This window comes from Apostichopus japonicus, chromosome 11 (assembly GCF_037975245.1).
Source record: "Apostichopus japonicus isolate 1M-3 chromosome 11, ASM3797524v1, whole genome shotgun sequence".
NCBI classification, from domain to species: Eukaryota; Metazoa; Echinodermata; class Holothuroidea; order Aspidochirotida; family Stichopodidae; genus Apostichopus; species Apostichopus japonicus.
The window spans coordinates 16,404,538-16,649,963 of record NC_092571.1 but is presented as its reverse complement, the minus strand read 5'-3'; the positions used below and the strand labels follow the sequence as shown (position 1 = coordinate 16,649,963).

At 36.9% G+C, this 245,426-nt stretch overlaps 6 protein-coding genes across 11 annotated transcripts in view; 3 read left to right on the top strand and 3 right to left on the bottom strand.

Annotated features, from left to right (window-relative positions):
- The first annotated feature begins 1,418 nt into the window (after positions 1 to 1,418).
- On the top strand, positions 1,419 to 47,353 carry LOC139975635 (N-acetylated-alpha-linked acidic dipeptidase 2-like). Its single transcript, XM_071983705.1, has 18 exons — positions 1,419 to 1,708; positions 14,013 to 14,435; positions 14,933 to 15,082; positions 16,152 to 16,284; positions 17,207 to 17,332; positions 17,798 to 17,972; positions 19,194 to 19,278; positions 19,471 to 19,670; positions 21,377 to 21,496; positions 22,447 to 22,529; positions 25,039 to 25,170; positions 26,076 to 26,158; positions 28,239 to 28,329; positions 29,025 to 29,262; positions 32,179 to 32,263; positions 32,794 to 32,889; positions 34,249 to 45,877; positions 46,176 to 47,353. Exons 2-17 carry the CDS (start codon positions 14,062 to 14,064, stop codon positions 34,442 to 34,444), a joined length of 2,367 nt encoding a protein of 788 aa, XP_071839806.1. The 5' UTR covers positions 1,419 to 1,708; positions 14,013 to 14,061; the 3' UTR covers positions 34,445 to 45,877; positions 46,176 to 47,353.
- Positions 47,354 to 53,615: 6,262 nt separating this feature from the next.
- On the bottom strand, positions 53,616 to 84,847 carry LOC139975613 (receptor-transporting protein 3-like). Its single transcript, XM_071983656.1, has 4 exons — positions 83,924 to 84,847; positions 63,248 to 63,392; positions 61,403 to 61,612; positions 53,616 to 59,476 (listed from the first exon to the last, which is right to left on the bottom strand). Exons 1-4 carry the CDS (start codon positions 84,160 to 84,162, stop codon positions 59,189 to 59,191), a joined length of 882 nt encoding a protein of 293 aa, XP_071839757.1. The 5' UTR covers positions 84,163 to 84,847; the 3' UTR covers positions 53,616 to 59,188.
- Positions 84,848 to 86,561: 1,714 nt separating this feature from the next.
- On the top strand, positions 86,562 to 104,469 carry LOC139975612 (ATPase family AAA domain-containing protein 3-B-like). The gene is made up of 14 exons (XM_071983655.1): positions 86,562 to 87,199; positions 87,929 to 88,005; positions 88,719 to 88,880; positions 89,305 to 89,374; positions 90,265 to 90,430; positions 91,415 to 91,484; positions 92,401 to 92,613; positions 93,229 to 93,354; positions 94,905 to 95,029; positions 95,954 to 96,005; positions 97,373 to 97,443; positions 98,235 to 98,402; positions 99,935 to 100,043; positions 101,546 to 104,469. The coding sequence occupies exons 1-14, from the start codon at positions 86,980 to 86,982 to the stop codon at positions 101,726 to 101,728; spliced, it is 1,812 nt and encodes a 603-aa protein (XP_071839756.1). The 5' UTR covers positions 86,562 to 86,979; the 3' UTR covers positions 101,729 to 104,469.
- Positions 104,470 to 109,514: 5,045 nt separating this feature from the next.
- On the bottom strand, positions 109,515 to 213,108 carry LOC139975927 (histone-lysine N-methyltransferase MECOM-like). Of its 4 annotated transcripts, XM_071984219.1 has the most exons (5): positions 212,814 to 213,108; positions 170,892 to 171,181; positions 117,650 to 117,784; positions 115,990 to 116,104; positions 109,515 to 114,066 (listed from the first exon to the last, which is right to left on the bottom strand). In XM_071984219.1, the coding sequence occupies exons 1-5, from the start codon at positions 212,848 to 212,850 to the stop codon at positions 111,548 to 111,550; spliced, it is 3,096 nt and encodes a 1,031-aa protein (XP_071840320.1). In that variant the 5' UTR covers positions 212,851 to 213,108; the 3' UTR covers positions 109,515 to 111,547. The 4 variants fall into 4 exon arrangements, with proteins under 4 accessions (XP_071840320.1, XP_071840321.1, XP_071840322.1 ...); XM_071984220.1 differs by lacking the exons at positions 170,892 to 171,181; positions 212,814 to 213,108 and adding an exon at positions 145,948 to 146,069; XM_071984221.1 differs by lacking the exons at positions 170,892 to 171,181; positions 212,814 to 213,108 and adding an exon at positions 145,119 to 145,137.
- An 8,023-nt stretch (positions 213,109 to 221,131) lies between these two features.
- Positions 221,132 to 233,458, bottom strand: LOC139975836 (N-acetylneuraminate lyase-like). Of its 3 annotated transcripts, none has more exons than XM_071984059.1 (13): positions 233,155 to 233,458; positions 231,467 to 231,542; positions 230,934 to 230,995; positions 230,334 to 230,404; positions 229,830 to 229,917; positions 228,680 to 228,737; positions 227,425 to 227,500; positions 226,403 to 226,498; positions 225,596 to 225,741; positions 224,699 to 224,745; positions 223,877 to 223,961; positions 223,075 to 223,114; positions 221,132 to 222,617 (listed from the first exon to the last, which is right to left on the bottom strand). In XM_071984059.1, exons 2-13 carry the CDS (start codon positions 231,491 to 231,493, stop codon positions 222,466 to 222,468), a joined length of 948 nt encoding a protein of 315 aa, XP_071840160.1. In that variant the 5' UTR covers positions 231,494 to 231,542; positions 233,155 to 233,458; the 3' UTR covers positions 221,132 to 222,465. The 3 variants fall into 3 exon arrangements, with proteins under 3 accessions (XP_071840160.1, XP_071840159.1, XP_071840161.1); XM_071984058.1 differs by having other exon boundaries at positions 233,177 to 233,453; XM_071984060.1 differs by lacking the exon at positions 233,155 to 233,458 and adding an exon at positions 231,933 to 232,128.
- Positions 233,459 to 234,955: 1,497 nt separating this feature from the next.
- LOC139975835 (lysophospholipid acyltransferase 5-like) overlaps positions 234,956 to 245,426 on the top strand; it is a 13,038-nt gene continuing 2,567 nt past the window's right edge. The window contains exons 1-9 of the mRNA XM_071984057.1: positions 234,956 to 235,166; positions 238,232 to 238,339; positions 239,060 to 239,166; positions 240,023 to 240,154; positions 241,520 to 241,627; positions 242,578 to 242,766; positions 243,449 to 243,535; positions 243,893 to 244,059; positions 244,925 to 245,072. Of these exons, the coding sequence (XP_071840158.1) occupies positions 235,076 to 235,166; positions 238,232 to 238,339; positions 239,060 to 239,166; positions 240,023 to 240,154; positions 241,520 to 241,627; positions 242,578 to 242,766; positions 243,449 to 243,535; positions 243,893 to 244,059; positions 244,925 to 245,072 (1,137 nt within the window). The 5' untranslated portion in view covers positions 234,956 to 235,075. The remainder of the gene's footprint in view (positions 235,167 to 238,231; positions 238,340 to 239,059; positions 239,167 to 240,022; positions 240,155 to 241,519; positions 241,628 to 242,577; positions 242,767 to 243,448; positions 243,536 to 243,892; positions 244,060 to 244,924; positions 245,073 to 245,426) is intronic.

Genomic DNA, 245,426 nt, shown 5'->3' with positions numbered 1-245,426 from the left:
CTGAGCCCCCCCAAGCCCCCCCGGTTCCGCCGCCACTGGTCTGCATAGTTCCAAAGTTAATGCTAAAATGTTTTAAAAAGAAACAAAGAGGGCGTGGAATTTCGATCCTTCTTCAAAGGTGAACTGAAATGGAAACAATAAGGACATTTAAAATAGGTAGATGGACCAGTGGCGTAGGAAGGTATTTTTGAGTGGGGGGGCTGAAGACTGATGGCTGGCCTGGGGGAGGGGTCTAAGGGGAGGGGGTGTCCCCCTACCCTTTGGATTTTTTTGACATTTCCAGGTGGCCTCAGATGCAATTTGGTGCAATATAGCACACTTCAACCCACCCACTCCATTTTGTATATAATTTTGCATTTTTTACCTGGCCTAAGATGCAATTTGGTGCTCCAAATGAGATTTTTTTCCATTTGGAAATGAAAAAGGGGTTTTCTGACTTGCAAAGCGGGGGGGCGGAATGATACTTCCGCCCCTCCATATTTCACTGGGGGGCTGGTGCCCCCCCCAGCCCCCCCGGTTCCTAAGCCCTTGAGATGGACAGACAACTTCATTTGACCATTGCACAACGGATAGAGTAGGCTAAAGTTAGAAAATAAGACTGAGCTGAATGGAAGCAGGAGATAAAAGGGCCCTTCGTCTTTGAAGAGGATCCTGGTCAGATAAAAACAAAACACGTCCTCTAACTGTTTTATGGTTATGCAAACACTGGCTTTTTGTAGTAGATATGAAGTGTGGTAACAGTTTTATAACTTGAAGTACTTCACTGAAAGGTTGGTGATTTAATGGCATTGAAAACTCGCCCCCAAACCGCGTGCCGCCCTGTGAAAAAGTTAACTTTCCGTTGCTTGCAAGTGAAGATTTTTCTGCTGAGATGTCCATCGCTGCTCTTTACATTGTGTTATGGGTATTGACCGTAGCTGTATGTATTGACTGTACACTAGTGTCTAATTACCGACGGTAGCAAGCTGTGTGTGTATTTTCTGGGATCGATGGTGGGGTCTAACACTTCTGTTACACCTCAGTCGAAACTAGGTCAGATTACCGGCATGAGACGTTTCTTTGTGCGTGAGTCTTCACACCCTTTCTTAATAAATCCACCACATGCCATGGGGGAGCCTATGTTGTCTTGGTGTAAACTACTTACGCTTTTGAAGTTAAGAAAGAAATAAAGGCCAATCGGCTTTGAACTCATTCCCTTCCTCCTATAGTCCCTCCTAAAGAATCCATTTCCCTCACCACACTACTTGCCCAACTCTCTTTCACCTCAACCCATCCCGCATAGTACGCTGCGTCAGTTATCGCGATGCACCTTATTATTTTACGTACCTATAAATAATCTATGAGAGCTATTTTGCATAGCGCCATCGTTATACACCTCGCACCGCGGTCGATGAGGTGATATGTTTGACCTCCATGCATGACCATTGCTGAGTCACAATGTTATTATCGAAAGATAGTCTGCTACGTCTGCACGTGTATCTTAACTTTCTACAAATCAACGATAGCAGAAATAAAGCATAAATTCCAGGTGTTTCTTCAAGAAGTGCGTCTTTCTTTTTTTGAAACAAGTCATTGACAGACGCAAAAGACCTTTGCAGTAGCATCCACTGTTGGAAATCCCCGTGAATCGCTGATTCTGAAGTAACAATTGGGCTACATTGGGCGTGTTGTCAAGCGACTCGACTGGTTCCTAAGCCAAAGTACACAGGTACAGTGCTCAGTCAGACTGTTACAAACGTTAGAAAGTCTAGTCTAAGCCTACCTCGTAAGTAGTATGATTACTGATCATGTTAGTGTGAGTCAGCAGGTAACGTCATTATGAATTGAAATAAATACACATTAAAGTCTTCAAGTTTCTGTAAGATCATTAAAGGCCTTAGTCTAACGTAGTACTAGTACTAGTATGTGTTATGCCTACTGTACTAGTACTAGGCTAGTGCTACTAAACTGTTAATGTTATGTTACTTTTTAGTGCTACAGTTAAGCCTACCTTGGCCTACAGTAAACCAGCAGTAAACTAAAGAAGGTACTAGAACTAGTAGAAGGCCTAGGCTAGAAACCTAACTAAGTTACTGAAATGTAAATACTAAATAAGGGGCTATGGTAGGTAACACTTACCTAGTGTGGTACCCAGTGTTTGGGATTTGGGAAAAGTGGTCATTGTTGGTTAAATTGAAAGAGTAATACTGTACATGTCATTAGGTCAATGACAAGAAGAATTTGATGTTGGAATGAATTGTGATTGATTCATAAAATAATGATCCATGTAACCAGCGGTTAGTAGCTTTTACATCCTCTACAAATCTGTCTGGATAGAGCTGCCTTTTGCTTCAAAGTCTTGTGAAGTGGTAGTAGAATTATATTTTGTTTGTTCACATGGACATGAATAAACTATAATGACAATATGAATACTCAATGGCATTGGGAATGGGAACCTTGGTGAATGATCATGAGAATTACTACCTGGTTCATGCCATATTTGGTCAGAGAAATTTGTAAAATTCACTCAGTATACTACTGTACTCCATTTTCATATACATTTGTATTCAAAATATTGAAACAGCATAAAAACATGTGACTCATAATGATGTTGCTTTCTTAATGATGTCCATGTGAACAGTGAAGTTTTGATCAAATTTACATTCGTTTACAATGACATGTGCATTGTGTGCTGTAATCTATGTAACTTTTGTACTTTCCTACCAACACACTTTTGTTGCAACAAACCTTGACCTTAGTATGCTAAGCGCTCTTTCAAAAGTAACAAGTGTGAAAATAGGTCCCCTTAAATTCAATGCTCAAAAAATGGGTACCCTGGGTATCGACTGAGATAGACAGACAGGTTGCTTATAGTACCGTCGAAAGAGTAAACTAACATTTGAGCTGTGTGGGATGCAAATAATCAGTTATCATGTCTTCAGAGGTGAGAAGTCCATTGGTTTTGTCAGTGAAAGCAATAGCTTTATTAATCCAAGTTAATGATGTTCATCTAGTCACAGAAGATATTCTATGGGAGTGAAATGACAAAATTAGGAAGTTCCAAAAGCTGGAACTGGCAATCCTAGGAAAAAACGTAGGGAAAACAAATGTCTTCTGTCTTTATTTATTCAACATCATGCCATTTCATGACAAGATATGGCCTACTATGTTGACTTTTTTCATAACTGTGTGATATGGTAGCAGTAGAATCCAGCATACAGCTAAAGACTAAAAGTAACGCTACCAAGAAAGTTATATGTGCATGACATGTGGAAGGTTCCAGAACTTGTCAGACAGCTTGTATTTTTTTGTCAATGTACACGAGTAGCAAGTCAGATACTGCAATCCTTTGGCATGAAGCTGACTGAGCATTGATTGTCTCTTTTCATTGGTTGAAATATCCAAAACAAGTTCAGTTGAAAAAGTTGCAACATAAGACAATGGGGTTTCCCATTCTGCCCAAGATAGTAGGCCCCCTGAATGAATAAGAAACGAAACTAACTGTGACTCAAAATTACAACAATTATCCTTTATGATCTTCAAAATGAAAGGTGTTGAAGTATCATTAACGTAACAAAGTCTCCTTTTGATGTAGGCTGAACCTACGTGAATTTGTCATTCCTAGTTTCCTTTTTTGCTGTAATGTTTTGTTTTTCACCTAAATTGTAGATTGAAAACATCGAGAGAAAAAAATAGTTTGAGTAAAATAATGTAATTTTCCTGACAAAAAAGACCAGTTTTCATGAGTGCACTTTATTTCTTTCTTTTTTTAGTAACACTTTCTGCAAAGAAATTATTTTGGACAGGACAAAACATAGAACATTGAACATAAATATAGTAGGCTATATGATGGAAATATTCATTTTTTTCTTTTTGCATCTGGTCTTTCTCTTTTCATTTCTATCTAATTTCTACATATTGACCTATGGTTCTGCTTTATCCTAAACAGAACCAACCACTCACACACTTTCTGCTGATCGTAGTCACTTTACATTAAATACCACACTTGGAACTTGCCAGGCGCGTAGCCAAGGGGGGGGGCGAAGGGGGCAGCCGCCCCCCCTTGAGCATGTTTAAAAAAAAAATTTACATGTTTTTATGATATCGCTAGTATTTTCAAAAGGGAAAATGCTTAGTTGCAACTAACAAGGCCTGGGAAGTGCCATTTCCGGCGATCATTTTCAGCTAAATTTTTTTTTGTACGCTTCGCGCTAACCATGGTGGCGCTACGCTTAGATAGTTTGCAATGCCGAATCTACAGTTTCGCCCCTCCCTTGGCAAATTCCTGGCTACGCGCCTGGAACTTGCATTATTTAATTCAGTTCATCGTATGTGTCCTAGGTCTTTGCATGTTAGGAATCAACCGGTGGTTATGATAAACAATGTTTGTTTTGTTATGTATTTATTTATTTACAGTATTTTGTTGTTGTTGTTGTTGTGTCTGTGTGTATGTTTACTATGCACACAGTTGTAATCAATGGACAAGTATACAAAAGTAGCCACGCATGTATAAACAATGTTAGGTATCAATTTGTATGTACTTCTGTTGTGCAGCTTATGAGTGAAGGACTCGCTGATTGTGATCTTTAATATTTCCTGCAGTTAAGCCTCTTAAGTGCGCTGATTGCTTGCCACGCAAGTCTAGACACGGTAGTCTAGACAGGGTTAGTCTATTTTTAGCACACCGATTTTAATCTTGATTTGAAACATTAAAGGATGCCTTAGGCAGAATTTTAGTCTTGATACTTTACACAGGTAGTCCAAGAAACAAACCAAAAGGAAACATTTGATTGCAAATGTATAGGAACATTGTTTCTATATATATCTATTCTAGTTTAATACAGTGCCATACCTTAAAATATGCTTATCTCTGGAAAGCTCCTTGAAGTCTAAACTGAGGATGATGAAGTGCAGGTTGACCTTAATGTTAATGTCAATCTATTGTTTTATAAATTCTAATGTCCTTTTTTAATTTCCTATAAAATCCTTGGATGACATTCCCCCCTATTTTCCTTGACAAATTTTGTAACAAATTATGAAGATGTGCACCATTTTTGGCCATAAAAGTCTTAAGTTTTCCCATTGAACTTTGTTTTGCAGCCAGAGTACTGACCTAATGATCTGTGTATTAGACTGCATAGTTCAGTCACTTTAATTGATGAACCTTAGCTGTTTGAAGGATCATTTCTCAAAAATTAAAAGTGTTATAGAAATACTGTTCCACCTTTGACTGATAGCAGTGTTTTCTAACAGTCTGCAATATATAACATTGTGTGCTTTTATGGAACATGATAATCATCATGTACTTTTATCATCTTGTACTTTTAGATTATCAAGTACTTTTATAAGTATTATCATGTTGTACTTTTAGATTATCATCTGGTACTTTTAGCTTACCATCATGTACTATATTTATCAGGTACTTATACTATATATTATCATCATATACTTTTATATCATCATCTTGTACTTTTATATTATTATCGTGTGTAGATTATCATCAGGTACTTATCATCTTGTACTCATATTACTCATATTATCATATTATCATCTTGTACTTTTAGATCATCATCAAGTACTTTGAGATTATCATCTTGTACTTTTAGATTATCATCTGGTACTCTTATATCATGTTATACTTTTAGATTATCATCTTGTACTTTTAGATTATCATCCATCATGTACTATATATTATCATCATGTACTGTATATTATCATCAAGTACTATATATTATCATCGAGTACTTTTTGATTATCATAATGTACTTTTAGATTATCATCTGTTACTCTTAAAGATTATGTTATACTTTTAGATAATCATCTTGTAAGTTTATATTATCATCTTGTACTTCTACAGTAGTTTATCATTTGGTACTTTTAGCTTATCATCATGTACTATGAATATTATCATCTTGTACTTTTGTATTACCATATTGTACTTTATCATCGTGTACATTAACATTATCATCTTGTAGTGTACTTGTATATTATCAATGTATGCTTTATATTATCATCTTCTAAAGGTTGTCACCATGTACTCTCACATGATTATCAACATTTACTTAAAAGACATTATCATTGTGTAATATTTATACTATTGTCTACTATCTAAATGCCGAAGAGACTTTAAAGGTCTTCAGAAGTCTTTTGCAATATTTACACATACTATTCCACCCAGATAGGCTGGAATATGATATATCACACAGATTCCCTCCTGATTCTAAAAACTGAAATGCATTTAATCATGGTACAGAACTTAGTAAACTTTGGGAGTTTTGTTCGTATAATTTCAAGCTGAGCTGCTCCTTTGTATTCTTTACAGATACGATTTATTTTGTTTGCACACCATTTACAGCAGTTTTCTCGGCTACTTGATTCACTGTTGAATACAGAACACCATACCATACCCTGCACTTTGTAAATGTTGTACTGTAAAGTACTAGTAGTAAATGAACAGACAGGATGTCATCATAAAAAATTCTCGTAATCTTGTAATCTTTACTGGCAACTTTCTTACCAGCAAAAAAATAAAAGCCCATGAGTACAGTAGGGGGTTAAATATTTTTAGGTGAGCAAAACAGTACAAAGCTAATTAGAAAAATGCTGTAATTTTCTGAGCCAACAAACATATATTGACGGCCAAAACAATCCTGTTCACCAGTCCCCCCCCAAGGGCTATGTCTCCTATAAAGGCCATTATACTTACAAACTGCTTTCTAGTATTGTACAGTATGTAAACCTACAGTATGTATACCCACAGTACATACACACTCTTTGAGTATTATGAAAATGTAAGGGCAGTACAGTAGCTGGTTCTGTTACTGAATATACTGTGTAAAACCCTTTTTTAAATTTTTTTTATATTCATATATTTGTTTTATTGCCAATTGTGTACAATGGGAAAGGAAGTCTCATAAAAAAGCCTTAAAAGACTTAACAAGGTAGGAGACTCCCTGGGAGAAAAGAAAAGAAAAGAAAAATGTACAAATATATATAACACAGTATATACGTAAGGATTAAATATACAGTAATCATAATTAGTGTTGCTACGATAATCGTTTTCAATATCGGTATCGGCCGATATTTGCAATATCGGCAGCATATCGGTATCGGTAAAATTTTGCCTAATTGCCGATAACAGCAAACCGATATTGAACTTTTCTTTTTAACAGCAGAGCTACTTCTTTATACTTGCAATGATCTGTTAATCTGCCCAAGACGATCCATTTCTTTAGCGTCAGTTAAACTCAGATTCATTTTCGATTAATATCCATGGAAACCTGACCCACCGTAACCTCTAAAAACATGTCTACGGCGCGCGAATATAACCAATGACCTTCGTGAACCTTGGCCTACACACAGCATTAGTGCAGCATATATACACTGTACTAACCATTCATTTTCTCAAAGGCCTCCGTGAAAACCTTGAACATGATGTTTAACCGCACAGTTCAGCAGTGTTGGAATTAAAACCTTGTTCAATTTCCCGCGAACACAAAATACTGACAACTTTGTTTATTTAAATTGTCACGAAACTGATAAATTTTAAAATGACAAGTTAGAGTACCTACTGTATATAATGTTATAAAATGAAAAAAAAATGATAAAATGCGTACATTTTTACAACTGCAGTGTTTCACCCTATACCCAACTACCACGGTGCATGTGCTGCAAATTTTCCCAGGTACCTTCCCAAACAACTGTGAGCTCATCCCCTGTGTAACACCTGCTTGTTAACATTTTTTGGCACGTTGCCAGGGAACTTTTTAGTTACGTGAGATCCGTAACCGCCGAGGTGGTTAGGCTATTTGCTATACACTTAACTATGGTAGGATATTATTTTTTCCGTATTTTTGGAAATTCTAGAAAATACTTATTTTTCCCCCAGCTTAACAACAGATGTGGTCTTACAGTATATTCGTAAATGGATGCACTAGAGCCTTGTTTACATGACATTAGTTGCATTTAGTACGATATGCCAGTTTTGCGTGAATTTTTCGAAAGTGTTTGGCTCGATCTTTCGTAATATTTGAAAATGTGTACCACCTTACTTTCCGTACACAATTGATCATTTCTCTACTGATTTTCAGTTTTTTTCCTCTATACGGTCAAGTGAATAACTTGTACATTGAGTATAAACTCAATAAATTATAACTTTTACATTGTGATCGACAGTTCGTAACCTAATTAAGATGCAATTTTGCAAGCATACGTTAACACTGTAAGCAACTTGTAAGTCTTTGCGATGTTAAGGCTCACATTTAGTGCGTCCATTTTATTTTGTCTGTTAAAAAATATCGGTATCGTATCGGTATCGGACCGATATTGGGATGATAATATCGGATATCGGCCAAAACCGATATTGGTGATATCGGCGCAACACTAATCATAATATCCTAATGATGCTGAGATGGATACGTGAATAGTATATAAAACTAGTACGAGGTACTAAATTCCTTTTCAAATGTCTGGTGAATAAGGGTTTTGAAAGTTATAGACTTCAACTAACCCTTAACACAGTACTGTGTGTGTATTAAAAAGCAGTTATATGGTTGCTCTTGAAAGTCTTTACTACATTATGCTCTGTAGGTATACAACTTGAACTGCAACATGTACAGTACTATTACTGTCTACTATATTTCAAGAAGTCTATATAAAGAACATCAATCGCCAGCCCATCTTCAGAGATGTCATATTAGATCTAAAGATTGATGGGTTTGGAAAAACCGTAGATTAAAGATACCTTTCCTAGTAGCGTACAGTAGTACTACCAGCTGAATTTTCAATATATTTCATTGAAAAAAAGTAATTGTCATGCGTCTACTGCATTCTAGTGTAATACGATCATAGAAACTGTGTGTAAGCCTGTTAATAATATTACACGACAGGCCTAGAATTTCGCATGTCTTGCAACTTGAAGTTGCCATGACATAAAAAACAAATGCATATTGAACATGAACAGAGTAGTATATCGTTTCAGCAAATAGTTTTGAAAAACATATAAAGTGACCAAACAGGATGTGTTTTAGTTTGTAGTGATCTTCAGACTAAACTTTGTGATTGTGAGCTCTGGATCTGAATCCAACCCTCTCCTCACCCTTCCCTCCTCCCCCACCCCCACAGACCTGAGTTAGAGAGGGGGTCACACTGGGAAGTTGACAGTGAGTAGAGGATCCAATCCAGATCTGATCTTCTGCACATTCTCTGGTGTCCAGGTACACCTTTAATTCTATCTCCTCCACTTGAACTCTATTTACTGGCAGGCTTGGAACACCATCTTCTAATAACTATGGAGCCAGATTTTTATTCTATTTGATAGCTGGAATTTCAAATATTTGGCCAAAAAGTCTGTATCTATAAGTTTCCTAAACTGTATTGGCTGAAAGGTTTCTCCCTTCAGACTGTGACAGTAATTTAATATCAGTTGATGGTTATGGAATTGTTCTCCACAGGGTCATAGTGTTACCCTGTGGGAGCCAGAGGCAAGCTATTTTTTTCTTCAACCACTGCCAACAACACCAGCTGTAGCATTATAGCACTGTACGTTGAGCAAACCAGGAGTTTCCATACTTTAAACAATTGATTTTTCCAAAAATAATTCATTCCTATTTTGGTACTAAAATCAGATAGATAATTTACAGTGCAGTTCATTAGTTTGACTAGTCAAATTTATTTTTCAAACAATTCATGTAGAAATATTAATTTACAATTTGTTGTTGTTGTTGAAGTTTTCCAAATCGTCATTTACATGTGATAGTTGTAGTACTACAGTACTACAGGAAATTGTCTGAACGACAAAATGATGTGGACTAAACTGAATTTATAGGGTACTCATTACTTTTGACCTTCATTTGGTGAAAAAAACAAATCTACTTGAAGAAGGGATTTCTAACAGTGCATCCACACTAGATCCCGAGAAGGGGATGTGATCCTCCACCCGAGATCTAGAACTAACTTAAAATAAAAATAATAATAATAATATTTAATACATTTTTGTAAACTCTGTACTCTGTACTATGGTGATAATACCGTGAGATCTTTACCCTCCATTCAAGAGCTATGTAAAGATCAAAATATTAACTGTGAATTTCCAAGAATGATATATTTAGACATTCTTTGAGAATTCAAAGGTTTGCAAATTTTGGAAGATTGAAACTAAATTCATTCAAAAGAAGTTTTATGATTTTTTTTTAGCAGAAAGCTCATATTCCTTCCTTGTTTACAGAAGCAGTTGTCCCTAACAATGAAAATTCCTTCATCATTGTACCTACCAGCAGTATATCTAAATTTATAAACATCTTTGTTAAAAGTACAATTGGAACTTTAATCTTTTCCATTGGAAGTTTGCCAAGTGAACAGAAAAGGGTTTTTTTTTTCTTCTACCTGGCAATGTTTTATATGAGGTCTGCCCACTTGTGTCTGTGTGCATAACAGCATGGTGGCATCACATCTCCTACAGAATATATCTTTGTATGCGGGCAAATATAAGATTGAAACTTACACAATATGTGCTTTGTCACAGTGACGTCAGCATTAATAAAGTTAAAATGGATCATCATACAAGTTATGTTTTGCTTGTAGTAGTTATAACTATAGAATAACAACAAAAACCAATAATTTAGGTCTACAGTATATATACACAGCATACAGAACTACTGCAGGACTGTATAGTATGTTACTGTAGTATAAATTATCCTTTGCCGATGTGTTGCTCACGGTATTAGCTATCACCTCACTGTGGGTTCTGCAAGTCTCGTTTTTACTTGGACTAACATTACCTGTAAGCAGACATAGATGTTGGGTGGATGGTGGTGGTGGTGGGCCTGGGAGAAGGGCATGGGGGGGTGTTCATCATAAGGAAAACCAATAACTGTGTTAGTTAGACATCCAAATGTGTACACAAAATTGAGAATACACAGTATAAGATGATGAAACAAATAGTAGGCCTAACGTTAACAACCAGTGCCTATGTTTTGGTGATGGGATATGAACATTCATGTTTGAATCCTTATCAACAGAAAATGAGTTTCCACATTGGCAGGCTAAAATTTCGGTCTTTATCACAAGAGCCGGTTTAAAGGCATAGAAGACTCGCCCCAAACCGCGTGCAGCCATCTGAAATAGTTAACTTCCTGTTGCTTGCAAGTGACGTTTTGTTCATGTCACCACAAAATGCAGACAGTACAGTAATGAAACGTGATACCTTGTTATCTTTAGCTGGACCTGAGATGTCCATAGCTGTATTGTTTGTACACTGCTGTGGGTATTGACCGCAGCTGTATGAACTGACTGTACACTAGTGTCTAATTACCGATGGTAGCAAGCTGTGTGTGTGTATTTTCTGGGATCGATGGTGGTGTCTAACACTTCTGTTACACCTCATTTGAAACTAGGTCAGATTACCGGCATCAGACGTTTCTTTTTGTGCGAGTCTTCACAACTTTAAGGGATGCAAACCAACCATCGTCTATTAATAGCTTATATGACAGAGATCTAAGTGCTGAACAACTTCCCGACGTAGCTAAGTAAAAATATTTCCATGTTTAAGAGATAACCAAGATTAAAAGTGATGTCACTTTGTAAATCTGTGATGTCATTGTGCCACTAGGATCTGGAACCATTTTAATTTGTCTTTGTTTTTTTCGTATGATATATTTTCAGGGTAAAATTTTAAGTGTTGTACTAAATTTAGCGCCATCAATTAGATCATGTTAACAGGTTCAACAACAGAAATCAATCATTGTAATAAATCAAGAAAAGAATGACAAAATGAAGCTTGATGATGTCATATTTAGACTTGATCAAGTCTTCTGCCTTGTGTGTTTTGTGTCTGTATAGGAGTATGGAACCTGTGATATCTCTCAAATCTGGAATTTCACATTTTTTTTCTTCAGCTGTTTTTGGGAAGTTGTTCGTGACAGTTTTTATCTCAATCACATAGACCAATGATGATGGTTGGCATTGTGTCTTCTCCTTTAAGTAGGTGATGTCTTTAGTAGCTTCTCTCAGAATTATTCATTTGTTATGATTGAAAGGTATAGCATTACTGATTGCTGCTAAGAAGTGTCCAGTCTGTATTCCATTTGACCCACCCACACTGTGCAGTTGCTCTTTGAACAAGGTCACATTTTAAAGTGAAACGGTATTGGAGACTTAAGTAGGGTCGTAAAAGCATCAACTTTCCTCAAAAGACTTCAGTATTCATGGAAGGTCCGATCAGCGAAAAAGTACTTTGACGTCTTTTGTTGTGATATTTTATTCATCATATTGGTTTTTGCATTTACTTCCCCCAATTACGGTAATATTGCAGCATCTGATGGTATGGTGTCAGTAACCGCCTGCCATCTGTATTGTACGCACAGTACTTTGTTCAAAGGTCAAACATGAAAGATTCAAAAGATGCTCTTTAATGTAAGCGAAACGCCCCCTACAGTGCCTCAGATATTATCGTGGTGAGCCGACTGAGTCCGTCTCTCTGTAACGATTTACAGGTGACCAGCGATCGTTGTTTCTCTCTAGCTTGGAGTCTTCCTGGAATTTTGCAGTACACATTTATGTGCACAGTAATGAGTCCATTAGACTAAGCTACTGTACAGTAACCACTCTTCAGCTTATCATTCATGCTAAATATAGTAAAACCGCTATCATCGTCTACCAACAATCTTGGTCTCCCAAAACAAACCAACAACAACCTGTGTGGTATCAAGTTGCGGTTTATAATTACTGTAGTACCTTTTTTTTTACCTTTTTTTACCTTTACCTTTATCTTTAGGAACACCCCTTTAAAGCCTCCTACTGTATGGCCCTTCAACCTCTGCTGGCACCTGAAAAACTTCTTATCTTATTTTCTGTTATCTTCTTTATTGTGTCAATAACCTTTAAAACTTTTTGATAACTTTTTTTTAAATAACTTTTTTTTGTGTCAATAAATCATCTTTGGGAAGTAATTGTGCCTTTCTTTCTAACTTTTTTCTCCCCTATTTTTTTCTTGTTTATTTTGGTGCATAATTTGGTTTGAAGCCATCATGAAAACATACAGTAAAACAAATGAAACTTTCTGTTATAATTTTTTTTTTAAATACTTATGTAGTTTGTGTTCATGATCATAAGGAAATCTACATGTTATAGCAACAAGAGGAATTCTGGGAAATTTTTGAAGGAAGCAATTGGTAAATCAGCCATTTCCTTTGTGTTCCAACGTAAGAAGTTAAGACATTTTATTTGGCAATTCCAATCTCCTTTGGGACATAATTTTTGAATACATTGGCACAAACTGTTCAACTCGCTATTTGAACAGTTAGTTCAGCTCGCTATTTGACAAGGTGCCCATGTTTACCTGCTGCCAAAAAAACTTTGCCCTTAAGATGGAAAATTTGAAATCATTCTTGTAAATGGGACACAAATGTACATATTTGATTGCCCCCTTGTTTTTGGGGGTTTTTTTTCCATTTTTTTTTTTATAAATTGTTTTTATTTATGATCAGTTTGCATTCCACACATGCCCAAATGTCTGCTTTTCTGTACTCTTTAACCTTTGACGGCATAAATTATATTTAAAATAAATAAAACAAACAAAGCAAACTCCTTATCCATTAAAGAGCCTGTGTAAGAGAATGGGTGAAAGTAAGAGGGCCTGACGTTAAAATAAATATAATATATATTAATAAATAAATACCAAATATTAAAGTGCTGTTATCATGAAATAAAACATGCTCAAGAGCACTACAAAAGAACCAATACCTGGAATATAAAATTATCAAACTTAAGAAAACCTAAAAGTAATAACAACAGCAATAAAAATTAAAAAATGATATAAGACAGAGGCTGCTGAAGGAGATCCTACTAGGATCAAAACGTCAGGCCCTCTTACTTAATTATTTAATTATTAATTAAACTTATAATATTGTGGTTATTATCATGTATGAATGTATAACACGGTAGTTTACAAGTGACATCACTTTGTCAGTCTTAGTGGTGCTAGCATGCATGTTGCAACATTAAACAAAATGTTTCCATCTCCATCTATCAAACAGACAGCAAATTTTTAAACAGATACCTGTCAGTCAAGAGGGTCAGAGAAATATGGCGATCGACGGCACCCGTAGTACCGCGGCCTATTCACGGTTTGCCGAGGAGATGGACATCGACTCGGATGCGGTGGAGGTTAACACGAGAGGCGGCCCCGAGGAGAGCGGGAAGCTCGGGTTCATCAAAGTCTGTCTCTTAGCCAGATGGAAGCTTTGGGGTGTCATGGTGCTCTGCCTGCTGTCTTTCCTCTTTGGGTTTTTGTTGACCCATGTTATGGTCACATCCTGCGTCAAGGAACCAGGAACCAATCCACCTACCCCCCAGATGAGTAGTAACGGGAGCACAGAAGACCACCAAGGAGAAGGAAGAAAGTTCTCAGAGGTCTTGGCTTCCCACATTAATGTGCACCATTTCAAGTATTTTCTCCAGTAAGTAGGGAATGTTCTGTAATTTGCTAGCCCTGGGGAGAGGGGGGGCGGTGTTTCTCTTCTGGGTTACAATTCTTGTCTGATGAAATATACAGTACTTTACTGTATATAATTATCTCTGTTTTAGGACACTCTTCTATTGAAACATCTCAGATCAGGTTGAGGATCGCAGTCTCCTCGTCCCTCGGACAAACCGGGTCTTACGTTTCGGTCGTCCGAAAAAATCAAATTTGAAGGCCGGTGAAGAATGTAGCAAAATAACAAAGAACGACCAAAATATGAATCCTGCAGGAGAGATGGTGTTGGTTTGGCCTACCACTATTTTTGTTTCTTTTTATTATCTCCAAAGTGATGGAGAGTGATTTCAATTGATTATTTTACCTATTTGGGGTTTAGTAGGGGGCGGGGGGGTGGTTGGCTAATAACATGCATATTATTAACACCATGAGTCGGTGTACGAAATGGTTAATTAATCTCTGACTTTTTCTTTATTCCAGGCAATTTACCATGCACAATAACACCATGAGTCATGAAAGTGGTTCAGATGGCAGCAATTACGATGCAAGGGACATCGAGAAAACTTGGAAGGCTCAAGGATTTGATGTCACCAGCAAGATCTACAAAGTACAGCTCACAAGACCAAACATGTAAAGATATATATGTTTTACATGCTTTGACACATTTCTGTACTTTTATGTAGCTTGAAACTTCAATTTAGAATTTTAATCACCCTGCCTCTCTCTCAATCCACCTGTTTCACCCCCAGTCCCTATCTCCACTCCTTACCCCTCTCTTCCTCCCCTCACTAGCTCCATCTGTCCTTCACCCTCTATTCTCCTTCCCTTCCCCTCTCTCCCTTCTCTTCCTTATCTCCCTTTCTCTCCTTTCTTTTGCCCTTCTCACCTCCCCTCTCTTTTTGTCTCCCACGCCTTTCTCACTTCCGCTCCCTTTCTCTCCTCCTCTCCCTTTCTCCCCTCCCATTCCTTTCTCCCCTCCCATCCATTCCTTTCCTAAGCAGTTGATTAATAAAGATATATGAGAGAAAAGTGACTAGATGTCATATTTTAGATTTACTCAAAGTCGACTGACTTGTCAAATTGTCATTAATTATCATACAAATTTAGTTATCAAGTTAGGTCATTGTTAACTTGTCACACCCACACACCCAGAGTGTGCACAATTTTGACAGGCGGTCTTGGTGCACTAGTGCACCACATCAACGTGTCCCCTGGGGGACTTCCCCCTGGGAGCATCTCTTTTACATAGGCCAGGTATTATGGTTGAGTTCTGTTTCTCCTTTAAAAGCAGTGCTTTGCATTTTGTTTCAAACTTCCTCGTCAAAGTTGAATCAATGTTGCAGCCAAAAGAAAAACAGCAAACTGTGTAAACTATAGCTAGTCTTCCTAATTGTATATACTGTAGGCATAACTGAACTTGTTACCATATATAACGGTGCATGTGTTTGTTATGTATTCTGTTGCCTAGCAGCAGTAGACTGAATAAAATACACCCAGATATATTGTTACTGTCATGTTTTGTATAGTAATGTGATTTACTGCAAGAAGAATGAGTTGTCAGAAACGGTCACATGACACATCATTGACCAATCGTGATTAAGCAGAATCATGACATCCAAAAAAACGAATGGATAGACAAGAGGGTTCGGTTATAATAGTTTGACAACAGTTCTTCACCAAATTTTCTCTCTTTTAACAGAACCGAAAGAAGTTCTTTGGTGATAACAGGTGGTGCACAACCTGAGTTCAATATAACCCCTGACAACCAGGAGAAAGAAAGTTTGGTGTTGCCACCGTTCACTGTGAATAGTCCTTCGGGTGATATAGATCCGGTGAGTACCCACGCTCTGCAGGGGAGTACCCTAGCTCTGCAGAGGAGTCTGTTCTAATTAGCACTAATTGCTACGATAATTATCAACTCATCGGCAAGTATTAAATTGAAGGTATTGTCTTATTTTGCCACACTTTTAACCATGTTTCTACTTGATTGTAGATGGTACCACTCCCAACAATTCAATAGAGATATCTCTAAGTTTACAATAATATATTAAGTCAATCTATGGATTTTTTTAACCTTTTGAACCAGATTTTTTTGGGTCGACCCGAATTCCAACCGAACGTTTTATCTGAGTGGAAGTGGTGCTATTAGTTATATGCTAATTTAAAGAGAAAAAAGGCCCATCATAATCCAAAGTTGCAAAGGTTTCTGTGGGTTGTCAGATACCACAGAAGTTACCATAGAAACCCCCATTGAAGATGTATATATTAGTTGCAACAACAATTGCATGTTTTTTTCCCCGAGACATTAAATTCATAACAGCATGAAAATTATATCAGAGATATCTTAAAATACTTTTCTTAATAGTTTGAAGAAAGGAGGCACAAGTATGAATGTCATTTTAATGGGTTTAAGCAATTTTTTGGGGCAAGGATGGGGTCAGATTTAAATTCTCCAAGAGGGATTGGATTGATGGTGTAGCCATGACTTGTTTATATTCTGTACAATCAGGTGTGTCCACTACCATTTTGGCTCCCTCACGTCATTGCCCACTCAAACGTTCTTTTACACTCCAATTTACTTGTTCACATTTCATTGGCTGTTGTTGGCCTAATGACTAACAATTTTGGTTTCACTTTACGAGTTTTCAGTCACCGATGACATCTTTAGGAATTTCGCACAGAGTGCCGTAGACATTGCACACTAACCGTTGTCTTGACGAACCTTTCCGCAAAAACCGTCTCTTCTCTCCCCAGGCTGCACCAATTTTCATCGACTATGGTATGGCGAAAGATTTTGAATACTTGAAGAAAGAGGGGGATTTGTCGGTGGAAGGGAGGGTCTGCGTCTTCAAACTCGGTATGGTTCAGACGCCCATATTGGTGAGTATTGCAGACAACACGTGCATGCATGTATTAGTTTATACAGTTTCATCTGTGCCATAAATTGGAGGAGGATCTCAGAATAACTAAAAGTACTTAATGGGAAAACCTTTATAATGAATGCTTTTAGTTAGCGCCTGTCTCCTCACCACAACTGCACCCTTGTTCTAACGTGTCTAGAATTCTCAAGTACAGTTCTAGTGAATACGGTGAAGTTTTTAATCCTTTTGCCGAAGGCAAGAAAGGATTATTCCATGTGATGGTGGTGGCGTATGTGTTTGTGTGGTTGTGTACAATGTCATGGCTTGTTAACAGGATAGCTCATAGAGTGCTCTGTGGTTTGAACTCTGTTCTGTTCATTAAGAGCCACCTTAGAGGTGATTTATTCAACTTCATTGCTGTTTACTATTTGAAGCACCCAATTGACACCTAATTTCTTTTATACCCTGTTTTCCTTTCTGTCAGGTGCAAAGATGTGCAGAGCATGGAGGTGTGGGTGTCATCGCTTTTCCCGATCCAGCGGACTACGCCAACGGCCAGGGTTATCCGAACGGCAATAGCCTCCCGTCCAACGCTTTCATCCGAGACAACGCTTCTCCTCTCTTTGGAGATCCTCGGACTCCGTCTCTTCCTTCTTCTGGTAATTTTATGCGTGAAGGCAGAAGAAAAATTCTAGTCAACTAAGAACATTTTCTTGGCATGCTCTTTCAATCATGAACAATGACATCGTTGGTGTAACAAAAATTATGGAAACTGCAGGTTTTTCTGGGGAGAAGGGGGGGGGTGGGGGCACTGAATTGTTTTTTCTACCATTGAGGCCATTGGGGGCAAATAAAAATTGAATGAATTCTGATATAACCGTAGGAGATCTTCTGATCCCACATATTATTATCTCTAAGAATCTCAACTTGTCCGGACAGCTCGGTCAAAGTAATGTCATGTCTTCTTGTCTAAAGTTTGAATTTTAACTTGTTGGAAGAACTTCTGATTTTTCTAGCCTACAGAATACGTTCTTGTCGTCATGTCAGTCAATGATTTTAGTTACTCCTGAGCCCTCATTCTCGTTGAAAGATGATTTAAATAATATCTCAAAAAATGAAATATATCCGTTGATTGAAATCATTTACTTTCCCCCATCAGTCCTTCATTCATGAAATTGAGAAGTTCTACTCATCATCAGCCTTGCTTCAAATACATACATACATATTAGACACTTATATAGCGCTGCTACATCAAGATCATAGCACTTTGAGAACTTAGCCTTGGTCATTGGTAACTTGTCACACCTACACACCAAAGTGTGCACAATTCAAACAATCTCTCCTGGGGCACCACAGTGCACCACAGCCACGTGTCCCCTGGGGGACTTCCCATAGGGTGCAGCCACAAACCAGGGCACGCAACTATATTTACAAGTCACCTCGCAAGTCCCCATTTATTATACACCTGGGTGAAGGGAGGCAATGGAGATAAAGTGCCTTGCCCAAGGATACAACGCAATGATCTGGCCAGGGCTCAAACCTGTAATCCTTAGATCATAAGTCCACTGCCTTAACCACTTGACCACAACGCCCTTCAAATGCAATTATATCCACGTAACATATTTATGCAGGTAATAAGTTAGTGTTTTCATATATGAAATGTTGTGTCCCAAAAAGATAAAAAGAAAACTAACAATTCTATAATGAAATAGGAAAAATAATTGCTATATATCTTCAAATCACTTTAACAGTGCTTTGGGTATTTTACACAACAGCTTGCTATCTGACACATTTAAGATAAAAACCTAACCTGTTTCATGTTGTTGTATTTATTTATTTATATTTTTATTACTATTATAATATTTTTAATTTTTTTGCAGGTGGTGTTGTCGATGATACAAACTACAACATTACTCTTCTACCTACCATGATAATCAGTGCAGACGATGCTGCTCGGTTGCTCTCGTAAGTTGTCAGATTAAACCTCTATCACCCTTTTTCTTCTTCTCTTTGCCCGCCTCCTCCCTCCTCCTCCCCACACCCATCTCCTCATTAGAGTAAACAGTCAGTCCAGGGAGTTAAGAATTGATTTCAAGCTGACTAGTCACCGACCAGGTACAGTCCAATTAAAAATTTCCTGTTTATTCACTTCATTAGAGTTATGAGCTTTCCTGTGGCACCTCTTGAATGGATCGGAGGTCTGTCATTGGACGGGGAGGATGCCATTTACAATGTCGGCAGTAGCCAGTCTGGTTTCCAGGACAACGGACAGAGAATGAAGATGTCGGTGCGCAATGAGCAGGTCTTGAAAGATATCACCAACGTATTTGGAACAATAAGAGGATCGACGGAACCAGGTAAGAAAGAGTCGTTATCTGAGATTCCTCTCGGGGAATTTTCTAAACACTTTGTTGAAGGTGGAGTTGATTGCCTGTCAATGCTCCTCCATTGCTTTTCCTGGGTCCTTCTGCCTAGTCTATGTGTATATATGTGTATATAGTATGTATGTATGTATGTATAAAGTATGTATGTATAGTATGTATGTATAGTATGTATGTATAGTATGTATGTATCGTGTAGTATGTATGTATGGTATGTATGTATAGTATGTATTGTATAGTGTGTATAGTATGTATGTATGTATAGTATGTATTGTATAGTATGTATGTATGTACAGTATGTATTGTATAGTATGTATAGTATGTATGTATAGTATGTATTGTATAGTATGTATTGTATAGTATGTATTGTATAGTATGTATGTATGTATAGTATGTATTGTATAATATAGTATGTATTGTATAGTATGTATTGTATAGTATGTATTGTATAGCATAGTATGTATTGTATAGTATAGTATGTATGTATGTATGTATGTATGTATGTATGTATGTATGTATAGTATGTATTGTATAGTATGTATTGTATAGTATAGTATGTATTGTATAGTATAGTATGTATTGTATAGTATAGTATGTATAGTATGTATGTATGTATGTATGTATAGTATGTATTGTATACTATGTATGTATGCATAGTATGTATGTATAGTATATTATGTATGTATAGTATGTATTGTATAGTATAGTATGTTATAGTATAGTATAGTATGTACATATAGTATGTGTATACAGTAGACTTGTAGTGGGTCTATATCAGTGTTTTGTATGCTAGCATTGTCTGTACACACCATGATTTGTGGTCTTCCTAATTGTACTCAGTTAGAGGATTGTACTTTCTGCTGGTACTCAACACCAAAGGGAAGTGAGTGTACTGGTATGGTATCCATGTCTGAGTGACAATACGCTGAATACTACAGCATGTATACAGAGATCAGGTCCCAATCACAGTAGCTACAGGTTTAAATCAATACAGTGGTGTATCTTGCTATTATTATCCTCACAAAATGAATACATAAAAATAGAAAATCTCTCAATCCATGTAAGACTCCCTGCAAATTCTTAAACAGCTAAATGTGGTACATTCCTTCCCAAATTGCTTTCCATTGTCTATGGATTTACTGTTTTGGAATCTGTTTTTGACATGTATAGCTATTCAAGGAATAAAAGCAAAGATGGGCAGACATATTTCTTATACAGGGCTTTGGATTATTAATTTTTTTTTGGGGGGGGGCATTTTTTATTTGTTATGCAAACCCCCCTCTCATCCTCCCCCTCCTCCCCCAAAAAAAAGAATTAATGAAAAAGATCTACTTGTTTTGTTTTTAATTTGGAAGGTTTCGTTCTATTCTTTTTTTTTCTAAAGGCTGTAGGATACAACATGAATTTATGGTTTATGAAAATATGTCCTCAAAATTGGATAGGATCTTAGGACTCTTATACCACAAGAGTTAATCAGGCTAATCCTTTGTACATGTTTGCTAATCTCTTTGAAACCCTTTATTCATGGTACAATCTTAACTTTCTACTCTCCCTTTAAATTTCTACTCAACATATTAAAAGCCATTTAAAATCAGACAAGACTCCTCAGGGCAAGAACATCTTACGTAATGTTTAGAATTTTTTTATTTAAAAAAAAAAATCTTCTTTCATCTCTTTGGTAGATCGCTATATCATTTTCGGATGTCACAGGGATTCCCTGACACCAGGCGCAGTTGAACCAGGCACAGGGATGGCAGTTTTCATGGAACTCACCCGATTAGTGAAGCAGTTGCAACTTAAGGGTACGATAAATACAAAAATTGTTGTATTTATTGAACGTATTATCACACCATGAGTATTTATAAAACAAAGATTGTCACAGAATTATGATTACCATGGAAATAGATTATTCAAAATTTGAAATCGTGGATAATGGTGTGTTGAGTCTTTGAAAGACAAAAGCCCAACCCAATCATCATCAACAATCATCATTGTTCTAAAGTCCCTGGTATTCAAATTATGTTTTTTGTTTTTGTTTTTTGTTGTTGCTTGGTGACCCCATTTTCACTTTCATCACCTAAGCGACCCTCCTTCAGTGGCAGATGTTGTGACCCGGGGAAGCGGTCCACAGAGAGGAGGCCTTTTCTCCCGGCATCCCCTCTGAGAAATATTTGTATCATTAAGGGTGCTTCGCTGCAAAATGTGTTGTATTTTTGTCAAGTTTTGAAGTGATTTATTATGGTTCAGAATTTTCTACTTCAACAAATATCATCATTTTTTTTTTTGGCCACCCTCCAAAATATTTTGGCTACTCCAAGCAGGATCTCTGATCCCTAGTTTGGATAACATTATTGAGTAGACATGCTAAGGTTGAAGAACTCCACCTTGTTAAGTCTTTTTAAGACTTTATAGGAGACTTCCTTTCCCATTGTACACAATTGGCGATACAGATAAATAAAAATGAAATAACAGCTAGGATTTTTTTTTCTTTTTTTTTTTAGATATCTCAGTTTCCCCTTCTTGTCACACCATTGCCTAATTGATTGACAAAATGGCCGACAGGCTGCCTATTACCTCTGAATCACAAAATCTCCTATGCACTGAAGCAAGAGTCTGCTTTAATGTTTCAGGCTGATCTTCATTGCAAAGTTTTTTGAGATAATTTTAGAGTTTTGTTTCTCCTTTAAAGCATTGTATACTTTTTTTATACTTTTGTAATGTGTTTATTTATTATTTCATCTATTCTGTTCAGGTTGGTTTCCAAGAAGAACTATTATCTTTGCCAGCTGGGATGGCGGTGATGACGGTCACATCGGGTCCACCGAATGGGTGGAGGTGAATACTAGTAATCTAGCAGGATAGATAGAGTAGGATAAATAGAGTAAGATAGAGTAGGATAGAGTCACTTCAGGTCCACCGAATGGGTGGAGGTGAATACTAGTAGTCTAGCAGGATAGACAGAGTAGGATATATAGAGTAAGATAGAGTAGTATAGAGTCACATGAAATGTCATGGGAAATTTGGCTTCCTCAACCCCAACCTCTCTCTAACCCTACACCTCTCAATCCATACCCCTTCCAACAAAAAACAAAATCAAATTACATTGAGCTATGTTTCAAACTTCCCTTTAGCCAACTAACAGCCTCTGATTCACAAACATCACGTTACATTCTTGTGAATTTTGGTGCGGGCAAAAAAAGAAAGAAAAAAATTTCATTGTAATCCTGAACCCACCAATTCTTCTGAAGGGTACTCAAGGGACAAAAGTGGCCCTCCGATCTCAGTCCTTAAAGCATACTAAGGGTACCCATGATGTATTTCAAAGGGTACCTGGTTTATGTGTCATTCTGAGTATATTTCATGTGACTGGATGATGAGACTTCGTTCTTGGATGTGGAAATATGCTGCCATTGTGATTGACTTTAACTAGAATCTTCCACGACGACAGATTGATATGAATATTCAACAGGGTCACACTCTGTCACTGGTTTATGTGTCATTCTGAGTATATTTCATGTGACTGGATGATGAGACTTCTTTCTTTGGTATGGTCATCTGCTGCCATCGTGATTAACTTTAACTAGAATCTTCCATGACGACAGATTGATATGAATATTCAACAGGGTCACACTCTGTCACTGGTTTATGTGTCATTCTGAGTAATATTTCATTGTGACTTGATGATTAGACTTCATTCTTTGGTGTGGTCATCTGCTGCCATTGTGATTGACTTTAACTAGAATCTTCCATGAGGACAGATTGATATGAATATTCAACAGGGTCACACTCTGTCACTATTAGGAAGTATTCACCTCAATTGAAACATGTCACCACATAAATTACAAATTAGATCCCGGTCAGTTTTGTCGTCGTCCTTTCACAGAGTGGAACCAGTTGGCTGTGTTTATTAAGGTTGATTACGGGGTTGGTTAGGTTTTCTTTTGTCTTTCCAGTATAAATGGTATGGTAAGAACAGATATTTATGAAATAGGATAATTACAAGATGAAACAATTGAACTGACCGAAGAGAGACCAAAATGAATGAAATGTGTTTTCTCTGATCCCCTTGCCATGGATATGTTGCTAATTCCTGTCATTCAACTCACAATATATTTGTCATACATAAATCTTGTCTGCGATGTTGTCTTCTCCAACACTTAACTGCAATGTGGTCTTCTCCAACACCTAAGCAAAGCATCACTACAAAGGCTTCTATTTCATGGTTCCCACCCAGTCTGGAAAACGGGGGAAAAGTTGTGAAAAAGTTCGGGGAAACGTAACACCTCTTATGTTAGGTCTTGAAAGCTTAGTCTGCAGAAGTGATGCAAAATTTCTCTTTTGAAGACTTGTACCTATGGATGTATTTTCACAGCTTCTTTTAGCAACAACAACCAAAAAAATGTTCTCATGTGATTTGACAATTTCAGTCCTAACCTTCATGCAATTTAGCAAAATTCATCTGGTTCTGGCCTAAGTTAAAGATCATATGTTGTACATTACAACTACTAGTGATAAGCATGCAAGGTGTTTAAAAATGTGTGAAATAAACTTTTTAAAGCCATTATCAACCTGCGCTACAAAATTATGTCTATGGCTTGCCATGTTTGTGTTTCACGCCTCTTTGAACATCACCCCCCAATCCCCCCCACCCCCCGCCATCACTATCAAACTAAATAAAAGGGTGTGAACATGAAATTATGCAAGAGTTACAATCGTCAGGCTCACCATGTAGTCTATAGGGTAGCCTAACATTAGGTCCTCATTTGTGTAGGCTTCATAACAGATGGCAAAAATATGTGTCGTCTTGGAACAGGTCTTGACAAAGTCAGAAATTTCATTTGTTTACTAAAGTGTGGGAACCTTGCTTTTCTTCTTGGTCATGCAAATCATCTCTAATGATCTTAAGTATTACTACGATCCAAGTGGCAACTAAAAGCTGCATGACTTTCATAACTTTTTTTTCATGCTGATTCTTTTGACTGTTGAAAAATGAATTTAATTTTAAAGTAAATAATAATAATGGGTAGTTGAAAGAATTGCATTTGTTGAAATTGTTTTCTCCCATGTCACAGAAAGAAAAGCAAAGATTCTAAAACAGTAAAATTTTGATAGAATTATGCAGCTCTTAAAAGGAGTTGGTTTTTAGCCAAAAAACGAAATTATGGGGTGACCTATGAAAAGAAACCGTCTTGTTTTGCAACTGTCTGTTTGTTTATTTCTTTCTTTATTAATTTAGTTATTCATTCATCTTTTTATTTATTTTATTGTTTATTTATTATTATTTTATTATGTATTTATTATTATTTTGTTATGTATTTATTTTATTTTTTGTCTTTTTTTAAAGGAAAATAAAGAGATTCTTAATCAGAGAGCAGTGGTATACATTAACTTGGACGAAGCGGTTTCTGGCCAGAACAGCTTTGCAGCTGAAGGCAGTGCAATCTTTGCTAAAAGCATTCTTCAAGCAATCTCAGAGGTAAGTCTCATGTAATGATTTCAAAATATTATATAATTTTTCCATTTTATTATTATTTTGGATGTTTTTTTCTTTCCTTATGTTTTTTCTAAAAAAAAATGCTTTTATCAAACCCAGGCCATTTTTTTCCCAGTATATTTTAGTATACATTCTTTCATAATTTTGAAACTGTCTGTGGAGCTTCTGAACTAATATAGAAGATGAGTTATAATATTCCTCTGGTCCATCTGCACCCAACTTACCAAACAAGGACTATCCAACCCCCCCCCCCTGCACCCCTTGTAACCCATCTAGTGGTCCCAATCTAGTATCCAAATCGCTTCCTGCTTTAATTCAGGGCACGCCCAAATTGTTCTTTCTTTCCGTGCGACTTTTAGCAGCTTGCAAGGCGTGATGATGTTTCCCATTTGCTAGTAAGTTCGTTAACCAATTTGCACATCAACGAGAGTGGAAAAAGACCTGTAAAACCTGTAAAAGAAGGAACGTGGGATAAGTGAAGCTGTTATGAACAGGGTTTCCACGGGTGGGATGTTAACGATGGCAAGAGTAACCTCCCAAAATTTCATTATTCATACATAAAATAATTATAAATTTTACCTGCAGGTGGCAAGGATTTGCTGACAAAAGAATAACCATCACAGCATTTTTTTTTTATAACTAATACTTATTTCTTCAGTTGACAAGAGACCCACCCCATCCCCTCCCCCCACCCCATACAAAAATCATCAGATGTAGTTGTAGTACACCATGCTTGTATATAACAACTTGCAGACTTTTATATTGTAACGATCGTTAGAATTGATTTGATATCGACAGATCAGCAGTCTGCTTTTGGTGCGTATGTGTGTGTAAGTTCTAACATTCTAAAATTGACATACATTATGATTCTTCTTCTTCTTTCACAGGTCAATTCCCCAGATCCAGACATGGAAGGACAAACAGTTCTTGATAATTGGAAGATCAAAAACCCAGGGACGAATGAATACCAGTAAGTGAATCTGGATCGTTTTCTAGTTTTAAAGCAGCCTCTCTGTGCTCGATATTCACCTGGTCAGCCTTTCACTGACTAGTCATTTATGATTCTTTGGATTCAAAGAATTTCTTTCACCAGGCACCTCCCTTGTCCCATAATTTTTATCGTGAACGAAAATGCAAATCCTACTTTTTGCCATTTTCGCCCCCTTTTTTTTTTTTTTAAATGATAGATTTTTTCTTTGTCAACTAGACTAATCAAGGTAGTTAATAACTCCATTATTTTAGGATTTAAGCATCATTTCAGTAGGATCAAAAAATTTACCAGAATTGCCTTGGAAGGCCACTTTAATGCCTCGTTAAATTTTCACCAGCTGGGAGGATGACAATTTGTTTCTTTTGTTATTTAAACATGAACAGAGTACAGATTATACATGTGGATTTAATTTGTGATGCTGCTGTTCCATTTATTGGCTTTCAGAAAATAGGAAAATATTTGTCAGTTGGTATTTATCTCAAACGTTGCAGTGATGAATATTTGCAGGCACTCTGATGAATTTTTTCTGTAAAGACCACTCTTTTTTTTCCACCTTTCCCCCTTTCCCCCCTTTTTTTGGGGGGGGTCAAAGTTTCTGAATAATTTGGGACATATGGATGTGGTGCACTGTTTGAATTGTGCACACTTGGGTGTGTGGGTATGACAAGTAACGAATGGCCACAGGTTAACTGTTGTAAAGTCCTGTGAGAAGTCCTCACCTTGAATACAAGCAGGGCTCAAAATAACAATTGAAACGGGCACCTAAAAGTTTTAAAATTTGTGTTACAGGTATGGGAATATTTCAAAGGGACATCACAGCAAATTTTTTAATATTTTGAGGGCATTATGGCAAATAGGAAGGGCACCAAGGCAAAAAGCTGTGGGTGCCGTGGGTTATTTCAAGCACACTTCAAGACTGTGTGATCCTTCAACTTTCAGCTGTTTTTGTGATTCTAATATGGTTTACTTTAAAAGGACATCTTCCTCACTATTTGGGGAGCCTTATCCTTCTCGATGGTTGGTGTCTTACATAGAGGGATATGAGAACCAGAATCAGTTATAAAGATGGTCCAGCATTACAAGTATCACAAACATGGTTCCCACAGGGTCTTTAAAATGGGAAAAAGGAGGAAAAAATTGTTATCTAGGCCTTGAAAGTCATGATTTGTTTTTTTGAAGGAAAGTTGAGGAAAAATCCTCAATTTTAACACGTATATCATATCACTTACATGCGCAAGGTTTTGTGTGAGATAAAATTTACGATATAAATCAAGCTGGTAAAAAGTTGTGGCTACAGCATGTCATGTTTGCAGTTAATGGTTCTTTGAATGTCCCCCCTCACCACAAATTGACGAAATTGGTCAACATACATTTCACAAGGGTAAAACTGACTAAAGGATAGCCTGACGTTAGGTCCTCAGAAGTGTGTAGGCTTTGACATAAACCGCAAGTCGTGTTTTGGTCTTGAAAAAAAAGCTGGAACTTCATTTATTGAAAATGTGGGTTCCATGCACAAAGCCGTGATACATACAGCAGCAGCAGATTTACTTTAGCATAGCCTCATTGTATATGAAATTCTGGTCAGTCGATTGTAATGATAGATCAATTGATTGTGATGTCCACAATTTTCTGCAAGTAAAAATGAATCATCCAAAAATCTGTTTGGGGGAATTCTGTTAGGTATTATAATTTGGTTGCAAAATGTAAATTATCTCTTCCATTTCATTTCATTTGTTTATTCAGCCAATGTATAAAAATATGACACATCAAAAATCATAACATTCCTCCTGCCCCATAATAGATATGAGTAAGGAATTTATAAAAAATATGTAGATATGCAAAAAATTGTAAGAAATCTAAAAGGGAAAAAAATATTAAAATAAATATATGATAAAAATATTTAGGAAAAAGGCTGAAAAGTGTCAAAAATGTGCAAAACTATAAATAAGAACAATAAAAAATTATAAAGAAAAAAAAGATCTCCATTATGCCGAATTAAGTACCTTCATTCTGATGATGTGGCAAGGAATCAGCAAGCCTTTCTTGTTTTACTATCCAGATTGAGACCATTGGGTGTAAACAGCGATGCCACACCGTTCCTCCACATTGCCGGGGTTCCATCGGTCGACCTAAAGTACACTTACAGCAAGGTCAGTCTATAACGACTTCATTTCCTATGTTCTTCTTCTGTATAGTTAAGTATTCATCACATGACAGAAAATTAAGCATCAACATTTCACCGAGAGAATGGGAAATTCTTCACTGTTTATTCTTAACAAACATTCAAAGGCATTTGATATGTTTTGCTCATTAATTTTTGGGATTTCTTTTTTTTTTTTTGAGGGTGGGGGAAGGTGGTGAGGGCATGGGATGGGAGAGAATGAGGGTATGTTTTATAGACTCTCACTTCAATGTAACGATGCAACTGTCATAACTACCAATAAATAACCCAGCAAGATATCCAGTAGGGGTGGGGGGTTGGGCGGTGGGGGAATTCCAGAATGGTCAGAATGTAAGGTTCCTCTCTGAGGAAGTGTGTAAGTGAGGAAAGAAAATGTACGAAGTAAAACAACGTCTGCCAATCATTATTGTAAAGTCTATAAGGAGTAGATGGGTTATAGTATGATCATTCTATAGGCTAGTGAAACAGATGCTTAAAAAATGATGTATTTGTTTAATAATTATCTCAAGTTACATTGTTATTCTTTAGAATGTGGTCTGGATTCCACATCACCAACATACATGTGAGACCGTTTTAAGAATTCAAATCTCTGTCAATATTTTAACCAAATTAAATGGACCCGTCAGACAAGCTCACCGATTGATCGCCCCTCTCTCTCACCAGAACGGGAAACACATACCTCGATACCCCCTGTGGCACACCAGCCTGGACACGGTGCATTACGTGGAAACGTTCATAGACACAGACTGGCAGAAGCACAGAGCCATGACGGAGATTGCGGGTCGTCTGCTGCTGATGTACGCCGACGACATCGTCCTTCCCGTAGACGTCAACGACTACGCCACCGTTATAGAATCGTATTATCTCAAACTCCAGGAAACTTACCCCGACTTCAATTTGGGTATGTAATTTACGATACGATGGCAGATAGTTGTTGTCATATAATTAAATTTTTTGATGTGTAGGAGACCTAAAATATGTAGTCTTACATATTTGCAGTTTAAATAGATTAAAAACAAATAAATTAGTGATGATGATGATGAATAGCTCCCTCTGTCAGCATTATTTGGTTTTAATTTGAAGCCAATAGAATTGTTAACAAATCCTCATATCGTGTCAAAATATAAAATACAATCATTCTGAAATTTTTGTTTTATTTACTGTGCTGCAAAAAAAAAAGTCTTTATCCAAACAGAAGCACTTGAAAATTTGTTATAGACTATCGACTTTGATTTGATATTTGGTTCCTTGCTTTAGCAAAAGGAACCTATGCAGTCAGGTTGGCGTGTGTGTGTGTGCGTGTGTGTGTGTGTATGTGTGTGTGTGCGTCTGTGACACTTGCTTGGGTACGCTCTATCTCAATAAGGGAATGCTGGATTGAGGCCAAACTTGGACTATAGATCCGCCATATGGAGGTGTGCCCTATTGTTTTTAGTGCCCACAAAGGTCACCAAAGGTCAGTTATGGTCCAAAAACCGAAAATATTAAAACTGCAATAACTCCCATTGCCAATGTGCGACAAGGTTGCTATTTTGGGACAAGTTGTGAACTGGTTAGGGGAACATCTTCAAACTTAACGGTCATGTGATCCGAGGTCACCAAAGGTCAATTAATGATAAAAAACTAGTATTATTGCAATAACTTGAGAACGAAATGTCCGTTAGGGTTGGGAGTTGCTTCAATGTTATCCAATTGTCGACCCGCATCTGGGTGACCCTTGACCTCAATTTGACCTCTGGTGACCTTTACGTGTTTTGGGGGATTTTTACAGTTTTGATGCTATTTTCAGATGTCAAAGGTACCTTCTGATCATAAATGTCAATAGGTTGACCCGGTGTGACCTTTATGTGCGAAGTTATATGGGGTCAAAGTTTTTCGGTCGGAGTTAGGATAGTTGTACAGACTTATCGTTTTGTTTTTGGAATCAGGAGATTAAACTACATCTGAGACCAAGGTCAAAGGTCACATTAGAAAAAATGTGCTTATTTTGGGAGGAAACGAGCAAAAAAGAAAATGTTTGGTTTTGATGCTAGATTTGGATATCAAAGGTACCTTCCGATCAAAAATGTCAATGGGTTGACACCCGTGTGACCTTCGTGTGCGAAGTTATACAAGGTCAAAGTTAATTTTCAGACATTTAATGCAATAACTCCCAGATCCAAGATGTGACATGGTTGATATTTTTGGACAAGTTGCAAATGGTATAGGGGAATATTTTCAAACTTAACGGTCATGTGATTCGAGGTCACCAAAGGTCAATTAATGGTTAAAAAACTAGTATTTTGGGGGGAGAAAATGGGCAAAGAAAAAAATGTTTGAAATTGTATAGTTTGATGCTCTATTTAGGTCTCATTGATCAAAAATGTCAATAAGTTGACCCAAGGTGACCTTTGTATGTTAAGTTATTTGAGGTCAAAGTTAATTTTCAGACATTTAGTGTAATAACTTCCAGTGCCCATGTGTTACACGGTTGATAATTTGGGAGTAGTTGCAAATGGTATAGGGAAATAGTTTCAAACTTAACGGTCATGTGATACAAGGTCACCAAAGGTCAATTAATGATAAAAAACTAGTATTTTTGCAATAACTTGAGAACAAATTGTCCGTTCGGGTTGGGAGTTGCTTCAATGTAATCCAATTGTCGACCCGCGTCTGGGTGACCCTTGACCTCAATTTGACCACTGGTGACCTTTTCATGTTTTGTGGAGTTTTACAGTTTCGATGCTATTTTCAGATGTTAAAGGTACCTTCTGATCATAAATGTCAATAGGTTGACCCCCGGATGAGCTTTGTGTGTGAAGTTATAGGAGGTAAAAGTTAATTTTCAGACATTTAATGCAATAACTCCCAGTGCCAAGGTGTGACAAGGTTGTTTTTTTTGGACAAGTTGCGAATGGTATAGGGGAATATTTTCAAACTTAGCGGTCATGTGATCCAAGTTCACCAAAAGTCAGCTAATGTTAAAAAACTAGTATTTTGAGGGGAGAAAATGGGCAAAAAAAAAATGTTTGAATTTGTACAGTTTTAATGCTCTATTTAGGTCTCACTGATCAAAAATGTCAATTGGTTGACCTCCGAGTGACCTTGTGTGTGTGAAGTTATGATACAAGTTCAAAGTTAATTTTCAGACATTTAATGCAATTAAATCCCAATGCCAAGGTGTGACATGGTTGATATTTTGGGACAAGTTGTGAATGGGATGGTGGAACATTTTCAAACTTAAAGGTCATGTCATCTGAGGTCACCAATGTTATCATATCTGTTGACCCGCTTGTAGGTGACCTTATATTTCTTACATTTTCGAAGCCATATTTAGATCTCAAAAGTGCCTTTTGATCAAAAATCCGATCACATTTTGTGATCACAAAGGTGTTGGCTATAGTGTTGGTTACTTTATGGGAACATGTAGGACCACAATTACTTGGACTATTTGAGCCCAATCTTGCTTGATAATATTATGTGTATTGTCATATACCCCAAGCAAGGAACCACAGTGCCCTTGGGCTCTTGTTATTAATGTAAATTTGGATTATACTGGAATAAATAAATGAAATGGCTACAATTTGTAAATCACCAGGGTCTTTATTTGTAGTTCAACAGGTCTCTTAAATCAGGTTTGCAGTCAATTAGATCAGATAATTAAGGCCAGTCTAAAATTACCATCTTATCAGATAATTAAAACTTATCAATCTAGTTTACATTTCCTAGTTAAACAGGACTGCATTTAGCAGTTCCACAGATAAGCACATTTTACAATTGTCAGATAATTCTTTGTAACACTCTCTATTATTTAAGTATGTTTTTTCTTTTCTTACAGATCAATTGGAAAGAGCCGTTAATAAGTTTAAGGATGCCGCAAGTAAATTCCACTCTTCATTTATACAGCAAATAGATGTGAAAAAGTGAGTAACCATTCTCTGATACTTTATTATGAAGTAGCATGCCAGGTCTCACCAACAATGAGCTTGTGTTTCCCTGCTGTGAGGTGCATGCAGCATAGACATATCGATACAGAACGTATAAAGTCTAGGGTGGCGATGAAATGTTGAGATCTTGTCACAGAACATAGAAATGTAATCATATCGAAAGTATTTCATATTGAAATTGGCACATCATTGCAAATAATGAGGCCTTGGGCTGGAATTGAGAAGAAGGCAGCAGGTTTTTTCTTTAGAAAAAAAAGGTGACATTATAACAGAAAGTATTCCTTCTAATTTAAATGGTTTTGACAGTGGTTCCCTTACCCTGCACAATTCTTAGCATATTTCATTTTCAATCATAAATCATCTTCTTTGGGGGGGGGGGATGGGGGGGAGGGGACAGTCGTTGTTTGCTACTTTCAACTTTCTTCTTATTACAGTTGTGTTAAAAATAATGTTCTAAACAAAATGAATGCCTTAATAAGCCTGTGTCATTTTGATTTTTTTTCCAGTGATTTACAAGTACGAGAAGCCAACGATAGGTTAGTAGCCGTCGAGAGGGCTTTCCTAAGTTCAGATGAGAAGGGCCATATGTATCCACAGTTACGGTGAGTTGACTTTGATGTCCACCTCAGCGTACTTTCTGGTGTCTCATTGAGGTGGATTAAGTCGCAATTGTATTTTGTGTTTTTGTTTTCTTGGTGGTTTTCTTGTGTTTTTTGTTTTTTACTAATGACGATCACTTGACGCAAATTGATGGAATATAAGATATTAATTTCACTCGGAGAAATACAATGGGACTCTCAAGCCAAGACTAACATTAATAGAGGGCGCTGTCATATCAGTCCTATCCAGTTCCTCGAAACTGGGCAAGTTGAAGTCTCTGACTGCCTATGTTAAAGTGCACTTGAACACTACACTATACAATACTGTTTGTAATTATGGAAGAAGAGGTCTTTTTCGATTATTTTCAAATCACACTAATGAGCACTAATAGGTTAAATTTACTGTAATCAGAGGTGTTATTAATAACATCAGTTGCAGCAGAGGGCTGGTGAGGTGTTTGGGTGCCGTTTGCATAGGAGAAAAAAGTCCTCAGTGTCATGTGCAAAGTTCACCTGGAATTAAAATGCTCGAATACTTGAACAGCACCAAAATGTGTCTACAAGGTACGGAAACATTACGGTGAATATGTCTGAACTCCCTTTAATTTTATTGACAATTTTTAGCAAAATGATCCGATCCGTACATTTATTAAGTCATAAATAAATCCATCATTCCGTTGAAAAATGACTACTCATCAAATTGTTGACCAACAATTTTAGAATTTTGCAGCAAAAAGGATGAGTTGCTCATTCAACATAAGAGTGATCATTTTAGCAATTTTCGGAAAGAAAAAGTCTGAAATGTACTAATACTATATGAATCTTATTTATTTCAACATTTTGTTCACCAAAATGTTAAAAATAGTTGCTTATGATGTTGTGTAATTCATTATTTTGCAGCAAAATGTCAAAGTGTATATAAAATTGCTTACTTCTAAGTGAACATACATTTTGCAGAAAATTGTTGAACTGCAACGTATGTGAGAAATCTGACACTTAATGTGCAAAATGTTAAAATATCATATCGACAATTTACTCCCATTCATTTAAGCAATTCAACATTTGGCAGAAATTGGCTCATTAAATAAAAAGGACCATGGTAAACATTTCGATGGCACCCTTCACCTTTCCATAGCAACACACGTGGTAAAATTAAGTCACAAAATGCTGAAGCATTGATTGTTATCTTCTCACATCCTTCGAAACGTACGACCGCACAAGACTGGTTTCCTCTCGTTCTGAGAGATCTCCCAGGGTTTCAATCAATCGATCGTTTTCTAATCACCGCATTAATTAACCGTTAAATAAACATTAATAAAAGGTGACATTTTTCTTTCGTTACTAAAACCCTTCCTCATTCAGGCATATGATTTACGGACCTAGTTCCATAGGCGCTTACGAAGCAGAAGGACTCTCCCCACTGAGCTATGCTCTCCATCTCGCCAACTCCACGACCTACGAGATCCACGAACAGAGGTTACAGGTGGTGCTGTCTTCCACGAGTGTTGCGGTAGAGAAAGCTGCGAACGCCTTACTGGTGGATGGCCTCTTCACATGAATCCAGGATTATAAAGAGACACGGAGAGAAGATATCGTTGCTCAGGCTGTCATCTAGTAGTGTGATATTTATTTGTAAGAGGATTGAAGGAAGCCCTTTCACACGTAGACGTTGGCAGCTGGTCTCACTAAGAAAACGGCCACCCCGAAGTTGTTTATTCGTAAATAGGTTGAAAAGATTTTGTTAGGATATGCTGTGACCAGGTCTCTTTTGCCTTCGAATAAATGATTGATCGATCATTTGTTTGATTGATTAGGTAGGTGAAGGTTTTAAAGGGTCCATTTTGAATACAACCGGCAAGACAGAATTCGTTTCAGTTTAAAAGTCTGCTGAAATGAACCTCAACGGAATTAGGGTCTTTCGGTTTTGATAATGGTTGTCATGGCAATGATGTCAGAGAGGACATTTCCAAATGTGTTATTCTAGGATATAATTTATTCAGTAGATAAATAGAAAATGTTGCTTTATTTACTGCCAGAATGTGAATCGACAACACTCCAATAGGAAATCATTTAAGCACAGGTAAAACCCTTTTCCTCTGCAATGGATTACAATCTGGTTCCGAAGAGAAATATATGGCCATCAGGTGGGACTGCAGATGTACTGGAACTTAAATTCAGTTCTGTCAAGTCCTATTAGCCTCGATTATGTCGTTAGCTACAATTGACAACGAGAACTGAAAATATCTCACAAAAAGCGATAAAAAAATGAAAAATGAAACTCTGGGAGAGTTAAGGTGAGCCCCATTTTTTTGTGAGGGAGGGGAGTGGGGTGGGAGGACTATGTATGGTCAAAAACTGAATGTTATGTGCAACTAGATACAAGCCAGTGTACAATTGGATACGTTAAAGTCCAATTTCTTTCTGAGTATTGACTACAGACCTGTGAGAAAAGTGCACTCACTAATTCTTGCAGTGACCAAATGTAGATGATATCTTATGTCTAGAGATGCCTATGAGGGGAGGGTGTGGTTATAATTGGGATGGTACTATTAAACAAAGGGAAGGAATTGAAATAACCGATTTACCTTTACTGAATTCCACATAGCTCATTGTAAGCGCGCTGATCTCTGTACAGTAATGCTGCATAATTGCAGTGTAGTGATTGTTGTATAGAAGTGTTACACAGAACTGCTGTACAGTGTTACTGTACAGAATTGTTGTACAGTGTTACTCTACTGATTTGTTGTACAGTGTTACTGTACTGAATTGTTGTACAGTGTTACTGTACAGAGTTGTTGTACAGTGTTACTATACAGAATTGTTGTACAGTGTAACTGTACAGAATTGTTGTACAGTGTTATTGTTCTGAATTGTTGTACAGTGTTACTGTACTGCATTGTTGTACAGTGTTACTGTACTGCATTGTTGTACATTGTTACTGTACAGAGTTACTGTACTGAATTGTACAGAGTTACTGTACTGCATTGTTGTACAGTGTAACTGTACTTCATTGTTGTACAGTGTTACTGTACAGAGTTACTGTACTGAATTGTACAGTAACACTGTACTGAATTGTTGTACAGTGTTACTGTACAGAGTTGTTGTACAGAATAGTTGTACTGTGTTGCTCTACATTATTATATTGCAAAGTAGCCTAGTTCTACTATTTAAGATCCGTCTTTGTTTTTAATTGGGAATTATATTGATTTTTAATGCATCCATCCCTGAAGCAACCATGGTTATGCTTTCAAGTTGTGCATTTGTTTATGGCTCTGTGAAGTCTACAAAACTCTGAGAATGATTTGTAAAATAGTATTCCAATTTTTAACCAAAACTTTATGTTAAATATTGCTTAATTTATATTCTCAGTTATTGGACATGTTTCTGTAGATACAAATTATTAACCCGCTTCAGGTCAAATTTTCATCTATTGCAGGCAATGTACTTGGTCTGGTCTTGAACAAGAACATGACATAATTATTCGCACAGAATTCATGCAGATTGTGGCATACAGTGATACCACTCACTACATGGAAGTGTGCTCATTGTGTTTTTCATGTGTGTTATGTAACTAGTTAACACTAGTTAAAATTTTTAACATAATTTGAAAATGAATTGCATTTTCAGTCATATTTGTTTTGTTATTTCCATATTCTATGACTTTCTTTTCCTACCAAGGTTTTCCACCCCCTCCCCCTTTTTTTTTTAAAACCAATTACTTGTTATCCTAATCACTTGATTGACGAAGGCCCCGTGTCAAAAGGACAAGCTGAATCGGCTGCAAGATCCCATGCACCATGGCGGTTGCGATATACCAAACAATCCAGATATTGTGTGAAGCACAGCCTGGCTGCATGAAGCTGCAGCCCACTCGGCAACCTGCCCATTGACACAGTGCCTTACATGGCCGATTTAAAAGCGCCTCAATTTTGTCTACGTTAATCCTTACCCATGTATATTTGAAGGGCTGGCTGTTGTAAAACATTATAACAACTAGTGATAAGATTTTTTTTTTTTTTTCAAAGCACAATGGAGCTACATTCATCATCTAGTCTCCAGCAATTATTTTGAAGCAGGGTAGGAGAAAAGTGCATAAAGAGGTCTTTTAATTTGGAAGGAAAAAGTGCAATGTTTGATCCCACCCTAATTGTTTACCATGGCTGCATTTTTTTTTTTTTGGTAATAATTAAACTATTCTGTTTTGATCACTCCAGGAGAGGAGAGCATTTTCTCTGCAAAGAAGCACAGTGACAATGATTATATATTTGAAGATAAATACTGTTTGGTATGTCAGCAACTTAAATGTCAATCTAGCCTAACACATAAAGCTATATAGTAAATTGCGTGCCTAAGCTTAACATCATAGAAATTGTTCCTCTGTTTGACTTGAGAGGTTGATAAACCATCAGAAAGGCTAGCAAAACCTGTCAAGAAACACTTTAAAAAAAATAGCAAAACTTGTATTAATGATAGGAACCATCTGTAGAAAGGCTTGAAAAAATTGTACCTGCTAGATAGATGAATCTATGTATGGCAACACCAAGCACAACTTGACTTGTAATAGTTTTGCCACTTGTCAAGCTATTTTCACCTTCGTTATTACCCACAAAATTATATCATTATATCATTTACTTTCCTTGACGGAAGAATTTTAACATACAAGTAACGTAGTCAATCGTCAGGGCAAACTTTTGTCAGGCAGGAAACTGGACTCTAGCTAATAGTTGAAACGAGAAACCATTGTAATGAACAATGTTTTGAAATGTTGTGATTAATTTTTAATATCTCAGGGATCGTACCAAATCTGAATTGAAATAGGTATTAGGAACTGGCTGTGAAATGTTTTATCATGGAGACCAATATGTGGGGGCAAAACAATTGTAGGCTTAGCTGAAAGAAATCAAATTTATCGATGGTTTAATGAAGTGGATGGTCTTGAATTATCTCGGTTGGGGTTTGTGTTTGTACACACCCAGCATTGGTGAAAAAGAATGTACAATGTTTGACCGTCAAAATGATGTTTGGGCTCGTATGTTATTCAATGATCTTTGTTATTACGATGTTATTGTGGTATAAAATTATATTACTATATTTCCATTATAATATGGTATAATAATAATATTATATATATATATCAACAAAATCTTGATAAGTTGGGGGGCCTTCATTCAAGGCTGTGTTTTTGGAAACAACTGGCTAGCAGCTACTAAGCTAATTGTTCTAGAACAAAACCTGCCATCATTTTTGTTTCCAACTGGCCACAACAATACTTCATCCTTAGACTTAGGAGTACCGAAACCACTTCAAAACTGGTTGCCATGGTAATCTTCATTAATTATGAATTAGTATGACTCAGGGAGTATCTTATTACATGGAATAGGAAAAACAGGATTTGAAAGCACATCTTACCAGCAAGACTCTTCACAGCACTTGTCTAATTTTTTTATTTTTTTTGTTTTGGAAAAATGGTTTTGAAACATGGAAATTCTCTGGGAAAGAAGGTTTAAAATATTAAATCATCTCAGGGGATTTTGAAATAACTGTGTGAAATTGAAAATGTGAAAGTGATCGCTTGACTTTACAACAACAAATAATAGTAATTAGTGACTTCAAAATAAGTATAAATGGATGGGTGTGATTGAATGAGCTAGCACTTTTATCAGTCAGTTAATTTATTCATTTTCTGTAATAGAAGTCACAGATGACCATTGCCAGCAGGCTATTGGCATCTACTATTTGACAAGGTCCTTGAAGCTTGCGAGAAAGCGCGTGGAAATAACTATATCCAATTAAAGAAAGTGATGCTTATTCAAATGTGTATGAATTTAGATGAATCGGTGCTACCGGCCAGTAGGGACAAATTTTCTTATGCTTTAGTACAAAGGCTATGCCTCTACTACCTTATCAATCTTTGGAACAATCCTGCAGATAGTATGAACAGTTCTTATCATTCAATATCAAACAGAAACAGGGATATTAAAACTGCTCACACTCGCATTACAAGCTCTTTGAAGTGGGACAAGAAAGATCATGATTTAAAAAAATGAAATTGTCCAAAACTGGGGCAGATTGCTAAGGTCATAGTTACTTGGATCAGTAAAGACACAGGAATGATCAGTTTATGTCTGTCACAGAGCCTAACGAGCGACGGTAATTATACACCGTAGTTTAGTTTTCTCATTTCAAAAAGATTTAGATTGAGGCCTTGGTAAAGTTCTAGTTATTAGAAAACTCTCTATTCAATACCGAGTCAAAGTTGTGAAGGCCACTCGAGGACAAGCAAGGGAAGTTAAGGAAAGAAATCTTGTAAGAATAAAGACCACACAAAATATGTAATTATACACCATGGTTTAGTTTTCTCATTTCAAAAGATTTAGATGGAGGCCTTGGTAAAGTTCTTGTTAATTAGAATACTCCCTATTTAATACCGAGTCAAAGTTGTGAAGGCCGCTAGAGGACGAGCAACGGAAGTATTAAGGGAAAGTTATCTCGTAAGAATAAGACCACACAAGATATATAAATGTAAACACCAGACAATGCAGTTGATTTTAATTTGCCACCATCACATATGAAACCTCGTCTCACCTTCTCGAATGAAATTTATTGGGAAGAATGAGAGAAAAACCTTGATCCATACTCTCTCAAGTATGTCTCCATTCTGTTTGTGCAATTGTTCAAGTTTTCGATTCTGTTTTTTATGATATTCAAAGGAGTGAAATTTTTACCTATTGTATAACAAATTATGTATAAATTATTCTGATTTTTTTTTCCTTCTCTTTATCGTTTCTTCTTATTTGATTGCATGTATTTAGTGTCAATGTTTTGTTAGTTGTTTACTATTTTAACATATATCCTTTAACACGTCAAGTATATATGTTGTATTCACCGTATAATCTTTTCTCATTTTTAAGTACGAACATTTTTTGATACGTTCAACAGTTTTCATGATCTGACACTAGGTCTCGTTTTGTAAGAGGTCGGCTTAAGGTGACCTTTGACTCTTGGCGTAATTTGCTGTCAAAGTAATAGTTTCCAACAGAGACAGGTTTGTTCTCCAGAAGATCGTCAATATTCCTCTAACATCTGTTTTGATAGAGGGGGGGGGACCCTTTTCCACCCCATCCATACAAATTTGGCCACAACCAAAGGGACAGACTTGTAAGTTCAAGACTAATAACAGTGTCTTTGTGAACATTTTCCTTTAAGGTTTGATATGGGTGCCTTTACAAAGATAAATGTTTAATCGATGAAACACCACTGAAAGGAGGCTAGAATGTTTGTAGAAGCAATGAAGGAAAAGGAAGGGAGGTATCTAAAGTTGCGTGTATTTTTTGGGTATTTAAAAACAAGGGAGATGGGTAGGGGGTAGTGTTTTGGAAAATATTATGATTACTTGATTGCTGGTGGTATGGAACCGCCATATTGTTCCTCTTTCCATTTAACACATGTTTTCATTGGTGTGTGCCAGATTGGAAATAAACATATAGTCCTTTGTCAGTGACCTTGGGGGGGGGGGAGAGGGGTGGCTGCTAGTTCTAAAGGTAGTTTGTGATATGTTCATTTATGTGCAGTCATGGGTGTAACGAAACTGCACATGTTTGAAAGAAGTGGGTTTCATGCATCGCTGAATCGATATCCTTTGATCCAGCGACCAGTCACCCTATGGGCAGCAGCACAGTGGGCGTTGTCCATAATGTATGCATATATGTACATATTGTCCATAATGTATGCATATACTCCACAGTTCAGCATCATAACTACCACGTTGTTATCTGATTGTGTGTTATAGATGTATATACGTTGACTGTACAGTTCTAATGTTCCAATGATTAATACACATCCACGGCGTATTGAATATTTAATTCGTTAGCAAGTTCGGAAACTTTGTAACGTGAAGTTTTAATAGGTATCTTGCACGGTATTAGTGCATGCTTAATATAAATGATGATAAATCAAACTGGCGAGTTAAAAAATCTAACAACATGAAGCGTTTCAACACGTTAATACATATTTCATAGCGTTGAATATTGAAATAGCAAGTTTAGAATATAAAAACCATAACAGTGTGCATGAGACATTTAACACAGTATGAATACTTCTTCATAGCATTGATGATATTAACCAGCAAGTTGAGGGTTATATTGTAACATGAAGTGCTTTTAATAGACATATGGCATGTAAGTGTTTAAGAAATTTTGTAATATCTTGGTGTAAATATTGCTGGTAAGAACCAATGTACGCTGACAGCCTATTATAATTTATGAAATACTAATCGTGATCTTGTCACGTACAAGCAGGCATCGTTTAAAATATGCAGTACAAAATATGGTTTTATGGACTGTTCAAAGGTTTCAACTGGTACAATTTAAATAAGTTAAGAGTTTAGCATTAAAGTGTGGGTTTGTCTGAATCTGGACTTGCCTTGTCTTACTGACAACGATGACCTCTTAGCGAGGTCATCTGTACATGCATATTCATAGGCATGCCTCCTAAGGTTTGTTATGTATCTGGACGGTATTACAGTAATGATCAGAAGTGTAATATTTAGTTAACTAGTCAGTTTAATAATGTTATCCCTAATTCCTCTATTCTCTGTTCTACCTCCATCAAAGTCACCACCAACTCCTCAAATTCCAATCGTCATTTAAGTCTTAAAATGTTTTTTTTTTATGGCATCCTGATTGGCTAGACTGACCTGTTGGGCTTTTTGTTCTGTCTACATACACACTGAAATTTACATATTTTACTCAGGCTGGATTTAATAGTTAGTGTCTATCGTTACGCTGTGTTTTTTTTTCTTACGCTGTGTTTATTATCAGTCGTGAGGTTCCTTTCTTAATTTTAACTTTTGGCCCTTTTAGGCAAAATATCTAAAAGAAATTTTCCTCCCACCCTACAGAGGCTAACCATAACTGAAAAAAAGTAGATTTAGACTAACAGAAAGGTATCTAGTGGCTATGTTAACAAATGAAAGCTCAATCTACCTTATAGACCCCTCCCACACCACCACCCCTTCCACTACCCCCCCCCTCACTTCTCCCTCCCCTGTGTGAAGATGGTTCTCATTCTTAAGATCTATTGACTACACATTCATTTCCAGGGTTGCTCTATTACTCCAGACTAGAGTCCATTTTCTGAATCATGAACGGAGGATGTCATGTGACGTCTCAATTCTCATTATATAAAACCATTTTTCTTCCTTTTAGCATAAATTTGACTGATTTACACTTTGTGTTGTCACTTTTTATGAACCTTATCATATGTCACAAGTAGAAAATTCCTTTTACGGTACGGAAAAAAAGACGAAACACCTTTTTTACAAACAAAGAGAGGCTATGATCGTTCTGAAATTTCTCCCCCTTCTTCCTTTCTCTCTTGTTTTCTCCCTTTTTTCCTTTCTTTTCTTCTTTTTGAAACATACACCAGGAGAAGACAATGTGTTTACTGGAATAATTTGGTTTAACTATGGAAAAAAACAATGAGGTCCTCATTTTATTTAACATTTGTTTTTAAAATGCTTTCAAAGTTTACATCCATCGCATTTTTTTAAATTTTTGTTTTTCTGCTTTTCATCCATTTCCTCAAAGGCTGCTTTACTCTTGTGCAAATTCATTTCTTCTACTTCTGTTCTGTTTAACTTTTTTTTTCTTCTTTTTTTTGGTGTGTTGTTTACAAGTCGGCATATTTGATCAATTAGCCATTATGACGTTGAAATACAGCCACCCCTCCCCCCCCTCCCGCTCCTCTGGCCTGGTTACATGCCTGCCTCAGGCTAAACTGTTTGCACCTAAATGTATAGTAGTCTTTTAGTTTGTAAGAGGTATATATAGTTGCTGGGAGATCTTCAACTAATGTAGCCTAACATGTTAAGAAACGTGCACAAAAATTCTCCTAAGGTTTAATAATATTGAGAGGTAGAAATTTTAAATGTCGGCAGTATTGGCCATAAGTTTTTAGCATGCGAAGAGTTGTTAAACTGTGGTAGGAATCTCTTGTGGAGGCTTCCGATTCTCCGAATTAATACGAGATATTGAGGCTTGTTCACTTAGAAAAGTAAAATTTGTGAACTTTATGAGGGTTAATGCCTTAGACAGTGAAATGCACAAGTGACCATAATTGTTTGTTCTAGCATATTTTGGTGGCCAATACTGATGTCCTTTGACCTCTTCACTTCTTGTGTTCTTGTTGGTTAAAGTGAACATGAGAGTCTGATTGAACTTGAGAAGTGTAAAACCTTCATTGCACAATCATTTGCTACTAATACACCATTTGAAAAGTGAAGACTTCTTCTTCATTACATCATCATGACATCATAGCAATAAAAGTTTTCAAGATATTAATAAAGAGAGCGTAAAACTTGTAACTACTACTACTGTTAATTTAAATGAATATTTTGCCTTTGCTCCTTATTGAGGCTAAAAAATGCACAGAACATTTTGTACATGATTTGTATTTGATGTTGCTTCAATCGTACCTTCTTTTTGGGTGCCTTGTTCCATTTTATATGGGTTTTTTTTTCTTTTCTCTTTTTTATACTTTTATACCTATTAAAAGTTTGTTCGTAAGTTAGCCATATCCTCGTGTTCGTCTTAAAATTCTCTAAAAGTGTTTAAACATCATAAACTGTTATTTTCAGTGTTATTCTGTTATGTAAAAAAAACAAGTACATTTAGAAATTGAATGCACAATTATTCTGGTGTTATCTTGTACAGAAAATGTAAGTTTCCCATACATGTATCCCATTCTGTATGTGTGGTACAGATTTGCATAGAAGGATATGTGTGACATATCCCATTCTGTATGTGTTGTAAAGATTTGCATAGAAGCATTTGTGTGACATATCCCATTCTGCATGCGCTGTACAGATTTGCATAGAAGCATCTGTGTGACATATCCCATTCTGCATGCGCTGTACAGATTTGCATAGAAGGATATGTGTGACATATCCCATTCTGTATGTGTTGTAAAGATTTGCATAGAAGGATATGTGTGTAATATCCCTTTCTTTATATGTTGTACAAATCTGCATGGTTTGTATAGTCAACTCTTTTTCTTTAAATACATTGTATTGGTGACATATGCATGGTCGTCCAGATAGGAAATATGGATGTTTTCAAAGTAAAGGAAACGATCGACTTGCTCGTAATATTTGTCGAATGCTGTGGATTTTTTGTAATTTAATATTCTGTCTGGGATATGAATATCATGAAGAATAGTTTGAATAGATTTTTGTGGTTCTATTTTAAAGTATTAACATCCCAAATCACGCTGTATTTCCTTAAGACCCCTTTTTAGTGTCCAAGCAGGTTTCACCTGCACCGTCATTGGCTTTCATCATGTGAAGTCATGTGACATCGCATGTACGTTATATATATGCATTGAACGTTACTGCTGTATTCAGCAAGTACAAGCATAGTCAATTTAAGCCTACCGTACAAACGGACAGCGAGTCCGAAGGTATTTCATTTCGTCTGTAAACAGAGGTTAATTGGTGTATCATACTTAAGAAATGTGGACATTTGTGTCCCTTTTACAGCAAATGACAATATATTTCACATTTTACTCTCTTTAGCCAGAAGGGGTGAATAATCCACACACAACATATAGTTTACCGTTCAAACTTGGTAGTCTTCACTGGCAATTTAATGCAGTTGAAACTTGTGCTGTATTCCAGTAACAGGAATCTTCGCATCTTATTTGTATATCTCCCTCTCTCCCATGATGAGAAAGTATTCATGCATGACTCTCAATTCAATCCACTGTATTCATGTGCAGTAGTAGTAGTCCTTGGCTTTTAAAGTGATTTCAGTGATGTCGTAGTTTATAGAAGTTAGCCTAAACACTATTATTAATAATATAACAGTAGCAGTGTTACAGTAGTTCCATCTTATCCTCATCATATTGATCTGTTCAGTAGTGTCCTGGTTGACCCCAAACACTATTTATATAACAGTAGTGTTACAGCCTGTTGATATTATCCTCATCTTATTGATCTGTTAGGTAATAACTTCAGTAGTGTCCTGGTTGGCCCCAAACACTATTTATGTAACAGTAGTGTTACTGCCTGTTGATATTATCCTCATCTTATTGATCTTTTAGGTAATAACTTCAGTAGTGTGCTGGTTGGCCCCAAACACTATTTATATAACAGTAGTGTTACATCCTGTTGATATTATCCTCATCTTATTGATCTTTTAGGTAATAACTTCAGTAGTGTGCTGGTTGGCCCCAAACACTATTTATATAACAGTAGTGTTGCAGCCTGTTGATATTATCCTCATCTTTTTGATCTGTTAGGTAATAACTTCAGTAGTGTGCTGGTTGGCCCCAAACACTATTTATATAACAGTAGTGTTACAGCCTGTTGATATTATCCTCATCTTATTGATCTGTTAGGTAATCACTTCAGTAGTGTGCTGGTTGGCCCCAAACACTATTTATATAACAGTAGTGTTACAGCCTGTTGATATTATCCTCATATTATTGATCTGTTAGGTAATAACTTCAGTAGTGTGCTGGTTGACCCCAAACACTATTTATGTAACAGTAGTGTTACAGCCTGTTGATATTATCCTCATCTTATTGATCTTTTAGGTAATAACTTCAGTAGTGTGCTGGTTGGCCCCAAACACTATTTATATAACAGTAGTGTTACAGCCTGTTGATATTATCCTCATCTTATTGATCTTTTAGGTAATAACTTCAGTAGTGTGCTGGTTGGCCCCAAACACTATTTATATAACAGTAGTGTTACATCCTGTTGATATTATCCTCATCTTACTGATCTGTTAGGTAATAACTTCAGTAGTGTGATGGTAGACTCCCAAACACTATTTATATAACAGTAGTGTTACAGCCTGTTGATATTATCCTCATCTTTTTGATCTGTTAGGTAATAACTTCAGTAGTGTGCTGGTTGGCCCCAAACACTATTTATATAACAGTAGTGTTACAGCCTGTTGATATTATCCTCATCTTATTGATCTGTTAGGTAATAACTTCAGTAGTGTGATGGTAGACTCCCAAACACTATTTATATAACAGCAGTGTTACAGCCTGTTGATATTATCCTCATCTTTTTGATCTGTTAGGTAATAACTTCAGTAGTGTGCTGGTTGGCCCCAAACACTATTTATGTAACAGTAGTGTTGCAGCCTGTTGATATTATCCTCATCTTTTTGATCTGTTAGGTAATAACTTCAGTAGTGTGCTGGTTGGCCCCAAACACTATTTATGTAACAGTAGTGTTGCAGCCTGTTGATATTATCCTCATCTTTTTGATCTTTTAGGTAATAACTTCAGTAGTGTGCTGGTTGACCCCAAACACTATTTATATAACAGTAGTGTTACAGCCTGTTGATATTATCCTCATCTTTTTGATCTGTTAGGTAATAACTTCAGTAGTGTGCTGGTTGGCCCCAAACACTATTTATATAACAGTAGTGTTACAGCCTGTTGATATTATCTTCATTATATTGATCTGTAATGCAGTAACTTCAATAATGGTCTCAAACAGTATTAACATACAGTATATAGTCTATGTAAATAATATTGTACACCATCACATCCTATACAGATCTGACTTTGATAAGTATTGTTCTCATGTGTTATTGTAGTCCAACACCACTCCTTGAAGAAAGGAAACAAAAGTATTTCAGTATATTATTCTCATGTTTTACAACGTGGAGTATAGTAATCTGTGTTTGTGTAGCTTTGGAAAATTTTAGCAGTATTTTGTTTGGTACAAACCAGCAAAGCATTCACAATCGATTTTTCAGCTTGTAAAAAAAATAATAATAATAACAAAAAGAATGTTTCAAAAGTGTTTCAGATATTAACTTTTTTTGTCAGAATGTTTTTTTGATGTATTTCATACTTTTTTTCATATAAAGTTGATTTATGTTACTATTTCAATAATAATAGATTTTTTGTGTGTACAAGATAACTGTGTAATGAAAGGGAATATATATGAACTTGGCTACTCTTTCCTCCCCTTTTTCTAAGTATTTTAAGAAATCCTGCTAGATTTAGCTCAATTTTTTTTTCTAAGTGAATTGGTTTTGATTATTTTATTTATCCTTTTACGTTTTTATTTTAGTTCTTTTCATATTCGGATATTGTAATTATCAATGCATTTTACATGAATTATATTCATTTCATAGTTTCTTGTTGTCAAACAGTTGGGACAATTTTTTTTTTTTCATCTTTCTATTATGCTATAGTATCACTCTGTGCGGTACTGTCGTATCACGCTTCGAAGCACTTGTACTGCTATTAGGAACAGTTCTTATACTTTATTATGATAGAAACCACGGGTTTTTTTTTGATACTGTAAACTCCAGTGCATGTACTTTTGAATTGGTTGCGTGAACGGATACCGTTTATGAAAAAGAACAAAAAATTGTCCCGAGCTGTGCCGTTATTTCGGAACAGTTGATAAAGAAAGATTGAATGTCTAACACGCGAACTTTGGAATTCCTTTTGTTTTCTCTTCGATTCAAGAGTTTTTCAAATCTTTTATAAATATTCATTATAATTATATAGGCTTCCGTTTTGTGATCCGAAAACGGTTGTGAGTTAGTCTCTATACTTGTGCAACGATGTTTCTAAATTGTTCCTATAGAGGAACTGGTGAAGTAGGTCATATTTGTTTTCGTGGTCGGAAGAGTAAACAAGGCACGACCGTTCGTTTAAATTAACATCCTATCTATGTCTTTGAATTCGCTCTTGATGACGTAACGAGTAGCAAAGTGATCTTCGTCATATCAGCCCGGTAATCTACTAAGTGTCGTTTTACGGGTTTCTGAAACCTAGCACAGTAACGGAAAACTCGCTACATTTACCCGAGGTGTTCTAGGGTAGGGGTGAGGGCAGGGACGTCGCTAGAGGGGGGGGTGTGGGGGGTGTCTCACCCCCCCCCCCAATCTTGGTAAAAATGACTATAGTTGGAAAATTTGAGTGCGACAGTCGGAATTTCCGACTGTCGGAATTTCCGACTGTCGCCAGCTTCAATTCGGAATTCCGACTGTCGCGCTCTAATTTTTCTGACTGTCGCACTCTTATTTTCATATGTTCTTGTAATTTGTGAGTGACATAAAATTTTCGATCAAAATTGACCTTTAATCAGTCATATTTACTACGTTTTCCTCGTCACATTGAGAAATTGTATCTCGCGATCCTTATACTCCACCATACAAAACTTCGTATGATTTTGAATACTCTAAAAAAAATACAACGTTCGCCATGCAGCTTCAATTCGGAAAATTTATGTATTAATTTTGCTATTGGGTGGGTCGACCCTGTTCGCCAGCTTAAAGTAAGTTCAGGATATACCAGGGACGTAGCCAGGCGGAGCAGGGGAGCGACTGCTCCCCCCTTTGAGTGTCGAAAAAAAAGGTTTAAAAACTGTTGTTTTATAGCATGGTATTTTGTAAGTGCTCTTTTGATCTTGAATACTCGTCAGCTCCGTTAACTCGATTATAATCGTAATAACATGCAGGCCTACTGATTCAACTACTTACTTAGTTTGGCAGATGCAATTAGATAAATTTAGCCTATAGCCTATTTCAAACCTACAGTTGGCCACTGCGTAATAAAATACATATTGCCTACCTAACCTCACTCGATGGAATGTCACGAACCGTATGCACAACGACGACGACAAGTTCGTTCTCATCCGTTCTATGATTCGTCCTAAGTTGTTGCACGAACAGCATGTTATGAAGCTAAGCTAGCAATCGTACGTGATACGCACTTCCTATAAATAATTATTACACTGTTAATACACGGAGATAACGATATTTTTTTAGGCCACTGCAAATCTGGCTGTCTTACAAAATATGACAGTTTATATTGTCCATCAATTAAGTTCGTCAAATGTATTTAAGTCCAGACATTGGACCAAGGGCGGCGGAACCGGGGGGGCACAGGGGGCACGTGCCCCCCCCCCACTTTTCCTCAGGTTAAAAATGTGCCCTTTTTCTACATAAAAATTTCTAAATAAAAAAAAGAGTTTACAAAGCGAAACCCACGTCGAATGAAATATATTTCGGGAAGTTTAAAATGTTTACTACCACAGGCGTAGGAGCTCAAATTGATTTGGGGGAGCTGTAACGACTTGCCCGAAAAATATTACCAAAATTTTTCGCGCGCTACGCGCGCGTTCAACACGTTTGTGTGCATATCATTATAGGCATGTCTTGGTTATTACATCGCATGCCAATAACATACAATCTTTTGCCATGTTATAACCCTTCCAAATAGGTTATTATTATTGGCAAAGTCATAATAATAATGATCATAATAATATCAGTTTAACCATTGAAAAACACATAAAAAATTATTTTTCTTTCAGTCTTTTTAACATATTTCATTTGCTTTCATGCATGTATCGATCGCGTGTGCAGGGACTTGGACTCTATAATGATTTCACCTCATTTGGTCTTTTTCCTTGTTTCCCAATTTGCACATTAGATATTGCAGTGCTAGTATGCATTGTTTCCTTGAGGGGGGGGGGGGTGGCGTTGATGGGGTGAAGTGTATACGCAAATAAGATAATACAATAAGAGCTATAAAGGGTACTAAATATCAATCAAATTTCTGCAAAGTGCCCTTCGACGTTGGTGCCCCCCCCCCCAGATTAAAAGTGCTTCCGCCGCCCTTGCATTGGACAATAAACAAGAATCATCCTTCTGGAAAAATTGTAAAAGAGCACTATGTTTGTCTTTCTGATATATTATGTAAAAGAACATGTAAAAGAATTCAAACAGGAAACAAAATCTGCTGATAATATGATATCATATGATAATGATGAAACTGGCAACAAATTGCACCAGATCGCATCTAAGGACCTTCAATTGTTCAAAAAAATCTCAAAGGGGAGGGGGACATGCCCTCCCCCATATCAATCGCAAAATGCTTCCCCTTTCAAATTCCTGGCTACGACGTTGGGATATATATACATTGTCTCTATGGTATACAATTAAAACACTCAATACTAATCTACGGGAGTTTAAAAGTGCCATCAACATAAGCAAAAACTTTGCCCCATAAGGTACAAATGTATTGAAAAAAGTTCGGAACAAAAGTGCAGTCGCGAAAGATGGGGTGTCTGACTGACACTGACCGTATCGTTGACGATGAGTGCGGGGGGGGGGGGGGGTACAAGGCAGCAGTCGGAATTTTCTGACTCCAAAACCCATCCAGTTGGAATTTCAGCCACTACACCCCCCCCCCCAATCATCAGGCCTTAGCTACGTCCCTGGGTGAGGGAAGGGTAGGGGTGATGGAAGGGCAGGGGTGAGGACGTTCTTTCTTGGTAACCTTATTGAGATGGAAATGCTTGAATTAACAAGGATGTAAACATTGTAAATAAAACAATATCGTACCATCGGAAAGGCAATGCAATGAAACTTCAACCGGCAGTTGATTGTTTCAGACTCCTCCCATTCTTAGTCACGTAACTAAGTTTGCCGTTTCGATTGGTTAATTATCGAGGGGATAATTCCTGCCGCTATAACTTTGGATCATGATGCAGTATCTGAGGTTTAGTTCTTTTCGAAATAGCATAGACATCTTCTGTGGATGTTAAAATACTGCCTTTAATCCCCTCCTTCTCTCTCTCCCCGGTCATGAAAAGAACCTGAAGGTTATTAAACGACCTCCGTAAGTCCTCGTACGACTGTTTTGTGATAATACACTCTACATACCAAACATGTGACTCACAATAGGCCAGTTCCTCTTTGCACTAACCATCCATTGATCTTTACACTTCGAAGCTATAGTTTTGCAATCATAATACTTGAAGCGGTGTTTTCCCCTTTTTGTGTGTGTTCACTTTTACAAAAGCGTCTGTTCTCGAGGCAATCAATTAGATTATTGTCTATCTGATAATCAATCATAAAAAACATGACAGTATTGATAAGTGCGCATGCGCAGGAGATCTTTCTCATAGTGAATAAACGGTCGCTTTCTGATTTCGAATATGGGTGTGGCCTAATTACCTCAACTATTCACGTGACACATTATTTGCGATTCCGCTTTCCGCTGCGTTGTAATTACTGGGAGTTCTAGAACGACAACATTTTCAAGCTCATATCAAAGTATCAAAATATTCTTGCAAAATATTCAGTGCAAAGTGCTTTGAATCATGACAATTTGTTTTGAATGTATCCCCATTTGGAGCTCCTTAATGCATTACGTACTTAAACAATATACTTATCCACAATTCCCCCCCCCCCCCCCCACCCCACCTCTCCTTTTTTTTCTTTACTATTTCAGATTATTTTAAAGGTCATCAGTACGTGACGGTCCAAATTTAACGGGCTGAGAGAGAAACAAATACTTAGAACAGTGACGTATGTTATCCAAATATGGTGTTCAGTTATTATTAATTTGCACTGCCGGGCTTTTGACCTGCAGCACAATGGTTAATTAACCCATCATCATAAAAAGGGGGCGCAAGCTATTTCCCCCAAAAAGGGACAAAATTTCGGGGTCTATTTATCACCGAAGCCTTAAGCTATAAATAACAGTTTCCACGAAATAGTGATCGGGTGGAGGCTATTGTATTATACTTAACGAGAGTTTCAAAGCGTAAAAGTTTAACGGGCGATTAATAAATTACCTTTATTCTATTCTCAACGGTGTTTTTCAGGCCTGTCATAAGGCCATGGCAAAACGAGGCATTGCCTCGTGCAGACTATCGTGCGCCCCCCCCCCCCCACCCACCTCCATCTAAACTATATGCCACCGGCATGTATACAAACATTCACAAGTCACAGCACACAGGTATTGTGCCCTTCCAAAACCACTGCCCCTCTAAGTTTGTACCCCTCCCCCATTCCCAGTAAACTCTTTCTCGGCTGTCCCTGGTAATGCAGTATCTATATTATGCCGTTTCCCTTTGTTACTCCTGCGCCTTCTGAACAAGTACAAATCTCATCCGGGTGAAAAAAGTGTGAGAGTGTGATTTGTAGATTGTTGTACTTAAGAAGTACATGATTGGTAACACTTTCCAGCAATCGCCCAATACCTCTTAACAAGTTTTTCACCCCACACATGAACACTAACATCTTTTTTCTTATTTTTTTTTTTTTCCTTTTTTAAGTTTGGTAAGTAATTTTAAAAAGGAAATACTTACATAAAAGCCGAAGCAAACGAATTCTTGAACCTTTTGTTAACATTTTACGCATATTTGAATTATTATTGAGGAACGCCCTACCTTACTTCCTGTTTTACTGTATTTTGGACAATACTGATACTAGAGTAAAGGCCGAGTTTTGTTAGGTTTATATCACGAACTCTATGAAAGGTTTTCATTGCATTTTTGCATTCATGCATGTAGATATAGGACCAACAGTGTATCAACCGTGCATGGGAATAGTGTACTGGCTGCGTTGGTTACATTGGGTTTCACACTGATGATAAATTGTGACTCAGTTATAGAATTAAGCAGCTCCTTGTAACATTTTTTGAGATAGACTATCCATATTTCACTTAAAAAAAGTTAAAATGATAGTCCAGAGGAAACTTTACATTCCACAGACTGATGAAGAAGGAACATATTCCAAGCATTTTGCTGGAATTGTAGGCCGCGTACGGGTGGCATACTCCTACCAGGGAGTTGTTATACTCCTACTAGAGTCTATATCAATCCGGTCGGATGTTCCCCTTCAGGTAAAAAGCCAAAATGCAGTAGAAAAACTTTTTTTTTTTTGATACGTTATCAATCAGGATCTGGTTTCTGGCTTGCATGTTAAAGAGCATGAATGGAAGTACATGTGTTGCAAAAATTGGGTCAACTGAGGCAAGTTTAGACCCCTTTAACTGCCAGGAGCAGCGTACGAAAATTGTTGACTACTGAGTGAAAAGGTTTGTTTACAAGTGACGAAAACTTCAGGCTCGGATAGCAAAAAGAATTCATGTTATGATACGCATCCCCGCATCCCTACATGAAAGTCAGCTTCAGTATCCCCAGGGTCACAACTCCTCCTTTGTAAACTCCTGGATCCCGCACTGGCACCCCCTGGATGTGAATACTTAGTTGAACTATTGGCAAGAGTTCGATACTGGGGTGGGGTGGGGCCTGGTTGGCTAGGGGTCGGTGAGTAGGTGGGGAGTAGGTAAGTGTGAGGGAAAGGGACGAAGTCAATCGTTGTGTTACGCTCAAGCAGCTCGTCGAAACAGGGAGCTGGTGTTATTTCAATAGCACCTCCATGGTGACACCACACCACCATGACACCATCCTTCCCATCTTTCCAATCATCGAGTTTTATCCTGATACAGGGTTTCGATAATACTGCAAACTATACCCTCTATACACGACACAAAGTTTATTCGGACTAGCCAAAATAGAAGATTCCACTTTCTCTGTAGAGATTTCAGAGTGAATTCGTTGTTGTTGATATATGTGGGAGGGGCGGGGGGGGGGGCGTGCTGATAAAACAGAAAATTATGCTAATGAGGAGGGGGAAAGAAGGGGTTCGATATAAGATGTTATCAGGATGTGGTTTTCAACTTAAGATGTAAGAAAAACTTCCAGCAGTTTTGTTAGGCGATCAATTTCAGCCACAGGACTTTCTCTTTATATGTGTTTTCTCTCTTCCTGTCTATACTGTTTGGTGATTATCCTATTGTTGTAAGTAAAGTTGACATTGGTTTGTAGATATGGCAGGCGAAATGAATGCTGGGAAACAGACGAAAGAAGATAATATTCTGCACACATGTGGTAGAAATTGAAGGAATTTTATTATAAAGAAAGAAGGCACTAAAACGCACAAGTGAATACAACACCTTAAATAAAAAGATGGAAACACATAGGAAAAGAACACTGCTAAATGCACCGATTAGAAAGGTAATGGAATTTCAGAGGCGTAGGATGGTTCATTTTGATTGGGCGTACGTACCCCTTCCTTGACTAGGAGTGAAGGGGGGTTTTAATTGAGGAGGGAGGGGAGGTATGGGTACCCAGCGGGCAACTCCTTGGAAGCGTCAACATTTTAAAGGTATTTTTTGTTCTCTCGTAGTTACTGTCAAGCACAAAATACATTTCTGAAATATTATTCAGAGAATATTCTGAAGTTTCTCGCTTTGTGGCATATGTGTGCTCTTACGCTCCTCATTCTATTCATGTACACATGTACACACATATGTTGGCCTTATTATTGATAGTCAATTTTTTAATAAAGTTACAGAAATATGCTGTAAAGAATAAAGCCGATTAAGAAGAAAAAATAGAAAGAAAAGAAAAATTGAATCGAATTGAATTGAAAGAAAGTCGGTATTATTCGCTAATCATTGCTTTTTTAGGACGTAAGAGTATTGATATACCTTTGCGCATGCGCCAAGACTGTTTGTCTATGGTAGCTAAACTAACGTTGTTGAAATTTCTTTAATTAAAAACAATGGAATGTTTATGTGCTTCAATATCTAACGCTTTTGTTCTGTACTTATCATCAGCGTTAAGAATGACATGGTAATTAATTTGAGATGTTCAACAATTATAAAGTAAATACTTCATTACAACTGAAAGAAATATGAAAGAAAGAAATTGAAAAATGAGTAAGAAATTTCATCGAGTAGTAGAAAAATGTACAAAATTTACAATTATGCTAACATTACTTTAACTTTCTCTTCTAACTCCTCCCAAACCCCCCGCCCCTCCCCCGCTCCTCCGCCCCTCGATACCTTCGTAAGGAAATTCGGGTTAAATTTATTGATATCAACATCCGAATCACCTACAATAAGTACACCTCCCTTGGTTAGTGATTTTGTTACAATTTCACTATAAAAACTCACTTTTGATATTTGTTCATGCCAAATATTCTAATTGCGGAAGCGATTACGTAAGTAGAATCTTACAATTAGGTTATGATAGACTGTTGGACGATTTCAATTTAATATGAGAATTTAAATTAAAAGATTTGTCGCAATAGATAGTTCAGATCGACATATGTAAAATGAATAAATAAATATGATCATAATTATTCCCCTGAACTAGCTGCACCTGATTCGAAAATAAGATCACTAAAAATACCGAGATGGAAAGACATATTGTTTTGAAAGTATAATGAACCATAATGTCGTACAATGACGTGCATGACATTAACATTTATTAATAATGCATTGCCTGCTCAAGTTTTTTTTTTACAAACTATTGGTAATCAAAAGGAGCAATGCGTAAAGGAAGGAGGTATATAGGAAAAGCCAATCCTAATCAACAAGAAAGACGTGATATTGTAAGAGGCAGATCTTGACTATTCAAAATGAAAAGGGGGGGGTGGCCCTGGGGTTCAAGTTGAAAGCCAACCTTCTGGCGGTTAGAATAAAACAAACATTAAAACATGAAATGGTGCGTTAATACGCATCTTTAGGTTACACATTTTAGGTCTACATACAAGGTTATGCAAATAACTACTTTTTGAAGGGTGTTGGAGGGGGGGGGGTACGCTCCACGCACCTTCCTCCCCTAAATCCGCGCCTGTTTGAATGTAAAATATAAATTCATTTCGGCACAGATGGGTATTGTAAAGTTGAAATGTTTTTTAAACAAATATTTACATGACATTTATACTTAAGAGAAATTACATAATTAGATTATGTTTTCAGTACTCGCGGAAGTATCTTGTAAAAGACCATTTGCAAAATATCATCCAATAGGGAAATAGTTACAAAAATAGATTGTTTTTGTTTTTGTTAAAATTCAATTGGATAATTCAGTATAGCAAAAGATTAATGTTATACGTCACGGAATTGATATTAACTTCAGATAACAGATAGTTTCATGAAACTATGCGTGTTTTTTTACATTTTACATTTTTGTCGCATTTTAAAGGTTTTCATGTTTTGCTTTTTCGCCGTATACTACATTTACGAATGAAGGTTTGCGACTAACGGTGCGCAAAGTGATAAGTACAACGGTTACAACTATTTACAAACTTTAAAAACAATTTCCACAGATTGTAAACAAACACGTAAACAAGTAAACAAAACATTATACCCCTGTTGTTTATCCCTTAATGTATACCAGATCAGCAATTAAATCTATGCCTCATTAATCCTGGCAACTGCTATAATCGAGTCGATACCGCAAACATGTCATTCTTTTATATGCTGCTATACATATTGTTTGCTAAATTCATTTGATTTTACAATGGCATCATCAGATTTCAAACGAAGCTTGCTTGCTAATAGTTGCACACAGGACAGGAACGTTTACAATAGTAATGCTAGTCTAGTGTAAATGTCCTATAGGATTTACCGACGTCATTCAGAACAGGTAGGCCTAGGCTATGTTATGTTTGGGGGAATATCCCAGCCCCGGTTTATATAGACTCTATACTGCCGATAATAATAATACCAACAAAACAAAAACGCCATGTGAACACTTCACGTCTCCTTGTTGTATCCCTATTAGTTTATACATTATTTTGACCTTAAATACAAAGTATTGAGGCGACGGCGTCCATTTAACGTTAGTTATGTATAAACGTATATATAAGCTTATGTTATCACCATAAACTTACGACTTTAACTTTGCGAACGGCAAGGAAACCAAAAAGACACAAAAAGATGGTGTAATCGCGCCATGCATCGTTTTCAAGTGAGATCGTAGCTAAAACCAAGGTTCGCAGTCTCAGTCGCGATGACATCTACATTACCGTTATATGCAAATTTCGAGCATATCATTGTTTTGTGCGCTTTTCAAAATTGGAAGTTTTCAACACTTGAAGATAAACAATAGATAACAGAGCTTTTATGAAGTCATTAATAGGTAGAGAGTATTTGCGAATTGAAATTGTCATAGCTAGCCTAGCTGTAAAGTAGAGACAAATATCGCGTGATAGGATATTTCAAGATAAGACACCGACAATGCTTACGGCATCATTAACCTGTAAGAAAATTGTTTTAGCTTTCTTGTTTCCAAGCATATAGTTATTTCGGATAGTACATCTGAATTTAATATAGGCCTACCAATAGCGGATTGCCGGGTATTATCATACTGTGTCAACAATATCCACCAAATTAGCAAAAACACAGTCTGGTTACTAGCGTATAGCCAGCTATCGTATAAAACGCGTTTGAAATAATATCATTGTGAAACGGGTCAAATAATATCCTATTGTCTTCTAAGTCCAGTTAACTGGATGTTAATACACTTATTGATGATCACTATATTATTATGATTATGATTATAATACCAATTAATCTGTTTATTTTTTACACATAAGTGTTCCTGAAATAATTCCGGGTAGCTTTGATGATAAGCTTGAAAGAAAGAGCTAGGGCGAAAAGTTAGACTTACATAATTTATGTTATCAATACAAAATTGAAATGATTTCAGTGCAGGTTGCATTATGATATCTTGTTTTTGGATTTCAAATATGTAGATCGATAAAAGTGAATTATGATCTTTAAGATAAAACTGACAATATTATCAGCATCTCAGTCTATGAAAGATTGCTAAATTTAAGCCACAGTTGAGAAATTAATAAAACATAATAGACGGATCTTAAGATTATTATTTTGTTAGCTTCCCTTTTAAGAACACAAAAGGAAAGATATGGATGTCATAACTACAACGTTTCCCCCTAAAATCATTGCAATGAACTTCAACCAAGGGCGCAACCACTAGTTTTCCACTAGGGGTGGGCAAGATGCTGTCGTCCAGGGGTACAGAGGAGGGATGTAAGGGGAGGGGCGACACTGCCCTTCGATGAGAAATTCGGGTACATTAGAGTTTGCTTATAGATGCAAAAGTATGCTGTATTTTAAACTTTTGTTAGATATTTATAAAGTGTACACTACCAGGATTTGTTTGTTTGTAATATTCCGTCTGCCAGTTGGGGGAGGGGGAACCGAGCCTACCCTAATTTTATTCTTGGGAGCGCATACCCCCCCCCCCCTCAGTAGTATACGTGTTACGCCCCTGACTCGATCCAATGAGAAATGTTTACTAATTTTCACTGAACTTTAAAGAGACTAAAATACTGTTTCGATGTCTTTGCTAAACTTGTTTTTTCCAAATTACTTTGATAAATTTATCCCGTCTGAAATCGAAGAGTTTTTCATTTATCCCAACGGCAAAAGAAAACCCCCAAATAGTATCATTGATTTTCAACCTGCATTTCAAGTTTAATTTCACGTGTCTTCTTGTTATCCGAACTATGTAGAATGTTTATAAAAAACTAAAAGATTCTTTATCTTAACCAAATGATTAATAATCCAGTTTACTCTATACTTTTAACCTATGGATACGGATACTACAATCTGTGAGCTAAACATGATATTGCAAAACTGATATCCTACATAGTAATCTCCCCCGCACCCCCCCCCCCCCCCACTTGTGTCTAGGTACATCTGTATAAATCGAGTTTACTTAACAGTTAACTATTATGAAATCCTCAACTTCGGTCAAACTTATCCAGAAGATATTTTCAAAAAATGACGTAAAGAAGTATACAGTGCTATCTAAGTTAAAGACAAAATGTCTTTAATATAACATTTATTTAAGGGAAAAAAGAACAGATCTGTTTAGCTTCCACACAATAAAGGTTATTTTTATTATTTTATTTTTCTTTTATATTTATTATTGCTTGCCGATTTTGCCTGTCACTCATTTTTGATTCTGATATTATAACACTCTGGGTTAAAAAAAAAAATTCTCTTCTAAAGTGTATGTTGATACCAAAGTTTTCATGTGCTATAAAATTTAAAAAAAAACGCAACAATAAAGGATTAAAATAAGTTTACCTCAATGTCAAGAATATTTGGGTGTAACGATCCCTCCCACAAAATTGTGATATCCTTCCTTGCTAATATTATATTTAATGTCTCGTGTAGACACAATGTAAGTAAGAAAATTAATCATTCATGTAGTTTCAATTTCTGCTATCTTCCACATTCCATTCCCCGCCCCACCCCGCCTTGCAGAATATCCCTCAATACGCTCCTAAGTTGGCCCTCGGACCTTCGAACAACTTTGGAAAGGGGTTTAAATATGGCCAAGAAAAATCAAAAATATTAATCGAGGTTTATAACCCAGGGAAAAGGGCTACCGGTACCTCTATACTATTGCATCTTTTTTAAAGGGCAGACCTCACTAAAACATGAACAAAGAAAGACGCACGTAGATCAGTAGTCATTTTGTTAGTATACCACAACCCCCCCCCCCCCCACCCCCCGATCCTGTATTGGATCAGGAAGCCGCTCCCTGATTGGTCGAAGGAAACTCACAGCATGACGTTATGGATCACTTTAAAGTTTGATCATGGAATGTGAAAATCATTTGTTTTTTTGGCTTTTAATACGAGGACAATGGACGCATTGTTGTACTTTTAAGGTTAACTATTGGTTGAGGTACAGGAAGCAGGATCCTTTGTTGTACGGGACGAGCAGTTACTGTCGACGTACTAGTACTAACTGTTGTTACAGTCGGTCGCTTCTGGGCGCCGGCAACTTCCTCGATCTTCGGGGCTCGAAAGCATTCACCGTCCATGCAGGCCTGACAGAGGGCGCTGTTGTGTTGAGTACGTGGCTTGCCAGCTCGTCTCTCTTGACGTAGTGGTGAGGCCATGAAACCGTAGTAAACCTAATCACGATTGAATAAGAAAAGAAAAGGTAAAAGGGTTGATATAATATGAGAACATTTTCTTTTTATGATACTGGTGAATGATTAATGTGCAGTCTTTGGTATTTCTTCAAAGTTTGTAAATTTAAGAGCACATCTCATATAAATCGCAAAACTGGAGGCACCGGTCGAGCCATACAATTCAGTGACGTCACTGGCAGTATATGATATACTTTATGGTGGAAGCTAATACTTTACTTTGTGTTAGAAAGCTGCAATTGTTTTGTAAACTACAGTGGCAGTTTACTCAATCGGAAAGCTAAGTTACTCTGGATGGGATTTAACGTTCGGCCAAATGGACCCCGGTTCAGTACCCCTGTTCTAGGATTCCCTAAACTTAGAACCCACCCACCCACCCCCTCCACCAACAGGAACTCATCTATTACATCTGAATATCTCTAAATATTAGTTGTTTCTTTTCTTATGTCTCGAGTCATATCAACTTTTACCTTATTCCTTATACGACTTAATGCTACTCAAACGAAAAGCCATATTTGATTTCCTCACCGCCAGTTGGGGGCCAAAAATTTCTGTCTGACCTACCCCCACCCCCCCCCCTTCTCCCCCATTTCGGTTGTTACAGTCTATAGGTACCTATAGTAAGTTTGTTACGTTCACTAAAATGTCAACAAGAAACGCAGAAAGGCTCGATAGATATAAAGCAAAGCAACACTAAATCTTCATATTCATTATTATTGTTATTATAATTATTATGATTATTAGTAAGATTATTAAACGGTTAGTATAGGGCTTGGTAACGAGGAGTAGCCACATAATTAAAAACACGCAGATCTCGTAATAAATATCTAGGTGCATCTAATTATATTATGAATATTACATAACTTAGTCAGAACACCGGTACATAACCGATAACAGATAAGACATGTAATATATAATTTACATTAAGAGCATGGACTGGTAAAATCTTTAAAAGCTAAATGTATATAGTTGAAATTATCTGTTCCCTCTAAAATCTTTTCCAGTCAACCAGTCAGCCTGTGAAAGGTCAAAATCTATATACATTCTACTATGGCATACTTCATATGCTTACTCAAATCTTGTACTATAATTTGTGGAAACGCCAACATTTTTCCATCCCCATGAAGTTGCCAAAAAACGGCACTGGAAAACTTATAGACAATGCGCATGCTTGGACAAGCTGCAGCTATAATTGTGTGACGTACATCGTGGAAGTTGTAGCCTGGTATCGATTGTTACCGTCACACATCACAGATCAATACAATCAGAAATACATCCGTTCAAACGTTCACACTATCTGGTTAAACACAATTCATAAATTTATTTCATTCAATTTTCTTGACTTGCTTTTCTTCCCTCGATAGTCTGTTTTGGGTTTTATTTCTTGGTTTTTTTCCCCTTTTTCAAATACACTATACCTCTTGTCAATCAGACTAAGGTTAATAATCTTGTTTAACAATAATATACTGTTCTTGTCCAACGAACCAAATCAACTCATCAAGTTTGCTAAAATTAACTAATTCAATATACGTATGGCACCACTTATATCAGCATGATGCTATATATATATATATATATATATATATATATATATATATATATATATATATATATATATATATATATAATATATATATATATATATATATATATATATATATATATATGGCATCATGCTGATACATGTGGTGCCATACGTATATTGTATATATATATATATATATACATATATATATACATATATATATACATATACATATATACACATATATATATACATATATATACATATATATATACATATATATATATATATATATATATATATATCCTGCCTGCGTGATGTCCTGTGCATGATATTTTCCATTGCAAAAAGATCATCCCGGAAGCTGCTCAGTTTTTACTCACTTGGCCGATTTTGTTGTAAACATTGCACAATACTTTGTTGACTTCCTCTGGATACCACATCGCATCTTCAAAGCGGCCATTTTGGCATTGGTTACACTGTTGCCCGTATAGCTTGTATTGAAGGAAACCTTCAGGATAAGGCTGCTCCTGAGACAAATGAAACCAGAACATAACTCGACCTTTCATTGAAGTCCATGCGTGACCGCATCCCTGTAAAACAAAAGAAGAAGTAGTAATTAAATTAAGAATATATAGCCTATCCCACCGGGCTCCCTTTTTATACTTTTTATACTTTCTCCTATATTAACTATATTATGGAAATGAGAATACACTATTGTTTTAATCCCTTATTTTCTCGCTTTCCCCCTTCCCCTCCCCATTGACCCTACCGGAGCCGTGGCGTTGACCCCGAACCCATCTGACCTGATAGTTTTCAAAACAAAATTGAGCGTGAGCTTATACCCCCCCCCCCCCCATATTAACCACAATACATCTGTTCTATCCCTTTGAAAAGTTTAATTTCATGAATATTATAAGCAACCAATCATAAGTTCAACCTGGGAATATTAAGAAACATTTGGAAAGGCAGTCTAGTTGGTGAAAGACAGGTTTCTTTTCTTTTTTTCCCTGTCTCTATGAGATCAGGCGACGATGGTTTGAAATCATCCATGTATTGTTAGGAAACACAGAAGCAAATACCTTCCCATTTCCAAATATTTTATTTTATAAAGCGTAATTGTTCCGCCGGTAATTGGCAACTTCCAAGAAAGTCGTCTCTTTGATCCCCTTTTTGGCTTTTTCCATCGTCAATATATATTTTCTTTATTTGCCTTTGGAGGTTTTACTGCTCAGTTTCGTAAAGTATTTTAATTTACTAACAGATAACGACACCACTATGCCACACAGATACCTCATGACCAGATATTCCTATTTCGTCCTATTATGTCATTGCTATGCTAGTGTCGAACAATGAGTTCTATTATTACACTCCGTTCTGGTCTATGATTTCTATTATATACACTAGTCGAACAGGTACGTGCAAAGCGATAATTATAAAGTTAAAAAGCAGTCAAAATGACTCCTATTGCGTATGAACTGCGCAAACAAAGTGAGGTAATCCTCTCCGCAACTCCCCTCCCCCAACCTTCCATTCCTTATTTCACCGTCGCACAGTTCACCCAAACGGCTGAATGACAAAAAAAGAAATCATTCCTGAGGCTTGAATGCAGGCCTATACCGGCGAAGCATTCCTAGCAACTGACTCGGGTTGTCTTAATATAACGCATAATAAAGCAAATAGCTTATGATCACTCCACGGAGCCGTTTGGCTAACAGTGTTGAAGTACAATGTGAAATTAAGTGTCTACTATAGTGATAAGAATCCAGACTGGATTTTTCAAGAATGACAAAGCAGAATAGAGGAATCCGCAAACAATGCATACCATATTCGCATATATATATGACCTCGACCATATCACAGACTTTGGTTACAACCAACAACAAAAAACACGACCCTTTGCAGATCATTTTTAGATGAAATAGTAGAAGGAAATTCATATGATAGAGATAAGCTACGACTTTTTATAAAACTGCAGAGAGACTTTTCGATTCGCTTATCTCATTATAGATGGACTTGCGTTACAAATGGAGTTCGTCTGCTATTATAGGATCTCAAGCTGTTTACGCACCGTATGATGCTGACGTCACTCTTAGTAACAAGCAATCGACAAGGTACATCCTCTGCGCATGTGTAGATAAATGCGCACACGCACACATCGCAAAAACAAATTAAATTAAAAAAAAGGAGAAGAAAAGTCATTTATATATTTTAAGAAAATTCAATACCTGACAACAAAATCGAACTTTGGCACTGTCTTTGAATCGTCGCCATCTTGGACTGGGAGATTGGAAAGTTTTCAGAAGATACCAGCAATGAGGCAGGAATGACGCAAAGATGATACGAAACTCTCTTTCCCATATCTCTGTCATTCTGTGGACAGAAAAATTAAAGCACACTCAAAGTATGAAAATGGAAATATGAAATCCAATGTAAGGTTAAATGGGGGTATAGTGGTGTGGATCGAGCGCTGTATAGAAGGTGCTGGGAGGGGTGATATTAGGTGATAGATTTACATAGGCATTCGGTTGGTGGGAGGGGGCAACGTTGTCAAAAACTTTGGCTTGCAGATTTGTGCGCATATATGAATGTCACAATTCGCTATAGCGCCATCGTATCGACACCATCATTGCTTAATTTTTGCATAACATTTTCACTTTCTTAGATCACTTAATGTACTAAACAGCAACTCAAAGAAAATTTACTATTGAGGTCGCGTCCAATACTCAGGCAGTGCTACTATGATGTGCACCTGCATTGTTATCTCATAATATCTGTCAGTGCATATATATATATATATATATATATATATATATATATATATATATATATATATATATATATATATATATATATATATATATATATATATATATATATATATATATATATATAAGTGAACCTTTAGCCTGAGTTAATACACTCATTTCCTATCATTTTAGGAACTTGATTTATCATAGAAAGTTGGCCTATATACCATGACAGAAAATAAAGAAATATAACTTTATGTAAGAGTCACGTCGCCCAAACTGTCAAAAAAAAAAACCCAAAACAACAACAACAACAACACGCGTATAAGTTTTAATGTATATTAAGGTGATCAATTGGAAACATTTCTTCTGATTCGATCCACACTGCACATGCAGCACAGCATAACGCATAAATAAGGAGAAATAATATAGACATGCATTCCACATTTTTGGGAAAATAATCCCTCGATTCCACGCCCCCACCCCAACACCCCCCCCCTCCTCCAGCCAGGTAGGTAACGGCCTTACCCACTGCCATGCAAAGATGGATGGGTACAATCAGAATAAAGCATGGCATATTATCTGGTATAATGGTACCACGTCGTAAGACTTACTTGCCACCTATCATGTTACCTTCTATATCGGTGGTACAGTGGACGGGACGTTACAACCATGATTCTTTAAAGGTGACAAAGTTCAAATTGTCAGACATTTTACAAACATATAAGATGTATTACGGTATGCAAATTTCATTTGGTATATGTGTGGCAGTAGTATATATACACTTTATTTAATGATGTAATATAAAGCCTCAGGTGGTTCTCATTCAACACTCAATATCCCAGCTCTAAATACCAACATAATAAAGTTGAGGTGTTGAGTAGCATTGTTGTGTTTATTGGCTTCTCAATAAGTTTTATTCGGTTATTTTTATATTTGTATTTTTCTGTTCTTCAATATACTACATTATAGTCATGGTTGACAGCTATTCTTCGGCGTAAACGTGCATGTACCATTGACTGTTGTCATGTTATCCATGTACAACGTCAGCAAGTTGAACGTTCGCAGGGGTGGATCCAGAATATTATTAAAGAGGGTGTGTGACAACTCTCAGGTAAGGGGGGGGGGCGGGGCATCCTCATCAGAACAACAAGAACAGGAGTAGAGCATTGAGATTCTATCATTCCAACTCCCTGCATGTCGTGCAAGCATGGAAGGAAAGGGTCAACCTTACTTAACATATATAAACATCTGAACTCTAACTGTCATCAAGAAATGACACATACAGTGTACATAAATCACACAGTTCTAAGTTTCCTGGTCCAAAGCTCAAATGAAATAAACACACACACACACATACATACATACTATAGTAGTATACGGATAGGCCCTAAACGTTACATTGTTCTTGTTGCATGTGATCAGTACAACTATGTATGACTATATATCGTATGACTGTCATACCAAACATAATCGATTAACCTAATATTGCGTTACCTCGGCGAGGCTGCTTAGTCCACCTCCTCCTGTCCACCTTCCATCAATCAGCCCTCCCATCCATCAAACTCGGTAATTTGTATTGTGTTTTTCTTCACTTCTTTTTCATCCGGGAATTCGATATCATAATTCCCTCCCCCATACCCCTCTCCATTTTCCCTCAGGCTCCCCATATAATTTCAGAGTAAATTGATAGTTATGTCAGCTGCTACAGGTAAATATATATGAGTGCACAATATGTAAGTATATATATATATATATATATATATATATATAAATATGTGTATATATATATATTTATATATATATATTTTTATATATATATATATAAATATGTGTATATATATATATAAATATGTGTATATATATATATATATATATATATATATATATATATATATATATATATATATATATATATATTATATATATATATATATATATATATATATATATATATATATATATATATATTTATATATATATATATATATATATATATATATATAGCAACATAACATATGAAGTCTTTTACTATGCTATAAAATATACACCTCGTGAGCAACAAATACAGCAGAGATATAGCCATTATATACTTATAGGAGAACAATGTGAGCTCGTGGACTGAATCGTGGCTCAAATTGTGAATCATGACTAATTGAAAAGTACAACACGCGGCCCAACGGAAAACTTAATGCGATCCACAATATCCATTTTTCTTTCATTTTTTGTTGTTGTAATCTGGCATATAATCAGTTAATCTAACAGTAACAGCGCAATCTGTAAGTCATTATTCCATGTTATTTACAAAGCCTGAACTGTATACAAAGTCATAATCTGTCTTACACGGTTTGCTTCTAACATAATGCTCCTGTCTGCTATTCTCCTATATGCGTGTCAAATCTATTCCTGGAAGTAAACGGTTGCCATGACTACCATTTTGTTTAAAGACAACTGAATTTAATTATGGCAGAACATTGTCTACCTTATCGTCCACTCGGTTGGCAAACATCAAGTAGTAATCTTTACCATAATTCGTAAATGTAAAGTCAAATTTGCCATCATTGTTCGACTTTTCTTCGTTTGATGATCTTTCAGATCATAAATATCACAATGTGATAGAGCAAGGATTACCAATCAGGTACGGCAAACACGTGACTAAATGTATTGGTCGATACTGACACGTCCTTTAGAGAAGACTATATTCCTGTTGCGGTGAATGAGTTCAATATCGTAACGGAAAACAAAACTATTTTTCCCGCTGAATTGCCGTGATGACGTCATTCACTCTGCTGTCGTCTGATGCATGCATTCACAAAATACGACCAACTTCTAAAAATTCGTATCTTCGCCATACAAAATGCTATGAGGCTCGTGGTTTTAACGATGTAATAAAAATTCAGCATTTGTATCAACGGAATATCTCTTTAATTAGGCTGCATTTAGGCTTATCAAGTTCGAGCTGGCCGAAACATTCTTTTTCCTAAAATTACCCAGCAAGTCGATTCCAAACATGCCTGCAACTCATCACTGTTAAGTATGTGTATCGTTAAAAGAATGAAAAATATAAAATAGCAAACCATTAGATCAGTAATGGGAAAGGGATCGCTTATTTTACTGATTAAACGATTGTTTATAGTTTTATTTTCTCTCCATCTTTCACCTTTCTTCTTCTTTTTTTTTGGAGGGGGTAAGGGAGGGGGCTTAAACTTGGTTTCACCAAACCTCTTGCAACATTCTTAAAATGTCTTTATGTTCGTTTCACATTTAAACTGTACAACTAACACATACCAAATGAAGTGAATATTTATTAACCTTTGTTACATCTTATAACATTTCCGTGTTCATTTGGCTTACGTTATAGTTTTATATATGCGAACCTCTTATTGCAAGCGGATTTCCTTACGTAAATAAACTGTTTGGGTATACGACCATCGATCCTCCTTCAAGTAATAAATATTGTAAATGTAAGATCTCTTTTGTGATATATAACTAGTATATATTTAAAGTAAAGAAAGGATCTAGATTGACCTGTTTATTTACGATAAACCCAAATACGGTCTGACGATAGGCCTATATGACAGAACCCTCATATACCGTATCAACTAACTGTGTTAGGCTAAGTCGGTTAACCAAAACGACTTAAGGAGGAAATTATATACTTGCTATCGAAATTCGAGCTTTGCCACAATTTATACATAATCTAAAGACACTCATAGATCAAGATTAACACGAAAATAACAGTAAACAGAAATGTGGGATTCGTGTAGCATTACTAACTATGACGATAATATTGTATAGTATATATATGGTATAATATAGTATAGTATATATATAATATAACATATATAGTAATATAGTAATATCAATAAGAAGCGGCAAAGTGATGTACACACGACTTCATATGTGTTCCGGTGAGGGGAAATGGAGGAGGGGAAAATTCTAACTTCCCCCGACAGATTTAGGTATAGGGGCAGGAAACTTCACGGAAGGGCCGGAGGCGAATTAATGATTTTATAAAGGAGTGTGTGTGTGATGGTTCTGGTGTCGCTGTAACCGACTCCTATCTTACGCACGCCACTGGGGCGGATGCATACGCAACGAGTGGTAGTTAAAATATTAGAGCACATGCTTCGTTCTATTTCAATGATAGAATTTATGCACAAACAATGAGTAACAGGCGAGGCGATACTATACTTGTAAATTTTAGAGCCGCCAAAACAATTTCAAACTTGATTATATTTCATACTTTCTTGTCGCAAGCAAAAAGAGGGGGGGGGGGGGGACGTCTGCATGTATAGTAAATTAAATGACGCTGTTTATTACTTTCATTGAACTATCTGAATGACGCATAGAAACGTCGATGTTATTGAAAATTAGGTAGCCGAGCGCAATCATGCGTTCTGTCACATCTGACTGGTTTGTTTAAGAAACATTAATGTGTTTACACTACTAGTTAAACAACGAACATAAAATTAGTTAGGTGTGGACTTCGGTACATGTATAACGACCTGTATTTAGGTAAATAAAATCGAGTAGATAACGTATAGGCACGATATGAACGAAACGTGTCAGTATAAGAAGGCAAAGACAATCATACCCACAGGTAACGTGAAAACCCTATTCTCCAGTGCCGGCGTTACCTGTAATGGTTGAGAAGGAGGAAGGGGGACAGGGGGTGGAGAGATTGATGGATACTCCAGGGATATACATGTAGTTTGCGAATTCCCAGCCCCCCCCCCCCTACCATCACAACCATTGTAGTAGCTTGTACACGTGGTATACTATATTCGGGAACTTCATCATTGTGGACTTTAGCCAAAGAGAAAACTCTTTTCCTGGGGGTGGAGGAGGTGTGATTTAGTGAGGGGTGGGTATGGGTGAAGGGCTAATGGACGACTATGATGGGGGGGGGGGAGGGGCTGTGAAAATGCTAGAAATTCATTTGAATTCAACATGCTGCACTAAAATAACGTTGTAATTTGTAACTGACGCATGGGTGAATAGTTAGAGTCGGTTGTGGCCAGATGCCTTAGTGAAGTTTAATACAAAGTTCCAAACAATCGTCAAGGAGACAAGTTCCTTTTCATGAAACAGGTCAGTATACTCAGTATACTACTGAAAGGAAGAATTAAATGCATACATGGTCATTCTAAGAAATGAGATACCTAACGATGTGACCTCGACTGTATACACTAACAATTTATGATAGTTCTCTGTCATTAACACACTTCCTGAGAAGTCCAACGTTCGTTTACTTTGTGGGTGTTTCATTTTGTCAACTTATCTATCGCTGTAAACTCTCGGAGGTGGGAATTTCCCTATCGGCTTTCCATTTAGGCTAATGTTTAAACCTGCAAACAGCGCTTAAACAAAGGAAACCAAATGCTCGAATGCAACGAAATGTGTGATGAAGGGAAGAAACCAAGCCACATCTATTGTTTCATTTCTCAATAGGTCTATGGTCTTTTGTATATGTAGTGGTTGCACGATGTTAATTATCCAAATTTGTGTGACGTCAGTTATACAATCAAGGAATAGTACAGCTAGATAGGAATTCGACTTCAGGATTACAAGTTCTCTCTAACGAACAGACTGAGCTAGCCAAACTCTATGTAAGGATTTGACAACTCCTCAGTATATAATTACCGTACAGTGGCGTATATGCAAGGAGCAATATACAGAGGGCCTCAGAGCAGTAACAGAAGGCGGGCCACGACAAAAAGTCACAAATTTGTTCACCCGAGCACCGGCATGGTTACGTATAGCTGGAATAGTAACTATTTGCAATTGGCTCTGAAAGTATATATCTCCGACGGAACAGAAGAGTCACTTTTAATGTATAGTATACCCATTATCTTGAGAGAAATGTGCGCTTTCCGGTCTTTGGCGATATAGGATCATGTGTAGAGTCTATGCCCTTTCGACTGAATCCACTGAAGACCTAACCCCTCCCCCGTACCCTACGCACCCCCCCCCATTATGACGGTCAGTCTCAGGGTGGGTACTGGTTGATAGTGGGTCAAGGTGTTTGAGTTTCGTGACAATGCTCTCTACCTTGGATGACTTTTGTTTTAGAAAAGAAGACTACTCATTAATATCTTTCAGTTGTTTATTTGATTCGTACAAATGCAGATATGGTGGGGGTTTTCATTTTGTTCAGTTCAGCTTGCTAACAATGGCAACGTGTTCAGTGGGTGGGGAGGTGGGAGGGAGTAAGTATAAGAAGAGATTAAGCCGCTGCAGATGCGGTCGCCTTTTAATACCTAAATGTATCAGTTATGGAAAATTTCTTGATGCTAATACCACTCCATATACTGTCCTCCTCTACCATGCTTGAAAACACTCCTACTGACAGTATGAACAGTACCTATCTGACAGAAATCCCAAGTTGTTATACTGCTCACTTTGAAGCGGGACATGCATTATCAAAAAGTTAAAAAAAGAACATTGCCCCCAACTGGGTGTGTAATAATATTTTGTGTTAATTTGTGGCAAATCTTTTTCGTCAAGTTCAACAACAAAAGATAAATAAATTATCAAGTATAACGGGGACTTTTTCGTTATTGTGACAATTCTGCCCGAATTAACTGTATAGCATATAGGCCTGTAAATCAAGCAACGCAAAATCAAAGAATGAGGTACTGACAGAATGTTCTAAATATATAAAAGAGACGGGGATTGGATGGGGACAGCACTCTGGTTCCTTTTGAATCAAGGCTTTTATCTTCGCCTTTGTGGCCGTTAAAGCAGCATTTTGCGTTTGGTCGCCGTTTTCTATTTTTTTGACATGTCCATCGAGTTTTTTTACATATATCAATCACAAAACAGCAAACTAAGATATCAGCCAAGTTTTTCCCTGCCAACATCGTTAATTTGCGAGTAATTAAGGATATTTGCAGAGAATGAGAAAAGTATCCACGACAAAATTCCACATTTAAAATTAATCGCATACAGTACCCCAAACCCACTAGTTTGAATTCAACCGATCAGAGATGCAGGTTTAGTTATGAGCCGTTGCTAAAAATAGATTCAAGACTTTGCGTTGGCACAACCAGGGAGTTGTTATGGAACTCCCTGGTACAAATGCCATATAGGCTGTACACAAGTCAAGCTTGGTGTTGGATTACGTATTGGTCAATGACGTTCGTAGTGTTTAAATATTCATATTATGGGAGAGGTTAATTGGGATCCCAACGGAAAATATCTTGGAGAAAAACAAAGTTGAAAGTTGCAAATTTTTTCGACTTTTATGCCACCATTTGAAGTAAGATTTAAATAGATAAGCTAGTTATGTATGTCGTTATGGCATAGTGGAGTCAGTGAGGTTGAGAAATATCATAGTAAAGGACGCAAAATGCTGCTTTAAGTTTAGTCATTGTTATACAACATAGTTGCATCGAAAGGAGAATTAGCAAATTGCATGCCGGAGCTGAGAGGGAATTGGTTGAACCATGCATGGAGCTATTTCGGTAATAGCTCCGTGGTTGAAACTAAAATTTCTGGAAGTGGGGAGTGTTGCTTTGTCTGGCCGTTTGAATTTTGTCAGTTTCTAAGTAAGAAAAACGACTGAGTTAAGTCTCAGTTGTTACAAAGGGAATACGTAATTTAAGGAGCATCGTATGATCGGGACTCGTTTTCCATGTTATGCACAACTTTTGATCTTACTCAGTAATCTGCAGCTTTTGAGCTATTAACAGTGGGAAACAAAAGCTTGCCTCTTATGTTGACATAGTTACACTTAAGCGCCAACAAGCAGTTCTTTATCACATCCGGGTTCTTTGCACAGATCACGCACAAAATGATATCCGGATACAGACATGCATGACTAGTGTGCGGGTCCTTACAATTTGGCTAGCAAACGCCCATGTGGCCACGTGTGTACGGATTCTTAGACAAAGGAATAGCGTTGACTGCGTTATCCCATGTTACGAAACTAATCTAAGCTTCGATACGTAAAAGTCAGTTTGATTTGTCACTTTTTATTGGTCATTATTATGAGTTAAAACGTTAATCATTTGCGAAATAGATCAATTTAGGTATAAAAAATAGGTAACCGTGGTTGCCGTGGTGAATCCACTTGAATTCTACGACTGTTTAATTGCCCTGTCTAAAGTTTGTGTACTAAAATAATAAAGTAAAAATAGAAATACAGTAAACATGGAGAAAAAAAAAGAAATTGTACGAATATTCTAATCCTGCTCAAATCTGGTGAGGAACAGCAAGATTACCCACGTGTAAAATATGGAATGTATATATGCCAATTGTTTGGAACAATAGAAGACTTTGGAGTGAGAAATACAAGACAACTTTCCATAACCGTATAAATACTGAGCCACGCATCTTGTACATATACACACAGCCGGCTGATATCGCAAACTGACGAATTGTCGCAATATGAGGAAACAGACTATTGTGTATAGGTGTTTGCAGCGTAATTTCTCATGTTTCCTTATCAAATATACTCACTCTTGCCAAAAAATGGAAATTGCTACTTATGTGGGGGGGGAGTGGGTGGGTTGGGGGGTGGGGATAAATCATTGTTACAACATTTATAGTATAACTCCGATAGAGCTTGTTAAATCGTCAACATTCAGATGCCCTGTACTATAGAACGATCACAAACAACTTTGGAAGTGCAAGACGCACCTGTATAAAGTGCACATCAAGGGAACATTTAGGGGAACACGTACTACCGACGCCCCCACCCCTCCCCCACCCCTAACTCCCCATCCAACGTATCATCGGTAAAACCAAATTTAAATTTATGAATTTTCAATTTTTACATTAAATTCAAAATTGTGAAAAAGTGATAATGATGACAACTGTACACTGTTATTGCATGGTAGTGCATGAGGATCCCTGGAAACTGCAGCGCTTTCAGATAATTCTTGTTCGCCATTCTATCGATAATGGAGAGCCATGATTCATGTCAGACAGAGAAATTATACTCATATTTCTCTGGATGTATCTCAGGGCCCTAGTGAGGGTCCAGAGAGCAAAGCCCCGGAAGCTGGAAAGCGTATTAAGTTCTTCCTTGTTCTCTCGTAGCGAGATTAAAAGCTCAAAATACATGTGGGTGTGAGAGGGAAATTCCATTTCTTTGGAATTTATTTCAAAGTCCTGGGGGATGAGGGCAGGCGGGGAAGGCCCAGGAAGTTGTTGGATTTTGAGATATTTCTTGTTCTCTTGGAGTGACTTTATAAAAGCACGAAAGTTCATGTCAGAAAGGGAAATTTAATTTCTGAGGGAGGAGGCCCTTTTCAAGCCCAGAAGTTGCAGTGCTTTCAGACAATTTTTTTTTTATAAAACATAAGCCCAGAAATACATTCTATAGATTCCAAATTAATTGGAATGTATTTCAAAGTCCCTGTGGGTCCAGGATAGGGGGTGGAAGCCCCGGTAGGTGCAGCATTTTGTTAGCCTAATATTACCCAAATAAAGCATCTGTATCCACATATTTTAAAATGACATCCTCGAAGAATTTCTGTAATTTTTGGCCACTTTTATGAAAATTGTGAATCACCCGGCAACAACAGATTGAATGATGCAATCTTGGCAATTTTTATAAAAAAGCTCTTTGTTTTTCTTTGCAATGATGTCATCATCAGTTTATTTGATTTTTTGTTTGTTTTGTATATCTCTATAAAATTTAAATTATCTTTATCCACAGAGGAAAATCATATTCCTGCCACTTCCCCCCCCCCCCCAAAAATGATGCAATTGGACAATAATCTAAGTGCGTGGAACATGGTCAGCTATATTAAATCAAAGTTAGCAAACGTTTCAAATGTATCATATTGTGTTTGTAACAGACGAAACTGAGGGAGACATTAAAAACACACTGCCATATACAGAAGTAAGTATAGAGTATTGAGAAATAAGTTCATTCCTCTCTGACTGAAACACCTCTGTTTATGTATGTAGTATTTGGGTACTCATGGGTTTATCAGCAGACTTACGAGTTAAAGAGTTAACAGTAATGGTTACACTAGAAATAATGACTGAATACACTTCTCACAATACACAACAATACACAACAAATCAATACACAACAAATCACATCTCAAGGATATATTGTCAACATCATCAAATCGAGGTAATTTTTTTTTTTTTTGAGAAAATGTGTCATGAACACAAAGACCATGAAAATACTGGAATTTGTGGTAAAATATGCACAGCGGATCCATTTTGTCGGAAAGATTTGAGGTAACTGTGTTCTTAACCCCCCACCTCAAAGCCAGATGTTCCACTTCCCCTCAAAGAACGTCCCCCCCCCCTCCACCCCCCCCCCCACACGCCGAACCTGTATATATCTTTTCTTGAAATATTGATTATGATACCACAAGATTGTTACCGATTGTATATCCAAATTTTGCGCAAGGGGCAAAGACTTCTAATGCATATGCATATCTTCTTCACTAGCACCACATATAATAGGCCTACCATACAAAAGAAGATAACTTTGGCAACGCAAACTCAACGAGAATGACAAGGAAATGAATATAGAATTTACGGAACAGGTTTTCCTTGATTTAATCTAACGGGACTGTTTTACACATTATTTACAAAACCTCAAATGACAAAGGATTTTTGTGCCATTTGACGTATGCTATCATGTTTCTCTCAACAGCAGGATGTACGAGGTACCAAAATAGTGTTAACAGACAGACAGTCGCTCCTTATTTTTTTGTCTGATTCCTTTTCCTTTTTTGTCTCGATTTCAGAGATGGAAATTGAATATGAGAAAAATAAATTTCCGGGTTCTTTGTTAGATGACAGACTTCCTTTGGCAGATCAACATCTTTTACTTGTTACTATAACAACGGCGCCCCTTTGTTTGAAAAAAATATGATTTTGATGTTATTTCTGAATATTTTCTTTGTTTCTCAATTTTTTTTTTTGGGTAAACGTACAAGATAACTCTCCTACGTAATTTGAATCAATATTCGATTAACGTAATCGTACTCGATTAATCGATAGTATAAACGCGCTTTCGTTACCCTGGAACGCGCGAGCTGTCTGAGTCGATTTTGGGGTATTTTGGGTTATTTTAGTTATTTTATGTAGTCCCTTGAATGCGTATAAAGGCTACATCAATATTTTGCATGTACAGTAGATAAGGTGAAGATTAAGACCCCCATCCCCCTCTCCTCCTCACCAACCCTTCCCCTCTCCTCCTCCCCACAACACCATCCAATGTGGCTTCCACGTAAATATATGAATCCGCCTTGTCTATTGGTTTGAACAGTTCGTTAACGAATAATGACGTCATTGCATGAAACTTAATCGTGAGAGAAAATGGGGAAAGTTACGAAATCTGGGTCACTGGTGGGATTAGACCCACTGGGTACTCACTTATAGACGGTGGGTAAACGTGGGAGGATGCTTTACAACATTGTCATTGCACTCCCACGGTTCTAGATTAAGATGTTACTCCCCACCACCTCCCACCAACTCACACCACCTCACACCACCGCCTCCCTTTCCTATACAAGAAACGTTTATTTGTCTATCTTGCCGTGTGTCCAAGTGCGAGAATTCATTATCCCTGATCGGATGCATTGTTATTTATTATTTACACGACCTTTGCCTCGACGGAGAAAAATCTTTACAAAGTCATTCAAGTATATACGTGGGGTCACAGTTGGGATTTTCCAAAATGTTATTATTGTATGCATTACGTCCGTATTTGTCGGTTGTATAAAGTATTGGTTAAGCTATATATATATATATATTTTTGTATTACTTTATCTTGTCATATCAAGTATACAGACCAAGGTCTTTTATATAGCCTTTTGAAATGCGTTACCATATATAATCTACATTAATACAATAGAACAGCTAACACTTTACACCACACGTTTTTCAACATATTCCGAACAATATAGGTTATATATATTTGGTAAGGGATAAACGTCGGTGTTGGGTAATCAGGCCTGACTAGAGGGGTCTTGGAACAATAATGGGCAACAGGGCCCGGGTATTTAGGGCGCCCCGGGAAAACAATGACTAAGAAATACCGTATTCTCATTTTCATAATATATAACTACGGAAAAATGGAGGCTTCAAAAACAATAAAGTCAGGCCGGGGCACAATGTTTGAAGGGGCGTGCCCCTTCGTGCAGACTACTGCATATAACCTGCCATCTTTTCCAACATTCAGTGTGCAAACGCTGTACAAGGCAAGGGACACAGGTTAAGTTGTGCCCCTTAATAAATTAAAGTTGGTGCCCGTCCAACTCACAATTCCTGGCGCCTGATGAATATTATTGTCCACGCAGCCACTCCTGCCTGCGTGGATCTCGACGCCGCATTGCGCAATCTTCGAAACGTTGGACAGCATGGAGATGATAATATATACAAAACATCGAGACCGAGACCGGAGGGGTAGAGGACGGGTTACGTAGTGGTGAAGAACAGGGGAAATGGGTTTGAAAAACAAAATTGTCATTTTGAAAATGAAGACGCTATATTTCTTAGCTTATGCCGCGTTCTGCCATTTTTTGGAATGGAAACAAATATTGATCTAGTTAGATGTTACAGCGTAACGTTTCGTATTTTTGCATGTCATATGCCGGGTTGGGAAGGGAGGGGCGGGGCGGGGAAGCTAATACCTGGACAGGCCGTTGGTTCTAGAAGTGATATAGCCGTCAGGTTGTTCATCTGGCCTGGTGATTTACTTTCCTCGCGAGCTTCGATTTCACATCATAGAGAGCAAGCACGTAAACTTTAGCATTAATCCCCCTCTCAGGAAGAAATTCAAGGGATTCAACCCCTCCACCTTCCCGGCAGACACAAAAAATCAAAACACACAAAAAAAAAGTAGGCCTATGTGTTGTGGCACAAGTTAAACATTTTGAAACTAATTCTACAGCATTGTTTCAACAGTTGCAAAAAAATGTTCCAGTTTCCATCTATATATAGGCACCCTCCTATATATACATAGGTTAATGTAGTTCGTAGAAATAGAAAGTTGATAAGCAACAATAATGACAGTACCTTCTGTCAGAGCAAAAACACACAATATGTACATCGAAGACCATCGAACATTAACAGTCAAGTTTCGGTCATGAATGTATAGGTTTGCTTGAAACAGATGGAATAGCTATTCTCTATTCCGGAATTTGTTAATTACAGTGCTTTGTTCTCGATTAGTTGACATATAAAGTAAAGCAGGATATCATAGTTTTTATTCTTCTATTATACATAAATGGATAATATCGTTAAACCATCTCGTCGATATTATTTTATGTCAATACATCGTTACCGGTTTAGACTGCAGTCAGAGTATCGGATATAGGCTGGCTGTAGAAATGAATATTCATATATGCAAGGATGATGTCATTTCCTGCTGCATGTCTCAGTTCCTTTGTTTCTGCTCAGTGTCGTTTCCTCGTTGTGTGTTTTGTGTGTGTTTTGTGTTGTGTGTGTATTTGTTTTGTACTTTAAAGGGGCAGAGGCAGCAACCGGATTTCATGCAACTAGAGAAAATAATGTAAAGAAGCACACGCAGCACTGATATTATCAAACTAGGCAATCATGGCCTATTAAAAGGGTACAGGAACGTCACACAAGATAGAACCTGGGCAAGAATTAGAGCACGATCGCGTTAAACAAACGATTTGATATACACGCCTCAAACCTGGCAACCCCGGTTCCCTCTCATTGAGAGACTATGACGTAAACAATGTCATTTATTAAGTCTAAATGTATTGTTGTGCTAAGTAATACTTTTGAATTTTGAAGGGGGAAAAATCACCCGTCTGAAACGTTTCCCCCCCCCCCCTCCCACCCCCGAATGACGATGGATGAAGGTGGGAAGAATTCATGCACTCAGTTGGGACAACCTTTAGCCCCCCTTTACTGTATTTCATGTCCCACTTCAAAGCACTCGTAGAGTCGTACTGGCAGTATGAACATTAAGAATATCAAGGAGGGCTTAGAAACTGTGGTTTGTTCTGTCAGTACGAGTGCTTGGGAAGAATGCTATAGTAGAACAGTATATAATGGTAATTGCATTAGGATATTGACCCAAGTTGAGGTTTACCTTCGTGAATGTCAGTTACATCAGCCTAGTTGACAGTGTAAATTGTGTTGTTGATTTTTCTTCACCTCGATGTCTATAATTATATTCATCATACAAAAATTAAGAACAGTCACCAATACGACAGTTACCATAGAAACAGGGGTGTAGTTGATTTTGTGTTTCGCTTTCGCTTTTCTTTACCTTGAAAGTATTCGTTCATTTGGCCGAAAGACAAAGACTTTAGCAGCATTACTCTGTAAATAAGGAACGCTAGTTCAAATCAGTCGCATAATAGATCACTATATTCTGAACAAGTCAAGGCGGGGGGGGGGGGGGGGTGAGGAGGAACATGTTTTTAACGAAACTGAAAAAATATGAATAAACCAACAAAGTGAAATTGAAATAAATACAAAAATTAGCACGAAAGTGAAACCCATGAAGCGATTACACGTATAAGGTCTTTAAGTGGTATTTGATATTTATCTTCGCCATTATTATTATTTTTTTTTGGGGGGGGGGGAGGGGGCTGCAAAGTCAACACTGTGTAGGCTATATATTTCCTCTTCGCTGATATAACCATTCTCGGAAGATGAAACTTATTGATTATTGTAAAGCAAATATATTTCTGTGCTTCTTTGTTCATCAACAAGTATGAGTTCTTAATTTCATTTGGCCTACTAGTAAGTCAGTCTAAACGATGGACACAAAGCTCAACGACCATAAAAGAGTGGAATAGAGTTTCCGACAAAAAGCTTGTACAACGTGTTATAATGGCATCGTCACGAAGGCCCATACATATGTAATCTATACGTGACTATCTCATTATACAAACGCTCTTTTGGATAAATTGCATATATATATATATATATATATATATATATATATATATATATATATATATATATATATATATATATATATATATATATATATCTATATATATATCTATATATATATATATATATAGGCAATGTTCTGCGTAGCACTGAGAATTCTAGTAGAAAAATAGTAAAGTTTGCTAGTGCTAATGATAAAGAAAAGAAACACGACGTTTCGGGTGTAAACCCTTTAACAAAGTGAGCAAAAAGACTACTAAAACTGTAAACAGCGAACGAAGAAAGATAAAATGGTCCAATGCACACACATGAAAGAAGCGAAAATATATATATATATATATATATATGTATATATAATTTACTATATATGTATATGTATATATATATATATATATATATATGTATACTGTATTGCCGAGTTTTAATCGCTAAATAATATATGAGCACACACCAAATTTCTTGGAAAGTAAGCCCAATTATATTATTTGACATTTAGCAGTAGCAATGGTTAATACGTTTTAGTAATAATTTACTACATAACATACAGTATCGTGTATTACCGCATACGAACTTGTCTTCAGGGCGAAATTTTGTCGAAAACAGCATAAAGCAACACGACATAACATATAAATATATATATATATTATTATTATAATAATAGTAAAAATGAAAGTATTAGTAGTAGTAGTAATAGTAGTAATAACAATAATAAAAAATAATAATAAATAACAACAACAAAATATAATAATCATATAGATGTACTGAATAATAAAAAAATGTTAAGCCTTCTATTAGAGCAGCACACTGAATTTATCTTTATTACGATATTAATTTGATCAAGAAGGCTTTTGTTTTTCGTCTCTGGTTAATGTATTTTACTTAATGAGTTGGCAATAGTAAGTCTGTCAGTAAAAATAACACATAGTAGCTCTTGATATTCTTATGTGTTTAACTATTTTTTCATGCAACTTATTTCAAGTGCGAATCGACCACGTGCATAGGGGAATGCGTCGAGAGCTAGGTCGGGCCCCCGGGGAAAATTAAATTCTTTTTATGTTCTTTACTTTCCGTTAAGTATATTATGAAAATTAGTTTACAGTATCTATTCTGAATCCCATATTTTCCTGGAACCCCTCCCCCACCCCACCCCACCCCACCCCTATTGACCAGGACCCCGGGCTGTAGCCAATAACTCCCATGTATCTGTTCTCAGGTATGTTTACACGCTTGACATATACTACGCCTTAATAGAACGAAATGGTTGGCGAATAGTAAATATAAAATTTACATTACAGACTCTCACGAGTCGTTTTAATTAGATTGTAAATTTTATTCGAAATGATAGCATTTCAATTAGAATTGGTCAACTAGATTAGAAGATTGACAATTCCCCCTTCAATTTGCCCTTCTAATTAATTGAATGCGGGATTCCAACTGAAATCATAGTTGATTACGTTATGAGTATAAAATTTATTAAAATTTGATAACAAATTTTTAGTTAATTAATATCGGAAAATTTTTTGTTCGATATTGCAATATTCAGGCGGTATATATAGATGTTGTGTAACTTTTAACAAACAATACATACAACAAAACGTATGATGTCGATGTCTTTAAAGTTATGTCACATGCCAGTCAAATTCTAGGTAATTGATGGGAAGCTCATCACTGCACAGTGTAAAGATAACTTGCTTGCTCGTTTCTGTGAGGGTATATATGTGCTTATGTCCATGGGAAACTCACGGTTCGGCTTATAGATGGGACAACGTGTTGAAACTATTAAACTAACTCGGAAGTACCTTGTTTGTTTTTTGTTTTTGTTGATTGTTCCTGTTTGTTTTTTCTTCCCGTAATTCACGTGGGCTTAGGATTTTTTTTCTTTCCGTAACTGACCATGTGGGCTTAGGCAATCCATAACCTAAACATGCACACAACGTGCAATACGTCAAGGATATTCACAAAGGGGAAATCATAGGTATAAGTTGCAAAGTAGCTCTACCACAAACGCGATATCAGGAAATGAAACAATGTATAGCGAACTTCTGTTCAAATAAATATCAATTTAACTCATGGAGGGTTAATCTTGTCCTGCTGCATTTTGGGAGCATTTTGTAGTCTGTAAGCTTTTGAGATTATTGACCTGCAAATAGCATTCTCATCAATTTCAGCATAGGCTGTCCCATGCACTCCCCCACCCCTCCCCGACACCCCAGCCTTTTCTCCTCCATATAGATTATTAACTCAATCTCAGTTCACAGATATTAGAACCATCGTGATCGACAAAGGAACTTGTACGGTAAAGTATATATGAAAACATATTTCAGAAGTAGTAAACCTCTTTAACATTCTTCTACATTAACTGTAGTGAGAAGGTGTACTCTTTGGATTCCAAACCAGGATTGAGAATTTATTCGAATATGAATCCTTTTTATATCATTGTCATAAAATTTGGTGAAAATTAGGCGGAAATACCATACTATGTATATAGATCATATTAAACGTCACGTGTTCTAGATACCTGTATTTGAGTATCAAATGTCTGATGTATGGTTTTACACCATACAAAGCACATATACCATATTATGTCTAACTATTTATATATATACATCTACCGATGGTCGTGTTATGGTGGTGACCATTACAAGGGAAAAAGTGAAACTTTGTGCAAATGAAATGGTTGGATCACTTTCCTATGTGATTTTTACCCATTAACCAACCGTAACTTAAGTTCATCAACATACTTGTAGGCCTATATACACTCAAAAAAAAGTTTGGCAAATGTTTTACCCTAGTATATATATGGGTTCAAAATGTATCAAATCTGGGTAGGATTTTGCCCCCAAAACAAAAGTAGACTTAAAGGTAGTCAGTATAGGCTCCAAACTATAGCACGCTATAATTGCTAGAAGTTTGCAGAAAGTACTTTTCCTGGAGGTCTTTACTCTCGAAATTGTTCTCAGACATTTTTTAAGGAACACACAAGATGCCTGATTGTCACCAGTGAGGAAAAGTTTATCGAAGGTTGTAATAAAGACAGTTAAAGAATTTTGACCAAAGGTGACTGTATTTGAATATCTAGCATATTCGGGGCCAATACAGCAGTGGCATCCAATTTATCGGGGCCAATACAGCAGTGGCATCCAATTTAAAGACCAAACATTTCGGCAGTTTATACGTATTTGGGGCAAAACTTTAACCTGCAACTTTGGTTGGATACATTTGAACGCAGTGATGGGTAAAGTTGGAAACTCCTGAAAAGGGGAAAATCTTCTAGCCTCCATCGAATCCGAACCCGGGCCTCCCGTTTTATATGCGGACATATATTGTATGTATAAGATGCAATACAAAATTACTAATGTCGAAACTGACCACGTGTTGCCATGTAGACATCCTTTTAGCACGCAAACAATACCTAATGTATTGCAACAACAATAGGTAACCAAGAGTTGCGCGTGCTTTTTGAAGAATCATATATGTTGCATAAACGCCAGTTTCTTCGAAATAATAAAGTAATTATGCATATGATATACATTAATATAAACAGGATGAAATTTCACTTGTTCAGTGATGATGTCGTCATGCGTGGGGTGGGGGGAGGGGATGTCAGGGTATAATTATCCTTGTATTGCCTAGGCTATAAATCTCAATTTGCTACACAAATTGAAAGATGCAGATACTACAATTTTTGCACATAGGAAAAAATGTTTTTCGGTATTTTCTATTTTGATAAACAAAATTCATGAACATGAAAATTACTATTTGGAAAAAATCAACCATTCGATAAATTATTCCCATTTGAACCACCGGGCTACTAAGCCATATTAGTAGGTGGAAGGTAACCTACTGTTGTCACTTATTCCATTGTGGAATGCTTAATAGTATGTATAACAAGTAGAATATGAAAATCAAATATGTTTGTATCTCATTGCAGCAAATTACCACTGAAAGTGAAAATTTGCAAGTTATAGATTCCATTATAATGTAACTCGGTAGACTTAATTTGATAAAATACACTTTTGTTTAGTAATACTATCTCATTATTATTACTTTTATTTGGGAATGAAAAGTTGAACACTTTTACGCGTCGTATCAATAGCATATATATCTCACGAGATTTCGGTGCCAAATGTTGCGTTTGTTATATTCTGTGGACATTTCTTGGTTATTTGCAAGATGAATCTTTTTTTGCTAATGAATAAGGTTTACGTCGTGGAACAGATGACAATTTATACACAAAATTAAGCAAATGGTAGAAATTGATCAACGAATTCAAAATTTTCATATACGGCTACAATATCATAAGGGATGAATAACAAAAGAAAAACTCTTAGAACTGTGAATTCGCTGTCCGACGTCAATATTAGTATGCATTTATACAACCAAAAAAAAATGCGTTAATTATCGATTTTTGCCATTGTTTTGATTTTTGGAGCGAATGAAAAAAATAATGGTCTTTTTACTACTAAATATTGGGGAAGATAAATTGTGAAAATATACCTCTGTAGTTTCAGGCCTTTCTCGTGCATTTCACAAATAACATGATTTACGTAACATGGAGTCCGCATGAGTAGTTTATACGTAAGTTTATACGTAAGTTACGGTACGTCGGAGGTAAGCCTATGCTTATATAGGTGTACATGGGTGGTGGACTTTACGGCGACGGGGAGGTGGGGGAGGGGTGTTTGGGAGCGGGGTCTTCAACCCAGCATCCTTGAAAGTATACTGAGCTCAAATCCATACTGGGAGGGCGAGTACAGGAGCAGCTATGCTGGAATAATATTCAAATATAGGCTACAATCGGGCACATAGACACATATAATTTAATTAAGGGTGCTATAAACAGCAGTATAGACGCGTCTGGGATGAATATTCATATATAGACTAAGGTATAAGGAGGAGCAACACGGGAATCATGTGATACACTATACTGAACATCTAATAACATTCTAAATCCTACCCCCCCCCACCCCTACACTCGGGCCCCCACTCACCGCTCCTGCGGGCTGTAACTCAATTTAGCATGTTGTTCTCAGAACGATTCATTTAGTTGAAATTCGGTTGAAAGACGCAAATGACTTTGACCTTGCTCTGTTCTCTTTTTGTTGTGGAAATCTTTTAGACTTATATATAAGCAACACGTAACTTGATATTTCATAATATATAGCATAGCATAGAATGTCACAATATGTATGTTAGCTTAGAGAGCCTATACGCAGATATATATTAACAACAAGCTTTGTACTTAGCTGACTTTAACAGTGAAAAAAAAATTAACAGATGTTTTCTACGTACGATATAAGGTCCGGTGCCGCGAGAGCATCTACCGCTGGAGACGGCGTCTTGCTGTAGATTTTCCCGACGTCGAGTACATGTTTGATAGGTGGTGGCTGCTGTGCTGGGTATGTCTTACCATCGAATGTCACGTAAAATTGAACATTCTCAGGTGCCGTATTTGTGTCAATAACATGATTTGGGTAACTTACCGGGGTAGCAGGTTGGATTGGATACAAGGCAATATGTGGCAGAGACATTGCTTTGTTTGTAAAGTTAGCTAACGTTGGTAGAAGGACTAAAATTCTTCCAGGGATGTAAAACGTTTCTTCACGTGGGGAGGTCTATATCACACCTGGTCGGTCAGTGGCCGTTTGCAGATTGCATATGCCCAGTTCAAAATTCTTGCTTCAACATTGGAATAATATATTCAGAATTTTGTTTCTTGTTGTTGTTGTTGAAGAAGAAGAACTAAGGTTCAAAACTACGAAATTTCACTCGCGAAATTTGAAATCGGCAAAGGTAAGGCCTCACCCTGTCATGTGCAACAATAATAACAGTCAAAAAGACAGCTCGGACCTTATAGTGTCAGGGAGATTGATAGCAGACGATAAAAATATATATTTGATAAACAGCGAGAATATGTGATTGCACAAGAAGACTTCCGAAACGAAGATTAACCAACCAGTCTATGTTAATTAAACACCAAGCACTCCACTTCATTCGTAAATCGACTTTTTAACCTCAAGTAGTAGTGACCCTGCATCGGTGTATACTGCCGTTCAGCTGCAAGGTTATTTTAAGGCCGAGCTTCAAACGTTGTAATATGCACTGCTGTAGCGTTGATATATAAATATAGAAACTACAATACATTCCAGGGTTCCATTCAAGATCTTCCCGAGCGCAACAAAGGAACGATAACACGTGTTATTCAAATGTAATCGTTCCATACCTACATATATATAAGCGTCATGTAAATAGTGTCATTTCCTAAAATGCTATCACCGGGAAAATATCGGGGATTTCCATGACGTTGTTAAAGAGGGCGCTCTTCTAGACATTTAATTGCGACGCTTACAAAAGGACACTTGTTCATATATGCTAGTGTGTGTTGTATCCGTGAAGAGTACCGTAAAGATACTACTACAATTCCCAACAAAAGGGAAAAAGGAAAGAGAAACAGTTAATATGTTAAGAAACCGTAGAAATTTGGTGATAAATTCCCTAGTCTTTATTACGCGATGGTGATTGATCGTTTACGTAGCTTCAACATAAAATTAAATTAAAACTACACCATACGTTATATTGCAGCACCCGTGATGGATTTATTACTTTATTGATGGTAAAGATTTTAGTATGTCCTTTTATGTATGGTTGATATATATATACTATTATAACGCTGTCATTAAATTAATAACTTTATTTGAAACTTCTTTACATCTATGTCCTAAATAAAATAAATGATATGTTATATACAACCGACGTTCATAAATGGCATATTGTCATATAAGCTGCTTAGCCTATCCCCGTGACTGCGTAACTTTTCTGTGTAGGCACACTTATGATGATCAAAAGAGTGTTTCATCAAGTCGTTATAATTCAGTGTTGCCATATGCCTCAGTGAAATACTTCCTTTACATTTTTCTTTTTTAAATATGAAGACCGTTTATTTTGAATGGGAGTCCTTGCAATATCCATTATGTAAAACACGGACCAGTGCTTATTCCCAAAAGCCATTTCCGCTGGGAATATTCCATAACTTGTTAGTGTATGTATGCAGCTTAAATGTGTATTATGCGGTTTCACGAATAATCAAACCAAAGAATTATCTACAAAACAAGGAAAATACAGTTATACTTCTGTGTTGCGACAATTACAAAGGCTATACCACGGAAAAAATATATTATAGACCATTTTTTGTCAAGCCTGTGGGAGATGAACGCTTGCATGTGTTTTCTTGCCTTTGTATATTTGTTGAAGATTTGCTGTTGTACTTCCCATCTAGGCCTATATACGGTTCGCTTCAATGAATATTGCGTAAGAAACTGTTATCCAATTGATAGTAGAAAACGTACTGTGTGTGCCAGTATTTTATACCATTTAGTACGAATACCTACGTTTAACCACGGTTAGCCTGCCAGTGGTTTATCTATAATCTTGTCAAAATGGATAATTGTATGGGGAAAAAGTTTCTACGAAAAAGAACTAATCTCATGACCCAACGTTACATCAAGAAGTTTGAACTCTCTGCTACAATCGGGCAAATCATTTCAATCGGCATTTTAGCCTATAACCCTCCGACGTGCAGAACACCAATTCTCCCAAGCAATTTAGTTTAGTTTAGTAGAAAAAAGGATCAGGAGGGACACTCCTTTTGTCATTTGACCTACTACGAGTTTTCTGTAGACTAAGATCACATCCTGTAGCATTCATAAAGACGAGTTAATTATAATACCTGCAACATATAGAAAACAAATGAGCCCACTCCATCCTCTCCCTTATCCACCGAACCTAGCCGTCTAACTCCATGGGGTGGGGGGGGGGGGGTCGACTTATTGGGAAGGTTCACGGTTTCAAACTACACCGGCCATCCGAGTATGACTTACGATAAACGGCTGAAAGGAGTAGCCTAGTATCTCTTTGGATTACCTAAGATTGCACGTGTGTTACAAGTACCCATCTACCATGCTACATTGTGTGATAAATTTGATAACAAGTTTGTTCGTGTAATACGTACATGTACTAAAGAGTACGTGTGAAGTCCAATTCTGGCTTGATCAAGTGAGCCCTGCCAAGTATTGCAAGGCCTTGAGAACACCGACATCTGGTCCATGCACAAGAAATCTATTAAACTTCATTATAAGGGAAATTGTTTAAACATTTCATTGAATCCAGTAAACCAATGAGATCAAATATTTAGCTTGCTCTTTCATGTATCGTACCGTTACCCGGTGTGCAACTTAGGCTTCTTATACCATAGTGTTATATACTACTAGTACAGTAGCCTGTTATCCTGGACACAAGACTACAGAGAGAGCCTCTAACTATCAAACATCAGAAAGTAAGACCGAGTGACAATGTCGTGGATATTTGGTTTGAACAAGGATCAGGAAGTCCCGCAGCCCCAGTCCTTTGAACAGGCAGTTGGAGCTGCTGGTGGTGGTGGGTCAGATGGAGGCAAAGATGATGGCGGAGACAAGAAGGATAAATCCAGTGGTAGCTACAGTAATTGGTCTAATTTTGATCCAACTGGACTGGAACGTGCAGCGAAAGCTGCAAAGGATTTAGACAAATCAAGTGAGGTTTGCTTTTAATTGGCAGATTCAAATGTGTGTACTCAGTTTCAGATTAAGAATGTTTTGTCAGTTCAGCTTGCCCTGTTAAGTACTGGGCAGGGCTCTTTCTTACACTTAGTTACATTAAATGCCAAAAGACTCTAGCCTACCGACCAATAGGCCTATTACTCAGTTTCTCTTCAAATCTCTCAAGTCAGAACTTGGAAGTTGTATTAATTTCAGGACAATCACTAGTCTCAGTGTGTTTCCTAATGTGTCACGTAACTATATGACAATCATGTCGAAAACACTCAGTATTGTGCACTGTACGCTATTTATATGTGTAGCCGATAAAAACTGTTCCCAATTACATGAACAATCAAGTTGGTTTATAAGATGTTTGTGATTAACATATAAGTTTGCTGAGGAGGCAAGTCAGCTAGACCTATAAAGATAGTGAAAAATAACCTTGACTATGTCCTGTTGTAGAGACAACTCGAGAAAAAACACAGCTGGATAATCTGCATAGGGCCTTGGCAACGGCTTTCTCATCTACCCAATATGCATACAGTACTTAATAATATGACTACATTCATGTATCCTACACTTTCTTGACAGAATGGTCATGAATTACATGTACTTTCATTGTAATGAATGTGTAGGGTTGGCTCGTCTATTTATGCCACTCAGCATTAGTACTTGCAATGTTGATACTTTTTTATTTTACACAAATTTTACTCAATTTCTTTAGCAAATGCCAAAGGAGCTCTGGAACTGGCTAAGATGCAAGAGCAAAATAAACAGTTAGAAAAACAAGCCAAAATCAAGGTAATTGTAGTTTCTTCTTTATTTTTATGACTTTTCTTTCTCGAAACCAGGGTTACAATTTCTCATTAACTGTTTAGCGTTTGCTTGAAGTGATATTTAATCAAAAAGAGATATATATAGAGAGAAAAAACATGATGAAATTTCAATGGAAATGAGAGCCATGTTTGCCTTTTTAGGCTGAGGTGATGTGTTGAGATCCAGTAAGAACCAATGGAGAACTTTTTTGTGCTTTCAAGGTCTGTTTATGATTTCTATGTCAGATTTTATGTTTCCTCTTTTTGTAACTTATTTCTTTTAATTTATGTCATCAAAAGAAGGATGTGGCTTTGTTTAACATTAGTAGTTCCAGTCTGCCTATCATGCACAGATTCAGTGTACCTTTGAGGGAGCTTAATATTCCAAAATTATCGGACAGACTTAACCACTCATCACAAGGAAGATAAAAACTCCCTCGTACATTCAGTCAAAATCATACGACAAGACTAACGTTAGTCTTCACAAATTTTGTAACAGACTCGATGTTTTCTGAATTGTGTGCTAACGAAATACTGAATGCAATATCCTTTGGTGTACCAAAGGTTTTATCGATCTTTGCTCATTGTTCATATTAAACTTTTTTCTATTAATTTTGTCGAGTTAGGTTGCATGTAGGCTACCGCTCCCTACAGAAAATAGTCGAAACTAAAATCTTTACCGATTGTTTCCGCTTCCAGGAATATGAAGGCGCTCTCGAGCAAATGAAGTTGGATCAGTCCCGTGTACAACAGGAGGAGAGACGCAAGACTCTAAGCCATGAAACCCAAGAGCATCAAAAGAGGGCGCAATACCAGGATCAGCTGGCCAGGAGACGCTACGATGATCAGTTGTCACAGCAGGTACTGTACTGTGTATTCTACATACGTCGGCGATCTGCATTTTGTAGGCGACGTAAATGTACATGAAATACAGATGCTGCAAATGATATAACCGGTCTGGAACCTGAAACATGATTCTCTCCTGTTTAAGCAATGTACTGCTGAATATGGACACTACTATGCATAAATCTTGTCAGTTTTTAACTGTTATAGAAATAACATTTTTTAGCTTTCAGCGTAATAAAAATGTTCCGGAGGGTTTTGCATATTAATGATAGTCTCGATATATGAAACGAAAAAAAAAAAAACAACACTTCACCAAATCATTTTTTATTTTCTTTATATATTTTGTAAGATGCATGGTAACATAGTTAAAAGTCTGCTATGTAAGAAAAAAAGGAACAGAACAGTTTAAGTCTAAATTTTTTGCTTTGCCTTCTCACAGAAAAGGGTGAACGAGGAGAACTTATTGAAGCAAGAAGACTCGGTTAAGAAGCAGGAATCCATGAGAAGATGTAAGTAGTAAACAAAGTTGTAACAACTAATAAAAGAGACCAGAATGACTTTGTCTGTTCTCGTTCTGCGATATTATTGTACACCTTTCCATGAAAGTTTCATTTTGACTTGAGAGGATGTACAGTAGTCGACAATGTTCATAGAAAATTATCTAATGGTCCCAAAAGGTTCTTTTGAGAATTGTGAAAAATTGAAATCTTGTTATGTCGTGAATGTTAAACGATACGCTATTCCCAAACAAGCTGTGGCATGTCATATTCCTTGGCACTGTTATTGGTCTGTTGGTCCTTCCTAAGACTGAGGATTTAAACAATTTGTTTTAAGCATGACAGATCAGATCCACTTGAGCCTAAATTTTAGTTTTTTTTTCTCACTTTTTGTTTGTTTGTTTTTTTTATTTGATGTTTTCTTGAATGGGACCTAATACAGGCAATTGCTTTCTTTCCCTCATGGAAAATCTTCATGTTCCCCTCCCTACCTCCTCCTCCTCCTCCTCCTCCTCCTCCTCCTCCTCCTCCTCCTCCTCCTCCTCCTCCTCCTCCTCCTCCTCCTCCTCCTCCTCCTCCTCCTCCTCCTCCTCCTCCTCCTCCTCCTCCTCCTCCTCCTCCTCCTCCTCCTCCTCCTCCTCCTCTCCCCCTCCCCCTCCCCCTCCCCCTCCCCCTCCCAGGTGATCCTCATCCTTACCCATGGACATGTAAATGTAGCATTTGGGTCACATCAAAAATCGTAGAATCAAGATGTATGTGAGAAAATAGTTTGTAATGAACTAATGGTGTGCCACTTCCCACCCCACACACCGAAGGTGATACTAATTTCCCCGATCTACCCCAGAGCAAAACCTTTCTTAATTCATTACTGATTCCCACCGATTTGATTTCTTCGCCCTTAGCAACCATAGAATACGAAGCGGAGCTGAAACACAAGAACGATATGAAGAGATTGGAGGCGGAGCTATCAGGGAAAGCCCAAATTGAACGAGAAAACAAAGATATACGTAACGAACAGATCCGGATCCAAGCTAGGGAACACCGAGACACCGTCCTGCAATCCATTCAGTGAGTGTAGAAAGAAATAGGGTCAAGTTACTATAAACAAAGGATCTCATTGTGGTAGTTACCTCCCCTACATCCACAGTCCTATCTTCAGTTTGTCACCAAAGGGTCATTCTTGACTCTCTAGCACATCTGTCAGCTTTTAACCTACGAAAAGTCAAACTAGTTAAAAAATACATTTCATAAAGTTGAAATTTTTTTGATTTATGATATTTATTCTAAACAAACACTGTTGAGTTATGCTAGATGAGAGTATATCAAGATGTTACCAAAAAAATATGAAATCGTAAAGAAAAATATCTCTTGCCATGTATTATATTCCAGTATGAAATTGTACTGCAACTTTGTGGAATTAAAAATGTCCCTAGGAAATGTACAGACCTTGAGAAAGTTGGTTACTTTCCAGATCATAAACCAACATTTTACAGTGGGCCTTCAAGAATGTGATAACAGCTGTGAATTTTGCCAAGCCTATACCTAAGCGTATCAAAAATTCGGGTGGAGTTGTTGTCGGCTTTAAATTTAATCTGTTGGACGTATTTCATTGGAATTACGTTTATTTGTTTTCCCACAACAATTGATTAAGTTAAGATGAACAGCATGCAAAGTTGTGAAAAGAAAGTGTTCTAAGAAGTGACTTAAATAAATTAGAACACTTCCAAGCAAGAAAGGCATGGGGAAAAATATATATATGAGAAAGCAAGAAAAAGTACAGAAACTAACTATTTGACTAGGAAAAACCCGCATCTCGTAACCATTCTGCAGAACCATTCTGGTGGTAGGAACCTGGTGATATCTTGATAATAGTTTTTATGTAGTTTTAGATATTAACAGCATGCCAGTTGCTTTAGGAATATACCCCTCCCCCCCCCCACTCCCAACAAATACCATCAGAAAGGTTGAAAACATCCAATACACTTCTTACATTTCGTGATAGTAGCCAAACACGAGCTCTAAAACTGGCATAATTTTTGTTTTATTTTTCAGAACTGCCGGTAGCATCATAGGGGATGGTTTAAGAGCATTCATCTCTGACTGGGATAAAGTCACTGCTTCAGTAAGTTGAAGATTGGGAGAGAGAAGGTGTCAGATGTGTGGGGATGGAGCAGGCGGGGGGGGGGGGGTCAGGTGGAAAGGGGAGATAAGTTGGGAGTGGAAAAGGTTAGGCTGTGCCATACACTTTGTTGTTTACTGTGTCTGGATTCCTACTCAAGTTTAAGTCAAGCTGTAGGGCTTCCAAGTACACAAATTGTTCTCTGTTGTAATAATCTTTCATCAAACGTGAAAAGCAACGGCATGTGTAGGGATGGGTGCACTGTTAACGGGTGACATGAGATGATTTTAGAACACACTAGTTGTCCTTGGTATCAACAAGATGTTTTGTCAGTCCTCTTCTCTCTAAGGAAATTGAGATGCTTTTAGCGTATCCAGCAGGGATCGAAAGGTGAAAATCACAACTGAAATCTTTCCAGCAGCCAAAACATTTGCTATGTTTACCTGGTCAGTGATTTGATTATGGCTTGTGACAATTTATGCATAACTTTTATGTGCCAAAGCACAGAGACCAACTTCTCAACACAAAAGTGAAGAAAAGTACCTACTGCCAGCCAATCACAAGTACTAGATTTGGTCACATGATAAAACAGACCAATCAGTCTGCAGCAACATTACTCTTCTTGAAAATCCAAAAATGCAAAGTTAAAATGGCCAATCTGCATAATGCATAATCATAAGGTGGAAGGGCAATCATACAGTAGGAAATGACATATCGCAAGGTAAAAATTTACATATTGCTTCAAAATAACTTTAGTTACATAAACTTGCATCAGGTGTAATTGATACAACATCCAAGCGATTGATTTTAGATTACTAACAGATATATCAGGCCCAAAAGTTGCCTTCCTCATGTCAAATTGAGTCCTTCCTTTAATGCTTTCTTGCTCTTGTAAAGTGTTTCCATCTTTGTCGGACAGGTTGCGGGACTAACCCTTCTAGCAGTGGGAGTCTACTCAGCCAAGCAGGGAACGTCCGTCTTGGGGAGATACGCCGAAGCCCGTCTAGGAAAGCCTTCCTTGGTCCGGGACACTTCTAGGTTCACTCCAGTAGAGGTGCTAAAACATCCGATTAAATTTTGCAAGAAGTGGTTCACTCGTCCAGCCAGTGCCCTGCAGGGTGTCATCCTCAAGGTAGGGAGAGTCTGTAAAAGATTTGCTGAAGTCGTCAAAGTTGGCTTGTTATTTATTGATAATTCAAAGGAATAAAAATTGGACTATAACTTGTTTAAATTAAACACCCTTGTTGTATTTGTTGTCTAAGGTGAAGGCATGAATACCTTGGTGTGAACTGAATATTTCAAGGTGGCTACATCTAACAGATCTTGCATCAATAGACCAGTTTGGTGCATGTGGTTACGTACACCTCTACCGGCAGCAACATGATAGTGACATTTAGGACTGTCCATTAATTAATCATTAATGATGTCACAGTTATGGAATGTCTGACATTCAAACCTAGAAGTAGCAGTAAATGGAGCAAATGTTATTTTATTGTGATTTTGTTAGATGCTAACTGGTATCCTGCAAGGAAAGGAAAATTTTCTCATAAATTAGATGTCATATTAAATGAGTAGTTATTAACTGTAAAAATAGTCTAAAAGTTTGACAGCTTTTCCACCCATTTCTTATTACTTGACAGTTCAAAGTCATAATTTCTGTGAATGGTGTTCTTATCCTTGTCTATGCGAATAACTGCATTTCCTTTCCTCACATTTAGTTCTTTCTAATATTTGGTTCACATTTTAGCCCACCTTGGAGGAGAGAATTCGTGAAATTGCCGTAACAACCAGAAACACCAAATCAAACAGAGGCCTGTACAGGAATATACTCATGCACGGACCACCAGGCACAGGAAAAACTTTGTTTGCTAAGGTAAGGTAGATGTCATAACCCTTTCGATCTTTCTGGTATGATTTGAAAGTTTATAATTTGTTCATATTTGTGTCAAACCCTCAGTTTGTGACGTTTTCTATTTTTTTGTGAAAAGCAAGCTGGCTTACAGCTTTTTATTTCTCCTACATACCAAGAAGAGCCAAATGTGATGTGCTTTGCACATCTAACTTGAAGGGATATTAATAGCCAACATGATTATTGAATATTAATTAAATATTTATTAATAGTTATAAATAATTATACATAATTATAAACAATTATATAATTAAATATAGAGCAATTGTTTACGTTTAAAAGATCCAACCATCAATGTGCATATCAGGTATATGCCTGCAAATGTGAAACCACTTGAATTTTTTTATATTTGCATTCCTTGAATGAATTCAGTTTGAATTTTACTATTCGAGGAAGTCGCTTGCGTTATATCACTAATGTTACCAAAACCGAGTGGTGCTCAAATGAAGGTTAAAGAGCCAGTAATGAATGATTTCATTCCGATCTTGGCGGCATGTCGAAACCCAAACATCTTTTCTCGTGTTTAGTATCAATCGCTAGTCAACAGCCTAACTGAAAAATGCAAATTATTTCCAACTTACCTTTGGATTAGCCAATTAAAAGTTATTGAACTTTATGGAACCTTTCATGGAAAAGTATCAAGACATCTATCAACTTCAATTCAATAATTCTACTTTTTTGAAGTCTACAGTCTAATAACATCACTGAGGCTAGGTTTGATAGGTTGTCACTTAACCAGAGCATTGTGGAAGTTTGATCTGTTGTAAATAATCATATTTTAAAGTCTCAGTATGTGTTTGCAAAATTGAAACTTCAACCTTTCCAGCTTACTGCACTAAAAGCTCAGTGAAAATGACACCGTTTTATGCAATTTCCATGTCAATAATTATTACTTTCATTGAGTTATCTGTCGTTAAACATTTTGTGTTGAATAAAAATCAACTTCAATCAAAATTTGTAAGCCCTGCCCAACAGATCATACGCCAATCAATTCTGACTTTCACTTTTGTGGCTTTCCTGTGTTAGGTCCTTTCTCTTGAATAGTATCTTTCTTTCGGTCTTTCCGATGTAGCTTGCAAAATTGTGTCATTTCCTTCCTTTGCAATGAATCAACAGGTGTTTTTAGACGTTTCCTCCGTGGAATTGGTTAAAAAAAGTGGACGATACGAGTATGTATTATAGGTTACATTTGTGTAATGAACATGCTGATATGGGCGGTCGCAGTGATTTTGGTAAATTGTTCGCGCCATAAGGGCAACAGAAAATAAATTTCTTTCTTTCGATTGTGACAGCTTTTCTCCATTAAAACCCATCTGGTCAGAGTGCATTTAGAACAAGAAACATTGAATCTGCTTCGGACGTTTGTTTTCCTGAAATTCATCAACAAACACACGTATTGAGACTTTAAAGGGAAAAATGAGAAATGTGATGCTTAAATGACAACCCGAAAAATGTTTGCTTAGATCTAATCGTATGACACTTTTTTTCTTTTCTAATTCTTACTTGTCCTTCAGAAACTTGCCATGCATTCAGGTATGGATTACGCCATCATGACAGGGGGAGATGTCGCCCCCATGGGGCGGGAGGGGGTCAGCGCTATGCACAAGCTGTTTGACTGGGCTTCCACTAGTAGAAGGGGGTAAGTTTTCTTTGAATCGGTATCTGTTGATTCTTCATTCGTTGCTGTAGTTGTTGGTGACAAATGATAGATGCATTTTTCACGTATTCTTACCATATCATCGATCTCTTTACAAAAAACAGGTTTGCACGAAATTGATCTTGCTGGCTACAGTTGAAATATTGTACCCAATCTGTGGGTCACAACACAACAAGGTGTACCTTCTCCTGTGAAATATCTATGAAAATATTACATAATTTGGGGAAATCAAAGGTTAGAATGTATCTATGAGTCCATTGTCTAGCAGGAGTGTGTTGAAATAACCTATCACAATAACACCCTTTCATTTTAAAAAAGCCTCCAGTTTTGTAAACTTATTTTGGATTGTGAACGCACAAATACACAGTTTTGTGAACACACAGAGTTCAATGTAATTTCATTGTTTCAGTCGATTTACGCTTGGATTTATAAAAAAACAACACTGATACAGTATTTCAACATTTCACAGCCCATGTTAATAAGGTTCTGAAAACTTCATGGGTTGCAGAAAAATTTGCCAGCTTGCCGTAAGCGACCAGGTGAGGGGGGGGGGTAGGAGGGGGCAAGCACTTCACCCACCTGTGCCTTGAAAGACATTAAACACACAACCTCCTGCTTTTGAGTACGAAACAAGACGGATCTAACGAGAAGAAGTGTAGTTTTCTGAAGGTTGATAAAGATGTGAAGCAGTATCTGCTTTGGAAGACAGGTGTCTCCCAAAGGTGATGGGCAGAATTTCATGAAGTTAGTTGAAACAGCATAATTGGTTCAAGTTTAAAGATTCCCTGAATCGAATTGATTGCTAACAGCCGAATTGATCACTAACAGCCTGTGATAAGTTGCCTCATTGAAGGCACCCTCTTTTTACTGAGATCCGACCCACCATCTCCATCTCATTTCTTTCAGGGTTTTGCTGTTTGTCGACGAGGCCGACGCATTCCTCAGACGGAGAAGTTCGGTGAGTCATTCATTTTTATACCCTGTTGTTGTCGCACGATTTTGAGTCTCATCGCAAGTGAGTGTGACAGTCAGGGGGTAGGAAGCTTCCAAAAAGTGGGGGGGGGGCACAACATCATTCCACAACCATCACTCATTAGGCTAAAAATTGATACACAATGGTCTGAAATATATATGATGTGTTAGTATGCTATTATGGTGCGCTGGTCAATACTATTATGGTGCGCTGCAACATTGATTGTTTATTGTTAACAGTGCTACAAAAAGATATGGGATGCCATTTTAAAAATAGCATGTACAGACTAAAAATAAAAAAATTAAAATAAAATATTAAAATTAACAAAGGCTTAAAATATCCGAAAGACAGTTCTTCATCAAAGGGGCACATTTTATTTGCCAGTAGGGCACATTTGCTATTTTGAAAAAAAGTGGGGGGGCACGTGCCACCAGTACTCCCCCGGCTCCTACCCCCTGGTGACAGTCACTGTTATTGTATAAAGACTAGAGTTGTATAATGTCTTGTGGATCAAGGGTGGTAACATGCTTAAAGGGTCACTTGGAGATCCCTTCTTGATGTCGAGGGACCAAGCCATATGGTGGGGCACCGGGTAGAAGGTGTCCACAAAGGGATGTGTGTGAGAGACAGAAGAAAGATTGATTTACATTACTACTACTGCTGCTGCCAGAGTGAATTGATAGCGTAGTTAGGTACATTTGAAAAGCGTAGGTGATGAGACGATCTTCCTTCACACATCTACTGCGGCGACCCTCCCTTCAGTTGGAAAGACCGCCCTAGGCTTCAGGTAGACCCCTACAGAGTTTAAATGGCCATCTCAAACACACACATACATACACACCCCTGCTTGGTTATGGTGACACCAGCCAAAGATATTTGCATGAGTTTGCTACCATAATAGTTAAAAATAATCCTTCAACGATACAGAAAGATGCAAGAAAGGCAAAGGTTATACCTCGATATGATGATCTTATGCAATAGAGTGAATTAAAATACTGTGAAGAAATGGTTACAAAAAGACATTTTTAATTAATTTTTTTTGTTGTGAAATTAGTATGAATCGTTGATTTTGATGGCAAAAAGTTCCCTCATAGATGCAAAAAAGATGCCCCGGATGCGGGACGGCAAAGGGTCATCTCTGTACGATCATATTTTGCAATAAAATGAATTAAAATGATACGACAGATTGGTTTTATAGAAAAGAAATTTTTAAAAGTTACCTTCCTTTCTTTATGAGTCATTGACGTGATGATGGCAGGAAGATTTTTAATCGACACTTTTCAATTAAATATATTTTTCTATTTATTGAACATTTCTCCTTTACTTTCTCTTTCGTTCTCTCGCCTAAACAGGAAGTAATCAGTGAAGATTTGAGGAGCACGCTCAATGCCTTCCTTTATCGTACAGGGGAACAATCCAACAAGTGAGTCATCTCTTTGTGTCTGTGTGTTTGTCTTTCTGTTTCTGAGTCTGTCTGGTTCGTCTCTCGTCTCCCACACGTAAATTATACATGTTTAAATAAACAAATCTTGTGACAATAATGAAACAACAATGACCTTGGTGTACAAATTCTGTTATTCTAACTCGATATATTTCGCATCACGATCATATAATAATTTTCCCTCAAAAAAATTAAAAGTGGCTTGAATCGAGGGTCAAGCTGAAACTAGTGGTTGGACTCCACACACTCACTTGATAGGAGAAATTGTTGAAAGAACTGTAGGAGATTAGGAAAAATTCATCAAGCAAGCATCCAGTACAAGGTGGGGAGGATGGATGGGGTGTGACTTAAGAGGTGGCAATGAGGGGTTGAGAGACATTTTTTTATTAAAGGGGCACAAACAAAAGTTGAGCTCATGCAATCATACCTTAGGCCATCTTTACTTAACTTGAAATATTCCTTTTAACTGTGAGCTTGTGTTAGTTCCGAATTCTGTCCAAATTTTTTTCTTAAAGTTCAGTCGAAGACTAGCGTAAGAAAGTGAAGGTAGCTTTGTTTAGAGGTTACTTATTTTAAAGTATGTGTAAATTCATATAACGTTGCAAAGTTAAGGTAATTTTGTAATAACATGCCAAGTATTTTTAACATTGCAAAAATTTGCTGGGTTAGTAAAATTCTTTGTAAATCTGTTTTTCAAGTAAAGCTATAAAAAACTTTGCTCTGTAGAAAACTCCACATGTTTGTGACCAATCTCTCGCTTAACTTTCTGTTAGATTCATGTTAGTCCTCGCCAGCAACCAGCCGGAACAGTTCGATTGGGCAATCAACGACAGGTTAGACGAGATGGTGGAGTTTGGTCTCCCAGGGTTGGATGAGAGGGAGAGGATGGTGCGGTTTTATTTCGATCAATACGTCATCAAACCAGCTACGGAAGGAAAGAAGTGAGTTTTTCGGATCCCAGGTCGAGTGAAATGTCATTACGACATTCAAGCAGGCATGAGCTTTTTCCGCGAATTCGCAGAATATCCGTGATTTTCTTTTCTACCTCGGGGACAAAAACTATTTTCCTAACACACTTTAGCATATGCAAACTAGAGCCTATACCGCAATTTTTGCAAAAGTTCTGTGATTTTTTTTTCACCCAGGCTCTTCCCTGTTCAAGGATGATCTCGGGGATAATTTTTGTGTCAGAACAGACAAGGGATTTTTTTTTTAATTTATCAACCGAGTGCATATCTATACGTCCAAGGTCACATATCACCGCTTCCTGTTGATTTTAATACTATTTTGCTTCACGAATAAAACACTAATTGATGACAGGAAAACGGTATAAATCAGGACTAATCTATTTACCTGGGGGTCAAATTAGGGTCAGATTCAGTGTTGAGCTATCATTATTACTAACAAAGGTTAGGGGCTGTAGGCATTATAAATCATTTGAAATACCACTGTTAATATTGGAACGGAGGTTGGGGTGGATTGAGTTGGGAAGGGGGGTGGGGAGAATATTCTACTCATGTGTTATTCACGCCACGAGAAAGACGTTGGTTTCACGGTATTTCTCATTTCGTGAAAATATTTTCGTTTACAAACCGATTTTGTCTTCCCGAAGGCGCTATCGATGTTTGAAATAATTGTGCCGATGTTTACAATAAAAAGAGGCTGGGCATATTCCTCAAATGCATAATTTGCATTTTTTTCAGAAGCTGGATGAAATTGAAATATTTTAATTCATCAGAAACATCCCTGAAAATTATTTAAAAAAGTAAAACTGAAATTTTGGTAACTTTGATTTTGGAATGGTTGTTCATCTTTCTTTCTTTCCTTCCTCATGAATTAATTAAGGCTAATTCAGTGCAAATCCTCCCCCCAAAAAATTGAATTTTACGAGATTAGTCATTTTTGTGATTGAATATTCCTATTGATCCCAATGGAACTTTCATATCAAACAGAAATCTCAAGTGGAGTAGGGTATTTATATATTTTTTTTTAAATCTATAAAATTCATCAAAGGATTTTGTTCATGAATATGCAAAAGTTTGAGGATGTTTCAGCCGTAGCAGGATCCTCTCGAGAGGTAGACTGTAAGAGGATAACATGTGAAACAGACAAATGAAAAGTTTGTTTGATATTACCAAAAAAATATATCGCGGCATTATCTTTCCAAGAGACGAACCGGTAAATACAGCCGATGCAAAATCCACGGGGCCTCTACTTTTGCTAAAGAATAAATCCAAACAGATTTCAGTGATTGTAATGAAAGTTTGATTTGCTGGCCAATTTTCTGTCTGCATATTAATACACGCAAGTTCTAACTCTGCGCAAGGTTTTTTACCGTAACAGCCGTAATTACTGTCGGTTAATTAATAATAATTGTAAAGTATTTTTGCTTTCGAATCTCTGGATATTTTATTTTGGCAGGAAAAATGTTGTCGTCGTCAATATTTCTCTCTCTATATCTCTCTCTGTGTAGAACATTGAAAGTCGGCAAGTTTGATTTCAACGCAAAGTGTTCCAGTATAGCTGAGATGACGGAAGGGCTTTCGGGACGAGAAATCGCCAAACTCGGGGTGGCCTGGCAGGTAGGTGCTAGCGATAAATGTAGAGTCTGTAGAGCGATAAATGTAGAGCCATAAATGTAGTCCTTCACGAGGAGACAATTTTTTGTCGAGGAAGAGAACACTGGCATCGCTTCTGAGCAAGCGAAAGTGTAGTAACGAGTCATTGTTTTTCAGATTTAATTAAATGCGATCCCACACGTCCCCCCGAAAAAGGTGTAAATTGTATGATAACAGGCTGTCAACAAGCAGAGTGGATGGATGTTATGGGCAGATCTTTGCTAGACATCTTCATAGTTAAATTTGTTTGCGGAAGCATTACCAGTATTTTAGAACAAGTATAAAAATGTCATAAGTAGCGAGACTATTGTGACAACCACCAGGTTGATTTATTTCCAAAAAATTAATGAAATGTGAATTTGGCTCATGTTAGATAAGAATCCTTATGTAGTACATCTCTTTGCCCCTAAAAGATTTTTGATTTTATTGATTTTTAATTTGTTTAACGAATGACCGGCTGCCAACGTACAAAGTGCTTTGATATTATCGACAAATCTTAACCAGAGAATAATCTATCTGGCAATGCATTGCATAATGCTTTGCCGGTTGCTACGCAAGCGCGAAGATGTATAATAGTTTTTACACACAGAAACCATTGTATTTTGTGAGAGACAAAACTCAGTCTTAATAACTGCTACACTATATCTGAACAGTTAATTATTCCCCGTAAGCTAGACATTTTCTTCATAGTTAATAATGTTGTAAATGGATTGTCGGTTAGATTACATATCTGCTTTTAATATTTATATGATTTTGTTTCAGTCAATGACAGTGGTAAATAAAAATATATATATATATATATATATATATATATATATATATATATTTTTAACATTCATTGATTTAATGAAATTGAACCTTTTTGGAAATTCCTGGAATCAGGGTTCAGAATTGCATGGAAATGTTAAATTTTGCTTATAAAAGGCACTATGTTCTCTCAAGGTATGTAGCTGAATAAAAAAGCCAGGATGCTAATGAAGTATATGTTCTGTTTAACACAATTTATGGCTCAGTTATTTGACACAAGTAGGATAGTCAGACTAGCTAGTATTTCTTTATGTTTTTATTTTTATTCCTTTGAAAAGTTTGCATCTATAACAAAGAGTTCAAGCAAAACTAATGAAAGCATTCAAAATAATTAATTGATTTGATAATTTTTTTATTTGTAATACATTGTAACCCCGAGGTCGCCAGTTCGAATCTTGTTCCCGAAAGCCAAATATTTCTTTTGCTCTTTCCCATTCACGGAAGAAGTTTTACGAGATAGAAATATGTAAAGAAGGCTGTTATCCATTGTTTTACATGAAAGTTATGAATTTATGTAGATATTAAAATGACTAAAAACAATATTTGGTATTATAAAACAACATCAAGTTGGCAAGACATTTCAAATTTTTTCTCTCAACTAGAAGAAGTTTTGAAGTAGACGCAAGTGACATTTTCGATGATAATCTTAATTTTTTCAGGCCGCTGCATTTGCCTCTGACGACGGGGTGTTAACCAGCGAGATGGTGGATGCGAGGGTCATGGACGCGGTGAAGCAACACCAACAGAAGATAGACTGGCAAAAGAGCGAAGAATCTAGATTGGGGAAGTTAGAAAAGCTGCACGATAGGAAAATATCGGAACCGACCACCAAACAGAAGTGAGATGACCGGGGGGAAAGATAGAGGAAGATAGAGAGAGCAAGATGGGGAGATTGGGAGGAGAGAGAGAGCGACAGAGGGGGATGGTACGAGACAGCAAGGTACAAAAGGTGGTGACCAACTCCTGTTAGCAAGTGGTCTGAAATTTCTATACAAGATGACAAATTGAACCGTTATCTAAAAAATTTTAAGAGTTTCGATGCGAGTGGAGGAGGATATATTGTGAGAAAAATCAGAATTTCATTTAATAAGTCAGATTTATGGATATTAATCAAAAGAAGTGTGTGTATTATTCATTACTCAGATCATCCACAACACACTTGCTTCGTAATCCAGGGGCCATGACACTGGGCAGGGAGGCGAGGGGGGCGACATGGCCCACCCCCAACTAGTATTCACAGCAGTGATCTTTATGTGGGCATTGTGCCTCAACAGGTGGCAATTATGTACCACATTGAGTACAAGAACCCTAATGTTGTGGGCGTAGGTCAATGGAGTTAACCAGGGGTCAAATTATGAAAACCATGGTTATTTTTTCAAAATATTTCAGCAAGGACAGATGTCATATTTAGTATGTTGATGTATCTATCACATTTAGTACCAGAATCCTGCTGTTGAGGTCAATTTTCATTTCAGGACAGCTAACGCTATATATATAGTGCCTTACCAAATTGGGGATTAAGATCTAATTTCTCAGATTTTGTCAGATGTTATTGATCCTGCTTTTTGGCTTCGATTATAATCGTAACCTTTGCAGTCAATGACTAGTCATACAGGCGGATGAGTATGTGTGTATGACGCATTGCTTGGGAAAGGAAGGGAAAATTGGACCAATTTTATATTTGGTGTGTAGGAATACCATATTCAGTAAGAGAACCGTATTGTTTTCTGGGAGGTCAAACGTCATGTGGGGTCACCAGAGGCCAAATTGTGAAAACATGTAAACAGGATATCTCATGAAGGAAAGCTTGGACTAATTTGATATTTAGTATGCAGTTGTGACACGTTGAGTTCAAGACCCTTATTATTTTTGGTGGAGATCAAAGGTCATTTGGCATTACCAGGGGTCGAATTGTGGAAATCTTTTATACTTGACATGTGCATGAATCATATTGAGAAGAAGTTAATGGTTTAATGTGGAGGTTAAAGGTCATCTGAGGTCACCAGGTGTCAAACACTGAAAACCTTGTAAACACTATATCTCAAGTTAGGAAGCATGGAGATTTAACTTGAGATATTGTGTTTACAAGTGGCATGTGGATGCGTTATATTGAATAGAAAAACTCAATTGCTTTGGTAGAGGTCAAAGGTCATCTGGGTCACCAGCAGTCAAACTCAGGAAACCATTTACACATGATAGTGTATCTCATGGTAGATATCAGGACATTTATATTATAAAAGCTGTTCTGGTGAATAAGCAGAATTCTATTGCAAATGAAGTAATCGAAACTTCAGTGCAGTTTTGCATTCTGGTTGAAGTATCCATATATACCTCATGTATTGGGAGAGATGGCTGTGACTTGAAATTATAAATATGTCGTGAAAGTCTTTCTTTGTCTCACCTACACTTTCACTTTTTTGTTCATCAGAAGATGTGAAATGATGGCCACAAGCTGCTGTTAAAAAGAAAGTCAAAACATCATTCCTTTCAATTTCACACGTTTTATAAAGGGAAAGTGGATAGGAAGATGCAACTCTTATTAAATTCCTCGCAATTGTTTTCAACGGTTGGTTTCACATGTACCGTGTTTCTCTATCAAATTACCAGCCTGGGAGAACGATCACTGGGGAATCAAACATTATTGTAGCTCTCTCTTGAATTATTTCAAGCGTGGGATTTCTGCTCTTTTCCATTGTCTCAGAGACATGTCATGATGAGTTAATTAATCATGATGAGTTAATTTGTATTAATTGAGGAGGAATGTCAGACTTTAAGAACCAGGCATGAAAACCAAGTTCCTTTTCCTCAGCAAAAAGCTATAATAATCAAGGGTAAAGTCTTGTTGTAGGAAAGTGGGGGAGGGGGCAAGGGGTGTGGTAGGGAGAATGATTTCATACCAGGTTCAGATCCTAATAATTTTTTGAGAGCTTGTGTCCAGCACTTCGTTGCAAACTTGTCCCAAAACTCCTTAAATTGTTCTAAACTTTGCGAATGATGACTGATAGCCAGGAGGAAAATTGCCTTAAGAAATAATTAATTCTAGGGTCCTTTAAGTTGGATGTGCAACAGGTACCTCTAGAATCATTCATAAAAATGAATCTGTATTGCTGTAACATCATTTGTGTTGTTAAATTTTAGGTGCAATGGTGAGTAAATATTTCTTACAAGTAAATCCTTAAAGTCAGTTGCACCAAAAAAGCTCCCATTTGTTTCAAAATGTTCAAAAGTGTGCAGTTAACTGTATTAATACTGTTGCTAAGAAGTTATTATGCTGTCGTTTCCTTAAAAAGGTCAATGGTAGTTCACTGTCTGTTCTTTACTTGGTTGTCTACTTTTAGCATATATTGATTGGGACAACTTGATTTCGGACAGGTAGTTCAATGATGTTAACTAGGGTGAAGAAAAAAACCCTCCCATGAACCGATTTGGCATGGAAAAGATTAACCTATGTTAAATTATCCATTTACCAGTAAAACATATTTGAAGCGAATGTTATTCTTCTCTAGCAACATTTTTGAAGAAATAGTGTAAGAGTATTAAATGAATTTGTCTGGTTGGTCTAAATAGATGCAATATGAGTGGATGCAAATTTTTAATGCAATTTTTCAAATGTTTTGTGTGTGTGTGTGCTTTTACTTGTTTGTAAAAGACGAGCAGAAGTTGGGATTGAACTGGGGATCTTAGGTTGCCAAAAATTTCTGTACCACTAGACCATGAGGTGGGACACTGAAATTGGAAGCTTTTCAAATACTTAAAGATCCAGTTGTTTGGACTTAGGTTTTTTTTTAAAACTTTCTCTTCACTGAACCTTGTCAGGAAGAAGGGAGACCTCTCCGCTGAACCTTGTCAGGGAGAGGGGGTAGTGGCCAACTCGCTTGGGAACCTTGTCAGGGAGAGGGGTAGTGGCCATCTCACTTTGGCCGCTTGGAACCTTGTCAGGGGGAGGGGGCCACGCAACTCGCATAGGCCACTTCGGATTGCCAGCGAACTCCTTTTACAGAATCCACTAACCCACCCAGGGATTGAACCGTGCTGATCAGTAGCATCACAGACAGAACTACCCATTACACCATTTTGGTTCCCAAGAAAATAAACTTTGTTTCTTACCTTTATACTTCCGCTTGTCCCAAAGAACAGAAAATTAAAAGGCTCTGCTGGTGGGGGCTTGAACTCATGACAGTGTGTTTGTCCAAATCTCTCAGTCCAGAGCACTAACCACTGCACCACAGTAGCTGTTAAGAAATAATGCTCGTTTCTAATATATCAACCTCAGAATGGAAGGAGGAAAAGAGCAGAAAATTAAAAGGCATGTCTCTGGCATGGGCTCGAACTCATGACAAAGTGTTTGCCCAACTCTCTCAGTCCAGAGCACTAACCACTGCGCCACAGTAGCTGATAAGAAATAATGCTCGTTTCTAATATATCAACCTCAGAATGGAAGGAGGAAAAGAGCAGAAAATTAAAATGCATGTCTCTGGCATGGGCTTGAACTCATGACAAAGTGTTTGCCCAACTCTCTCAGTCCAGAGCACTAACCACTGCGCCACAGTAACTGATAAGAAATAATGCTCGTTTCTAATATTTCAACCTCAGAATGGAAGGAGGAAAAGAGCAGAAAATTAAAAGGCATGTCTCTGGCATGGGCTTGAACTCATGACAATGTGTTTGCCCAACTCTCTCAGTCCAGAGCACTAACCACTGCGCCACAGTAACTGTAACGAAATACTGCTCGTTTCTAATATATCAACCTCAGAATGGAAGGAGGAAAAGAGCAGAAAATTAAAATGCATGTCTCTGGCATGGGCTTGAACTCATGACAATGTGTTTGCCCAACTCTCTCAGTCCAGAGCACTAACCACTGTGCCACAGTAACTGTTAAGAAATAATGCTCGTTTCTAATATATCAACCTCAGAATGGAAGGAGGAAAAGAGCAGAAAATTAAAATACATGTCTCTGGCATGGGCTTGAACTCATGACAAAGTGTTTGCCCAACTCTCTCAGTCCAGAGCACTAACCACTGCGCCACAGTAGCTGTTAAGAAATAATGCTCGTTTCTAATATATCAACCTCAGAATGGAAGGAGGAAAAGAGCAGAAAATTAAAAGGCATGTCTCTGGCATGGGCTTGAACTCATGACAATGTGTTTGCCCAACTCTCTCAGTCCAGAGCACTAACCACTGCGCCACAGTAACTGATAAGAAATAATGCTCGTTTCTAATATTTCAACCTCAGAATGGAAGGAGGAAAAGAGCAGAAAATTAAAAGGCATGTCTCTGGCATGGGCTTGAACTCATGACAATGTGTTTGCCCAACTCTCTCAGTCCAGAGCACTAACCACTGCGCCACAGTAACTGATAAGAAATAATGCTCGTTTCTAATATTTCAACCTCAGAATGGAAGGAGGAAAAGAGCAGAAAATTAAAATACATGTCTCTGGCATGGGCTTGAACTCATGACAATGTGTTTGCCCAACTCTCTCAGTCCAGAGCACTAACCACTGCGCCACAGTAACTGATAAGAAATAATGCTCGTTTCTAATATTTCAACCTCAGAATGGAAGGAGGAAAAGAGCAGAAAATTAAAAGGCATGTCTCTGGCATGGGCTTGAACTCATGACAAAGTGTTTGCCCAACTCTCTCAGTCCAGAGCACTAACCACTGTGCCACAGTAACTGATAAGAAATAATGCTCGTTTCTAATATTTCAACCTCAGAATGGAAGGAGGAAAAGAGCAGAAAATTAAAAGGCATGTCTCTGGCATGGGCTTGAACTCATGACAATGTGTTTGCCCAACTCTCTCAGTCCAGAGCACTAACCACTGTGCCACAGTAACTGTTAAGAAATAATGCTCGTTTCTAATATTTCAACCTCAGAATGGAAGGAGGAAAAAAGCAGAAAATTAAAATGCATGTCTCTGGCATGGGCTTGAACTCATGACAAAGTGTTTGCCCAACTCTCTCAGTCCAGAGCACTAACCACTGCGCCACAGTAACTGATAAGAAATAATGCTCGTTTCTAATACATCAACCTCAGAATTATAGGGACACAAAAGATTTGAAAACCTTTGTTCGTCGTAAAAGTTTTTCGGGTTTCTATTGATCCTCGAAAGTTGAAAATTGAGCGAAAAAGAGAGCAATAGAGGGCGCTCGACGCATCTGGCCAGTGATACGTGATTTCAAAGCAGTCAAATCAAACCTTTGTTATTCATAAATGTTTTCCGGTTTTGTGTTGTTCCTCGGAAGTTGCATGCTAAGCGATAGTGTTCAAAGCTTTAATCGTAAGTTTTTCTTCAAAAATGGAACGGAGGGTGATGTTCAAGGAGTGAATGGAAGGCGGAAAAGAGCAGAAAAATCAAAATTATATCTTTGGTGGAGATTGGAAGCAGGAAAGGCAGAATATTAAGATTTCACCTTCTGGGGTTTGAACCTTAGACAAGGTGTTTACTATTACAGTTAAACAGCACTTAAAGGGTGTGAAGACTCGCGCAAAAAGAAACGTCTAATGCCGGTAATCTGACCTAGTTCGAATGAGATGAAACAGAAGTGTTACACACCACCATCGATCCCAGAAAATGCACACACAGCTTGCTTCCGTAGGTAATTAGACACTGTTGTACCTCAATACAAACAGCTGCGGTCAATACCCACAGCACAGTGTACTAACGATACAGCGATGGACATCGCAGGTCCAGCTAAAGATACTGTCTGCATTTTGTAGCGACAGGAGAAAAACTTCACTTGCAAGCAACGGAACGTTAACTTTTTCAGTGCGTGGCACGCGGTTTGGGGCGAATTTTCAATGCCTTTAAGTGTTTTGGTATTCTGACTGGTATTCTTCACGTTGTTGTGTTAACGAACCCTATTCCTGCCTAAAATTGCTCGCATGCCTAGCTAGGTTTGTTTAAAGTTGTCCCATAATCATAAACGTGACGAAAGTCGAACGTTACTTTTAAGGCCTAGCTATGCTGAAACTAGTGGAAGAGACTACTCAAATTGAGATCAACAGCCGATCCAGACAACAGCTCGTGAACTCACTGCCAAACTAAGACCGTTTTACACAATTATTTCGCACTGGTCATAGTAAAATATCTAACTAGACGAACTGTTAAGTTTCACAAACGCTGCCTGGTCACATCGAAACTACATCCAACAAGAAATAAATACGACGGAAAACGTCCAATAGAACCGCTGTACTACAAAGAGTACGTACACTTTTTGCACGCAATGTAAGCCTTCGAGCGGCACGTTGAATAAATGCAATTTTTTTCGAATTTTAAGTTTTAGATTCTACGGATGCCCATAAGCTAATTTCCAATTGCCAATAGACTCCTATTTGTATGAGGCGTAACGCACATGTTATCTGATAGGCTGGTCGGTGGGAGATACGGTAGCTTATAAAAGAAAGTTTCCACAATTTGGCGTCTAGTTACCCCAAATGGACTTGGACCTCCACCAAAAACAATAGAGATCTTGAACTCAATGTGGTACCCCTTTAAACGAAATACGAGATTGATCCAAGCTGTCCTTCTTGTGATATCATGTTTACAAAGTCTACACAATTTGACCCCTGGTGACCCCAAATGACCTTTGACCTCTACAAAAAAACTATGCTTTTGCTCCTAAATGTGGTCTATCTACTCACGAAATATGAGATTGATCCAAGCCACTTCCTTGAGATATCGTGTTTACAAGGTTATCACTATTTGGCCCCTGGTGGCTCTAAATGACCTCTGACCTCCCCACAAAACAATAGGTTTGTTCTACTCAATGTGGTACTCATATACACCAAATATTAGGTTGGTCCAAGCTTCCCTTCTTGAGATATCGTGTTTACAAGCGCGGCGTCACACACACACGCATACAGAACACTCTCCGCCTGCATGAATGCATAGGTTACAATTATCATCGAAACCAAAAATGAAAAACAATTTTTTTTTTCTTCTTAATTTATTTCAGACTCCCCTAAAAAGACAGCATTTCTACAAATGTGAATTATTTCTATCAATATCTACAATAACTATTATTATTATTTTTTTGGTACTTTTTTTTTCCATTAAATTTTTACAAAAACAGTGAGAAAGATCGGCACTATCCTCCCAGTCAGGCACTACTTTGGTAAATAACTGATTATTAAAAAACATCAGAAAGTGTTATAACATTATTTTAAAAACCATTCTGGTTTCTATAAAACGATACAAAGTTTACATGTTTTCTTGGAGAAGGTTGTACAAAAAAGGAAAAAATTTGGCCAATTGTTACCTGATGTTGCAAATGATACCTAAATTTCAGCATCACTATAAAACCCATCAAATAAAATAAATGAGTTGCTGATAGACCATTTCATTTTCTCCATGTTTTAATAGCTTAGGCTAGTTTTACTAACATGTACAAAAAGTAGCTTAGGCTAGTATTACTAACATGTACAATAAGTTTGGAGGAATGATTACATACTCTTGCACAAATTATTTCAGGTTGAAAGCCAATTACAAGAAAAGGTATATTAAAAAAACAAATTCACATCGGAAGGAAATTTCCATTGGAAGACAGAAGACTTACAATTTTTTATTAAAAAGTAGTGTAAGCATGCAAAGGTTTTTGTTTTTGTTTTTTGGGCTTTTGCTTTCCTTAGTTTTACTGTTGTGATGTTTACTATTTTCCAAGATATTATTTTTCTACAATCTTAAAAAGTATCTTTTGGCAAACTTGGATTATTCCCAGAGAGGAACCACTTTAGACAGGAAGTGGTCTCTCTAGTTGCTCTGGACTAGTTCAGCGGTTTTTGGTGATAAAATAAAATTATAAAGAAAATTGTTGCGTTATCTGCAAATCCTTTATGAGACAATTTTTTAAGAAAGAGGACATAACGTTGCTGACCATTCTTCATTAAAATTCTCAATTACATGAAGTTTTTTTTTCAAATTTTATAAAAATAAATTCTCTGTGGAACAGGAACCGATACAGAATGACTTATTAGTTATTACAATAAAAATATTAATGGAGCACATGTTTGATTTTCTGTTTGAAAATCCCTTCCTTAGCTATTCTAACTCAAATGTCTGATCTTTGCAGAGGGAAAAAAAGAGCCCACCAAAATCATTGAACCAAAACCCTTAAAAGAAAATAAATATGGAAGTTGCGAAATTCACTAAAAAGGTTAAAAAAAACATATTAAAAATAAAATTTGCACGCAGCTATAACATACAAAGTCAAACTTAATTGAACTGTCAGTACGACTTAGCGTTTTTATCGGTGGGTTTCTCGCAGGTGGTTCGATGCGAGGACAAGCCAAAACTCGACCTCAGTCAAAGGCACATGAATTTATCATCATAATAATAATTAAAAAGAAAAAAAAGAAAAAATAGTAAGAGAAATAAATATACTGTACAGCAGGGAAAAAAGAGACAAAAAAGAAGCAAAAAAATGTCAGAATTTTTTTCTTTCGAAAAAAAAAACACTTTTTAAGGATTTGTCTTTCCCGAATTATTTTTGTTGGTCCAAGTATTAAATGAACCGAAATTAATTGTGGAAGAAAGAAAAAAATCAAGAAAAGAAATACATTTACAATATGTGCACATTCCCTTTTGTGGTTGATGTATTGCCATAGTTTGTCAGAGGTACTTTCTACCGATTCAACGGGTTGAGTTAATGGCTCTATGTAATAGAGGGCAGCAAACTTGAACTTTGTTATCTACTCGTTTAGAACATTTCTGTTTTTGTTAAACTCTTACTGAGAGACATATTGTTGTCTGATAAGGCAAGTAATAGGTATGATTGTTTTGGTCTTCGGTACTCACAGACAAAAGCGTTTTATAATTATTCTACACTTTTGATGGGGGGGGGGTAGGTGGGTAGATGGGGGTGATGGGGAGGGTTATACTGTGTGATGCTACACTGGATGTAGTGGGCTTTTAATTCCTAATCTTTCAAACTGGTCTGATGCACCATAATGGAATGGTTGGAACATAAATGGAACATAGCCTAGCTCTACAAGGAAGGGCTTATATACCGCAAACCCCTTAACCACCTCCCTTCCTCTTCTCGTACACAACAAAAACTTGTGTAAGCCAAAATATTTTCTTATCCAGAAAATAATATCTTCCCCAGTCCTTGGTGCTTGTCACTGAAAAAGTAGTTTTCCAACTATAAAATAATATCCAATTTTCTTGCAAAAAAACTGTGATTTTTAAATTGATCACTCTTATGACATGTCTCTGACTACTATCCAAGTTTTAAGGGATGACATGAATTATTATTATTATCTGGGGGCAGGGGAAGGGAGGAAGGAGGGGGGGTCCGAACAGTTTTCTGGAATATCCGAGAACAATTCAAATTATAATCAGGAAATGTCAGAGTTATTCCAAAGAGTTACTTTCCTCTTTTATGTTTATGTTGACTGACATTTCTGTGACCTATTTTTGGCAATCTGTAGCATCTTTTCTGTTTTACAATGACTTCTATTTAAATTTCCAGCTACAAGATGAATAAGTTTTAAATGTGACTTTCAGCCACAAATTGTAGACAGTGGTTTGATCACATATGAACAGCTGGAGGCTAAGTCCTATTAAAATTTGTGTCGTTGTCAAATGGAAGCTACGGACTACAGTTATCCTTTTTACGATGAGTACCACCAATTACAGAATCAGGCATTTATACATTTAAAGGCTACGTTAATATTGCTTTGGCCTTGTGAATGTTCTCCATGCTTCTATGATTCTTATGCAAGCCAGCAGGATCCCATCTGGTCTGTCCTTCTGTCATGACCATGTAAGAGTAAGCTTGCAACTTTGCTCTCCTCTCCATCAGGTCTCTCTCGCCGTCGTCGTCGCTGTCATCGAGGGCTTCGTCTTTACTCTCTCTGGTCGCCACTCCTGAACCCTCTTTCTCCTCTGGTTGGGATGTCTCCTTTCTGGTAACCTCTTCTCCCGCCGGGGGACTACTACAGATGCTGTGCGAACCTAGCGGTGATCTTCCTCTTGCAATTTTCAGCTTTATTTTGAGAGGTTGGGCTGGCTCTGGTGATCTTACCGGGCTCATCTTCACGTTGGTCTCCTCTTTGAAGTGTCTCTTTACATCCTTCTCTTCCTCTTCGGTGTGGTCTGTGTCCCCGTCAGGGATGCCGTCTTTCTGCTCGACTTTCTTGACACTGGTCGTCGTGACTTCCCCGTTCTGTTCGTTGTCGTGTTTCTTCAGGTGGCGGTCCAGGTTGGTCTGCTGCCCGAAGCAACGATCGCAGAGCGGGCACTTGAAGGGTTTCTCCTTGTTGTGAATGTTACGGACGTGGCGTTGGAGATTGGAGGATATACTGAAAGAACGATCGCAATATTTGCACGAGTACGGCTGCTCCCCGGTGTGCGTTCTGAGATGCCGAGTCAAGTTTGCCGATCTGGGAAAGAGCTTGCCACAGAATTTGCAGGTGTAACGATCCTTGCCTCCTCTGATCATCATATCCTTACTGGAGGTAGGGTATATGACGCTCCCAGTGAAGGGAAGCTGGTGGCGCCCTTGGATGTTGTACTTGAGGAATGCCGCTTGCGAGGAACTGAGTAAATTCGGTGGAGGGAATGGCGTCATTCCTGGAAGACAGTTTGTTAACGCCGAACGAGAATAGTGCTCGGCCAGTTGTTGCTGCTGCTGTTCTAACCTGACCTTGTACATTGGGTCAAAGGTCGATGGAAGCTGTGGCGGATACGGAAACTTCAACAGTCTGTTGGTCCTATTCTCTGCCAGGTCTGACAGATGCAGGAAGTGGTCTTTGGTGTACCCAGCTGTGAGAGGTGACATGGGTGAGAGCAACCCAAGTGGTGGCGATGTCCTTTGCATGGTGAGGTCCAGTGGTTGTTCCTCTGGTTTCCTCCCGGGGGATTTACTATCCCTGCTTTTGATGGAAGCTGTAGGCGATGGCTGCAGAGGTGAGAAGGCTGATGGGCCTCTGTCTTGGCTTAAAGAGGTACGGGGAGAACCGATGGGGTTAGAATCTGACCCGACGGGTGATGGTGCACCATTCTGGAAGAAGCGAGGGAAAGACCCTGAAAGACGTTCTTTGACAGGTGTGTCATCACTCCTATGAGGACTTGATCCAGCCTCCTCTCTGTCTGACGTGGAGGTGGGACTTAATGCCTCCATCCTCTTTCTTTTGACCTCTGGTTCATATTCATCCTCCTGGACACCTCCCTCAGTTGTCTCCTCTTTGGAATCTTCGCCACCCTCGTCTCGCTCCTTCACTGGACGGGAAGAGTCTTTCTCTGCATCTGAACTAGGTAGTTCCTTCATCCAATCTGGTGGAGAAAATGACCTTATCAACTTTTCATGCCCTTCTCCAAGAGTTGAGATGGATCCACCACCAGCATTGAGAGATTGGTAGAGCGGTGCGTGGGTGGTGGACAACGGTGGATATCCTATCAGATAAGGATTTGGTAGAATGGTCTTACCGAACGACTGAGCTAAAAGTGCCTGTTGGATGTTAGCACTCCACATCTGAGCTATACTGGCCTGATACAAGGCAGACGGTGGGAGACCGATCAACGATGGGCTGTACGGTAAGATGTTCGGTGGGTGGATCGGTTGAGGCATTGTGGGAGACGAGGGTGACAGATGCTTGTTGACTAAATGACCTGCACTGTGGCAGAACCTCCTGTGTTTGTTCAGCGAAGTCACCGTGGTGAACAGCTGGCCGCAGGTCGAGCATTTCAACTGAGTCCTGCAGTCTGCGTGCATCCGCTTGTGGCGACAGAGGTTGGAGAACTGGGTGTACGACTTGAGACAGACTTCGCAGATGAAGGGCTTGATGCTGCTGTGGATGTGCGTGTGCTGCTTGAGCCCGCTGGCCGTGGCGAAGGTCTTGTTACACTCCGGGCAGGTATGAGAACGGGCTCCCGCGTGCTGGGTGCGCAGGTGCCGTTGCAAGTTGCTGGGATCGGTAAAAGTCTTGTCGCAGTTATCGCAGAGAAACAGCTCGTTGTCCCTGAGGTGGGTATCCTGGTGTTTCATGAGTTCAGATTTCCAAGTGAAGGTCGAGGGACAACACGGACATTGGAACGGCTCTCTGTCTTCGTACTCGTCGCCCCTGTCATCGCCAGCAGCTCTCGAGGGATCCTTCTCGTCCCTCCCCTCCGAGTTATCCTTCCCGTCTCTCCCCTCTGAGTTATAGTCAGCCTCACGATGTCGCTCTGTTGTTGTTTCTTCTGCAAAGGAGTAAAAGGAAAGAAGAAACCTTTAATTCATCATCATATTATTAGAAGGATTGGTCAGAACCTACACAAACGTTCAACATTTTTGTCATTTGCAAAATGGTCATCGGTTAAAATGGCTTCACATTTTAGCTCGCCGAAAGTCGCTACCGAGCAGTATAGTTGGAGGAATACGTTCCGGGGGTTCTTACGTACACTCCAAGCTTTTCGCAAACATTTGAGGCGTGATCGATTATAGCCAATGAAATGTCTCAGCGAGGGAATCAAAAATGCAATTTGAGGATGACAGTTCATGGATGAGTGGCCATTGGTTCGTTTAGCGAAAGAAACCTCGATAGACCTAGTATCAAACTGGCCGGTTCCGTATTGAAGTGGCCAAAATGTTGAATTTTGGCTTTGTAAAGAACACAGACTTTATGTAAGGCTAAATTGACTGCGCTTCAAGTACTCTTAGGAGATATTAACACAGGGGGGGGGGGAGGGGAACATGTTACTACACAATCCCTGAAATCTCCCACACCAAAAAAACTAAATTTGCTTTATTTTATCTTGTGATATGGGTTTACTGAATATTTTTATAACCTTCCACATTGTTACATATTGACAAACTGTCTCCACCAAGTTTTGCAGTATGAGTCCTATCTGCGTCTGTTATTTTGATGATACCTACGCAAATATCTCAGATCGTCTGGAGGCTATCACCCAGGTAGAGCGGAGAGAGAAACAGATGGCCAATTGGCAAACAAAGAATTCGCACTTAGAACCACTTCAAATTGAGGCTATTGTCTATTGTAACCACCAAAAAACAATATAAGTTTAACAACCCTCTACATGATACTACTGGTATATTATATCAAGGTACAGTATAGACCTATTCATTGATTAATTACACCTGAGATGATTTCTTTCTGCAGCTGGCTGTATGATAATCTCCTTTCTTTTTCTATATCTCTCTTTCTTTCTCTCTTTGAAGTGGAAAGTATATTCTTAACTTTCATTTTTCTTTTTTGACAAATTGAGATCTTAAAAAGCCAGACCTACTCGGTCATTAAAATATTATTTGATTGAATCATGAATATGAAATTTTGTAAACTATATTGCCCTTAAAAGAACAAGAAAAAACCCATTTCGCATCATTTTTGTTCTTCTTTAAATAACAAATGAAATGTGAGCCATGCGTTATTCCCACAATCAATCTTTAATGCACAAAGAAGGTTGGGCAAGGTCATATATATATATTTTTATATCGGAACATCGGAAGTAGACAAAAAGAGTTAAATAAATCAAAACGTAACATTTCCTGATGGGCCTGGTATTGTTCATGTTCTTTGAAATAACTACTGCGGAGAAATTGACATCTTTCAGTTTGCTACGTTCTGATCAAACAGTTATTTAAAGTAAAGATGTACTACACGAAATGCGATTTCATAGTTCAAGAGATCTTCATTTGAAAAATTTGTGTGTCTACAAATGTGCATAAAATGAGGTCAAACAATACTTGATGGAAATTATACTATACAAACCCATCCCCCTTCCCCACCACCACCAGCCCCTCCCAACACTTTCGTGATTACTAATAATCGCACAATTTGTAAACAAAGAAAATGCTGAAAATTTGTGCAGACTACTGTTTAGAAGCACTTGGAAATAATAAATAATAATAACGACTTTAAATGTCTGATATATAAATTAAGTCTAAACCAAACCTAGAGTCTGCTGTGCAAGGTTGCAGCAGTCTTATAAAAATCGGCCAAAAATTTACATTTTGGTATAAATTTAAAAAAAAACTTTCAATAATGGGGGGGTGGGGGCGGTTGGGGTTAAGTATATATTTGGAATTTGATTTCCCTGTAAGTCAAAATTTTTAAGAAGGAAAAATATTTGAAATTGTAAAAGACTTGAGAAACAACAACCTACCATCTCTTTCATCGTCAAACATCTTCCTCTCCGATGAGCGTCTCTCTTCGTGTTCGTCTCTCTTGATGTAAATCTCTTCGCCGGCCATGATCTGTTTGTCCGTTTTATAAAACATCTGTTGATGATGAAAACAATAAAAAGGAAGAAATAGTAAGCGGTGAAGATTAATGATAACAACAGAATAAAGACAGAGAGAAAAATTAAATTTAGTGCAAAACAAACAAGCATGCGGAAAAAAAAGGGTAAAAGAAGAAGAGGTTTGAGGAAACGATAACTGTAAAAGAACAATAATTCCAAAAGAAGAAAATGATGGGGTGGATGCACAGCATTTCTTTTTTTCTCGTCAACTGGCTCTCAATTTGACCAAAACTACCCAATTTTTATTCAAAACAGGATTACAACTAATGGAGAACAGTTACATAACTAGATTCTGTTTTTTTTTTCTACAAAAAAATGAATGTTGAGGTATTCTTCTACAATTTTGTTACCTGGACGTTTTATTCCTATTAGTATAATATTACATTTTTTGAAAACAACTCAAACCTCAAAATTTCTATTTTTTCTTTATACCTTTACCTGCTCATTATTCAAAATGAAAATTGACTAGCCCAAAGCTTCATGAACTAAATAGTTTATGTGATTTTTAGTAATAAATTTAGTCAAAATTGTTTTGTAAACTTGATCTAAATCACCTAAATGATAAAAAGGGGAATGTTGTTAACAAGCAAGAACAAAGCAGAAGGAAATTTAACAATATCAGCTCAGAGATGAAAATAAAAAAGAAACAAATAAATAGCGGCTAGAAAACATGGTTTTAATAAAAATGAAATCAACTGACCACAAAAATTATCGTCGAAATATAAAAGGAAGACAAACAATTTAACATTTAAAATAGAGAAAGAAATACCCCTCCCCCAACCCCCAAAAAAGGAATCAAAAGTTACGTATGCAGCAACCTACTTTCAACAAACAATTTTTGGCTGTAGTCTCTGTTTCTAACTTCCTCGGGCGGTTTTCTCTAGACCTTGACCAAAAAAACGACTGTAACAAACTGAACGATTCCAAGTTTCTCGATGAAAGAAACAAGGACCGCAGACAGATACAAAGGCTAGGACAAAAGCAACATCCCATCTGCCCCTCCAGGGAAATTGGACTTTGAATCTATTAAAGAATTAGCCCTTCAAATTGATATATGTACATATGTATGTATAAGACTCCATCAACAGGGTCTCTATCAAGGAGTTAAGAAGAGTATAGAACGTTTTTAAAGTATACTCTTCAATTAGGAATTACATACTAACACTGTGGGATCATAAACAAACAAACGTTTATTTTTAATTTATTGTGGTTTTTTTTGGGGGGGGGGGAGCTATTTTTTCTTGTCATGTAGAACATCATATATATCATGTAATGTTTGATTTAGTTCTTGAGTTAGATCTGTGTGTATATTCAGTTTAATAACAAAAAATTATCTTTCACAGTATCGAAGATGTTCACATTTCAGCCACATGTAGCTACCGATTTACAAAAGAGGGTTAAAATTTTAAAGGGATACATTTAGTCCAAATTTGAAGGCCACAGAATCCTAAACTTTCATAAAGTGTAATGTAATACCTCATAGTCTTACATCATTCTTTTAATTTCCCTGTTAATTACGTACCTGATCACCACTACGAACAACCACCATATTCCATGTATCAGTCGTATCCGCTTCTTGGACTAACTGCGTCCAGGATTTAGTTTGATCTCGGTTCGAAACCACCCAGGCTGTGACTTTCTGCTTGAAATCCAGTGTCTATATGAAAGAAAATAAGAAGCACCGTTTATAAGTTACGATAATCTGTAAGAAGAAAATTGAAACCGTGGTTTGCAAGTCGTCCTTTAATGAACAAGAAGTTTGAAAAGTGCATGTATTTTTTTAATTGTACATGATTAAGTTTGCACCTGCTATCTCCAACATTTATATCTTAAACACATAAAAAAAAAAAATTTACCTGAAAAGACAAATATCAACTGAAGAATTTTTAACACCATGCTACCCATAAATCACTCAAATATTCTTTTTTTAATGCTTTAGAACAACCAAAATCCAAATACTTTACGGTAAATGATTTATGACCAAAAATGAAGCGTCCCATATCTTCTTATCAATATCTATTAATTTATTCCCAGTAAAACCAAACAAGGTTGGGGGGGGGGGTTGGGAATAATGCGGATAATATGACATCTTATCATAATAAATGATTATTTCTGGTTTCCTTTCCTTTTTCTTCAAATTTTTCCTTTTTTTTTTTCCTTCTCTTTTCTTAAGAATAGTCCTGCCATTTGTTTAAATGCTATTGTTTACACTCCTCCCAAGGCTATTTTCCCCTTCATTTTTTATTTTTTTATTCCTTGTCTTACAACTTTTCCTTGGTTGCCGATTAAACAGGGAAAAAGTATAGGATTTTAGGTTCTCATTTTGTTTGATCACTGGAATTTGGGATTTCCCTTTTTACCATCGCAAGAAAAACATCTGCTGTCTTTTTCAGTTCCAATGTAAACAGATAGAGATGAGCTCAGTATAGAAGTTTTAACAAATTACCGGACAAACTTGCAAGCGGTGATATATTATATTCTCTCCTCTTTTATTTCTCTCTTTCTTTTTTTGTTTTTACTTCAAGATATAGGAGGCCAATCATCATCATCATTATTTAAACCCTGCTCTGGAATTGACACAATGCAGGCAGCTGCGCAAAAGCGTTTTTTTTATTTGACTTTGAAGCTGAGGAGCAAACAAGGTTTTTTTTTTTTCAAGGCCCATTAAGAAGTGTCAATAGTGCAGCAGTACGGATGGTTACATTACTTGGAGTGTGTCATTAGCTACAGCTGGGTACGTATTCTTGAACAAACGTTCTCTAGAACGGACCCCACGAAGAAGAAGAAGACAAATTGCTTCGTCGTCATTCTTTTTAGGGTGGGATCATCTTTCCAAAAAAGGAGGTGACAAAAAAAAACAAAAAAAAATTAGAGAGAGAAGATGCCGTAAAGGAGTTTGATTAACGAAGCGCGTATGTAATACCTATTAATATCCTATTAGGTCGATATCAAAGAAAGAGTCATGAGCACTTTTTATAGTTTGCATCGCTATTCGCGGTGACTACTGACTCTATAGACAGATAATAAATAAAAGAAAGAAAAAAAGGCCATCAATTAATTGTGAATTTCTAAAGGCAAAACACAGTTTAGAAACTGTCCCATGTAAATGAACTGTAAATTATCAAAAGAAATCTTTTCTGTGTACCTTGAATTTTTTTTTTTACGATAGGCTGAGGTACCATAAAAAGAGAGAAGGAAAAAAAAAAGAATTGAATGGTTGGCTTAAAGCTACATGGGCACTCTCACCTGCAGCAGGTTGGAACAGAATTCAATCAATAAGCGGATTCTTACTTTCATTTATGGGACAGTATCACATGAACTTATGCCATGCCAATGTGAAAGCTTGTTTCATGTCTAAAATCGTATCTTTAGAAATATTTTTTCTTCAAAGTATCATGCATTTGGTTTCTGTCGCCTTCCCCACATTTGAAAGCGCACGGGGGGGGGGGGAGGTGGGTTTAGGAGCTTGTTTTCACCTCAAGGAGGTAATAGAGGTGATCCCAGGGCTCGTCTGAGAACGGTACGTGGATCGACGATCCACATCGAACAAAAGAGTATAGTATGGGAGTCTGTGACAAGGAAAGATAACAGGGATCTCCTGTGGCGTGATCCCCGAGCGTTCACATTACAATATTGAGGGATCTATTTAAGAGCCTAGCCGACAAGGGAGTTCACAATTGTGAGGTCTGAACCTGAGATCCCCCTTGCTGTCTCAGGTGTGAACGAGGTTTAAGATGCTAGACATCAAAAACTTGTTGTTATATGCTTAATGGGATATTAAAGGATGCAACAATGAACAATATTCATGAAGATTTGTGACATCATTGCTTCAGACTCAACTGTCCTCTTGTTAAATATGAATTTAGAGTGAAAAACATCTGGGAAAGTGAGATATTCATGGTTTCATGGTTTATGTCTGAAATATTGATCCAAGAAGGAATTCTCACATTTCAACAAGGTCCCAAGAGAAACATTGGATGGATCATAGGCTAAGAGGTAACCAAAATATCACTATTATACCTCGAATGACCACCCCTATGGCTTTTTTTTTTTTTTTGTCGGCCAGATTGAAATTTTTCTCAGCTATGTTTTTTCATTAGGATTAAGAGATTCCTGTACATCTTTGTGGTTGGTAAATATTGCTGGTTTCTAAAACCGACAGAACGAAAATAGCAAACCTGATTTTCAAATTATCTACTTTAATTATGTCCCAGAAATTAAGCTTTCATGGAAATCATCACCTTCTCAAACCTAGGTTTTTAAGTCAATAATTGACCTAAGAGTTGATATGTTAAATCATTCAGGGAAATTTATAACTACTTTTTTTTTATCAATTATTAGACTGACCCAAAATTAATTTTCAAATCAAAGTATAAAATCATGCATGCGAATTTGTTGAAAACATGAAGAAGAAAAAATTTAAAAAAATTTCCATTGCTAAAATATTTAATTCTCATACTATAAAGGTCAACATTAAATTCAAATTTCTGTGTTTAATTTTCTATTAGTTCTATGTCTTATATTTGAATGATCAAATACTGATATAACATAAAAAATAAACTTAGAGGAAAATACATTATTTAATTAAGAGCCAACATACTGTGTGAAATCATACAAAAATGAAAATAATTCTTATCTTTGTAATCACAGCATTAATTCTGTATCCAAATAATTTTAGAAGTCAACAATGTCTTATTGGACACAGAATCTGTTTCTAGACAACTCCAATTTGAACATCACAAATCATAATTATAAAGCCTGCCACCTATCTGTGCAAATACTGCCCAAAGTATATATATATATATGTACATATATCTCTAAATACTTCTATTAGCAAAACTTTAATATCCAGGGTAGCATATTATCTGTGGTGGATATCCCCCGTGTAGCAATAGATTTCTGAAGCATTGTTTACTCTGCTTATTGTCTCTATTGTTCTGCTTAACTCGAAAATACTTTTGTCATCTTTCTCATCTCTTCTGTTTTTTTTTGGAAATAGTCAATATGTAAATGTTAGACTGGCAAACATTCCCCCCCTATTATTTTTCCCATTTTAATTCAATTCCTAGTGCATAATAAATGAACAAAAGAAGAAGGAATTCTTTTGTTTCCAGATAAATATTTGACAAGTTACCATGGTGACATGCATTCTTTCAAAAGATTGTTTACAACTAATTTGGAAGGGATTTACATTTCTTAGCATAACCCAGTTAGGCGGTTAACTTTTCCATTGAATAATTGAAATATTTTGCGAGCCTTAGAAAATCCATACAGTTGAATCAGAAGAAAAGGTATTTACAATTACAGTTATTCTTGCAAAGTTATCGTACCTATTGGGCAGTGAGGGTTGGGTGGGGTGGTGGGGGGGGGGAGGAGAAAGAGCAACTACAATACATATTGCTTTATTTGTGGAACTTTTGTCTGCCTTCTTTTTTTTCCCTTTAATAATCTCTGCAGGATCTTATAATTTAGTTTTTTTTAACCTCACAAGACATACACTCATCTTTTTGTCTGTCTTTCTTTTTAAAATCAAAGTTGATCACGACCAGAATTAGTTTTAAACCTTCCTCCTCATTGTATGATGCTGTTTATTATGCTTAATATTTATACTAATTATGCCCAGTTGAAAACCTGCCCTCCCCCTTTTGGCAAAATAAAACAGGAAACAATGTGGACATGATTGATTTTTCAATATATTGATTCTCCAATTTTTTTACAATCATTCTGTCTTTGAAGTCTTCTCTAAGCCTGAAAACATTCAAAGAACGAAAATATGTCAAAAACATAACTTAAATTGTATGACTGATATGATGATTTGTGGACACTTGATGGAAAACAATCATTTGATCATTCTGCACTGAATTGTAGTCAATAGTCCCAAAGCAATCATAACCCAATTGCTTTTAGTTTCGCCACACACATACATATCCTCTCCACTCATCAGAAATACTACTTGACAAATTGGTTATGTAATAATGATGGAAAATTTTGTTGTAAAAATAACTTTCCTATCAAATTGTAAATATTAACCTAATGACCTAATTGTCCTTGAATCCTAAATGAATTGTTTTTTCTTTTTTCTTTTTGTATGACTTGTAGTACAATATTGTCTGTTGCATGTCTTACTATATACCAAAAAAAACATTGACTAAAAACAGAGACATGTGACAGTTTCTTCAATTTGGATTTTGCCAGTCAAATTCATGATGATTTAGCAGGGATTTAAAGAGAATTAAGAAAATATTGTTGACTAGTAAAACTGGTAGTTTGATGATAAAAGACTAATAAGGAAAAAATGATTTAGGATAATTCAAACGTACTTTGCATCAAAATTTTTCTAGTTGAAAGAGATGAAAATTACAGGATTGGAATAGTTAAGAACAGTTTAGAGTTGTAGGTTTGTCTTGGTGTAGGAGTACATATAACACCATGCATAATATATATAAATATATATATATATATATTTATATATATATATATATATAGATGTATAGATATATAGATATGTATATATCTATAGATATATTTATTAATATATACATATTCACTTGTATTATATAATATTTATGTATACCTATATATATTATATATTCTACCGTACTTAATTAGGATAATTTTCAAAACACTACATCTGCAACAAATGAGGATTGTTGTTGAAAATATACACATTGTCTTGTTTGAAATCATTTACAGTTTGTTTTTGTTGTTGTTGAAAGTTTTCCTTTTTCAAAGTTTTATTAATACTTTATGGTACACCCAACACTGCAGTACACTTATTCATAAAACCTGCTATGATTAATAAACCTCAAATAGAAACGATTTTAGATCCTTTACTGGTTAATCGACGGCAACTAACTTTACATTCCTTTAAAAAGGTTTTGAATCGTGAGAAACTATCTGTCCTCCTCTTCTTTTTATGAATGGGTCTTTCAATTAGTTTCAAGAAGATCTGATCATATTAATCAAAAATAGCTTCTCCCTTACAAATGGGTGGAAATTAATATGTCAATCTTTTTTAGCGATCGTAAAAGTAAAATGGAAACGATCCGGTTGTTACTTTGTTCTAATTTATTTATGACCGTCACGTCTATCATATATGTCTTCTGCTTTAGTTTGAATGGAAACGGACGAAACTCGATCCATAATTATGTATCATCATTATCTAATTCAAAGTTGAAACTTTTATTTCTTCCAAATTAACATGTGAATAACAAATTTGCAAATAATTAATCAATAATAATAATGAATAATTGAGCTATAAGTTGCTCTTTAATCCGTTGCAGAACAATTTACCGAATGTCACATATATTATATATATATTATATATGCATATATTATACATATATTGTATATTATATATATAATATAAGAGACATTTTCAAAGTCTAGAAGGAGCCCAAGGAGTGACATTAGTCTACACAAAACTGTCTGCACTGGTTATCATCAGCAAAATATCATCATGTGTCATATTTTGCCACCAAAAAATCGCCAAAATAACCATTCTGAACACACAGAAACTCTTTGTGCACGTTGAGCAACTTGTTAATTGCCCACACTTTTCTCATATTAAATATTGAAATTACATGCATGAAATAAATTGCATATTTTTCAACAACAACAACAACAAAAATTCTATTATATGCCACAAAAACCTAAAAGGATTAAAAAAGTCCATAAACTGCAAACATTTTAAGAGAATTCTGGGTTTTGAATAAAATCATCAATATATTTAAAATCAACAATGGGTGTTAGTTATTTGATTTAGCGCTTGTTACATAGCAAGACCGCATGAATTAGCAGCATGATGCGCTACAGTGCAGCGGATTCTTTTATCTAATTCCAACAAACGGACAAACAGACAAACAGACCGTCTAGCCGCTGCGACTACTGCATTCATACAGCATTTAGTTCATAACAATTTGTAGCTGGAAGTTTGTTTTTAACTACTAAGAACTGTTAAGCCTACCCTTTTGGTAACTTTTCTTTTGAAAAGCTTTTCGGAATTCAGTTAACCTGTTGCGAACGGAAAAGGTGTCAAAAGGAACAAAGGATCGACCGGTGGGGAAAGAGATCAATCAAACTGAATGCTTCGAGGAACAATTGTAAAGATGTAAACAAGCTAAAATACTAAAATAACAAAAATAATGCTGTAAACAATATGGAAAATTCAGCAATTTTGTTTTGATTTTTGCTTTCTCCTTTTTTTCTCTCTGGAACCAGATTTTACATTTTTGTCATGAGAAGATAAGTTTTTTACATCAGTTTCATGAAATAGGTATAACAAGTTTTACTTTTTTATAATTGTGATGATGATGATGATTGATGCGCTACAGAGTTTATTTTCACTTGACAAAATGTCTAGCTTTAAGGTGGTCAACAAGTAACTGACTTATTTCACTAAGTTCAGGGGAAAATGAATTAACTACTTAAAACTCCCCACCCACCCCCTCTAACTTACCTTTTTTTTTTGTAAAATGTGTAAAATAAATATTCTGTTTAAGTATTCATTGTTTCTGCTAGACATTGTTGTTTCATTTGTTACAATAAAACAACACCCTGATTGTTTTTTTCTCCTTCTCATGTCCTCATTTTTGCTTTGTTTAATCAATATTAGCAATTACATGTCGATTAAGTCAACATCATCAAACACATTCCTAACCAATGAAACATTTCAATTTTTTTTTTTAGTAAATTAGCAACTTTATCAGATTAATGGGAAACCATTTTTTCTTTCCATAAAGACGTGTGTGCAATCATCCTCTTGAGCATTTTCATTATTTCTTCTGAAATTATTCTCATTTCAAAAGATGGTGAATTTTAGTTTCAGTATCTTGTGACGGTTTCACTCTTCCTTTTGGAAAACTAGTACAAAATTGATCTGTGACATTTTTAAGAGGCAACTGTTTTATTTTCTCAGAAAAAATTGAAAGGTTCATTCCAGACAGTTATAAAGATATCACATAAACGCTAAATAATAATATAGAATATGGTGGGACCTTGTAAAAATTCAAGGTATCATTGATGTGACAAACTATGCCAGCCGGTCATCAATTTACTAACCTTTTTCCGCGGACGAAGTGACAAAATGCGAAAAAGACAACCTTTGGATCGTTTCACCCAAAGAGAGTTTTAATTGAGCTAATTATTAATCATTACCACGACAACGACGCTGAAAATGATTTGCGGCTGAAATAGTTGTGTTATTAGTTGTCATATTTTACTGTATGATAGATCTCTCCTTAATGTAATATTAAATGAATTAACTTTTGGACGGTATACTTTCGAGAGAGTTTTGACAAAAGATAGTTCGTGTTTGAATGTAACATTTTTGAAACTTTCTATTTGAATACAAATTATAAAATATCGATGCTTTGATGTACAAAGGCCGGCCACACGGTGTATTGGATTCCAAGGATCTTAAATGCTACAAAGCAAACGTTTTTGTGCCTAATGCATTCGTCATCAAGGGTGTAAACTTTTCAAACAATCGACAGAATTTTTCTTATCTTTGTTAGTTAATTTCTCACTTGCCTTTAATATAAAAATTAACATTAAAACCAACAATACTGCAACCGGCCTCTTGGCCTTGGAGTTTTATGTTTGATAATCCATTTGATATTTTTTTCCAACATTGCATTGAAATATAGAATACAGTATGTTCGTGTTTCATGTGTTCACTGTTGCAAAAGCCTCTAATATGCTGGATTCTTAAACCTGGATAAATAGCCCGTATTCGGTATGGATTTGGTTGCTAGGCAATGCATTTATCTTTTTTTGACATTTGTAGTATGCTAGGAGTAAAACATCACTGTTGTGTTTTAAAAGCATAACTTTCAAAGTAGTTTAGGAATATTTCTTTTCGTAGTAAAATTTTCAGCCATTTCGAAGTATCTTTTACTTTTCATTTCCTATAATAATGGGACAACTTTTCGAAAATAAGATCCCATTCCTCAACATCGGAGTCCCAGTTTCTTTTTTCACGACGCAAGGTTTTTCAAAAGGACTTTCCGGTTTAACTTTGGAGATTGGTGAAGCTGAATTTGAAGCTTTCAATTTTCTTTTATTTAAATAAAAGACAGACTACAAAACTGTTTTCAATTAATAAATCGAGAATTCATCTCTCTACTTACGATGACCGAAAAATACCACGTATGAAATCCTGCTTGTGAGTATCGACTATTTCTTGTCGAGTGACAGATAAATTACAGACAGATGATTTTGTTTAACTGCGACGCTTATGTAAACAGTAAGTGGAGAGTGCCTAATACACTCTCTTAACTGCAGAGTTTTGTTTTCAGTCTTAACCCTTATCTGCCATTGGAAATTAACTCCCCCATTTTGTTAGTTTTATCTTAAATTATGATAAAACGGTTAAATGATTAAAACTGAAGTCCAGACTCACAAGTTTACTCAGAATATATCAATCAATTTATCCCAACATCCGACTTTGCAACAAATTTATTCTACGAATCCCGATAAAATTGTGGATTTCTTTAATCAAGTTGGACTACGTATCCCCCATTCATAAAATGTATCACAAGCATGATGATAATTATTCATATTATAATATATTGCAGCCATAATGATACTTGTGCCAAAAGCAATAAACTAATCCATTAACACCACCCCCCCCCTTCCCTTCCCCAACATTTACAAATTTGTATTCCAATTAACACGGTACTATTAACAAACACATAATTAAATCTGGGTCATTATCACAAAACAAATATTTAATATCATTGTCATCCAAAGAACAAAAATACATTCAGTCAGTCTTATTGATTATAAGTACTCTTTACATCATTGTCAGATGAAGCTCCAAAGCCCAAGCCCAGTTCCAAGAAGTTTTTAACAGAGAGAAATGTTCTTATATTAAGTGGGTATGATATTGATGCAAATTTGTATCAAAACTAATCCATTTATTTTAAGGGTTTCTGTAAAGCCCTGTTGTGATCCAGATATGGCAACAATTTTGCAAATGATGAGGTATTGTACACATCAAATTTTCTGCTTAAATTCTGAATCAACTTTTTTAATTAAATTGATGATTGATAAGTTTGCAAGGAAGTCTTAAAATCTATTTCCCAAAAGTTATATTTATATGCTTGATCTTGTGGCAACTACTTGTGTTCATCTTTATTACTTATGTGTACAATCAAAAAAATAATAATAATCTGTGATATTAATTTGAAAGATCTTACAATTTGTGAAAGGCAAAATCAAAACCATAAATTAATAAATAAATTAATCAATATTTATAAATAATAAAAACTAAATTATGCCAATGTAAATACAAAATAGAGAGGTAGACAGACCCTAAGATAAATATATTAGTTGACATTTAACACAACAAGAAAACTAAATCATTCAATGTTAACCAAACAATGATAAAAATTATTTAATCTATACATCCAAATCAAAAGTAAACAAACAAAATAAACAAACAAACATAAATATCTATTGCAAAAAAGGAAACTTTTACTTTTGTAAGTAACATTAATAATAAAAAAATAAAAAATAAAAAAAGTCAAAATCTGAAAAATGATTTACTCACAAAGTTAGTCTCCACTTTTCCACCTTGTCAATTCACCACCAACAGTAACAAAATAAAATTGACTGATAATAATTCCCAAAATTGTGACATTATAGGCTCAGTGGCACTGTTCAAAGAATAACCAGCCTACTACTACCTTCACCGAGTGGATCACGATCGCAACTGAGCTCGACGACTCTTGTCAAGATCAACATCTAATGCTCGACAACACACACTCCACCTCGGACAGTTTGTGTAGCTTTGACCTTGTGTGTGAGCTGACAGTCGGAGTTTTACACACACATGCACACACCACACTCAGTCCTTCAGATTGTGGTTAGTACAATCATCCAGTCACCACATACAAACACACTCACACCAGCAAGCAAGGAAGGAAGCTTTCTTTAACTCATTGATTCTGTCTTTAATTGTCACAAAAAAAGAAAGAAAGAGAGAAGAAAAAAAAAAAAAATCCAAAAAAAAAATTTCACTCCAGTGGTGGTGACTTATACCTGGCAGGCACAGCCAAGAGGGAGACGAGGGTAAGAAAGAAAGGAAACTAAAGAGAGAAAAAGAAATAAAGGGGGAAAAAAAATATATTGAGCTTTAATTCTACATTTCTCCTTTCAATCGGGGAGGACAGACGGACCACGGACGGACGGACGGGGGAGAAGAATCCTTCAGCCAGATTTTCGAGGTTACAGTTAAAACAAGACGAGAATCCTTAAGAAAACTCTTTTAAGAAGATAACGGGGGTCTATTGATATCCTGTTTATTCACAGAATGAAATAAGAAGGGATTTGAAATTGATTTGTTATCATGTATTTGACTAATTAGCTGTGAAAAGGGTTCCATTGTCCAAAAGAAACTTTTGAACAATATACCTGCCACTTTTGTTGACCGCCCTCTCCTCTATATACCTCCTTCAAAGAACAAGGGGTGGAAAAATAGAAAAGGAGAGAAAAAGAAGAAAGAAAAAAAAAAATGGAAAAAAGGTAAGAGGGTAAAAAGAAAGAAAGCAGGATCTTGACACACAAGGTGGAGGAGGGGATGGCAAGGTTATTCTTTGACAATTAATTGACAAAATTTGGTAAAGAGATCTACAAAGTAAAAAAGGTTCTAAGAAACTATATAATCTCCACAATACAAGGGAGTTCTTTTTAAACTGCATGGAGTTAACAAGGGGTGGGACATAGCCAATTAAAGAAAGATACCTGGCAACAATGCCGGCCTGGGTCCGACATAAAGGACTAGGCTGTGGTCTCTGTCCTTGTGAGGGGATTTGAAGGTGGTAAGTTTACATCTAATGGATTTAGAGATTCAATGAAAGGTTATTGATGCTAAATGACCTCAGACAGGACATGACTCTTGCTTACTACTGCTCTATTGATCAGCTGTTTACTTTAAGCAGTATATAGTACTGTCTTGAAGGGGCTTGAGGGCAGGCTTTTCAGGAGTCATCTAGCTCTTGGTCAAATTTAAAAAAAAAATTTTTTTAAATGATATCTGACACTATGATCACTCATGATTATGTATTTCATTTCTACATGACTTGTAAAGCTTCATGTCAAAGAATGAATTTTTTTTTTTTTAAATGTCAAACTTTTATAATTTCATGCGATGAATACCAACTTAAATTAAGACAAAAAATGTGTCAGGGCAAAGAAATATTGAGAAATGCAAGGAATTCACAGTTATTTGCTCAATTATCTTTCCTTTTAGTGACCTCCCTCCCCCCCCCCCTCACAAAAAAAAAACTTGAGGTTGTTTTAAATATTCTAATAAATTCTAATATAACTTGGAGAAATAATTGGTACAAGTTTGTTAAAAGTAAAGACCAAAATGTCATCAGCTAATTTAAATACTAGTATGTTTAGCAATGTTCAACACATGTGGCTGGGGTTTGTCCAATGAGTAGGTAAAACACAAAATGAATAGAAAACTTCAGTGAATATGCTTTATAATGCTAAACATTAGATTAAAGAAATAAAGTTGGTAATTAGTCCTAATTAGGTAACACTTTCCTAAAATATTACGTGCATCGTTGGAATAACGAAAAAATATCGCAAAAGCATTATTTTATATCACTAAATTCCACAACATGCTGCTTAAATAAATTAAAGTTAAGATTCTTGCCGCAGGAGAAAATGTTATGACCTTTTCCAGGAAGCCAACCCTTCTCAGATCTGTTACATATAATTGTAGTATTTTTACGATAAGAGGGTATACATTTACTATAGCTAGCTTCGTTATACACTGCTTTAAAATAGTACATCATTGAATTCTCATTGACTATAACAGTTACTTTTATGCACGTATGTTGCTTAAACTGCACATGAATGTATACACACACACACTCTCAATGACACACTACTTGAAAAGATTGTAGCCTAGCCTCTTGCATTGTTTATCTCTCATTCTCTCATATACCCCCCCCCTTTCATATCTGCACAGGCTCTTATCCTCCCTCCCCTCCCACCCCCCCTTCTTCTAATGTTGATGCAGGGAATTAACACAATAGGGGAAGAAAGCCCTCTATTGATAGCGTCAGTGAAGACTTCGAGTGTGTATCTCTTTTCTTTACAAAGATAAGAATAACCAGTTTGTGACCTTGCCTACTTAGACCTCACTCCAAAAAAAAAAGATAAAGGAACAAGAAAGACAAAAAAAAAATAAGTCAGACGAAATAACAAGAAACAGTTGGAACAAGGGAAGGAGGGTTGCATTGTTAGGAAAGAAAAAAGCTTGGATGGAAAAAGGTGTCAAAACTTGTAAAAGGAATCTTTGGTTGTTGGTAAAGACAAAAGTGGGAAAAAAAGGTAAAATTGTACCCTCTAAATACAGGTGAGAGGAGGATACTGCCCTGACAGGATTAAGGGGAATGAAAGGGGGTGTAAAAGTTGGATCCGGGTCATATAAGGTGCAAGTGATTTCGAAAAGAACAATGAACTTTCTTCTTTTTTTATTCGTCTGTCGATGACGGTCAATAAAACTGTAGAAAGACAGATTAATTACCATTGTTAAGTGAATCCAATGAAGTTTTGAAAAATTAAAATCTTTTCTAAGACAGAAAGGAAAGATTGATGAGGTGTTTGGTTTAGATTAAGCAGATTAATCTAAGGGGGTTATACCTTTTCTTGCGACTTGTTTTTCGAGTGTTTATTTCTGTTGGCATTAATGAAAATCTCTGAATTGAATTAAATTTGACCAGGTACTTGACTTTGTAAGTGCTTAGTATTAAATGTCATCAACTTAAGGCAATACTTTAAGTCTGAAGGGTCAACGTTAAAGGTCAATAAACTCCCGGAGATTGTTACAGTTTTTTGGTTATGAGCTAATTAACAGAAGCTGAAATTGGCAAGTAGTTGTCACCAGCATTATATTCTGATTGGGATTGGGATGTGCTAAGATGAAGTGAGAAAGTACTGGGGCATTATAGCCACAGGGGGATGAGAGTCTGGAAGGCCTATGCATCCCCCTAAATAAGTCTCCTACCCCCCCCACCCCATAAAAAATCTCCCCATAAAATTTTTTAGAAAATGGTCAGAGAAAGCTTCTTTTAAAAAAAAAAAAAAAAAAAGTTCTGCCAGTCCACCATGGCCGGTAAGCTTTGGGTCTCCTAAATAAAACTAGCGATACCCCTAGGAGTCTGATAATGATTTAGTCTGAAGGGTCAATGTTACAGTCAACAAACGCTCTGAAATTGCTTAAAACATTGTTTGGTCATAAGCTAATTAACAGAATCTGAAATTGGCAATCGCGAAGTGGGGGATGGGGGTTAAGAGGAGGCATAGCCAAAGGTGGATGGCGGTTTGGAAAGACCCAGGCCTAGGAGTTACTCACTCAGTAATACAATTCATTCGATGAAATACAACATTTGAAAGGATATCCCAGTTTGGTTAATTGCAATCTGAAAAAAAAATTCCCAACCAAACTCAAAAAGCTGCTTTAACTATGTACATCTCTTATTTATATATTAAGATATTGTGGGGGTGGGCGGGGGGGGGGGGTAAAAGTGGGTATAAAGAGAGGGATAAGTGGCAGGGGCACATAGATGATTTGAAAATGTCACATGACTGTGACAGAGATCCGCAAACTTCAAAAGCCAACAGCTGACTACACCAATAATCCTCCTTGGTGATAATCTCTCTTTGATTTAGAATGATCTTGTGATTGATCTACTATTCACAAACACATCCTATTAATTGGGTGAAAAATTTCAGCAATTTGTAGACAATCTCTCCTTCATTGGTGTTAAACAAACCTTTGACACGAATAGAAGAAAAGTCTTTTATGAAGAGTTTTCTTCCACATCAACAAAGAAAAAACAAGAGAAATAAAAAAAAAAATTGATATCATCCGAAATCTAGCAAGCTGACAATTTAACTAATCTTTGAGCTATCTCTCAATTTACTTCATATCCGGTCCCGGGCAGCCAATCTTGCTGCGACGGTCTCTGGTTTTTAATATCGGTTTAATTGCCTACCTTTTGCCTTTATCCATTTTTTCCAAAAATCCACTTTTGCTGTTCAAACTTTGTGAAATTTTTAAAGACAACAGAGTTGGGTCACGTTTCCCAACTATCCGCAGAAAAAAAAAAAAAAAAAAACCCGAAATTACTCAAAATGAAAAAAAGAGACTTGCATGCTTGCCAGCGAAAGAAAGAAAAGACAAGGGAAGAAAAGTGCATTCGTATCTAAAGGTAAACGGCGAAGTATCAAATGGTACGTAATAATTGGGTCATAAGTAACGAGGAGATTGCCCGAGGCATTCACCGCCTCTCAATCTCATTGTGATCTTCATTTGCCATCATCTTCATCCTTACTTCCCAACAAACATCCCTCTCTTTTCATATCCTTTCTTTTTCCTTTTTTTGTCTCCTTCTCTCTCTCTGTGTTTTTTTGGTCGTTGCAAAAAGAAATCCCGAAGTATCGATGAAACCAAAATATCAAAGAAGAAGAAGAAGAAGAAAAGTTGTCGAGAGAACGGATGGAAAGTATTTAAACCGAGGAAAAAGTCGGGTGAACTTTTTAAGCAAACACTGCTATTGAATTTTTCCCCTTAATTCTGATTCAGTGGTTTGGTGTCCTTCGAACAAGACGGTATGTTGTGTGCAGTGTGTTTTACATCTGTTTGTTCATCACTATTAGTATTAGCCGTCGAACAAGTCAATTTCTTCATTCTAGGCGTGGATAGGAATCAGGTTAAGGGGACAGTCACATTATGTCTTTGAATGAAACACACACGTCAAAAGTGGATGGGTAAAAATATAAAAAAAAATGTTTTTTAATGTACCTATAATTGAAGGTTAAAAATCATGAGTGTAAAACTAGACATTTCACCGTTTAAATTTATCTTTTCATTATGAGAAGAATATTGAACAATGGCTCATAGAAGCACAAGAATTATTTAGTCATAGGATAGAGGATTGGGGGGGGTGAGGAGAGGGGGGGCATGGGAGGATGTCCATTTCACCAAGCTCTATTTATTAATTTCTCTCCAGGTTTTGAATCAAACCTTCTATAGGCAATTGAGTGTGATATGACAAAACGATGCCAAGTTTGGGGAATAAAAGTCGGAAAACCACAAACTATACAATAAATACCAGACTGAGACCAAACTCTGAAATTGTGGATGATCGAGACAGACCAATAATACTTGGAGGGTTTGATAAAAGAAGAAAAGATTTAACAATTTGTTGAATGAATAAGTGGAGAGATTTCTGTGTTTATTGGCTTCCCTTTGTGGTCAGACTTATTTTCAACCAATCAGTTAGATCTCAAGGTTGTATTGACATACCAGCAGTTTTCCAGCTCCATTTGTAATAGCTGAGTTTTTTTTTTTTTTTTTTTTTTTTGATATGGAAATGAAATCTGTTTGTGCCTCAGCTGCTGGATTTAGAATATTGGCAAAGTCAAAAACTGGTTGAAGAAGGGAGTTGTTTTTGAAGTTCCATGGTAAAGTGTAAAAGATAAAAGTAGGGGTGGGTTGTACAGTCTTATATAAACTGTAAACGATCAGTTTTCGAGAGTATTATGATCCGTTGGACTCGATGACTGTTCGCATGGGTGGAAAAACGAGAGGAACGAAAGTAAGAAAAACCGAAGAGGCTCAAACTTTAAGTAAGAATTATTATTGTGAGCTGGACAATTATTATATTTGGGAAAGGGTCGAGTTTGGGCAGAAGTCTACATAGACACGAGGAGAGGAGAATGAAAAAAATAGGACTGGTTGTTGTGTTTACATAGCAAGTAAATTCTTATATTATTACTATTATTATTATCTACGACAATGCAAAATTATCACATTTTACATCTAAACATTAGAGTCACCACCTGGAGAAGTGAGAGGGGGGATTGGATGTAGAAGGAGGTAAAGAGGTACTAAGAAAACCCACGGGACATCTTGGATTTTGTTATACATCGACTTAAGAGAGATAAAAGGACAGGTTTCCCCTCATTCAGATTCGAAAGTTTAAGAAGTTGTTTTTGTCCATGGATACTTATTAACCAAAGTACCTCTCTTCAGCCCTCAGGACTTTTAATGCCCTCCCAACCTCTCTCCCCCCCCCCCCCCCCCCGGAAAATGGAAAATGTAAGTAACATAAACAACATCCAAAACTCTTTAATGTGTGAATTGGAGACAATTCCCTTATTGTCAAAGAGAAAAAAATCCTCTGGGCCAAAGGAACATTTTTGGCAGTGTCCACTTCAAAAGATGTGAAACTGTATAGTGGGGAAATATCACCAGCTGAAAAGCTAAGCATTTTAACAATACACGTTTGAAGCTAAGATCTTTTTTCGAGTGTCAATGGCATCTTTATAAGAGGATTAGCGGCTTTTCCAACGAACAATAAGGGGTCATCATGAAAAATTAATCGCTCGGGGGCAAGTGACATTTGGGGGGCGGTATTCGGTTACAAACGCGGTGATAAAACATAGTTGCATCTTCCGGTTAAAAACAGCTATTAGAAAGAAAAAATTCGGTTTCTCATCCTGTTTCCATTGACAAGAAGAACGAGAAGAAAAATATGGAGAATCGTGACAAACAAGTAAGCAGAGGATCATGTTTGTGCTCGATATTGCTTCTTTTTTTCTATTTTTTTTTTGTGTCGTCGTCGAATTCTGCTTTTTCTTTGTCGTTGGAGGGGATATTTTTACCCACAAATTGAAGAAAGATTTGGCGTAATTACTTCGGGGTCAGAAGACTTTTACCAGAAGGATTACAGTGAGGGATGTTATTGGATAGATGACGATTTGAAACGAACAGGAATAACCGTAGGCGATTTATGAAGTTTCTCATTCTATGCTGGTAGCATTTGACTTTTATATATCCCTCATCCAAGGAAGCTATCCCACCCCCCCCCCCCATAACCCCCTTTGTAAAGTAAACTTGATATCTTTGTTTGTGACAAAGATTCCAGATTAACCGATAGAAAGTTGCAAAGTTTCTACGACAAAATATCTCTTAACGTGGTTCTAATCCCATTTTGAACTGAGACTAATGCAACCGGTGTTAACCGTGTGCACGTTTGTTTGGCAAGAAAGAAAAGTAAGAGACTGTTTTTTCTGTTTTTGTTTTTTCTGTATCCAAACCATGTTAATGATATCAAATGTACTTTGTGGAAGTGTAAGTGAAGGGGTGGGAAAGGACATAGAAGTAATCATGCATGTCAAAGCAATATTTCAATTCATAAACAATTCCAGTGATTAGACAGTCTTTATAATTTACTGCATCCTCTTCCATCTCTCCTTCCCCTCCTCATCCTTTCCCATCCCTTTCCTTCTCCCCACCCCTCCCCTTTCCCTGTAAACACTGGGGTAAACAAAACAGTTGGACTGTGTTAGCATCAGAAGCTCAGCTACAATTAAAAATGTTCTTCCTTTATTTCAGTTCTGATCTCCGTTTCTGGTTTACAGTATATCTGGTATTTTTAACTTTTTGTTAAACTTCACCAAATTTGATGTCTAGCTCTGTTAACTAGCGTTTTTTTCAAACTGTCTGTTTGGTCAGGGATAGTGCTCATTCATTGTTCTCCGATCCCCCCCTCCGGCCCCCTCCCATTCCCCTCCCAGCCCCCTACCATTCCCCTGGTCCCATTCAACCCCCCCCCCAATGCTTTAAACTCTTCTCCCAACCAACAACTACTACCCATATTATTCCATAGAGTCCTTTGTAGGATGTCCTAGCATGCTACAATTAGAAGCCAACACAGTTGCTGTTATAACCCCCACTGTTTTGACATTCTGTGATTCTTGAGAGGATCATCATCATCGTCAAAGGATGAAAGAAGACACAATTTATTCTTTGGTCTCAGTCTATGGAGCTCCTCGTGATTGGGCATCCGGTGTTTGTCATTTCCAGAGGGGCTGTCAATAGTTTGGATTCCTCCAGTGTTTGATGAAGAGATGTTCCCCCTAGTAAGTGGTGTCTAAACCCAGGATGGATTTCATCATCGCCGAACCTATGCAGGACTTGATTATAAACACATAATCTTGAAGCTATTGATATGATATCGTCGACCGATCCCTTGAAACAATTGATTGTAAGCTCATTTAATTCATCAATTTTTTGTGTCAACAGAAATAAACTTGATTTTTTTTTTCCACGTTAATGAAGTATTCAATGTTTCCTCTAACGGTCGCCAAAGCATCAGAGAGCAACGATTATTCTCTCTTCAGCTCCGCCCACCATGAGCCACTGACAGATGCTATGGTTTCTACACGTAGCTAACCCCTCCTCTAACCCTAACCCTCCTCTAACCCTTCCCCCAGACCCCTCTGCAACCTAAAAGCAACATATGAGATTTCACCGTTCTATTCAAGATCTAAAAACACTCTGGTACAAATGCATGGGTAAACCTGGGAGTAGGTATATCTGAAGTAGGTGGATAGACTCAACGCAGCCGTTTAGTTAATCTACCGCAACTTTGGACAAGGACTATACTTTAGCAATTACAGATCATTTTTGTGCTTTGATCAAAAATATGGCATTGTGAATACTCTCAGTTTTGAATAGGAAATAGCCATCGTTCCAAATTATGGGACACTGACTAAAACAACAAAGGAAGAAGGAGAAGAAGTGAGGACTTGCACTCCCCAAGTGTGTTTGGGTCATAATTTTTCATTCGGTTTGGAACCCATGAGAAGTTTCTCCGGAAACTTTCAACAATCAAAAAAGAGTCTGCTGGAAGTTAGATTGGTTCGAAAGCATGAGAGTGGTTCAGTTTGATTTGATCTCTTCAAAGGACACAGTGTCAACTTCACACCTCTCTCATGTATAACAAATTCATCATTTTGGTTTATAAGTGCTATTACCGGAACATTCATTAACTTGACTAAACAATGGCAAAATTTGATACAGCAATCATCCCAGATTGCTTCTTAGAGAGATAATATGACTGTCCGTGCTGAGTGCCCTACTAAAACAAAGGGAAAGTCGCCAAAGCCAATTAACCACGTATTAATTGATAACAAGGGCATTTTTGATGCTTTGTGGAAACAAACACTTGTTGGGAACTTATTAACTCCTTTTGTTCTCATATCTTTTTGACTTCGAGGGAAAAGTACTTTCACAGTGAATGAAATCAAGTTACATATGAAAAGAAAAGAAAAAAAATAATGAATACGAAAAGATAAAAAAACAGGATTTGCTGGGGACTGATTTGAATATGTATGGAAAAATCTGGTGAATTTTTTTTTTTTATACCAAAAAAAAGAAAAAAAGTTGTGAACGGATATGTCCTTTGCTTTCTTTTCTAATGTGTGTCGGCTAACTTCTGATAAAGATTTTTCAAATATTTCATAAAGAAGAAAGAAAAAGAAATGTACAGTTATAAAAAAAAGGGGCAGGGGTGAGGTAAGGGGGGAGGGGGATGAATGAACTAGAATTGCAAAAAACGAGAATAAAAAAAAGTTAAAATCTGAGGATGAGGTTCATCAAATCTTGTGGTGGTATAGTTTCCTGGTGATGTTTGTCAATGCATTGGTAATAACAAGTGTCACTTATGAGTTTCTTCTGTTGATACTGATGGATTGGATTCTCATAGTGTGACACTCTATACTACATACTGACAGATAACTACCAAAAAAAAAAAAACGGCAACATTCTCCCAGAGGGGACTAGAGTTACATCCTCCTGTAGCTTCCTTCCATCAAAATACTTATCAATCTACCATGTGATCTTGACCTTTGACCTAGGCAAACTTGGGGGGAGAGTGCTGTCCATGCGACCTTGTGGGTATGATGACAGTAATTGGTGTCCCCATAGAAGATGCGACCCGACAAAAAGAAACTACTGTTTAAGTTTGCTCCTCGACTAAAAAAAAATTCATCTCTAGCTAACTACTTGTCAGGCTTGGGGGAGGACATCATCTCGATAATCGGAGATGGGACGGTAACGGATACGTAATAACACCGAGTGACATGTCATGTAATAAATAGGATTACGTCACAACCGCCATGTCACGTGACAGTGGAGAGAGCATGTGATACTCGGTTATTTGACCAAACAAAATGCCAATTTTTTTCTTTACCCTGGGCCTATATCAATCATATGAAAGATGTCGCTACGTACGGTTTTAACCAACGATCTGTATCTATTGGCTGAGATATTAAATGACTCAATACTAGTTGACACGATACTAATTTCAGAGTTGAGTTGATGTAAACCATCATCTATATGATAATATGCAACCTACGATGTAGTAAATAGATTACAGAGCCTGCATGAATGTCTGGTTGAGTAGAGGATAGGGGGCAATATCATGAACATTTGTAATATAGAGAACTCCAGGAGGGTTACAGCCGTACAGCCGATCGACTTTGATCTGTTCACGATTGCTGTATGGGTTTCATAATCTGCAGTCTCTGCCTTGATTCAACAACGGTCATCACCGTAAATTGGGAACGATTATGTTTGTATCAATGTTGGAGCCAGGGGCAGGATTTGATGTCTGAGAGTGGGTGGGGGTGGGGGGACAAACCTGGGGAGGGGTCTAAGGGGGAGGGGTGCATTTTATTAAGTCCCTAGATGTTATATGGTGAAATAATTATAGGTTATTTCCCAGTACAGTTGTATATTTTGAAAACGTAATTATGCTATCTGCATAAAAGTGTCGCCGGATTCATTAATGGGACATAAAAAGTAGAAAATGTGCAATCTTTTACTGTTAAGGAAAGGGCTGGAATGCACCCACCCATCAACGCTCTCATTTGTGGCAATGCAAGATTTGGGAAAAAGTTGGGGGAGGGGGAAGGAAGTGCTCCCCCTTGCTCCCGGGACTTGCTTCCCCCTTTAATCCCACCACTGGTTGGAGCTATATATTTAGTATGTTGCACAGCAACAACAATTCTTCACAGTATATAAGTATGAAGCTCAATGAAGGCCCAGTGTCTGCATAAAGCTCAACACAAATTTACAGAAAGAAAGGTCACATTGCAATTTGAAAGTTTAATATACCAATAAGGAAGAAGATTAAATTTGTTCAGTTTTTCCATTGAATATTAGCCCAAACATTGCTGGTACTGGGGTAGTCATTTTGGTTTACAAATATATTATATATATTTAGACAAATGACAGATAGAGGAGTAGGCGGGTAAACTGATGATTATAAAAAAAAGACCCCTTTTGAAAGTAGCCAGGTCCTGAATGGCAGTCCCTGTGTACAGCCAATTAAACTGCTAGTTCCTGAAGGTATCAACATTGAAAGATGTCAACCAGATATCCCAAGTGGCCTGTTAAAACCAATCCAATCAAGTTAATCAGTGAAGGAAGTTATTCTACACTATAATATCATTTTCTTGTACATTCTTCCTGTTAGAATACAAAGATGAGTGGGGGGGGGGAGGGTTGGGAGCTTGCCTGATTTGTATTCCCCAGGGTCAAAGGTCATAGGAACTGACACTTCTGTGGTGTCATCAAACCAGTTAACCAAAATAATTGTCATTCCATCAGCTGATAATCAGATAAAGAAGCTTTGCCTGTCAAACCTGCTGAATTGAACCTCTCACTTGTGATGGAAAAAAATTTTCGAGGAAAATAAACAGATCTCGACAAGATATGAAATTCAAAGGAATCTCTTCTATTCTCCCGAATTTAAGAATATTTGATTACATCGCATCTGCATCAGAGATTTGCTATGACCCACTCCCCTCCCCCTCTCTCCCCTCCCCCTCTCTCTCCTTCCCCACCTATCTCTCCCCAGGGGTATCCCTTCGTAAAAACATAAAAAGCTAGCAGCAGTCAGCCCTAATCTATCGGAGGAGACCATACTCTGTCCATCTATTCTCTGCATATTAAACTCAACTAGTCGCTGGCTGGATCCTCATTCAAGAACCACTGTTGTAAAGTATTTAGAGAGCTTTTTAACAGACTCATATAGGCATCATATACAGGCATCATATAGGCACATGTCCCCCCTCCCCCCTCCCCAAAGCCCTCCACCAAAATGTTTGGTGCCTTCCCACAATTAAAGCAGAAAGATATAAAAATCTTTGATTTGAACTGGCTTTAAGTTACGTCACATCTATACCTTCAAAATTCCGCTGATTTGAAGCTAATGTTAGTTCGGGAAAGGATGGAAACCACAAAGTAGCAAAGAGTTTCTCCTGATCCCCTCTATCCTCTATATTGTGTGCCCCTCCCCCCCCCACACGAACTTGGCTCGCCTTCTTTACCTCTGGTGCCAGCTTGCATTATTCCCCCCCCCTCCTCTCACTCCCAAATGACCACCCCAAAATGCCCCTCTTCATTCTGCTATGCCACTAAATGTCCTATGGTGACTGTGGTTGGACCCTAACCAAACAGACTTCTAATTTTGTAGTTGAACTTCAAACAGAACTCACTATTTTAAGAATGATACAATTAAAAAAAATGTATAGAATCTGAGATCACAACAAGTTACCTCCCTCCAAGCTGCAACTCTCTTAAGGAGAATCCAATTGAGGGAACCTATATTAGGGAGCATTAAAGAGATGGTGGTGGAATATTGAGTGTACCACCACAGCTCGCCCCAGGAGACCCCCCTTGATGCTATCTTACACCCATCAAGATGCCATCCTAGAAATGATGTTTAAAACCACCAATCCCTTCTTGTCTGTCTTTGTTTCTACTAGTTTGATGTGACACTGGATTATCATCGCTATGCGTAGGACAGCCAGCCAGTTTCAGTCCAAACAGTCATAGTTACCATTTGCTTCAACAGGGAGACTCCCCACGGACCTTTTGAAAAGTTCATTTCCTTTATGACAAGATTACATAGTTTACCTGTCATATATCCGAAAAGTAATTTCATACTTTTAGCATATTAAAAAAAAAAAAAAAAAAAAAAAAAACCCTAGGTGATAGCCATTTAGCTAGCCTATTTAAGTCATGCAAAATTGGCCAGGGCTATGTATTGGTCTTTTCGCCCAGCATACCCCGCATACATTCTTTGTGTGCACAAAGGCAGAATTTTTATTTTTTTTTATTTTCCAGAAATAAGGCGAGATAAAATGGCCACAGTGAAAGGTAAACTAGAAAATTCTATCATTATAGCTTATAACTTATAAAAAAAAAAAAAAAATCATGTTTACATCACATTATAAAGCAACCATTTTTAGTTTTGAGGAGACATGACAAACTGAAAACAGTCCAAACTTTGAAGGGTGCATGTAAAATTTACAAGATTGGCTCCTTCAATCAGCTCAGTTTGGTTCAGTAATAGTCGGTCCCTGGTTTTATCATACTTAAGAACCATGTGACAAAACAACAAAACTGGGACATTGTCAGCTTTGGGATGGGTTCTTGTAACTAGTGCTTCTAGGTTATCTCTCAGGGAATATAGCTCTCGACAAGCCCTCAAGGGTCTTAGTTTTACTCCCTCCACACACCATGTTTGTATATGCATTCATTTTATATTATACATATATATATATATATATACGTTACAGGTACATATATATATGTTACAGGTGTTATGGAAAACCAACAAACGAAATACAGCTTAACACACTGACCCAATCATGAAAGCCGGATATATCGTTTCTCCCCCACCCCCCCTCCTCCCTGACCCCCGCCCTCCGAACTCTTCATCTCAAAAATGAAAGTTGAAATATAGAAGGGTACTTACATTTTGAGGATATTTAGGCTTAAGAGTTTGATGACAATTGAGGCCTAAAGAGCCTCTCATTTTTGAGGTAAATAACTCCCTCACAAAAGACATCTTACAAAGGGTGAAATGTGTTTATGACCCTTTCGATACGAGTGGCAAGTCAATATAAAATCCAGACCATCAATGGAGCTAAAACTAATCTTGATACTAAAGTCGATGAGGATCACAAACATCACCAGATATTCTTTGAACCTGAATGCGCAAAACGAATAGTGAAACCGACGTACAAAGGACGGGGAACATAAAACGAATCGGTTGCTTCCTTGAACTTGCCAAAGACACTCTTCTGAAATTGCCCCTCGTGGTGGATTCCTTTCTATTCTTCGAGTAGCATAGAAATAAATCCTTTCAAACCGAGTGGCTAAGGAGCATAGATACATCTGACGGAGAAGTTAGAACCCTTAACTTACTTCACGATCTTAAACTAACAACAAAGCCATAAAATGTTGGAGTACTTTGGGAGGAGGGCCATAAAATCATCTCCTTTCGTTTATCTTGGCAGAAAACCTCTTCAGAGATTTCTTTTAAGAGGGGGTGGAGGGAAAGAGTGGTTTTTTCATTTTCACTTTCAAAATATGATTCTTGCTTGTAAGAAATCGCTACCGTCGACAGTCTACTAAAGCAATTACGGTAGGTTAATAGATTTAAACAAAACCAGAAAAAACAAATGAAAATTTTTACGCTGGAATATTTAAAGCTGCGTATTAATACCGCTTTCTAAAACGGGCCAAGACTTTGTCACCAGGGAATAAAAGTGTGAATTTTTTCGAGAAAACTTGAAAATGCTAATTGTGATGTTTCCTTGCACAATCCTTATTTTGAACCTGTTGTATGTCATACTGAACAATCACTTGAGTTTTGTTTAAAAAAAACATATTCCAAATTACTCCTTATTTTAAATAATGCAAAGATCCCTTCTACCTTTTACTGTACGAAATATCAGTTACATAACTGAGAGAGAAAAGGGGGGAGGGGGTGAGAGGGGGATGGAATTATGATATACTTCATCCTGTTTAATCCTGTTTAAAGCCTAATCAAGATGAGCTCAAATCTACAACTACTTGTTAGTGTCGGTAACACAGACTTCCAGAGAGCTTAAGGTAATTCTGTCCAGTTTCTGGCGTGAATGATTTATTCGGTATGAGAAATACCTTGCAAGGAAAATCAGATATCACCCATAAAGTCTGTTCTATATAGGCCTTAAAGGTCAATGTTTTAACCACCATCGTTCTCGATCATAATGCATACAAATCTCATTCATGAATATTCAATATACAGCTTTAAATAAATTATAATTGCTTTATGATTTTGTCGATAATAGTAATCCATAATTAGAAGTCTTAAATATGTAACATTTATGTTTTCAAATAAGGTTATATAGAATGCCTGATTAATTAGCTACGATAACAATTTAAAAAAGAGTAATTAGTGGATGGATTTTCAATTTAGTAACTATAAACTTGATACTGAAACTGAGCTTGAGATCTTACGAGCTCGATCAATTTATATACATTTCAAACTGGTCTCTGTACATCAAGAGATGTATAGCCACACAACTTATGACTTCTTAGTGGAAAGAAAGAGGAGAGGGGGAGAGGGGAGGGAGGGGGAGAGCGGAGGGGATAGGACAGGTTGTACCTGGCCATGGGGAGGAGGAGATGAACAATGATGTTGAATGTTTTATTGTAAAGGACCTTTGTAGTGATATCCACATTGTAAGCTATAGCTATTGTTAAAGCTGAATGGAAGCATTTGATAAATAAATTGATAAATTCACCTTTGATTTCATGACAAAACAAAAACAAAGACACAAACATGGGTGTCACAGTGGGATGAATCGTAATCCTACTTCAAGCATGATCCCTTGATTAATGATTGGACTGGAAGCTGCCATGTTGGCTAAAGGATAAAAGTCTGCTTAATTATGCATGCGGAATGACATATCAGCTATGAGGTCATGATGAGATCACACTTAAAGTTGAATTCCTGACTTAATACATAAATAAATAAAGAAACATAAAAAAAATTACAAAGTGGAAGAAATTATTGGTTTGGTGATCAAATAAATTATATACTATGTTCTTTAATGACCTCACCCCCCCCCCCCCCTCCCTCATACTATGGCTTGAACTAAATAAATGTTAATATGCTATCTATATTTAAAAGTACATACGCTACTTGATGAACAGAGGACAATAAACATAAATGCAATTGCAACAATTTGCAGTTAAGTGTACTTGGCCCTCCATAAAAAAGTACACTCAATCATTATTAAAGTGTCCTGGAAAATATGATACTTATAATAACAATGACTCTACTTAATTGTTCGAGACAATGAAACTTACAATAAGAATATGCAGTTGTGACAGTGTCCAATTGAAAACCACCTATTGCTAAGTTATGCGATGTCACGGTTATATGAAACCGAGATGATTTCATCGTTGTACAAGGGGCATCATAATTGGGATGATGTTATGCAAATTAATTTGAATCGTATTCAAAATTAATTTGATTCTTAAAAGGTACAGTTAGACCTAGTATATATTCCTATAAATCATAATTTGCAGAGTTATGTACATTTTATTACAGAACTAAACAATTATGAAAACATTTGGTGCTGGTATGTGTATTTTATATATGTTTATGAACTGCACTGCACTGCAACAGTATAAATGGTACAGGTCACTAAACATGAGTCAATGCTATATCGTTGCACTACAGACATAGCTCTCCTCTCATTAACCTAATTTATGTACAAATATCCCAAACATCAAGTTGTTATATATCAGAGAAAAACTGCTATTAATCACTTGTCGATTAGAGGGCAGGAACCACTTCTCTCACTCCCTTCCCACCCTGCTCCTCCCGACCCCCCCCCCTCCCACAACTGTAACTCCCTCCTTCTAAAATCACTTTCTCATCCCCAATAAAGGTATACTAAATAAGACACTCGTGTGTCCCACATTTGTAGGAGGTGCAAGGTAGATTTTGTAAATTCCGAGCAAAATTCTCGTCTCTTGTCCATCTTGCGAAAAATACAATACCTTACTGGACGAAGAGAGTAATCCAACATGTAAAATTACATACCATTGAGCTGGCACGGTAGACACGTGCATGATCACGGTACTGCTAATTTGCAAAATTAACTAATTAGTTATTCGTACAATTAAAGTATGACATATAAAGCAAAATAAATTGGTAAAGTTAAGAACCTTAATTGGAACTGTTTATACAAATTGTTTTGAATATTAATTAATATAATTTTTAAACAAAAGAGAAAAGAAAATTGAAAATGTATCGGCTTACCATTGGGCATGCAGGAGCATCCTTCTTTTCACCTGATCGGCGTATTTAAAATAAAGTTAAATTATCACTTTTTGTTTTTATGAAAATGCTTGGTACCTGTGTTTCCATGTATTAATGACATAAAAAGAACAAAACTTGTCAAACTTATATCGTTTCAGTCCCGTCCAATATGAATTAAAAAAAGGAGGAATTGACTCCTTCACAAAGTGTTCAGTCCTACTTCAGTCAATTGAACTCTCCACCAAACAAAGAAGGTGAAAACTGTTTTTATTCACAAGATCTGTCAAAATTATACATTGGACAAAACTTTGACTCCACTTTAAGTTTTCTTGTGAAAAGTTTCGACCACTCCTCTTTCTCTCTCACTCCTCTTTTTAATTTTAATTTCTTTTTTTCCTTCTGTTTTTTTCTTCACTCGATCAAGTGCCCGACGACGTATCAAATTGATAATAGCGATAGTAAGTTTCAACACTTTGATAACAAATCAAATTGTGAGAATTCTCGGTGGCAAGTGCTCGTGGACCAATCAGAAAGCCGCAGGGATGCGGAGGGATTAATTTACCCCATGGTGGGAAGAGGGAGAGTTAACCATCTCTGTAATCCTCCAAACACCACCTTTAGACCTTGAATCCTATTTACAACATCTAGTGCCTCTAATTGTCCCTGCTGCTCATAACATTAGGCCTGATTAGGCAGTAAATATTGCACAAGTAAGCCATGTGTAAAAATATAACATTAGGCTATAGGGAACAGTATATATATATATGTATATATGTATAAATGTAAGTAAATGGAAGACCACAATGTAGGAGTTCAATTAATAACTCACCAGGAGGGATATCAGAGAGTGACGGGACAGAGGGTTGGAAGGACTCGATGTTGCCAGATCTGACGGAGGGAGGGTGTAAGAGCACATATGGGGTTCACATGCTCTTTGTTTCTTCTTGACATCTGATTGGACGATACAATATGATTGGCAGGACTTGACAAGCAGACAAAAGGGAAGATGACTATATATATATATATACCTATATCTGATCATTGATCTAGCCTTGAAAGTTCAAATCATAAAAAAATAAGACCCTCAAAATAACTCTGTTGCTTGTGTGTGTGTGTTTAAGACATGTAGTATTTAAATCGCATCAAATCTGAAATGGAAGTAAATTTTAGTATCATTACATATCCAAAAAAAAGGACTCGTACAGAAAATATTGCTGTAAATTCACTCAAGCTTTTAAGCTAACTAGATATGTCTCATCATGATCCTTGAGGTCATAAAAATATCCCCTCCTATACATATCTTTAGTTATCATTTAGTTTATAGCAAAATAAAAGGTTGTCCAGTTATTCCCCAAAATTTAATAGAATTGTTTAAAGGTATGCTGTATCGGCCCCAAATATGCTAGATATTCAAATATGGTCACCTTTGGTCAAAGATCTTAGACTGTTTTTTATTACAACTTTCGAGGAAATTTTCCTCACTGGGACATTCAGTCATCTTGTGTGCTCCTTAAAAATGTCTGAGAACAATTTGAAGAGTAAAGACCTCCAGGAAAGTACTTTTTGAAACTTCTAGTAATTATTAGCATGCTATAACTTGGGGCCTATATACTGACTACCTTTAAAGTTTCCCAAAGTTTATCTGTCCTACAAGTAACATCTTACCTATTTTCATACTTCGTACTTCACAATATAAGGAGGGGTCAAATGTACAGTGAGACGTATTTCGTCACAAAGTGCATCAACCGAGTGCAAGTGTGCATGCAGTGAAAGAAAACCTGCAACTGTGAAGTATGGCAGTGTGGCCATTTTTCTTTTTTCCCCTTTTTTCTTTTTTAAACATGTAGCATACTCGACAGCAATGTAGTGTTTCAACTTAACTTTTTGTTGACTTGATTCCCATTTCTATCTACTGATGGTTGCTATGGCAACCAAAGTTTCAGCCAGTATTAGAATGCTATTAAACCTTTGTGCAACATTGTGCCGTTCAACCATAGACATGTGATCTATCTTTCTCTCCTTGTTCTGTCACATTGTGTGTTATGTTAATACTAGATGCCTGCTGGGTTCAATCCCAACAATGAGATTATATCAGATAGATACTTTAGATAAGATATTTAACCTCTGGAAAATATTGATCAAGTTTAAATGAAATTTTGTGATATACATGAAAATTGCTACACTGAGTAATACTACTTTGGGTTAAAAGAATTGTCTGGTGGAAGATTTTGATTACATTGTCCTCATAGTTCAAATTTTTGTCTTTCTAACTATGTGAAAATTGTCCCCATTCGAGGTCAGTTTTCTTCTTCTAGAAATCTGGTTTTCAAAATTCAACAGTTTCTCACCAAAAGCACCGTTTGTTCGAACGCATCAATTTGGTGAATGATGTCATGCAGGCAAATAGGCAACACGGGCGACTTGAAGTTAGCACTCCAATTACTGCAACAAATCCACTCTCCCACATACATGCACAGGTGATTGTCTATGATATTTTACGTACAAATAGAGAAGGTACATATCCAGCCTACCAAGCCCAGTGTGGTACGTACATAGCTTTGCACATAATACACTCTCACACTCAAACCACAGTTCATAAACCATTTTTCGAAATCGCTGAAATTAAATTCACAGATCAACTTTACAGGAAAAGGAAGCTTCTTTAAATTTTACTTGCAAAGTATTTGGAACATCGAAAGATGAAACATGTCGGAGCAGAATGTAGTACCGAGAAGCTTAGGCTTCTTACAACTGTCCGATTGTAAATTTTACAGTAGCCTACATGCGAACATTCTTTGCATTGGAGCTGGACAACGCAATGTAAACAACGACGTGTCTGTTGGTCAAACTTATCTTACACAAAGATACCACGAAATCACGGATGCACTACATTATATGACAGCTTAACGATTTTTATTAAACATATCTAATTAGAAGAAATTTCACCGAAAATTAAGGAAGAAATTAATTTGGGGAAGTTAATTCGTCGCCCAGACATCTATCACTAAAAACATAAACTAAACGACGACAGTCTGGTTTGGAACTGCTGAAGACTTTTAACTTTTCCCGACTGATCCAAACTTAATATTCCCCTTTGAAAGGGTGTATTCACGAACCCATACATGCTTGCCCCCTTTTTTATTTTTTTAAGCAAACAACTTCAAAAACTAAAGCAGCCAACTTGAATGGCAAATTTGCCATAATTAAACAACAAAATGATGACTTTAACAAATTCAGTTGAAAGGATGACTTCCAGTTGTGAGCTTTGAGGAATGCGACACAAACAACCCCGAGAAATCTTCCATTCCATTGTCTTTCGGATCGGTTCAGCTCGTGGCAATAAAATTCTATTATCGTTCAATATGACACTGTCATGGCAACAGATAAATATACACATCCCATGATAAAAGGCCGCTGTCTCGCTTGAGCGATAACGTTGTTACCCACCCTTAAACGAGTCAATTCCGCAGAAAACACTTATTAAGAAAAAAAAACCACAAAACAAATTGTTGGGGATTTGTAAAGGATGGGCGGGTAATTTCCTCTTTTTTGATTCCATGTATTCTTGTCTGTCAATGAGACACAATAGTCCAAGCAAACAAGATAATGGTCGGTATAAGGTTAGGGTCGCGATTGCACTCCCAGGCACCAAAAAAACAAATTTTCGAACAGTCAAATAAATTTGTGCTAAGCATATCTGCTACAAGAAAAACGCAAACATATAGTCGCTAATGTTGAAGGGAAAAAAATGGAAAAGAGATTGTTATGTGAAAATTATACATATTTGAATTTTCATGACCTAATTTAAGCATCGTGAAAAGCAATCATCTACACCTTCCTTTTACGAAAGATCCAAAGGAAACTTTCTTGCTTGTGAAGGATATATATGAAAAAGGAAATGGACATACCTTTTACATGGGTCATGGACATGTGCTTTGCATCGGATATATCTTTAAATTTACGTCTTACTATAGTCATAACTGATGGCACATTACCCGCATGTACAAATAAAACAAGGACCATATGAGTAATAGTTCAAGATACTCTATATTAGAAATATTACAAAGTGGCTGATTTTTCTACCCTAGTCTATACAGCACGAACCATTCATATTAAAGGAAGCTCCTCGCAATAAAGCAAACACAAAAGTCAGACAGAATCACCGTTTTATGGTGTGAAAATAACACCGTCTTTACAATGCATTTCAAATTTGTCACGGACAAACAGTGTCGGGGGTCTAATTCGTTAGGGACATTGATGTTGTTTGTTACCTCGAAGTTGAAGGAACATGTATGAGGGAAGCACAAGGTGGTATAATATTTCAACCAATTATAAATATAATATTAGTAAGGTGGCAAAAAGGTAAGGAGGGAGGGTTGGGAAGGGGGGGGTCGAAGAGGATATTGAGAGCATAGGCAGTGCAGAAAGGCATATTCCTAGCATGTAGACAATCTCTCCCCTCATCCTTCTCACAGTCACTTCCACCCGTAACCTACCTCCCTCCTACTCACCTCCCCCCTCCCCCTCTCTCCAACCACCTCCCCTCACCAAATTGCAAGCCCATAGAAAACACCTGTACCAATCTACACCTCCTATAACAAAACCGTTCACTTTCTCTGCCCCTATGTTGCCATTTCTCTCCAATTTTTGTTTTGTTTGTCATATTTTTAACCTAATTTAATCATTGAATATCTTTAAACTATGATGCAAAGATCTCTCCGCTGAGATGATTGACAGCGAGCCATTCTCATCCGAGAAAAGTTCTCACATTCTTACGATCGGGGAACGAGCCAGCGTTCGTATGTAACCTTCTTGGTTTTCAACCCCCCTGTGAAGTTGTTTTCAGTTTAATGTCCCATTCTTTACAATATGTTACCTCATTGAACCTAACCTTCACCTCGGGGGTACCCCTGCTACTAGCCAATAATGAGCCCTACGGCAGGTAAACACCTTTTAATTATTTAAAACAAAGGATCCCCAATTTAAAATGCTATATTAAATTTTGATTCAGTGATAAGGAGCACCTCAGCTTCCTTTGTCATAGTCCCTTCTAATTGACAGACTTGTCTCGGAAGAAGTTTCAAACTCAATTTATCCTGTAACTTGTTATACCACAGCAATTTTATTATTTTGATTCGATTCGATTTGATTTTCCTTTATTGGCCTATATTAAATGGAATGTACTTGAGAGTAGGCTACCTCCGAAAGCTACAAACAACAGAGATGTGGCCCTTAGGTGAGGACACGGCTGGAAGTATCGGCCGCTTAAGACAAAAGGTAGCCAACACAGGTGGTGTGACCAGAATCTATAAAAACAACAAGGGGAAGATCGTTAAAGGGGGAAAGAAAAAAAAGAACGAGGTCCATAAGATAGCTATGGGGCTGGGAACACCTTGAAGTAGTGGAGAGGAACCATTGGCCCCCCACAGGGGCACAGTCAGGTACGCCCAAAGAATTGCCCAGATATCTTCGAGATCCTGTAATTGGGATACCCCTGTCTGAGAACGAAATTGGTTCTGAATAGGTCACAAGATGGGCTTGGATAACTCACAGTAAAATTTAATTACTTTTAATGAAGACGTGGTACTTACACCTCTGGGGGGGCCTATAAGGTTTGTTGGTAAGTGTCTATGAAACAAAGTGGTAACACTTTCCTCCGGCGGCCGCAAGGTTTCATCACGAAGTCAATTGGACTTTTGTTTTTGTTTTGAGGGCTTTTGGTAATTTTTTTTTTTTTCCTTTCTTCATCACATTCCATCAGAAGAAAAATCCTCTTTTAATTTGTGAGATATAAAAAAAATAGGCAGATATCGATGATGACAACATGTTAGTTGCTCGATATAAGAAAACTCTCTCTCTCTCATCTCCTTCTGTGACTAAGTGTATGAACAGGAGTCACAACATGTCAGCATGTCTCCAGAAATCTGTCCTCTTTCTGTTATCTTAGCGTCCGATTTAACTGAGCACAAAACAGCCCTTCGACCATCTCTTATCTTTCAAGGCACATGCATACTGCTTTATTTTTCAAATTCAAATCTGGTAACATTTTACAATTTAGGTACCATTCAAACCCTTTTTTGCTCCCACAAAAGGAGAGGGAAAATTACCCCCCCCCCTCAACTTGAAAACCCCCTTCCCCAGGCCATGACAACTTTTTCTTACTTTTCTCCGCAAACAAAATATGGAGTCAAATTATGTCCCTCATAGTTTACTATATAGAATAATTTAACAGAATCGGTATAATTAATTTAACAGTTACCTTACAAACTGTTAACTAAAGATACTTGAACAGAATATCAAAAGGAAAAAAACCTTTAAGTACTGTATTTACTCATAACACCAGCTCTTCAAAATCCTGACGAAAAGGTGGTTCATTGTGCCCCCCATACCCCCCCCCACATAAAAAAAATACATACAAATCATAACCATTAGCCAACATACTTTCATATTCGACTTACCTAGCCTAAAATTGCATCTTGGGCTGAAGTTGCTATAATTATTAATTCACTCTTAAGAATAACTTGCAACTCATTTCACTGATTTTTTGAAGTGGGCAATATCTTTAATGGGTTCATGTTCAACGATCTAAAAATAAAGCTGAAGGGGTTTATAGGCCTGCCAAATCTCCTGGTCTCTGAGGCAATCTCATGATTTTATGAGATAATAATTTTGATTGATATTTTATTTTTTTAAATATTTTTAGCTGGATTCTGATCACTACTGGGCTGCAGGAATGCTTTTACCTGCATTAAGAAATTACTCGAAATGAAATCCACTTTGTTTTGGGGGAAATAAGTGTAAAAAAAAAGCGATTGCATTTGTGTTCTACAGTGCTAAATGATAATAAAATGTACGTTTGCCTTACTGGGCCTATATTATTGCAGACGTGATTTGTAAAACTCATACATTTGACTTGTTATAAGTTACTTATCATTATTGTTATCTTCTTTAATTATATTTGGCCCAACCTCTCTCAATTTTCTCCTCCTCACATCTCCCTATTTTTTGTGTGAAAGTAAACTTGGCAGATATCTGAGGTTACTGCTTTCTCCAGAGTGTCTTGAAATAAATTACAAAGCAATTATTTGTAACTACTTTGAAAGTTCTGTTTGGTTTTCACTTCACATTCCGACACATCTGTTTGTGTTAAAAACCCTAACACTGACGGACAAGACAACAGAAGAAGAGGGCTTGTGTGTGTTCTGAATTAGCAGACTGTACTCATAAAACCAGAATCCTCTGTGCATAATCACCAGCAACTAATTGGCAGCCAACCCTTGGCTAGCTTTAATATCTGGCACCCAAACAAGCCTATTGACCTTAGAGTAGGGGGAGGACGGCCAAGACGACCCGTCCCTGCGGGACCATAAAAGCCGCTACCAAGAAGAAACAATTAGCCCTTGGGGAGCCCTTATTTGCCCCAGATAGGAAGTGGGGTCTGAAACCGAAAACAAAACGGGACTCATCTTTGTATGTCATTCAGCAAATTAAGACTAAAATCCGCTTCTTTCTAACAGATTTCCTCTGGGCTGTTTTTCTCTCCAAATGTCAACTTATTGTTCTCGATTTTTCAGGCAATTTTTTTCTTTTATCTTTTATTATCTTGTAATCCTGGGGAGGGTCTGGATGATATCTAGAATATCATTACAAATATTAATTTTTCTTCTTCTTCTTCGGCTTCATCTTTTTAAATGATTCTGCCCAGCTCTCTTAGGAAGATTTATTGATGGGATCTTTTACAGCTATTAATTTGTTTGCCTGGCTAAATCAATCAGGTTTTAAACAGTTGCACCCCAAGGAAAGGAGGGTTTTAGAGAGGGTCAAAGTAATAAGCCTAGTCATTGCTGAAACAGTTATGACTTTTTCACTATTATTACGTCCACCAGGGCAGTTCTGGATGTCCACCAGGGCAGTTCTGGATGTCCATGTGTAGGAAAACGCCAGTGAGAATAATTTTTTACGAGAGGAAAGTTAAAACTTTATGGATATTCAACCCAAATGTAGCATATCTAATCACTGGAACTTGTATTATATTAAAGGCAGCAATAGGTACATGTTGGGGGGGGGGGGGGGATTGGGTACCTATATATATAGCAACAGTTAATATCTACTAGGTTTGAATAGGAAAATTGGAGGGTCGGTAGTAATGTGTGTAAAGAGGGAGAAGTGAGAGAAAAATGGGACCAAAATTAAGTTTGACTGGTTTGGCAATATCCCTTGGAGGATGTAACTAAAATCCATGACCATGGTTTGGGTTATAATCATGCCAAAACCCATGACGTTACGAACAATCCATGATGTTACAACCGATCCATGACAGAAGGCAATGTGTAATCATATCGAGAATATATCCAACTAAACTTGAAGTTGATTTGTTCTTCGAAAGTGCACCATGGATAGCATATTTGTTAAATGCCAGAGGTGCAGCATGGGTACAGATGAGGAGGAAGGGGTACAGTGAGGGAGGGAGGGACATGTGCAGAGTGTGGATAAATAATTTGTGGATAAATAATAGGCAGCTTATAAAGTGAGGGATTCATTACAGCTTGTACTGGTATTTTCGACACTATACCTTTAAGTTCCACCAACGTCCGTTCCCCTTCTCCAACAAAACTTATATTGCTGGATGGGGAAAAAATAAAAAATATCTATTATGCTCTTTCTTTCTATCTATCTTTCTCTCTCCCTCCCTCCACCTCTTACGTAAGATGTAGCTTATTGGTAAAAAAAATAAAAAAAGTTCTTAAATTATGTGTTACCCTACAAAGTGGTCGGTCATGGTTTGTTGGAAATATTGTAAAATTAATACGCCACACTTTAAAGTTCATAAAATGCTTGTTTGTTTGTTTACCTATTTGTCTGATATTGTTTTGGCCTCCCCTTTTTTTTTCTGATCCTGTAAACGTGACTCAGTCAATTAGTTTGAGAACAAAGCAGGAATCTCTCATCTTGAATTAAAAAAAAATAATATATATATCGATACTCAGTGGGTTTGTATCCTTCTAAAGAAATTTGTCCTCATAATTTCCTTTCATTAGGGAAAACAAAGATCTAGTGTCATATCAATTTGCAAGTGTCAAAGTCACTTTTTAATTCATAACCCTGACTGGCTTCCTCTTCTTAAAACCTCTCCGATCATAACTCTATCAACTTCCCACAATAAGGTACCTTCATCTTTCAACAGTTGGTTCTTCCCCCAAAAATCATATCCTCTCTCTTGGGGAGGGATGAAAACTTTGTAAACAAATCTCTGTTTCCCTGTTGCAATATTATCGGTATCCAGTCTTGTGAAATACAAATTTGTCGGAACAAAAATCTTCTTCAATTACCAAAAGTGACAAGAGACAGAGAGAGTGAGAGAAGTAGAAGATGAAGAAGGAGAAGATGAAGAAGGAGCAAAAAAAGTAGAAGATGGAAAGAAGAAAATTTTGAAAATTATTAGATCAGGATACAACTTGAGGAGAAACAAAACTGAGATATAATTGCTGGTTTCAATTCCTTCAAGTTTCCTGATGGTAACATTTTTTGCTTTTTTTCCCTTCTTCTTTTTGTGTAACTTGATATATTTTTGAGGAGAAGAGGAGGGAAGGAGGGGAATGAAGTGGGGTTGGGAAAGTTGGTAGTGGAAAGGAAGGAAGGTTAGTTGTTTTCAAATTTTGTTCACCATAACAGGATGAGAAAAAAAAAACAAAGAGATCAAAAAAAAAAACGGGATGTAACAATGGGAACAGAAAGTTACAAGAATTTAGTTGAAAAGGAATAAAGAGGTGCAATTTCAATACTTAATAGGCTAATGGTTTTTGTGGTTATAGTCTACAGTAAGTTTAGCAAATATATAGTTTACTAGTATTGTTTTACAAAAATTATATGAATGCATCTGGCAAGAACAGAGTTAGTGAAGTCATCATTTCAATTAACAAAACTCTGTTTTCAAATGTATACAAATCAGTGGTTTCATTTGGGAGATATCACAGAGTTTAATGTTTCTTCACACGAAAGGCCAAGACTTGATCAAGTCTAAGTATGACATCATCGAGCCACACTTGCTTCATTTTTAATTTTTTTATGTGTTTCTTTGAATATTAAAATGTTTATTTTTCTGCAATGGTGATGAGTTTTGCAAAGGTTTGAAATCTAAAATATTGAACCACTTAAAATGACCTAATGAAAAAAAAAATAATAATAAAAAAATTAAAAAATTAAATAAAATAAACTAAAAATTAAAAAATTAAAATAAATAGATAAATAAATGACGTAATGATGACATTGGTTTCAGTGTCAACACTGTTAACATTCTACCTTGAAACTATGAAAAGTGAAAAACAAAGAGATAGTGAAAAGGTTCCTTAGTGAGCACCATGACATCACAATGGATTTACACAAAGACCCCCCACCCCCCTTTCCCTCCCACAGACACGACTTTTAAACTATGATATCTTCAAAAATATAATATAACAAGACTTGTCTTGACTGTCTTGGGGGTAAAGTTCTTTATCATAACGATTTCTGTCACATAATCTTAAGAATGACGGCTGTGGTGTCCCCTTTTGATGAAAGAAACATTCATCCGTTTTTTCTTTTACATTCAAACAAGCATATCTAGAGTAAGGGATAATATATTGAGATGGGATATTGAAATAAAAGTACAGATATTGTTCCCTTCCTTCCTTCCATATATAAGTGTTTAACATTGACTGGTACCGGAATTATATCCCTTTTTAAGAAGCTTACCGAGGATGAACAACACACAGTCCATTCATATTATTATTTTTTTTGGTTAAAACGGCTTAAAACATCCAAGATTCTTTACTCAGTCCTACCAGGGAATTATGGTCTACGGTCGGATACAGCTCAGCAAATATTGAATTTCTGTCTGTCCTGTTGACTTGCGTTTATTATCCGAGAGCCTGGGGCCATGATTCCCAAACCCTTTTGGATCCCAAATAATGTTCTCGTATGTTCACTATATTTGTTTATTTTTTATTATTATTATCATGATTTTTTTTTTCCAATTTTTAAATCCTTTTGCCGTTCGTGATCATAACAACCTTATAATTATAGGCGATGTGCACCTTTGAATATAATCGAGGAAGTTATTGCAACTGATAATTTTTGAAAGTCGTAGGAGTTTTGATAGATAGTGACAGAAAAACCAGAGTGAAATTATGACCTGTTAGTATCAAACTGAAGAGTAGTAACAGAACAGAAAATAATCATTAAAAAAATTGCAAATATGAAGTGGTACACTTTCTAATGATGTTGTATTTCCTGTTATATCACAAATCAAAAGAGTGAGGTTTAAAAATATAAGAATAGGTATATATATATAAATATATATATATATATATTCCCCTTAAAGACTCTCTGTTAAGTGTTTTCATGACATCTATTCAACTAAGAACAATAGAAACTGCTTAATTATGAAGAAATGTCCATCGCAACATATCGAGTTTGTCTCTATAAACACGTACTAAAAAGATGACTGCTTTCTTTTCCAGTTTGAGGTATACGACCAGATACTCGCCTCTGAGATTGAAAGATGAGATCATTCTACTTTTAGAGTTGGCACATCTGGGATTGGAGCCATCAAAAGGAAAAAAAAGAGGATGGTAATGAAACGTTACCCTTCCAAGTGGAGTCATTCCCCTCCTTCTTGTATCTCCTTACACCCACTCGGATTTATCTGTTTCTTTTCTGCCACGAGATCACAGGATGTCCCGCTGTGTTATCATTCACGGGACCCATCCCAGCAGCCCTAACATATGTTCATGTCTTTTAATAGCAAACAAATGACACCGAAGTACCATATTCACTTCTATTTGTTCTATCAAAATTTACGACAGGAGAAACAAAACAAAGAATAGGTCATTAACCGACAGTTAAGTCTCCCCAGACTGTTACAAAAAAAAAAAAAAGAGAAAAAAAAAATTGCAAGGGAAAAAAAAAAAAACGACAAAAATAAGAAAATGTGAAAGTTTTTGAAAAAAAGACCACCTACCAATACTGAAATCATCTCAAGCAGTAGAGAGAAATAGTTAAAAAAAAAGAATGAAAGAGAGAAAAGAAAAGAAACGAGGGGGATAAAACAACACAAGTCTCATTGATGTCTTTTGTTCCTCTGATAAAAGAAAAGAGAAAGAGGTTCTAACCTGTAATTATGGTCCTCCTCCCCTCAAAGCCCATATGGGATGATCTTTTGATTTCCGATTCATCATACTTTGTGACCCTTTTCTCAGCCACTTAAATTCCAAAGAGTTTTGCTTGTTTTTGCAGAGGTCATAAAAGTGTTAAATCTTATCCACTTCTCTTCTCTCCCCTATATTTTCTTACCTTAAGGTTAATGCTTTCTGTAATAGGCTTAGCTTTGATATATGATAGGCAGTCGAAACATATGTTTTGGTCTATCAATTGGCAAATGGGTCTAGGTTGAAGAAAAACGATATTTTGCGGAGAGGGGATCACCTTAATGATTGTTGAACTATTCAACATGCCTTCTCATCCTGCTCCCGAGATCTCTCGATGATCATCGATCGGATCGGGTCGTCGTCGTTCGACGAGGACGAGGAGAGACTCTCTTTGATATGAACAATGTTATGAAGACACAAGGGTGTTGATGTTATTAAAGTACCCATCCTTTGGGGAACCAGAGTTAGAAATAATTTGGGCTTACCACCTGTTGTATGCTTCACATGTTTCTCCCACCCACACTTAGTGATGTGACCAAGGGAAACTGGCAGAGATATTTCTAACCAATTTCGGGGGTTAAAGAAATTAAATGGTGTTATTTCCAAATTGGAAGTCATCACCAGCAAAACCCGGGGCCTGAGTGCATTGCACAAGAGGGCACTGATCGTATTCATGTTGTTCCTCCCCCCCCAGTTCCATGACAGCTGATGGCTCGGGTGTAATTAGGTCTGGTATTGAAGTGATTATACCGATCTGGGAAAGAGTGATTTACTCTCAGAAAAAAAGTCTTTAACCCGGCCATGAAGAAACAAAAAACCAGGCTATGATACTATACCCACCCATGTCAGGCCTTTTTTCTTTTTTGCCTTTTTTGTTGATATATGTTGTTTATACTCCACGGAGTAATTAAAGACTGTTAGGTGGTTTTTCAAAGAAAAACTTTGAAAAAATTAGAGACAAAGAGAGATTTGGATTCCATAACGAAGGAGGAAAAAGAGAGCGCAGGCTATAATTCTTCTGACTGGACTGCAAGGTATCGTAATAATGAAAATCAAACTTTTTTTCCGAAGTTGTTCTCCTCCTCTATCTCCCACCCCTCCTTCCCCCTCCCCCTCCCCCCACTCATCCTCCTCTCCCCTCTTCAATGAGAACTAAGCTATCCACTAATTTACAGAAACCTTCCCCCATCTATTTCCCCTTTTCAATCCACTCCAAAATTCCTTCACTTATTAATAGGCTCCTTTCATTTACAAATTTCATGCACTTCTGTTTCGAACAATTAAATGCAATTTTTGTATCCACATAAAGATGTATTGTGCCTCCCCCCCTCACCTTTACCTCACCCTCACCCTCCTCCATACAACCTACATATCCCACAAACGATTCTACTCTAGCTCTTTACACTCCTTTAAAAGATGACTCAGATTAGCTGGATTTATTAATTATACAATGGATTAACATTAATATTGAGGCAAGAGTCATTTAGCCTTTAAAGGAGCATACCAGAGATTTAATATATATAGTTTTTTCTATACCAAAATGTTTCTTGTTTTCTTCCTTTGTTTGGGACTATGACATATAAAGACTTAAATTCTGCTCAAAGACATCTTTAACATTTTTCAAACTCCACTTAAGGGCGGCAGTTGAGATTTATTTATTCTTGGTAGAAGAGACACAATCTCCAAATTGTTTCCTCAGTAGCCGTCGTTAATTAATATTCGTTAAAGTATCATTTAACGAAACTCGCGACAAATTCGCTAAAATTATTTCGCACATTAATGTACCATGAAATGATACCATGCCATTCGTACAGGCTTAGTTGAGCTGTATAAATAAATAAACTTGTCAAAAAGAAACAAAATATTTGTAGTTTAAACAATCTGTAAAAAATAAACCATCCTGGTTCTTTTGACTAAAACATACTTGAGAGAACCACTTGAACATCCTTCATACGTCTGCATACCATACCAAGATTTTCTTTTGTGATTAATTAAGTATGCATCATTAGCCATCATTAATTAATAATTAGTGATGAATTAAGTATGCATCTATACCATATTATTTCCTGGTTAAGATTTCTTGTTGTTTCTTGCGAACAGTATGCTCGGCTAAATTGTATCGAATATTGACTGCGACCGTCTTCGAAACAGTAATAAATCTCAGTTTTCGAGGTCTGGGTCGGATTAATAATGAAACGGAAAATTCAAATTAACCCATTAACTCCATACTCTTGTTAAATTGTGTTTCTTTCAACGACGAAAAAAAAAAAAGGAAAAAAAAAAAGGTGTCATTTGCAAAGTAAATTTCTTGATAATCGTTGAAGTTATTTACTCATTTGTCTGACATTTTACACCTTTGTATAGTTTCCCATTATAACCTCCGAAATTAACTTTCCCATTCAGACGTGATGACGGCCATTCTCTGAAAGAGCTAACTGTCTTTTGTCCTTAAATTGGGGTGATTAAGTGGAAAACCATGACGTTCTGTACATCAGGCCTTGCCACTTAAATCTTGCACAACATTAATCTCAGCCATGTCAAGATACTGAATAAAGAGTTTAAATGAAAAAGAAAAAAAAAACATATTTACCCATTTGACACTGACCAAGGTCTATACACACCCATAATAGCCTCTTAGAGAATATTAATCTCTACCACAGAATTAGACAAACCTTTTTTCCTCCCCCCCCCTTTTTTTTTCCTTTCCAAACAACCCACTAAAGTCCTTTCTCTATTGAAAACTTCCCAATACTTACTTTATCAAGTAAACCAAAGCATTTTCAAGAAAATCTATAAAATTCAATTTACAACCATTGATTTCCCTTTCGGCATCCCATAGAAATCCCTAACAGGATGTGTGAATTCATTATCTTTTTCACGTGTGATGGACCCTATTATCTTCTTTTCAATGCCTATCGCTTCGGCTTGTCCTCAGTTAAGGTCGTACCTGGCCTAAGCTCCCCATTGTCCCTGGAGCAGTGTACACAGTAGCCTGAGGGCATTGGCCTACCACACAAAGGCTTTTGACCAAATCTTCCTGATCGGTTCACAAAGAAAGACCCTCTTCTCACCCCTCAATGGCATATTTTGCAGTACATTAAACAAGGTAAAATAACCATCTTTTCTTTTTTTCTCCCCCATCTTTGTCTTTCTTCCCTGGCTGCTCTGGTGCTCAACCCCGCAAGCAGGTGATGATGACGATGATGCATATAGAGGTACTATATAGCGGGATAAACAGAAGAGCCAGGACTACTATTAAAGAAAACACCCTCAGCCAAGATATCAAAGGAGCTTTAAAATGTTTTCCTTTTTGCCCTCTTTTGTAAAGGAGAGAGCTCAAGTAGCGGGGTATCCTTGACAATCTGACAATGTAAGCGTTTTTTTTTTTCTTGCCTTTTTTCTTCTTTCAGATTCAAGTGCACACGCCCCAGATAGGACCGAAACTGTCATCGACATAAATATAGTTAAGCAGATTACCATTGTTGTGCGTGTGATGTACATACGGACAGAATTGTGTATATATGGTGTTGTGATTTTGGAGTATATTTTTTATATGTGTCTTTTCTTTGCATTATTGAGTTGTCTTAATACTTATGAATTATACCCAAGTCGCAGCAGGTCGAATGAGAAAAATTAGGAAAGCGGTTCAAAGAGTTGACGATGAAATATAATTGTCTGCACATTAAATTTGTGGGACACCAAAATTTTCTGTATTGATACTAGAGGGTTAGTAGTAACAAATTTAGGCACAGCAGAGTGGCAGTATATAACCATATGAATCTCTTAGTTAGAGTGATCTCGAAGGGAAAACTATCCAATTATGTGTGTAGAGTAGTACATGGCTGGGTCACATATATGGCAAAGCAACACCAAAATGCAACAGTAACCATATTTATTATCATTTATATATGTATTTCTTAAATACGTTTCCACATCCTTTCAAAATAGTTGCAACAAATCTTCCTCCTCTCGACCCACTCACTGGGCAGGGGATCAGCAAAAGGAGAATTTTTTTTTGGGGGGGGAGGGGGTAAGTAGGCTTAGATGCAAAAGAGCTTTAACATTTATCAAAGAGTGTTATCAAAGAGTGTTATCAAAGAGTAAAAAGTCAGTCGCATCCTTTAAGAAGTGGTTATGTAAGGAAATAATAGCTAGTTACTGACTTCTACCAAATTATATCTGTATGTAATTACTACATATGTAATGAACATTTAATTTGTATTTATATTTCTATGTATATGTGTATATATATTTTTTCTTTTCTTCCACACTCTTAAGCTTTTCAGCTTTATGGAAGACTTCCCTCCACTTTGTACTTTTGTGGGAAAACAAATAAATAAAATAAAATATCCATCATTTTAACTACATCTGTGTAGTGAAAGTTCCATTGTTGCCGGTATGCAAGGTGTGTATGACATAAGCCAAAACTCATGCACCGTCACCATGGAGCATGTGACCTATAATCCCCAAGCACCCTTCGCCCACCACCCACCCTTTGACTGGCTACGGCCCTTCCATTCACCACTAGACTTCATACTTCTCTCCACACCATAGCATGGTTAATCTCTTGCTAGATAAATGACTTCAAAAGTATCAATATAACCTATTCCTATTCCCCTGCCCCCCAAATATGGACTTAATTTTTTTACTTCAGTATAAGTATTCCAATCGATATACAACAACCCCCTCCCTACACAACAAGTTCACAATCACAATATGTCTCCCATACTTAACCGAGTAATCACTGTTAAAAAAATAGCAGAAGAAAGGTTGAAAGACTGCAAACGGGTGGTAAAAAAAGACCATCCCTTCTTTTGTAATCTCTGATACCACAAAGTGGTGTTTGCTACCGATCAGCTGCTGGACAAAAGAACCCTGTCAGTTCTTAAATGCATTCCTCAGAATAACAAAATTGTTTTATGAGAGATCACGTTCAAAAGAGGATAGGATTCAACAATACCTCGATCAAAGGCAGGAATTTGTTGACGAATTGGGTGCACTTCCTTTCCACCATTGTTAGACTCTTTTCATATTCAGGATCGTTCTATTCAAAATTGTCTCGCAAATAGATTTTTCTTTTTCTGTTCTGTTTCGTTGGGAACCGCAAAGAAGGTGATATTCAGTTAGAATTATTGAGAGAGATAAGGGGGGGGGGGTGAAGGTGGGGTAAGTGGATGACACTTCAGAAACTTAGATTGTCAATTTACACAGAAAACAGGGACTTGTTCCATTGCATGTGATGCTCGGTGATATTGGCAATATTTCGTCTCTTCCATTAGATTTCTGAAAGGGATGGGAACAAGGGCCCCTATGTCATCTGTTTGTCTAGATCTGTGCAACCAATTTGATCAGTCAGTCCGTTTGTCCCAAGGCCTGTCAGTCAATCAGTTGACCTATTTGGGTCCATAGAATTGATCTGACAGGTGTCAAAGATTTTATTTCCATTTTTTTTTCTGTGTGTCTCTTTTATCTTCCCTTATGTTTTTCCATTCTTCTTTTTTTTTGAGAAATGAATACAGATTCATGTTTAATTTTTTTGGGGCAAAATCAAATTTACAGAGGCCCATAATTTCCAAGCAAACCCATCTTTGATTGCTTTAAGATCACTCATCGAGTGATTTTTTTTTTTTTTTCTTCAAAAACTTTTTACAAAAACTACGAAAGAGCACGGACTTCTTAGTCCATGATAAAATGTACTATGGCCTACTAAGCAACTGGTTGGATCTGTGACATACTGCGCCCCCCCCACCCCTGACACCCCATCCTTTTCAACAATTCACCAAGGTGTTTATATACTGCTACATAGGATTTATCATTACTATTAGTTTTATCGTTCTTTCGTCTTTAAGATTAGGTATAAATAATATTTTCCACACTTTATTTTGAATGCTTGGGTGCTGTTTAAATTTTAAGAGTTTGTGTTAAAACAAATTTCAAAAGGTAACACAAAATGTATCAAAGTGACCACAGTATGATTGTAGGGAATACTGCTTCTACACACTCCTATTAATATTTTTTTTGGTTCCTTTGGGTCTGACAAATTTGTTCTCATACATAATAAACTTAATTATAATACAATTGTAGTTCAGTTAAGAAACTTAAGACAAACAACTTGTGCCTTGGTTTATAAAGTTAGCACTTTTCCCTCTCTGAAACTCCTCCACCCCCCTCCCCGCCCCCTTCCTCCCTGACAACTTGTAGCCATACACTCTCCCCGTCTACCATATGTCCATCATATCCATACAGTGCCATTTCAAGTACCATGTGTTTAAAACTAACAGGATAAATGTTACTTATCTTATACCATAGGGACATCTCACTTCTAACCCAGGGTCAAAAGACTGCCAAGATCGATTTTTGTTTTTGTCCCATTTTAACATGTTTATACGAAACATACCTACAAGAATCAACATAAATTTGTCAGAAAATTCTGTAACTTTTTATGGAGGATATGTTTTTTCTATATATTAATATATAAATTGTAAAAACCTTGCATGTCAAAAATCGATATATAATTCCCCCCCCCCCCTTCTTTCCCTTCGTTTACCTCATTCAATGTAAAGTAACGACATTTCTTAATTTTCTGAATAAAAAAAGTGAAAGAATATTTTAAGTATAAAGCTCGCCTAATGATTATATGGCCTATTAAAGCCAAAGAATTGTCCTAGTAATTAAGCCAGTTTATTACAATTATACAGTTTTATATCCCGCTTTGAAATTTTTGACCTTGATCAACCAGAGAAGAATCTCCCTCAAAATCCATTCCTTATATTTCATACTTTCATTAAAGTTCTGCTGTAATAGACTCCAACTATAGCACGCTATCATTGAAAAGTTTCTTGAGATTTCGTAACTGACCTGCCTTGGTCGTAAAATGACCTCTTTTTACCAATTAGTCTGCAACGCCTGCCACATATTTCTTCTTGTATGAGGGTCTTTGTGTGAACGCTGTTTGATTAACTACACTGTAGACATGAACATATTTCCACACAGTGTTTACACAAAGAGCCTAATAGTGTTAAGAAGCTATGCAGGCTAAATTGTAGAGCCTGCAGGTCGATTGACCACCGTGGCAGGTCTATTACGTAATCACAAAACTTTCCTAGCTAAAGCGTGCTATAATTGGAGCCAATAGCAGATCATTAAGACATACAGATTTTTGTCTTTTGCATACACACAAGCTTTATGTATACAGATCTAATGTCTTCTGTTTCCTTGCCTGTTATTTTTATTTTGTTTGGCTTTCTTCTACATCTTCCCTGCCTGTGCTTCGATCAACTTAAAGCATATTAAACAAGTTTTCATGATGTAGGGGGTCTTTGATAGGGTTAAACTTATTCATTGACCCTCTTAAACAGATTTCAAACCAAATAGAATCTGACATGGAAGCATCCTCCTATTAAAGAATCCTATTCCCTTATGACCACTGTTATTCCTTCACCTGTGGCCTTACTCAATAATAACCCTATTTTTTGGTAATATTATTTAGGTCTGGCCATATTTATCCATTGCCCTCCTTTTCTGGATAAAGTATTTAGGTCTTAATATATAAAATACAAATAAAAAAATAAATAAAAAAATGATAAAAAAAACTAGTTTTATAACCTTAGCTTAAAGTTATACAGGTATGTTGTATTCCAACTTTGCATCACAATGGCCAAACCATGTATTAATATTCACATATGCAAATGAGAAATGTTAATTCGTTACAAAATGGTTAGCCAGTATTAATTAGCGAGTTTTTTATGAACCGTTTAGTCCAAGACGAGGACAGAAGCCTTTTTTTGCATGAGTGCTATAAATTTCATGAAATATTTGTACACTTTTTTTTTTGTTAAATGAAAACAAGTTTGAAAATTTTGCCTTATTTCATGGAATCTTTGGTGCTAATTTGGTGGATTCAAATGAGTAGGGATTATGTTTAGTAGTCCTTTTTTTTATCTTTAAAAAATATTTTAAAACCACTTCCATTAATATCATGATATTAATTTCTCAGTGGACCAAATTTAAATCTTAACCTTAACAGATCTTATGTGATGTAAGTATGAAAGCATGGCTGGAAGAAAGGAAGAGGGGGGGGGGGTAGATCGAGGGATACTAATCTCCGAAACGGACTGAAATTTCTTGTCAAATTTGCGTCTCTCTTCTTTGACGTCACAATTGATTCTCGGCAGTTTGATTTACTTGTCGTAATTATTTCAACGGAACAAACCTGGAGATAGAGAGGCCCTTATTCTGTTCCAATACACACATTGGGATCACACCCAAGCTTTGCTTAGCAATTAAAGCAAACTTTACTTATTTTAGCAACGATTCCGCTCTATTTACTTGAGTCAAGGTCATGGATACAAACATTACTTCAACTCCTGTCAAAGTGCTTGATTAGAGATTCCTTCCTTTCAAGATTGCCAGGACAAAAAAAGAATAGGAGGGAAAGATCTATTTTCGTATTAGTTGGGAAAGGAGGGATGGCATGAGGGGAGAGGAGAGGAGGGGTGGAGAAGCACTGGGAGAGAGGGTTGACCCTGGAAAATGAAAATAATACCCTTTATAATCAAGTCCACTTATTTCCATTTTCTATGCTTTCAAGTCTTTTTTCTTTTCCTCTCCATTTGTTATTCCTTGGGTTTTTTTTTTACTATTCTTCATAATTAAAAAATAAAGAAAATACTGACAAGCTTTATGTACATGGAAAATTTCAAGAACGTAGTGCAGGGAATGTGGGGGGGGGGGGGGACGGGATTGGGAAGTGGTGTAAGGATGAGATATTTGGGAAGTGGAACTGTGGAACACAGCAGTGATACCTTCGATAAGCTGAAGAATACTATTATGCATTTTTGGCAAATTACATTCAGATCTGCAAACTTTTTTTCAAAACAAATTGTTTCCAATGCTTTAATCTCCCCCCACCCCCTCATCCCCTGCCATCTCTCACTCATCCTAACTACCTCTCATCTACCCCTCCCCTTCCCTTACCTTCCACCATATCCAACATTGAGAATTAATGTACAACATCAATTCAGCACTACACATTGGTACACTAAAGGCTAACAGCAATTACTTAATATCTCACTATAGTTTGAGAGAAAATTCTAATTTCGACTACACTCTCCATATTTTGTTTTAAACTCCAGAAAATAGATTTGTGTTAAAAGTAAACACAATTATATAATAGTGAACCCAAGCGTTTACCATTGTGGCAATGGACAATGGCAGAGTAACACTTAATCTGTCAAGGAAAATTTTGTCTTCTAGAAAGTCAGTTTCAAATCTAAAATATCAAATGATAGCATGATACCCATCTCATATCTTTTATCAATCGAAAATTACAATAAATTTTCCAATTTACTGACACCTGACCCCCCCCCCCCCCCCCCCCCGTATGTCAATTTAACTTTCCCAAACATCCAGCTCCAAAATTGACAATTCATGAAGCTTCCTATATATAAGGAAATTCTTTGTTACCCAAAATGTAGAAAAATGTTTGATACTTAACATTGATGGGGAGGGTGGATTATTTCCATATGGCTGACATTTTTTCTTACTTTACTTTAATATGAATCATGACCTTTGACATAACAGTTTCACAGTATCATTATCCCACTTACATTATCTTATCATGCACACAGCCACTTTTGCTATGAAAGTGAAAAAGGTTAATACTTAAAAAAAAAAATATTTCCTCTGGTAAAAAATCAAAAGAGATAAAACTCAGAAGTACCCTAATTTATCTCACTTTCCCTGTAAACCAAACTTTTGAAGTTTTGATCAGTTACAAGAAACATTCTTGGAGAATTAATCATCGCCATGGCATCCTCCAGACAAACCATCTTGTCAACTATCTGTGAAGAGATGTTCTTCCATGTAACTATTTTTAGAAAATTCACCCAAGATTGGAAGAAGAGCCTGGGCTAGAAAACCAACCAACTTGATCCACTCTTGATCCACCCAAGTCCTCTTAATTTACATCGAGACTGAAACCGTATGATCATGATGATGTAACATCAAGTGAGGTATCAGGAGTCCCTCGGGAAGGGAGTGGAAACTACACATGATCAGGTCAAAGGTTGATGAGCGATTGCGATGTGTACCATTAACCAGGCGCGTAGCAAGGGGGGGCGAAGGGGGCAGCTGCCCCCCCTTGAGCATATTTAAAAAAAATTGTTTTAATATTTTTATGATATCGCTAGTAAAGAGGGGAAAAAAAAAAGAGAAAATGCTAAGATGCAACTTACAAGGCCTGGGAAGTGCCATTTCCAGCGATCTGGGAGGCATTTGGCCAAAACTTTCTTGGATGCTTCGCGCCAACCCATGATGGCGCTACGCTTTGGTAGTTTGCAATGTCGAATCTATGGCTCTGATCACTAGCCTACAGGTTCGCCATCCCTTGTCAAATTCCTCGCTACGCGCCTGTCGTGATGGTGTACCATTATCAAAAAGATTAACTTTTGCACATTTATCAGCAGATAATTTGATCTAAAAGCTGGTCAAACAGACTGTCTAAATGGTTTATAATGTACAAAAAGTTTAACATACAGTACTGATATTAAAAAAATAAAATAAATAAAAATAGTTAACCTCATTTTAGTGCTTGAAAGTAATCTGACAACTTAGTTCTAGTATTTAGAAGTTTTGAGGTTTAAAAATTGTAAGCACTATTAATTCAGTCTTTAAAGATTGGAGAGGGTTGGCTCTTTGCCTGAATTTGGTTGACCGTTTGAACCAAAATAATTAGAATTTTACAAAAGAAATAAAATCACAATTGATCCAAATATAACACCTTGCTATACATGAACAGAATTTTAAAGGGGGGTGAAGGGGAAGGGGAAGGGGGGAGCCTAATTCAAATTTCTCCTGAATGACTTAGGTACCAGGATTCCTGGAAATACACAGTAAAAGTTTCAAAGGTTTGCTAACCTAAAGATAAAGCATCACATAAAATGGGGTCTTTGTTAGCTTACCCGGTTAATAACTTCATTGATTAACCGCTCTGCCAGATAGTTGTTAACTACAAAAGCACTCTTGGTTATACAGCGGTATCCGGTTATCAGTGAATTCATATCACATGGTTTGATTAGAATGACACAGAATAACATGTCCAACACAGAGTAAAACAGCTTTAAACAGCACGATTTGTCTGTACCCTAATTCTAACCCCCCCCCACCCACTGCCACACCCCTTCACTCCCTCCACAAAGCTCCCTCTTCCTTATACCAATGAGAAGAAAAACTTTAAATTTGTTCCTTATGTGTTACAGCGCTGTAACACATAAGGAACAAATTTTATTTCTATGCTTTATGTTTTCTTCATCTTTGTTTTGTTTCTTTTGTTTCTTTGAATTCTTATCGTTTTTGTGTTTTGTGTATCTCGCTTGGAAGCAGTCACGTTCAGTCGATGCGTGGAGTAGGGCCTTGTCTGTAAACATGGCAAGGGCTAATTTGGGGTGAAGATTCTTTGATTATTTTATCACATTCAAATGACACTAGTATCAGTCATCCAGTATCCAAACCTGCCTCTCCTTTTGGCATCAGCAAACGAGATGGGCTGAAGTAGCTGACATCTTGGTTAAAGTTTATCAGGACGTCTTTAGTGCATGTCAGCCTCAAGGAGAGGTATCTCAATGGATGAAGATATTGCAGTACCATCTATACAATTTTTTTTTTATTACCTTTTATTTATCAAATCGCTCCCCAAAAAATGTGAAAAAAAATTGATATATCAGAATTTGAAAAACTGGTGTTGATGGGTTGAAGGAAAGGTTAGATGATATTACAGAGTCTAGACTTGGGAATATTTCATCCTAATTTTATAAGAAAATTCAGAGATTTGTCCAAATTAAAGTTATGAAAAATATGGGATATATATATGTGCACGCACCATTGACTATGTGTCGCAAAAACAATTTTTGAAAAGATCCTTTAAAGGACCTTTCAGGGTTTAATTCAGCTACAAAGAATTGTACTAAGAAGGCTTACATAACATTGGCCGTATTATGCACAAGAACATACTGTACACTCCTTTAAAGCAACATGTAGGGTTTCATAAGTTTACTAAGCATCATACTAAGAGGTATACACACCATTGACAGCATCAAACAAAAATATATGCTACACTCCTTTAAAGTAATATGTAGGGTTTTATTCAGCTTAATAAGCAACACACTACGAGGTATGCACACCATTGACAGTATCAAAGAAGACTTTATGCTACACTCCTTTAAAGTAACATGTTGGGTTTCATTAAGCTTAGTATTAAGCAACACACTAACATGTATACACACCATTGATAGTATCAAAGAACACTATATGCTACACTCCTTTAAAGTGACATGTTGGGTTTCATTACGTTTAAGCATTACACTAAGAAACGCACACAACATGGACAGTATATGAAAAGAAAACTATATTCTAAACACCTTTAAAGCAGCATTCTGGGATTCAAGTTTAAAGAATCACACTAATAACAAAAACAAGAAATATTCCCTTCTCCCACTTCTTTTATAGTAACATTTTGGTTTTAAACAGTTCCAAGTATCACACAAACACTAACACCCCCCCCCCCCCTCATTGACAGTATCAAATAAGATTATGTGCTATACTCTTTAAAGCAGTATGCAGGCTTTAATTTAGTTTCAAGAATAATGATAAGAGACATCACTGCGAATGTCTAGATGCTATTTAGCATATTATTATATAAAGCTCCTTTCGATCAGTTTCAGCCTTCCATAAGAAGGTCTTGACTGACAGTCAGAGATATACAACAAAGACATTCATCAAGTAAAACCTTACAGTAAGCTCCTTGAAAAGAGACATTCAAAGTGTCCCTTTAAACTTCAAGCAAAAGTCTAAGAGGCATACACATTTGTTACAAAGTCTCTTAGGAAATATTCTATGACTTTAGAATTGTTGTAAAGAGAAGTAAAGAACGAAAAAATCACAATCCACATGAGAAGGGACTTCTTTTTTTTAAATTTCATGTGACCATTTAAGTACCCAAAACATTTGCCAGAATGCTCTGTTAATTCATGAAAAACTTATTTTTTATAGCACTATCTTTCACAGTAAAGTTTAAAGCAAAGTTTAAAAACTATTTCCTCATATTATTGTGTAGTAATTGTTCAAATATGCACACATTACAGTGTACTATCACAAGGCCCAACGATGGTATATCCACCCAATTTCATTTTTGTACTTAATTTTAGTTAATTTTTCAATAACAGATAACAGAGGATAAAAGGTAACTTCTATCTGCCTATGTGAAATGCATGGTCACAGCAAATATTACTGCTAATGTAAGTAGCCTCAATACAAACAGCGCCCTCTAATATTAAAGTAAACAAGAGTGATATTCAGGCCGTACAAGTATTCCAACATTCTTCGCATATTTTTTTTTGTTTATTGATAAGACTTTGACTATTCTTCCCATATTTCTATTTAATATGAATTTTGACATCAATTGCTCAGAGAGCTGAAGAAGCAACCTGGTTTATTCATTCAATTCTGTAATCTTATTTTCCAAAAATCTCTGTGTTAGTTACAAGTACGGAAATTAAAAAAAAAAGAAAAAAAAATGAGCTGTTTTACTCACGCTAAAGTGATCCGATATCTGGCTGTATTGGTAACGGTTCAAATCCTCCACGGCGGGTGACGTCCCTCTCGTCGTGAACGCGGTCCCCTCTGGTATGTTCACCAGAGAAAAGACTCCGAGATGACCTTGATGTCTCTGGCTCTCCCTGAGCTCAAACTCTGGGGGTAAGTCTATGTCCTCCGGTGGGGCAAGAGGGCCAAGTCCTCCTGAATACCGGGTGGTCTCTTGCTTATCCTCGTCTATCTCCCCATTGGAGACAATGTTTTCTTCGTTCGCGGAATCTTCGTCACCTAAAAACAATAGGGATAAAAGTTTTAAAAAATCAATTAAAAAAGCAATGAAGAAACATGAAACAATAGAGAAGGAAACAATGAATAAAATAAAAAAGAAACCAATAAAGAAGGAAAGCAGAACAAAAATTTCATTGAAGAGCATTTGGAACATTTTTTTGAAGAAAAAAACAACTTCTGTTTTTAATGTTAGTCTTGATCCTTTAATTGATATTACTATTTATTTTACTTCTTCTTCTTTTTTATGATCCAAATTCCTGATCTCCGGGAATTGCATCCCACATCTTAAAGAATGGCCTCTGACACCCCCTTTCTGCACCCCCCCCCTTCCCTTCCCACTATTCTATGAATCTGGGCATTCACCCCTTCAGCATAATGATTAATATCATTTTGTAGCTGGCTGGAAAACTTTAAAAAAGGACATTTTTTTATTCTCAGGTATTTTCCCTTTAACCTTGGGGCTCCCTCCTCAAAAATAACTTCCACGGACTAAAAATATTGTTGCCAAATTTGTAGCAATTGACAAAAGCAATTTCCCAATTTTAAGGTCCCATCCTGGGCTAAGGGGTCGGTTGTTCACCTACATCACAACGTGATACCTAGGAGAGGTCATAGGTCGCCCCTCTGCATGTACATCAGCTCATGAATACACTCACACGGTGGGTGCGCTCACGTCTTCAGACCCTCGGGACAACCATAAAATTATGCTTAGTTACTCCCATTGTCATGTTCAACATGAACATCATGGTGACGTTTGCAGGGTATACATGGTGAGAGGTCAAGTTTAAAATCGGGCAGCTCACATCTGGCCCGCTGTAACCGTGCCAACAACCGAGACACCATACAGGTGTCACTTCGGCAATCAACTTGAATTTATGGAATAGTCTCTTGTTTGTTCTCAGAGGGACGATTTTAATTAATGGAAAATCAAATCGAGTTCTTCCTCCCATTCATCTTTCCTTGTTTTCTTATCTTTTTCAAGCAAAATTTCACATTTTATCCACTTTCCGTATGTGTGTGGGGGGTATAAGGGGGGAAGGGGTGGGTGGTTGTGTGGAGAGTTGATTTTAATCAGCAAAAAGTTTATTTATGCTGTCATCTTAAAGTAGGATATTGAATGGTAATCCCTCCTTTGACTTTCACTTTTTTATGGGGTGGTGGGAGGGTGGGGGCGGGGAGTTGAGGGGATCATCAATGTCTTTGTTAATTTAAAAAAAATTTTTTTGGCAAGAACCATATTCTGATATTAAAATGGCATTTCATTCTTAATTTTAACAAGACTGAACTTAGCGTTTGTTTATCGCTTAATTGTTATTTATTATTTTATTTGGTCTGTCACTACCTACTTAAATATAAAAATATATTCAAATTTATAACAGTGGGTGATTCATTCATAATGTAAAAGTAATTCATTGTTTGTTTAGTTAAAAAATTTATTTTTATATTTTTTTCTTTTTTTGGTCACTAGCATTTTTACTAAAAACTTTGAAATACCTTTTTGTGTTTATTGCTAACTGAAAAAAAATTGTTCATTTCAAATTTATTAATAAGCAATATGGCATATGACATCTTTTTGCTTTAGAAATTCTTTCCTGGTTATGGATATGGCATGACAAGAAATGAGTAAAACAGCAGTTGTAAGATGTTTTTTTGGTCCAAAAATAGTCATTCACTATTCACTTATTAAAGTCTGCTTACAAAAAGAAAGGAAAGATAAAAATAAAAACAGGAAGATATCCAAAAGCAGCGGAAAAATTGAAATCATAAAAGTACTCGCAAGAATAATAATAGTTGCGGTAAAACCGAACCAAAATATCAACAAAACCCATGAAAGCAAATTGTATTTAAAGGGAGTTAGTATGACATTATCAGCATCAATAATTGATTTTGAAAATACACTGACAGACAGATGGACAGTCATACAGTCAGACACATAGACAGACAGATAGATAGATAGATAAATAAAAATCAAAGATGAAGGATTTCACAGGCTCCCAGATACAGAATAATATTCCATCGAAAAGAAATTTTTGTCTGCCATCCCGACTTATTGTCAGCTCATGTAGTGTTAAGTCAGAAACTGACAGAATTGCTCTAAAGTTATGAGAATTGAGATATCCAGTCATTATAATTTTGATATTTTTTAACATAATTTGTTAACATTTTCTTATTGAGATAAGAAATGCCAGAGATGGCAAGAAAGGAAAAGGGTAATGAAAGTTGGGAAGGTAAATGGGTGGGGGGAGGGATGGAGAAGGTGATGAAAAGGTACTGGAATATTCTCCACCTGACATCCCCCTCCCCCCCTCCTTCCGATGATACCCCTCTGTAGAGATATTGGTTATACCAACGAGCCTGCTATTGTCTAGTTTTAGTCAACCATCCTAAATATTCAGTAATTAAATGACAACGTTCTTTATTATATCTGTGTGTGAATTGAGGAGGTGGAAAGGGAAGGGGGTGGTGGGTGTGGGGGCAGTTAGGAAGAGGTGGGGAGGGGCAAAAGTTGGAGAGATACAAGATTCATGGTCAAGTTAACCACTTAAAGCTGGCTGTGTTGCAACTGCCACCATCTGATAGAATCATATCTCTAACCCAACCATTAATGGAAATATGAAGGAACTCATGCCCAGGAAGTTAGTTAAAGTTAAGGAATAAACTTTAATACAGGTTTGCCAAATGACAAATATGACATATCGCAATAAATTTCTGGGACACAAAGTTTCCAGTGTAGTGCTATAGAAAGGTTGCATAAATACTCATCATAGAGCAGCCAGATAGTTTTATCCATTAGTAGTTACATCTCTTGCCTGGAGTGAGAGATTGTCAAAACTATGTACCAATACCACCAATAATCTTTAGAATAAGCAAAAAGTTTCTGCCTAATTCAAACAGAAGAAAACAAATAAATAAAACAGCTTTAAAGCCGAGCCCTCCCAAAGTTCCCCATAGCTTACTTAAGCTCAAAACTTTTTTTTATTTAACTGTTACGGTAATATATTTCAAGATCATTTCACAATCCCCAAATCTTACTTTTTTTCCCCCCTTCTTTCCTCTCTCAACCAACCCCATCCCCTCCCCCTCCCCCTCCTCCTTTTATTTTCCTTTCTTTAATTCAAGGCATATTGATGACTTTCCAATAGCTCCATTTAATATTACAATTTAAATATTTATACTTTAATTCATATTTGGGTCTAATATTTCTTGAGGGAAAGACAATATTTTGTCCAATTGTTGTCATGGTTATTTCTACATTTTTTCTTCAAATTGGAACATTTAATAATAATACCAGTTCATGAATTTACACCTCGGCATGAACAGGCACGACTTCAAAAATTAAGTTGTCAACTCCTGAGAAGAAGGAAAAAATATTTTTTCCAAAATATTTCCTGATCAAAAAAGGACCTTGACTCAGGCTAAATTCTTATTTATTCTTTACATTTTTGTGGGGGGGGGGGAGATATTAATAATACCGATAAATGTATCTAAATTTATCAACCTACTTTGCTATTTTTATTATATATACTGCAAGGCTTTTGTCATGTTAATTATAAACTATAGACAACTAAACTCCGTCAGGAATTTTCTTTCTTAATAAATTGGAAACAACGTTTTTCTTTTTGTATTCCTTTGTCTCGGTAATTGTTATTTAGAGCTTTGACTCTTTTATTAGCCCGGAGAACTGACCGCCTACTCCGTGATGATGCCGAGAGGTTGACGGGGAGAGGGGGAGAAAAAGGGAGAGGAAGAAGAAAAAAACTCCAAACAAGTTGTTTCCTTTACAAATTGACCACAATTGCCGCTGACACAGCGGAGACCTCCTCCGTGCCAGGACGGTAAGACTAACAGAAAACAAATAGTGACCTTAGGGGAACCTAAGAGGGTCAAACACCAACATTTACACAGGTGTCATTCTCAGGCTAGGGAACCAAATTTTTAAATCTTGAAGTATCTATTCCTTTTCACTTTTTTCTTTCATTTTTTTATTACTTTTCGTAATATTTATAGAAGAAATTTGTTTTTTTGCTCAATCTAGACATGATATAACTGTTGATTCTTTTTTCTGCCTCCACCTCTTTCTTACTTTCTCTTTTTTCTCCTTCTCTTTGATCTTGGTAAATTTTGTTTTAACCAATCAGGATATGTTCCATGGTTTGAAAGAAAACAGGAAAATTGCAAGAAAGAGGGAACACCGTGATAAGTGAAATGTCTCTTAAATGGAAGGTTGGTCTACATAAAGTGATAGGGAGAGAGGAAGGAGAGGGGTGGGAGAGGGGTGGGAGAGGGGAGGGAGAGGGGAGGGAGAGGAGAGGAGAGAGAGAGGAGAAGGGTATGAAAGAAGGAAATTGATGACAACCATCATCCACAGATCTTTCTGTCATTTCATCTCAGCTGGTGTCGATAAAAATACATTTTTTAAGACACTGGGCAATGCAAGGAAATGTTTATTGAAGAAAAGACATAGCAAGAAATTATATTTACTTCTGGTCACTATGTAACATCACACCACACCACACAGTTTTAAAGGTTCCTTAATATCCTACCCTCTTCATTCTCATAGTTACGAAAAAAAGAAGAAAAAAAAGCATTTGGAAGATTTTAACAGATTAGAAGCACCCTAAAACACTTTGCATATTTTTAGCACTTTTCACACAGTTTTATTTACAGTTTTAAAGGGAGTGTCACTGTTAATTCACCGTTCTGAAGTTTATATTCTTTTTTTCCTTTTATTTGAGGAAAAAGATAAATAACATGATGCATCTAGGACTTCTGGGGGCCAGGAGATAAATATCGGCAGATACCCTAATTACTAACGAATTAGAGAACATTTGTAAAATGAAACGAATGCTGCTGTGTAATTCATTGTTTTGGCCAAAAGTTATGTTTGCAGCTCAATTTTAGTGCTAAAACTAATTTTTAGGAGAGAACACCTGGGCCCATTGGACCCACCACCAATGTAAACCAAATATGGTCTGAAGCTTTTATATCAAGGATTCAACCCTTCAACTATGTACAAAATTTGACTCACATTCTAATATTTAAACAATTCCACTGTAAAAATTCATTATTTTCATTTATTATATATATATATACATATATATATATAAATGAAATCGTAATGTGTTGGAAAATCAAGAACAGTGAAAAAATTTCCAGCCTCCACCGGGATTCGAACCCGGGCCTTCCGCTCTGTATGCGGACACCCTAACCACTAGGCTATGGACGCAGATTGTATGTCCAGAGGTTCGAAACCGGTGAGGAAGGTCGTAATTCCACTGTAGGCGTTTGTCACCTGTATCGAACAATACTAGTTCTGTTTTTGGTGACATATTTTGCCTTACTCTAGAGATCAAACATGATGCTAACCAACTCGAAATCATTTGTGGTTCCTAAAGCCGGATCTCGAAAGAGATACTTTGAACAGACTTTATGTTATTATATATATATATATATATACACAACCCTTTTTGCTACATGAGGGTCAAAGAATCAGTTTATAAGGTTAGACAAACCAATCAAATTCAGCACAATTAAGTGACTTAAAGCATTAAGAAATGGTTTGATCCAAATACCAACAAAGCTACAAGAAAGGCGAACGATTGATTTAACCCAATTATGGATTACTTCTTTGTTTTCATCTTTATTATTATTGTTACCTATCTTCACAATAGACTCTTCCTAACAAAAGAAAAAGAGGGTAAAATGTGGAAATGATAATTAATTTTGATACTTTTAAAGAGCCACTTCAAATAATTGGGTCAGATTTATTGTTAGGTTGCAATCATCTAGGCTAATAACAATACCCATGGCCTTCAAACTATTTGACAAAATTTTTCTGTTCTTTTTCTTGTTTTGTCAGAATGGAAGGGGGGGGGGGGAATTGTTTATTAAGCAGAATAAAAAGGGGTAACTGTTTCCAACCTACTTGTATCCAAAAATTACCAGTTTTGCCGACTGTTAGCTAACGACATTTTCGATTACTCAATCGGTCGGTGGGGGGTGCCAGAAAACTGGTCTAGTTTTCAAGAAGAAAAACAGAAAAAAAAAGTAGAAAAAAAATTTCATGGACGTGTGACATCGTTAGGATCTATCACCCCAGAAGAATAATGTTATTTTAAAAAAAGAGTTGGGTCAGTGTCAAAGAGAAAAGGCCTTAACTCAGTTGATGGAAGCGATCTCAGGTAATTAGCCTCTCTTTAAGTGGTCACGTAAACAAACATGCACTCAACATGCTTATGTTCAAGGTCCAGAGGCTTCCTGTGATATCTGGCTAATGATCCCGCTCACCCTGAAGTTACACACCTTCCAGAAGACGGACGGACGGAGGAGGGACGACAGGAGCTGTCCACCGTGACACTTCTAATTTTCTTTCCGTTTTTTCCAGGTTTTACATATATTTTTTTCTTAACCGTTTTACATATATTTTTTTCTTAACCGTTTTGCTCCTCCTCCTACGTAAAACTGAGCCGACCAATCCAAGAGGGAAAGTGACAGGTGTCCTTGTTGAGGGACGATTATAAAGTCGCCGAAGGATGCAAATTATGGTATAATCGTTTGTGCCCTGTTTTTTTGATGGTGGTTGTATCGCTCTCGAGCGAGACCATCTGATTGCGGATGACAACTGCCCTTGCGTAAATTAACGGGGCTTGCACTTAATCGGCCGGATCGACGGAAGACCTCGTAATTGGAGCAAAGGGCCGTGGGGGCTTGGACCTGCGGCGGCCATGGGTATTAACCGTTTTCCGATTATAACAACAGAAAGGGCGACCCGAAGTTCTGAGATTTGTGTGTAAATGGCCTGGTGAGAGGTCGACTCGCCCGCCAAGTATCAAAATTCTTTGTGCCCGAACAATGTAAGGTCTTAGTGATTAGAAATGAGTTTGATGTTAATCACTTTGAGATCATCAAATAATTCCATCTGTTAAAGCAGAGGGGGAATTTTTAGCGGAATATTACTACAAAATTTGGTATGACATAAAGTATGTATATATAGATATATATACATATATATGAGGGGTACCCTGTGCATTGAAGCCAGCAAAGCTGAATAGGGTATGAATCTCAAGGGATGTTACTGTTAACATTTAAGGGAGTACTTTAACCTAGGCACCCACAGTGAGGTCATTGGGGGATACGGTTTTGATATGTAACTTAGAAAGTGTAACATGGAAATAATATTTAGCGGCTATGTAAACAGAACATAGCATGCTCCACTCACAACTATCATAACATAGTGTTTTATAGGTTTCATTAAGATATGTGACCAAGATATGTTCGACATACCGCTGGTGGGAGAAACACATTCGACTGCTCGAAAAAACAATGAGGCCAAGAGTTACCAGGGGGGTTTCACAAAAAAACGGCGTTGTTTTTATGATATTAATGTTAAACAACGAAACAAGGCCCTAAGCCAATGGGCCCCAGATAAACTTGTAGTTTATATACCGGTTTAAACAAAAGCCATTATTCTTCACCCCTTGTTTTTTTCTCTTTGGGAAGTTTTTTTCTCACATTTCAACAGTAATAGAATAAAATCTACTGAGTATGGGGGCAGCAGACAGTGAAAGAACAAAATTTTGTGATTTCATACGGTCATAAAGATAGAACTTGGAGTGAATGAGTGACTCGACCATGTGAACATACATGATCATCGGAACTCAGTTTAAAGACTCTGTTTTAGTTGAGAAGTACTCTGGTAGTGCCACATCCTCCCCCCACCCCCCCCCTTCTCCATCCCAACTACATTTTCATAACCTACATGATAATTATGAAATTATCAATATCAATATTTTATAGTTACTAATATAATATTGCTGGCTAAAATGCAAAATATTTCTGAGGAAGTCAAATGGGTAAAAGGACACAAACGGCTACAGTGTGAACTAATTATAGGTCAAAAGTCCCAGAGAGGTCGGTCATTTTTTTATGACGATCGCAGAATTAGTGAGGATAATCTCTTTTCTGATCATGAAAGTACATGAAGTACTCTTTATCTACTTTCTCTAATCTGAAGTAATATTTCAAATAAAAAGGAATTATCCCTAAACATCACACAGACTTGACTTATTTTTAAATTCATAAATGCTTTCCCAATTTTTTTTTTCCTTTTTCTTTTTCGTGTATGTGTGTTACTCACCATCGGCTGCTCCAGAAATTGAAACGACCCCCAAGGCCAGCATTTCGAGAAGGGAATAAAATATATATATATATATAGATATATCTACATCAAGATTAAGCCATCATCTTGGATGGCAGACAACGGTTTTTATAATTAGTCTTTGTTACGGATCTGTTTCGGATGAGTTAACAAGATAATGACCTGATAAAATTCCTTTTTGTCTTGTTTAGAAACTCATCCTTTGTGAGTTTTGAAGCTTGAGAGACAGACAACCAGGACTTGGGCTCTTCTGAGAACCGTACTCCTGTGAGAATCTCTCCCCTGCGTCGATTCAGATTACCGAACAATGACTGACAGTCAGTCAGCGAGAGGAGAGAGATAGGCGGATGGTTTTGCAGGGTTCAAGAGATAGGATCTGTTCCTCCGTCAAGCTGTCCCGCATCTTCTTTCATGTGGGTAAACCGATTTTTATCCGTCTGATCGTATAACTGTGACTTTGGTGAAGTCTCACTCCTGGGTAACCCCATATCTTTCATGTATTAACAGTACAGTTCTTCTTCAAATAATAGTAACACATCCATTCTTTTCTTTTTTTTTCTGTTTCTTTTTCTGTTTTCTTCACCCTCTCTTTTCCAGATGAAAACAAAAAAATCACCAGTCCATAAATACTGCAATTATTTAACCATTTGCATATATGGACTATACAAGACTTTTTATGTGTGACTTTCTTTCAAACTCGTTGCAAGACTTTTCATCTGCTAAGAGGGCCGTCAAAAGCCAGGTGGGGGCCCTGGGGACAACTATGTCACCGGGCCACCTTTTGGTACTCTTTCATTTACCCAGGTCCCTCTATATTATCACGGATCCCTCACTGACTTCCGCTGTATCCCCTACCTTCCCCCCCCCCCCTTCCTCCAAATCAGGCTTGCATCTGTTTATTCCCTGTAGCAGTTAATTTATCTCTCATTTACATCTATCAATTTTTAATTCATTACAATGAAAATCAAAGTAAACAATTGAGGGAAAAAGAACAGATGGGGGTTGGGAGGGGGATGGGGGAAAGGAAATGAATTGGCAAGATGAAGTACATACCTAGACTAGTTGTTATAACCACAGATAAGATTAGAGAACTGCTTTGGGTGGAGTGGGTAGGGTTGGGTTGGGTTGGGGTACAAATATATTAAAGCAGTTTTTTTTTCACATTTGTTTGCCATTTCCATGTCAATGCTACCAAACCAAACATTGTATAACTCATAGCAGGAAGGCAATCCATCAATTAAAGACTCTTAAAAATCTTTTAACTTTTTAAATTTTTTGTCATCATAATGTAAGTCATCAATGTCAAAAAAATCTAAAATGTTTTCATAAATGCCATTTTTGAGTATAAAGTATAATTTCCCAAAACTTAACAACAACAACAACAAATATATATAGTTCTTCAAACAGTTTGTTATGTTCCTTCATTATTAGTTTTGCTCGAGAAAATTTACCTAATTAATAGAAATATGAGAACAGGTTTTTTTTTTTCCCCTTCATACTATTTATTGGTACTTTTTATTTTCATCGCCAGCTGTTAGCCTTACTTGTTAAACATTCGAAACTATATCCGCGCTGAACCAAATTTTTTCTTTTTTGAGGATTTTTTTTTGTGGTTTTTATGCCTGTTTTATTGGCTAATTTTAGTCTTTTCTGGCTGTTGCTATGTTGTAGACAGATTATAATTGAGACACCTTTAGGGTATTTTGTCCTAACATCTTCTCCAACCACGATCTCCCCGATTCTCCGATCTCTCTGCTGGTTGAACAGTTCTGCAAACAAACATTGCCCTGCCAACATCTTCCAAGGCTTTTATAATTAATGCCGAGATATTGACCCATCGTGACCCGGCATTTCACAAGTAACATGGCTTTCGATATTTTGTTCCAAAAAGTTTAAAGCAGCTCAAAGTAATTTTCAAAGAAAGCGAAAATAAGGGGGGGGGGGGGGAAGGCAAGGATTTGCAGTAGAATGAAAAATTAGTAAAAGATTAATAATTCCTCCTTATTAATAATATACATATGAAAAAAGGGTGTTTTGTGTGGTGGTGTAAAGGGGGGGGAGGGGAAAGGGTCAGGGACGGAGCAAATATAAATCTGATTTGGAAATAATAGGGGAAAAGGAAAATACATACTGTTGCTTTATCGAACAAAATTAATCACAATCGCACAAGAAAATTACATGAAATTTTAATAAAAAAACAGTCTATTCATAAAAAATATAAAAATCCTCCTAATTATGAGTGTAGGTCCCGATGTCGTCACATTCTCACTTTTAATCCACCACCACTTTCTACATTACGTCCAACACTGCCGCTTTAATGTAGAACCCTGGCCGGTTTCATGCCTGCCTCCGAGCAAGGTTACAAAAATTTTCACATGACATGAGAACTTAAGTCTTTGAGGCAAGAAAAAGACGGAGAAAAAAAAATAGAGAGGGTTGCAGGGTTAAAGGGGGCAATAAAAAAAAAGGAGAAAAAGAGATTTGATCCCATTAGGTGCTAATTATTAGGTTTAACATATATGAGATCTTTATCACTTCATCACCTCCAGTTATCATTCCGGAGTATTACAACTCGGTTTGCTACATTATAGTCTCATCCGTCGGGATCTGCGAAAACCGTTCTGGAAATCGGCCAGCAACTGGATTTATCATAAACACTTTTTTTTTTACTTTTACACCCTCGTCTAGCCCAAATACGTCGTACACTGGAGGGGGGTCACTTACCGGGTAGGACTTTCACTCCCGACAAATTGGGCGAGTTTTAATTTGACAAAATTTAGAACACACTTTTTTTTTCTTTATTCGCAAACGTGGTGTGTGGTTTTCTTGGGGTGGGAAACAATTTTTGTCATAAAAAAAAAAAACTTGTCTGGTTTATTTGTTCTTACGAGAAATTAAAATTAATTGTGAGTTACTTCAGGGTGAAAAAGATTTCAAGTTTGTAAATTCAAACTTTGATGTCTTCATGCAGTTCTTCTGCATGATTTCAGTTCTAGTAACAGAGAACTATAAAATTCTCTTCATAGATTTTTAAATATGAGAAACTTTCTAGTTCAGAATTTCAATTGAAAATGTCTTCAAAATAAATATTATGAACTACTAAATGAATCAATGAAGGGTGTAAACAATGAGGCACCGAAAGTTTCCTGAAAATGTCATTTTCATTAGTTTTACCCATTTTTTTCTATCTTTCTATAATTCTTGCCAAATTGATCTGTTTATATATTTTCTTCATCTGTCAAACCCTACTACATATCTCTTTTCAAATGAGTTTAGTCTCAACATAGAATGCGTAAAAATTGACATTTTTACGTGATATCATTATTATTTAATATTATATGATGATATTATTTGCCACAATAATGTCGATGGAAGGCAACCCGTCCCCGACCATCCAACACCCCTTTTCCAATCTCCCCTTATTTTCTGCACACTAAATGTACTTTGTGGGTGGAATTTAAGGAAGTATTGCTGTTTATGTTTGTAAATTAAATCATGGATAAAAGTATATGGCTCGATAAAATAAGGCAATAAATTACTGCTCAAAAAGTCTTTGCCAATCCCTTAGAGCAAGAAGAACAACCCATCTACCCCCCTCCTGCCTCTTCCCCTTACCCCACGCCCCCACCCCACCGTCACCATCTTCCACCCCATCGATTTCCTTCCTGGTTTACAATTCTACTTGAATCCAAGGACGTAGGACATTGTACTCTGACATGTAACATTAGTTGAAGTTACACTGTTTTATCCAGTCTAATGTAAACAAGTTCACAAAATATTTCAATTAGTTTTCTAACCCTCCAATATAGTACATCCATGTCAAATTTAATACCATCAACAACAAAAAACGCAAAAGGCCTGCGTTAAGAAAAATAAATGAACATTATCCTATTTTAATAAATAAACTGAAAACATATATATATATATATTTCTGACGGTCGACATTCTGTCAGTCAGAGAGAGGATGGCTACCCCCACCCACGCCGACGATACACGCCAAAGTCAATACTCGACATAAATTTGTCTCAGTTACATCACCAAAAAAATATGGAAGGGCAAAAAACATGACAGAAAACCTGATTAGGATTGCACTTGCCTCATTTAAAACCTATTTTTTTTTAGAAACACACGTGGAGAGGAGGTTAATATACAGAAAGATAAAACCTCGTCAGAATGTGTCCACCTGGGAGATGCAACTTACAAAAAAAATCCTCTTTCCTCTGTTGTTGTTGTTTCATTTGATTCTTGACATCGACGAGTTAACATACCGTAATTTCCACCACGGTTAAAACAAGAATGAGATTCCTAAAATGGTTGGATAGTACTACTATACCTACCTCCCCGGAGATGCGGTGATCGCAAACTCGACATAGAATTTTTTTTTTTGACATCTCCAGGGGAAGGTACTACAGAAGACAACCTTTTTAATTGTTACACATCAAGTCCTTTTTGTCCCACGTAGGGGAGAGAAACCTGCTGTGTAGATGGTGGGTTGGAAAAGTCTGGCCAGGGGTGAGGAAACCCACACAGTGACAGATGATTTAGCCGTGGGGAGACACAATCAAGCAACCTGTTGACCACAGGTGCACGGCGGGGTGCAAATCACTGCTCTATTTGGACAAATTTTTTTTATATATTTTTTTTTATCTCTTCCAAAATACCATCCGATCGCCCTGATGCGTTCATCTTTTGTCAGGTATGACTTGATTAGGTAAGTTGGCAGACGGAATCAGATTTGTACCAATCCCCAGAGCTTGTCCCCGTCGAAAAGTTTCTTTTAAAGGACGTGTGCTTTCATTGGGGAAGTATTGTACTGTCTGTATATCAATGTGTCAGTATGTCAGTCAGTCTGTCTGTCTGTCTGTCTATCTATTTGTTTATCTCTTATTTGTCAATTTGTCAATGCACACCTTATTAAAATATTATGGAAAAAAACAAAAACAATATATTTCCTTGCAGCCTGTAAAAACATTACAACCAGTTCACTATAAAACTTACATTGAAAATACAGCGTATTTTTAATACACAGAGGATTCTTCCTTGTTTTTTTTTTATATTTAAATTTGAAAAAACATAAAATATTTTGAGGGATTACACTTTTAGCCAAGAAATGGCGATATTAAGGGCTGCTGCAAATGACATGTTGAGTTCATTTTTGAATTCCATTGAGAGCAGATCATACAAACACAGGCCTTGCAAAAACCGTTGTGAAAACAGATCTAAGAACAGGTTGTTAAAAAATTTATCTCATAATATCCTGCTATGAAAATGAAACATTTAATGAACTTGACATATACAGATAATAACAAAAATGCAAGAATATCCAACAAATAATGTAGGAAAACCAAAAAAAAGGTTTGTTTTTTTTATATAGTAATATGTTTTTTATATAAATCACAGATGGAGATGCAAAAGGATACATAAATGTGATGTAATTCTTCCCCTATTTAATGGGTCATGTGATGTACCCCATATGAGTCGGTGAGTTTGTTCAGGCTGAAACCGAAGGATTTCGTTATCTACGTGGTGGGGCTTGTCAAATTTGATGCCTAATCTAGATCCATGTGTCTCTAAATCTAAGATATCCATGGATCAATTTGACCGGTCTGTGAGGGCAAATGTGGACCATACTTAAAGTGGGGAATGTATCTGTCATTAAATTTTACTAACTAAATCTCTAAAAAAGAAAACTGTTATTTTGCTGACCTTAACGCCACTATGGTTACATTGGTGGTATTTCTTACTGTATTTGGGGGAAGGGAGGGGGAAGGGAGGGGGAAGGGAGGGGGAAGGGGGAGGGGAGAGTCAGGGGATCCTGTGAATGAACAAAGGTTGATAAAGCTAGGGTCCAGATGATGGTGGTATTATACAGCAGTTCCTGACCTTCAATCCCTCAAAATTCCTACCTACATGACACTCTATAGAGTAAAATTACAAAATTTAGCAAAGAAAACATACAAAGTTCTTCCTTGATATGACTTATTTTTGTGAAAAAGTAAAAAAAAAAAATCAAATATTCCTTCCAACACTGATAGCGAAGCGCTGCAAAAATCATTCATTGAATTTTCATGTACAGCCGATGATCTATATGAACCGAGTATTTCATGTACAATTTTATGTAAAAATGTAGATTTGCTGCCCCAAATATCAGTGGGAGATTATTATTACTCATCCTGGTCAATCCTAGTAGTCACAACTATAATGAACAAGAATTTTTTTTTTTCCTGAATCAAAATAGAAAACCAAGATAAATAAAAATTAAAGTCAGTTTTCCAAACAGAAGAATTATCAGTTTCACAATTAAATTATTGGGATGTGCTTGTGGCTTTTCAAAAATCATTATTAAAGGCTTCTTCTTCTCTCTCTCTAATTTTTTTTACCTTTCGATTCTTTTCTTCTTTTGGTCGAAATCTCTCGAAAATCCGTTTCTATTTCAAGGACTGACCAGGCCCCCCTGTCCGTGAGCTCAGCTGGGGGTATGTACTATTATTGTGAGTGTACACTGGTTCTTTTTTTTTTTCATTCCTTGGGGTTTGAAGAGAGGGAGCATTTGATGTGGTTTAGGAAGAGGCTTCCACCCAGACCAGTAACAGGATGTTTGTATTCGTCTTGGGGGTTGAGAGAAGAAGTTTGACAGTTGTGGGAAGAAGCTGTTAATAACCTCTGAATCATAAATTACACCAGGTGTAAAATTGTCACTAGGAGTGAAACCAGGGTGTTGAAACATCAGGTTGCAAGAAGAAGAAAAAAACAAAATAATCATAATCATAATAATAATAAAATAAAAACCTCAAGGGGGTCATTGTGATGCAACTCACTTTAGTCTCATCATTTTTGAAAGTCAATTGAGAGCAAAGTTCTACTACATTGAGGTTAAGTATAAACTTCACTGTAGGTAATACATGTACACAGCATATGTACTAGATTCTACAGATTAGGGCCCATGGTTTTCTATTGAATGTACATAACAATATGAAGATGTACAGTAATGGTTTTTTTTTTTTCCTTTTCTTTCATGGGAAGGAATAAAGAGTGTAATATTAATAGAAAATTCAAAATGCCAAAAAAAACATTTCAACCTATTTTGACCTCTTCCCCCTCCTCCCCCTTCTCCCCTCCTCTTCTTCTCCACTTCTCCCTCTTCTCCACCCTTCCCCCACCTCCGGGAGTGATATAAGGGAGGTTGTTATTTTTTATGCAAGTTATTAAGTTTGTATGAAGGGTGCATAAACATATTATCCAACTCTATGCAAAGTTTATTCAATAAACCTCACAATGTGGGACTTTTTTCATTAAAACGTTTACAGATAATTTTTTCCCAATTGATCTATACAAAAAAGGGGAAAATCTACAAGTCTGAATCATAATAGTCACTTTTTGTTGTCTCTTGCTATTTCTCGAACAAAGAACTAAACTTCACAGAAAGGTCAATGAGAGGTAAATAATTCTTCTGAAAAAAAATTATGAATTGCTTTCACTTGAAGTTCATTATATCAGAAATCTTGGCTTATTGCCTTCGTCTTTGTTTGACGCGTACCCCCACAATAGCGACTTATTCTCCTCGGATACAATGCAGAAACTGGTCTTTGCTGGCAAATTATCGAGAAGTCATGCAGCATCTTCGACTTACAATTACGGGACAATAATATATGTATGTATATGTATAAATACATATATTTATCCGTACCCATATATTTTCACAAGCATGATAAAATATCTATCTATGGATAGAAGAAGGGGGGGAAAAAATAATAATAATAAGCTCCTCAAAGATTTTGACTTTACACCTTCATAGCTAATCCTCTTCCAGCGCTATCCAATATGCCACTATATCGAGTGTGTCACCCAGTAGGGGGCCCTCTAGGGGGTCAATTCCCTGCCCATCTAATGAAAACACGCCTTGTTCTATGAGCTCACCCATTTTACTTTTAAATGAATATATACCCACTCCAGTTCTCAGGCAGAAAAAAGAAAATCAAAAAAGAGTCATGAAAAAAAAAAGTGCAGAGAGGTGTTTTCAATTTTCCCAATTTGTCAAAAAGAAAAAAAAAAGAAAAAAAATTGTCTGCTTGTAATTTTACAAAATTTTGAGGAGGACGGACTCCGATGGCTGGAAACAGATGGTCTGGTCAGGGTAGGGTAGGGCTATGTGTCCTTCAACCACGTGTTAAAAAGATAGCATAAATTTTTTCCTTTTTTTTTTTTCCTTTTATTTTCACACTATGCATGCAGTAGCAGATCAGCTTTGGAGTTCTGTTTTTTTATACCTTTTTTTTTCCTTAAACAAAATTGTAAGATGTGTCAGGTATTTGACAATATTAATTTGAATTGATCTTCGGGAGTAATGATGCCGCCTTTCAACGCATATTAAGGCGATGAATACCTGTGAAAACTATGTACATAACCTAAAAATTCTATCTGCAAACACAGGCAAAGTTAAAGTAATCATCGCACGAGGTGTCGTGAACAAACATCGTCTATCCTTTACGTGCGCTTTTCCGTTCTTCGATGACGTGAAAACTCGACAGACAATTCTTCTCTTCATTTTCTTTCTCGGTTTTTGCGTTCGTACACTTTTGACAAATGTGTCGATCGGAACTGAAATGACTTCGAGCCATCGGGATGTGACATTCCAGTGCCGATTTGGAAATTCTTTGCCAAAAGAAATTTTGACTCAAAACCTTTTTCATTTAATCTTCAGACAAACAAGTACCATACCCCCTAATACTAGTGACTTTTATGAAGCGCTTAATATCAGGTGAGAAATTTTCTATAATTAGTGAACTTTTGGCAGAAATTAAAAGCAGCAGGATGTGTTTGCGATATGACACCACCTCACGAGCACACGAGATTGAAATGAGTATTTTGCTGAATTAGGGTTAAAACGAACGTTAAGAAAATCAAAGAGCCAAAGAAAGTAGTAATAAACCAACAGTTAGTACATAAACCCTTTCATTTAGGTCTTCTTAGAAATTCAAACAGCTAAGAATCGGGATAGGAAGATTGTAATGATATTTACAGCATTCACTTAATATTAAACGGTTTATAAGTTGAAGGGTTTTCAATGTCCAATTACATGAAGTATTAAAGTATTTAATCCTCTTGTACCTTTACATCAGTTAAAACCCCCTGGTCACTTATATGCCATCCCCTCCCACCTGCACACACACACACCAAAGTTTGCAGAATCCAAACAGTCAATGCCTGGGTACTATATAGTGCATATTAAAGTGACTTTTACCTGTAGCTTTGGAAGAATTTGGCTGTCCTGCAGGATCCCCATCTATTAGATAGGCTCCCGCTCAGGTGAAGAAGAGACAGTTTGTATTATGTGCCTTGTCCAAAGACATGTGATGATCTGGTCAAGTTTCAAACCTACGATCCTTTGATCCCAAAGTCCGCTGCCTAATTAACCGCTTAATTTCATAGAAACCACAATCTGCTCTCATTTTTCAAGTTTTAAAATATAAACAAAATTAATTTCAAAATAAATTAACAGCTAATTGCGCCTATGTGAACAACACGTTAACAGTCCATCATACCGTCAATTATTGTTTTATATAATTCGTACCACTTTGCAAAACTGTTACCTTTATAGCTGAATCACATAATATACCTGAATTATGGCCTTAAAAATTAATATTAATCTCATAGCCAGCCGAAATGGGGACTGCTAAATGTTGCCCAAGTTCTAAGAATCCATGGCATCATAAATGGTTCCCAGCCCCTCCCCAAGTCCTAAGAACCCATTGCATCATTGGTTCTTCCATCCCTCAAAGTCCTAAGAATCCAAAGCATCATAAATGGTTCCCCCCCCCCCAAGTCCTAAGAATCCATGGCATCATAATTGGTTCCACCCCCACCCCACCCCCAAAGCCCTAAGAATCCAAAGCATCATAAATGGTTTCTCCCCCCCCCCCAAGTCCTAAGAATTCATGGCATCATAATTGGTTCCACCCCCACCCCACCCCCAAAGCCCTAAGAATCCAAAGCATCATAAATGGTTTCTCCCCCCCCAAGTCCTAAGAATCCATGGCATCATAATTGGTTCCACCCCCACCCCACCCCCAAAGCCCTAAGAATCCAAAGCATCATAAATGGTTTCTCCCCCCCCCAAGTCCTAAGAATTCATGGCATCATAATTGGTTCCACCCCCACCCCACCCCCAAAGCCCTAAGAATCCAAAGCATCATAAATGGTTTCTCCCCCCCCAAGTCCTAAGAATTCATGGCATCATAATTGGTTCCACCCCCACCCCACCCCCAAAGCCCTAAGAATCCAAAGCATCATAAATGGTTTCTCCCCCCCCCAAGTCCTAAGAATTCATGGCATCATAATTGGTTCCACCCCCACCCCACCCCAAAGCCCTAAGAATCCAAAGCATCATAAATGGTTTCTCCCCCCCCCAAGTCCTAAGAATTCATGGCATCATAATTGGTTCCACCCCCACCCCACCCCCAAAGCCCTAAGAATCCAAAGCATCATAAATGGTTTCTCCCCCCCCCCCAAGTCCTAAGAATTCATGGCATCATAATTGGTTCCACCCCCACCCCACCCCCAAAGCCCTAAGAATCCAAAGCATCATAAATGGTTCCCGCCCCCAAGTCCTAAGAATTCATGGCATCATAAATGGTTCCACCCCCACCCCACCCCCAAAGCCCTAAGAATCCAAAGCATCATAAATGGTTTCTCCCCCCCCCCCCCAAGTCCTAAGAATTCATGGCATCATAAATGGTTCCACCCCCACCCCACCCCCAAAGCCCTAAGAATCCAAAGCATCATAAATGGTTTCTCCCCCCCCCCAAGTCCTAAGAATTCATGGCATCATAATTGGTTCCACCCCCACCCCACCCCCAAAGCCCTAAGAATCCAAAGCATCATAAATGGTTCCCCCCCCCCAAGTCCTAAGAATTCATGGCATCATAAATGGTTCCACCCCCACCCCACCCCCAAAGCCCTAAGAATCCAAAGCATCATAAATGGTTTCTCCCCCCCCCCAAGTCCTAAGAATTCATGGCATCATAAATGGTTCCACCCAACTTCTAAGAATCCATGACATCATGTCTCTCCTGGATAACATTGTATCCCGAGCTGCCCAGCCCAGCAGCTACATGTCAGCCAAACTCACTATATATAACCATGAGATTGTAGCAGTATATTTGATTATATTGATGCCTGGATCATCTCAAGTGCGTGGCTGTCTACATGTGGGTTAGACTAATCTTCATCCCCATCTGCCTCTTCCCTTCCTCCTCTGACCACAACCTTAGCCTCCCTGCAGAGGAGGTTGCAGACAGAGCTTCATTTGTTTTGGCTCTACAGGTGAAGAAGGGATTGCCAAAACAGCCAACACATGTGGGATGCACCTTGATCTTAAAGGGACACACGTTACAAATATATCCGCTAATATCTATTAGAACTGGGAGATGCAGCCAGCGCTGAGTGCACATGCAAATAATAATTATAATAATAATAATATAATAATAATAATAATCGCTTGCAAATTCATGTTTGATAGTTTTGCCTCATGTTTAAATATATTTTGTTTTGTTTTTCTGTTCATTTTTGGAAATATGAAACTTTGGAGAGGAAATTCCTACCAAACTTCTATGTAGGATTGCAACAGTCTGCCCTCTTTTATGTTGACAGTTGGTAAAAAACAGATCAATGTGGGGGAGAGGGAGGGAGTGGGGACAAAAACATCAAGGGGCAACTAGTGAGACATTGGAAATTCTGACAGAAACGATTATCTGTAAATTCTGCTCCACAAATCCCAGTATTTGATTGTATTTTCAACAAAAAATGGGAAAGGCCACTCATCACTTCCAAAAAAATAATTTCTATCATCAATTAGAAGGAGTGGAGGAGGGGATGGGGGGGGGGGGAGGAGCACTTAAGTCCTTTATAAAGAGGGGCACATATGAGATTAATTTCACTAAACTAGAGCATATTCTCAGTGTTGCCCCATTCCTTCCCCCTTACTGTATGCCCCTGGATTTGTTAATAGTCCAGCACGTTAGACACATTTACAGATCATACTGCATGGCTTTAAGTCACCCTTGGTTTGGGACAGCCTCCAAGGATGAAGTATAACCTCATGAGGTCATCTGTCACTCAGTTGCAATAAAATTAAAATGTTACAAATTTCTGGATTTCAAAGAAAGTTCCAAAAAAAGAAGAAGAAGAAAAAGCAAATAATTGTTGGTCAGCTGTATAAATTTTGGTGTTGGTAGAGAGGCTAGTAACACGCAGGTTAAATTAATTAGTCTGTGGGAAATCCAAGTTGACTTTTTTCTCATCAGTTCAACATCTTTGCTGTTTAGCCCTAAAGGAAGGTAGGTCATGGTTAGCTTGTAAGGTAAATGTAAGGGATCAAAGTGATCATTAATGGATGGTACTCATGAGAGAGGTGAAATCTTATTGAATGACCGACATTAGTGCAAGGTCAATTACATTACTAAAGTACAACTGTTGCTATAATGACTGACACAGAACAGGGATGATTCCTACTGTTAGATGTTGGATACTGGAAGTATGGATACAAAATAACTTGAGCAAGTAAAACTAAAACTATATTTATATATATATATATATATATCTATATATATATATATATATATATATATATATATATCTATATATATATATATATATATATATATATATATGTATATATATATATATAAATATAAATATCTATATATGTATCTATATATATATATATATAAAGATATGTATATATATATAGATATGTATAGAAATATATCAAATTACCAACCATGTTATTCTACACATTATACTTACAATATCCAAACCAAACTATTTTGTGGGTGATACTATTCCAACAATCATAAAAACACAAAGAACAAAACAAAACCAACAGAAAAAGAGAAGAAAACAGACCAAAGAGAAAAACATTCTTCAGATGAAACAAGAAATAAAGTCAAAGAAATATATAACTTTCTCCCTTTTTGTTGGTTTGATGTTCTTTGTGAGGACTTAAACAAAGATTAAATTTATCCTGACATACCTGTAAATTATCTGGATTTTGGACACCACGGAAACCAACTGGGAGAAATTACCAGAACTATAATGTCATCGAGTTTGGAGGCCAGGGGAAAGCTTATATTGAAAGACATTCTTTGTAAAGAAGCCATGGATGTGATGCAGGGAAGGGTGCCAATTAGAGTCGTCCCGCAAGATCATTATCTTGTTACTCGATTCTCTCTCTTACAAAGAAGTTTTCTTTACCTCGGTGTTCTCTCCGTCGACATCCCGACTAATTCTTGACATTTGCGTCAAAAATTAAAACATCGGGAATCGGAGGAAAACTATTTTAATAAACCGTTCCTCATTATTAGGGAACCCTCCGTCATCAGCTTCGGATTCCAAATTAAATCATTTTTGTCCCCAAATTCGCGTAATTATCTCACCGGGCGGAAAGATGATAGAATCGAGCATGTCATGGAAGAAAAATCAAAAGGGAACCTTGTTTTTAAAAAAATGGTAGATGTTTTTTTTTTTCGGTCTTAAAGGAATTTTGATGAAAAGTTTATTCTCTCTTCGCGAAAACCACCGCCGCGAAGTTACGATACCACTGGGTGATGGCTGATGGCTCTAACGAGCATCGGAATTTACGGTAATTAAGCCAAACGCCAGACTCTCTGTCATTTTCCAGCTTAAGACCGGTCTCTGTTAATTGGGCAGAATTGGCGATGACCTTTCCAGGACGACAAAGTATGTATTTAGTTTAAATATCAAGAAATAAAAAGAAAAAAACTAACAAGGAAGGTAAAAGTTACTATGTGCAACAACCTACTTTGGAAAAAAAACAAGATAAAGTTGGTTAATTTATTGTACAAGTAAGGAGAATCAGAGGTACGTTATGTAGCAGAGATGTTGTTTCACATGTGCACTTTGAAGCTGTACCTTACAAGTACAAACGCTTAAAGCCACGAATAGCTGAGGTCAGGGGGAGGGGGGGTGAGGTGAAGAGGGATAATGTGGGAGAATCAATGTTTATGGCTATCTACAATGACAACTATAGCTGTCCAGTTGTTCAAATGTGTTTGTATTATATTCCTTTCCAATTTCCTCAATTTCATTAGAAGACAATCATAAAAATTATTTTCATAAACCTTGTTTGATATATCTCACTCATAAGCGCTTGTGCAATATGTATCATATTTGCTTTAAGGTGTCAAAACTAGGTTCCTGTGGGAATGCATTCATCAAATCACTTTAAAGCTATTCTTTTTTTTTCTTACATTTGATATAAAAGTTTGCATATCAAGTCAGTTATAAAGCTACTGATTTCTTTTCTTTACTAGCAGTGTGCAGAACATTCTGCATAATGCATGTCAAATTAATTTATTTAATTAATTTAAAATAAAAATTAATTTAAAAACTGTTCAATATTTGTACATATAATCTCATCCTCCAGTCATATAAACAGTGAAATGTGTGCACAATTGATCTAACTTCTACCTGTAACGAATTCATTTCAAGTGTAACATCCATATGTACATACGCATGCACGCGTACACGCATATACACATATATATACACATACATGCATACACACATACACATGCACATACACGAATACATACATCAATGTACGCATACAAACATAACATTACATCCACAAGCATAAGAAATAAACTCTCAGAATATTTCAAGTTTTACCTGATTTTAGTTCATCTTTATCTCATTTTTTTTTTTATCAAACAAAAATGGTAAATACAGATACAAAAGAATAAATAGATGAAAGAACAACAAACTCTCTTGATCTCTTTCCTTGCTTGGTGCTCATTGAAGTCCATCAGTTCTTTCACATTTGCTTCCTACATGCATGCATGCCCTAGATGTGATGAGAGACTTCTATTTTAGAAGGGCGCCCTCTAAAATGACATTTACATTGAAGAGGGACAATTGAGATAAATTCTGACCAATTTAAAGTTCATAGTTAGAGAATAAAATAATGACATGAAGTTGCACTGCATGTGTTAGAGACTGCAGGTACCACAACCATATGACAAATATAATATTCAGGCCCTCAAAGAATATTCAGTCTTTCTCTTTTAATTGTTGTCAAGTGTATAATTGTAATAAACTTAAACAAAAGTCATCGAGGAAATTTTGAAATAAATTTAAATAATGATTTTCTTAATGCTTTGTAGAAAATGCTAAGTAGTACTATAAATTACAAAATCATAATTACACTCACACTAAGTTTTGTCAACTTCCCCCCCCCCTCCCTTCCCCCTAACACACATTCACCTCACAACTTTTTCCTGGTTTTCCCTTTATAAAAAATGAAAAATGGTCAATTAATTAAACATTTAAAAAATACCACAGATAAGTTGAACTCTTTAAAAGTACACGATCTGAACAATTTTTTTTTCAATTTTTCCTCAACCCATTCCCCTTCTCCTTCCCCTTGAACTCACACCTGCATTCTCATTCCCCCCCCCCCTCCCCCTTTTCTTCTTCTCATCTTAATTCTTTTGCACTAACTATATACTGACAGCTGGGGTTTAAAAGAGAAAGAAAGATAAGTGCTACAAAGTGAAGAGTGTTGATGGTAAACAAAAACCTAAACAAGTTCAAAATCAGAAAAACTTCAATCACTTGGCCGATTTGCAAGAATTATCCAAACGCTTGAATCATCACATTTTTTTTTTTTTCGTTTGCTGTTTTGTTATTCTTTTGAGATGAAAAATAGAATCTGGACACAAAAAAAAAAAAAATGGGGGGTAATAAGAGTTTTTGGAAGATAGCCTGCCCTAGTTGAATTTCAATTAGGTGGTCGAGGGGGGGAAACGATGACAAACAACACCTCTATCAATCGGCGAAAAATAGGTTAATCTTATTCATCGAGATCGACGGACCTGTCAAAAGGGTGCCCTCAATCTATTGTCCGAGCGGTGATCTTCAGACAAAAGAGACACCAAAGGTAGGCTCTTATGACGGCCGACTCGGAATCGTAACAAACAAGAAAGAGAGAGAGGAATAAGAAGAATTTAAAAAAAAAAAAAGTGGGACGTTTTCTTTCAAGGGGGAAGTTTACCGCGATTAGAAAAATTGTACCGATTGAAGAAAAAGAAAAGAAAAAAAAGCTGGAATTAGGTCAAGAATGTGTTGGCTTACCCCGTTTCTTCATTAAAAAATAAGCCGCCGTTAAACTGGCAAAAATTTATTTTGGTAGATGACATAGGGACCCCTAAGGAAGACGAACTCAAAGAAAAACTGTTTTTGGAAGTGAGGTAAGCTTCTTAGCGGCGCGATAGGTGCAATCGCGGGGTTCTGGTTGCCAAAAGAAAAAATTTGAAATGGTGTGAATGGCTGGTTCTAATGTTTGATGAGAAGAAAAAAAAGGAAAAAAATGGAATAATAAGCATGTATATCACGGGGGAGACAAAGCAAACGTTATCACCAGCTGAATTGGAAATGTGGGGCACAGGAGACGGGCTTGGGTAAACGACAGAGATTCAGTCAATACGTAGATAAGAAGCCTTAGCTCGTATGTCGTGTTTGATTTGTAAATTGGGTGACACTGAGAAGAATTCCTCTCTTTCTTTTTTCTCGTTCTTCTTCTGTCCTCATTCAAGACGGGTTATTAAAGCAAAGCTGAGATGACTCATAAATGTGCCATTGTACTTAGCTTAATTATTAATAATTTTGAATGTTTTATTAATAATACAAATATGAACTACAAACTTGTGAAAGCCACCTGTTTGTAATGTTGAGTGGTTATGGGCAGTTATCTGACAGAGTCACATTTGGGGGGGGGGGGGGGGGGGGTGGGGTGGGGTTGGTAATTTACATGTCAAGTCACAACCTAAACATTCAAGTTTTAAAGCGCTTTTAAAAATGTGAGAAAGTTATCAATGTTATATATGAGTTTCAAGTTAAGAAATACCAAATTAAGGCTGAAGGAATTTAATTTAAAGCTATCACAGTTACAGAACTATTACAGGGAGTGAAGACTCGCGCATGTCTCATGCCGGTAATCTGACCTAGTTTCAAAGGTGTAACAGAAGTGTTAGACACCACCATCGATCCCAGACCATAGGTAATTAGACACTAGTGTACAGTCAATACATGCAGCTACGGTCAATACCCACAACACAGTGTACATAGCAGCGATGGACATCTCAGGTCCAGATAAAAGATAACAAGGTATCACATTTCATCACTGTCTGCATTTTGTAGCGACAAGAAAAAAACTTCACTTGCTAGCAACGGAAAGTTAACTTTTTCAGAGAGCGGCACACGGTTTGGGGCGAGTCTTCAATGTCTTTAAAGTGAGAGGCCATCAATATTATATATGTGAGCCATCAAAAGACCAAAATATTAAATAGTCACAGATGCTATCAAGGAAAACTATTAAAGTTAAAGCCATCAATGTTAAATATGTTATAAACTGTCAAATTGAAGATTAACCAAAGGCTAAAGGCAATCAAGTAATAGCTATGACAGTATCGCAAATTATAAGAAGGGCAAAGCTATCACTATTAAAGTAAAAAATAAAACAAATATCAAAATTTAAGCCTATCAGAGTTAAGGCCATATTATCATATTTAAAGCTACTAAAGGTGTGAGAAGAGCTACTAATATTAATAAAAATGACTTATCAAGTTAACGAGACCAAGATACTGTCGGTGTTAATTAAAGCTATCAACAAAGAGAGATATAGGCTATCAAAGTTACAGTTTTCAAGATGAAGCTTGATGTATTCAAATTGGTTCTTTTTAATGTAAAGCTGGTTAGTTACATCAAAGCAATCAAACCTATTTGCTGGATTGCAGTTTAAAAAGCTATCCAAAGCATTTGAAACAACAAATTTGCAGAATAGAAAGGAATCGTTATTGTTAGACATGCAGATGATCAATGCTGTAATCTTTGAGTGAAGATGGGAGAATCACAATTACCCTTGATAAACTTGTATCAAATGGGACGAATACTCCTCGATCAGGGAGCTGCTACTCTAATGCAGCTCCCTGCCTCGATACAGTGGCTTTGATATTAAATGGCTGCAAACTACGACCAGTAGACAAAGTGTAGCGAGTACATACTGGTACTCTTATTCTAATACTAGTACTCGTATTCTAATGCTAGTACTCGTATTCTAATGCTAGTACTCGTATTCTAATGCTAGTACTCGTATTCTAATGCTAGTACTCGTATTCTAATGCTAGTACTCGTATTCTAATGCTAGTACTCGTATTCTAATGCTAGTACTCGTATTCTAATGCTAGTACTCGTATTCTAATGCTAGTACTCGTATTCTAATGCTAGTACTCGTATTCTAATGCTAGTACTCGTATTCTAATGCTAGTACTCGTATTCTAGCATGGTTACCTGTACTCGAACTCAACCTTGTGGAATTTGCACCAGTTTGGTACTCTGGGTCATTTTGGAGGATGTAATAATATAGATCCTTGTGCAAAACTGATTTAGTACTCAATTCAGACTAAGACGCATCCCTTGTAGTCTTTGGTACTCATAATACGAGGAAATTTAACTTTGTTCGCTGGTGCTCCTGATTATTGTACTCGTTCTGCAACTCTGCAGGCCACCAGTCGGTAAGATGCTGCATTAGAGAGGCAGGATTTGAGGCGAGGAGGAGGAGTACGAACCAAATACAAAGTAAACAAATCTTATAATGTAGGGAAGTACCCTATAAACAGGTCTTCATCTGAGTTTGAATATTGTTTCAGAAAGAGATAGAGATGGATAAAACAATGAAGGGAGGGCTTCCTTCATATCGATCTGTTTAAATTGATGCTAAACATAATAAACCTGTTGGCCTTCTTCTGTTCAGCCTTTACAACCTCAAATGATGAATTCGATCCTATAGAATCAACACTTTTTTTTTCTTTTTTTTTTGGCCTCAGCATTCTCTTCCGTTTCCACCAACGAAACACTTCCCTGTAAAGTATGCAAATCCCTCTTAACTTCTCCAAATAGAGGCATTTCCAAAACCCAACAAACAAAACAGGGAACCAAAGGGCAAACAGTCGCATCATCGGTAAATCGACGGCGACCCTACCACGTTGAGATTCTTCTTAAATGGTCAAAGCAAACACGGAGGGAGATCTTCCAGAGTCTCTCAGCCAACATAACTTCTCCAGTTTATGGAGCAGGATGGTGAAGATGAGAGCACCGTGCAAACGGACTCTATTGTTCTCTCTCAAAACAATAGCTGCTTAAGGGGTACGTGGTCAGGAACCAACAAGTGCCCTACAAACCCTGATGGGGGTTTGAAGAAAAGATCAAATCCACTTAACAGATTGCTAAACAAAACAGTCCATTTAAGATGACAAGCAGGAGTTAACATTTACCACAATTACATTGGTCACTAAGGAACAGTTCCTGTACAAAAGCCTGTTACTCAAGCTATTCAGTTCTGACTAGAATTTCACTGTATAATAAAATCTGTAGAATTAAGGGGGAGGAGGAATGGGAAGGTGGGAGGGGGAGGAAGGGGAAGGTGGGAGGGGAGGGGCAAAAGGAGGGTGGAGGGTTGGCATGGATGATGGGTATTGAAAAACTTACGATATATATGATTCTTTAAAGAAAGTTTTTTCTTTTTATTTCAATTCCATAGAATATATGTTAAGGATCAGGGAATAGTTTAGTGTTCATATTTTGTATAGGAGATTTGAGTTGAATTTTAAATAGAAATTGGTTGGGAAAGATTTGGGAGAAAATCGTCAAATTTAAAATTTTCTTCCAAAAATTAAGGAGCTAAAATTTTGAACGTCCCACCAGAAATGAGGTGCACAATTCAAGTTGCACGCCGTATGGCTTTTAATACCCAACATGTATCAGTGGTTGCCTATAATGTTCCCCTTTGGCCCCACATTATCATTATACTTAATGATAACATACCGTTATCACAATTTTCATGAAAAGATAGTTTTTCATACGTTCAGTAATGAATTGAATGTAAAATGAAAACTTCATAACTTTAATTTTTTTAATAATTTTTATATAAAAATTGGACTTAATTGTGTTAATTGAATAAATTGTTATGGGATGTTTGGCATCAAATATCATCAAAATAGTTTCTTCAAATGAAAAAAAAATGATAAATAAAACTACGCTAACTTCTTATATTCCATAAGTATTAGGTCATGATTTGATAATAACTTTCCATACGAAATATTTCTTCAACAAATGGATAAACAGCATTAGAAATGGGAGTGGCAAGGTGCCTACATATATAGGAAGCAAAACACACACAAATCCCTATCACCATCCTCCCAATTTTCACAGATCTTTCTACCCAACCTATTTATTCTGGCTCCTTGCAGATGGGATTGTCTCATCCTTAAATTGTTGACATGCTATCCAGGACAAGCAATCAGTTCATCATTTTCGTCGTCACCTGCCAATTTTGATTCTTTTATCATTTTCATAGCCAAACCCAAAACTTGCCATTCACATGTTTATGCGCATTTGTTTAAGATTCCTAAAAATTCATTTCTTAAGATATAAAAGATCCCTACAGGCAGATCCTTCATATATTTATCTATATATACCCTCCAGGAGGGAGCACCTGTCCTACTCCACACATATATATATACCTATACATACACCCCTCTCACACATCTTAGCACCCACTTATCAGGCCCACTAAGCCATCGGTGAACAACTCCTTCTAGCCCTCTCCGTTGTTTGTTCAAAGACAATGTGAGAAGGAAGGTACCGCTAATCTGCTTCTTTATTGACAGAAAAAACATCAAGAGTCAGTCATAGTCAGACAAAGGGAATCTATCTGTCTCTTTTCTCCACCTGCTCATCTTAGAATTATAGACACCCACAATTTTTTTACTACTTTAAAAACTTCCCCTTTCGTTTTTTCTCTTTTCTATTTTTTTTTTTTTATCTTTTCTTCTATCAGGGTTTCATCTCATCATCTTCTCAATTTTTTTTTTTCATTTTTGCTTTTAGAGAACTTTGGCACAAAAAAAAGAAGATTTTTTTCTTCCATTTCCCCCCCCCCCCCTTTTTTTGGAGCTCACACCATTGTTGACTCACCGTTGTTGAAACATATTGTAAATGACAGTCTTCCATGATAAGACTGGAATGAGTCCTTGCAAAAAGTGTTTATTTTACAACTCTACTTGAAGATGGAGTACAAAAAAACCATGATGGATTTGATTCGAAGTGACTAGATTATCTTTTCGCAAAGTTTGGCCTTGTCAAAGACTTGTAACTCTTGAATTCCTACATGGATCTCCACCTCTTTGCACTAAGAAACTTTTTGAACTTCTCTCTTCGGAATTCCTTCTCTTCCCAACCCAGACTAACTATCCACACATATATTGCAAACTCACTCACCAGAAGAAGAAAGTCCAAGAAACATAAGAGATCAAATATTCTATACACATCTAGACAGGGAGAGACACGTCTGCAAAAGGGGGAAGTGGTAACATGGGTTAAAGCCCTTGAGGGCCAGTTACAGGGCCCTGGAAAATATGGGATAAAGAACGTTTTCTCCTCACTTTTCATAAGGGAATATCAAAGCTTGGGTCAGGGGATATAATTTCCCCCAAGCTTGACCTGGTCTCGACACCCCCTCATGGGAAGGGAGGGGAGGGGGATGGAGGCCTCAGGGAGGTGACAGTGTTTACTTGCTTAAGGCATTTTCTCCTGTAAAATGCTAAATATTCGGGTATCAATAACTATCGGCAATCTGACGCTCAGACCTACTGTAGCTGTGCATTGCAAATGCATCGATCGGTTCGTGTATGAATATGGTAAATCGTTCCGTTCGAATAAAAATAACCAAACAACCCTCTCTTACTAATGGGTCAAACGTGTGTGAGACAATTAAGTCAGCACTTCGTCGCGGTTAAAATAATTATTTTCTGATATTCCAGATTAATTAACGTTTTGGAATCTGATCTTCCTGAAATCTGTTATATTTAGTATCACATGGTCTTAATACGCAGCACCAGAGAAATCGAGATCGACACGAACTGTTTAACGAGGCTTCCTGGTATGCTAATATTCAGGATGTTATACCGGTGCATCGTAATATGCCAGCTGACCTTTCACCTGAGACTTACAGGTATTCACAGGATGTGTTTACAAGGTCATTAACATCACATTGTCACTTTCTGCTAAGCTAATTAACGACCCGTATGGGACATCTCACGCAAGGTGAGTTAATTGGGAAGTAATGATCAAAGAGTATGATATTCTAGATGGTATTAAAAAGAGAAAATTGCTCAACGTGATTTTTCTCAAGAAAACGAACACAAACAACAAATGAAGGTCATAGTTGAAATCATTTTCTGTTGATGGTCTGCTACTTAGATAATAGTGTCATGAATTAAGGGATGATTAATATCTCACGGAAATTTACCAACGAAGACTAAATTTTTTATTTTCTTCAACACAAATTATAGGTTATAAAACACTTTTGCATACTTTTGCAGACCAATTTTTCACTTGTTCTTTTGTAAATTAATTGCTTTCTTTGTAAAGTGCCTTGGGCAGTTACTTTTGTCTACTGATTTGACGCTATATAAGTCTCATTTAGTATTAGTATTATTATTATTATCTATATGACTGACTGTGCAGATACACCTATGTCTGGCCAAAGCTCGAATAAAAATCCGGGCAATATTTAATTATCAAATTGTCAGCAAGTTACTAGAAATTGAAGGACATCAATCAGTACTGGCCCAGAATTTTATGTTTAATATAGCAAGATCTATATTTTAGAAAGTATTCTCCTATAGGTGTCGATCCTCCGTATTATTTCCAGCCATTTAGGCTTGTTCAAAATAGACAATTTATTATCTCTGTGTAGGTAACTGACTTTTAAAACGGCAATAACATGTTTATTGAAATGCGGAACACAGATGGCCATTTTTGACTTTCTAGCATATTTTAGAGCAATACTGATGACCTTAACGATACCCCAACATTTTTGTCGTCTTTTGTTCTTCCGTAGGGGGGGGGGAAAATGGGGGATGAGGGAAGGGGCAGAAGGATCTTCCTGACAATCAAACAAATTAACTGATCATTCTAATCACTTAAAATGCAAATAAACTAAAACTGTTAGCAAACTGCTTATCCACTAAAAAGCCTGTGTACTAAGAGAATGTGTAAAAGTAAGTGGGCCTGACGTTTCGATCCTAGCAGGATCTTCTTTTGAGGCTAAAGAAGATCCCACTTAAAATGCAGTGAAAAGGATGTTTCTTACATGAAGAAACTTTACTGAAAAAGACACGAACCCTATCATTTACCACTGTCCTTTTTCTGTGATAGAGATGTGTGATAGAGATGTACACCCGAGGGATGATCAACAACTGACCATACGTTCAGCATTATAAGAAGATTAAAAATTCTCATTTTGGGGCAATATCACACAGTTCTGCTGTAACTTCAACACTGTCACAAGTTACGTTTTTCTCATCTCCTTGATAGATATCGACAGATATTGTGATTGTCCACTATCAGAGATGTTGTAATACATGTCAAACGGGCATATCATATTCACCACTAGTTTACATGTTGTATGCACATACTGTGCACTGCATCTACTGAATGTGCATTGCAGATATCAAAGATACTGTTAACCAAACTGTCATACTGTCCAGCATATACACATAGATGTCTGTTTCTTACAGTGTAGTAGTGTTCAACATGTGTCACTGTGTCCATCGAACATGTCATAATAAATATATCATACTGTTTATCATAATGTTGCATTTAAGGTATTACCATGGTAAACTAAGATATATCACATTGTTCGTTAGAAATTAATCTGTTCATCAGAAATGTTGCTATGTTCTATATCTATTTTGGTTTTAAAATAAAATAAAACTGTTAGCAAACTGCTTATCCACTAGAGAGCCTGTGTAATAGAATGTATAAAAGTAAGTTGGCCTGACGTTTGATTTTTTAGCCTCTGAAGAAGATCCTGCTAGGATCGAAACGTCAGGCCAACTTACTTTTACACATATTTTGGTTTTACTTAATACCACGGGAAACTAAGTTCTCATATGTACTTATGTTCACCATGTGTCATTCTATCAATCATTAAGCTGTGTTATATATCCATTATCTATATATCTCTTTCAGATTACATTGGGTACATCAAATATGTTGCTTTCACATTAAGTTCTCATTTGTATCTATGACATGTTATTCCATCATAGTTCATAGATGTTCCTTTCAAATACTTTTTAGATCAATTAAGTCTATCCTAGTTATTTGCACATTCACAGGCTACAGTAACTGTGTCCACCACACTTGACTCTATCCATCCGACATTTCGTAATGTACATCAAATATGTTGCTTGCACGTTAAGTTCTCGCATTTATGTATGTATGTATGTATGTGTTTTAGATCCTCCTGCAAGCAGGAACTCATGAAGAAGCCTCATTGGTTTATTAAAGCCGCAAGCTGACCGAAGTCAGTCTCTTAGATTCATATTTAATGTCAATAATTATGAATCGTCAATTGTCAAAAACTCTGTAACTGGACGACATACATTAATCTTGGAGTAACTCGAACTAGGGACCTTATCATTGAAAGGCACTGGCGTTAACCACTGAGCTAACACTCCTAGCATTTAGCTAGATGACACGTCATTCCATCCACCATCCCATGATGCAGGCCGTTAAAACGTCCATCAAACAATCGTTTCACCTCGAGCCAGGAAGTGTCGTCCACTCCAGGAGTGATCAGCTGACAAGTATCTATCTCTCATCTTTTCTCTTTGTACCTTAGATCACTACCGGACGATGAATTATGTCCTCTTAATTATTATCTAATGCCAGGAAATCAACGACCCAAGGGGGCAAATATAAACTTCAGCTGGTGGGAATTTAACAAAACGTCAAGTTTTCACTTCGCTGAGAACCGAACGATACCTGTGTTGGATCCGTTGCTATTCGGAATAGCGATTCCCTGCATGATTGTGAGGGGTATCACAATATATGATAATTTGTTACTCCGTGGACAGCACACAAACTCATTGTCTATGAATATAAACAATTAATTAAATTTGGATACAGGGGTGCGATGAGGTTCCAGGTTGGTTCACTGATGAAACTGCTGTTTTTAATAGGAACTGGATATGAGTAGATAATTGTTTGTATTTTAAATAGCTTTATCTGGTTCATACAGCAAACTGGGAAATGGCCTAAATAGAGTTTTCTCTTGTCACTTCTGCGTCATAATTTCATAACATATCACAAGCTGCGCTGCAGCGCCGTTTAACAAAGGTATAGGCCTACAATCTCCTTGTTTTATAGTACTTGAATATGCTTGAAAGTACTTGAAAATGCTCAGCTTATGGTAAAGCATAGGAAAGAACAAAATGCTACATGTCCCTATGATTATCATCTAAACACTCAAAAGAAAACAAGAAGAATGAAGGTGGCTTTGAACCACGGAGTGATCATCTTTCTATGCCTTCAATTTTGCTAAAAACATTAAATTGTGTGGCCATCCAAGGCTACTGTAGGTGTTTACAAACTAGCATAATGTATGCATGCATACAAACCATTTAATTGCAACTGAGTCTTAGCTTTTGAATATTCATATAAGTTGTGTCGTAGTCACTTTTCAATGTTTTATATCCCCTTCCCCAACCTACCCAACTTACCTAGGAGATAGGTGAGAACATTGACAAAAGAAAAAAAGATTTCTCGATATATTTTGACTCATAAAAGATGTGCTTGATAAAGAAGGAAACGAATCTCTAGAATTTGTTTTCACAGTTTCATCAGCTTTCTCAATGATGAATTATAATAATAATAATTAAAAGACAGGGTTTAGGCTCATCTTGAAAGGAAAATAGCATTATTTTACAAATTTTTCATTTATAGAATACAGGTCACTCAGACAACTCGAATCAACTTGGATGCATTCCCAAATTGGTCTTCATACACAAGGTCAAACACCCTTGTTTTCTATTTACCAATAACAACGAATGTATAGATCATCTTCAACTTCAATTATCCATTGATGAGCTTGTTAAGATAAAGTGGAGGATATTCATTGAGTTTTTCCTCTTGAATGTTGGAGCTGTCACGCAATAAGAACAGGGATCAATCATCCCAACGTCCTGTGCAAATTATCAAATTAATGACATAAGTGATGGTTGCTTACTGCAATTAATATTAAACACGATATCATCAACTGGGTATATTAATAAGAGTGGGGGGGGGTGTTCATCGCCAGGACAACACATTGTGATGCGCATGACTGTTATAAAGCCTAATGAATGTGGGAGGGAAGAGGGGGGAAGGGTGCAAGGGGGCCAAGGGGGAAAGGGGGAGGGGAGAAGGAGTTGTATCACAGGCTAACGGCTATAGTAAATGTCAGTGAATATCGGCGTTTTGCAAAATGGACAGAAGAGCCTAAGAGACACTTTGGTTCCTTACTCAGTGGAAAATGAGAGTGTTGTATGTCATTACCCAGTAGCATAGTTGATAAACTGAATGCATAGTATCAACTTCACACAAATGGGCAGGTACTAAGGCTGTCACTCCATTAAAACTAAAAAAGCCTACATGTACCAGCTATTAACCATCAACTGTATTCCAAGTTTGGATACAATCCGATTTAAGATTGTGGAGTTTGGTCCCTCCCTAAGAAATTGGGCCTTATAAAATTTTGTGCCTCAATGGTCCCAAAAATATTTTGCCCAAACAAACTGGCTCACAAAATATAGATGCCCACCAAAAAGTTGTTGACAATTGACAATTCATAATCATGAGCGTTAAATATGAATCTAAGAGACTGACATCGGTCAGCTTGCGGCTTTGATAAGCCAATGAGGCTTCGATCTTCACGAGTTCCTGCTTGCAGGAGGATCTAAAATACATACATAATACATACAGGGCCACACCCCTCCTTTTTTTAAAAATCCTGGAACTGCCTCTGAAAAGCTACTTTCCATGAAGGGAAGCAATGAGTGAGGCCAGTAGACTTGGAGAACTCAACATTAGGTCAGAGGTCACGGTGAAGACACAACGCACCTTGGAAAACTTGCAGTGCCTTGCAGACCAGCGTTTGTAAGGCACGCGACTCTGCTTCACGTCGCAGATGTAGGATGTGACCGATATAGCAGCAGACTACGTCAGGTGAGGTAACTTTCGGTCAGACGCTTAATCCCCTATTAACAGAGAAGTTAATCACGGTTTGACTTGACAAGACCGCAAGCTTCCATGCTCCCTCTTCTAAACTATGACGATCACCATCTTCCTAAAATTACAACTTCTGTCATGCCACTAATCCCTCACCAACTGTTTGTAATTGACCCATAACATTGGGACACCGCAAATCCGTTTGTTAACCAACAGTCGGTCAAACACCCCCGACCTGTGTGATTTCCAGTCCATTAACCGTACGCAGACCCCGCGTCACCGCATCGCTCCCATGGGCCCATCTTTTCCCCTCCACGGTTGATCCTTTTTTTCCGGCTCGAAATTGAAAGTCGTTCACACCTGGAGCTATCTCTGTACTCTCTGGTTTCCGGCGGTTTTCCCGAGGGGGAGGCACAAATGCCTACCAAAGACGTGACTTAGCAGTTTGCTGTTACAAGCTCGGCCCGAAACAAGTCAATAAGGAAGTACGCTAATGAACAGCCATTGTGAAATGACAGGAGATTGCAAATTAAGTATCCTCATTCAAATTTTATTGTTTGTGCGAAGGAATTCAGCGAAGTGTAACAACAAACTCATCAAATACACTGATGAAGGTGCCAACTTTAATCAAAATATGAAAAAATTCAGTCATTTTGTTGGAAACAAAAAGTCATTTAACTTAATTTTTCAATTCAAAGCATGAGACATCAATTTTTTTTTTTATATATACTATAAAGTGAAAAAGCGTCTGGGCGACAGAATATTTCAAGGAGACTTCTTTAAAAACAATAAATACCTAACTTTTTTTGAAAAACTTTTGTTTTCCATAAAATGGGCAATTTTTATGTGTGGAGGTCAGGGCGCCCATGTTGGATCAAACGAAACCAACATTAGTGTGTGTCACAGCAATGGAGATCCTTAGCCTTTCAACCGAGGGCACTGTCATATCAGTCCCTAACAGAGCGGTAGATACAGCACAGGGTCCAAATGCACGTGATCTATGCTGTTGACAGATCTCCAAAGACTCTGTAAAGCACTGTAATATATTTCAATCTATGTGCAAGTTATGTTTCAAAAGATCTGAAAGAAAGAATCGCAGGTATTATTCCTGTATATTCCATTTCTGGAGACTTTGATACAATTTTCACCGACAACGCTCAAAGCTTAACATCAGTTTAGCGGACGTGATTGAAGATACCTCAAAGCCCCTTTCTGATTGGTCGATGACCAGAAATGTGTTGCTAAAATGTGCTAGCTATGCACTGGTGAAAAAGAAACCTATGTGTGAATAACGGAATGTGCAGGTAGTTTGCCCAGAAAAAAGTGTCTGTAAAAACATCCTTCAAGGGAATCCTCAGTGATTCCAGGTACTGAAGCTTGTCAAAGAGAAAAAATGGTCTTTTAATTTGCTAATTCTCATGAAAAGTCATCACTGGCTTCAAAATGCAGCTACAAATTTCCTATCAAGGAAATAAGAGATTTTGAAATGATTTACTTCTTATGTGATAAATTAAGAGACACTCCTTCAATCTCTGACAATAATTTTCTCATAATGAAATCAATTTGGTTCTCTGTTTTGTATCCAGTTAAATCGGTAGAAAGGTGACCTGGGGAGGCACTGTATTTTAAAGGCCCTAAGAAGCCACATATGCAAATGGGAGATGCTATATGCCTAATGCTATACTTACACTTTACATGGGATGACTATCCAAATTATTGTTTTAACTCATTTTTTTTTGGTTGACAATTTGGGAGACCATATCAGATGGGAAAATCATGGATATTCCAGATGAAGACTCCAGCCCCACAACCTCCCGGATGCTAGGTATCATCTCTTGAAATGCCACAGCCGTATGTTACACAGAACGCTGATTTTTTATCATAACTCTCACACACGAAGATGACAAAGAGACAATGGACTGTTCCATTAAACTGGAGGGAAACAAACTGACAAAGTGGTAGTTTGTGTGTTGTATAAAGTCAAAGCCGATTGAACAACTATGAGGAACATTTCTGGGTAGATCTAAATCAGCCACTTATCAATTTCTTTTTCCTATATTATTAATTCTGTAAAATTTTAGTTCTACCAATTCTTTCTTCCAGTTATGCTCAGAAAAATCTGAATCTATTTGGGAGTTATCACAGATTTCACATATCAATGATATCACAAATCAATGTTCCTTCACACACTATGCTGAAGACTTGATCAAGTCTAAATATGACATCATTGTGCTTCATTTTTTTCTTCTTTTGTTTGTTTAGATTTTTCTTTTTTATTCACAATGTTTATTTTCTTCTCTCTGTTTTTTGTACATTTTCCCTTTTTTTTTTATTTACAATGTTTATTTGTCTGTAATGGATATGGGTTTTACAAATGCTGAATGTAAAAATATTGAAGCCCTTAACAATTGACCCAACGATGAAAAATCTGAATCTATTTGGGAGATATCACAGATTTTCACATATCAATGATATCACAAATCAACGTTCCTAAACACACTAGGCTGAAGACTTGATCAAGTATTTAAATATGACATCATGGTGCTTCATTTTTTTCTTCTTTTGTTTGTTTAGATTTTTCTTTTTTATTCACAATGTTTATTTTCTTCTCTCTGTTTTTTGTACATTTTCCCTTTTTTTTTATTTACAATGTTTATTTCTCTGTAATGGATATGGGTTTTACAAATGCTGAATGTAAAATATTGAAGCCCTTAACAATTGACCTAATGAACATTGAAAAAAAAAAAGGGAAAAAAAAGATAGTAACAGGTCTCAGATCCTAGTGGCACTATGACATCACAGATTATCAAAAAGACATCACAGATTTTACAAAAATCTCACAGATATGACTTTAAACTAGGTTATCCACCTCCCAAACTTGGAACGAGATTTTTCTAAGCTGTTTGGTGGAGCTGGTCTGCTCAAAGATCTCTGTCAGATAAAGCTAAAGAGGTTTGTTGGGTTTGAAGAGAGGTTTCCACCTGCCATAAGAAAATCATTATTGAACAATAAACCCCAAACCTTATGATATATAATTATATAATTTTTAGTTAATTGAATAGAAATAACAATATTCAGCCCAGTGTGGGATATGTCAAGGTCATAATATAATTACATAAAGAATGAATTCTGAACTTTTAGTTTGTATCACAATGAATAAACATGAGGTTGACTGTAAAATTACAGCAGAATTGGAAGGGATAGCCTGTTTTCTTCATTTCCTAGTAGAAAGGACAGGACAGGGGCTACTAATGGGGAAAGAAAAAACAACAAATTTAAAGTTTCACACTTAATTAACGATATTATATGAAGTCAAGTACAGTCTTAATCAAATTAAAACTTAAAAACCAAACATTTATATTTCTTCTTGCAAAGAATAAAAAATCCATCAAATTAAACACTGTGTCAAATCCCACTTCTGCCACCAGTGTACTATTTATTTCACAAGTTAAGAACAATTCATTCCCAATATGCTACAAATGTCTGAACGAACCACTCTCTAAGATCACCCAGTGGTCTTACACAACTAACATTTTGTGTCAGACAACCAATATGCTATCCTTGGGGTTGTATGCCAAGGGACAACCAGTCTATGTACAGTAAAGCACTTTGTCATACTGTCCCTTTCATTTGTCCAATCAACTTTACTTTTGAAGCAATTTCAATAAATTAGAAATAGTTGCTGCCACCAACTTTGCATGGATTTTTACTATTTATTACCACGATACAACGTATACAGAACTACTATCCAGTATTATCACCAAGTGGTGTGAGAAATTAACTAAATTTTGTGTCAGACAATCAAAAGTTAGTCTTCAGGTTGTCCATGAAGGGACAACAAATTTGAGTAAAGTGAAACCACTCAGTAATGCTTTCCGCTCCCAAACTTCCATCTTTATCTTATTTTCCAACCAACTATTTATGCAAAATGTAAAAAAATATCAAGAAATGTCCAACTTGTCTGAAGTACATCTATCCTCTCTTAAAAAATTAGGGCCTGGCAAAGATTCGGTAGCCGTTCCAACATTTTAGTGATATTTCTTGATCTGAAGGACAAAATATCCTCTTCATAAAGAAACGGGTTGTTTTAGTATTGCAGACTTATGTATGACAACAAGCATGTCCAAATTTCGCATTCCAGTACCAGTGGAGTTATGTTCGGGCCTACACGCTAGATCGAGCAGAAAAATATTGTCAGAGGGTGTCCGTCTGGCTGCTACGAAGTTAGCCTGGTATCAGCCAGTTTTCAAGTGTCTATAAATATATAGCGACGACGAATATATCAGGGCATTCCTTTCTAACTGATCGGTTTTGGAGATGAAACAAACTCTCGAACCAAAAAGTCAAAACAAAGCTAAAAAGTAACTGGTTGCATTTGTCAATGTGAGGTCTCTACCAGTAGAAATATTACCATTTGCCAGTGCAAAGTACACTGTTCAAGAGTTTGCATTAGTACCGCAGAGAGTTAAAAACATTTAGTCTGTTGAATTCAAACAAAATTAACACTAAGAGACTGAACTTGCAGCACTATCGTGGCGGTACAAGTTCTTCGAGTGACCTAGCTTAATTTGCATATAAGTATTGGAACAGAGGTGTTACTTGTTTATATAATTGCTTTTAAAAGGTCAATTGCCAGCTTTTGTCAATTTACATATATCTTAATAAGAATGAATGAATGTTTTTTAAATGTGATTTATAAAGGAAGCTTCTTTAGGGGGGAGGGTGGGGGGGAGGAGGATACACACATACAGACACATATATATATATATATATATATATATATATGTGCATATATATATATGTGCATATATATATATGTGCATATATATATATGTATATATATTTTTTGGGGGGGGGGGGGAGGATGCAGGGAATAATTTATTGTTCAAATTTTACATACTACTTTGAAGGCTCTTTACTTTTTCCTCTCATTAAATACTACAGTTCCTATGTAGCAAACTGCTACACATCCTTACACTTGTCTAGCAACATGGATAATATTGTATAGCATTTTGCAATGCGATACTGGGTAAACTAATTCCCTGGCATGTAAGGTCCAAAGGCCCAAATAGGAACGTTAGTTAAAAGTGTTCAGCAGCAAAGGTTTTGAAGCTTTGTTGCCATTTATCTAGCACTTTTAAGCTGGGGACCGGCCATAGGACCCCTGTTGGTGGTCCCTTGTTAAATTCCTGCCGTAAATTTTACAGTTTTCATAGTTCCCAGAAGTTATATCTGCTTCAAATCAGCACAGTTTTGGCGATGGAGAAAGTAAATAGTCAGCAGATAATCCAAAGGATTCATGACCCATGCCCCCTCCCCCACCCCCCCCCCCCACCCCCGATGTGAGTCTGAAAATGCACAAATCTTGTTGATTGCTACAAGTAGGAGTTGCTCCTTCAAGCTCTTTGGGAAAGGGAAGTTCCCCTTTGATCCAAGCATAACAGTTGCTGGCCATTGAGATCCAACCAATCCTGCTCTTCAGCTAAGAAGTCTTGGACCATGTTTATAACATTGGGTCTGTCTAATAACAATGATCTTATTTGGACATGCCTTGATCACTTTGTTAAAACTGCAAGTCTCTGGTTCCACATGAATTCAGTTTATAACAACTGGCAATTCCATAGATCTGGAAAAAATCATCATGGTGGTGTCAATCTGCATGCATTGGTATGGCCCTCAGCACTGTGGGCCTACCTGATGGCAATGTTCTATCTAAACATGCAATGTAAACATGTACTTTAAACCTTTATTAGGATTAAGTAGAACCTCTGTAGGCCTATGTGTCCATCAATTGGTTTGTATTGTTCAAAGGCCCTTGACTGGCTACTAAAAAAATCATTCATTATAAAATTATTAGAAGATAAATATTAAGATGTTAGGCTTGTTAACATTGCTCTTATTATTGTTTAAGTATGAATTATGGGCATATAGACTGCCTAGATGTTAGTTAGAGCTTCAACAAAACTATTTAGTATGCCTTGGTCTAGCCAAAGCCCAGATTTCTTTCCTCTGCAAACCCAATTAGCCTAGGCCTAACTACATCAATTTTTCAGACTAGCCTTCTGTAGCTATATGCATTTATCCAAGGTCCTAAAAGAGCTAGAGGCCTAGGCCTGTGTATAGGCTTACCTGGGCCGAGGTGCACTATTTGCATGAAAATGCTACCTGGTTCTAAATTAGGCTTAATGTTAGGATAAAGTCAGGTAAAATGTAGCATAGCCTTTTACATCTAGGCCTAGCCTATGTTAACATAACATTAGGCCTAAATTAGCCTAGCCTTAACTTAGGCCTGTTTGGGTCAAACAGTATTAATAATATCGAGTTCAGACATATTTGCCTACTCACCTGATGCTAATCTTCTTGCCTTTCCTTTTGATCGCATTTCTTTACCTTTATGCTGAGAGTTACCTGTAAACCCGGCGCTGTCCACTGATTCGATTTCCGTTATATGGGGTCCTTTAGTGTTGCATGGCTCACGTCCGGTTAAAACTCAGGTTGCAGCGAGTCCTCAGTTAACTTTCACTTGGGAACACCGTACGGACAATTCGTTAGGGTACCGTAACTAAAACAAATTACTGAATTTCACTTTGCTTAACTTAGCCGATTTCTTCAACACGTAACCTACTTGTTTGCCCTTGTCAAGCTTATCATAAGTATCTACATGAATCCTTAACATTAGGGTTTTTTTCTTTTTGCATTCAGTTTTTTTATCATGGGAGATAAACAATTGTTTACAGTTTAGTACTCGGCGTAAATTCGTAGATTGTTTTGACATTCCAGTTTTACGTTGATTTTTCCCAATACTACAATCACACAGTAATTTATATTTGGACAATCGCTTGCACTGGTTATGTTACGCATTACCGCAAGTGTGTGAACTACTTAACAACGCAATTATTATTTACCTACGGTAAAGATGGACGAAACTCAGGTCATATTAAAATGACGTTACAGTCATTCCATTTCATTGGATGGAAAGTTTTGAACAATTCGGGGGCGGTCTTTCGGAAATAAGAAAAAACAGACAACCCTAGAAATATGCAAAATGATTGACACGTGGCGATAATTTGTCTGTGCACACCTGTGATGATTAGTAAAGACCTTGTTAATTCATTTACTGTTTAACGTTATATCAGTCATGTGTAGTTAATATCCGTTCATATCATTTAACTGTCTGTAGTGGGAGGTGTATAGCAAAAAAGGGAAACTGTTAGATGCTGTTGTAGTATAAACTTGCCAGGAAGAAGTTTCCTTTGTTGGAAGTCAGTACATGTAATTGAAGGAAGCATTGTCGCATTGATGATTGTTTTAAGGTAATGAGTCTATAGCATAACGTTTTGGGAAGGTTGAAAGAAAAGTTGCTCCACTTTAAAGACATATTGGTATCATACACTGGTAATAAAGGAGCGGGAATTTGTAGTGCCTGATTTGTACACTGATTTATATTGTGGTTGGTCATTACAAAAGTAGGCAAGATACCGATTTATAACTGTTAGCGACGACATCGGTTTTGTTTTCGTTTGAGAGGGGTGGAAGGCTGGACTAGGGGTGGGGGTAGAAACTTAATGGAATTCTTTTGTCAACATGGAAGTATTACCATCGCATTTTCCTATACGAAAATGGTGTATGTATAATAGGGCAGGGGCGCAGGGATTCGTCTCCCAATCCACTTCACTCAACCCCCATGAGTGCATTATACAATCATGCCAAAGCTAACAGACACCTAATTAAGTTACATTTCCAACCTCCTTGGGGTAGCTTTACACCATACGAGAGACGATGGTAGTGAATTTCGCCGCCAAGGGCGGCGGAAGCACTTTTAATCTGGGGGGACGGGGGGGGGGGGCACCGACATCAATGGGCACTTTGCAGAAATTCGATTGGACTGATGCAGCCTTATATTTAGTACCCTTTATAACTCTTATTGCATTATCATATTTGCGTATACACATCACTCCATCAACCCCCCCCCCCCCTCAAGGAAAATATGCATACTAGCACTGTAATATCCAATGTGCAAATTGGGAAACAAGGAACAAGTTTTCTTTTGAGACAAAATGAGGTGAAATCATGCTAGTTGCTAATGTAGTAATCTTCCGAAATAGAGTTTATTTCTTGTTACTATCTTAACAAATTTTCCATTCGAAATAGCTTTGAGTTTGACCCACAAAAATTCATTGAAAGTCAGGGGCGTAACCAGGATTTGCAAAGTTGTATGCACGACCATCTGAGTGGAGCGCCACCATCGGTTGGCGCTGAGCGTACAAGAAAATTTTGGGTTTTACAAACCCCCCAGATGGCCGGAAACGGCCCTTCCCGAGTGTTCATTCTGGTTCCCTGGCCTCTTGCTAACTTGAGACACCTCAATTTGTATGCAGAAAAAGGGCACATTTTTAACCTGAGGAAAAGTGGGGGGGGGGGGGCACGTGCCCCCTGTGCCCCCGGTTCCGCCGCCCTTGTTCGCCGCTACCGATATATTGTTTCAGTGAGTCATTCTTCTGCTGTTTTGACGATTGAAAAATGTGGTTTCATCATAAATTCAATTTTTGCAGAATTCCGCCGACCCAGATCAAAAGGAAACAATGTGGTATTCATGCGACCCCTCCATAAACACGGATACATAACTTAAGTTATTTAGAACAAACTAAACTACAGAGGGAAAGAGATCATAATCGGAATCTCGAAAGGGGTCTTCAGTCTTATGAAGGGGTCTTGCAGAGTCATGCTTAAAGAAAAAGAGACTTTAATCAGTAATCGATTATGGCATTTAAAACCAAAGTTACAAAGTATTTTTTTCTGTTCATTTGTCTCCCTTTTCATGTAGGTCACGGTTGCTGGAAACCAGATCTCAGTTTAGCAAATTAGCGTAACGAAGAAGAACTTAGTAGAGGAACTCGAATAAGACAGCCTAAAGAAAAATGTGTTGAAAATATGTGGCCATTAAAATTCCATTCTTTTGATTTTTAAGAAAAAGTTGACGCTGAAGATGCATCTTCATCGAAAGGATGATTTTCTATTCTGACATTGAACCGATTCGGTTCTCTCTGCTTCTTGATTCGAAATCGAAAAAAACAACAACATGTCAGCAGTAGTCCGTGCGATCTCACCTTCGAATTGACTTCTACTTATATGTGAAAAGGGTAAACGATAGGCCGTTAGGTCAGGAAGTATCACATCTAGCTGTCTGTAACAGCGTTCATCGCGAATCTGACATGAAACTCAAAAACGTCTGCGTTCGTTTAAGTCGTGCATATTTTGAATGTGAAAAGTTGGATATTTAAAGCAAATGGAATGTTATTGTACATTTTGCTTTCATAAAATACATGTTGTGACGCTATCAAGCTAACTTAGAGACCAGACGCGGATCCAGGGGTACAGCACCCCTCCCCCCCCCCGCCCCTATTCAACCCATACAGAAAGCTAAACGTAGTTACAACACAACTTGAACTTTGTGTGGAATTATTTATACTGTACCTAATTTAAAGCCGAAATGTGCCTCAGAATGAATCATTTCACACCTACCATTGGTTTTTTTCCTTCCCCAGACCCCCCCCCCCCCCATAAATTGGAATACATGAGACTCTTACGACCTCAAATGACATGTTTACGATGTAGTATTATTTTATAAAACAATGCATTAACAGTAACATTTAATCATGCACTGAGGAAGTGACGTCATCGTCAAGTTAACCTTATAAAGGAGCATTGCAGAGATTTAACATATTTTAAAGGTGAATACCTTGAAAAAAACCTATAGAAACATAACTGGCACTCAATATTTCTCCTTCTTGGAATAAAATACTGCCTAAAGTCATTCTTTAATATGAACTAGCATCGAGTGATCAGAACATAGAAAAATTAACCAGGATAATAGTTCCATGATCAGAGACAACTGCAAAATCTTTTTGTTCATCAACTTTTTTCGTCGCTAATATAATAGAACAACTCATATAATCCATTTTCTATCGAATAACACTCTTTATTTTTACATCATGTTGCTTGTCACCAGTCCCAGATCGGTATCCAGTATTTCCTTTCGCCTAAAATAGTGCCGTCTGTTTGGAATTATAGCGTCTAAGCAATCGATGACAATAACAACTTCCGCCCAGAGGTTTATATTCAAATAAGGCTACGTCTAAGTAGGTCTTACTCTGAATTGATACGTTTATTAACAGATCCAATGTTAATATTTACTTTGAACAGTATAAAACGGAAATTATTGTTTATATTCAGACCTGGAGAGAGTGAGAGGGTAATGGGGAGGTGGAGGGGAGGGGTCAGAGAGGCTTAACCTCCTGGGTCCCGGGGTCAATTAGGGGAACTGGTTCGATTGATGGGCCCGGGGAAATTTGGAATAATTAATTTACCACTGGGGCAGAAATCCCTGGACCAGGGCCCGACCCAGCAGGTGTCCAACATTAGAAGAAATCAAAATGGAAGGAAGAAAGGGAAATGGAAGAAAGCGACCAGAATAGTTTCCACGGAATTTTCTAATTTTTGGATTTTGTACCGTTTGATTACATTATCTTCCTCGTTACATGGTAAGGCAGGACGTATTCATTAACAGCAAACTGAATAGGAGATATTTAGAGTTGTACCACGCGTTGTTTATTTTGTCATCACTGGCAAATTTTGGCAATGGATGAGAGTTGTATCTGTATGAGCAAGAAGAAACAAGAGAGGCAGTGGGACAGGTCAATTTGATTTGACAAAAAAAAAGATCCTCCGTTCAATCCGTGATACAAGTTCCTTTGGCGCAAATTCTTGATTTGGACGCGGGCTAATCTCAACAAGAGAGCAAATTTTAGTTCCGTTTTTCTGTTTTGCAACTACAGGACACCCTTGTCATTATAATTTAAAAAAAGACGCTTTGTTATTAACTAAAGGGTATACATTTTGCTAACGAAAATGAAAATGTAACATTTTTCATTCCAAGAGAGGCATGTGCTATCTATGCAATGTCGGGGCACTTGTTACCTTTTATTCTCAAATTGCCAAGAAACGTGTCCCGTATATCCCTGGCTCCGCTGTTAATGTTGTCCACACTAATATTAACTGCGCACCTAGAATAAATTGTAAATGAAACAAATGACATGGTTGCCAGATTAGGGCCCCAAAATTGATATCTGGCCCAGGGGCATGGAAACGATAAATCCGCACCTAAACACAGTGTATCTCGTAATAAGGCGGATTTGTATCCCATTTATGTCATGTGAAACAGTTATCAATAATATTGCCTTAAAAAATGACCATGCATAGAATAAACCAAAAGGGATATGAAAAGACGTACCCGGAGTGTACTCAGAAGTTAGAGTAGGCCTACTCGTATATGTACTCAAATATTGGAACTCATATTCGGGACCTTGAGTTAAATGAAAGCACATTGACAAGGATTTCGGATACCATTTTCTCAAGTTAAACACTGAAAAAGATTAGTGTCTTGCGCAAAGTTGACAGAGCATATTAAAATCCTGCATTAAACTTAATAAATGGTGTTACCATACAGTGAATCAATGTTAGGCTACAGCTTAGGCTATCATAGAGAGAGGAACTTGAAAAGGATACAACCAGCATATTTCTCTACTAAAATCTCCCGGTTTTGCGCTTTATATTCCGCTGTACCACGTTCTGTTCAAATATATATCCTCTAGTTATATTTGCTAGTATCTTCTTTTATTGAGAAGAATTCAGTGTGTTGCGTATTATAAACAACAGTGTCTAGTTTTAGAGGTAAGCAACTTTAGCGGGTAGGCTTATTTTGTAGAACGACTCAGTTGAACTAATCCAACTTTGCCGTTCGAAGAACCCGAAGAAAATCGTTAATTCTTACTTGATCTCTCTCTCTAGTGTTTCACGGATGGTTTATCCCAACTCTTCTGTGGTAAATCCATAAATATTGCAGGCTATGATGACCTCCATGCGTGGTCTTGTTGGCGCCAATATATGGTTGGGCAGTCTTAATGAAGATACCCTCAAAAGACATGTATCTTTTTATATTGAAATGAATTGACTACTCCGAGAAATACATCCATAAATAGAGAAGTACTATTTATATTTACTGAAAAAGATGTCACAAAGGTATCATTCTAAATCTGTTCCTTACCGCGCAGGTGAAGTATAGCCTATATAACCTACCTAACACCGGTGCGATATATGCAGCTAAACGATTACCGTGTACAGACACGGTAATCGTTACGTTCGTATCGTTTCAAATAATTGTTTCCTGCCACAAGCTCTTGCATTAAATCATTAATTTGTTGCATTATAATGCCATAATGGAAACTATGCTAAAGTTAAATTGCTTTCTGCGTCTGGCTTGTATATAAACATAGATTATTGGCAACTATTAATAGCATATCATTGGTTGATACTATAGTAACAGATCATTGGTTGATACTATAGTAACAGGTCATTGGTTGATTCTATAGGTAAAGATCATTGGTCGATACTATAGTAACAAATCATTGGTTGATACTAAAGTAACAAATCATTGGTTGATACTAAAGTAACCAATCATTGGTCGATACTAAAGTAATCATTGGTTGATACTATAGTAACAGATCATTGATCGATACTAGTAACAGATCCTTGGTTGATACTAGTAACAGAACAGTAGTCGATACTAGTGACATATCATTTGTTATAGAAAAACGACCTGTTTTGTGTAACAGATCATTAATTAATACATATCATTGGGTGATACTAGTAATAAACCATTTGTGGCTACGATTAACATGTTATTTGTCGATACTAGTAACAGATCATCTGTCGAACATCTTTGGTGGATATTTGTTACACAACTTATGTTATAAACTATTCCACAGCCATGTACGGGTGAGAGCCAACATTCATCAAACGCTGCGATATGTGATACTGTACAGACTTGACTTTAGTATGAAATGCCAGGGAGTTACTAAGGTTGTCGACCAAGTATATCACTTCTAAGTATTCTTTACAATCTTCTCATTGGCTGAGAATTTGCTAGATTGTTCATTCATCTTACACCTCCTCCCCTTGATCTGACACTAAATGATCAGTGTTGAAATCATCCAATTCTGGGTACGTGGTTTTGATAAAAGTGCATGTCCAAATTAGATGGCGCTAGTCATGAAAAGTTATTACCATTAAGTACCGACAAGAAGATATGCTGCTGGTCCTGTAACAACAATACAAACCCACACTATTGTACTTCAATAGTCTACATAAGACTGGTCTGAGGACACACAGATCGTTTTGATTAAGTGCGTGTTGCCATGTTAAACAGGTCCTTCGCTTAGGGCATGGTATACCATACCCAGAATGGAACCTGCGTTAATGTTCACTTGGCATGTATGTAAATGGTTATTCCCAACAAAGCTTTGAAAAATACAATGGAAAAACCTTCTCAAGTTAATTTGGCCATCTAACTTTTAAAATATGATAGAGAAAGGGAAATTGTCAAAAGTAACAGGCTTTCAGCCATTGATTCTAATTTACATTGAGAATGAAACTTCCAACTAATTCTAAGAAATTTCCCCCTACAATGGGAATGCCTTTTCCCAGTTTGCAACTTCTTCTTTCCTCAGAATAACATATGACAGGGTTGTCCAACCTTTTGCAGAGGAGGGCCACATGGAATGATTATGATGAAGGAGGGGGCCGCATGAACCCTACGCTCGATTTTTCGATATTTTGGCCCGAAGCCCAAGGCAACAAAATGTGAGCACTGCGCACGGAGCGCACTGATTTATTTTCCTTCCTGATAAAACAGATGAATAAAGTTCAGCCGCCCCCTCCCCCTCCTCCGCTGAGAGAGTGTCACACAAACTGACCTGTATGCAGTTTTTTGGACCCAGAAGGTTCGAATGATTGATTATATAGCTTCAAATTGTTATCAATAAATCTGCTCACTAAAATTTCGCACCATAGAGCATCTCTGGCGGGCCGGACACAACCCTGCGGCGGGCCGGACTGTGGCCCGCGGGCCGTAGGTTGGACAACCCTGACATATGATAACCCAAATGCAATAACAACACATCATTTAATATTTTCATCCATGCTCAGGGTTGCAAGTTTTGCTGTGATGAAATCACCCAAATAAGCAGTCAAATGCAGTGAACCCCTGCCCCCCCACCCCCTCTACCAAATAGCATTTCCTGTTAACTTATGACAGTTGACCCTGAGTATAGGGTAGGAACTGTGTGTGTTTTCAATTCTTTGCAACTTGATTCTCTAAGGGAGTGAAACATGGTAACAAAATGTTTTTACCTACGCTTAGGCCTTGAGTTTGACTGAACAATGTGACATGGTTGAAATCAATATTCTTAGGCAGAATTTAGCAATTTTCAACTACAATTTCTTGTAGATTGGTAGACCATCCAAAAAAGATGCCAATCTACTGTTTGGCCATTGAGAATTGAAACCAAAGTTGGCATTTTTGGCATTTAAAACACAACATTGGCAATGCTGTCTCTATGCTATGACTAGTTTCCAACATGTTGGTGGTGCTGCCCTCCAGTACTTCCAATATGATGGTGGTGCTGCCCTCTAGACACCCATTTGTCAGGGACAATGTGTTCCGTTTGGAATGAATATCAAAGCTAATTAATCATGCAAGCTTGACACTAACTACAATATTTATGAGAAAACAGAGAAAAGTCATAAAACACACAACTACCAATCCATAATATGTATATAATATATTTCAGCTGTTAATGAGCATATGCTAGATTACATCTGAATATTCATCTTTGGTTATAATACTTCTCATATCATCTAACTTAATATAGAACTTCTTTTCTTTTCTTTCTCCTATTATGAACTCTCTCTCCCCCTCCCCCCTTCTACATCCCCTATTTTTAACCCTTCATTGAAACTTCATCTATAGTTTCAACTTTCAGCCGAATCTTCTGATTAAACATCTCATCAACTACACCCCGGCAATTAATCAGAAAGTTTTTTTGGCAGTGTGTTTCTGATGTCATTCCAATTCTGGCAACTAACATGCTACATTTAAAAAAAAAATTCTTGGAAGAAAAAAGAACCTTTTTGCAGTTTTTGTACTATGTGAGATTATTTCTTCATTTCAGTTTATATCAAATGTCTACATATTTGAGACATTCAAGGAAATATAAGAATCATTCTTGTTTTTTTAAACTTTTTACTGGTACTATAAAATGAAACGCTACAATAAAAATATCATAAACTCTCGCCCGTCTGGGCTTGTGTAAGATTTCTAATATTCTATCTGTGGAATGTGAAAAAAACCTTTTTCTGTTGAGCTGGAATTTATATTTATGCCTTGTGAAAGCTGTGTACCCTGTGTGAAAGACAGTATCAACTATTAGCTAGATTGGAAATGAGTAACAACAAAATATGCAGCAAATGCCACAAGCAAAAAATTAAAAACATAAAAAATAATAATCATAATACAAAATGAAAAAATCCTTATTTTCCAGATAATGCCTTACATCAGTATTCTCTCTGAGGAATTGCGATGAAATAATTCTTCTGTCCCCCCTCCTTCTCCCCTTGTTCCCCCCCCCCATCACTCCTCTTCTCATAGCTCTCTTCCACCCTTTTTTCTCCACACCTTTCTGTCTTTGTCCTTCTCCAGTTTATTCCCTACCCCCTTCCCTTAATTCCTCTATATCCCTCCACTGTTTATCTCATACCTCTCCTCTTCCCCTGTTGGTTTCTTTCTTTCTTTCTTCTCTCCATCCCTAGTCTACCAATCCCCTTACATCTATCTCTTTGTGTTCACCATGCTCATAAACCTGTCTGTATTCTGTGCGTGTTTTTGTCCCTTCTGTTACTGTTGCTTGTCATTTAGCCTTTGAAGAAGATCCTGCTAGGATCGAAACGTCAGGCCAACTTACTTTTACACATTCTCCTACACAGGCTCTCTAGTGGATAAGCAGTTTGCTAACAGTTTTATTTAATTTTTTATTTTGAAATAATCTGTGAGATGAATAAAATGAGAACCTTACATCTGTTAACATTACGTGAACCGCCAAAGCTATTTAACGCTATCCAAAAACCCAGACTGCTGCAGATCAACCATCAGTGCTTCTTCCTCCTCGGGTGACAGTTTGATCAGAGGGGATCGACAAGGGCCCAAGTCCATGTGACTCAGCTTCATGATAGCTTTACAAATGGGTACCCCGTCACCTATAGATATAAAGAGCAGAATTTTACAGACGTGGTGTTTTTTGTCCATTGTAGTAGTTAGGAGAATGGCAAGATATATATATATATATATATATATATATATATATATTTATAATACAGGTAGAGGGACATATATTCATACATATTACTAGTATAGTAAGAGAATATATCCAAAAACTGCAAATAGAGGGTCAGATAGAGTAATGGGATATATATATATATCTATATAGTGTAGGAAGAGTGAGGAAACATATTCAGATATCTTATAATAGAGGGAAAGCATATTCCTATATGTTACAGCCTACAGCCGGTCAGAAGGCATATATCCCCACACCCATTCTCTATACAAAGGGCCCGTTGCCTTGTAATTTTACACTTGGAATACCTGGAGATATATACCCAAATTTTCCTTTTACGTTATCTTAATTTACAGTGTACATCGCACACAATTACGTACCATGTTTCTTCAGGATGCTGCAATTGATGACAAACTGATCCTGTGTACATAGAGAGAATAACAATCAAGCACATCTGACATAAATATACTTCTTGAAATAACAATTTCTGGCTGAAATTACCCAAAAAATAAATTACGACCCTGTTTGTACATGTCAGGCATGAAAAATCCGAGGCCACCCAAATATTAAATAGCTTAATTTGGCAAAAATTTTCTTATTGAGATGTTGAGTTTATCAGGCATTTCTCTTTACTTGTTCGCATTGGCTAATGAGAGATCCAACAGGGTTAGAGATTCCTTGCCATGTTACATATGAGAACATTTCATATTTAAAACTTGAACACAAGATTATTGTGCTCAATAAGTTGGACTCACATACCGACTTGCAAATTAGTTCAAGCTTTTCTTTTGGAGTTATCAGACTTTGACCTCATCTGACTTTTAAAAGACCTTTGACCTCCAAAATAAAAAACACCATGCTTTTAGTACTCAGTGAGGAGAATCCACATACCAAGTATACAGCTCATTCAACCTTTGGGTTTTCAGAATTTGACCTCTGTTGGGCGCAAATGACCTCTGACGATTTTAAGCAGTATACAAATTACTATAAAACCTTTAGGAGTATATGATCAATTTCTGTGGGTGTTGTTATGTGCAACAAACAAGATTTCAAAGATAAAGTCCTAATGTGAATTCAGAGAAAAGTTTTTTCTTGCTCTTAAAACTGACAAATGACTGAAAGGTGGCCGATACCTCAATCACTCGTAACTTCTCTCTCTTCAGCCTAGTTAAAAGTACTTACGTAATGCTTTTCAGCAGCTTCAAGGTCCTTTCTCTTATAAGCTTCCATTACTTTCGTAAACAGCTTTGCCTGAAAGTTGACGGTTCTGTATGGATTAATTCAATATAGACAGATTAAAGCATTTTGTTTTAAAAGAATTGTTGTATTTTATTTAATCCGAAGAAGAATATTAATCTCAATGAAAATCTTTTGCAATTGTTTTCTCTATCGATATTTAATATATAAAGGAACAACATGGGGGATTTAAGGTAGAATTGAAATCAATCTTCAGTTATTCACAACGCTAGGTTTAAACCTTTCTGTTCCAGATTAATAGAAGTATAAATTTGTATTTATATATTGGGGACAAAAGCAAGAAATTTTTCAGGGCCGGGCCTGAAATGCTGAACCTAAAATATAGGACCTCACTCCGTCAAGAACATAACTATCAGACAGTCTCGTGTAAAAGAACCTCTGCTCAGCGGTTTCCAAATTTTATCATTTTCTCTTAAAACTTTGATTACCTTCATTTTAGATTTGTTTGATTAGCTTCATTTTAGATTTGTCTGATTTATTCCATCAACCTGCCATTTATTACAATTATCAAAATTGAAATTTATTCCAAAAAATGTTACAGTTAAGTCATTGGTCCGACCCTTGTCTTCTGGCTGGTTCTGTTGTGAAGTTGTGAACATTGGACCCTTGCCTTCCCTTTGACGATTTTAACCATTACATATGTTCCTTCCCTAGTCAGATAAAAGAACTTACAAAACTTACAACGATTATCCCATATCATTTTCAACCAACTGGTTCAACTTTTAGTCTTAGTTACATTCTACTTACCCACCAATGAATGAGTAATTGCCGATAGCCACCACCGCTAGCAGATGCTGAAAATTGGCAATGAAACATGAAAATATTTATTTGTACTCTCGTGTCCTAGTACTCTAGCATATTTGTTTGTACTCTTGTGCACTCATATCCTAGCTATTTGTTTGTCCTAGTATTCTAGCATATTTGTTTGTACTCTTGTGTCCTACTATTCTAGCATATTTGTTTGTACTCTTGTGTACTCATATTCTAGCATATTTGTTTTTACTCTCATGTACTCGTATTCTAGCAAAATTGGTTGTCCTAGTATTCTAGCATATTTGTTTGTACTCTTGTGTCCTACTATTCTAGCATATTTGTTTGTACTCTTGTGTACTCATATTCTAGCATATTTGTTTGTACTCTCATGTACTCGTATTCTAGCAAAATTGGTTCTCCTAGTATTCTAGCATATTTGTTTGTATTCTTGTGTCCTATTATTCTAGCATATTTGTTTGTACTCTTGTGTCCTACTATTCTAGCTTATTTTGTTTATACTCTTGTGCACTCATATTCTAGCATATATTTGTTTGCACTCTGGTGTACTGGTATTATAGCATATTTGCTTGTACTCGTGCACACGCCCTCTCACAGATTTAATTTCACCATCGTGGTCTTTTCTCTCATCAAAAGACATTTAACTCAAGACAAGCACTTTCTTAATTCAAGAAATATAAAAGCAATGCAGTTATGACAAGATAATTGAAAATTATGTTTTTAAAGAAAAAAATATTCAAACTTTGTGTTGAAAAGTAAGATTCTTTGTGGAGCAGATGAGCCAATGCTGTGTGTTTGGTAGGGAAGGTTAATATATTGCAACACAATGAAGACTGCATTGATAAAAAGGACAAAAAAAGAACATGTTTTTACCTCATCATGTCCTGAACATATCTGGTATCCCTCTGGTCTCTGAAGGCATCTCTTCAACTCGTAGAGGCGGCAGGACGAGAACTTCATCCCACAGAAAGTAGGAATAGGGTTCCTCTGCAGAGCGTCCAAGAATACTTCCATTGAACCTTGAAAGAGGGACATTTTTTTTCAGGATTCAGATAATGCTATAAATATGTTGCTTAAGAGACATATAAACTATATAAAAAAATTCCAGTATATACATGAAATATTACTACTATTATTATTATGGTAAAATCTAGGAAAAAGGAGTGGGAGAGTTCAAGTACAATACAGTTGAGACTCAAAGGAATAATAAACAATTATTAACATCAACTATTTTACCAGAGGGTATGTAAAACACAAAATAAAATAAAAATTGGAAAAGAGAAAAGTCACAGAGAATCCCTGCCAGATTTTGTTTTTTGATTATAACTGGCAGTTATGGGCATTTAACCGCACCGTAAACCTCTAGAATTTCAAAGAGGATTTGAAATGAATCTGAATCTTTGAGACAAAAATTGCCCGTTTTTTTGTTAATGACATGATCAACATTTGATATGAGAATGAAAATTTAGGGGAAAAAAAGGGAAGTATATGATTGTAAAAAGTTTGCCTTTCCTGAGTTTCGACAGATGCTTTAAGAGGCTAGCATAGGCCGGTCCATGTTCGTGATAGAACACACAAGCAGCCCTTTCCTGCTGTATGTACTTCACATTAATGGAGATCCATTGTTGCAGAATACTGATTAAAACAGAATGAATTCTGACTCCAGTGACAGACACTCACCGATCTCGGGGACATTGGTCACTGACAGATGATAAAAATAAAAAGGAGTTTCTGGAGCTTTCTGGGCTATTTCCTTCAAAGCACAAACCAAAATGTCTGTATAAAGAAAAAGAAAGAAGTAGTGGATCAAAGTGGGGTTGGTTGGGGTTTTTTTTGGGGGGAGAGGGGGTTGTCCTGACTGTCATTGGGGGGATGAGTAGCACATGTGTCAGGGTGATGGGTGAGGGGGAGAGGGGGGGTTAAAATGGAGTCAAAATAAGAGGGAGAGTAAAGAAATGACAGAGAGGAATATCCTATACCCTCATTGTCATTATCTTCATAATTTGTTATAGTTACCGTGGGAACAGATTAAGGTGAGTCAGCCAGCGATGTCAGACATTTTACATAGATTTAGATAGATTTATGAAATCCATTTCTGTTGTTACTTACACTAAAGTATCTAGCATTAACTTTACATAGACTAAATATAAGCCAAAGAATGCAAAAAAACAAACAAAACACATCACAATATTTGGAGGGCAATCTTGCATTGTACCAAGAATGCTTTCAAAAGAGGGATTATTTCAAATTCAGTTTGCTGAATGAAAGCAATAAATATATATATATTTTTTCTTGAAATTCTATCAAGATTGAATCTCTATGCATTTCTAATTTTACATGTTCTCTCTTTTTCTTTAAAAATGCAACTTGTCTGTCAAATTTGATGGGTTTTTTTTCCAGAGCCTGAAAGCAACTGGTCTGGGATAGAAACCTGAGATATTCTAGTCAAAACTACTGTCCTAATTTTTTGACCCGATCTGACTGGGAACAGCAAGTGCGATGATCTTACAAGTCTCTATGTAAAGGAAACCATGATTTCCAGACCATTGAATAAAATTTGGCACAATGGGTTAAAAAAAATTCACACAGCTGATGTTGTTTATGATTCCAACACCCAGCCCTGCCCCATCCCCTCTCCTCTTCCTCCCCAAACACCGACCTGACCACACATCGTTAGGAACGCTCGAGGATGATTTACTCACCAAAGTTCTTTGCTTTGTAGCCAGTCGGTGGAGTGCAAGATATAGCATCTATTCCTATGCTTTGAGCATGTGCTGCCTGTACAGAAAAAGGGTGAATTGTAAAAATTCAAGTTACCATGGCAACACTGCATGCGATGTGACTTAAATATATAAGCAGGTAAAAAATGTCTCAAAACTTTTCAAATAATCCAGAGAGTGTAAATGAGCACACAAAATAACTGTGTGTAATGTTAAAACACCAATCATTAATCGTCACAAACAGGACATCCACATTTTCCCCCATGTGTATTCTTGTGACAAAAAAATCATTCCACTTCTCTGAACACCACCTTGAGGATGTTTTGAGTAAATTGAATGTTTTCAAGATACAAGAAAAATATCATTTCTCCCATGAAACTGGTGAAGCTCTACTTTTGGAAGGTTTCGATTTTTAGTGCAATAGAATATCATACTGAGCAGCAACACAGACAAGCTGATAGGGAAGGCCAAATCAAGTCCTCCTGCCCCCCCCCTACCCCACCTCAATACCCTTCCATGAGAAGCAAAACTAAAATGGATGAAGTGGTTATTAAATTAGAACATTAAGATGATTTGAAAGAAAATATTAAGCAAAAATATTTTAATCAGTGAGGAGGATGCAAAGTAAGTAAGTCACTTTAAAAGAGTTTAATGTTAAGGGAAGGTAAGGAGAAGGGTGATGGTATAAACAGGATCAGAACCACAAGTTAAGTATTTATATTTAGGGTTAAGATTACATGAAAATACAAAACTACACATTTTGTTTTGGGCAATACTCTGATAGAAGTTGTTGATCATTAAGCCAATGACAAGCTTTATAGTTTAAAGACATGGTATGTAAGTGGCTCTTCTGTGTCATTGTCCAACGCGAAAATGTCGGAAATTAATAAATGTCTGAAAAATCACAATATATGTATGCATCTTGATATTTATGGGAAGCATCAACACTTTATAATTGTAGTTCAATGGAGAGCTGGAGAGTTAAAACTTCAAGCGCCCTCTAAAGTTGCGATATCCCTCTTCTTTGCTCGAGAGGCAAAACAGCCCTACCACTCCTTACTCCACCCCACCAGGTGTAAGTGGTCCTGTCCCAAGGGAAAGTGGCAGAAGTTCAATACCAGAAGCACAGAAGTGCAGAAAGCACCACTGTGGTGAACAATTTATATTATATGTTGTATATTTGAAAACCCACGACTGTGTATTCTATAGACTAGATGTAAAATGAATGCAAGCATACCAATTCTTGGGATTCTCTCACAGCACTGGCACCAACATTAATGACCAATGCACTTAGTCTGTAAATAAAAGATATCACAAACATCAAGTCAATAAATCTAGATGCATGACCTATTTCAATGGAAAGTCTAAAGTCGTTACTTCCAAATCTAAGTCAGTTTTGTGCTAAGATAAATGGAAACCTTGCCATAGTTAATCTCTGTCCCAATTGCCAGCTCTTACTGTAGTGCTGCTGCCACAATGTCAGTACTGCTCGATCTTTGTAACCTTGTATTATTTTCTGCAGTCCTGTTTTGTCATGTATCTCTCTTGTGACTGCCATCTGTATAAACCTTTATTGTATTATCTCTTGTTTGTTGTTTTGTTGAATTTGTCTCTTATAAAGAGATAACTTGAAAAGGAAATTTGTGTAATGAAGCTTATAAGAAGGTGCACTGACTGTGAAAATTAACCCCCAAAACTGGAAAATTGACCTTCAGATATGGCAACAAGATACAAGATATGGCAACCAAAGGATGCTATACCAACAGATTTGCACAGTTTGGGAGAGAACTTTTATTATTATACTACATAGTCCAACAAAATGAAAAAAATGGACAAAGAATCCATAAAATGTGTAAAACTTGACATACATTACTTTTGATAAATGAACTGAATTAATTTCCTCAGAATTCTTAATAATTTGTAACACATCAAGTAAGTTTAGGGGAAAGAACAAAGAAATGGGACATTGTGTTTAATCGTCTCAGTTTAAATTCCATTTTTTTCGTTAAAGGCATTGAAGACTCGTGCACAAAAAAACGTCTCATGCCGGTAATCTGGCCTAGTTTCGAATGAGGTGTAACAAAATGTTTGACACCACCATCGATCCCAGAAAATACACACACAGCTTGCTACCGTTGGTAATTAGACACTAGTGCACAGTCAATACATGCAGCTATGGTCAATACCAATAATGCAGTGTACATAGCAGTGATGGACATCTCAGGTCTAGATAAAAGATAACAAGGTATCACGTTTCATTACTGTCTGCATTTTGTAGCGACACGAAAAAACTTCACTTGCAAGCAACGGAAAGTTAAGTTTTTCAGATGGCTGCACGCGGTTTGGGGCGAGTCTTCAATGCCTTTAAGCCGTAAATTGCTTCCTACCTGCCATTGTTCACCTTCTTCCAATGTTCAGCGACCTGCTTCCTTTCAGCCATCGTCAGTGACCAGCCTTCGCCGTTAGTTCCATTAACTGTTCAAGTACACAGAATGGGTTTGAAAGTGATTAAAAACTTTTAATATTTGAGAAGGGGAAAAAAATGAAATGCAACACTCTTACCCAAGCAATGGTAAAAATACCTGTTAATAGTTTGTTGAGTTTATTCATCAAAAGCTCACATTTAATGGCCCATCTTCAATGTTCTGTTTACTTCCTTATTAATGAAATTAAACAACTCATCTAGGAACATACTGTAATACTTTCACAGCACATCTGTTTAGCCTTACCACACCTAGTTGAATGTGAGAATCATGAAACCAGCTGTTAATATAATTCCTGTCATTCCGATTAACTACTACTGTTATGGAACACTTTTGACACTTTTTGAAGGTGAGAAGGACAAAAACGCAAAATAAATTACTTAAAATTATGCGAAAGTTTGTACTTACTGAAGGCGTTCTTAACACCATCCTTCACCAGGCAGTCAATGTAAGCACTTATTGGATCAAGATTTAGGTCACTGAAAAAGAAAGACAATATTTATTTTGCTATCAAAATGAATTTATTTCATGTAGAAATAGTTGAGGAGGGAGGGGGTAAAGTGGGGGTAAAGGAGTACTAAATTCCATCCTCTACAAGGAGCACAAACTGGTTTGTTGCAACGTTTATACATCTTGCATGTCAGCATAATAAGATAAGATGACACTTGTTTTCTAACTATTAGTGATGTCATTGACTTGGTGCTTGGCTGATAAAAGATTAAAGCATTCTCGGAACCTTCCTTTAGAAATTGTTCAATTTATACCTCATCAGGACAAATACTTGGTGGGGGTTTAAAATGCTGCAGTGACATGCCACGGTTTTCAAAATACAATTAAAATTTATGAAGCATATTAAAATTTTAAGTCTATCAACCTAAGGAATAAACAACAAGTTTCAAAACTTTGTTTCATCTTTGGGAGAATCTTGAACTAGAATGTTTGTATAGACTGTGTGCAGCATTTTGGACATGAAGACTCCATATACTTTTCTACACCGGTTTGACTCACCCATTTTGATGAAAGGGAGTGAATACAGCTGCAGTTAATCCCTCTAAACGAAAACTGGCTGCCTGCATCATAAAGAAAAGTATGTTGCTATGAGATTTTCATGATGAGTGAGAGAACTATGACAGGGTGTTTCATGATTACATTAATGGAAATAGCAAGAATAAGTCTAGTCCAGGTCGCCATTTCTCAATGTCCAGGGTAATTTTACTCATAAAGTAGAAACGTCTAGAATTCTCTGCCCGCTGATTCGGTTGTGGCGATTACTGAATGCTGGATGGAAAGATATCAATTTCTGATTGGCACCAGCTGGTAAACCTAAGTGTTGGTTGAACCCTGACAGAGAGCCACCCACCAGTGAAGTTTACATCACTTGTTATTTTATTTATCCTCATGCTACCATCTCTTTAAATGGCCATTATAAGGATCCCATTTTCAAGCTTTCTTTGGGAACTTCTGGAAAAGTCTGGAGAGTGGAAATGTTGTGCTTTTACTTTGACTTCGAACAATCTTGATCATGGAAACATTGTTTTTACCTTTGTCTTTGTCTCTTGAGCGGCCATTTGGGAAAAAACTGCTTGTTTGGTCTAAATATGGCAGAGGATGGACTCTCTGTTGAAATGGAATGTGAAAGAAATGTTTCTGTTAAAACTAAGCTGGTGTCTCCCACAAAGAAACAATGTTGGGTGACATAAGACTGATTGTTCACATCAGGATCCCTCAATCAAGAACTGATTGACTGGTCAGCTCTTATTCTGGATGTTTTCCCCTGTGCCAAAATTTAGCCAGACTCCAAAGAAATTAGCCCCATTGCTGCCGGTTGGCTCACACTGCAGGACCTGACGAAATCATGTCCTGATGCGTTATTGGTGTGAGGCTCAAAATGCTTCAACAATAATAGATACCTTGGAAGTTGGAGAATGATGCCTAGATTCCTTCAGATAAAATTAAAGAGGCATGGGTCATATATAATTTTAGGCTTAATTATCAATACGGACGAACCTTTATAACAGCTCAAACAACTTTACACAACTTTTCACTGGATGCCAATAGTCGACGTACGTGTCAATAGACCCGGGTATCTTTATAGATAAACGATCTAGGCCTAGATTAGGCCTACTTTGTGTCAATGCTTTCTAGTCACTTCGCCCAACAACCATTTCGCCCAACTGCCATTTCGCCCAACCAGCCTGGTCATTTCGCCCAACCAGCCTGGTCATTTCGCCCAACCAACGGTCATTTCGCCCAACCATCATAGTCATTTCGCCCAACCGTATTGGTCATTTCGCCCAACCTTATTTTTACTAATATTCAGTCAGAATATTATTACTTTTTCTATTCACTGGTTCAATTTGATTTTTTTTTTGCGTTAGGTTACTTCGTAATAGGTAAATAAAAAAGTGCGGTCTGCTCGATATCGATCGAAGTCTGAACAGTACGTTATTTCGGGTATAATGGGAGGATTACACTACTTTAGGCGTTTACGCATACAATGGGAGTTATATTATTATACAAACACAGGGGAATCGGTCTTCATAAAAACCTATCAAACCTGACCCCTAAAACACTGATCCATCATACTGACTAAAAATTCCCGAACGTTTCCTTATTAAATTGAAGAAAAAAGTATAAAACCCGTCCGTAATATTGAAGTACTATATTTAATCAATTTAACCACTTTATCAATGTAACCACATATGAATTAACATTTGTAATCAATTTAACCACGACTTTAAGTTTCCTTAATACTCGGTTCGAATCCCATAACGTTAACAATTCCCGAACGTTTACTATCAAACCTAACCCCTAAAACACTGATCCATCCTAAAGATTCCTTAATATTCGATTCGTATCCTGTAACGTTAAAAATTCCCGAACGTTTCCTTTTGAAGTATCATATTTAATCAAGGTTGGGCGAAATGACCAGGCTGGTTGGGCGAAATGACCAGGCTGGTTGGGCGAAATGACCAGGCTGGTTGGGCGAAATGACCAGGCTAGTTGGGCGAAATGGTAAGGTTGGGCGAAATGGCAGTTGGGCGAAATGGTTGTTGGGCGAAGTGTCCTGCTTCCGTGTCAGTAGCCACAACGTAAGTGTTAAGTTAAGGTAGCCTAAACCTACGCTATTTATGAATATCCAAATGAGGCTTAAGAATTTATGGCATTCATAAAAACGAAACGCCACCGGTCGCTTTGTACAAATATGAAAAACATTCAAAACAAGGACCTCAAAGAAAACGAAAGCGTACCTTATTATCTTGCTTCGTAGAATTTGAACAATGTGCCAATTGTTTACACGGGCAACGAAGGTGAGTCTACCTCATACTAAAGGTTTCCTTGAGTGAAATAGCATACGTCATTTTTTTTCTTCATACGTCAAGACAACTGATCTGTACAGATCAGTTGGTCAAGATGGGCCGTGATCACTGATTATATTGACCTTGTTCAGTACGACGTATTACTTGAATTTATTCCCCAAACGGTCACCTATAATTCACCCATAATTGGGAAAGCTTAGGCTATCCACTGAAGCATGAACCGAGAGCGTCCATCCTTTGGGTCGTATTTTATATATTATGTGTTCTCCAGTACGCAACTTGATAGTAGCATCAAGTAAAGGGCCCTCAAGCGATAAATCCGACTTTGTTGCCAAGATTATATAACGGGCGCTCCAGGGTCATTTTTCTCAATAGTCAAAACAAGACGGCGGTTTTTTCTGTACCTTTCGCTAAATAGTCGGATCAGCCGCGAAGACCGTACACTGTACATCACAAAATTACTCCCCAACCATCCAAAGCAAACTCATAGCAACTTTAAATGTTCACTTGCTATTGACTCAACTTACATACGGTACAAACTTTGTTCAATTCACCGTAACAAACTGTTTTACATGCAAAATGTCTGTCTGTCTCTGTCAATGAGTTCTTAGTGTTCATTTTAGTATTTTCTCTCTTTGACTTAATGCAACCTGATAACATTTTCCAGAAAAAAAAAGTTATAGTGAACGACAGAAGTCGAAACCTGAATTTGTATGTTATGTAACCTGGTAGTTCGCATGAGCAGTGGCTGAGCGTCATTACAGTCAGGGAGGCCCAGGATGCCCCCCCCCCCTGCCGGACTCAAATGGACTGCTGGTGCCCTTTTCAGCTTTTTACCACTTTTTACTTATTCGCGATTATTGAATTTTTTATTGCGCTCTCATCTACCTATTGACATTTTTCACATTTTGTTGGTGTAATTTTCTGACAAAATGGCGATGACACCTATTTATTCTTCGTTTATCTGCAAATTAGCAAGGCCCGGAAATGGTAATTTCCGGCGATCTAGGAAGTATCTTTACCCAAAAAATTTCTGTACGCTCCGCGCCAACCTGTGGTGGCGCTCCGCTTAGATAGTGTTGAAAGCGCCCCTACAGACCATTCTTGCCCCCCTGACCAATACCCCTAGCTCCGCAACTGTGTATGAGTATCTCTATATATCTGTGTGAACGCAACACAAGGCTTTGGGTAAAAGGGCATTAACTTTCCATAACTCTAAGACTATGATAAGTATTACAATGGAGCCAACTAGTGCTTGCATAAAAGAGTTGTCAATTAATACAACAAGCGATCGAAATGGGAGGCTGGCTAAAGCTTAGCTATGTAGTTGCCCCTCTGGCACTCCTTTTCCGCTGACCGTGTAGAAAGTTTGGAACAATTTTTTGAAATAATTTTCCTTCCACTGTCTCCCCAATAACAGCGTTTGCGAAACAAATAAATGAATGAAAGAAAAAAAAAGCCAACTCAAAATGAAAAAAGGAAAGGAAAATGGCAAAATCATCCAGGCAACTACAAAATTTCATATTACCTAATATCAACGGTCACACTCCACGAAATATATGACACATATATAATGACACATGTCTACATGCTCTGTGTTCACTCTAGCTGAAGCTCAAGGTCGAAGCACATAACTAAAACGATATCCATATTTACTTCTATAGCCTATTATATTCGCTCGTACGATAGTCACGCGCGAATCATTATACAGTTGTAACGTTAACGTGATAAATCATTGTCAAAACTAGTGTGAGAACGTCCGTAGTGTATGGCATATGCCTGGAATCTTACCTCCTTTCACTTCCAGTTCCACCAGTCATAGAAGGAAGAATGGAGGCCCTGAGAGGTGCCGTCAATGACATTGCTGACGTGATCGGTGTTCCTGCAGCTGGCGTATTTTTTTTGTTCACATTGCTTTTAAGTATGAAACTTTCGAATTTGGCTGGCATAGCCTAACAGTAACAGTAACACTAACATCGAAACTGATGCTGTAATCTAACTAATAAGGCCTAGCCTAAGGCAAGTAAGCCTAATAACATTGGCTAGCCTACACTTAGTTACAGAAGAGAGTGATAACATAAAATAATTAAATAATTATTTTGCAAATATTTTTTTTAAAAACCAGAGTATTAGAGAATACCTCGTCACTAAATAACACCCCCCCCCCTTCAAAATTGAGTGGCTATATGAGCTTTTTTTCTTTCTTTTGAGAATATTTCTGAAGTCCAAAGGTTTCCCCGGGAGTTGTTGCATCGGCTCAGTGGCAACTAGTGCCAATGGGCATCCTGGGCAGTGCTCCTAGAAATTCCTACAAATAAGAAGGATCAGATTGATACTTGTACAAAGACTCAAGAGGATGAACACAGTATTCTACTATTTATGTATCATTTTCAAAAATATCCTCAGTTCTTAAATGAGGCTTGTTTGTTTTGTTCACATAGTGGAACTCAGGGAATACACAACTGCACACCCTGGTAGTGTATGCTCTCCTGATCTATTACTCTCATCTTCTCATATGTCACAGAGACAGATGACATTCCTTAGTGTACAGATTACATATATAGAATACAATATATACTTAGTATTACTTAGGATTACATAGGCTTAGCTATTCTTAGGATTACTTACATACTTTCTCTCTACCCAGTATCAAAGGTATAGTAATGATTAACAATAGGCTAACCTGGATAAGACCTTGGCATCTACCATGAATGCATACAGGTAATACTAATAGTAATATGATTCACATCCATATACCCTACAAGCTGAGCAACTCTTGCTTTCTTACACATTATAACATCCCTTGAATAGTCAAATTGTAAATTTTGAGGTCTGTTTAGTGTGTTAACCAATGCCATTTGAAGATTATTTAATGCTCCATTCTAGTGCCAATCTAGCAAACATGTAAATGCCTCAGAGCTTCCGCGGTCCCGCTGTTGCTGTGGCACCATTGGGGGTTTGAAACCATCCCCACCCCCCCCCCCAATTTGCCCCTCCAAGTTTTAAGACCACCATTTGCAGTTGCCATACTGCCCAGCCAAATGGTAAAGGTTGTAGCTATTAAATAAAGATGGTGTTCTTTACTTTGACCAGAACACAGTCAAATAGCTAACTGTATTAGTTTGTTTGTTTGTTTGTTTGTTCCTTTATGTGATTCTCCACAGATAATAAATATATTTATGTGGAGGGAAGTCCTTTAAAAAGCCAATACAGGCTTAACACTCCCCCCAAAAAAAGTATAAACATAAATGAAAATATAATTAATGTCTTAATAAGGAATAATTTATAACATACAATATAAACAATGTATCAATACTGAGAAATTACTTCTTTTTTTAAGCGTTTTCTGGTTTAGATTTTATAGTAGCAGTAAGAGAATTCCATATCCTTTTAGCACGATTCTTTAAACTTAACATAACAACAAATGTGTTGTACTACATAAGTTGTGGTGTGCTTGACCAGCACTTCTAGTGCGGTGACAATGTATGGCACTGTTAATAGTAAAGAAGTCATGAAAGGCTGCAGGAAGTAAGCCATTCCAAACCTTGTAAGAGAATGTGGCTAAATTCAGCCTTATAATATCGCTAACTTTTAATATGTTGAGCAATTTGAAAAGTGAGCTGGTGTCTTCACGATATTTAGTTCACGATATTCAGCTCAGTTCACGATATTAGTAATATTAAATAGATACACCTAGCCATAAAGGAAAATACTTATCAAATAATATCAATAACTTACACATGGTGTAAGTCTTTGTAGCTTATTCAACAGTGATCATAACTTGAATTGGTCATGCCATTATGGTCAGTACCTGTGTTGAAATATCAACTCATATCAAGAAGTATCTGTGTGAAGCTTGTTAGTCTTTGTATTTCATAACAGTCTGCAAGTAAAGCATTGAAAATGTTTTTATAAAAACACCCCTGCCGCATGTAGACACTTCTCACACCTTCAACTCATGATGTTGAAACTTCATTCTTTTAATTAGAATCTCACATGCCTGCTCTTCTTCTCTGATCATTGATAACACATTAACTTTGTTATCCAATATGCAAATGAACCTATTAACATAAACATGGCATTGGTTCCATTGTCAGTGCTTTTATGTCAACAAGGCATAATAACATGACATTGGAGATATTGGAAAGAACAACAAAGAGAAAGTAGAAGGTTTCAGAAATTCAGATCCTATTGGCACCATGACAACGCAGATTAACAAAATGATAGCTATAACAGATGTGACTTGTTAATTAGGATGTCTCGCCCAAAGGGACAAGAGATTCCTTTCCTGTTTGGGAGAGTTGCTCTTCAAAACAAAAGTCTCTGTCATATGAGCCAAAGACAAGGGGTTAATTAGTGTCCCCATTAACAAACTGTGAGCCTTTACTGTATAGCTTACATTGATAGAAAACTTGAAGTCATTTGAAATGTGTGTGTTTTCAATGTAGTAACATGCTGCTAAAATGTCCCCATTAAACTGTGAGCCTACATTGATAGGAAACTTCCAAGTCCTTTGACTGTCCATTTTGCAGCATTGTACATCTGTGTGTTTTCAATGTAAGTAACATTGTGGTTAAATGTCCCCACTAAAGGTAGTCTGTATAGGCCCCAAATTATAGCACGCTATAGTTGCTAGAAGTTTTCAAAAAGTACTTTCCCGGAGGTCTCTACTCTCCAAATTAATCTCTGACATTTTTAAGGAACACACAAGATGACTGAACGCCCCAGTAAGGAATATTTCCTCGAAGGTTGTAATAAAAACAGTTAAAAAAATTTGACCAAAGGTGACCATATATGAATTTCTAACATATTTGGGGCCAATACAGCATACCTTGAAATGTGAGCCTTTGCTGTATAGCCTACATTGATAGTAAACTTCCAAGTCATTTGACCGTGCATTTTGCAACATTGTACATCTGTGTTTTTTCAATGTAAGTAAAATTGTGGTAAAAGTTGTGTATTTCTTTTTACATTACATTTTTACAGGTATCCCATTATGCTATGTTCTAAAGGATCTGTTAGACGGTAGACCTGCCTTCCAAAAACATTTATGTTTCACCTTGATAGGGTTAGGTCTCAGCTACCTCAACTATGGTAAGTAAAGTATGCTTTGTGTCCTACCTTTACTGTACAAAAGAAAAACCAAAAAATGGAAGCAATTGCAAAAACCATTGTTCCCTGTGGTATGATTTAATTTTTAGCCATGCTGACTGAAGTTACTAGACACCTTGTGCTTATTTCTAACTGGGGTTTCTCTGTTTGAAAATATATCTACATTGGAAGTACCATCTACTGCCATACCAATTCCCCGCATTACTGTTAGGCCATGGAAAAGAAAGACAGCAACAAGAAAATCATCTATTTTGTTTCAGATATTTTGAAAGTTCTTTGGTTTTGAAATCTTGCAGTCTTAATTCATTAAGTGACTGACCAGGGGACTCCTGGGCGGTTAATGTGGTAAATGTAAGTGGTTTTGTCAATGTGAGAGTTACTGAAAGTAGTTAAATGTCAACACTATGTCTGCCTACCAGTTTCTTAAACAATGTCAAACATTTGTGATGAATATCAAAGATTTCCTCAAATTTTCCTATTTATTTGAAATGAGTAGGTTTACTTTCACAAGTCAATTAAGCTCATATAGAATTAAACCAGTGGAAAGTAAACCGTTGAAATTCTCTCAATGTTCTGTCTTCCTTCACATAATATGTCCAGACAGTTCAAGCTAAACGCCTTGGACAAAAATTTGCTCTTTATTTGAAGGAACTTATTTTTTCTTCTAAATTTGTTTTTACTTTTAATACTTTCTTTCCTCAGGTATCGACTGTGGTCACTATATTATCTCGTTGTTGGTCAACTTTGCACTCCTCAGATTGGTCGGGGGCACTCAACTTTCTGTTGCTCTTTCATTTCTATTTAATATGGTGAGTTAAACAGCCATAAGGAATTCAAAATGGCAACAGGATTCAAATCAACATAAATCCATTTCAAATTTACTGGTTCCTTTCTCCTACATTGCCCATTTTTGGGGGTTTTTACTTCAGCAACATGCTGAGGAACATTCCCTAATGGAATGGAAACAGTTTTCAAATTGTCATTGTAGCTCTTAATTCAAAAACTAAAAAGACCAGGTTAGCCCGTTGGGGGATTTAAATGAGAAATTCAGCATTTTTATAATTTTCTTAGTCTGAGGAAATATGAAAGGTCTAGCCAAACAGCATTTTGGTATTTTTCTTAAATGGACTACCAATTTAAAGAAGAAAGTAGCTGATTTTTTTTTATAAAGTTCTACTAAAGAAGCCTGATGTCAACCATTTCATGTTATTCAGTAGGATGACGCAAGGTTGCATATTGGCCTATGTATCAGTGAAAAAACATTCCCAATTTTTTACCACTTTTTTACTGCATACTGCTTCTACTAAGATACACACCCCAATTGTGACAAACTGTGAGCCGATACAATACCTACCCATGTACAGGGTCAGTGTCATAAAATAGCAGAAAACTCATATTTGGCATTTTTCTACCCGAGTATGGCCAGTTGCACCACAGAAAAACTGGCAACCCTGAAACAGGGGGACATGATAATAAGGAGGGGAAAAAAATCCAGGAAAAAATACTATAAAAGTAAACTTAAAAATAAAATTTTAGAAAAAGTACTAAATACGAAAAAAAAAAAAACCAACTAAAGCTTTGATCCATTATTTTTTTCGTAAGCTTAAGGAAATGATAAAGTTAAGAAATTTCACTCTTCTAATTATTCTGATTCCTTTCTCCTAGGGTTATCTTTTGGCTGCCTATTACTGTGTATCTACCGATGGCTATGACATCATTTGGACAACCCCTCACTGCATTATTACTTTACGAATGATGGGAATAGCATTCGACCTGTTCGACGGTCAAACTCCCAAGGTATGTCGGAGTCTCTGTTACTTTTTATCGCAGCTTTCTCTTTCTGACATAGTGCCTAAGGTGTACTGTTGCGGTACTATTCCAGACCTCCCGGCTGCTCTTCAACAAAAAAAATAAGGTTTTTTTAAAAGGTTGTAAATGAAGAAATGTAGGTTTTGAATGGCTTCAAACATGAAAATAAAGGATTTTAAAGGTCCCAAATGATGTTAATTTTGTAACATACTCACCATCTATGCCCATTTTTACATCATCTGTGGCCCTTATTTAAAATACCTGACTTACATTAACTGTTGTTTGTGAGTCTCTTTTGTATCACTGCATGAATCATGCCTGGCTGTCCGTATAAACTTAATGGCCAATGGTTAGCATGACTAATACAATATTTCTAAACTAAAATAAATCTATAAAAAAAAAATTCAACTGAATTAAAATAAGGTTTTTTAAGGTTTTAAAGAGTATTTTTGAAAAATAAAGAGAGGCTTTTGAAATAAAGGTTTTTTAAAGGTTTCGTTTGGAGGTCTGCTGTTCCCGTGTATCAATACTTCATATTTTGGAGTGTGGTTATTAATAATCTTGCTTTTTAAGTTGAAAATTGCACCTCAAAAGAAGATCACTTGAATGCCCCCGATAAAACTGTCAACCAGGAAATCTGTATTAAGCTTTCAGCTTTCATGTCAGTCAAGATATTTATATCAGCAAACCTGGTAGATGTACTTTTACCTCCTTAGCTCAAAAACAGTTCTTTGCATTGAGTTTGGTTAAAATATATGATAAAATTTCAAGAGAGTAAAGATTCTTTACAGAAAAATGAGAAGAAATTGCTACACAAATTTAGAGATGTGTTGTAACTACTTTACCCAGAAACCTAAGCAGTTTTTAATTTTTGTTTTTCATGATGATATTTTTGTTGTTGATGATATATGTTTAACTTGGACACCTCAAAATTGCCAGATGCAAAATGTGAACAATTAAGTATGTCCAGTATTCATGAACAACAAATTGGCAAAGTTTCATTACATTAACTGACAATACTGAAGAAAATATTGAAAAAAGTGAGAGAAAAAGGGGTGTATTATCTGTCTTGCATCTGTCCCCACTCCACATTCCCCTCCCTCCCATTCCCCCTCCCTCCCCTTCCCTTCCCCTTCTTCACTTTTTCCCTTTCCAAGGGGAAAATAGCATCAGGCTAAGCATGAGAGCTCACTTTATCACCCAATCATTCTGAATGATAAGCATCTCATTGTGTAACACATATTCCTGAAATTCCCTAAGACATTCTATTTGTCAAAGTCTCAGTTGATTGTGATGGATAAAAGTCACTGTCTTTGAATATTTATGTAATATTGTTTTACTCTAATTCTTCAGGAGAAACTGAGCAAGGATCAACAAGCTACCTGTATATCAAAGGCACCCAGCCTGCTGGAGCTCTTCTCGGCCACTTTCTTCCTCGGGGGTCACTTTGCTGGTCCGCAGGTCCGTCAAAATTTCCTCAAAGACATATTCATGTCTTCTTTTGCCTCGAAGCGATAAAAATTGTTTCCAAAGTAAACAGATGGAACAAACAATGAAAGAAATACATTATTAGTCAAATGTTATTAAAGAGAGACATTAAAAAAAAAACTTTGTTCTCTGGTATTATTGCAATTTGTATACATGTGCAACAGTGGGAACTGTCGATTAGATGAATTTATAGACCGTTTGGTTCCTTTGTACTGTCTCATAACGGTCTCATAACGGTTTGCACGGAATATTTCACTAGTTACACCCACTTGAAGACATCTGGTTGCAAGTTTTCATAAGCTTGTATCATCCAGGGGATAATTTGTTTTTCTACCGATGAGTGCGGCACATGTTCTAAGCATCCCGTTGAAATTTGCAATTAATTCTTACGTAGTATTTTGTAAGAAAATTCACAGTGTTTAAATGTAACTGAACTTGAAGCAAACAAATGGGATGTCAGACTGTTGTTGCAAACTGACAGTGAAAATTGTACATTTTGATTTCATTTTTCAATTCATTTTCTCCTTTTTGACCTTGGATTGGATATATTTCCAACTTTGCTTGAAGGGATGTGGAATTTACCAACATCCCAAACAACTGTGGTGTGTTTTTATGTTGATACATCCTAATTTTGATGGAAGAAAATTTGACATACATTTCGAAGGAAAACGTACAAATTTCGTCAGTGCGCATCTGTGACATCACACATGTTTGCTCTGGGTTCACTTTTGGTACTAAACGTATCAAGGTTTCAACTCCAAATGTTGTTATCTCGAAAAAATTCAATATGATGTTAAGAAGGGTATGTTTATCTCTCACTTCAGTCAAATATAAAGTATTGAAATGCTAATAGATACTTAATTGTGGTAAATCCTGATTGACTTGAATTATCAACCTCTTTTCTATCTCTTTTTCTTGGCCAGTTTTCTTTCAAGATGTACCTCGACTTCATACACGAGCAAGGTGTTTACAAAGCCATCAGAGGGAAAGATTGTCCCGACAGACTGACGCCAACCCTTAAAGCTGCTATCTCTGGAATCGTTATCGTGCTCTTCTTTGCAGCATGCAATCCGTTCTTGAACCCTGACATCATCGCCTCGTCGGAATTTGAGGTGAATTTTGCTACGAGAGAATTTTAACGTGTCTTCATTTACTGACTAATTGTTAATCATCCTGTTGCCTTGATTCATCGTTTCAGTGCTGTTTTATGTAACATACCATCAAATTGGTGCTATGACATAGTGTGGTTTCTACTCCTGAAGTTTGGTTATTTTACAAAAAAAAGTGAGCATATCAAATGTAATATAGTTAAAGAACAGAAGTAAAAACACCAACGATTGTCCACAATTTGTTTGTAAAAAGTTCTCTGATCCTTATAGTGACCCTGCAAAGAAAAGGAGCGTTAAAACGGGATTGATAGAACATTGGTTCTAAGCTCCCCCCTGTATCAGAAATAAATATGAACATCCCCAAACAAGAATGTATTCTATATGTTAAATTAATATATAAATCTTTAAAAATGACCAAAAATTTGGCAAAAGTTCCATGTAAGGCGTTACCATATTATGTAGGCTACCCCAAATACAATTTGGACTTTTCCTCAAAATAAAATCCTTTGAAATGATATGTAAGTTAGGTATATTGTTTGCCATTTTAAGATCTTATGGCGGATACAGCAGTCTGTCTTGTCATAAGAAATTGAGATTAAAAACTGTGAATGATGCTCTAAAACTGAGGAAGCATCTACCGTTTTTTTATCGTTTATAAAACTTTCTGTTCCATTTTCTTACACAGCATCTTCCTATTTTAGAGAAAGTTGCAAAGCTCTCTATATTCGGAGTCTTGTTTTACTTCAAATACATCGGATTCTGGCTAATTACGGTAAGACGGTAGAATTACAATAAAAATATTTTATCCAACTTACTTTCGATGTTGTATATATATTTAAGGATGTTATATTTGAAATTTATTTGATGAAATTTTTTTTTTTTAACTTTTGTTTTTGTTCGAACAAAGGTTCTGTATGTCAAATATGCTGTACATCTTTGTCTGTTTGTGCCAACTTGACGATAGCATACAATACCTCAACGAATTCAACTCGGTTAAAATATGCTGTGCCTTTGTTGTTACTATTGAATGTTTTCTTATCAAACAGTGGTAAGGAAATACTAAGCCCCCCCCCCTATGACTTATAGTACTGTATTTACCTGAGCGTGCTCATTCACTTTGTTCTTACAGGAGAGCATCTGTATGGCTGCAGGACTTGGATACAATGGGACGGACGAAAATGGCGGACACAAATGGGACGCTCTGGTAGGGGTACACGTGTATGACCTACTGACCACGTACAAATACCGAGTCATTATTCGCTCGTTTAATCTTACAACAAACCTATGGACGGCAAGGTATGGTTCTGTACGCATTACTGTTTGACTTGATTTTATTCACTCATTCATTCATTCACAAACCCTACTGTCATCTTTGGACTATGTGGTAGAGATATTCGTGATAAACTACGTCCTCAAACAGAACTCATTGTTCATTTGTGAATAGATCACAGATTTGATGATCCTTCTCAAACACGACTGAAGACTTGAGCAAGTCTAAATAGTACATCATCATCATCATCATCATCATCATCATCATCATCATCATCATCATCATCATCATCATCATCATCATCATCATCATCATCATCATCATCATCATCATCATCATCATCATCATCATCATCATCATCACTACCATCACCATCATCATCATCATCATCATCATCATCATCATCATCATCATCATCATCATCATCATCACCACCATCACCATCACCATCACCATCACCATCATCATCATCATCATCATCATCATCATCATCATCATCATCATCATCATCATCATCACCCAGCTGCATTATGTTGACATGAGATTTTGAGACCTATTTTGACATTACCCCTTAAGTCAAAGTTTTGACATGAATGCAAGAACCTAAAGAAAGTACTCGTGTTTTCAAGCATATTGTGGATGGTTGTGAGAGGACCTACATTGTAATTGCAACCGGGTACTTCAACGTAGGATAATTCTGTGTGGTCATGAATATTCATTTATTATATAATATCCAATCAGAAATATGCTATAATGAAGTGCTTTTGACAGTCGCCGTGGATGTACGGTACAAAGTAACCGTCGATGTCAATCTCAAATTGTGATAGAGCCGTTTGATTTTCATTAAGTTATGAGTTGTTTTTTTTGCAATTATCATTTTTTCTTTGCCAGGTACATCTACAAGCGATGTAGGTTTCTGGGTAACCGTTTCCTCTCCCAAGGCATCAGTCTCTTCTTCCTGGCAGTCTGGCACGGTTTCTACCCCGGCTACTTTTTCTGCTTCATGCTGGAGATGATCTACGTGATAGCTGAGGACCAGGTGACTTTCTTCATCTTTTGGTTGTTTTAGGGTAGGGGGTAGTGGGGGGGGGGGCAAATGGGCAACTTTTTGGCCAGGCATTTCCTGCAAAATGTTACCCATAAGTGTGCATGGCTGTAAGATTGCTGCTTAGTTTAGGGCTCTGTAGGAATCTAAAGAGAACCAGACTCACTAACTGGTAGGATGATAATGGTGGTCCATAGTTTGGTATTGATATAAGGTAGTCAATGCTTACTACATTATTAGTGCTTGGGCTACAGGCGTAGGGGTTGGGTCTAAATTTTTGGCCAGTTTTAGTGCACGGTGGTACGAGATAAGAGGGTGTCAAGGTTTGTTCTTGGCATGATCAGGAAA

Coding starts and splice junctions, on each gene's coding strand:
- LOC139975635 (XM_071983705.1), top strand. CDS start 14,062: ATGGCGATCGACGGCACCCGTAGTACCGCGGCCTATTCACGGTTTGCC. Junction 17,973..19,193: donor TCCGTCTCTTCCTTCTTCTG/GTAATTTTATGC, acceptor ATTTTTTTGCAG/GTGGTGTTGTCGATGATACA. Junction 19,279..19,470: donor GATGCTGCTCGGTTGCTCTC/GTAAGTTGTCAG, acceptor TCACTTCATTAG/AGTTATGAGCTTTCCTGTGG.
- LOC139975613 (XM_071983656.1), bottom strand. CDS start 84,162: ATGTCTCTGCCACATATTGCCTTGTATCCAATCCAACCTGCTACCCCG. Junction 63,393..83,923: donor GCGGCACCGGACCTTATATC/GTACGTAGAAAA, acceptor TTCTGTCCACAG/AATGACAGAGATATGGGAAA. Junction 59,477..61,402: donor TTTACAACAAAATCGGCCAA/GTGAGTAAAAAC, acceptor AATCGTGATTAG/GTTTACTACGGTTTCATGGC.
- LOC139975612 (XM_071983655.1), top strand. CDS start 86,980: ATGTCGTGGATATTTGGTTTGAACAAGGATCAGGAAGTCCCGCAGCCC. Junction 92,614..93,228: donor TGCAGGGTGTCATCCTCAAG/GTAGGGAGAGTC, acceptor TTCACATTTTAG/CCCACCTTGGAGGAGAGAAT. Junction 97,444..98,234: donor ACAGGGGAACAATCCAACAA/GTGAGTCATCTC, acceptor ACTTTCTGTTAG/ATTCATGTTAGTCCTCGCCA.
- LOC139975927 (XM_071984219.1), bottom strand. CDS start 212,850: ATGCGATCAAAAGGAAAGGCAAGAAGATTAGCATCAG. Junction 117,785..170,891: donor AGATATCGGATCACTTTAGC/GTGAGTAAAACA, acceptor TCTTTCATATAG/ACACTGGATTTCAAGCAGAA. Junction 114,067..115,989: donor GTTTGACGATGAAAGAGATG/GTAGGTTGTTGT, acceptor ACTCCTTTGCAG/AAGAAACAACAACAGAGCGA.
- LOC139975836 (XM_071984059.1), bottom strand. CDS start 231,493: ATGGCCGCTCAAGAGACAAAGACAAAG. Junction 228,738..229,829: donor AAGAAGGTGAACAATGGCAG/GTAGGAAGCAAT, acceptor TTTTATTTACAG/ACTAAGTGCATTGGTCATTA. Junction 227,501..228,679: donor TGAGAGAATCCCAAGAATTG/GTATGCTTGCAT, acceptor TTTTCTGTACAG/GCAGCACATGCTCAAAGCAT.